The sequence below is a fragment of the Callithrix jacchus genome, chromosome 9 (assembly GCF_049354715.1).
Source record: "Callithrix jacchus isolate 240 chromosome 9, calJac240_pri, whole genome shotgun sequence".
Lineage (NCBI taxonomy): Eukaryota > Metazoa > Chordata > Mammalia > Primates > Cebidae > Callithrix > Callithrix jacchus.
The window spans coordinates 68181623-68422539 of NC_133510.1; the positions used below are offsets into that span (position 1 = coordinate 68181623).

At 45.1% G+C, this 240917-nt stretch overlaps 7 protein-coding genes, 2 long non-coding RNA genes, 2 other non-coding genes and 3 pseudogenes across 53 annotated transcripts; 7 read left to right on the forward strand and 7 right to left on the reverse strand.

The window, feature by feature from the left end:
• Positions 1-6498: 6498 nt before the first annotated feature.
• SMAGP (small cell adhesion glycoprotein) lies at positions 6499-40504 on the forward strand. Of its 2 annotated transcripts, XM_009003820.5 has the most exons (5): positions 6499-6537; positions 6685-7088; positions 8023-8094; positions 37506-37583; positions 38241-40504. In XM_009003820.5, exons 2-5 carry the CDS (start codon positions 6797-6799, stop codon positions 38417-38419), a joined length of 621 nt encoding a protein of 206 aa, XP_009002068.1. In that variant the 5' UTR covers positions 6499-6537; positions 6685-6796; the 3' UTR covers positions 38420-40504. The 2 variants fall into 2 exon arrangements, with proteins under 2 accessions (XP_009002068.1, XP_017831554.1); XM_017976065.4 differs by having other exon boundaries at positions 6499-7088.
• On the reverse strand, positions 40234-45349 carry DAZAP2 (DAZ associated protein 2). 2 transcript variants are annotated; one of them, XM_009003822.5, is made up of 4 exons: positions 45255-45349; positions 43985-44103; positions 43154-43322; positions 40234-41684 (listed from the first exon to the last, which is right to left on the reverse strand). In XM_009003822.5, exons 1-4 carry the CDS (start codon positions 45265-45267, stop codon positions 41362-41364), a joined length of 624 nt encoding a protein of 207 aa, XP_009002070.1. In that variant the 5' UTR covers positions 45268-45349; the 3' UTR covers positions 40234-41361. The 2 variants fall into 2 exon arrangements, with proteins under 2 accessions (XP_009002070.1, XP_002752522.2); XM_002752476.7 differs by having other exon boundaries at positions 43077-43322.
• Positions 45350-64794: 19445 nt separating this feature from the next.
• POU6F1 (POU class 6 homeobox 1) lies at positions 64795-92799 on the forward strand. 11 transcript variants are annotated; one of them, XM_035256744.3, is made up of 11 exons: positions 64795-65253; positions 73969-74063; positions 75955-76174; positions 81668-81789; positions 82670-82895; positions 83424-83677; positions 84317-84445; positions 85815-86018; positions 89191-89332; positions 90219-90387; positions 91358-92799. In XM_035256744.3, the coding sequence occupies exons 2-11, from the start codon at positions 74016-74018 to the stop codon at positions 91701-91703; spliced, it is 1860 nt and encodes a 619-aa protein (XP_035112635.1). In that variant the 5' UTR covers positions 64795-65253; positions 73969-74015; the 3' UTR covers positions 91704-92799. The 11 variants fall into 11 exon arrangements, with proteins under 11 accessions (XP_035112635.1, XP_035112638.1, XP_035112639.1 ...); XM_035256747.3 differs by having other exon boundaries at positions 83427-83677; XM_035256748.3 differs by having other exon boundaries at positions 75955-76150.
• LOC144577617 (uncharacterized) lies at positions 75374-75946 on the reverse strand. The gene is made up of 2 exons (XR_013521891.1): positions 75888-75946; positions 75374-75645 (listed from the first exon to the last, which is right to left on the reverse strand). It is a non-coding gene; the product is annotated as an uncharacterized LOC144577617 (long non-coding RNA).
• Positions 92800-103245: 10446 nt separating the features above from the next.
• TFCP2 (transcription factor CP2) lies at positions 103246-165322 on the forward strand. Of its 15 annotated transcripts, none has more exons than XM_078336683.1 (17): positions 103246-103288; positions 103375-104086; positions 140836-140987; positions 141571-141647; positions 142885-142990; positions 147244-147350; positions 148958-149110; positions 150909-151019; positions 151726-151814; positions 154425-154473; positions 154869-154962; positions 156939-157029; positions 159480-159604; positions 159955-160071; positions 160384-160526; positions 162664-162715; positions 163868-165322. In XM_078336683.1, the coding sequence occupies exons 2-17, from the start codon at positions 103965-103967 to the stop codon at positions 163903-163905; spliced, it is 1626 nt and encodes a 541-aa protein (XP_078192809.1). In that variant the 5' UTR covers positions 103246-103288; positions 103375-103964; the 3' UTR covers positions 163906-165322. The 15 variants fall into 15 exon arrangements, with proteins under 15 accessions (XP_078192809.1, XP_078192810.1, XP_078192811.1 ...); XM_078336684.1 differs by having other exon boundaries at positions 163871-165322; XM_078336685.1 differs by lacking the exon at positions 159955-160071.
• LOC144577618 (prohibitin 1 pseudogene) lies at positions 133913-135005 on the forward strand (annotated as a pseudogene).
• A 12201-nt stretch (positions 165323-177523) lies between the features above and the next one.
• CSRNP2 (cysteine and serine rich nuclear protein 2) lies at positions 177524-198907 on the forward strand. 4 transcript variants are annotated; one of them, XM_035256769.3, is made up of 6 exons: positions 177524-177892; positions 183420-183571; positions 183802-184038; positions 186703-186962; positions 192188-192484; positions 195468-198907. In XM_035256769.3, the coding sequence occupies exons 3-6, from the start codon at positions 183888-183890 to the stop codon at positions 196392-196394; spliced, it is 1635 nt and encodes a 544-aa protein (XP_035112660.1). In that variant the 5' UTR covers positions 177524-177892; positions 183420-183571; positions 183802-183887; the 3' UTR covers positions 196395-198907. The 4 variants fall into 4 exon arrangements, with proteins under 4 accessions (XP_035112660.1, XP_035112659.1, XP_009002037.1 ...); XM_035256768.3 differs by having other exon boundaries at positions 177524-177782; XM_009003789.5 differs by lacking the exon at positions 183420-183571.
• Positions 191563-211304, reverse strand: LETMD1 (LETM1 domain containing 1). Of its 12 annotated transcripts, none has more exons than XM_078336692.1 (9): positions 211174-211304; positions 210468-210619; positions 207184-207299; positions 205876-205958; positions 203729-203915; positions 203505-203600; positions 203249-203401; positions 201625-201721; positions 191563-192895 (listed from the first exon to the last, which is right to left on the reverse strand). In XM_078336692.1, the coding sequence occupies exons 1-9, from the start codon at positions 211293-211295 to the stop codon at positions 192876-192878; spliced, it is 1026 nt and encodes a 341-aa protein (XP_078192818.1). In that variant the 5' UTR covers positions 211296-211304; the 3' UTR covers positions 191563-192875. The 12 variants fall into 12 exon arrangements, with proteins under 12 accessions (XP_078192818.1, XP_078192817.1, XP_078192821.1 ...); XM_078336691.1 differs by having other exon boundaries at positions 203505-203606; XM_078336695.1 differs by lacking the exon at positions 191563-192895 and adding an exon at positions 199374-200725 and having other exon boundaries at positions 203505-203606; positions 205876-205924.
• A 205-nt stretch (positions 211305-211509) lies between these two features.
• On the forward strand, positions 211510-219040 carry LOC128928675 (uncharacterized). Of its 2 annotated transcripts, none has more exons than XR_013521904.1 (3): positions 211510-211862; positions 212074-212191; positions 218908-219040. It is a non-coding gene; the product is annotated as an uncharacterized LOC128928675 (long non-coding RNA). The 2 variants fall into 2 exon arrangements; XR_008474106.2 differs by lacking the exon at positions 218908-219040 and adding an exon at positions 213000-214108.
• LOC118144619 (U6 spliceosomal RNA) lies at positions 218698-218800 on the reverse strand. Its single transcript, XR_004729384.1, has one exon. It is a non-coding gene; the product is annotated as a U6 spliceosomal RNA (small nuclear RNA).
• A 4181-nt stretch (positions 219041-223221) lies between the features above and the next one.
• Positions 223222-224486, reverse strand: LOC100385231 (transcription factor JunD-like; annotated as a pseudogene).
• LOC100407490 (uncharacterized) lies at positions 224314-230733 on the forward strand. The gene is made up of 2 exons (XM_078338159.1): positions 224314-224490; positions 229046-230733. Exons 1-2 carry the CDS (start codon positions 224314-224316, stop codon positions 229688-229690), a joined length of 822 nt encoding a protein of 273 aa, XP_078194285.1. The 3' UTR covers positions 229691-230733.
• A 225-nt stretch (positions 230734-230958) lies between these two features.
• On the reverse strand, positions 230959-232408 carry LOC118144245 (succinate--CoA ligase [ADP-forming] subunit beta, mitochondrial pseudogene; annotated as a pseudogene). Its single transcript, XR_013521901.1, has one exon. The product of XR_013521901.1 is annotated as a succinate--CoA ligase [ADP-forming] subunit beta, mitochondrial pseudogene (transcript).
• A 2113-nt stretch (positions 232409-234521) lies between these two features.
• On the reverse strand, positions 234522-234628 carry LOC118144563 (U6 spliceosomal RNA). The gene has a single exon (XR_004729331.1). It is a non-coding gene; the product is annotated as a U6 spliceosomal RNA (small nuclear RNA).
• Positions 234629-240917: the final 6289 nt, after the last annotated feature.

A 240917-nucleotide genomic window follows, 5' to 3' on the forward strand; every position in this document is an offset into this window, starting at 1 on the left:
CGGCAAGTGAAGGGAAAGGATACAAAGTATAATAATAATCACCATATCCTGGAAATTGCAAGATATTTAGAGTCAGAAGTCCTGGATTCCTTTGGGAGGCAAAGTGGGGAAGACTGCTTGAGCCCAGAAGGTTGAGACCAGGCTGGGCAAGATGATGAGATCTCCAACTCTTATTTTTAAAAAAAATGTTTAAAGGGTTGGGTGTGGTGGCTTACACCTTTAATCTCAGCACTTTGGGAGGCTGAGGCAGGATGATAACTTGAGCACAGGAGTTTGACACCAGCCTGGGCAACTTAGAGAGACCCCCATCTCTACAAAAAAATTTAAAAACTAGGCCAGGCATGGTAGAGCGCACCTGTACTCCCAGCCATTTAAGGTGAGGAGGGAGGGTCACTCCAGCCTGGGAGGTTGAATCTGCAAGGAGCCACAATTATACCACTGCACACCAACCTGACAGAAGGAGACCCTGTCTTAAAAAAAAAAAAAAAATTTAAAGGAAATCTTGGATTCAAGTCCTATCATTACTTTCTATGGAAATATTTGTGAAAACATTTTTTAAAAAATAGCTCTGAAGTCCTGCCACCTTGATAAGCACACATAAATGCCAAAACCCTTCCACCTTTGCTCTTGTTTTTAGAGGAGATTATCTCACCATTCACTCAGCCATTCAACAAGCATTTGCTGAGCATCAGCTGTCTACCAAGCACTGAGTACTAGTACTAGGTATGAGGGAAACAATGATGAGGAGGGTAAAAATAAGATCTTTAACAAGACAGAATATTGAGCATGGAGCAGAATGGGCAAGATTTAGTGATAGGCTAGAAGGAGACACATGATTAAAACTGAGGTTTTAAGGAATTTTTTTTCCTTTTTTTTTGTTTGAGATGGGGATTCACTCTTGTTGCCCAGGCTGGAGTGCAATGGTGCCATCTCGGCTCACTGCAACCTCTGCTTCCCAGGTTCAAGTGGTTATTCTGCCTAAGCCTCCCGAGTAGCTGGGATACAGGCACACGCCACCACGCCTGGCTAATTTTTGTATTTTTAGTAGAGACAGGGTTTCACCATGTTGCCCAGGCTGGTCTCAAACTCCTGACTTCAGGTGATCCACCTGCCACTGCCAAAGTGCTGGGATTACAGGCGTGAGCCACCGCACTCAGCCATGAATTACTCTAAATTAGGCTTGAGAGACTAGAACTTGGTGATGTTGTCATTCCCTGTAACAGTGGCTACAGAAGGAAGTACATTCGTGTGGGTTCTCTGGTTGCAAGTAACAAACTGACAAAATTAAGCAATAAAGGATATGTTGGGGTTGGGCATGGTAGCTCACACCTGTAATCCCAGCACTGGGCCGGAGGATGGCTTGAGTTCAGGAGTTCAAGTCCAGCCTGGGTAACATAGTGAGATCTTGTCTCTACAAAAAATTAGCCAAGCCTGGTGGCAGGAACCTGTGGTCCCAGCTAGTTGGGAGGCTGAGGTGGGAGGATCGCTTGAGCCTGGAAGGCAGGGGTTGCAGTGAGCCATGATTGCACCACTGAACTCCAGCCTGGGCAACAGAGCGAGACTCTGGAAAAAAAAGGCTATGTTGGGGCCGGTTGCAGTGGCTCATGCCTCTAATCCCAGCACTTTGGGAGGCTGAGGTGGGCAGATTGCTTGAGATCTCCTAGCGGAGCTCAGGAGTTTGAGACCAGCCTGGGCAACACAATGAAACCCCATCTCTACCAAAAAACACAAAAAGTAGCTGGGCATGGTGTTGTGCTTTTGTAGTCACAGCTACTCTGGAGGCTGAAGCAATGAGAATCACTTGAACCCTGGAGGCAGAGGTTGCAGTGAGCCGAGATTGCACCACTGCACTCCAGCCTGGGCAAGAGAGTGAGACCCTGTCTCAAAAAAAAAAAAAAAAAAAAAAAAGAATATGTTGGAAGGATATCATATTGGAAGGCAGCTCATGCTCATAGAGGCAAAAGAACCAGGCTGCAGGAAGGACAAGAACCAGCCCCAGGATATCTGCAGCAGGAATGTCAGGAATGTGTGGACAGCCCCTCTAGCAGCTGCCACCTTCTGCCACTGTGTCCTCTCTAGATCCACATTCCCTAGAGAAAGAATCTAACTGGCCCAATTTGCATGATGTGTCCATCCTATGTCCAGGGAAATGGCGAACTGTGACTGGCACTATTACCAGACATGTTAGTGCCTATGAGGGGAAGACCAGTGATAGGAGGGGATCATAATGAGGAGGGTGAATTATTTTTTTCTTTTTGAGACAGAGTCTTGCTCTGTTGCCCAGGCTGGAGTGCAGTGGTGTAATCATTGCTCACTGCAACCTCTGCCTCCGGGGTTCAAGTGATTCTCATTGCCTCAGTCTCTGGAGTTCTTGTCTCACTGCAACCTCCACCTCCCAGGTTCAAGCAATTCTCCTGCCTCATCTTCCCGAATAGCTGGATTACAGGCACCCGCCACCATGCCTGGCTAATTTTTGTATTTTTTGTAGAGATGGAGTTTCATCATGATGGCCAGACTGATGTTACTCTTTAAAAAGCATTATCTTTGCTTTGGGAGGCCAAGGCTCGAGGATTGCTTCAGCAAGGTCAGCCTGGGTGACAAAGCAAGACCCCATCTCTACAAAAAATAAAAAATTATCTGGATGTGGTAGCACATGCCTGTAGCCCCAGCCACTCCAGAGGCTGAAGCAGGAGGATATCTTGAGCCCAAATCAAGGCTGCAGTGGACTTTCATCACACCATTGCACTCCAGCCTGGGCAACAGAGTGAGACCCAGTCTCAAAAAAAAAAAAAAGGATCATCTTCAAAGGATCTCTACTCTGTACAGCAGTAATGGAGAGAAGCTTGCATTTCCCGAGAGGAGAGTTGCTCTTCAAATAAAAGCACTACTGCCTGTCCCTTTTCATAGCTCTCCTAAAAGGTGTTTTACTCCCTTGGCATTCAGAATCACTGCTGGGAGTGATACAGGGAAAGTGCTGGCAACGGAGGCCCCTAGCTGCACAAGGCCCTCAGCCCTTTTTTCTCCAGGGCTTTCCCTCCTCTCCTCAGGAGACTGGTCCTCTTTGGCATGTGCCAGAGACTTCTAGGGACTTATGGTCTGGTGGGGCAGACAAGCAGTAACTGCTGCAATAGAGGCACACCTGAAGTAGAAAATTTTGCTAAATTGTGAGGTTGGCACTTAGCTTGCATACGGCTCTACTGAGGGCCCCAAGGAGGCAGGGGAAAGGGCCAGTATGCTTACCTAGGGTGGATAGTGCCATTTAGGGAACAGCTTGTTTACCCTGACTGACAAAATGGTAATGTTGTCCAGGGGAAAAACTGTGATCCTGGCAGCAGCACAAGATGGGGCTGAAGGCCAATAAAACTGGGTGGAGGTGAATGTCTTCTGTCCTCTCCCCTGAGGCCCCTTGAGGTCTGTTGACAAAAGGATGGCTGTTGCAGTTTCTGATGTTTAGCATTTAATCCTTGGAGAACACTGGGTAGTTCACCACCACAAGGCTTCATTAAACATCTATGTGTATGCCTCTTTATACAGAATTAATTGCAAGAGCATCCTCCATTCCCTGCCCTCCAGCAGTTTGAAGGACAGACTGACAGATTAGGTAAGACACGCAGAGAACTTGAGACATGACATCCAGATAGAGAGCGCACACCAAAGAGCATAATATGCATACTGCTTACAATAGTCTTTATTTTACACCAGACTGGGTGCTAAGCATGTGCATATTGGATCCTATTTTTCTGTATGTTTACACTTCTTAAATGAGGTATGTTGGCCAGGCTCAGTGGCTCACGCCTGCAATCCCAGCACTTTGGGAGGCTGAGCTGGGTGGATCACTTGAGCTCAGGAGTTTGAACCAGCCTGGCCAACAAGGTAAACTTTGTCTCTACTGAAAATATAAAAACTAGCCAGGCGTGGTGGTGTACACCTGTCGTCACAGCTACTCTGGAGGCTAAGGCAGGAGAATCGCTTGAACCCAAGAGGTGTAGGTTGCAGTGAGCCAAGATCACACCACTGCACTCCAGCCTGGAAGACAGAGTGAGACTCCATCTCAAAAAATAAAATGAAGTATGTGACTACATTAAAAAAAAAAAAAAAAAAATCATGTCCAGGCTGAGCATGGTGGCTCAGACCTGTAATCCCAGCACTTTGGGAGGTGGAGGCAGGTGGATTGCCTGAGGTCAGGAGTTCGACACCAGCCTGGCCAACATGGCCCCATCTCTACTAAAAATACAAAAAATTATCCACCTGTAATCCCAACTACTTGGGAGGCTGAGGCAGGAGAATCACTTGAATCCAGGAGGCAGAGGTTGTAGTGAGCCAAGATCACGCTATTGCACTCCAACCTGGGTGAGACAGCAAGACCCTGTCAAAAACAAAACAAAACAAAAATGTATCATGTATGAGCAAACTTTTTAAGATTACATTTTTGTTTTTTTAATGTTTAATTTTTGTGGGTACATAGTAGATATATACATTTATGGGGTATATGAGATATTTTGATACAAGCATGCAACACATAGTAAAATCATATCATAGAGAATGGGGATCCATCCCCTCAAGCATTTATCCTTTGTGTTACAAACAATCCAATTATACTATTTTAGTTATTTAGGATTTTTTGGGTTTTATTGAAACAGAGTCTTGCTCTGTTGCCCAGGCTGGAGTGCAGTGGTGTGATCTCAGCTCACCACAACCTCTACTTCTTAGGTTCAAGCGCTTCTCCTGCCTCAGCCTCCTGAATAGTTAGGACTACAGGCGTGCACCACCATGCCTGCCTAATTTTTGTATTTTTAGAAGAGATGGGATTTCACCATGTTGGCCAGGCCGGTCTTGAACTCCTGACCTCAGGTGATCCGCCTGCCTTGGCCTCCCAAAGTGCTGAGATTACAGGCATGAGCCACCCCACCCTGCTGGTTACATTTTAAAGAGAAATAAAAAGATGCTTATTGAGGGAACATTATTAACAACTGTCAAAATTGTGAACGTGACAGCAAATCAGTAGTCAGCTGAGCCAGATAGCTTCTGAGTCTGTAGTTCTAAACAATCTTCAACAGATAATAGAAAATGTGAAAGAGACAAACCCAGGTACAAGAATGATCTCAACCTCTCCTGGATTTCCTGATCAGTGTGATCAGCTAGAGTATGTCAATGCCAGCAATTGTCCTCCTTTGGATTTAGCCCTCCAGGATTTGAATTTCCTTTTCTCTTGGATATTTTCTTATCTGAGGACAAGCCAGGCTGACCTTTGTTTTATTAAGTTACATATGTGTAGCCAGCATGTCACTTTCTTTGCCTTTCTTGGTGGGATTAGCATTTTCCCATCCATATATTTACATATATTTCTCACAATACATTTACATAAAATGAATTCCATCACTTTTTTGTTGTTTTCCTTCTCTGTTTTTGTTTTTTGTTTGTGTTTGGTTTTTTTGAGATGAAGTTTTTGTTCTTGCTGCCCAGGCTGGATAGCAATGACACCATCTCAGCTTACTGCAACCTCTGCCTCCCAGGTTCAAGCGATTCTCATGCTTTAGCCTCCCAAGTAGCTGGGATTACAAGTGTGTGCCACCACGCCCAGCTACTTTTTGTATTTTTAGTAGAGAAGGGGTTTCACCATGTTGGTCAGGCTGATCTTGAACTACTGACCTCAGGTGGTCCACCTGCCTCAGCCTCCCAAAGCGCTGGAATTACAGGCATGAGCCACAGCGCCCGGCCCTCTGGTTTCTTTTATCAACGAACACTTTAGGAATAAAAGCAACTACTCTTGCTTTATTTATGGCTTTGTTTTGTTTTCTCCCTTTATGCCTCTCTCCTCTGAGACCTTCTCTTTCAGTCTGTTCCCTGGATTAATATGCACAATCTGATGATGCCTTCCTATAGGAAGTATTTCTGTATAAATACTGGTTCACAAACCTACAAAACGCACAGGAGTGGGAAGTCAGTAAGTACAGAAGTTTGTATCACTGGGAGGGAAGGAATAATCACAGGGTTCCAATCCTAAACGGGAAGCCAAGGTAACAATAGATAGCCTTTACTGAGCACTTACTATGTGCCAGGCAAGGTTCTAATGCTTTACAGTATATATTTACTAACTCATTTCGTCCTGACAATCACTCTATCAGGTAAGAGAAATGAAACAGAAGCAACTTGTTCAAGACCACACAGCAGAGCTGATTCCAGTGCCTGTGTTCTATACTTACATCCTCTTAGTCACTGAATTCTTCTGATTAATTTGGGAACATTTCCTGCCGCAAACGAGTGAGTCAAGAGGTAGCTAAAGCATCGTACTCATTATTCAAATTGAGGTGCTCACCATGCTCTAGAACCATGGATATGAGATGGCTTTATAGGCATGATCACTTTCAGCCTCGCATTTTAGGAATGAGGAAACAGATTTTCGAGATATTAAGTAATTTGCCCAAAGACACCCAGCTAGCAAGCAGAGGAGCTGGGGCTGTTTGAATACAAAGTCCATGACACTCCTGACCGCTGCTCAGTGCTGCTCCACAAGAACGTCCAGCTGGGAAGACCCAGGTGAGGCTTGTGGCTCTCCCCGCTTCACCCCCCTGCTTCACGGCCTGGGGTGTGCTGGCTAAGTTCGCTCATCTGCCGAGCTTTGGGACACAGACCTATGCGAGCAAGTGATAAACAAACGCAAATAAATGTAACTTTCCACATTAGCTGAAAATTCAGAGAATGTCAAGCCCAGGGAAATGGCACGGATCCCAGTTAGCCCGCGGCTCCAATCTCGTCCTCCACCATCGCCTCGGGGCAAGAGAGGAAGCGGCTCCGGATGGAGGGTAAAGTGACAATCGGAGAAGAGCAGGCAGCCTTTCCTCCCAAGGGAGCCGAGGGGACCTGCAGAGGGCGGATTCTCTCCACTTTTCCTGTCCCACCCCGTCGGCCTGCCCCCCACCCCCTCCGGCCTCTACGCCAACCCCGCGCGCCGCCGCGGCTCCCTCCTCTCGGGGTCCTCGGTCGGCCTCCGCCGGCCTCCGCAGCTCCGCGGTGCCCGCCCCCGTCGACTTCAAAAGGACGCGCGGAGCGGCGCCGTCCCTTCGCCGGCAGCCCGTCGGACTGGAAAGGTGAGCACGAGGGGAGGGCGGGGGTGCCGCAGAGCCGGGTAGTCCACACTCGCAGCAGCCACCTCGACCGCGTCAGGAACTGAAACCTGAAGCGGCCGAAGTTCAGCGCTCGGCTGGGGCCGAGGGTCCCGGCGGCAGGAACGCAGTTCCGGGACACACCCGCCGTCCGCAGCGCAGGGCGCCCGCCAGGTGCTGGTAACTCGGAGGGCTCGGGGCGGGGCCGGGGGCGGGGCCGCGGGGTGAGAACCGACCCAGCTCGCCGCGTCCACCCCGCGTCCGCAGGGGCGTTCAGGGTCTCCCGGGCTCGAGGCCCGGGCTGGGGCCAAGTGAGGCTCGGCAGGCTGTGCGCGGACGGTGCCGTGAACGGCGAAGGCAGGCCCGGAGGGGGCGGCCCATCGTGGCAGCCCGGCGTCCCAGGCGGGCCAGAAGGCAGCCCACGGCCCTCGCCTCCCGGTCCCGGCCGGGTTACCGTGCTGCGCCCCTCCGCTCCGGAACTTGGGCGCGGATCCTGAGCTTCCCGGCCCTCTCCTGACACCTGGTGGACGGCGTCACCAGAACGCCGGGCTGTGGAATCCCAGGGTACCTGTTACCGCGCTTTGGCGAAACTGGGTCCGCCACTGATTTGCGAACCTTTGCCTGACTTTCTCAGGCCTTGAGAGATGTCCTAGGTAAATTTCGTGGCCCAGTGGGAGGATCGGAGAGAGCGTACGAAGGTAACACCCACCTCCGCAAGTCCATGCGGCCTCAGACCTGCTCCAGGGGAGAGCGTGGTACCTGGAGCCTGAGGGAGTATTCAGGGAAATCAGAAGAGAACAAGAGGAAAGGGGGAAGGGGCCTAGGAAAACCTGGCGCCAGAGGCTTTTCTGGGATTTCCAGGACTCAAAGCCCTAGGGGCCCACCCGCCACATTCCTGTCTTTGCCCCTCTTCCTACAGATCTGCCTCTTCTCCAAGGAACTCAACCGCTAGTGACAATGACCAGCCTCCTGACCACTCCTTCTCCAAGAGGTAGGTGAAGGCCTTGCCTAATCCCAGTGAAAGAGAATTGTTCAACATACCCTTCCCCAGACCATTCCTGGAAGCCTCAGCCCAAGTGGGAAGACTCCCACCTCTCTCTGCCTGCCTCACAGGGGAAAGGCCTGGGAGGAAGCAGGAGGCAGCTAGAGTGTGCTCCTTAGTTCGGTTTTAATCTGAAGTCTCATGGATGTGGGCCAGTTCTGGCACTACCACTTAGGAGGATCCCTTAAGGCCAGAAGTTTGAGACCAGCCTGGGCAACACAGCAAGACCCATCTCTAATTTAAAAGAAAAAAAGAAAGAGACTGGGCGTGGTGGCTCACACCTGTAATCTCAGCAGTTTGGGAGGCCAGGGTAGGTGGATCACCTGAGGTCAGGAGTTTGAGACCAGCCTGGCCAAAATGGTGAAATCCCATTTCTACTAAAAATGCAAAAAAATATTAGCCGGGTGTGGTGGTGCACACCTGTAACCCCAGCTACTCAGGAGACTGAGGCACAGGAATTGCTTGAACCTGGGAGGCAGAGGTGAGCCAAGATTGTGCCACTGCCCTCCAGCCTGGGTGACAGAGCAGGAGCCCATTAAAAATAAAATAAAATAAATGGAAGGCAGGAAGGAGGGTAGGAAGGAAGGAAGGAAGGTTATTTTATAAGCCTAAAGGAAGGGCTTTACATTCATTCCTTTAATAATTTATAGCTATGGCAGAGAATGTAGCAGAAACCCTTATAGTTAAATGTGGAAAAGGAATCTTTAAAGGTAACAGTGAAATCCTTTCTTAAAAACCTGCTAAGGATAGTATTTCTAACCTCTAAGCTCCAGTTTCATCATTCACAAAATAGGGAAAATAGTACCTATCTTATGATTTATGAAGGTTAAATGAGACAATCCATGTAAAACATCTAGAAGAGTGTGTAGTATCTGGTAAGCACTCAGTCACATGGGTTATTAGTACTGGGTGCTTGTTAGAAACCCATCTTTTCTTGAAAGGGATTCTACTGGCTTTCTAATTCCATTCTGATACAGACCCAGCATCAAAACCCCCATTGTTCCCTGAAGGTGTGCTGAGGCTGGGCTCTACTGCTCAGCACTCTGAGAATGGATGCCCACCTTTTGGTTCATTATGAGGCTGGGCCGAAGAAACTATCAGTTATTTATTGACTGTTTTCAGCATGTGCTAGTTAGGGAGAGGGAGGAACAAACCCTTGGTTGGTCTATACACCTTTGTCTTCCTATACAGTCACATTTGTCGTTAGGACAGACATTCCCTGCTTTTACTGATGTGGAAACAGGTAACTGACAGCAATGGAAGTCTAAGACAGTGTCTTCTGTGACTGGTAATGCACACATTTCAGACTTTTAGTTGTCTGGTGAGAAGAGATAAAAGAGAGAAATGGCCAGGTGCAGTGGCTCATGCCTGTAATCCTAGTACTTTGGGAGGTCAAGGCAGGCAGATTGTTTGAGCCCAGGAGTTCGAGACAGGCCTGAGCAACATTGCAAAACCCTGTCTCTACAAAAAAATCAGCCAGGCATGGTGGTATACACCTGTGGTCCCAGCTACTCAGAAGGCTGAGGTGGGAGGATCCCTTGAGCCCAGAAGATGGAGGTTACAGTGAGCTAAGATCATGCCACTGCACTCCGGCCTGGTTAACAGAGCAAGACCCTATCTCAGAAAAAAGGGGTGGGGGAAGTAGAAGGGAGAAATGGGTCAGCAAAGACTTCATGAGTGAGTGAGGGAGGGGATCTGAGCCTTGCCCTTGAAAGATGGACAAAGTTCTTACAAATGGGCACAGCAGGTATCTTAGAGAAGGATAGAATACGTTTTCATGTGTATCTGCTCTAGGTAAAGGTAGAACACCTCATACCATGTGAAAAGTCACCGAGACGATTTATCCTGGAGGATGTTCAGGAAGGGGGAGGGCAGAGGACCTCCTGAGTAAGCCTGCCCACAAGGAAAAAGAGGTGATACCTTGGCTGAGGTAGCTAGCTGAGGGATTAGAACCTCGGCAGAGGGGAGCTGTTTATTTTTTTTTTCTTTTATTTATTTATTTTTTGAGACAGAGTCTTGCTCTGTCACCCAGGCTGGAGTGCAATGGCTCAGTCTCCGCCCACTGCAACCTCTGCCTCCTGGGTTCAAGCAATTCTCCTGCCTCAGCCTCCCTAGTAGCTGGAACTAAGGTGTGTGCTACCACACCCGGCTAATTTTTATACTTTTAGTAGAGATGGGGTTTTGCCATGTTAGCCAGGCTGGTCCTGAACTCCTGGCCTCAAGTGATCCGCCCACCTTAGCCTCCCAAATTGTTGGGATTACAGGTGTGAGCCACCACGGCCAGCCTTTTATTATTTTTTTAAATTTATGGTAAAATAAATATAGCACAAGTGTTACCATTTTAGCCATTTTTTGGGCAGACAGTTCAGTGGTGAAGTAGTCCTGCTGATCCACAAGGGAGTCATTCCAGAAGCCCCCGTAGGGGCCTGAAATCTCAGATCCTACTAAACCCCATCTATACTATGTTTTTTCCTCCGAATACATACTTATGATAAAGCTTAACTTATAAATTAGGCACAGTAAGAGATTAACAATAAAATAGAACAAGTATAATTATTGTAATAAGAGTTATGTGAAAGTGGTCTCTCTCGCTTAAAATATCTTATTTACTGCAGATCTTAGAAACCTCAGTATACAATTCTTTTTCTTTATTAAGTCAAGAACTTTCACCTTTTCACTTAGGAAGCATTTCTTGGCAGGTCCAAACTGCATCACTATTTTGTGGTTTGGGGCCATTATCATGTGAAAGAAGGGTGACTTGGACACAAGGGCTGTGATATTGTGACAACCAGTTACTAAGCATTTATAGCATGGATACAAAAGGATGATTCACTTTCCAGGTAGGACGAGCAGGACATGAGATTTCTTCTCGCTACTCAGAACGGCACATAATTTAAAATGTATGAATTGTTCCTTTCTGGAATTTTCTTTTTCTATTAAATTTCTATTTAATGTTTTTGGACTGCAGTTGGCCACGGGTAACTGAAACCTGTAAAAGCAAAACCGCAGATAAGGGGGAACTACTGTATTAAGTAATTCACGTTCATCACCACCATCCATCTCCAGAACTTTACCTTCCCACCCTGAAACCTTACACCCATTAAACACTGACTCCCCATCCCGCTGGCAACCACCATTCTATTTGCTGTCTGTATGAATTTGACTACTCTATGTACTTCATGTAAGTAGAATTATACCATAGTCCTTTTGCGTCTGGCTGACTTCCCTTAGCATAATATTTTCAAGGTTCATCTGTATTGTAGCACATCACAATTTTCTTCCTTTTCAAGGCTGAATAATATTGTTGTATGCATGTATTACATTTTGTTTATCCATTCATCTATGATGGACAGTTGGGTTGCTTCAACCTTTTGGCTGTTGATGCATTTATAAACATGGGTATACAAATATCTTTTGACAACCTGCTTTCAGTTGTTTGGATGTAGTCTCAGAAGCGGAATTGTTATATCATGTGGTAATTGTGTGTTTAATTTTTTTGTGACTCCACCATCCAGTGTTCCACGGTGGCTGCACCATTTTATATTCCTACCAGCAATGCATAAAGGTTCCAGTTTCTCTACAACCTTGCCAACACTTGTTACTTTCTGTTTGATGGTAGTCATTATAATGTGTGTGAAGTGATCTCATTGTGGTTTGGATTTGCATTTCCCTAGTGATAGTGATGTGGTGCGTCTTTTCATGTGCTGATCGACCACTTGCATATCTTTGGAGAAATGACTGTTCAAGTCCGGTCACATTTTTTAGTTGAGTTGTTTTGTTGTTGTTCAGTTGTATATTTATATCCTTTAAAAAATTTTTTTAATTGATTGTTGAGTTAGCCCTCTTTTTTTTTTTTTAAGAGATGGGATCGGCTGGGCGTGGTAGCTCATGCCTGTAATCTCAGCACTTTGGGAGGCCGAGGCGCTTGGATCACCTAAGGTCAGGAGTTCAAGACTAGCCTGGCCAACATGGTGAAACACTGTCTTTAAAAAAAAAAATTACATATATATGTAAAGAGATGGGATCTTGCTCTGTTGCCCAGGCTGGAATGCAGTGGCTCAGTCTTAGCTCACTACAGACTCTAACATCTGGGCTTGCAGGATCCTTCCACGTCAGACTCCTGAGCAGCTGGGACTATAGGCATGCACCATCACGCCTGGCTACTTTTCTAATTTTTTGTAGAGATAGGGTCTCGCTATGTTGCTCAGGCCACTCTCCTGGCCTGAAGCCATGCTCCCGCCTCTCCTCTGAGTTGCTGAGATTATAGGCATAAGCTGCCTCACCTGGCTGCATTCTTGATCCAGTGAGTGACGTGAGTAAAGTAGTGTTTTAGGTGAGTCTCCTACCCACTAGGTCCAAGCAAATGTAAATTCAGAGACAGGAACAGACAAAAGATAAATCACAGACAGGAAGAAAGCTTATACCTTAAATGGTGGGATCACTAAGGATCAGCTCTTTCCTTCCACCCCTATCTTGGCGTCTCTCTTCTCCCACCTTCCCACCTATTCCTCCCTCACATCCCTTTTCCCCAGTCTATAAAGACTTCCTAGTGGAGATATCCTCCAGGAGCCTTGAAAGTAAGGACCATATTATAACTTTCCTGGGCCCTGAGTACTTTTGTCTTTGTGGGCTCCTCCTTCATTTAAAACAGATATTACAAATTGGATTTTACAACCACATCAGTGTAAGGAAGAATATGATAATACTAATGAAATATATAATTAATATTTTTATTTATATATAATTAACATTTATAATTAGTAATTGAGTGATATAAGAATCTTAATATTTCTTTGACCTAAAAGTTTGATTCATTTCCTTCTGATTATAAAAGAAATGAAAATCGGCCAAGTGAGGTGGCTCACACCTGTAATCCCAGCACTTTGGGAGGCCGAGGCAGGCAGATCGCAAGGTCAGGAGTTCGAGACCTGTCTGGCCATCTCTACTAAAAATATAAAAATTAGTCAGGCTCAGTGGCAGGTACCTGTAATCCCAGCTACTCGGGAGGCTGAGGTAGGAGAATCGTGTGAACCTGGGAGGCAGAGGTTGCAGTGAGCCAAGATCACTCCATTGCAATCCAGCTCCGGCAACAGTGCAAGACTTTGTCTCGAAAAAAAAGAAAAATAAAAAATATATATATACAAATTAGCCGGGTGTGGTGGTGTGCACCTGTAGTCCCAGCTGGTCAGGAGGCTGAGGTAGGAGAATCACTTGAACCCAGGCTGCAGTGAGCCAAGACCACACCACTGCACTACAACCTGGGTGACAGAGTAAGACTACATCTCAAAGAAAAAAAAAAGAAATCATTTAAAACATTTTCAAGGGCCTTTAGAAGCATTGTGCGCCCTGGGCACTGTGCCTGTTTTGCCCAGTGTGTATGTAAGTCAGCAGAGTGCAACTGTGCCTTGTGGGCTCTGCCCACCCTGCCAGGTAAAGCTCATCTCTTACCACCAGATAATTGCACCAGCTACTGTAGCAGGAGCGGCTGCAGGAAACGGATCTCTCAGACACCCAATACAGGAGGAAGGACTTTATTCGGCCGGGAGCAAGGTGGCATAGTTGCCTAAGAGCCAAGCTTTTCTAACAAAGGAAGGTTCTGTCTTTATATAGGCTTATACTTTAGATGTTAGACATGGAAGAATCTTAGGTTTATAGCTTAACATATGAAAAGGGTTTTAGTTTACAGTCTTAGGAATTACATATGAAAAGGGCTTCGGTTTACAGTCTTCGGAATGAAAAGGGGAAGTTGATCTGAGATGCCTGGGTCTCCCTCTTCACCCCCTTCTTTGAGACCCTCACCACTTTATACTATTAGAGAGAGGTCTCACTTTCATTCTCACTTTCCAGATTTTCTGAAGAAACCGACTGATAATGTTTCATATAATACACTTATGATGTCATTTTTTGGCTAACTACAATGGTGATGAATCCCCTAATCATCCTAAGGAACAGGGGGAGTAGACAAGAGAGCAGTAAACCAACACCTATTATTATTATTATTATTATTATAACACTTATGATGAGGGTTTTGAATCCTCCCAAGAATGAGAACCAACCTCCAAATACGGACTCAGGGTTAAATCCGTGCCACACCTGTACAGGCACGTGTGCCAGTTTAGTCATGTCTCACACAGTGTCCTCTTCTGCTTGCCCCTGGTCATCTATGTGCAGACGGCAGTTGTTTAGATTGAATTTTCCACAGACTCCCACTTTGGCTGCTAGCACATAATCTAGGGCCAGCCGGTTCTGATAAATAGCGTTTCTCATTTGAGTTTCTTGTCGGACCAAGAGGGACAGAGCTTTGCCAGTTTTATTAGTGAGTATTTCCAAAATAGCCTGCAATCGGATGGTCTGGTTGAACATGTAAATAGGGGTCCGGTATCCCCATGAGCCATCTTCAGCCCATGTGGCCGGCCCATAGTACTCAATAATTCTCTCCGGTGGCCACTCATCATCTGTCCAATTCGCTAGTTTTAGGTCTCTCTTCTCCCTATCGGAGTAAACTGGATGCCCTAACAGCTCACCTGTCTTAACAAATAATAGGAAGAAAGAGGGCTTAATGATGCCTATGACACAGCTGCCTGTCCATCTCACAGATTGCACACCTTATACTGAGTACCGTTATATAAACAGGTTCCGTTCTGTGTCCCCGTACATTTATAAGAACTGCAGGACAAAAGAGTGGCAGTAACTTTTACATCCCACCTGTTGTACATGCTGAGGGCATTCTTCAAAATTAGTTAATGTTCCTACTGTGCAAGTCCAAATATTAAGAAGAACAAGTCCCATGATTAATTTCCTCACGATTTGGCCATGTGTGGACCGGCCAGCTTACCGATGTGGCTGGAGTAAGGCTTATTGTCCTTTTTAAGGTGATTCCACAGTCTTTGCCTTGGTCTAAGTCTCAGCTGTTGCTGGTTTTTACACAGCTGTGGTGGATTCAGGCTGGGATTCCCTCTACCTTTACGGCTGTGGGATTGGTCAGGTAGGTATTAGATCAGGGATCTGGGGAATCAGCAGGGCTGTAACTGCTATTCGGTAGGGGGCAGATGCTGCCATACGAGCTGCTGAATCCACTCGGGAATTTCCCAGGGCCACGGAGGTGTGGGCCCACTGATGTCCTCAGCAATGCATGACCGCCACCCTCCGGGGCTTCCAGACTGCTTCTAGCAGCTGCAAAATTTCATGCTGATACTTTATTTCTTTTCCCCGGAAGTTAACAGGCCTCTCTCTTTGTACAGTGCTCAGTATGCTTGGAGAGTCAGAAAGGCATATCAAGAGTCAGTGTAAATGTTTACAACCTTATCTTTACTCAGCTCTAGGGCTTGAGTTAAAGCGATGAGTTCAGCCTTCTGAGCCGAGGTGTCCTGAAGGGATTTGGCCTCGATTACAGTGTCTGGAGTTACCACGGGGTAGCCTGCACATCTGTCCTCTCATGGATTGACAAAGCTGCTCCCATCCACATACAACTCCCAGTCTGCTACTGTCCATGGCTGATCCCGAAGATCAGGCCTGCTGGAATAGACTGTGTCCAGGACTTCAATACAGTTGTGTTCAATGGGACCCTCTGACATTGGGAGCAAAGTGGCGGGGTTCAAGGTGTTGCAGACTTCAATGGTGATATGGGGATTTTCATATAGCAGGCCCTGGTATCTGGTCAGCCTAACATTTGATAACCAGTGGTGCCCTCTGGTATTCCTTAGAGTCACTACTGTGTGAGATATTTAGGTTGCGTCCCAGAGTTAGGTTATCTGCTTCTTGTGCTAGCAGAGCAGTTGCTGCCAGGGCCCTTAGGCATAGGGGCCATCCTTTGGAAACTCCATCCAGCTGCTTGGAGAGGTAAGCTACAGGCCTGGGCCAAGGTCCTAGTGTTTGGACTAGGACCCCAACTGCCACTTTTTCTCTTTCTGCCACACATAATGTGAAGGGCTTTGTTAAATCAGGCAGCCCCAAAGCTGGAGCTGACATTAGTTTTGTTTTCAGTCCCTGGTAGGCCTGACGATGCTCGGATCCCCATTGAAAGGGCTCCTTGTCTCCCCCCTTTGTCACATCATAGAGGGGTTTGGCTAGTACTGTGAAGTTTGGAAATCCGCAATTTACAAAACCCACCGTCCCAGGAGCTCTCTCCCCTGCCTTTTAGTCTCAGGTTCTGTCACTTTGCAAGCAGCTTGCTTCCTCTCTGCTTCTGTGCTGCATTCCCCCTTCCAGATGGTGAGCCTCAGATCTTACATTTGCTTTTTGGCAAATCTGGGCTTTCCTTTTAGACACTTTATACCCACAGTCCTCCAGGTGCTGAAGTAAGGCATTTGTTTGCACACCCAACTGCCGTGGGGTGTCCCAATAGAAGGTTATCAGCATGGGGGCAGCGTGCAAGCAAGAAGCTTCTGGGGAGTAGTCATGGGCCGAAGCCTCCCCAAGGATGATGAGAGAGTTTTTGAGCCCCTGGGAAGCTGGGTCCAGGTGTATTGAGTGGTTACACCTGCTTCTGGGTTTCTGCCATTGAAATGCAAATAGTTTTTGACTCTCCGAGGCCAGTCCAATGCTAAGGAGGGATTCTTTAAGTCCTATTAAGTGAACCAACTATCCACTGCTGGCAATAATCCCAACTGCGTGTATGAGTTGGGTGCAAAGCCATGCAAGCCCTGCACGGGCCTGGGTGACCATATCAGTCTTCTGCTTTTGGCTAGGAAGGCTCCACCCTCCTTCCCAAGGGACAATGAGAGCCTTGGTGACCCCTGCCTGAGGCATTTTTAGCTGCAGGGAGTCTCTTTTTTTTGAATGGGATAGTGGCCCTCGATTTGCACATCAGGTTTTGCCCAAGAAGGGGGGCAGGGGCAGTCCATTAAGTACAAGAAAGTCTGTTCTCTTAATACCTTAATAGCCCTAACAATATTGATTCTGTTTTTTCCATGGGGGTTACAAGGCTGACATCTGGACTGTGGGCTCTTTAGGGGCATATGAGTCCGGCCCCACTCTCTTTTAGTCCAGTGGCCCTTCCATTAGATTAAACAGAGCCCCTTCACTTTTTATCCAGATCCTTGTGCTTAGGATCGCCCTGTTCTCCCATTAACTGTAGGCATTTTTTTTTTTCCAATGTCCTATTTCTTGACAAAACGCACACTGATCACGTTGCAGGTGCAGGTGGGCAGACTGTGGGGCTTTCCAGGAACCCCACCTTTTCCACGCTCTTGGGGGCGTTCCTCTCATAGCAGCAGCTATCAAGTCAGCCTTCCGTTGAGCCTTCGTTCCCTTTCCCTATGATTTTCCCTCTGGCTTACCGCCTCTTGGTTTACAAATGGCTGGTGAGCTACTTTCAATAACTGAAATATTCATGCATGCAAATCCTGCCTGTTTCTGCCACTGAATTTGCCTGGACTTGGGAGTTCACATTTCTCGGCGGCGAGGGGAATGGTGGTTTCTAGCAGTCTGTCCCTTGGCTACTAAAACAGTCGCTGCCTGCTCTCTTAGCCACTTCAGAGGGTTTATGTATAGAAACTGATCAAGGTGTTCTAGCTCACTGTATATAACCTTATGCCTTACTTTGGAGACAAGGAGCCTGTCTAGGGTCCCCTCTGGGGGCCAACCTACCCTAAATGCTGGCCAATCTTTTCTACATAAAACCCTTAACTTCTTTGGTGTCATAGTTACTTTATAATTCCCACTAAATCCCTTCTTGAAATTTTTCAGCATGGTTTCTAAAGGGGTGGGCTTGCTATTGGGAGTGACCCATATTAATACTTCAAATAAAGAATTCCCACAGTTAGGAGAGTGTTAGTTCACTCACAGCAGTTCCCTTGTAGCAAGACGCAGCACAGAGCACTCTCTGATTTACATTCACTTCAATCCTTTTACAACATCCAGAGGCTTCTTCACTCAGCCTTATGTGGCTGTCTCTAATTCTTACAAATTGCTCGATGACACAGACACACATCCACACACACAGACACACATCCAATTGCTCTCCTTCCAATTCAAAACCATAAGCAAAAGCTTCCAAGGTTACAGAGAGCTACCTTCCAGTGTGCCAATCAGGCACCCGTGGGTGATCAGGCCACGCTCCCACCCAAAATGGGTGGGCTACTTTCCCAGGTTCAATCTTTTCTTACAAATTGCTCAAAGATGCCGGGCGTGGTAGCTCACGCCTGTAATCCAAGCACTTTGCAGGCCAAGGCAGGCGGATCACCTGAGGTTGGGAGTTCAAGACCATCCTGACCAACATGGTGAAACCTCATCTTTAAAAATAATAATAGTAATAATAAATTTTTAAAAACAAAAAACAAATTGCTCGACAAGACAGACACACATCCACACACACAGACATCCCATTGCTCTCCTTCCAATTCAAAACCATAAGCAAAAGCTTCCAAGGTTACAGAGAGCTACCTTTCAGTGTGCCAATCTGGCATCCATGGGTGATCAGGCTGTGCTTCCACCCAAAATGGGGTGGCTACTTTCCCGGGTTCAATCTTAACCAAATTTAGTGAGCCAGAATTCCCCAAATGCTTGTTCCTCCTTGGTGTTCAACCACTGGGTGGATCCACACTGCAGGGCCTCCCTGCTCCGCTCTGGCGAGGCTTTTCCACCAGGGAAATACCTGCCCAGGAGTGCTCTCAGGATGTGTCACCCCAGTGAGCATCCCCTGCAGGGATGCTTCCCAGGGCTAGGCAAACCACCTAAGAGACTTTTTCCCACCATCTGCTATCCGAGACTTACTTACCGACCAGTGCACCAAAATGTAGCAGGAGCGGCCGCGGGAAACGGATCTCTCAGACACCGAATACAAGAGGAAGGAGTTTATTCGGCCGGGAGCAAGGTGGCATAGTTGCCTAACAGCCAAGCTCCCCTAACAAAGGAAGCTTCCATCTTTATATATGCTTATACTTTAGATGTTACACGTGGAAGAATCTTAGGTTTATAGCTTAACATATGAAAAGGGTTTCGGTTTACAGTCTTAGGAATTACATATGAAAAGGGCTTTGGTTTACAGTCTTAGGAATGAAAAGGGGAAGTTGATCTGAGATACCTGGGTCTCTCTCTTCACTACTGCCTAGGTTGTCCTCACTCTGTATTAGACTCTTAGCATTTTTCTTTTTTTTAATAATTTTTTGTAGAGATAAGGTCTTACTATGTTGCCCAGGCTGGTCTCAAACTCCTGGCCTCAAGTGATCCTTCCATCTCAGCCTCCCAAAGCAGCATTTTTCATTGTACTTATTCCTCACCGCAATCCTGTGAAACAGGTTTTATTCTCATTTTACAGACGGAAAAACTGAAGTTCAGGAAAGTTAAGGAATTTTCTTTTCTTTCTTTTCTTTCTTTTTTTTTGAGATGGAGTTTTGCTCTTGTCGCCCAGGCTGGAGTGCAATGGCGTGATCTTGGTTCACTGCAACCTCCACCTCCTGGGTTCAAGCGATTATCCTGTCTCAGCCTCCCGAGTAGCTGGGACTACAGGCATGTGCCACTATGCCCAGCTAATTTTTTGGATTTTTAGTAGAGACCCAGGTTTCAATATTTGGCTAGACTGGTCTTAAAACTCCTGACCTCAAGTGATCCATCCACCCTGACTTCCCAACATGCTGGGGTTACAGGCATGAGCCACCTTGAAATTTTCAAAGATTAAAAAAATTTCCCAAAACCATGCAGCTAGTAATGGTAGAGGCAGGATTTTGCAGCAAGTCTGATTTACTGCAGAGCCTGTGTTCTTTCTGTCACGGTGTACTGCTCCTAAGGTCTCACTCCACCCCACTGGCTGGTGCACATGAAAGAGAAAGCAGAAGGAAGGGGGCTGAGTTCCAGGGTGGCTTCCCACAGAAAGAACTGGGGGAGCCGCCCTTTACTGGGCAGGTCTAGAGGAAATAAGTAGGCTGGCAGACTCCGGTGGTGAAAGATCTGATGCCTCAGTGATAAGAGATTTAGCTCAGCCTGGAAACAAGGACCACAAAAAAGCCAACCAGTATCTGGGTTAACAAAAAAACCAAGTAAGTGAACAGAATAAATCTTGAAGGTCATTTGCTGTTGGTTAGGATTTGGGTGGGGCATTCAATCTTATGGTCCCTCTGTTTTGACATTACACTTACAATGGTGCTACGGTCTTTTCAAACCTGAGCAGGGAAGGTTTGGAAAGACCATGGCACCATTTAATAATTATTCCTTTGTTTGGACAAAGAAATGGGGTAGAAACAGGAGAGAAGGGAAGAAAAGCTACATGGCATTTCCCCGTTTTATGCCAGCAGGTATCCTGAACTTAGTTTATTTTGTTGTTGGTTGTTCTTTCTTTCTTTTCTTTATTCTTTCTTTTCTTTCTTTTTTTCTCTTTATCTCTTTCTCTTTTTCTCTCTTTCAAGACAGGGCCTCAATTTCACCCAGACTGTAGTACAGTGACTCAATCACAGCTCATTGTAGCCTCAACCTTCCCAGGCTCAGGTGATCCTCCCACCTCACCTCCCAAGTAGCTGGGACCACAGGTACATGCCACCATTCCCAGTTAATTTTGTATTTTTTGTAGAAGCAGGGTTTTGCCGTTGCTCAGGCTGGTCTTGAACTCCTGGGATCAAGCAATTCTCTGGCCTCAGCCTCCCAAATTGATGGGATTGTAGATGTGAGCCACCTCACCAAGCATGTTCTTTTATTTAAAAGGTAATAAATGCCCCTCCGAAAATAGCTTTCTAGACCTTTTCTATGTACGAACATATATATGCATAGGGGTATTTTTTAATGTTACTTAAAAATATATAGAAAACAATGGCCAGGCGCGGTGGCTCAAGCTTGTAAACCCAGGACTTTGGGAGGCCGAGGCGGGGGGATCATGAGGTCAAGAGATCAAGACCATCCTGGTCAACTTGGCGAAACCCCGTCTCTACTAAAAATACAAAAAATTAGCTGGGCATGGTGGCACATGCCTGTAATCCCAGCTACTCAGGAGGCTGAGGCAGGAGAATTGCCTGAACGCAGGAGGCGGAGGTTGTGGTGAGCCGAGGTCGCGCCATTGCACTCCAGCCTGGGTAACAAGAGCGAAACTCCGTCTCAAAAAAAAAAAAAAAAAAAGAATATATAGAGAACAAGGGTCTCACTTTATTCCCCAGGCTGGATTCAAAACTCCTGGCCTCAAGCAATCCTCCCAAAGTGCTGGGATTATGAGCGTGAGTCACTGCACCCTGCAGTGTTTTTTTGTTGTTGTTGTTAAAACTTTTATATCAAGATACTTTTCTTTTTTAAACAAAGATGGAGTCATACTACATATACCACCTGGCAATTTGCTTTTTTCATCTAACGATATATCCTGTCCCAGTAATATTGTAGATCTACCATATTCTTTTAGCAACTGTTTCCAGAATGGATGGCCTGTAATTTATTTAATCATTCCTCTTCAGATAGACATCCTAAGTATGTCTAGATTTTTTATTTTAAAATTTGGTTTCAGTGAGGATTCTAATAGAATACTTTCAATTTATAAAAATTCAAAAGTTAAGGCTGAGAGGGACTCTGATGCACAGCTAGTTCAATTAGCCATTCTGTAATAAGAATTTTCTCTCCAAGATGCCACCTAGCTTTTGTCCAGTTTTGCTCTTCCTTCTGTTGGGGAGACATCTGTCTTCTTCCAGTTTCCACCGTTCATTCTTTTGTATAGGTCATGCTTTGGCATGTTAGAAGACAGAATTTTGGTTCTAGGCTCCCTTTTTTTCTCTCTGGGCTTTTTCTCTTGAAGCTTTCCTTATCTGACATGGTTTGCCTGCTCACCTCAAAATGGTGACACCCAGGTTGGGTGCAGTGGCTCACGCATGCAATCCCAGCACTTGAGGCCAGGAGTTTGAGACCAGCCTGGCCAGCATGGTGAAACTGTGTTTCCATTGAAAATACAAAATTAACAGGGTGTAGTGGTGCCCACCTGTACTCCCAGCTGCTTGAGAGGCTGAGGCAGGAGAATAGCTTGAACCCAAGAGGTGGAGGTTACAGTTAGCAGAGACCCTGTCTCCAAAAAAAAAAAAAAACCAATCATGACACCCAGATGAACTCAGCAGCCTAGGAGTGGTGCAAAGTAGAGCAGTACTATCCCCTCTGTTATTAGACCATGTTTATATTGCTGGTGCCTAAAATAACAGCAATTTTTAACTTTTTATGATTATAAAAGTAATTATTTATCATTGTGAGCAACTTGGAATATAAAGGAAAGCATATAAAAGAAAATAAAAAATCAGGCACACACCTGTAATCCAAGCACTTTGGAAGGCCAAGGTGGCAGGATCCCTTAAGGCCAGGAGTTCAGGACCAGCCTGGGCAACATAGCAAGACTCCATCCCCCAAAAAAACTTTAAAACTTAGCCAGGCAAAATTAGCCAGGTGTTGTGATGGGCACCTGTAGTCCCAGCTACTTGGGAGGCTGAGGCAGGAGAATTGCTTGAACCCGGGGGACAGAGGTTGCAGTGAGCTGAGATTGGGCTACTATACTCCAGCCTGATGACAGAGCGAGACTCCATCTAAACAAACAAAAAAATTTAGCCAGCCATGGTGGCACACACCTGTATTCCCAGCTACTCAGGAGGCTGAGGTGGGAGAATTGCTTGAGCCCAGGAGTTTGAGGTTACAGTGATCTATGATTGCATCTCTACATTCCAGCCTGGATGACAGAATGAGACCCTGTCTCTAAGAAAAAAAGAAGAAAATTAAAATCATTAAGAATTACACAATAGCTCCTGCTGCTGTTTTGGAGTATATCCTCTGGTGTCAGTGGTTTTTTAGGGACCCCCTTTAAGTATTTTACATATGATGCTGCTAAGCCCTAGCTTCCCCATTCTCTGTGAGTAGTTGGCTTCCTGAACCTAAGAGCAAGGAATTTGTTAAATTCTTATCTTGTTCAATTTGATGCATATCTTCAGTCATTTGAAATCTGTCTCTGTTTATCAGTTTACTGGTTGCCCCTCTAGCTTTGAAGCCTTTAACAAATTTGTGAGGGCTGGGCACAGTGGCTCACACCTATAATCCCAGCACTTTGTGTTATTGAGGCAGGAGGATCACTTCAGCCCAGGAGTTCAAAACCAACCTGGGCAACACAGTGAGACCCCATCTGTACAAAAAATTTAAATTATTGAATCTTCCCTGGATCTTTAGGATCTGCATTTACCCAAAGGGCACCCAGTTCAGCCTGTGTAGAAGGCACCAATAAAGCATAACACCAAAAAAAGAAATCTTGCCAAGAATTTTAAGTTTAATATGTGTTTTTTGAGATAGGGTCTCACTCTGTCAGTCAGGCTGGCATGCAGTGGTGCAATCCTCTTGAACCTCCTCATGGTTCAACTATCAGCTTTTTTTTTTTTTTTTTTTTTTTTTTTTGGGTAGAGACAGGGTCTTCCCATGTTGCCTAGGCTGGCCTTGAACTCCTGGGCTCAAGTAATTCTCCCGCCTTGCCCTCCCAAAGTGTTGGGATTACAGGCATGAGCCACTGCACCCAGCCTTGGACTTTCTTATGATTGTTTTATGATTTAACAATTTTTATTTTGAATTACATAAAGGCCTTATTTTGGCCCTTGCATGATTTGATGTAACAATATCAGCTCAAAAACGACTAAGGTTAAACCTCAGTGAAAGAATCTCTGTCTAGACTGGCATCACTTCATTCCTTGACAACCTATTACTGCCTCACTTAGGCCTTATAGCCAGGCTGTATTTCCCTACCTTGTCCACAAGAATATTATAAATAATCTTTTGTTTTGTTTTATTTTGAGACAGAGTTTCACTCTTGTCACCCAGGCTGGAGTGCAGTGGCACTATCTTGGCTCACTGCAACCTGTGCCTCCCAGGTTCAAGCAATTCTCCTGCCTTGGCCTCCTGAGTAGCTTGGATTACAGGTGCCCACCACCATGCCCAGCTAATTTTTATATTTTTAGTAGAGACAGGTTTCACCATGTTGGCCAGGTTGGTCTTGAACTCTCAGCCTCAGGTGATCCACCCAACTCAGCCTCCCAAAGTGCTGGGATTACAGGTGTGATCCACTGTGCCCGGCCTATAAATAATCTTATATGTTTTCTGATGCTGTCTACTCATGCAGCACCTTCAGTTCTCCTTAAGCCCCTCGCCATCCTCACTCTCAACTGATTATCTTACATCCTATTTTATAATTATTAATTAATTTATTTTTTGAGACACAGGGTCTGTCACCTAGTTTGGAGTGCTATGGCACAATCATAGCTTACTGCAGCCTTGAACCCCTGGCTCTATAGCAATCCTTCCACCTCAGCCTCCCAAACTGCTGGAACTACAGGTGTGCACCACCATGCCCAGCTATTGGTTGCTTTTTTTAAATTTTTGAGTTTTATTGTAGAGATGGAGGTCTCACTATGTTGTTCTCAGGCTGATCTCAAATTCCTGACCTCAAGAGATCCTCCCACATCAGCCTCCCAAAGTGCTGGGATTATAGGTACAAACCACGGGGCCCAGTTAAGATCTTATTTTAGGTTGGGTAGGCTGGGCACGGTGGCTCACACCTGTAATCCCAGCACTTTGGGAGGCCAAGAGGGGCAGATTACCTGAGGTCAGGAGTTCGAGACCAGCCTGGCCAGCATGGTGAAACCCCGTCTCTACTAAAAACACAAAAATTAGCCAGGTGTGTTGGCACGTACCTGTTATCCCAGCTACTTGGGGGGCTAAGGCAAGATAATCATTTGAACCCAGGAGGGGGATGTTACAGTGACCCGAGATGGTTCCACTGTATTCCAGCGTGGGTGACAGAACAAGACTCCATCTCAAAAAAAAAAATCTTGATTTTAGAGACAGGGTCTCACTATGTTGCCCAGGCTGGTCTTGAACTCCTGGTCTCAAGTGATCCTCCCACCTCGGCCTCTCAGAGTGCTGGGATTATAGGCACAAGCCACTGGGCCCAGTTAAGATCCTATTTTCTTGAGCAAATTAAAGTTCTCAGAAGAGAACTGCCAAAGGCTCCCACCACCCACCAGGAACCTGCTATCTGCATTTGTGCCTGTATACTCTGGTTTTTCCTGCTAATGGCACCGTCTCTGCTGCTGTCTGTAGCCAGCCCCTCTGTGCTCTAGATCTTGTTCCTTCAAGGACTTTTGTGCCTCATCAGTTGTTTCTCTCACCTGAGTCATTCTTACCTGTATGCAGACATGCTGGCATGTCTCCCATCCGAAAAACAAACTTGAGCTCCCTTTCCCCTCCTGTCACAGCCTTATTTCTCTGCTCACCTTCACAGAGCAATTTTGTGTAAGCGTTTATTTATATTCTGCCTCCAGCTCCTCTCCTTCCATTTCTTTCTTGAACCCACCCTAAATTATAGGTTTGTGTTCAGCACTTCACCAAAACTTCTCTTGTAAAGGTCATTTGTGATTTCTGCATGGGGAAAGCTGTTTGGCTGCTACTCCCCAGTCTCCTTGGGCTCAGTCTTGGGTTCTCTTTATCTGTACTTACTCCTGGGCAATCTCACTCAGTCTATGGTCTTAAGTATCTAATAACTTTTCAACTTCATATATATATAATTTTTTTTTCAATAGAGATGAAGTCTCACTATGTTGCCCAGGCTGCTCTTGAACTCCTGAGGTCAAGTGGTCCTCCGGCCTCGGCCTCCCAAAGTGCTAAGATTACAGGTGTGAACCACAGCACCCAGCCCCAAAATTCTAGTCTTGACATTTGAACTTTGATATCTAGTAAGCAATCATGTTTCTTCCAAATGTGTTCCTCCTGCAGGCTTCCCCCTCACATAACTCCAGGCCTTCATTTTTGACTCCACCCCATGTCCAATCTTGTCAGTCTTTGCTTCAGATTATATTCAGAATCCCACCCCTTTCTCACTGAGCTGCTGCAAAGACAATCAATGCTGTCATGCAAATTAGAAAAAGGGCCCGGGTGCAGTGGCTGATTCCTGTAATCCCAGCACTTGGGAGGCTGAGGTGGGACAGATCATGAGGTCAGGAGTTCATTAAGACCAGCCTGGCCAACATGGTAAACCCCATCTCTAGTAAAAATGCAAAATTAGCCAAGTGTGGTGGTGCATGCCTATAATCTCAGCTACTCAGGAAGCTAAGGCAAGGAATATCACTTGAACCCGGGAGACAGAGGCTGCAATAAGCTGAGACCACAGCACTCTATTCCAGCCTGGACAACAGAGAGAGACCCTGTCTCAACAAAAAAGAAAAAGGCACCCCCTTTGGTAGATGTGACTTGCTCTTGTGTGGGGTACCCCCTGCTTCTACATGTGTCCCACCTTCCCACACCTATTGTCCACACTGCAGTCAGAGGGATACTTTCAAATCAATCCCTGCTTCAATCACGCATTGCTGCTGGAAGGTCTGCTAGGCTAGAAGGGCCAAAATGGCCTCCCTCACATGTCTGGCAGTTGGTGCTGGCTGTCAGCTGAGCTTGGGGTGCTTGCTTTTCCTCCATAAGGCCTCTTATCCTCCAGCAGGCAACTTTGGGCTTCCTGTCCACATGGTGGTCTTAGGGTTTCACAAGCGTGGTCTTTGGAAATCAGGCCCCACCCTAGATCTCCTGAATCAGAATCTGCATTTTAACGAGACTGTAGGAGATTGTTACGCACAACAAAAATTTGGGAAACATTGCTTTTTTTTTTTTTTTTTTTTTTGAGACTGAGTTTCACTCTTGTTACTCAGGCTGGAGTGCAATGATTCGATCTCAACTCACTGCAACCTCTGTCTCCCCGGTTCAAGTGATTCTTCTGCCTCAGCCTCCCAAATAGCTGGGAGTACAGGCATGTGCTACCACGCCTGGCTAATTTTTCTGTATTTTTAGTAGAGACGGGGTTTTACCATGTTGGCCAGGCTGGTCTCGAACTCCTGACCTCAGGTGATCCACCTGCCTTGGCCTCCCAAAGTGCTGGGATTACAGGTGTGAGCCACCACACCTGGCCTGAAACATTGCTTTAAAATACAAACCTGGGCCAGGCAGGGTGGTACACGCCTGTAATCCCAACACTTTGGGAGGCCAAGGCAGGAGGATCATTTGAGCCCAGATGTTTTGAGACCAGCCTGGGCAACATAGGAAGACCCCATCTCTGCAAAAAATAACAAAATTAGCCAGTCATGTTAGTGCACATTTGTAGTCCCAGCTACTCCAGAGGCTGAGGGAGGAGAGTTGCTTGAACCTAGGAGGCAGAGGTTGCAGTGAGCCGAGATTGCGCCATACTGAGATTGCATCACTGTACTCCAGCCTGGGTAACAAGCGAAAAACTCCATCTTAAAAACCAAACCAAACAAAAACTGCAACTCTCACCCGTTTGCCAGCTTTCCATCCTCTTTTCTGCTTATTTTTCTACATAGTGCTAGTTAACATCTAATACAGCATATCTTTTACTTATTGTATTTATTGTCTGTCTTTAATTGTATAAAGAGGGGTTTTTTTATTGCGGTAAAATTATGCATAGCATAAAATTGACCATTTTAACCATTTTCAAGTGTCCAGTCCAGTAGTGTTAAATACATTCACGTTGTTATACCTTCACCAACACCACTATGCATCTCCAGAACTTTTTCATCATCCCAAACTAAAACTCTGCACCCATTAAACATTAACTCCCCATTTTCCCCTTCTCCAGCCCCTTACAACCTCCATAGTGCTTTCTATCTCTATGAATTTGATTGCTCTAAGCACCTCATATAAGTAGAATCATACAATGTTTGTCATTTTTTAATTTTTATTTTTGAGACAGTCTCACTCTGTTGCCTGGGCTTGCTCTCAGTAATCCCATTCTGTTACTAATGCTTGCTGTTTCAAGTTCAGAGCCCCCCCAAACAGGCCGTAATAATGTGTTCTAGAACTTTGCTAGGGAATCACATCAAGCTCACCATTTTTTTTCTTTTTTGGGGGGTGGGTGGGGACGGAGTTGTGCTCTGTTGCCCAGGCTGGAGTGCAGTGGCATGATCTTGGCTCACTGCAACCTCCACCTCCCAGGTTCAAGTGATTCTCCTGCCTCAGCCTCTCAAGGAGCTGGAATTACAGGCACCTGTCACCAGGCCCAGCTAATTTTTGTATTTTTAGTAGAGATGGGGTTTCGCCATGCTGGCCAGGCTGAGATGTTTGTCCTTTTGTGCCTGGCTTATTTCACTTAGTGTCATGTTCTCAGTGTTCATCCATGTGGTAGTATATGTCTGCTGAATTCCCTCCTTTTTTTTTTTTTAAGAATTTCCTTCCTTTTTAAGGATATGTATATACCACATTTTGTTTATCCATTTATCTCTTGATGAATGTTTGGGTTGTTTCACCTTTTATTTAGCTATTGCATAATGCTGCTATAAACATGATATACAAGTATCAGTTGAACCATTTGTTTCTTTTGGGAATACACCTAGAAGTGGGATTGTGGGATCATACCCAGCATCCCAGCAGTGAGACCACTGGGTAATTCTGTTTAATCTTTGCAGGAACTCTGAAGGTAAGGATTTTTGCCTGTGTTGTTCACTGATAGAAGCCCAGAGCCTGGCACACAGTACACACTCAGTAAATTCTTATTGAACTACCTGTTTAATTTCCCTGTCTAGGAACCTGGAATCTCAGTCTAAGAAGGCTGTGCAGCTTGTCTGATCCAGCTTGCTCTCAGTAGTCCCATTCTGATTTCTAATGCTTGCTCTTTCAAGTTCAAAACCCCCCAAACAGGCTATAATAATGTGTCCTAGAACTTTGCTGGGGAATCACATCAAGCTCACCATTTTTTCTTTTTTTTTGGAGGGGACGGAGTCTTTCTATCACCCAGGCTGGAGTACAGTGGTGCAATCTCAGCTCACTGCAACCTCCGCCTCCCAGGTTCAAACATTTCTCCTGCCTCAGCCTCCCAAGTAGCTGGGATTACAGGTGTGTGCCACTACGCCCGGCTAATTTTTGTATTTTTAGTAGAGACAGTGTTTTACCATGTTAGTCAGGCTGGTCTTGAACTCCTGTCTTCATGATCTGCCCGCCTAGGCCTCCCAAAGTGCTGGGATTACGGGTGTGAGCCACTGGCAGCTCACCATTTCTTTACACAGTACACCTTCCTTCCATGTCCCTTCAGGTTCCCAACCCCTTTCTCTTTCTCAGAAGCTCCTATGTCACCAACAGAAATCCCATTTACAAGTTCTTGCAGTGCCCTTGGCTGTCATCTGGTCCCTTTTAGATTAGCTTGGTACTTGCTGGGTTTCATTGCTTCACTTGAGCTCATTTACTCTATGTCCCCTAAGGCTCTACTGCTCCTTAGTGCAAAAAAAAAAAAATGATTCTCTTTGATAGGAGACAGAGGTGAAAAGGCCTGAGGGAATTCTTTCTCTGTCACCTCCAACCCGACCCTTTCAGGCCCAAACAACAAGCCTAGCTTTTTCTTTTTTCTTGTTCCAAATGTAATGCCTTTTAAATTGTCCTTCAAATGTGTTTGCCTCTTGAGTTACATAGAGCTTCCTGACATTATTCTTGTCTCTGATAGCCTCTAATATATGCCTGTCTGCTATAAAATTTTATGTGATTTTTTTTTTTTTTTTTGAGACAGAGTCTTGCTCTGTCACCAGGCACCAGGCTGGAGTGGAGTGGTGCAATCTTGGCTCACTGCAACCTCCACTTCCCGGGTTCAAGCAATTCTCCTGCCTCAACCTCCCGAGTAGCTGGGACTACAGACGTGCACCACCACGCCCAGCTAATTTTTATATTTTAGTAGAGACGGGGTTTTACTGTGTTGGCCAGGATGGTCTTGATCTCTTGACCTCGTGATCCGCCCGCCTTGGCCTCCCAAAGTGCTGGGATTACAGGCGTGAGCAACCATGCCCGGCTCTGTGCATTTTTTAAAAGACTCACATTCTGAAATTGCATTACTGAAAATAAGAGGGCTTACAAGAAAAAGAAAAAAAAAAAACAGGGTTTAGGGCAGACCACTCGAAACTCATGGAACTCATGGAACTTTGTAACCAGAGCCCTCACAAATACAATAGCAGCCCCAATAAAAATGTTGGCAGATTAGGCCGGGCGCGGTGGCTCACGCCTGTAATCCTAGCACTTTGGGAGGCCGAGGTGGGTGGATCACGAGGTCAAGAGATCAAGACCATCCTGGTCAACATGGTGAAACCCCGTCTCTACTAAAAATACAAAAAATTAGCTGGGCACGGTGGTGCGTGCCTGTAATCCCAGCTACTCGGGAGGCTGAGGCAGGAGAATTGCCTGAACCCAGGAGGCAGAGGTTGCGGTGAGCCGAGATCGCGCCATTGCACTCCAGCCTGGGTAACAAGAGCGAAACACCGTCTCAAAAAAAAAAAAAAATGTTGGCAGATTAAATCTCCATTAGCATTAACCTTAAATGAACCTTAAGTCCCAGTCATTCCTTTGCAGTCTGTACCCTAAGGTGTGTGTTTCCTTTTTTTTTTTTTTGGAGACAGAGTCTTGCTCTGTCACCCAGGCTGGAGTGCAATGGCATGATCTTGGCTTACTGCAACCTCTGCCTCCTGAGTTCAAGTGATTCTCCTGCCTCAGCCTCCCAAGTAGCTGGAATTACAGGCACCCACCACCACATGGAACTAATTTTTGTATTTTTTAGTAGAGATGGGGTTTCATGGTGTTGGCCAGGCTGGTCTCAGACTGCTGACTTCAGGTGATTCACCCACCTTGGCCTCCCAAAGTGCGGGGATTACAAGTGTGAGCCACTGCACCTAGCCCAGATTTTTATTTTTGATGAAATGGTCTCTATTAGAAAAGAAGGCTCTCTGGAACCTACATCTAAAAAAAGGAAACATGGTGGGTCATGCCTGTAATCCCAGCTCCTTGGGAGGCCGAGGCAGGTGGATCACCTGAGGTCAGGAGTCCGAGACCAGCCTGGCCAAAATGGCAAAACTGTCTCTACTAAAAAGTACAAAATTAGCCAGGCGTGGTGGCATGCGCCTATAATCGCAGCTACTTGGGAAGCTGAGGCACGAGAATAGCTAGAACCTTGGAGGTGGAGGTTGAAGTGAACCAAGATCATACCACTGCACTCCAGCCTGGGTGAGAGAGAGAGACTCTATATCCAAAAAAAAAATCTGATGTAGGGTCTGCTTTCTTGCCATTTTTAAAATATTGAGGTAAATTTATTTGCACCTTTCTTCATCTGCACTTTCTGCTTCACCAGATGGCTTCATATTAATGGAAACCAACCAGTAGCTGCATCCCAGCAAGGCATTCTGTTGAATTTTTTTCTTAAGGTCTTCCTATATTGCTAAAATGTTCTCCAGCTGTGAGAAACCTTGCTTCTGATCATATTAAACACTAAAGCTAAAGAGGGTAGGGAGTCCTCTGAACCACTTTTGGTTTTAGGGGCTGCTCAATTTTTAAAAATTAAAGAATAAATAACTGAAAATAAACTAAAAATAAAGAAGTTGCATATAAACCAACATGACTTCTGCATTACACTGACATTCCCCTTAGTTATCTATCACTGTTGAGCTAGTTCATGTTAAAAGAGCACTTTGTAGCATAACTGTCTGTATTTAATTGTGATCATCTGGTTTCTTCCCACCTTTATCCTTTTTTTTTTTTTTTTTTTTTTTGAGACAAGGTCTTACTCTGTCACCAAGGCTGGAGTGCAGTGGCACAATCACAGCTCACTGCAGCCTGGACGTCCTGGGCTCAAATGATTCTCTCACCTCAGTATCCCAAGTAGCTGGGACTATAGGTGTGTGCCTCCATGCCTGGCTAACTTTTTTTTTTTAGAGATGGGAATCTGGCTTTGTTGCCCAGGCTGGTCTCCAACTCGTGGGCTCAGGCAATCCACCTGCCTTGGCCTTCCAAGGTGCTGGGATTTTAGGGGTGAGCCACTGTACCCAGTCTCCTGCATATATTCTTTTAAAAAAATTAATAGAGATGGTGTTTCACTATATTGTACAGGTTAGTCTCAAACTCCTGGCCTCAAGCAGTCCTCCTGCCTCTGCCTCCCAAAGTGTTGGGATTACAGGCTTGAGCCACCACACTCAGCCTAATGTGCAAAGTAAATTATTGTTGATAATTGAACAGAAATTACTTATCTTCAAGCTTCTGACATACATTAATCTTCTCAATGCTTTGTACATCCTAAATTCTCAAACGTTTAAAGAAAACAAAACTAGGAACAACTGTATAGAATTCTGGATCAAGGGCAGGAAGATGGAGTGCAGCCCTGGGAGATTTGGGGGAGGAAAGTGCATGGTGAGAGGTGTGAAGTCATGACTGGGTGGATAAACTTCAGGGCTTCTCTTTGATGGGAGTCAAGTGTTGTATAACCTAATCTCAGAAGTTATATGCCATCATTTTTGCCATAGTCTGTTAAATGCGAGTCACTGGATGACTGGGCACAGTGGCTCACACCTGTAATCCCAGCACTTTGGGAGGCTGAGGTGGGCAAATCATGAGGTCAAGAGATCGAGACCATCCTGGCTAACATGGTGAAACCCTCCCTGTCTCTACTAAAAATAGAAAAATTAGCTGGGCATGGTGGCATGTGCCTGTAGTCCCAGCTACTCAGGAGGCCAAGGCAGGAGAATCACTTGAACCCGGAAGGCTGAGGTTGCAGTGAGCCAAGATTGTGCCACTGCACTCCAGCCTGGGTGACAGAGCAAGACTCCATCTCAAAAAAAGCAAGTCACTGGGTTCAACCTGTATATGAGAGAAGAGGCATGCACAAGGGTGTCGATACCAGGAGGCAGAAATCATTGTGAGCCATCTTAGAAGCTGTACACCACACTCCCATTTCACATATCAAAAAACTGAGGTTACTACCAGGTGTGGTAGCACACACCTGTAATCCCAATATTTTGGGAGGCCAAGGCAGGAAGATTACTTGAGGCCAAGAGGTCGAGGCTACAGTGAGCCAAGATTGTACCATTGAACTCCAATCTGGGCAACATAGTGAGATCCTTGTCTCTACCAAAAAAAAAAAAAAAGGAACAGGTTCAGAGAGGTTTAGTAACTTCCTCAAGGTCACCTAGTCATATGCTTAGGCAGGATTCAAACCTGGAGCAATTCTCCCTTTTATTTGTTTTGTTTTTTAAGACAGGGTTTCATCATGTTGGTCAGGCTGGTCTTGAACTCCCGACCTCAGGTGATCTGCCTGCCTTGGACTCTAAAGTGCTTGGCTTACAGGCGTGAGCCACCACGCCTGGCTTATTTGTTTTTTTGAGACAGGGTCTCACTGTCTGGAATGAAGTAGCGCAGTGCTGGCTCATTTCAGCTTCAACCCCCTGGGCTCGTGCAGTCTTCCCACCTCAGCCTCATGAGTATCTGGGACTACAGGCACACATACTACCACACCTGGCTAATGCATATAATGTATATATATATATATATATATATATATATATATATGTGTGTGTGTGTGTGTGTGTGTGTGTGTGTGTATATATATACGTATATATATATACATTGTAAACAGAGGCTTGCTGTGTTGCCCAGGCTGGTCTTAAACTCCTGGCCTCAAGCAATCCTCCCACCTTAGTCTCCCAAAGTGCTAGGATTACAGGCATGAGCCACTGTGCCTGGCCAGCTTTTCCTTTTAATTGCTAAGCATATGAACAAAGTCACCTTAAATAATATTTAAGTAGTAGCTACTATATGTTGTTTACATGTTCTCTCATTTAATCTTCACAATAGACCTTCAGTGTTGGTTAATGTAGTTCCTATGGATAACAGATGAGAATGGATGAATGAATCAAAATGTATAGGCCAGTGGCTCACACCTGTAATCCCAGCAGTTTGGGAGGCCGAGGCTGGTGGATCACTTGAGGCCAAGAGTTCAAGACCAGCCTGGCCAACATAGTCAAACCCCATCTCTACTAAAAATACAAAAATTAACTGGGCATGGTTGCACACACTTGTAATCCCAGCGACTCAGGAGGCTGAGGCAGGAGAATTGCTCGAGCCCAGGAGGCAGTGGTTTTAGTGAGCCAAGATCACACCACACAGCACTCCAGCCTGGGCAATGGAATGAGAGACTCCATCTAAAAATATATATATGTATAGGCCGGGCGAGGTGGCTCATGCCTATAATCCCAGCACTTGAGAGACCGAGGTGGGAGGATCACGAGGTCAAGAGATCGAGACCATCCTGGTCAACAAGGTGAAACCCCGTCTCTACTAAAAATACAAAAATTAGCTGGGCATGATGGTGCACACCTGTAGTCCCAGCTACTCGGGAGGCTGAGGCAGGAGAATTGCTTGAACCCAGAAGGCGGAGGTTGCAGTGAGCCGAGATCGTGCCATTGCACTCCAGTCTGGGTAACAACAGCGAAACTCCGTCTCAAAAAAATATATATATGTATACGTATATATATATACGTATATATATATATATATATATATATGTATGTATAACTGTTTCAGACAAACTCTAAAATCATTTTTCCTTGGTTCTCACAACACAACTCAACATAGAAGACTTCTATGACCCCTAAATATTTGAGAATTTCTCTGCACCAGCAAGCAATCAGTTCTGCGGCAGACACCAAATGGGCGTCTTCCAATTCAATTCTGACACTATCTACCTGGAGATAGCGACAAACACTGAGGGCTGAAGGCTGGGTCCCCAAGGCTGCGCCTCCTTTCAGACACTAGTCACAAGTCCGGGCCTCCAAATTTTGTGACCAACCAGTTTCAAGTTGGAGTTCCCAGCCTTGCTAACGCTGGCTTTGGGGTTCAATTAATTTGCTGGAGTGGCTCACAGAACCCAGGGAAACAATGTGTTTACTAGTGTTTTATAAAGGATATTGCATTGGATACAAATGAGGACATGTGTAGGATGAGTATGGGGAAGGAGGTGGAGCTTCCATGCCCTTCCTGGGTGCACCATCATCCAGTAACCTCTGCATGTTCAGCTAGTTGTTTTTTGGGGTTTTTGTTTCTAGATGGGATCTCATTCTGTCACCCAGGTTGGGGTTCAGTGGCACAATCTTGGCTCATGACAACCTCCCGCTCCTGGGCTCAAGCGATTCTCATTCCTCAGCCTCCCAAGTAGCTGGGATTACAGGTGTACACCACCACACCTGGCGAAATTTTTTCTTTTTTTGGAGTTTTTGGTAGAGACAGGATTTTGCCATGTTTCCCCGGCCGGTCTCAAATTCCTGGGCTCAGGAAATCCACCCACCTCAGCCAAAGTGCTGGGATTACAGGTATGAGCCACCATGCCCAGCCATGCTGAAGCTTTCTGAGCCCAGTCCTCTTGGATTTTTTTTTTTTTTTTTTTTTTTTTTTTTTTTGAGAGATGGAGGCTTGCTCCGTCACCCAGTCTGGAGTGCAGTGGCGCAATCTTGGCTCACTGCAACCTCCACGTCCCAGGCTCAAGCAATTCTCCTGCCTCAGCCTCCCAAGCAGCAGGGATTATAGGTGCATGCCACCATACCTGGCTAATTTTTGTAGTTTTAGTAGAGATGGGGTTTCACCATCTTGGCCTCAAACTCCTGATCCACCCACCTCAGCCTCCCAAAGTGCTGAGACTACATGGCCACTGTGCCCAGCCATCCTCTTAAGTTTTTAATGGAAGCTTCAGGATGTCAGCATTCCTTTCCCAATTTCTCCCTCTGGAATGAGGATCTTATGACCCACCATTGGAAAGGCAGGGGAAGATTAGAGTCCTGCCTTGGGGCAGGTGAAAGGAGGGCAGGAGAAGGCTGGAGAGATTCTGTTTCCTGAGGCCTGATACACTCCTGCAGTCTGTATACACTCACATCATAACACAAGACTGACAGGGTCTATGGGAATTAAGAGCCAAGAACTGTAGACAAAAACCTAGAGAGAGAGAGAGAGAGAGAGAGTGTGTTTGTATATATGTGTATGTATATACATATAAAATATATATATTATATATATGTATAACCATTTGCCCAAGGCTACAGAGTGGCTGAGGGTACCACCATTCCTAGACAAAGAGTGGGGACCAGTGGAGAAAAGTTTGGCCTGGCCCTGGGAGGGGGAAGCATTGGACAGCCTGCCTCTGCTTTCTCTATTGTGGGACAAGGATGGCTCATCGGGCTTCCCTGGGCCCATGTGGAGAGACCCCTCAACACTCTTGGCCCCTCTTAGCATGGCCCACTAGACCACTGCTGATGCCCTCATTTGACTTGCTCAGGATGGAAACCTGAATGTGTCAGGCACTGGACAGTAGTCATGCTCACTCTGCTCCAGCCATGCTGGCCTTTCAGTCCCCTGTCTCACAGCTTTGACCCAGGTTCTTCTCTGCCTAGAATCTGCCCCATCCCTGTTACCCAGTAAACTCCTATCCCTGCTTTAGCTCCCAGCTCAGATATTCCTCCCTGGGGAGGTCGCTCCTGGCTGGAAGACTAGATAAGGCCCCTCAGCCTCACGCTTTCCTAAGTGCACTGACGGCAGCTCCTCACCGTGCAAGCTGTGGGGTGCAGTGGAGGGTGAGCCAGGGAAGCTGGCCTGTGTCTGTTTTGCTCGACCTTCCATCGAGCACAGTGCCTAGCAAAGAGGAGTTAGTGGGTGAGTGTTGCTATTTATGGGATGCCAGTCAGGTCCAGGTGCCTCCTGTGGGTGATGCCAGGGTCAGCCAGCCGCTTTTCCCCAGAAGACCTATCCTGCAGTAACCGATACATTAAAATGCTAATAGGAAAGAATGGAAGGGCTTCCTGACTTCCTGTGTAAACACTTAAAAGGGACTTATGGAGACCACTCATTTTGTCCTGTTCTGTCCCTGGGTATGACTTTAGGGTGGGACTTTCACATTCTGAAGTAAAAATAAACCCATAGCAGGAGAGGGTATAGGATCTATTTTAGGGTAGGGGAGAGGCCTGTTTCAGAAACTTTCAAATTGCAGGGCCTATCCTGGAAGTGTAGAAAAAGGTGTTTAATAGGAGAGGAGCATGATTTCATTATGTTAAAATAATGTTTACAAAGAGCTTGTAAGAATGCTCCAAGAAAATGCACATGCTATATAATCTAAACATATGTACATGCTATATAATCTAAATTTATGTACATGCTAATATAATCTATATGTACATCATGTACATCTCATTTGATCTCTCTTATGTAGAAATACGCATTCCTAATAATGGCTTATTCAATGTCACAACAACTCTTTAAAGTAGGTCGTTACCTCCATTTTGCAGATAGAGGTTAGATAATTTTCCCAAGGTCACACAGCTAGTAAAGGACAGAGTTCATATGTCAAACCCAGTCGGGCAGGCTCTGTAGCCCCTGCTCTTAACCACTATATTATGCAGGGGAAATCCATCCACATGTTGTCTTTGGGTGGTGGTTTATTTTCTCCTCCATTCTCCAGGATTTTCTATTTGGATTTACCATAGGAGTTAAATGATAAACTTTTGAATAGGGAAGAAGGTGGGGTGGTGAAATTTGAAGGCCAAACATAACGCTTTCAAACAAAAGAATTCTCTCCATTTCCTTTTCCGCTTTTCTAAATTTTCCAGAACTGATGACCACCCCAATTTTACGGCCCACTGAAGCCCTGTCCCCAGAAGATGGAGCCAGCACAGCACTCATTGCAGGTAACAGACTCTGAGCCAACTCCAAGGGACATTGTGGATCAAGACTTCTCTCACCAGAGAGAGCCTGACCAAATCCATTAATGGGCTCACTCAGGCTTGTAAGTTATCTAAAACACACACACACACACACACACACACACACACACACACACACACACAGCTATAAAAGACTCAGAGGGTTCCGTCAGAGGCACTACCAGTAAATGATAGGTTGGGAGGTGGCCACAAATAGATATGCATATGGACGTTACACTCGAGTACGTGGGTAGGGACGAGGATATATGTGGTTGGTTGAGTGGGTGAGGAAGAAGGGGAGGATCAGAGAAACCACTTCCTGTTTAGGATAAGCTATTTCCTGTTTCCCTGCTTCCCGTTTCTATCATAAGAATCAGGAACTGGTTTGGGAGGGAGTTCAGTTTTGTCAGAAATCAAAAGCATATGTCCTTAGCTTAAGCATCAAGAGACTCTAGCTGTTATGTACCATGGAAATCCGGGTTGGTGGGGGAACATGGGTTTGGATGGAAGTGGACACTAGTTAATGAAAACAAGACGATCTTTATGAAAACGGTGAGGAAATCGTCTAAACAGATGGCTCCAGGAATTACTGAGACATCCTCAATCCTGAAACATCTCTACATTTTCCCTCTCCTTTCCAAGTTGTTATCACCGTGGTCTTCCTCATCCTGCTCTCGGTCGTGATCTTGATCTTCTTTTACCTGTACAAGAACAAAGGCAGCTACGTCACCTATGAACCTACAGAAGGCGAGCCCAGTGCCGTTGTCCAGATGGAGAGTGACTTGGTTAAGAGCAGAGAGAAGGAGGAATATTTCATCTAATGACTCTCAGGCCCCAAAGAGCTTATTCCTGGCTCCGGCACTAACTCACTGAGTACTTATTACAGGAAAGTTTTCTCTGAAGCCAGGGAGAAGCATCAATTGATGTGGGCAAATCCAAGCTCCAGCCAGGTCGCAGTCCCAAATGCTGACATCACTGACTCCAGGGACCAGGGATGTGGAGAAAGCTGCTTATGGTGTCTTTAACTTGGCTCTCTTATTAGAGCTGGTGGTTTGCGGCTGGCCAAGAAGGTGGGGCTATACCGGGGACATCTGAATATGTGCCCAGTCATCTTTTTTCACAGGTTGGAGAGAAGAGAGTTAGGATGATCAGCAGCTCCACTCTGTCCCCTACCTGGTCACCTAGTGATAGCCCCAGTAGAGATACTCTCCATACAGGTTCTTCCCAGAGGCTGGATACCACAGCAAAAGGCCAGGCCAGGAGGGGTAGGAAGCTATGGAGATCTTACCTCCTGATAAATGTGCTATATCCCCTCATCTGAGCCTCTCCTTTCCATGTTCCCCAGCAACCTCATGCTTACGTGATTTTTATCCAAATTAAAATTTTCATTGCTACGGAAATGAGATTCTCATGTGCAAGAATACCTTTACATTTTGACTTAAACATTTTTGACATTTTCTTTTCCCTATTTAACTCCTTTGCATATGTTCTCTCCCAAGCAATAAGAACCCTAGGGAAGTTCCAGAAGTTTTCATAACTATCTCAGTGGTTTGAGACTAAGATGGTACAGGGAATCTTGTCCCAGAGGAACGCCATTAGAAACGTACCCTGGGAAATGAGTTGGTTTAAGCCTCCGTATTGGCAAGGGCCAGAATTTCCCAGAATCCCATCTACGTATATACAGAGGGAACCAGGAAAAATCAACCTACGACCTTTCCCAATGTATCCTCAGAATCAAGCCAAGAGGCTTCTTAGATTTTGCTTAGTCTCAAAATGAGTTATGTTTAAAAGGCACATTTTGGTATAAATTATTAGCTCATCAGATATTGTTCACTTTGGAATTAAGCTAGATCTCCTTTGATGTTTTAATGAATTGCCTCCGTTGTCTAAGCTCAAACCCAACCAAGACCAAGAGCTGAAGAATTCGGCCAGGTGCGGTGGCTCATGCCTGTAATCCCAACACTTTGGGAGGCCGAGGCGGGCGGATCACTTGAGATCACAGTTCGAGACCAGCCTGGCCAACATGGTGAAGCCCCTTCTCTACTAAAAATATAAAAATTAGCCAAGTGTTATAGCAGACGCCAGTAATCCCAGCTACTCAGGAGGCTGACAGGAGAAACACTTGAACCTGGGAGGTAGAGGTTGCAGTGAGCCAAGATTGTGCCACTGCACTCCAGCCTAGGCGACAGAGTGAGACCCTGTCTCAAAAATAAATAAATAAATAAATAAATAAGCTGAGGAATCTATCTTGGCAGCCTAGATTCCATGAGTTTTCAGTATTTCTCCACATAGAACACTGGAGAAACTGAAGGTCATCCTCAACGTATACAAATTGCTATACCAGAACATTTTCAAGCCAAACTTTAGAGGAAGTTTGGAGAATCAATGGTTCCCTCATTTTTAAGTTTAGGTACTAAATTCCAGAATTTGAAAGAGGTTAGGAAGTAAAATGAGGAAAAGTTGAACATCTGGAATGGAATTCATGAAAATGGTCAAGTCTTAGGCTTGTACTCCTGCCTTTATGTCAAAGCTTTATCAAAGGAAACAGCAGCAGCACCTAGCTGAATTCTAGATGGGATATAAAGATAGAGAAGAAATCTAAAAGCAAGCTAAGTAAAGAATCCTTGCAGTGAGGTGTAATGCAACTTCATCACTTTATTCAAATCTTCAAAATAGTCTTTATTCTACATTTTTAGTATAAAAATTCCACAAGTTAAGTGCACCACAGTGTAGAGAGAGACATACAACGCTGAACTTCCATAACAGTCAATGGTACAGTCAAACATCACATGTACAGAACACACAATTTAGATGAACTGAAATTATAAGATAAAATAAAATAAAATCCAATTTCAGAAAACAAAAATCAAAACATTAAAGGATCCCTGAAATATTCTTAACCCTAATGAGATTTCACTGGACTCAAGTCATTTTGTAGTCAGGCATTCACAATATAACCCTATTAACCCAGTCTAGGAATTTTGGGGAGCCGAATGAGTGGCTGCATCAGACACTGACAAAAAATGGTAACCAATTTTTGATCTGAAAATTCCTCTTAATTTGGCTCTAAACACATCAGGCTTTTGAAATGCATCCTCCTCCTTGCCCCTCGTATTTTAAACCAACTGTTGTTCACAGTACAGTTTGCACGATAACTTTGTTCAAATATAGCTCAGTTTTTCTGGCACCAAAACAAATTTGGGTTAGGTTCGTATATGCAGAGACAACCTATGAGGAGGGCCCAAAAGGCACCCTCCACTTTTGCCTGAGGAGATCTGAAAGCAGAAGTAATGGGATCTGTGCTTGAGGCACAGAGGGGGTTTCAGAGGATCCTTGTGAAAGACTAGTTAAAAGATGACAAGTGGGGAGAAGTGCAAGGAAAGAAGGAAACTAGTCTGACTGGCTTTCTGTCCTGCACCATTGATTCAATGGAGACTGGCGGGAGGAAATGGAAGACTAAGGTTGGAGATGGGATGGGTGGGGCAAGGGATGGAAAGGAAAAGGCAAACAACTAATGCGTTCCATTTAATAACAAGTAATATAAATCAAAGACTTAAAGGAGATTAAAGACCAATCAGAATAATTTGGCAACTTTAATTCTTAGGAAGATCAAAGTTCCCTCCAAACCTAATTTGATGTTTTATTACTAAAAGCAAAGACCAGTATGGTATAGTATTACTCCAGAGAAATTAAAGGAAGATCCTTAGGGTGGCTTCACCCACATTCATTTTATGAATGGATACCTTCCCTACCTCAAAATGCTTTAGGGAGGTACTGCTACCATTACATGGTTCCTTATTAAATTTGAAAAGTGCCTGAAAGTTTGGGCACCAGAAAGACACCCCAACAACATGTGTCTAAACTGCAACTTGAGGTTAATATGACTAAAGCAGTTACATTGTGAGAAGTGCTGAAGGTATATGATGTCTTTCCCGGCACAAAGGTGGCCTTGGTTCCTCACCAGATGGTGTAGCCACCATCTGAACCACCCATGAAGAAGTTCCCCTTCCGCTGAGTTACGAGGACGTTGGCTCCCTGCATGACTGCAAGCTGAGCAGCATTGGGAGGGCATCCAGGAGGTGGAGGCTGAAAAGAAAGGACATAATAGAATGGGCACAGGGAGGCTAATATAAGGGAAGGGGACACAGGGGAAGCAAAGGCCTGTTAGGATATGGCAATGTGCTAACTGCATATACAGGAACTAGTTCTGCTATCAATTTTAGTTCTAAAGTAGGTCTGCATTTTCTGTGAACCCAAAGATAAAAACAGGAAAGGGAGCCTACCACTCATTCAAAGGGTTCCAGCTCTAAGATAAAGCCTAGGACTACCTTGTGAATATGAACAGGCCAGACCAACAGTCATTTCGAGGGTAGGGAACCACTGTCCTACTCACATTTCCAAAACAGGGACAGGGTCCCTACATAGTTTTTAATTTTTATTTTTTTGAGATGGAGTCTCATTCTTGTCATCCAGCCTGGGGTGCAATGGCAGGATCTCAGCTCACTGCAACCTCTGCCTCCCAGGTTCAAGCAATTCTCTTGCCTCAGCTTCCCAAGTAGCTGGGATTATAGGTGCCTGCCACCATGCCCAACTAGACTTTTTTTTTGTTTTTTTTTTTTTTTTGAGACAGAGTCTGACTTTGTTATCCAGGCTGGAGTGCACTGGTGTCATCACAGCTCACTGCAACCTCCGCCTCCTGGGTTCAAGCCATTCTCCTGCCTCAGCCTCCTGAGTAGCTGGGATCACAGGTTCCCTCCACCATGCCAGCTATTTTTTTATTTTTAGTAGAGTCCGGGTTTCACCATGTTGGCCAGCCTGGTCTCAAACTCCTGACCTCAGGTGATCCATCCTCCTCGGCCTCCCAAAATGCTGGGATTATAGGTATGAGCTACTGAGCCCAGCCCCTACATAGTTTTTGAATAAACTACTGGATAACTGAAGGCTCTCTAATGACACATATTCACCTCATCTCTAGCATGTAGTTACTGAGTAGATGGTCTTAGCAAGGACCATTTGGGCTCTAAATCCCATGCACTGGGGAATTAAGTAGGAGAAAATGATAACTAAAATTGGTACTATCTTTCTAAAAGCTCCCTACTAGAGATTATACATTCTACTTTTTCATCATCGGGGTTCCTAGTACAACACCAAGCTGATAGCAAATATGGAATAATGCTTATGGAATGAATAAGGAGCATTACTAGACCAGTTCAGTGTACCAAAATAAACTGGAAAAGCAGCAAGCAGAACTTGATAGACATGAAAACAAAAGAATCAGGTTCACTCAGTCCCCAGTGAGACGTTACTCACTTGCCACAGTTCTCCTGCCCCCTCAAACACTTTCGAGTACTGGATGTCAATAGTTGCACCAACACTGGTGACTACCATCCAAGAATGGTGAGAGAATGAATATGAAGTTATTTCAGAAAGTTAAAGTACACACAAGGGCTGAGTTTTTTCTGATGAGGTCATACTCACAGGAATGTTGCCAGCAGTAGCCCCAGCTCCGAATCTGGCACCTGCATCATACCCTCCTTCCACCAGCACTGTAGAGCCAGGTGGATAGATGGGACCGACTGGATAATAAGCCATGGGGATTGTGGAACCTAAAGGCCCAACAGCCACAGACTGGGCCATGGGAAGATACAGAGAGGCTCCAGGAAATGCGGCCGACATGGTGGGGACCGTGGCAGCCCCTGGGTGCACAAAGCTCGGACGATAGAGCTAGAAGAGGCAGAAGAGAAGGCAAAATGTTACTTTATGACATTCCTTTTTTTTTTTTTTAATTAGTTATCTGTATTTTATTTTTTTATTGCATTTTAGGTTTTGGGTACATGTGCAGAACATGCAAGATAGTTGTATAGGTACACACGTGGCAGTGTGATTTGCTGCCTTCCTCCCCTTCACCCACATCTGGCATTTCTCCCCATGCTATCCCTCCCCAGCTCCCACTTTATGACATTCCTATTTGAGATCTCTTTATTAAGCCAATTCATTTTTTTATTCCTCGCACTTAAAGAATTGTTCTAAAATAAGCCAATTCTTAGTTCTCCTTGTGCAGGTTATACTTTCTGTAAGATTATAGAAGTTGCCTTTCCACTGGCCTTCAATATTCTCCTGGATCACTTCCTGCTAAAGCTAAGGTTGGGATCACAGAACACAAATTCATCTCCTGCACCTCAGCCGGTGCCAAATAACACAAAATCATCAAATAATGCACTTTCAACTCCGACAAAAATTGCCAAATGATATACTGTTTCAGATTATTCCTGTGACCATTTTCTTCTGTTTGTGAAGAGTAAATATGTGAAGTGAGACTTAGCCAAGGACTAAAGGACCACTTAAGAGAATTCTCAGCTATTTCAAGTATGACAAACCGGACGCACCTCTGAGTAGGCAGGTGGAGCATCAGTATAGGGTGGAGCCTGAGGAAGATGCAAGGTCTGAGGATATACTGGATTCCCAGGAGGCTGCACAGGGTAGGTTGGCTGTGTTGGATATTGACCTGGAAGACAAGAAACAAATGTAGGTTGCCTACTACACAGCTACCAAAATGAGGCAGGGCATATTGGGTAGCTAACTTAGTAGGAGCAAGCGGAAGAGGATTTGCAAATAGTCTGCCCCAGAGGGTCTGATTCCTGGAACTAAGAAAATAAATATGTGTTGTCTCTGCACCCCTATAAGGGAAGGCGCTGGATTCAGACCCGACAGGAAAGGCACTGCTCACTGCCTTTACTAACATACCGATGTAAGGGGAAAGTCTAGCGGGGCCCAAGTTCCCTCCGGAATGCAGGACAGGTCTGAGCACCTGTTCCTGAGGTTCTGGCCTGCTGCTGTTCTGGCGTATCAAGGGTGCCTCTGCTCTAGGTAGTCTTCACAGCCTTTCTACAACCACACCAGTCTTCGTGGGTAACAGTAGTTCTGATTTTCCTTACAGATTACTATTCAAGGTCGACTTCCAAACAAAGGGTGTAAATGATGGAAGTGAACCGTGAGACTGGGAAAACAGTGCAGGGCTAAAGGGTGAGGAGGAATGTCCTCTCTGGAAAAGCGGGGGATCGTGTTTGGGGCTTTTTTTTTTCCTATTCCTTCCCCCGCCTCTCCCGCCCCCACCCGCCAAGCCTGTTCCTGGGTTATGGGAATCATGTTCTGACAGAAACAATGGTACCATCACAGAAAAGGGGAGAAATTCTGATCCCGCCAGCAAATGTTGAGGGGGTGCGGAGAAAGGGAGAAGAGACATCGGAGGCCCCGGCCCCCACACTAACTCCAGCAACTCACTAGTTAAGTTTGGGCCCTGCCGGGGGGTTCGAAGCGCGGCGCCCCGCCTCCGCCGGCTCTCCATTGGCCTATGCGAATGCCTGCGCTAAGGCTCTATTTGCTCCTGTGGATGCCCATCATGTCAAGCCCCCCCACCACCCGAGCCCGCAGTTCCAAACTGCGCCATAGAGTTTATGGAGAAGGGGCCTCGAGGCAGCGAGCAGCTGTAATTTTGGGATGACGAAGGCGTCAGGCGTAGCCCTCTGGACTGCAGCCGGCGGAGGAGCGCGGCGTAGCCCACCCCAAGCCCGGCGTTTGGTGACCCTGGGCTCCGGACCCGCTCGCTCTGGGCCAGCAGTACTTCCCCCAACGGCCTCTACCACCCTCTGTCCTTGCCTTTGCTGTTCATGGTGGCTGCGGGTCCGGTTCGTCTCGGCGTCGCGGACGGTTATTTTTTTCGTCCTCTTCCTGTTCGGGGCCACTTCCGTATCACGTGATGGTCCGTCCGCCTAGCGTCACCCGACGCCCAAGTGGTGCTGCCGCCGGAAACTCCGCCCCTGCGCCGGGCTTCCAGTCGGCTGCGGGAGGGTCCGCGCGGTCCCACCCACTCGTCTTGGCCCTACCCCCTGCTCGTTCTTGTCCTTCACCCCCTACCGGTGTCCCTCAGCTGGAGAAAAACCAAACGCAGGTATTGTCTCCAGCTCTGTTGGCCGCTCGGCGGAAGAACCGTGCTATAGCATTCCCCGGAACCTTTTTCCGCCTACACGCATTCACTCAAGGTCACCTCACATTGGCAGCCTTCCACTAGGGGCTTAGATTTCTCCAAATTTCTGGCACTGCGTGAAATTGGCTCCCCAAACCTTAGTTTATCATGCGTCCCACCCCTCCAAGCCCAACTTAAGCTTCAGCTCCGTGAAGGTTTATTTTGCCATCCCAGCTCACATGTATCCTTTCCTGAATGAGACCCGCACTAGAATCTTCGCCGCCGTGTCTGCTCCAGGACAGGCTGTCGGTCGGTCCTCCCGTATGTTGCTGCCTTTCTCACTTATAGGAAGGGGTTTTGTTTCCGTACTGTCCGCAACAGCTGCACTGAAACTGACATACTCGCTGTACCCATGGAAGTGCTTGTGGCCCTGGTGACCTGTATGATACCTTGTGCATATTTTCTCTGTGTATGGCTTTGCTTTCTAACTTAATTATCCTTAAGGGCAAAGATGGCATCCTTTAGGCAGCGATTAAGTGTTTTTCTTTTTTAAAAAATATATTTTTTTCTTTTTTTGAGATGGAGCCTTGCTCTGTCGCCCAGGCTGGAGTGCAGTGGTGTGATCTCGGTTCACTGCAACCTCCGCCTCCCAGGTTCCCAAGTAGCTGGGATTACAGGTGCCCGTCCCCCTGCTTGGCTAATTTTGTCCTTTCAGTAGAGACAAGGTTTCACCATGTTGGCCAGGCTGGTCTCAAACTCCTGACCTCAGGTGATCTGCCTGCCTCAGCCTTCCAAAGCGCTAGTATTATAGGTGTGAACCACCAGGCCCGGCCTCATTTTTTAATGCAGAGACAGGGTCTTACTGTGTTTGGCCAGGCTGGTCTTGAATTCCTGGCCTCAAGTGATACTTCTACCTCCATTGTCCAATAATTAAAGGGTTAACTCTTAGAACCCAGGAACTCTCCTAGGCCTAGTGCTGTCTCATGTAAGCTGCCCTCAGATTGGTTAGAGCCTACTTTACCGGGTGTTGGGTATTTTGCTTGTCACAGTGGGACCTGGGCATTGGAAAAACCAGGGCAGAACCAAATGAGATTACCAACAAAAATGAGAGTTCCAGGCTGCTCTTTTCTCTGGCAAGTAGAATTAAGAAGTAAATGGTGGCTGGGTGCAGCCGCTCACACCTGTAATCCCAACACTTTGGTAGGCCTAGGCAGGAGGATTGCTCGAGCCAGGAGTTCAAAACCCGCCTAGGCAACATAAGACTTCGTCTCTACAAAAAAAAAAAAAAGTAGTAGTAACTAGCTACTTTCTTGGACAGGAATCAAACTTTGACATTTTCTTTCTTTCTTTCTTTCTTTCTTTCTTTCTTGCTTTCTTGCTTTCTTGCTTTCTTTCTTTCTTTTTTAAATAAATAGAGACGGGGTTTCACCATGTTGGCCAGGATGGTCTCGATCTCTTGCCCTCCTGATTCCCCCGGCCTCAGCCTCCCAAAGTGCTGGGATTACAGGTGTGAACCACCGCGCCCAGCCAACATTTTCTTCATTCTCATGGGTCCCCCAACGAGACGAAGATGTTTATTTGGTCGTTTATCAAACATTCTTTCTTGCATTAATTTAACAAATATTTTTTGAGCACCTATTATGTGCTGGGCCCTGTGACAGGCACTAGGGAAATAATAATGAACAGACAGGTATAGTCCCTACTCTCATTGAATTTATGGTCTGCCTAATGGAAGAGACAGAAAAATGAGCATATAATGATAACATAGTATGATTAGTGCTGACATAAGGACAGCATGGGGTGTTAGAAGAACACAAGTGAGGCACCTATTTTATTCTGATGTTGTTAGGGAAGGTTTCCTGGTGCAAGTGATGTTTGAGATGAAATCTGAAGGGTGAGTGAAAGTTAAGCAAATGAAGAGGGTTCCTGGAAGAGGAAATTGCTTATGCAAAGGCCTAGAGGTAGGAGGGCTTATAGAGGGGAGAGCATACTGGTAAGGTGACTGGTAAGAGATGACACAGAAGAATTGTGAGCCAGACCTTGCAGGGACGCCTTAGAGCCCATGTAAGATCCCACGTGAAGACACTGGATTCTATGCTAAGGGCACTAGCCACTGAAGAATGTCAAGCCAGAAAGTGATATGATCTTGTTTTTGTTTGACTGATTGATTGGGATAGGGTCTTGCTCTGTCACCCAAGCTGGAGTGCAGTGGTGCAGTCACACCTCACTGCAACCTTGAACTCCTGGTCTCAGTTCATCCTCTCACCTCAGCCTCCTGAGTAGCTGGGACAGCAGTTGCTTGCCACCAATGCCTGGCTAATTTTAAGTTTTTTGTAGAGAGAGAGTCTCACTTTGTTGCCTAGAGTAGTCTAGAACTCCTAGCCTCAAGAAATCCTCCTGCCTTAGCCTCCCAAACTATTGGGATTACAGGCATGATCCATTGCTCCTGGCTGTGTTTTTATTTTAGAAAAATGCCTCTGGGCCAGGCACAGTGGCTCACACCTGTAATCCTAACAATTTGGGAGGCTAAGGCAAGAGGATTGCTTGAGCCCAAGAGTTGAAGACCAGCCTATGCAATGTGGTCAAACCCCATCTCTGCAAGAAATTTCTAAAAAATTAACCAGGCACAGAGGCACACACCTGTGGTCCCAGCTACTCGAGAGGTTGAGATGAGAGGATTACTTGAGCCCGGGAGGTTGAGGCTGCAGTGAGCTGTGGTTACACCACTGCACTCCACCAGCCTGGGTGACAGAGGCTATCTCACAAAAAAGAAAAAGAAAAGGAAAAGTCCCTTTGGTGGCCACAGAACATAGAATAAGTTAGAGAAGGGCCAGGTGTGGTGGCTCACACTTCTAATCCCAGCACTTTGGGAGGCTGAGGCATGTGGATCACCCAAGGTCGGGAGTTTGAGACCAGCCTGGCCAACGTGGAAAAACTCCATCTCTACTAAAAATACAAAATTGGCTGGGCATGGTGGCACATGCCTGTAATCCCAGCTACTTGGGAGGCTGAAGCGGGAGAATGGCTTGAACCTGGGAGGCGAAGGTTGCTGTGAGCCAAGTTGGCACCAGGTACTCCAGCCTGGGTGACAAGAGCAAGACTCTGTCTCAAAAAAAAGGTCAGAGAAGTGGCAAGAGTGGAGGTATGTTCAATTTAGTCATTTAAGTGTGATGATGGCAACTGGCCTAGGGAAGTGGCAGTACAGTAGAGAGAAGTAGGGGGATTCAAAAACATTCAGGAAGCAAAAACAACTGGCTTAGTTCCAGGACTAATGTCAGGGACAAAAACTCTACAAAGTCAAAGCTCCAAATAGTCAAATGACAAGTTGGAAAAAGATATTTGTACTTTGCATCACAAAGAGCTAATCTTCCTGCTTTTTGTAAAGAACTTTTAGAAATTGGTGAGAACATGACCAACCGTTGGAAAAAAATATCAAATGGCACAGACAGACAGTTCACAGAAAAGGAAAGACAAATGGCTCCCTAATACATGAAATGATGTTTAGCCTGGGTCATAATCAGAAGGCAAATTAAACCCCACAGATACCATTATCAGATTGGCGAAAGTCCAAACGTTTGCTAACATTACTTTATTTACAGGGCTTTGGATAAGCAGACATTCTAATTTAATGGTGACGTGGGTGAAAATTGATACAAATCCTATAAGGTTAATTCGGCAATATCCATCAAACTTGTAAATACACCATTCCCAATAATGAGAGTGATTCTGCAGATATATTTGCACTGATGAGAAACATTGTATATATATAAAGCTATTCATTGCAGTATTTTTGTAATAGCAAAATATTAAGAAATAACCCATATTTCTATCAATAGGAAACAAGTAAAATAAATCTTGGTACATCCATATAATAAAATACTATGTGGCTGCAACAGAGAATGAGAAAGTACTCCAAGGTGGTTTTTTTTTTTTTTGAGACGGAGTTTCGCTCTTGTTACCCAGGCTGGAGTGCAATGGCACGATCTTGGCTCACCGCAACCTCTGCCTCCTGGGTTCGGGCAATTCTCCTGCCTCAGCCTCCTGAGTAGCTGGGATTACAGGCACGCGCCACCATGCCCAGCTAATTTTTTGTATTTTTAATAGAGACGGGGTCTCACCACATTGACCAGGATGGTCTCGATCTCCTGACCTCGTGATCCACCCGCCTCGGCCTCCCAAAGTGCTGGGACCACAGGCTTGAGCCACCGCGCCCGGCCTTCCAAGGTGTTTTTTAAATGAAAACAGAAAGATTCAAAAATCATATGCTTTAGTATGACACATTTTTTTTTATTTTATATTTTATTTTAGTACAGAGTCTCACTCTGTCACCCAGGCTGGAGTGCAGTGGCATGATCTCGGCTCACTGCAACCTCCATCTCCCAGGTTCAAGTGATTCTTGTGCCTTGGCCTCCCAAGTAGCTGGGATTACAGGTATGCACCACCAAACCTGGCTAATATTTGTATTTTCAGTACAGATGGGGTTTCACCATGTTGGCCAGGCTGGTCTCCAACTTCTGGCCTCAAGAGATACGCCCGCCTCCACCTCCCAAAGTGCTGGGATTATAGGTGTGAGCCACCACACCTGGCCAATATAATACTTTTTATGTCAAAGAACAGGAAAACCAAGAATATTCATTAGAATTTGAGTAAAGAAATTCTGGAAGGATACACAAAATACCTATAAAAGTGATTACAGAAGGGGGAGAGTAGAAAATGTGAAATAAAAGGGGAAAATGAGATTTTTCACTATACACTTTTTAGATTTTTAAAAATATTTGAGGGTGGAGGAGGAGGAGGAGAAAATAAAAATATTTGAGCCTATAATCCCAGCACTTTGGGAGGCCAAGGCAGGAGGATCACTTGAGGCCTGGCATTTGAGATCAGCCTGGGCATCAATTGCCAGGCACTGTGGCTCATGCCCATAATCCCAGCACTTTGGGAAGCTGAGGTGGGTGGATCACCTGAGGTCAGGAGTTCGAGACCAGTCTGGCCAACCTGGTGAAACCCCGTCTCTACTAAAACTACAAAAAATTAGCTGGGTGTGGTGGCAGGTGCCTGTAATCCCAGCTACTCAGGAGGCTGAGGCAGGAGAATTGCTCGGTCCCGGGAGGCGGAAGTTGCAGTGAGCCGATCACACCATTGCACTCCAGCCTGGGCAATAGAGCAAGACTCTGTCTTAAAAAAAAACACACATCAATTAGCCTGGCATGGTGGCTCATACCTATAGTCCCAACTACTTGGGAGGCTGAGGTGGGAGGATCACTCGAGTCCAAGAGTTCAAGGCTACAGTGATGATAATGGCACCACTGTACTCCTGCCTGGATGACATAACAAGATCCTGTCTCAAAAAAAAAAAATTGAGGCCGGGTGTGCGGTGATTCACATCTGTAATCCCAACCCTTTGGGAGGCTGAGGTGGGTGGACCACCTGAGGTCAGGAGTTTGAGACCCACGTAACCAAAATAGTGAAACTCTGTCTCTACTGAAAATACAAAAATAAGCTGGGTGTGGTGGTGCACACCTGTAATTCCAGTTGCTCAGGAGGCTAAGGCTGGAACCCAGGAGGCAGAGGTTACAGTGAGCCAATATTGTGCCGCTGCACTCTAGCCTGGGAGACAGCGAGACTCCATCTAAAAAAAAAAAAAATGAACCATGTGAATACTTACCTTGTCAAAAAATTAAAGCAGTGTTGGCTTCCCTATTACAATGGCTAATATTAAGAAGACTGGGCAGGGTACAGTGGCTCACAGCTGTAATCCTAGCACTTTGGGAGGATCACTTGAGCTCAGGAGTTCAAGAGCAGCCTGGGAAACATGGTGAGACCCCACTCGGTTTACATTTTTAAAAATTAAAAAGCATAAAAGAAGACTGACCACATCAAGTGTTGGAGAAGATGTGGTGCAAGTGAAATTCTCACACACTTCTGTTTAAAATCTAAAATGGTACAACCTCTGTCAGGGCAAATTGCTGGTCCTAAGAAAAAAAGACAGCCGGGCGCAGTAGCTCGTGCCTGTAATCCCAGCACTTTGGGAGGCCAAGGCAGGCAGCTGAGTTTGAGACCAGCCTTACCAACATGGTGAAACCCCGTCTCTACTAAAAATACAAAAATTAGCTGGGCATGGTGGCACACTCTTTTAATCCCAGCTACTTGGGAGGCTGAGGCAGGAAAATCACTTGAACCCAGGAGGTAGAGGTTGCAGTGAGCCGAGATTGTGTTATTGTACTCCAGGCTGAGCAACAAGAGTGAAACTCCATCTCAAAAAAAATTTTAAAAAAGAATAAAATGGTGCAACCACTTTGGTAAACAGTTTGACATACATATACCAAATGATCTAGCCATACCACTCCTAGGTATTTACCCAAGAGAAATGAAAGCACATGAGCACACAAAGACTTATACATGGATATTTATAACAGCTTTATTCGTCATATCTGAAAACCAGAAGCAATGAAAATTTCTACCAATAGGTAAATGGATAAACAAATTTAATGCTATATGGTAGAAGGGAATAAACTATGGATCCACAAAACAACATGGATAATATATGCTCAGTAAAAGAAGCAGATTTTTAAAGTAAGAATACATACTATAGGATTTTTTTTTTTTTTTTAGATATGGGATCTTGGTATATTACCCAGGCTGGAATGCATAGGTGTGATCATAGCTCATTGCAGCCTTTCAAGGCTGAAGCAATCATCCCACCTCAGCCTCTCAAGTAGCTAGGACTATAGGCATGTGTCACTGTCCCCTTTGGATTCCATTTATATAAAATTCTAGGAATACAAACTATAGTGATAAAAATCAGTTGCTGTGATGGGAAGCAGGAGGGGCAGGAGGGAGACTACAAATGGAGATGTAGGAAAGTTCTGGGACTGATGAATATATGCTCATTGCCTTGATTGTGGTGATGGTTTCGTGGGGGTACGTTTTTTTTTTTTTGGAGACAGTCTCACTTTGTCACCCAGGCTAGAGTGCAGTGGTGTGATCTCAGCTCACTGCAACCTCTGCGTCCCGAATTCAAGTGATTCTTCTGCCTGCCTCAGCCTCCTGAGTAGCTGGGATTACAGATGGCTGACACCACACCTGGCTAATTTTCGTATTTTTAGTAGAGCTGGGGTTTCACCATGTTGACCAGGCTGGTCTCAAACTCCTAACCTCAGGTGATCTGCCCACCTCCCAAAGTGCTGGAATTACAGGTGTGAGCCACCTCGCCCTGCTGAGTATACATTTTAAACATGAGCAGTTTATTTTTTGTCAACTAACCATAACTCAGTAAGGCTGTTTAAAAAAAAAAAAAAAAAAAAGACAAATGTTGGGATGAGGAAAAGGGAAAAGCCAAAGATGATGGCTAATGAATTTTTTTCTTTCTTTTTTTTTTGAGACATAGTCTTGCTCTGTTGCCCAGGCTAGAGTACAGTGGCAAGAGCTTGGCTCACTGCAGCTTCCACCTCCTGGTTTCAAGTGATTCTCCTGCCTCAGCCTCCCGAGTAGCTGGGACTATAGGTCCTGCCATGACACCTGGCTAATTTTTGTATTCTTAGTAAAGGTGGGGTTTCATCATGTTGGTCAGGCTGGTTCTCAACTCCTGACCTCAAGTGATCCGCCCACCTCAGCTTCCCAAATTTCTGGGATTACAGGCGTGAGCCTTTTGTTTGTTTGTTTTTTTGAGACTGGGTCTCGTTCTGTCACCCAGGCTAGAATCCAGTAACACAATCATGGCTCATTGCAGCCTTGTTCTCAGAAGCTCAGGCCATCCTCCTGCCTCAGCCTCCTGAGTAGCTGGTATTACAGGTGCGTGCCATCATGCCCAGCTAATTTTTGTATTTTTTGTAGAGACAGGGTTTCGCCATATTGCCCAGGCTGGCCTCATACTCCTGGGCTAAGGGAATAGCCAGCCTCAGCCTCCCAAAGTGCTGCAATTACAGGCATGAGCCACTGCACCCAGCCGACAGCTAATGAATCTTAATGTGCCTTGGGCAAGACAGATGCTGAAAGGAAAATTACAGCAGCACTTGGAAAGTGCCACACTGGAGATGGGTAAGCTGAGATAGGAGGACTCAGAATGATATTGACTCTTCCTGCTGGGCCCCCTAGTCCAGGGGTATCCAATCTTTTGGCTTCCCTGAGCCACATTGGAAAAATTGTCTTGGGCCACACATAAAATAAACTAACACAATAGTCGATGAGCTAAAAACAAAACCAAAAAATCACCCAAAAATCTCATAATGTTTTAAGAAAGTTTACAAATTTGTGTTGGGCTGCATTCAAAGCCGTCCTGGGCTGGCCTTGGTTGGACAAGCTTACCCTAGCCCCAGTTAATTAAGTTGACTACAGTTGTTTATGTACCTTTATTCAACACCTACTATGTTTTGTGCTCTTCACTTATGTAACCAGAAGAACAAAACAATCTATTTCCCAGCCTAGAGAAGGAAGTGGAGCTTTGTGAAAGATCTAGTCACTCCTTGAAGCAACTTTTTTTGTTTTTGAGACAGAGTCTTGCTCTGTCACGCAGGCTGGAGCACAGTGGCACTATCTTGGCCCACTGCAACCTCCACATCCTGGGTTCAAGCTATTATCCCATCTCAGCCTCCTGAATAGCTGGGATTACAGGTGTATGCCACCACACCCAGCTAATTTTTGTATTTTTATTAAAGACGGGGTTTCACCATGTTGGCCAGGCTGGTTTCGAACTCCTGGCCTCAAGTGATCCACCCGCTTCAGCCTCCGAAAGTGCTGGGATTACAGATGTGAGCCACCATACCCAGATTCTTTGAAGCAACTTTTTCAAAGCTTTATCTAGTCTTTGTGTAACTAAGGGAACAGCTATTATAAGATATATGGCTTAGGCCCAGGCACAGTGGCTCAAACCTGTAATCACAGCACTTTGGGAGGCTGAGGCGGGTGGATCACTTGAGGTCAGGAGTTCAAGACCAGCCTGGCCCTTATGGTGAAACCCCATCTCTACCAAAAATAGAAAAATTAGCTGGGTGTGGTGGCATGTACCTGTAATCCCAGCTATTTGGGAGGCTGAGGTGTGAGAATGGCTTGAACCCAGGAGGCAGAGGTTGCAGCCAGCAGAGATCATGCCACTGCACTCCAAACTGAGCAACGGAGTGAAACTCCATGACACGCACAAAAAAGGACCCTCATTTCTTATTCCTGACAAGCCTTGTAGGAGAGGCACTAACACTGCTCTGCATAATAAATGTAAAGCAGTTAGCCGGGCATGGTGGCACAGGCCTGTAGTCCCAGTTACTAGGGAGGCTGAGGTAAGACGATTAAATGAATTCAGGAGTGCAAAGGTGCAGTGAGCTATAATCGCATGACAGCACTCCAGCCTGGGTGATGAGTGAGACCCTGACTCAAAAAATAATTTTTTTTAAAAAGTTAAGAAAAAAGAAAGATCAGGCATAGTGGCTCATATCTGTAATCTCAACATTTTAGGAGGTCTGGGCAGGCGGATTGCTTGAGGCCAGTAGTTCGATACCAAAGCTTACCCAGGTCACTCAGAAGAGCAGAGCTTCATCTGTGTCTTTGTCTGGAGGGGATCAGCACTTGGGGTACCAGCCTCCCTGAGACAGTCCTACTTGGAGGGACTATATGCCAAAGCTCATTCCCACAAGGCTGCTATGGCATCTTTTACCTGTTGCACTAGGACACAACATACTCTCACCCCTCTAGCCTTAAATCCAGAATCTAGACCGAATATGTCAGATTTGGGGAAATGTGTTTCTGGGGATAGCTGAGGAACCAGAGGAAGCCAGGGCCTGGGGCTTCCCAGGAAGGAATGGAGGGTTGAAGAAGTTCCTAGTGAGGGAAGCAGACCTGAGGACAGAGAGCCAGGTTAGGCCTGATACTCCCTAATAAAGGTTGAACTTGGGGGTGCTTTTCACTTCAATTATTGGGAAAGTTAAAACAAAAGTTTAGCTGGGCATAGTGGCAGACGCCTGTGGTGCCAGCTATTCAGGAGGCTGAGGCAGGAGGATCACTTGAGCCTGGGAGGTCAAGGCTGCAGTGAGCTGCAATCATGCCACTGCACTCCAGCTTGGGTGACAGAACAAGACCCTGTCTCAAAACAAAACATGGCAAAACCCCATCTCTACTAAAAATAGAAACAATTAGCTGTGTATGGTGGCTCATGCCCATAATCCCAGCTACTTGGGAGCCCGAAGCACAAGAACTGCTTGAACCTGGGAGTTGGAGGTTGCAATGAACCAAGATCACATCACTGCACTGCAGCCTGGGCAACAGAGTAAGACTCTGTCTCAAAAAAAAAAACCCCACAAAGTTTTAATACTTTCCACTATTGTAATTCTCTTTAGTTATCCCCCCAACACTTTAGTAAAAGAACAACCTTGTGCAGTCGTGATGGAAAGAATTCACACCTGCATCCCACTGTGAATATAGGTGCCTTTCATTTAGAGAACCACACTAGGAGTTCTAGGCTGTGACCAGCACGCAAGTAAGTGGCCCAAGGCAGAATGGAAGAGAGGATCAGGGAGAAGACTCAAGGGAAAGGCATGAGACAAACCTTGCCTCCCATTCCACTTCTTCAAATATACTTGAGGAAAGTGACCCTTAAAATGAAGGAAAATGCTGACACCTGGATTTTATATACATTAGCTCACTTAACACAAAAACCTCGAGTAGGCGTTAACCCCATTTACAAATAAGGAGACCATGGCTTTTTATTTACCAGTAAGTGACCATGCCCAGATCTGAACCTATAACCGTGGGTCTGACCTGATCACAATATCTCCCACTTTTTCCTGTGGAAATGTAGAGGTTGGCAGTCACGGCAGTCCATATGCTGCCTGTCCATAGCTAGGATGTTTGTTATTCGCTACTGTACAGAACTTTGTATGGTTTAGTGCTTTCAAGCCTATATTGCTTTTGTATTCCACAGAAATAATAAAGATACTAAAAAAGGAAAATAAAATCAGTGGTTCATAGAGAACACTGTAAAATACCTGTGTCTTGGGAATGGTGGGTTTTACCATCCAGAGGAGTTAGTAAGACAGAACAAAAATAATACAAGATGTAGGCCGGGCGCAGTGGTTCACACCTGTAATCCCAGCACTTTGAGAGGCTGAGACAGGCAGATCACCTGAGGTCAGGAGTTTGAGACCAGCCTGGCCAACATGGAGAAACCCCGTCTCTATTAAAAATACAAAGTTAGCCAGGTATAGTGGCTCATGCCTGTAATCCCAGCTACTCGGGAGGCTGAGGCAGGAGAATCCCAGCTACTTGAGAGGCTAAGGCAGGAGAATCACTTGAGCCCGGGAGGCAGAGGTTGCAGTGAGCCAAGATTGCACCATTGCACTCCAGCCTGGGTGACAGAGTGAGACTCTGTCTCAAAAAAAAAAGTATGGGATATGGACCAGGCATGGTGACACATACCTGTATCTCAACACTTTGGGAGGCTGAGGCAGGGAGGATTACTTGATGCCTGGAGTGTGAGACCAGCCTACATCAAGACCAGACAATATCGCAAGACTGTCTCTACAAAAACAAATAAAACATGGGATGTGGAAGGAAGTTTAGGTTCCAGTCCTAGTTCTGTTCCTCATAATCTGATCAGCATTGGACAAATCACTTAACTTGTGAGGCACAGTTTTCTCATCTTTCTCAGTTTTCTCAGGCTGTTTTTGCATCTTGAAAATTGTTCCACAACACAGTGGAATTTCAACAGTTTGGGAGGTAAAGGTGGGCAGATAGCTTGAGCCCAGGAGTTTGAGACCAGCCCGGGTAACTTAGGGAGACCCTGTCTCTACAAAAAAAATTAAAATTAGCCAGGTGTGATGTGTGCTTGAAGTTCCAGCTACTCAGGAGGCTGAGGCGGGAGGATCGCATGAACTTGAGAGGCAGAGGATGCAGTGAGCTATAATTGCACACTACATTCCAGCCAGGGTGACAGAGTAAGACCGTGTCAGAAAAAAAAAGGGATAAGAAAATTATTCCTACCTCACAGACTTAGCATGAGGGTCAAATAAGAAGATAATGAATAATTCCTAAGCCATAGAATGCAACCTGTATCTTAGTTAATACAAGCAATAACTGGCCAGGTGTGGTGGCTCACCTGTAATCCCAGCACTTGGGGAGGCCGAAGCGGGTGAATCACCTGAGGTCAGCAGTTTGAGACCAGCCTGGCCAACACGGTGAAACCCTATCTCAACTAAAAATACAAAAATTAGCAAGGCATGGAGGAAAGTGCCTGTAATTCCAGCTAATCAAGGAGGCTGAGGGCAGGAGAATCACTTAAGCCTAGGAGGTGGAGGTTGCTGTGAGCTGAGATGGCGCCACTGCACTCCAACCTAGATGACAAGAGTGAAACTCTGTCTCAAAAAATTATTATTATATGTATATGTAATAACTCTACCAGATTTGCTGAATCTGATCTTTTGTTGCAAGAAAGGGGTTCCCTTGGGCACAGTTTATGTGGAAGCTGGGGTCAGGGGACATTACTTGAGTTCAATGAATAGTGGTTGATTCTGCCCATTTATTTCCCACTTCATGCTTGCTTTCCCTCTATCTACATATTCACTTGTCAGGAATAACATTTTTTTCCCCTGTAATATCATTTTTTGATGGAAACTTCCAGACTTACTCAGATGGGAGAGAGAAGGGGGGAGTACAAAAGCCCACATTTCTTCAGCATTTCAATCAACAACCTCATTTTCTTCTAACAGTCGAAGTGAACTTCTTATGAATAATGGATGATAGCCTGATGAATATGCACACGGCCTATTATGCCTGTGAGGTTTGGTAAATAATTTATGAGCTAAAATGTTCCTCACCTTGTTACTGTATAAAAATTATGAAAAAAAAAAACCCGTATTTACCCTTTGAGGTGGTAGGACGATCTGTCAGAGACAATGACAGCAGCCCAGCAATACAGTTTTACATCATTGCTAAAATTAAAGTAAACAGATTAAACTATATGCATTTCAAGGCGAGAGGTGGAGGTCTATAGAAAATGGAGCATGCACAAGCATACTCCTTGTCACACATAAGTTGTCAAAAACTCTGGCTTCTCACCTTAAGATATCCTTGCATTGTTAACAGCATCAGGAATCTTCTCCTCCGTGACCCGATCTCTTCACATGCCTTCTATATAAGCAGCCAAGACTGACAACTGCTTTGTCGTTGTATGAAAACTGGCCCACTGGCCCTTAGAAATGCATTGCTGCCTTTCCTCTCCTCACAGCTGAGAGGTTTTTTCTGCTGACCAACCTGAGTCCCCTGCTGAATGCCCAAGCTTTATTGCCTTAGCAACAGCAGTGGGTGCCCTTTAGCTGTTGGTCAGAGACGGGGAGGCACAAGATTGACTATGGAGATAAGGAAGGTGTTTGGGACAGTATCCATGGATTCTGGTTAACACTTGGTTGCCCCATGACAAGTTTATGAAGACCTGGATCTGGCTCAGTTCTCATGCCAAAGAAGATGGGACCCCAGGGATTATCTGCTTTGATGTCAGAAGTTTTCTAGGTACAGTGCCCAGGAGGACTCTTAGTGTCAACAGAGCATCCCTCATATGCTGGGTGCTTGAGGAGATCAGATGAAAGAGAAAACACATGGCCCTGTCATTCATCTGGTAGGTAAATAATGTATATGCTCAAGAAACAGAGTGAGGAGCAGGTGTGGTAGCTCACACCCATAACCCCAGAACTTTGGGAGGCCAAGGTGGGGGGATCACTTGAGTTCTGGCATTCAGAACTGCCCAGCCTGGGCAACATAGGGAGACCCTGTCTCTACAAAAAAAGTTAGCTGGGCATGGTGGCCTGTGCCTGTGGTCTCAGCTACTCAAGGTTGAGGTGGGAGGATCACTTGAGCCCAGGAAGCTGAGGCATGGTAAGCCATGATCACACCCTTGCACTCCAGCCTGGGCAACAGTGCAAGACCCTGTCTGGAAGAGAAAGAAAGAGAGAAAGGAAAGAAAAGGTAAGGGAAAGAAAGGGAGGGAGAGAATGGCCTATAAATTACATAGTGAAGTTATTAGAACAATAATGTAATTTAAAAAGTAATATTGGCTGGGCACAGTGGCTCAAGCCTGTAATCCCAGCACTTAGGCAGGCTAAGGCTGGTAGATCACTTGAACCCAGGAGTTCAAGACCAGCCTGGGCAGCATATGGTGAAACCTCATCTCTACGAAAAATACAAAAATTAGCTGGGCATGGTGGCACGTACCTGTAGTCACAGCTACTTGGGAGGCTGAGGCAGGAGGATATCTTGAGCCCAGAAGGTTGAGGCTGCAGTGAGACAAGATGAGGCTACTACTACATCCAGACTGGGTGAAAGAGTGAGACCCTATCTCAAAAAATAAAATAAATAAATAATATTAATTAGAACAATGTGGTATGTATTATACAGGAAGGCTTCTTGGAGGAGGTAAATCTTGAATTTGCAAAGCTATAAGGGACCCAGTTAGAAAGATTAGAGGTATACATGGCCAAGCCTACCTGATTTGGTATCTGCCTCCCTTTCCAATTTCATTTTCTACAATTCTCCCCCACCTCTTGCTGTGTCCCAGCCTACAAGAGACCAAATGTTTGTGTCTCCCTCAAAATTCATAGGTTGAAATTCTGGCCCCCAATGTGATGGTATTAGCTGGTCCCTTTGAGAGGTGATTAGGTTATGAGAGGAGAGCTTTCATAAATGGGATCAATGCCTTATAAAAGGAACCCCAGAGAGCTTCCTAGCCTGCTTCTGCCACGTGAGGATGGCTGTCTATGAACCAGGAAGCAGGCCCTCACAAGAAATCAAATCAGCCAGCATGTCAATACTGAACTTTCCAGCCTCTAGAACTGTAAGAAATATATCTACGTCGTTTATAAGCCACCTAGTCTACAATTTTTTTGATACTGAATACTTCACTGTCCACAAATTCCCAAAGGAACCATTATTCTGATTTCTGTCAGTGTAGATTACTTTAGCTGGTCCTTGATCTTGATCAGTCCACAAGGACTGATCGTGATAACTGAACTTTCCAGCCTCTAGAACTGTGAAGAATAAATCTATGTTGTTTATAAGCCACCCAGTCTAAAAAAAAAATTTTTTTTTGAGACGGAGTCAGTCACCCAGGCTGGAATACAATGGTGTGATCTCAGCTCACTGCCACCTCTACCTCTCAGGTTCAAGCGATTCTCCTGCCTCAGCGTCCTGAGTAGCTGGGACTACAGGCGCGTGCCACCACACCAGCTAATTTTTGTATTTTTTCTTTTTCTAGAGTGTTCAGCAGGATAATTTTTGTATTTTTAGTAGAGATGGGGTTTGACTATATTGGCCAGGCTGGTCTTGAACTCCTAACCTTGTGATCCACCTGCCTCAGCCCTCCCAAAATGCTGGGATTACAGCTGTTAGCCACTGGGCCCAGGCTTTTTTTTTTTTCAGATGGAGTTAGGCTGGAGTGCTGTGGTGCAGTCTCCACTCACTGTAACCTCCGCCTCCATGCTGCCTCAGCCTCCCAAGTAGCTAGGATTACAGGCATACGCCACCACACCTGGCTAATTTTGTGTTTTTAGTAGAGACGAGGTTTCACTGTGTTGACCAGGCTGGTTTCAAACTCCAAGTAGCTAGGATTACAGGCATACGCCACCACACCTGGCTAATTTTGTGTTTTTAGTAGAGACGAGGTTTCACTGTGTTGACCAGGCTGGTTTCAAACTCCTGACCTTAGGTGATCCGCCTGCCTTGAGCTTCCAAAGTGTTGGGATTACAGGTGTGAACAACTGTGCCTGGCCAAAAAATGTGTATCTTTTTAAAAAAGTAATATACATTTATTGCAAGCAGATTACCAATACCACATACTGGTGAGGATGTAGAACTAGAACTCTCTCATACATTGCTGGTAGATATAAATTGGTTCAAACACTAGAGGGAACTATTTAGCAGTATGGACAAAAGCTAAATATATACCCAAAACCTATCCTACTCCTATTTACCCAGAAGAAATAAGTGCATATATTCACCAAAACACTTGTACAAGAATGCTCATAGCAGTTTTACTCCTAAGAGCCCAACAGAGGAAACAACAAAATGCCCATCAATAGAATAGATAAATGGTGGTATAATTAGGCAATGGAACACTACACAGCAATAAAAAAAATACTGCTACATTCAACAACATGGATGAATCTCAAAAACATGTTGAGTCTGGGGATAGTGGCTGATGCCTGTAATCCCAGGACTTTGGGAGGCTAAGGCAGGCAGAACACTTGAGGTCAGTAGTTCAAGACCAGCCTGGCCAACATGGTGAAACCCTTTCTCTATCAAAAGTATAAAAAATTAGCCAGGCGTGGTGGCATACACCTGCAGTCCCAGCTACTCAGGAGGCTGAGACAGGAGAATTGCTTGAACCTGGGAGGGGAGGTTGCAGTGAGCCGAGATCATGCCACTGCATTCCAGCCTGGGCGACAGAGCAAGACTCTGTCTAAAAAAAAAAAAAAAAAAAAAATTGTTGAGTGACAGGAGTCAAACACAAAAGAGTGCATATACTATTTAATTCCACTTATGAGAAGTTCAAGGATCAGCTAAAGTAATCTATGCTGATAGAAATCAGAATAACGGTTACTTTGGGAATTTGTGGACACTGAAGGAACATAAGGGAATCCTCTCAGGTCTTGGAAAGGCTCTATATCTTGTTTTCAGTGGGGATTACATGGATGTGTGTGTGTGTGTGTGTGTGTGTGTATACGTGTCTAGATATATACATGTATATATGTATGTATATGTGTATATATGTATACATGCATATGTACACATGTAATATGTAAATACATGTAAAAATCTGTCATGGTGTACACAAAATTTGTTTATTTTACTGTGTATATGTTATGCCCCAATACAAAATAAAAGAAACAAGAAGCAAAATATGCTCATCAAATAATTAAGCCCTGCAGAAGTGTATACAATGTAAAGAAAATCATGATTTTTTTTTTTTTTAGACAGAGTCTTGCTCTGTCACCCAGGCTAGAGTGCAATGGCACGATCTCAGCTCACCACAACCTCCACCTCCCAGGTTCAAATGATTCTCCCACCTAGCCTCCCTAGTAATTGGGATTACAGGCATGTGCCACCATGCCCAACTAATTTTGCATTTTTAATAGAGATGGGGTTTCTCCATGTTGGTCAGGCTGGTCTGGAACTCCCGACCTCAGGTGATCTGCCTGCCTTGGCCTCCCAAAGTGCTGGGATTACAGGCGTGAGCCACAGCCCCTGGCCAATTAACATTTTTATGTATGTCTTCCTGAACTACTCTGATCACATCCGTATTTCCTTCTTCAAACTGTTGCTAATATCCATGCCATCCAAAGCCTTTGCTCTTTGTGTAGCACCAAACCAAGTGATATAGATTAAAAGTTTCAACCTTCATGTGACAAAGTTAAGCAGCAATACTGAGCCCCTTCTTCACATAAAGAGTACTGTACATGGGGAGCCCTGTCTCTCCACCCCCCCCCGGGGCGGGGGGCAGCGGCAGGCCCACTCCCAGTAAAAAAAAGAGTAGTGTACAAAAATGAGTCGCAACCAGTGCCCTCAAAGAATTCAGTCCAGGGGGAGAGGCCACAGGGACTACAGACCAAACAAAAACCCCAAGAACTATAATACCATGTGGCGTAGTAGAGTTTCACAAGGCCATGAAAATGAGTTCAAACTACTGGACAGGGAATGACACCTTACAATTGTACAGAGCTTGCAGCTTTCATTTTTTTTTTCACACAGGCTCATAAACTTGTTTTTTAACTAATGAAGAAGTTGAATTACTTGCCTGGACTGCTAGTGGAAGAGTTGGGACTAAAACCTAAGTATATACATATGTACATGCACGTAATACATTGGTTACTCATAAGCTGCTGCCAGCGATACCTGATCACTCCCAGATGGAAACAGCAAGCTGACACAGCCTGAGCTCCACTGGCCAGGTTAACCAGGAGGCCAGGCCATTGAATGCCCTTCTACCAGGAGGCTTTACGGAGCAGTCCTGGGGAGGACTGAGTCCTCCACTTACATTGTCACACTGCCTCTAACCCATCTACCTCTAGCTATCATCAGACCACCAAATATCTCGGGAGGGTGGGAGGGAGCCTAGAGAGACAGCAGGTGGCCTCTGTGTTGGGATCCACATTCATTGGATTTACAGAGCTTCCTTCCTTCCCAGTTCTTCTCCCCTCATTTCCACTCTTTCACTTTGGTCTGGCAACATTTTCCTCTCTCATTTGTCCACTACTCCAATCTGCTTTCCCTCAGCCCCCCACATCCATCCCTTTTCTGGTCCCCTCTCTACCTTCAGAAGCTAACAGAGGTTTTTTACCATTACACTGAACTTTGTCATTCTGTTCACATTTCCTTGTCTACTTGGACAAGACCGGAAAGCTGCTTTTAGACAACACAGCCCAGGGCTGCCACTGGGTGAGGGACCTGCAACCCTTCACTGCTTTGGTGCCGGGCCACAGCTGTGCAGAGGTTCTCCACGTTAGCTGAGTTCCCCCACCTTTCTTTCTCCCTCCCTCCCTCCTTCCTTCCCTCCCTCCTTCTCTTTCTCTTTCTCTCTCTCTCCTCTCCTTTCTTTCTTTCTTTCATGCACTCTTGGTGCCCAGGCTGGAGTGCAGTGGCACAAAGTTTCGCTCTTGTTGCCCAGACTGGAATGCAATGGCACGATCTCCGCTCACCACACCCTCTGCCTCCCGGGTTCAAGCGATTCTCCTGCCTCAGCCTCCCAAGTAGCTGGGATTTCAGGCATGTGCCACCATGCCCGGCTAATTTTGTATTTTTAGTAGAGACAGGGTTTCTCCGTGCTGGTCAGGCTGGTCTTGAACTCTCGATCTCAGGTGATCCGCCTGCCTCAGCCTCCCAAAGTGCTGGAATTAAAGGCGGGATCCACCAGGCCTGGCCCGCTCCCCCGCCTTTCTAGGGAGGGAGAGATAGACATAAACTTGACTTTCAACATTAAGGAGTTGATTACCTACAGGAAAAGCAGTGGCAGGGAGTCACCGCCCCAACCCTCGGCTGAAGGCCTTGTGGCATGGAGGGTCCCCAGTCGGGACTCCAGCTCCCACTCTGGCACCTTACAAAATGAAACCACCTCCGCGGCATCTCGAAGGGGCTGAGTAACCACCCCACTGACCGTCCAACCCTGTCTCGGGAAAGAGCCTCCCGGGCCTCCCGCTAGGCCAGGGCCCGAGGGTCCCCTCCCAACCCCCACCCCTCGCTCTTCCCTGACCGCCCGCCCAGCCCGCCGCCCCCGGCGGCTGGCGCGGGCGGTGCAGCATGCGGCAAAGCTCTTTGCATAAATTATGCTCATGACGCAGCAGCTAAAAAAATCCAAGTAGCAGAAGGAGGGAAAAAGGGGGGGAGGGATAAGGGGGGGTCGTGGAAGGGGGGAACGAGGAAAAATATATACCTGACCGACCCCCACCCGGCTTCCCCTTCCCGCTTCCCGGCCGTCCCCCTCCGCCTGGCGCAGCCCGCGGAACCCCCTTTGGCTCTGCCCAGCCCAGGCTAGGGGCCCGGGGGCGGCGGCGGGTCCCGACCAGCTCCCGGGCCGAGCCGAGCCCATCCAAGCCGCACTGGCTTCTTTGTCTGCGGGCGGCGGCCGCCGTGGCCCCGGTCCCGGCCCCCTGGCCCGGGCTGTGAGATGAATCTCTAATCGGTGGCCGCCGGGCACCCGGGGCGAAAGCGGCTCGGGCTCGGGCTCTGGTAAGTAGCGGGGTCCTGGGCGGGGAGGGGTTTGCACGGAGGGGGAGGGGGCCGGGCAGGGGAGGTTTCGGGTTTGGTTAATATGCAATGCCCGTAATTAGCATAATTTATATATTTATGATAAAGAGAAAAAAAGCCTCGGGGCCGGGGCGGCGGGATGCGGGGCCGGGGCGGCGGGGAGCTGTGGGAGCAGGACGGCGTGCGATTGCCCGCCTGGGGCCGGACACCCGGGGGCCGCGCCCTCGCCCGCCCGTGGGCTGCCCGGACCTGGAGCGGAGAGGGCGGCCGCCAGGTGGACCCGGTGGGGAACCCGGACCTGGCCCCTCCCCGTTTCTGTCCCTGGAACCCTGGTGGGGTTCGGACCACAGGGGACGCTCTGCACAAGCGGATCCCTACCCCGCTGGAGAACACGGACGCCTGGGTTCCCGGCGGTTAGGGCCAGCTGGGGCGGCCAGGGTGACCTGTCAGAATTCTCCTGAATGAACAAACTCTGGGATGACCGGTGGGACTCGGGGTTAGGGACCCGGGCGTTGCTGGAAGGGTGGGGCAGTGATGGGAGAGTCACCATCGGGCAGAGCATGAGCACTTCATAAATATTTAATAACGATAATATTATTAATAAATATTCATAATAATGGGCCCGATGTAGGCTCCCTGGGCAGGCTCACCTGGCAAGGCCAAAGGAGCTCCCAGCATACCCTGTACCCTCCACTTTCGCGGCAGAATTCCCCGCTTAGCCGGAATGGAAGCCTAAAACCGTCACAGAACCGTGTGCTGCTGGGCAGGGGTAAATCTGAAGAGTTCAGGAAGCCTTCCTGGGCCAAAGAAAAGAGGCTCTTTGCGGAGATTTTTAACCTCATCTGCCCTTCCCCAATTCCTTGTTCCAAGAGTAGAGGGCTGGTCTCCAATTGTTCATATACATGTATCCCACGCCCCTTATTTGGCAATCTAAGGTAGTCGACATTGACTGGCAGAGGCCTTCTGAGGAATAATTCCATATATTCCATTTTGATTCAAGTCCGGGTGTTCAAAGTGATACTTCTGTTACCTGGTACTTCGCTTAACTGCTGTAGAACTTCATTTCTTCATTGGTTCAACAAAAATACCTGCTCAGTGCCATGCTCTGAACAATTCAGACAAAACTTCTATCATGGAGTTTTTTCTGGGGGTGGACAAGTAGATGCTAAACATGAAAACAAACAAGGTAATACCATGAAGTGATTGTGCGTGAGTGTGTGTGTGTGTGTGTGTGTGGCCATTTCTTCTGTTTTGAACTTGGAAATACTTCCTGGCAGTTAAGAAAAGTGAGTCAGGGGCCAGGTGCCATGGCTCATGCCAGTAATCCCAGCACTTTGGGAGGCCAAGGCAGGTGGATTATGAGGTAAAGAGTTTGAGAACGGCCTGGCCAAGGTGTTGAAACCCCATCTCTACTAAAAATACAAAAATTAGCCAGGCGTGGTGGCACTCGCTTATAGTCCCAGCTACTTGAGAGGCTGAGGCAGAAGAATTGCTTGAACCTAGGAGGCAGAGGTGGCAGTGAGCCAAGATCATGCCACTTCACTCCAGCCTGGCCGACAGAGTGAGACTCGTGAGACTCGGTCTCAAGAACAAAAAAAGAAAAGAAAAGTGAATCAGAAGAAATTTGCTCTTGTAATGTTTGTTTATCTTCATTTTGACGGAATTTGGGATAAGCTTATATTCTCGTCCCCAAGATATACTCACCGTATAATTATCTGAGTAATCTTTCCCTTTTTTTCTTTCGAGACGGAGTCTCACTCTGTCACTCAGGCTGGAGTGCAGTGGCACAATCTTGACTCACTGCAAGCTCCAGGTTCAAGTGATTCTCCTGTCTCGGCCTCCCGAGTAGCTGCGATTACAGGCATGCACCACCACGCCTGGCTAATTTTGTCTTTTTAGTAGAGATGAGGTTTCTCCATGTTGGTCAGGCTGGTCTCAAAAGCCTGACCTCAGGTGATCCGCCTGCCTCACCTCCCAAAGTGCTGGGATTACAGGTAAGAGCCACTACGCTTGGCTCTACTCCTATTTTTTTGGTCACCTCATTACTCTTTTTTCTTTCTTCTGTATGTGTGCCTAGCTGGTCTAACAACAGCTTGGCAAGACTGTTAGCTCTGCTGATGGTTCAGCGTGTAGGGTCAGGGGCCCGTCTGGAGCAGAATTGATATCCTCTGTTTTCTAGTGTCTCCTGAGTCTTGGGGGCCAGAGCAATCCCCATCAGCCTTCTCCTGTTTCCTGAGAGGAGGCTCTGTGTGGTGTCAGGAGAATGGGGTTTGAGGAGGTGGACAGAGCCTTGAAGTTTGAATCTGCCACTGACTCTCCAGTGTCCTTGGTCAAGTCACCTGACCTCTCTCTACCTCTGTGAACATATAGATAAAAATGAAGATGGTTAGCTGAGTACGGTGGCTCACGCCTGTAATCCTAGCATTTTGGGAGGCTGAGGCAGGCGGATCACCGGAGGTCAGGAGTTCAAGACCAGCCTGACCAATATGGTGAAACCCCATCTTTAAAAAAAAAAAAGAAAAAAAAATGGAGATGATTGTGGTAAAAGCATCATGCTAAGCATTTCATTTATATGATCTATATCATCATCATCATCCCGTAGGGCTTGCCTATTTAATCACCATTTTATTTATTTATTTATTTTTATTTTTATTTTTTGAGACGGAGTCTTGCTCTGGAGTGTAGTGGTACAATCTCGGCTCACTGCAACCTCCACCTCCCTGATTCAAGCAATTCTCCTGCCCCAGCTTCCTGAGTAGCTGGGACTACAGGTGCCCACCACCATGCCCAGCTAAGTTTTCTATTTTTAGTAGAGACAGGGTTTCCCCATGTTGGCCAATCTGGTCTTGAACTCCTGATCTCAGGTGATCCTCCTGCCTTGGCCTCCCAAAGTGTTAGGATTAAAGGCGTGAGCCACCACACCACCTGGTCAAATTAGGCAAGGCATTTCTACTAGATCTTCTACTAGGATCTCAGGCTATTTTAGGGAGTTTGGGATTTCCCAGTCCTTCTCCTGAGTATCTTGGAATACTGCTCTAAACTCAAAGCAGGTCCAGAGGAGAATGACAGGTAGAAAGAACAAAGTTCTCTTCCCCACTGAAAATCCTGCATGGCCCTGGACCTCTTTGGATTCTCAGGGTATGCGAATGCCTTAGCACTTGTAGTTCCTTTTACCCCTGAGACTGCTTGGGGTTTTGTTTTTATATTTATTTATTTGGGACAAAGTCTTGCTCTGTCACCCAGGCTGGAGTGCAGTGGCATGATCACAACTCACTGCGGCCTTGACCTCTGGGGCTCAAGCAGTCCTCCCACAAGTGTGCACCACTACACCGGCTAGTTTTTTTGTTTGTTTGTTTGTTTTTTTGAGTTGGAGTCTCGCTCTGTTGCCCAGGCTGGAGTGCAGTGGTGCAATCTTGGCTCACTACAACCTCCACCTCGGGGGGGGGTCAAGCATTTCTCCTGCCTCGGCCTCCCAAAGTGCTGGGATTACTGGCATGAACCACCGCGCCTGGCTTAGTTTTGTTTTTTGTTTTTTGTTTTTTAATCTTTTGCAGAGAGGAGGAAAGTGTCAAACTCCTAAACTCACATGATCCTCCCAAAGCACTGAGATTATAGGCGTGAGCCACTGTGCTCAGCTCTGCCTGGGTTTTTAGATGTTAGCAAGGAAAACAAGGGGTAGGTGAGCCATTTGCTAGCCAACCAGTGTCTTGCCAGGCCCCATCCAGGGGTTTTTCAAACCTGACTCACTGGAGAAAGAAGGCAAAGGAGAGGGCCCTTGGTGTGCTCTGCTTCCCACGCCAGCTTTAACCAGAGCAGCTCTGCTATGATCTGTGTATGTATTGGGATTGTACTGCTGGGACGGGGATAGGAGCTCCTTCTCTTGAAACAGACAGCTGATTGTCTCTCCCTCTTGGCTGTCAGGCTGTGGGCACTACATAGCATCATGGGCTCAAAGGAGTCCATCCAGATGTGCTATTTATGCAGTCATTGGGGAAATGGTCAAAAAGCAAACCAAAGATGGCCTTCTAGTCACTGGAACCCAGCCACAGCTGAGGCTTGAAAAATAATCTGGAAAGTTCCTGACAAGGAGATGGAGCAATTCCAGAGGAAAGTCTGCATAGATTCCAAGCAAGGGGAACACACAGGGCACAGCTCAGAGTCAAAATGCTAAGTGTCTACTTGTCAGAGAGGTGTTGATATCACATACATGTATAATAGGAGCCATCTAAAGGTTAGACAGAGAGAGATGGCGTCAGATCTGGAACAAGGGAGGTCTTGGACTCTGCTCTGCCTGGATTTCTGGTGGGCTGAAATCTGGCTGGTGGGTTGGAGTGGGCTTAGGTGTGGCTAGAGGCTCTGTCTCAGGACGGACTTTGCTCTTGGCTTAAAGGACCAGACACCAAGGACCCAGGTCCTCATAGCTCATAAAATCTTAAGGGTGGAAGGGATATGAGAATCACCCAAGCCTTATCACTACTTGAATTCTACTGACACAGTCACAAAGTGGACACTTGTCCCTGCTCAACCACTCCCTGTGAGAGGCCATAATTGGCAGCAAAGAGCCAGAGGCCACAGTGAGACTATGAGCACGCTTTACTCTGCTCTCGAGCAGATGGCTTGCTGCTCTACGATGATTGGCTACTGCTGCCTTACGCCTAATGACCTTCTTTGGAATCGGAAAATTCTTCTCCCCATGAAACGTATGTATCAAGCTGTAATGCACCCAGATTCACCTTGCATAGCTTTCATTTCGACTTTGTCTCTTCCTCTTATTTTCTTTGCAAATGACTTCTATATTTAACAACTTTCATAGCTCATCCCAATTCCTACCCAGAAGTGATGGTAAATTGCCAAGTTCTCTGAAAAACTCATGGAAGACTACCATGTACAAAATCTGGGGGGATAGGAGTTTAAGACTAGCCCTGGCAACATAGTGAGACCTCATATCTACAAAAAAAAAAAATTAGCTGTCCATGGATAGTCGCAGCTACTCTGGTGGTTAAGGCGGAAGGCTCACTTGGGCCTGGGAGTTTGAGGCTGCAGTGAGCCATGGTCATGCCACTACATTCTAGCAAGACCCTGTCTCAAGAAAAAAAAAATCAGAGGGGATACATCACCCAAGAAGGAGGCTAGAGCCCCAGTGAGGTAGGTGGATGCTTACCAGTTCTTCCAGAAAATTCCTCTGCTCCTCCTGCACCCCCTCATCCTACCTGAAAGGGGAAGGCTCAATTCCTCTTTTTTTTTTAATTGTTAGGTATCTGGAATTGCTTGCCCTCTCCTTGACCCCCAACTCTAGAGAGGTTAGGGAGGGAAGAGGAGGGAAGGAACCTCATGGTTCTCCTTACCTGGTTGATCAGGGAACATTCTGCCAAGCAATGAAGATGCTAAAACCCCAAGGGATAATCCAGCAGTTCCATTCCTAGGTATATACCCAAAGAATTGGAAACAGGTGTTCAAAAAAAATTATACCCAATAGTCATAATACACTATTCACAATAGCCAAAAGTTAGAACAACCCAAATAATCCACCAACTAACGAACGGATAAACAAAATGTAGTATATCTATACAATAGAATATTATTCAGCCGGCCAGGCGTGGTGGCTCATGCTTGTAATCCTAGCACTTTGGGAGGCCAAAGCAGGTGGATTATGAGGTCAAGAGATCAAGACCATTCTGGCCAACATGGTGAAACCCCATCTCTACTAAAAATACAAAAATTAGCTGAGCATGTTAGGTGGGCGCCTGTAGTCCCAGCTACTCAGTAGGCTGAGGCAGGAGAACTGCTTGAACTTGGGGTGGAGGTTGCAGTGAGCCAAGATTGCACCACTGCCCTCCAGCCTGGCAAAAGAGCAAGACTCCATCTCAAAAAAAAAAGATTATTCGGCCATGAAAAAGAATGAAATTCTGACACATGCTACAACGTGGATGAACCTTGGAAACATGCTAAGTTAAAGAAGCTAGACACAGAAAGCCACATATTCTTTAATCCCATTTACATGAAATATCCAGAATAGGGAACTCTATAGAGAAAGCACATGAGTAGTTGCCAGGGCTTGGGTGGTGGCAGTGGAAGGTGAAAGACTATTCGTGGATATGGAGTTTCCTTTTGGGTTGATGAAAGGGTTCTGGGACTAGACAGTGGTGATGGTGGCACAGGCGTGAACGTACCAGATTCCACTGTATGGTGCACTGTAAAGTGGCTAAAATGGTTAATTGTATGGAATGTGAATTTATCTTAGTCTGTTTGGGCTGCTTTAACAAAATACCATGAACTGGGTAGCTTAAAAACAACAGAAATTTATCATAGTACTGAAGGTGGGAAGTCCAAGCTCAGGGTGCTGTTGTCTGGTGACGGCCCACTTTCTCATTAACCGAGCCTTCTTGCTGTGTCCTCACATAGTCAAAGGGGTCGAAATATGTCTCTCACACTAGGGTCTCGCTCTGTTGCACAGGCTGGAGTGCAGTGGCATAATCACAGTTCACCACAGCTTCAACCTCCTAAACTCAAGTGATCCTCCCGCCTGCCTTGGCCTCCCTAAATGCTGGGATTACAGGCATGAGCTACTGTACCCAGCCTCAGGCCTTTTTTATACGGTCACTAATCCCATTCCTAATTACCTTGCAGAGGCCCTACCTCTTAATACTATCACCTTGGGGATTAGAATTTCAACACATTAATTTGAGGGGGAAGGACACATTCAGACCGTAGCAGAAGGGAAAGGTGAATCCAGAACACCCCTCTAGGCTTTGTTTCCCCATCTGTCACATGCAGATAATAATGTCCCCCATTCCCCACGCCCCCAGATTTGGCATGAGTAATACAGCAAGCAATTTGTGTTACATAAAATGCCTAGCATACAAGATACACTCAAAATAAATCTTAATTGCTTTTTTCCTATAAAAGTGTCTAAACCTATTTGCCTCATTTTTTTCTCTCTCTCCCTCTGTCTCTTTCTGTTTTGAGACAGGGTCTGCTTCTGTCACCCAGGCTGGAGTGTACCAATTACTGCTCACTGCAGCTTCTGCCTCCCAGTTTCAAGCGATCTTCCCACCTCAGCCTCCTGAGTAGCTGAGACTATAGGCATGCACCACAATGCCTGGCTAATTTTTTATTTTTTATTTTTATTTTTGGTAGAGACAGTGTCTCACTATGTTGTTGCCCAGGCTGGTCTCGAACTCCTGGACCCAAGCAATCCTCCTGCTTCCGCCTCCCAAAGTGCTAGCATTACAGGCATAAGCCACTGTGCCCAACCTATTTTCTTTATTTCTTATGACTGTGGTTTGTGGCTCCAGCCAGACAACCTGTCCTCACACGAGGGCTTTGCCCACAGGCTGTTCACCATCTGGGATGTCTCACCTCCTCTGCTACAGGCCACTGTGGTCTTTGGGTCGCTGTCACAGAGTCATCCATGGGGTGACTCTGTGATGTTCCTCCACTGAATCAGACTCTCTCAGAGTAGTTGGGGGAGAAGGTCTAGGGATCTGCATTTATATTTTTATTTTCAAATTATTACTCTGTACTTTATTTCATATATTTTTTCTTTTTTTCCATCTCTACCTATTTTGAACATTTATTTGTTTTTTGAGACTGAGTCTCACTCTACTCTGTACTTTGATACAAATACTAAAATTTTTACTAAATGTTCCAGGAGACCACTTTAATTTATTTTATTTTTATTTAATTTAATTAATTTATTTAGTTGTTTTGAGATGGAGTCTTGCACTGTCTCCAGGCTGGCGTGCAGTGGTGTGATCTTGTCTCACTGCAGCCTCTACCTCCCAGGTTCAAGCGATTCTCCTGCCTCAGCCTCCCGAGTAGCTGGGATTACAAGTGCCCGCCACCACAGCTGGCTAATGTTTTGTATTTTTAGTGGAGACAAGGTTTCACCATGTTGGCCAGGCTGGTCTTGAACTCCTGACCTTGTGACCCACCTGCCTCATCCTCCCAAAGTGTTGGGATTAAAGGTGTGAGCCACCTCGCCCGGCCTAATTTATGTTTTTACCATCTCTTCCAGGAAATCTGCCCAAATTTCTGTCTTGCTCCTTACCTGAGTCTAAGGTTCTGAGTGTCAGGGTCAGATTCACCTTGGGTTCTACTGGGTGTGCTCTCTCCCATTTGACTAGCGGAGCCCCAGGGAAGATATTTGGCTCTTTCTTTACTCTCCTCACCTTAAGCCCAGATGTTCCTGGTTCTTCTGAATGTTGATTCTCCTAGGACGCTGTAGGAAATGCAACACTTTAAAGTTCTTAGAATTCTGTTTTTTCGCCATTCCTGTTTCTTAGGGAGGCCGAGGTGGGTGGATCACTTGAGGTCAGGAATTCAAGACCAGCCTGGCCAACATGGTAAAACACTATCTCTACTAAAAATACAAAAATTAGCCTGGTATGGTGGCATATAGCTGTAATCCCAGCTACCCAGGAGGCTGAGGCAGGAGAATCAGTTGAACCCGGAAGATGCAGGCTGCAGTGAGCATAGATCGCACCACTGCACTCCAGCCTGGGCGATGGAGTGAGATGCTGTCGCAAAAAAAAAAAAAAAAATCCTGTTTTTTGGTTTTTTTTTTACTTCTACAGATACTTGGTAGAGCCTAGCTTCTCTGTCTTCCTACGATTCTATTCTGACTTTTCTAGATGGTATAGAAATTGTATTACTGTGTTACATCAGCCTTTGCCTTTCCAATCCCATCTTACCCAGGATGTGCTAGGTGTGGGCCGGCCCCCACCCAACCCTGACAAGCGACCATGGATCCTGGAGCTGGGTCAGAGTCATCTCTGACTGTCAATGAGCAGGTATCTTCTGGGGTGGAAGAGTGTGGGGTAAGGGTGATGGAGCGAGGGGTGTGGGCAAAGGAGGAAGACTCCACAGGACCCCTCATTATCTGTTTCTTACCAGACTTCACGGCCACTTCACCTGTCCAGAGGTACTTTCCACTTAGGATTTCTCAGGGCCTGAGTTTGGGGAGTTAAGCTGTGACTTTATTTATTTTTTATTTTTTTGTAGAAATGGGGTTTCACCATATTGGTCAGGCTGGTCCCGAACTCCTGACCTCAGGTGATCCACCTACCTTGGCCTCTTAAAGTGCTGGGATTACAAGCATGAGCCACCACACCCAGCCAAGCTGTGACTTTAAGATGTGAAATCAAAATGTACATCACATGTTTAAGTTTACATGGGGAAAGTTTTGACATCAGGTAATTTACTCTTTAGTTTTTCTTTTTGCTTATACACATTTTCTTTTTTGCAAATGACTATGTCATTTTTTTAAAGGAGAAAAAAAGGCCAGGCATGTTGGCTCACGACTATAATTCCAGCACTTTGGGAGGCCAAGGTGGTGGGTCACCTGAGGTCAGGAGTTCAAGACCAGCCGGGCCAACATGGTGATACCCCGTCTCTACTAAAAATACAAAATTTAGCCGGGGGTGGTGGTGGGCACCTGTAATCCCAGCTACTTGGGAGGCTGAGGCAAGAGAATCACTGGAACCCAGGAGGTGGAGGTTGCAGTGAGCTGAGATCGTGCCACCGCACTCCAGCCTGGGTGACAGAGCAAGACTCTGTCTCCAAAAAAAAAAAAAGAAAAGATGAACTCTGAAATTGGCGTGAAGTCCCTCATAGGGCAAGCTGGAGGAAGCACAAGAGCTGCTTTTGGGATGTATTCACTCATCTCATATTCTCCTGATGGGTCACATTGTCAGTTTTTCCAGCCCAGTTTGGCTGGATCCACTTTCAGGCTTAAAGAGTGTGTTGTGAGAGTGATTTCAGGCTCAGGCCAGATGCAGAGAGGCCTGACACAAAGCTGTTTAATTTACAGACTTTGTCTCTGATTCTCCTATGGCCCAGTTGGCAGGGCTACTATGATGGTGATGAAGAGCCAGTGTGGGGCATCTGGGCATGGGAGGGAGACCAAGTGTTCTGAGGAGGCTCAAGGTCCGCCTGTGTTGCTCATGCACGGAGATTGCCCTTGAGGTCTGAGCATGCCCACAGTAGGTGGCAACAGGAGCCACAGGACCACAGGATAAAAAGCTGCAGTCTAGGAGCGGCCAGGCAGAGAAGGAGAAACTGCCTCTTACGGATTCTTGACCTTTGTTTCAGGAATTTAGCTTGCAGGGAAATTGAGCCTTTACTCCAGAGTTTTGGAAATAAAGGAATCATGGGCCATAAAAGTTACTCAGCATTGTAGAGCATTCATTTTCCATCCCTTTATCTTTGGGGAACTTTCAGATAGTTTCAAGGGAAGTGGAGAGGGATTTGCTTCCTGGCCCGTCTTAAGCTGTGGGTACCATGTTAGGAGCCCTCAGAGCCACGTGCCAATATCCTAGCTGCCAAGAGGACATCCTTCCAAGTTGTAGGATAAGCCATCCACCACTCCCTGCACTGAGTCCAAGAGATGGAACAAAGAGAAATTAGCTCCCAAATGGTCTGGCTCTGGGGGACATTTTCTAGCTTGTATCAGGCCCTTCTCCCTGTCACCAGGGCCTGCTTTCCTCCAGCAGCTCCTTCCCTGGAATCAGGGAGCTGCAGCCTGCTCCAGGCTCTGGAATTCTCACAGAGCACACAACCCTCTGGACAGAAGGTCTACATCCCGAAGTGCCCTCCCGTCTCTCCCCCAGCCATACCCAGAGCTTTGGATCCTGTAGCTCTACCAGCCCATCCCCCAGCAGTGTCTCCATCCTCTGCTTGCAGGTCATTGTGATGTCAGGTCATGAGACCATCCGAGTGCTGGAAGTCGGAGTGGATGCCCAGCTCCCTGCTGAGGAAGAGAGCAAAGGACTGGAGGGCGTGGCTGCCGAGGGCTCCCAGAGTGGAGACCCTGCTGAAGCCAGTCAAGCTGCTGGTGAAGCTGGGCCAGACAACCTGGGCTCCTCTGCAGAGGCAACTGGTACGAGGCCATCGCTCCCACCTGGTATTGCTCCACCTGAGTCCCGAGTCCCTCCTGTGGTCCCTGGGGAGCCAGCATGAGTCCTTGGGGCCCAGGTGGTTTTAGGGTCTTGTCTGCCTGCCCACTGGACAGCCTCTGACCACAGCCTGTGCCTCTGGTCAACTGCCAGGGCTCCTCTACACTCTTTGTTTCTGGAGCTTTAGATCTAGTTTGAGTTACTTCCAGGCCTAAACTAGGATGGATCAGGGTGAGGTGGGAGGAGACTGGCAGCACTCAGCTCAGGGGATTGAATCAACCTCAGGGGGCCCTAGATCTAAACCACATTCTCAGGTCCAGTGCAGAGAGGACTGGACCTTCAGGATCCTGCCAGCCTTTCCAACTCAATCTTTTTTGTAGCAGAGCTGGGAGGTCCCAGGAGCTGAGGAGGATGGGAGGGCATCTTACCTGCCTCAGATTAAAGATACAGATTAGGTAGGATCTTGTAGAACCCCATAGATTTATAGATGATATCCCTCTCCAAAGATGACCTTAAGGTGTGAGTGTGATTCTCTTGCAGTATTGCAGTGGGACAGCCTGGGCTGTTGAAGAGACTGAGCTGTGGGGGATCAGGCACAACTCCCTGGCCTTGGGGTACCCTCTCATCAGTCTTCCTCATTAACACTTGCAGAGTAGTCATCTCTTTTTGCAGGGAAGCCTTGGGCCTCCTTTTTCAGTTTCCCCATAACACCCCAATTCATTTCCCCTTGACTTCTGCTGTACGTTCCCCCTCCCCTTAACTGGAGATCTGGACTGGTGGGGGTGGGCCGAGAAGAAAAGGCAAGAAGAAAGCAAATGAGAACATGCAAACTTCAGAGAGCAACAGCTCCTTAACAAGAAAACCGCATGAGCACACATTGCTTGCTCTACCTTCATGTCAGTGTGTGAATTCCTTGGAACCCTAGTAACCTTAGTCATTTTCTTTTCTTTTTGGATAAAGGAATGACAAGAGACATGACCATTTTTCCCTAACCTGGAAATGCTCTGCTTCCATGTGGAGGCCAGGATGGGTCATCAACTGTTCCCAAGGGGCAGTGCCCTGGAGAACAGGCAGGGAAGACAAGGACCCTGTGTCTGCCACTCCTTCCATTCAGCATAGTCGCTGTGGAGTGGAACCCCTTTTCAGAAAACAGGGGAGGTTTCTCAGGTGTATTCACTGTGCCCTCACTTCCCTTTTACCCATTTATCCGTCTTCATAGCTCATTTCCTCTGGTGCCTTAATTCTGCTCCTTATCCAAATCCACTCTCCGAAATGGATCCTAAATCAATGATTTTCATGAGTGTTTGTGTAGTGTGCATCTCCTTCCAGGGGTTTGTGTGTCTAAGCCTTTCACAAAAGGCTCCTCCTCTATAAAGGAATTTTAGTCATCATCAAGCAGCTAAGGGAGGTATTTTGAGATGGCACCACCTAAGCTGCCAGCTTAGAGTGATGGAGACTTTCTAGGTGTGCAGTGTTAAGAAGGGTTTCCCACTGGATGCAATGGCTCACGCCTGTAATCCTAGCACTTTGGGAGGCCAAGGCGAGTGGCTCATGAGGTCAGGAGTTTAAGACCAGCCTGGCCAACATAGTGAAACCCCGTCTCAACTAAAAATACAAAAATTAGCCAGGTGTGGTGGCACCCATCTGTAGTCACACCTACTTGGGAGGCTGAGGCAGGAGAGTCACTTGAACCTGGGAGGTAGAGGTTGCAGTGAGCCTAGCCCACACCATTGCTCTCCAGCCTGGGTGACAGTGTGAGACTCTGTCTCAAAAAAAAAAAGAAAAACAAAAGATGAAGAAGAAGGGTTTCCTGTTATTAAAACAAAACAGGCCAGGCAAGGTGGCTCATGCCTGTAATCCCAGCACTTTGGGAGGCTGAGGTGGGTGAATCACGAGGTCAGGAGATTGAGACCATCCCAGTTGACATAGTGAAACCCTGACTCCTAAAAATACAAAAAATTAGCCAGGTTTGGTGGCACATGCCTGTAGTCCCAGCTACTTGGGAGGCTAAGGCAGGAAAATCACTTGAACCCAGGAGGCAGAGGTTGCAGTGAGCTGAGATCATGCCACTGCACTCCAGCCTGGGCAACAGAGCAAGACTCCATCTCAAAAATAAATAAATAAAATAAAAAATAAAACAAAACAAAACTAAGTAACAGGAAGCTTTTTCAGGATGAAAACAGAGTCTATTGGTTTGTGTCACTCTAAATTACTATCCGGTCTTTGTCACACATACATATTTTTATTGGTGTGGCCACTAAAGGTAGACTAAGTAGTATGACACCACCACATAATTTCATGTATGTGTGTCTTTTATTGACATAGAGTCACACACCTGCTTCTGGTTTTGGCCATTGTCAAATTGTCTGGGTTTTCATTTACATAAACAGTGCTGCTTTGAATGTTTTTATATTGTTCCTTTAAAAAATTTTTGTGTATGGACTGGGGGCTATGGCTCAAGCCTGTAATCCCAGCACTTTGGGAGGCCGAGGCGGGTGGATCACAAGGTCAAGAGATTGAGACCATCCTGGTCAACATGGTGAAACCCCGTCTCTACTAAAAATGCAAAAAATTAGCTGGGCATGGTGGTGCGTGCATGTAATCCCAGCTACTCAGGAGGCTGAGGAAGGAGAATTGCTTGAACCCAGGAGGCTGAGGTTGCGGTGAGCCACGATCGCGCCATTGCACTCCAGCCTGGGTAACAAGAGTGAAACTCCGTCTCAAAAAAAAAAAAAATTTTGTGTGTGATATAGTCTACTAAAATTTACTTTGAGGCTAGGCGCAGTGTCTCACACCTGTAATTTCAGCACTTTGGGAGGCCTAGACAGGCAAATCTCCTGAGGTCAGGAGTTTGAAACCAGCCTGGCCAACATGGTAAAACCCCATCTCTGCTAAAAATATAAAAATTAGCCAGGTGTGGTGGTGCACTCCCGTAGTTCCACCTGTTCTGGAGGCTGAAGCAGGAGAATCGCTATAACCCGGCGGGAGGTAGAGGTTGCAGTGAGCTGAGATTGCACCATTGCACTACAGCCTGGGCAACAGAGCAAGACTCCATCTCAAAAAATAATAACAATAAAATAAATAAAATTCCCTTTGAAGGGAAATTAATTATTAACATAGGAGGAAGTCATTTCATGAAAAATAAAAAATCTTGCTATCCATGAGAAGAAAAGTAATTGACTTTAAAGTGCAACATCCCTGTTAAGCCAGGAAATAAATAAGTGGTGATAAAACCTATACTGGTGGGTGGGCATGGTGGCTCATGCCTATAGTCCCAGCACTTCGGGAAGCTGAGGCAGGCAGACTGCTTGAGCTCAGGAGTTCCAGACCAGCCTGGGGAACATGGCAAAACCCCCTCTCTACAAAAAAATAAAAAATTAGCCAGGAGTGGTGGCACATGCCTATAGTTACAGCTACTTGGGAGGTTGAGGTGGGAGGATCATTGAGCCTGGGAAGCTGAGATTGCACCACTGCACTCCAGCCTGGATGACAGAGTGAGACCCTGTCTCAAAAAAAAAAAAAAGAAAAAACTAGTGAGTGGTGCTGTGGAGAAGCAGGTACACTGGTGATGGTTCTGTGAGTTCATTTAGTCTTTCCGTACAGTCTAGCAGGAAGCAGTAGAAGCCCTAATGTATGTAAAACCTTGGACTCCGTGGTCCTGCTAAATATGCCCTAATAAAACGAACATTTTGCTTCTTTAGAGGGTAAGCTTTCATCATTTATGTTTGTCACTTTCCCATTTTCTCACTTACTTGCTATGTTTTCTTGCATTTTGTCCAACAAAATGTTTTAAAATTTTTCATATGTTCAGGCTCTCATTATGTTTGCTGATCTTTTTCTGTTTTATTTTTTTAATTCATTTTTATTTTTTTCATAGAGATAGCATCTTGTTTTGTTGCTCAGGCTGGTCTGGCAACTCCTCAGCCTCCCAAAGTGCTGGGATTACAGGCGTGAGCTACTGCACCCAGCCTGATTTTTTTTTCAGTAGTTAGAAATGTATCTTCCCTCCACAGAGGAGATAAACCTGTTATTTTGTTTTCTTTTACTATTTTATAATGCCTTTGTTGGTGTATGCTTGTCTCTTTAATTCTTTAAACTACCTGGGTTTTATTGTTATATGCTGTGAACAGTATAGTCCTGAGTTAGGGTGACACCTTCCCAAATTGAAACATGGGCCAGGACTGCAGGGTTGGACAGACTCTTGCAGTTATGTGATTTAGTGGTTCCCACTCTTGGCCATATCGCAGGGGAAGCTTTAAAGGAAAAAAGAGAGACGAGGTAACTAGCCTCCACTCCTGGACATTCTGATTCAGTAGGCCCAGATTAAAGCCTAGAAATATATGCCCAGCAGTATTAAGAAGCCACTAATCTGGCCAAGCATGGTGGCTCATGCCTGTAATCCCAGCACTTTGGGAGGCTCTGGCAGGGAGATCACTTAAGATCAGGAGTTTGAGACCAGCCTGGCCAACATGGTGAAACCCTGTCTCTACTAAAAATACAAGAAAAAAAAATTAGCCGGGCATGGTGGTATGCACCTGTAATCTCAACTACTTGGGAGGCTGAAGCAGGAGAATCCCTTGATCCCCAGAGGCGGAGGTTGCAGTGAGCCTAGATCGCGCCATTGCACTCCAGCCTGGGTAATAAGAGTGAAACTCCGTCTCAAAAAAAAAAAATTAAAAAGCCACTGATCTGGTCCAATATCCATCACTCAACTCCTAGGCTCCTTTTAACTCACTATATATTAAATAATAACCCTTCTCCTCATTGTTGTGTGGCTGTGAAGAAGTTTCCTGGTAGGGGTACCCCAGTACCTGCATAGGCCAAGGTACCAAGATCAGGCAAAAAGCTGCAGGTCACAGGAAGTTCCTCTAGAAGCTCATCGAAGCTGCTCACTTGACTTTAGACCTCAGGGAATAGCAGAGATAAGCCGGCTGTCCTGGAGAGCCCCTGTGATCCTGTAGTGCAGCACAGACCTGTCCAGTTTTCAGGGACTGTCGCTTGCAGGACTTTGCCCTTCAGGAACCCCTGCCCCTTCCCCAAGCCAGCAGCTGCCTCAGAAAGTAGCCTGGAGGTAGGGCAGACAGTGATTCAGTGGCTGGATGAACCAAAGACAGCTGCTCCCATCAATTCTAGCTCCAGCCCTCCCTGACATATGTGTGCTTCAGGCCCCTCTGTTGACAATGTGACGGTTCTTACAGGGCCAGGAAATGAGGGCTAACACTCACCCACATATCTCCTTCAGCTAGATATGGGAAGGGGTGGTTAACCTTCCAGAGCTGGCACAGCGTTCCCCAGCCTCCTAGCCTCACTACTGCAGCATTCAGGAAGCTGTCTCATGGGCCAGGGAAGGCCAACGATCGATCTGGGGCTCTGTAGCAGTGCAGCATGGGACTGAGGGTCACTGCTTCAGGCTGCAGATGGGATGTCTGTACTGCTATGGTGACCCTTCCACTCACGTCAGGTTCACTCCTTGTCCTTCTTTCTCTCAATGCCTTGTGAAGTGAAGTCACCCCCGGGGATCCCTCCAAGCCCTGCCCCTGCCATTGCCACCTTCAGCCAAGCCCCAAGCCAGCCTCAGGCATCGCAGACTCTGACGCCGCTGGCTGTACAAGCTGCCCCCCAGGTAAGGGCTGCCCCGGGAGCTGGACAGAGGGTTGAGGGCAGGAGTGGGGCATGGGACAGCCAGCATGGGGAAGCCATGGGATCTGGGAACTTCACTGGGCAGGGCGGGGAAGGGGCTGTGGCTTGAGGGAGGGACTCTCCTATTAGGCACCTCCAGCCTCACCCGTGCCTAGATCAGGCCCATTTGGAAAAGAGAATCTGCATTTGCAGGATCATCTCCTTGGGTCCAGCCAGGATTGTAGAAATAACATTAACTCTTTCGTGCAGCCAGAGTTTTTGTTTATCGAATGACTGAATGAATATCCTTGCTGGCCCTCCAGTGGGTGCCTGGAAAGAGTTAATGGATTGTTCAGAGTCCTCATTTAGAGCCAGGGAGTGGCCCCAGCACTGGTGAGAGGCTGCCTTCAGGATCTTGCAGGCAGGCAAAATTCCCTGTGCCTTTCCCTACATGACCTGACTCCCAGGCATCCAGCCAAGGGCATGGTCCATCAGAAACTTCTCGGAGGCCTCTGTGGGCCCTTGACCACTTGGTTCTGTCAGCCTCTGCTCCCTGGCCTGTCAGCAAGGGCCCGCAGAAAGCCTGGCAGGCAGCAGACTCTGGCTTGGGAGACCTGTGCCCCCTTCCCTTCCTATGAGCAGGGTCGCCGTGCCCTGTATTTGGGCGACTTCTCTGGAGGCAGGATAGTTGGTCCAGGCACCCCCTCTAACGTTTGGGCCTCCAGCTAGGGTTTGGCTCTTCCCCATCCTCATGTGGCCTTTGCCCCATTGCCCTCAGAATGCTTTGTTTGTGCTCAGCTGGGTCTCAGAGACCCAGTGTTTGCGCTGTCAATGTTGATTTTTTATTTTTTCTTTTCTTTTTGAAATCTTGTTTGCTTTTGCAGGTCTTGACTCAGGAAAACTTAGCCACAGTTCTGACAGGAGTTATGGTTCCAGCAGGGGCAGTTACTCAACCTCTTCTTATCCCCATCAGTATTGCAGGTCAAGTGGCTGGTCAGCAGGGGCTGGCCGTGTGGACAATTCCTACAGCAACCGTGGCTGCCCTCCCAGGACTAACTGCTGCTTCTCCTACGGGGGGAATTTTCAAGCCACCTTTAGCCGGTCTCCAAGGTAACGGCAACTCTTCCCAGGACTGCACCAGGCCCCCCACCACCCTCCACTGCACCCCTGCACGTGCGCTTGCCATGTTGGACTCAGAACCCACGGCCCACCCGGGGCGACCGCCCTGGAGTCCGGATCCGGTGTCTTGGGCACCTGGCCGCAGAGCTGCTGCACCACCTCGGGACTGTAGGCTGTGACACCACGCTGGCCCTGCAGGCCTGTTTTACTTCAGCCAGCTGTCTGAGACTGCCCCTCTCCCCCCGTGCCAGAACTCACCCCATGACCAGCCTCCTGCGAAGGACTGCGAGAAGATTCAACATCTGGTTCTTGAACCTACACATCTCCTGGCCCCAGGGAGGGGGGATGAGAGATGCTGGCACATGCCAGCCCTTCAAGGATCAAGGGAATCATGGCTGCCTGCCCCACTGTGCCCACTGCCCCCACCCCCTCTCCTTCTTGTGCCAGATCCCTTGGGATTGGAGCGCTGTGGGCAGTGGCTAGGTGTTTGAGCACCTCTGTCTCTGCCTTGCTCCATAGCAGCTGCTGTGCTGAACACCGCTCTCCCGGCACCCGTACAAGCTGCCCCACCAGTACAGGCCTCCTCGACGGCCCAACCCCGGCCACCAGCCCAGCCCCAGACGCTGTTCCAGACCCAGCCGCTGCTGCAGACCACACCTGCCATCCTCCCACAGCCCACTGCCGCCACCGCTGCTGCCCCTACCCCCAAGCCAATGGACACCCCCCCACAGATCACCGTCCAGCCTGCCGGCTTCGCATTTAGCCCAGGAATCGTAAGCTGCTGCCCTCACCCAGGGCTGACCAGGGATGGACGGAATCACGGGCCGAGGGTGGAACTGACCCTTCCCACAGTGAAGGATGAGCCCCCCCGAAAACAGCCCTTTTACAACACATCAGCAGAGATGGGCTCCTCTGAGGCCTTCTCCTCGCAGCTGCCAGCCCATCCATCTCAGATAAAAGCAGACAATCTGCCAAAAGGGCTGGGCACATTCTTCAGAACCTCAACCACTGGACCAGGCTTGGAGGGTGGGATGACGTCTGGGGATTGAAAACTTGTGGGCTGTCACTAAGGTGCAGCCAGAGCTTACAGCTCTATGCTGGTGTCTGTCCAGTATGGCTCCTGGCTTGGCAGTGGGCGCTGATAGATGTGACTAGGATCACATCAGCCTCTCCAGTGTGGCCCTTCTACCCTCCCAGGCCTGGCCTGAAAGATTAACCAGAGTTATTATTCCATGACTGTGGCCCCGCCCTTCCCTGCTGACCCCTGCAGCCCCTAGCCCTGGAAACCATCCAGCCAGTAGACATGGGCCTGAAGCCCACATTCACATCTACCCACCCCAGTGCCCTCTTCCCTCTGCCCAGGGCTCTTCTCATCCCTTGGCTTCTGAGCAAGGCTCTTCCTCCACCCACAGATCAGTGCTGCTTCCCTCGGGGGACAGACCCAGATCCTGGGCTCCCTCACTACAGCTCCGGTCATTACCAGCGCCATTCCCAGCATGCCGGGGATCAGCAGTCAGATCCTCACCAATGCTCAGGGACAGGCAAGTGGCCAAAGACAGGGCTGGAGGGTGGGGACTGTGGAGAGGCTGGCCAGGGGAAGGCAGCCAGGACGTGGGCTGTGGGTTCTAGAAACTTGAACAGATGTCAAGCTGTTGTTCTTATCTCCTGTGTGGCGGCTTTCTGCCAGTGCTGAAGCTGGGCAGGGGTGTAGCCACCTCCCTGTCCTGGAGGTAGGGGTTTTCTTTCTTTCTTTCTTTTTTTTTTTTTTTTTTAAGATGGGGTTTCACCATATTGGTCAGGCTGGTCTCGAACTTCTGACCTCAGGTGATCTGCCCGCCTCAGCCTCCCAAAGTGCTGGAATTACAGGCGTGAGCCACCGTGCCTGGCGCTTATAGGTGGAGGTTTTCATTTATGGAGCACCCGTCTTGTGGTCCGGCTTTGTACTAGGTGCTTTCTCATACATCATCTCACTTTGTTTGGAGTACAAATCTATTAGATGCAGATTTTTTTTTTTTTTTTTTTTTTGAGATGGAGTTTTGCTCTTGTTACCCAGGCTGGAGTGCAATGGCGCGATCTCGGCTCACCACAACCTCTGCCTCCTGGGTTCAGGCAATTCTCCTGCCTCAGCCTCCTGAGTAGCTGGGATTACAGGCACGCACCACCATGCCCAGCTAATTTTTTGTATTTTTAGTAGAGACGGGGTTTCACCATGTTGATCAGGATGGTCTGGATCTCTTGACCTCGTGATCCACCCGTCTTGGCCTCCCAAAGTGCTGGGATTACAGGTGTGAGCCACCGCGCCCGGCCCAGATTTTTTTTTTTTTTAGACGGAGTCTTGCTCTGCTGCCCAGGCTGGAGTGCAGTGTCACAATCTCAGCTTACTGCAACCTCCACCTCCCACGTTCAAGCAGTTCCCTGCCTCAGCTTCCCCAGTAGCCACCACCAGGCCTGGCTAATTTTTGTATTTTTAGTAGAGACAGGGTTTCTTCATCTTGGCCAGGTTGGTCTTGAACTCCTGACCTCGTGATCCACCCGCCTCAGCCTCCCAACATGCTGGGATTACAGGTGTGAGCCACCTCACTGGGCTAGATGGAGATTTTTATTCCCATCTTACAGGACAAAAGGCTGAAGTTCAGAGCAATTAAGCCACACAGCTAAAACGTGGCAGAACAAGGCAGGTCTCTCTGAAGCCATATCCTGACATATTCCTGCTCCACCATAGCTCTGAGGCTGGAACAAAGGAAGTAGCCTCTAGAGTGTGAATCCTGCATTTTACTAATGCAGAAATAGGCCAGAGCTGGTTGAGTGATTTGTCCACTAGTCTCTTTCCCTGGTGGTGTGGGGATTTGGGTTTGCGGTAGAGCTGGATGCTATCCTCACACCTGGGGTCCCTGCTTTATTTCCTCCCAGGTTATTGGAACCCTTCCATGGGTAGTGAACTCAGCTAGTGTGGCAGCTCCAGCACCAGCCCAAAGCCTCCAGGTCCAGGCCGTGACCCCCCAGCTGTTGTTGAACGCCCAGGGCCAGGTGATTGCAACCCTGGCCAGCAGCCCCCTGCCTCCACCTGTGGCTGTTCGGAAACCAAGCACACCTGAGTCCCCTGCTAAGAGTGAGGTACAAGGGCTGGGGGTGGTGGGGATGGGGCAGGCTCTGCTATTTGGCATGGCTGGATCCCTTTAGACTGCCAGGCAGGACAGTGTCTTCTGAAACTCCTAGGAGAGCCGGGTACCTCCTAAAATCAGGGAGGTCCCAGAGTAGAAAGCCCACCTGTGTCCACACAGGTTCTTCCCCGGGAAACAGCACCACGAGACCCCTCACTCACACACAATCAAAATATGCATGTGCCTTCAGAGGCCAGTGCTGTTCTAAGAAGGTCAGGGAGGTAGGTGGTGGTCAAAGCAGACTGGGCCAGGATCAGCTTTAGGGTGAGCAATCTTCTGAGAAGCCCTGGGCATTCAGCTTTGTACCCCTCCTCTACCCCTCCATCTCTCCACCCCTCCACTCCGCACTGGGGCTTTGATTTACTCATTGCTCATTCTAGGAGTATCTTTTGAGTGCCACTTTTTCCCAAGTGCTGAAAACACAAAGATGAATAAGATGCCCTCCTAGCCTTAGGTAGCTTGGCATTAGAGACAGTTACAAGTCAGTGGGAAAAACTCACAGGGACGCACAAATAAGGTGGTTTGGGGCCCCGGAGAAAAGAGCTCTCTACAAACTTGGGGGTTAGCAAGGCTTCATAGATAAGGGACATTGGACCATTTTAAAGAGAGGAAGCCAGGCATGGTGGTGCTCACCTGTAGTTCGAGCTACTCAGGAGGCTGAAGCGGAGGATCACTTGAGGCAAAGAGTTCAAGGCTGCCATGTACGATGATCATGGCTGTGAATAGCCACTGCACTCCAGCCTGGACAACACAGCCAGACCCTCTCTAAAGATACGAAGGGAGGAGTTGGATGTGAGAGTGTTTTACCTTCAGGAACTGCAACAAGTGTCGCATGCTAGAGCAGCAGTTCTTACACCTGTGCATCAGAATCCCTGGAGGGCTTCCTGGAATGAAGATTGCAGGGTCCCACCTCAGAGTTTCTTATTTAGTAGATCTGCAGTGGCGTCCAAGAGTTTGCATTTCTAAGTTCCCCGGTGATAATAAGGCCAGTGGTTTGCAAATGTAGTATGCACATCCAAGCTTTGTGCATAACCTCTTAGCTTCCTCTGTGAATAGGGATCATAAGGGTACTGACTTCAGAAGGTTATGAACGCTAAAGGATATATTATACATAGGCAGTGAACACTGGCGCACAGAAAGCACTTAAAAACAAACAGTAGTTCTTGTTATTACCATTAGCAGGTAGTGGGGAACTGCTGAAGGGCTTTAGCAAGGAAATGGCTGACCAGATGTGCTTTTTTTTTTTTTTTTTTTTGAGACCAGAGTCTTGTTCTGTTGCCCGTGCCAAAACTGATGGAGTGCAGTGATGTGACCCCGGCTCACTGCAGCCTCTGCTCCTAGGTTCAATCAATCCTCCCACTTCAGCCTCCCAGTAGCTGGGACTACAGGTGCGCACCACCACACCTGGCTATTTTGTGTATTTTTTGTAGAGACAGGGTTTTGCCACATTGCCTAGGCTGGTCTCAAAACTCCTGGACTCAAGTGATTGGCCCACCTCAGCCTCCCAAAGTACTGGGATTACAGACATGTGACACCATGCCCAGCTGAGATATGTATTTTTTTTAAAAATCCCTGGTATAGGCTGGGTGCAGTGGCTCATGCCTGTAATCCCAGCACTTTGGGAGGCTGAGGCAGGCCAATCATCTGAGGTCAGGAGTTCGAGACCAGCCTTACCAATATGGTAAAACCCCATCTCTACTAAATACACAAAATTGGCTGGGTGTGGTGGTAGGTGCCTATAATCCCAGCTACTGGGGAGGCTGAGGCAGGAGAATCGCTTGAACCCAAGAGGCAGAAGTTGTGGTAAGCTGAGTTCATGCCCCTGCACTCCAGCCTGGGCGACAGAGTGAGACTCCATCTCAAAACAAAAAATTCCTGTTATTCACATGGTGTCAGGAACTAGACTGCAGTGAGGCAGTTTAAACAGCTCCAGGGAGAGGCAAGGAGCTCTGAACTAAGGCAAAGGCCCTGGGGATGAAAAAGCGATGGACTTGAGACGTTCCGGGGTAGAATCCAGGAAACAGGACCATCCTGGAGAAATCTGTACTTCCTTGAAAGCGTTTTGTTTTTTAACTCATACCAAATACTTTCATATATGTATAGTTTCTCTTTATTACAAACATGACAGGTGGTTTTTACAAAAATTCTAGTATTTTGTGTAATGTAAAAAGTAAAAATCTCTTTTAATTCCATCTCCAGAGACAATTTCTTTTGATAGCTCACTTATGCCTCAAGATTTTGTTTTTATAGAAATTCATATGTATTTCTTAAAGGCATTATTCCATAAAAATTGATTTTCTTTTTTTACATTTTTTTTTATTTTTTATTTTTTATTTTTTGAGACAGAGTCTCACTCTGTTGCCCAGGCTGGAGTGCAGTGGCACAATCTCAGCTTACTGTGACCTCTGCCTTCTGGGTTCAAGCAATTATCCTGCCTTAGCTTCCCAAGTACCTGGGATTACAGGTGCGTGCCACCAGGCCTGGCTAATTTTTGTATTTTTAGTAAGAGACAGGGTTTCACCATATTGGCCAGGCTGGTCTCGAACTCTTGATCCAACCACCTTGGCCTCCCAAAGTGCTGGGATTACAGGCATGAGCCGCTATACCCAGCCAAAACTGATTTTCACCTGACTTTTTTTTTTCTTTTTCTTCTTTCACTTCACAATTCTTTTTTTTTTTTTTTTTTTTTTTGAGACAGAGTTTCGCTGTTGTTACCCAGGCTGGAGTGCAATGGCACGATCTCGGCTCACCACAACCTCCGCCTCCTGGGTCCAAGCGATTCTCTTGCCTCGGCCTCCTGAGTAGCTGGGATTACAGGCACACGCCACCATGCCCGTCTGATTTTTGTATTTTTAGTGGAGCCAGGGTTTTGCCATGTTGCCCAGGCTGATCTCAAACTTCCAACCTCAAGTGATCCTCCCACCTTGGCTTCCCAAAGTGTTAGGATTACAGGCATCAGCCATCATGCCCAGCCTAGTCTTGCTTTATGATAGGGCCCGGGTGGGAGCGTCCTGCATGCGTGAGGATTTCATGCCTGTTTTTGCCCTGCCTGTGGTCCACCCAGGAATTCCAGCTCCCTGAGCCTGGCAGGGGGCAGCAAAGCCTTGTTGTCTCTCCTTTCACAGGTACAGCCCATCCAGCCCACACCAACAGTGCCCCAACCTGCTGTGGTCATCGCCAGCCCAGCTCCAGCAGCCAAGCCATCTGCCTCTGCTCCTATCCCAATTACCTGCTCAGAGACTCCCACCGTCAGCCAGTTGGTGTCCAGTAAGTGGTTCTTGGAGAAGGAGTATGGAGAAGCGGGGAGGCATTTATTTGGGCACCCCAACCCCTTCAGATGCTGCTTTTGTTGATAAACATCCTGGGGTCCAAAGGGGAAGAGCAGAGGCCTAATGTGAGGGGCTGGCTTTTTTATTTTTATTTTTTTGAGATGGAGTTTCACTCTTATTGCCTAAGCTGGAGTGCAGTGGTGGGACCTCCGCTTATTGCAACCTCCACCTCCTGGGTTCAAGCGATTCTCCTGCCTCAGCTTCCCGAGTTGCTGGGATTACAGGCATCCACCATCACACTTAGCTAATTTTTTGTATTTTTAGTAGAGAGGGTTTCACCATGTTGGCCAAGCTGGCCTCGAACTCCTGACGTCAGGTGATTTACCCACCTCAGCCTCCCAAAGTGCTGGGATTACAGGCATGAGCCACCACACCTGGCAGGGACTGGCTTTTTTATTTCCATTCCTATTGAGGAGGAGTTTGGGCACAATGACTGTGGATGCTGTTTAGCTGGATGGCTGGCTGCTTCTTGGAGAGGCTGAGCCATGGGCTGTCTCTGCTATGGTCTATCACCCAGTATTTGAGGAATGTGGGTGACCAACAGCTGTGTTTGAGGCCAGGCCTAGGGAGAATGGGGGAGGGTCAGCAGTTAGAGCTGGTAGAACTTCAAAATAGCTCCTTACCCCCGGAGAGGTGGGTTTAGGCCCCTTTTCTTCAAGTCTTGCTTGTCTTGGGGACAAAGGTGATAAGGGTCTTGAGGGTGCATGAGCCTTTTGCCAGATGTTCTCATCTCTCACTACTGTGTCAGTCCTGACCAATGAGCTAGATAAGCAGGGATGGTTCCCATCTTACACACTCATCCCTTCTCCCTGCCTCTGGCCTAGAGCCACATACTCCAAGTCTGGATGAGGATGGGATCAACTTAGAAGAGATCCGGGAGTTTGCCAAGAACTTTAAGATACGGCGGCTTTCCCTGGGCCTTACACAGACCCAGGTGGGTCAGGCTCTGACTGCAACGGAAGGTCCAGCCTACAGCCAGTCAGCCATCTGCCGGTGAGTAAGACAGCCCTAGACAGGATTAGGGCCTGCTCAGCTGCCTGGTGCCACTGGGCACTCATGGGAACCCGGGCACCTGCCCCTTTTCCATATGACCCCTCGCTCCAACCTTCTTCCAGATAAGGATGACCGCCTTCAGGGTAGATATGAGGTAGTTTAACACCTGGGCTAGTTAAAGACTGACCCTGTCCTTCTGAGGCTCTCTGAAGTTTATCCTCCAATCCTGGGCATTAAAATGGTCTTCTCTGGGGAACCTAAGACCCTAATCCACTGAGGAATTCTAGCAGGAAAGGAGTACAGTCTGTAAAATTAGTCACAGAAGTGGGAATTTCAACTCTATCCTGGCCCTTAACTGTAACCCACCGTACCTCATCATGCTCCCATCCCCCTTCTTACAAGGCTTGACTATAAAGTAACACAGCTGAGTTTTCTGTAAGCCACTTATAAACTGGTTTTGGCACTAGGAGGGGTAGAGGCCAAAAGGTTTCATCTTCCTGCCAGCTCCATAGGTCAGACTAGAGCGAGCATTAGAATTCTGTAGAGAATCCTGTTGCCAAATCCAGACTCAGCCAGAAAGAGTGGCCTGACTTGTTAGTGATGCTGCTATGGGAGTGCGACTGGAGGCCTCCTAAGGCGACTCTTCAAAGGACTTCATTCATTTAGGTGAACATTCTAGAATGGTTGTTCATAAAGCATTTGCACTATTATTATTGCACTACTGACCGAGCTGAGGTCATGGGAATGGTCTCCCTGTTAGGACTGGGGGCATCAGAGGGTCTGAGGGTTCTGGGCTTGGCCAAGCTAGAGGGGTCCTGGCGGAGGTGGTGAGGGGAGCACTGGGTATGGTCTCACCAGCCCCAAGCAGAGCGGCCCATTGAAGATGGAGCCTACACCTAGGTGTGGGGTGTGCCAGAGAGACCAAGATGCTCTCACTGCCTGCCTCTTCCTGGGTATGGGTTGCCCACAGGTTCGAGAAGCTGGACATCACACCCAAGAGTGCCCAGAAGCTGAAGCCAGTGCTGGAAAAGTGGCTGAATGAAGCTGAACTGCGGAACCAGGAAGGCCAGCAGAACTTGATGGAGTTTGTGGGAGGCGAGCCCTCCAAGAAACGCAAACGCCGCACCTCCTTCACCCCCCAGGCCATAGAGGCTCTCAATGCCTATTTTGAGAAGAACCCACTGCCCACAGGCCAGGAGATCACTGAAATTGCTAAGGAGCTCAACTATGACCGTGAGGTCGTGCGTGTCTGGTTCTGCAATCGGCGCCAGACGCTGAAGAACACCAGCAAGCTGAATGTCTTTCAGATCCCTTAGGGCTCAGCCCCTGGCCCTGTGTTCTAGCACTTTGTCCGTTTTCCTTGGCATCCGGCTGCCACCACTGCCATGACAGCACCTGTCATTTTGCCATGTGCAGCTGTGCTCGCCCCAGGTCATGAGACTCCACCGTGTGCATGTGCGTCAATGTCCCTCTTCTCTCCCACATATCTCACATCATGGGGAGGCCAGAGGGGGCCACATGGGAGCTCCAGGCTCTGGACTGGTTGCCCCGAAAAAGAGGATTTATGATGTCACTTAGAGAAGCACTTTGCTAGCATGGTTTCTGAAGGGTGAATTCTGGTGGGGAACCAGAAACTCACTGTCTTTGGGGCAGGGCTATAGCAGCTCCTAAGGACCACTGGCCATTAGCTCTGGCTTTTGATTCCATCCTCTTTCCACCTTCTCTTCTCCTTTGCTCTTCTGTGTTAGTGTGGCAGGTATGACAACTCATCCAGTGGAACCACAGCCTCACACTGCCCTTCCCCCCACATTTTGCCTGCAGGCGCACGGAAAGGACCCAGGAGATAAAATTCAGAAAAGTGTGATGTGCTGCTCAGAAGGCCAGACTCAAGGTCTGCCTTGACCTCAAGGTCAGAAGGTTCCTGAACCCCTGGGGCCAGAACATGGACTCTTCTCTCCCACCTCTCCCTAGTTCCTTTGCAGATAAATTTGCACTAAAACAGAACATTTTCTTTTGCAATCCATGTTGGAAGGAAGCAACAGTGAACTGTACCTGTCCTGGAGTTGTCCTGGGTCTGCAGCAGGTTGGGAATTTAGAAAATAAGGCCATTCTTTCAGATTTTAATCTAATCTCTGTTGATGGCCATCCCTCCCACAAAAAAGATCTTGGGTTAAGAGAACTTGCAGCCTGGAAAATCCCACTGCCCAAACAAACAGGCAACTCTGGAGAAAAATAAGGAAAGGAATGCTGACTTTCTCTGATTTTCTCTTGTCCCCACACCCATTCCCAACCCAATACTGGGGCCTTCTCAAAAGGAGCAAATTAAACAATAAACCAGACAGCAAGGCCCTGGGGGAAAGAACAGCATCCCTGAATAAATGATGGAGTCCGGGAAGGTCTCTTGTGGAAGTTGACTTGACTCTAATTTTCTTTGTAAGTTTAAGCCTTGGTTACTCGAGGAGAAATCTCATTTTGTCAAGTCTCAGACCATGTCTATGTGTAAGCAATCCCCCCAGTGTCGTCTGAGCCAAGAACACCCCTAGATCAGGTTGGGTTTTGCCTCTAGATAGGATAGCTATGGGACCTTGGGGGCTGGCTCTCATCCAAGCTGCTAAGTGAGTTTCCAGCCTCATTGTGGCTGGACAGCCCCTAAAATTCAGTATGTAAGTCCAGGAAGTCAGGAGAGAACTAAGATTTGCTTAGATGAGCACAGGCTGGCTTTGTAGACCATCTGTAAAGGGCCTCAAGTCATCGGGGTCAACCACCCCTCTCTTCAGTACTCTTATCCTTACAGAGACTGGTTTTTTTTTTTTTTTAAAGATGGGGGTTTCACCATGATGGCCAGGCTGGTCTTGAACTCTTGACCTCAGGTGATCCACCCACCGTGCCCTCCCAAAGTACTAGGATTACAGGCGTGAGCCACCACACCCAGCACAGAGGCTGGTTTCTAACAGCTGCCTCCACTGCACCTCCCATGATAGACCCTGAGGAAGCCACCGTCAGGCAGGGGCACATCACCACCTCTGTCAGTCTCTGGTGCTCAGCCACCTCCTAGCCTAGCTTCCTCTGGTGTGCTGTTTCCTTTCCTACTTACTGTTGGTCCCTCCCAGCCCCTGCAATGCCAGTGTGGCCACACTCTTAGTGTGCTGAATTAGCATACGCAAGTGCGCCCACGTGCGCGCGCGCGCGCGCGCACACACACACACACACACACACACACACACACATATGCCCTGCTGTATTTGGACAAACCATGCCTGCCAGATTGTAGCAGAGGTGAGGAAGCAGGTGGGCAGTTTGCCTGACCCAGCTTCCCAGGAGAACATGTCTCAACAGAGAGGCTCCACACTCTAGTTCAGGGTTATTGACTTGCCTCAATGAGACAACAAAGTCATTTGGGAGGGGTGTTGTAAACTATTTTCAGTAAGAATAGTTAAGTTCCAGAGCTTATAAAGGATTCAGTGACTTACACTTCAAAAAATTAGGCCACGCGAGGTGGCTCATCCTGTAATTCCAACACTTTGGGAGACTGAGCCGGGCAGATCATTTGAGGTCAGGAGTTCAAAACCAGCCTGACCAACATGGTGAAACCCTGTCTCTACTAAAAATGCAAAAATTAGCTAAGTGTCGTGGCACATGCCTGTAATCCCAGGTACTTGGGAGGTTGAGGCAGGAGAATTGCTTGAACCTGGGAGGCAGAGGTTACAATGAGCTGACACTATACTACTGCACTCCAGCCTAGTGGGCAAAGCAAGGCTGTCTTGGAAAAAAAAAAAACTCAGAGAGATGCAGGTTTTCATGCTCAGATGCTTGCATTCAGGTATGCTTTCTTTTTTGAGAGCGACAAATGGGTCACAGCTGGTACCCTGGGAATAGCACATAATCCGGGGTGTGTCTGTGGTGATGGACATGCAGGAGGACTCCATCTGTCCTGTGTCATGACGGGAAAACAATCATGAACCACTGGTCTAAATTAGGGCTGGCCATGCTTTCTCAGCCCCTCCCTCATTTAAATCTGTCTTCCCAAGGCTGAGCTAGAATGAAACCATTTCTCCTCTGCAGACAATGATGGGTTGGTCATTCAGAGGAACAATTAACAGGGCTGGGAGGTTTGCAGCTGAATTCCCCAGGCATGGGGGTGCAGGGTTTCCCTGATGTGTACCCAAAGCAGAGCTCGCTGGCCTAAGACCTCTGCCCTTGCTCCCCAGTGTAAGACTCCCCAGGAGGCAGCTCGGGCCTGAACCTCTCACTAGGAAGTGGGTTTATTTTATTTTTGTATTAGCATTAGGTTCTGAAGGGAGTTGGTAAACATTTTGTTTCGGAAGCATCTTCTGGACTTAAGCCAGAACTTAGTGTCTCCCTTACTATGGAAAGAGAGGAGAATGGACAGAAATGGTTTAACTGTGTGGGGTTTTGTTTGTTTTGTTTTAAATGGAAGAAAGACCAAAACTTTCCTGGTGAATCGGCTGGGACCTTTGACCCTGCACTAACCAGGCAAAGTCCAGGGAAAGAATTCAGCCAAATGGACTAAGGAACACACGAGTTTGGAATGTGAGACCCTGACGTTTTTGTGTTCTTGGAAATCCAGTTACTTTCCCATGCCCAGATTTCCTTCCTGCCTCATGGACCAGGCTCTGACACTGAGGTTCTCACTGTTCCCAGCACAGGCAAAGAAAGCCTCCTGCAGGCTGGAGGGCTGGCAAGGGGAGAGGAGAATGGGGAAGAAGCACTTGATGTCGTTGTGTGGAATAAACAGTATTTTTTCTTTTGTCTGGTCCGCTTGTTTCCTGTTCACTCCTCAGGGTAGAGATAGAAGGGGACCAGTGTCAGAGGCCAGGGAAGTGACAGCCTTTGCTGTCAGCTTGCAGCCTGGAAAATCCCATTGCAAGAAAGCAGGGGTCAGTGCTCTGGATTCCCACTTCAGAAGCCCCTGCTTGAACCCTTCTGCCACCATGACCTTCCCCACAGGGTACACAGTCTACAGGACCATTGGGGTGTATCCTTTCTCCTTTTAAATCACCCTTCTTATACCTAGGACCCCAGAATTCTCTGCCAAGCCCACTTCCTGGATCCCTGCTTTCTGGGTTCCAAGAGCTGTGCTGTTGGTGTGCACACTTGTAGGTCTAAGACCTGGCTGCCTTAGTCTGCTCTGGTTGCTACAACAAAGTACCTTAGACTCAGTGGCTTACAGACAACAGAAATTTCTTGTTCACAGTTTTGAAGACTGGGAAATCCAAGATCAAGGTCAAGATCAAGGTCGATGTCCGATGAGAGCCCTCTTCCTCATAGACAGGTGTCTTTTCACTGTAAGCTCACATGGTGGAAAGGCAAGCAAGCTCCCTTGGCCTCTTTTATAAGGAAGCTAATCCCACTAATCACTACTAATCACTACTTGACTAATCACCTTCCGAAAGGCCCCACCTTAATATAGTCGGCCTCCATATCCCTGGGGTCTGTGTCCTCAGATGGAAAGCACAGTATTCAAACATAACAGCAGGCTGGGCATGGTGGCTTATGCCTGTAATCCAGAACTTTTGGAGGCCAAGGCAGCCAGATTGCCTGAGCTCTGGAGTTTGAGACCAGCATGGGCAACATGGTGAAACCCCGTCTCTACTAAAAATACAAAAATTAACTAGGTGTGTTGGTACATTCCTGTAATCCTAGCTATTCGGGAGGCTGAGGCACAAGAATTGCTTTAACCCAGGAGATGGAGGTTGCAGTGAGCCCAGATCACACTACTGCACTCCAGCCTGGGGAACAGAGTGAGACTCTGTCTCCAAACAAACAAACAACAAAACAAAAACAACACAACCTCCAATACAACAATAAAAAAAATACAAAAAGGTCAATATAGTGTAACTATTTACATAGCATTTACAGTGTATTAGATATAAGTAATGTAGAGATAAATTTTTGCAAGAGGATGTGCATAGGAGGTTATGTGTAAATACTACACTGTTTTTGGTGGTTTTTGTTTTGTTTTGTTTTTGGAGACTCAGTCTCACTCTGTCACCAGGCTGGTGTGCGGTGGTGCAGTCTTGGCTCACTGCAACCTCTGCCTCCCAGGTTCAAGTGATTCTCCTGCCTCAGCCTCCCAAGTAGCTGGGATTACAGGCACCTGCCACCATGCTCAGCTAATTTTTTTTTCTATTTTTAGTAGAGACGGGGTTTCACCGTGTTGGCCAGGCTGGTCTCAAACTCTTGACTGCACCTGGCCTTGTTTTATGTTTTTGAGACAGAGTCTCACTTGTTGGCCAAGGCTGGAGTGCAGTGCCTTGATCACAGCTTACTCAATTTTCCTGGCTCAAGTGATCCTCCCACATCAATCTCCCGAATGCCTGGAAATACAGGCATATGCCACCACACCTGGCTAATTTTTTTATTTTTATTTTTAGAGATGGGATGTCCCACTATGTTGCCCAGGCTGGAGTACACCATTTTATATAGAGACTTGAGCACCTGTGGATTTTGGTATCCTCAGGCATCCTGAAATGAATCCCCAACAGATATGAAAGGACAACTATACTATCACATTGGGAATTAAGTTTCATTATAGGAATTTTTGGGAAACAAACATTCAGCCCATAGTGGCCAAAGGGCAGCTGTTTGTCAGACAGTTGAGTGACAGAGCTTGGATATGTAGACTGGGGTGTCTACACTTGTACGTGAGGCCCTTTGCAGTGCGAGATAGGGAGAGGGAAGAGAAGGCAGCCGATGGGCTGAGGGAATGGGGCACATTGTAGCTTGGGACTTCAAGGAGTTCTAAATCCAAACCTGGCCTCTGAGGTCACTATGAAGGTATACTTATCAGGATAGGATGCCAGAACATTAATAGTTTGATCTATACTTTATAACTAGGTGACTAGGCTGGCTGTGGTGGCTCATGCCTGTAATCCCAGCACTTTGGGAGGCTAAGGAGGGTGGATCAAGAGGTCAGGAGTTAGAGACCAGCCTGACCAACATGGAGAAACCCTGTCTCTACTAAAAAAAAAAAAAAAAAAAGCTGGGCATGGTGGTGCATGCCTGTAATTCCAGCTACTCAGGAGGCTGAGGCAGGAAAATTGCTTGAACCTGGGAGGCGGAGGTTGTGGTGAGCCAAGATTGCGCCACTGCACTCCAGCCTGGGCAATGAGAGCAAAACTCTGTCTTAAAAAAAAAAAAAAAAAAAGACTATACGGTAAGCAAGTCTTTTTGTATCATTCCCCAGGGCTGTCACCCGAGCTTAGAGCTGAAAGCACACCTGTCATAAAGGTCTCTCTTGGCTTGTCTACCTCCTAAGAGCAGGGTTCATAACATCTCCCTCTCGGGTCCCTCTCCCCTGACACTCAGCTGGTATTGATGAAGTCTGGGCTACCTAATCTAAACTGGGGAGAGCAGCCAGGCACTGTGGCTTAAGCCTATAATCCCAACACTTAAAGAGGCTAAGGAGGGCGGATCACCTGAAGTCAGGAGTTTGAGACCAGCCAGGCCAACATGGCAAAACCCTGTCTCTACTAAAATTACAAAAATTGGTCAGGCATGGGGGGCACATGCCTGTAATTTCAGCTACTCGGGAGGCTGAGACATGAGAATCACTTGAGCCTGGGAAGCAGAGGCTGCAGTGAGCCGAGATCAAGCCGCTGCACTCAAGCCTGGATGACAGAGTGAGACCCTGTCTCCAAAAAAAAAGAAAATAAAATAAACTGGTGAGAGCAAGACATTACCTTTGATTCTACCCAACTAACATTCCTGAGCCAGGCGCTATGCTGGATTCTGGACCATGCCCCCCCATCTCCACCCCCCCACAGGGAGATGATGAATGTCTAAGCCTCTGATGCAAAGCTTAGGGATCAGAGGAGATTTACAGTACTCTGAAATAACATGGCAAAAATTCAAACAGACACCAGCAATTACCTTTTGCACAGACTTACAACCCTGATATTAGCTATCCACACTGTGCTGTAACTCCTCATACACAGGCTAGGGGCATACAGTAGGTGCTTGAAAAATGGCAGATGATTGAATGCATTTCATACCCTCTCCTTCATGGAAATAGTGACAGCTAAGTCCCTGACTTCAGGTACCTGGGAGAAACCAGGAAATATGAGATTCAGCTTAGCTATGCCAGGTTTGGTGTGTGAAATGTGAGAGTGAATCGAATCTGGGCAGCAGCTGGCTGTGACCTGAGAGAGACAGCTCCAAGCAGCTCTCACTAAGAGAGTCAGTTGGAGCTGCTAGCTCTGGCTCAGACCAGTTGAAGGTGGCTCTTGGCAGTTGGCCCAGGAAAGGTTTAGAGGATGAAGGGACTACAGTCTTTGTTCTCAGGCCTGGGAAGTCTATTGTGTTATGGATGGCTCTGAAGCAGGAGCTGCTGTTTTATGGATATGGGCTGGTTTACGGACTAGAGGGGAGAGAGGAGAAGAACCTGAGGTGGAACTGTGTGGCTGTAAAACTTCTGATATCCTTTCCTTTCAACTGCAATGTTCTTCAGAGAAGCCACACTAGGCCTCACAGGTGGACAGCAGGAAGATGTGAAGAGTTAACGTGAGATGGTTAGTCTCAAAAAAGCCTGCTTCCAAATGTCCACTGATTCATTGGGGAAACCAATGACTGACTGACTTGGTACTTAAGTGAAAAGGGAAGGCTAGGGGATGAATGGGTACTGACCCAAGGCACGCAAGCCCTCAAGCTTCTGAGAGAATTGATTTGTCGCTTAAGAGACAGGCAAGACAGCGGCTAGGGTACCTTTTTTGTTCATAATAACATTAGCTAACCTTTACTGATCACTAGTGCTAGGCACTCTTATAAGCACTTAACATGCACCATCTCAGTTAATTCCCACAATAATTCTATAAAGTAAGAAATATTATTATATTCACTTTGCAGATAGGGAATTGAGGTAGACGTATCATGAGGAATCTACTCAGGGCTGCTTTGTGAACAGGACAACCAGGATTTGAACCCAGATAGGCTGTCTGTAAAGCTTTTGAGCTTAACTTTACCCCATATAGGCTCTGAGAGGTGGGTGGGACCTTGGGGTTGCTGTGTGTTCTGATCTCCACCTACCAGGGTAAACCCTGCTATGTCCCATCTAAATGGTGTCCAGTTTTAGGATCCAATCTAGGGAAAAGGACCCTCCATGATGAACCTTAACTTCAACAGTCCAGAACATTGAATTTGGAGCTCTGTGCCACAGGTACTCTGGTTTATTATGTGTAATAGAAGCCAGTTTTTATTGTGTGGTGAATTTATGGGTAAAAAATTTGATCTATTGATAGGTGTTGCTTTATTCCTTCCCTTCCTGCCTTCCTGCCTGCCTTCCACTCTCTCTCTCTTTTGCTCTGTCTCTTTCTTTTATTTTTGAGATGGAGTCTCACTCTTGTTGCCCAGGCTGGAGTGCAGTGGAGCAATCTTGGCTCACTGAAACCTCTGCCTCCCGGGTTCAAGCAATTCTCCTGCCTCAGCCTCCCGAGTAGCTGGGATTACAGGCATGAGCCACTACGCCTGGCTAATTTTGTATTTTTAGTAAAGACGAGGTTTCTCCATGTTGGTCAGGCTGGTCTCCAACTCCTGATCTCAGGTGATCCACCCGTCTCAGCCTCCCAAAGTGCTGGGATTAAAGGCGTGAACCACCGCACCCGGCCCTAGAATTTCATTCTTGTTGACGAGGCTGGAGTGCTATGGCACAATCTCAGCTCACTGCAACCTCCACCTCCCAGGTTCAAGTGATTCCCCTGCGTTAGCCTCCCAAGTAGCTGGGATTACAGGTGCATGCCACCAGGCCTGGCTAATTTTTGTATTTTTAGTAGAGATGGGGTTTCACCATGTTGGCCCAACTGGTCTCAAACTTCTGACCTCAGGTGTTCCACCCACTTCAGTCTCCTAAAGTGCTGGGATTACAGGTGTGAGCCACCCTGCCGGGTCTGGTGTTGCTGGATTTCTAAGCGAACATCTAGTGGTCCTTTCTTGGAGGCAGAGCCTTCAGGGCTGCTCCTGGAATCTCTGTTTCCCATCCTGGCACTCCAATTTCACTGTTAGTTATTTTGGGGAGGGGAGAGGATGGGAAAAGTTCATTTTCCTAGTCACAGAATTCCAGCAGTAAACAATGCGTAAAGTCTTTTTTCCTGAGAGGGATATTGGGCTCAAGGGCATAATTCTCCAGGCTGACCTTCACTTCACTTGGGAGGGGCTGAGGCTTAGAAGTCTCCTCTCATTTCACCTCAGTGTATTGTAGAATTAATAAACCACAAGCAGGACCTCTGTGAAGTGTTTATCTTGGTTAGGAATTTAAACTTACTCTCAAACATTTCTAAGAAGTACATGTCTGTCTTTTTCTAAATATTTTCCAGGTCACAGGGCTCCCTGATATTCCTGGATGTGGCATAGTCATTTCTTCCAAACATCTAATATGATTACTCCTTGTTTTTTTTTAATTTTTATTTTTTTGTTTTTCTTAATTATTAGTTACTCCTTGTTTTTTTTTAAAGTTCATTCCCTTTGAGCTATTCTGTGGATAAGAAAACATGCGTCATCCAATATTCCTTCATTGGTACAATTTTCTGAAAATTCAATATTCTCACCTCCACAAGTTTCAAAACTCATCTCTGAAAGGAATAAGAGGTAAGAAGCAGATCTTTTTAAAGTGTGTGTGTGTGTATATATATATATATATTTGAATACATAAAAGAATATATATTTATATATGTGTATATATATTTATATACGTGTATATATATATATATAAATATATCTATATACACATATATATATATTTGAGACAGAGTCTCACTTTATTGCCCAGGCTGGAATGCAATAGTGCAATCTTGGCTCACTGCAGCCTCCGCCTCCCAGGTTCAAATGGTTCTCCTGCCTCAGCCTCCCAAGTCGTTGGGATTATAGGCATCAGCCACCATGCCCAGCTAATTTTTTTTTTTTTTTTTGAGACGGAGTTTCGCTGTTGTTACCCAGACTGGAGTGCAATGGCACGATCTCGGCTCACCGCAACCTCTGCCTTCTGGGTTCAAGCAATTCTCCTGCCTCAGCCTCCCGAGTAGCTGAGACTACAGGCGCACACCACCATGCCCAGCTAATTTTTGTATTTTTAGTAGAGACGGGGTTTCACCTTGTTGACCAGGATGGTCTCGATCTCTTGACCTCGTGATCCACCCGCCTCGCCTCCCAAAGTGCTGGGATTACAGGCGTCAGCCACCGCGCCCGGCCTATTTTTTTTTTTTTTTTTGCTCCCAACTCCCCACAGATTTTTGTATTTTTAGTAGAGATCGGGTTTTGCCATATTGGCCAGGCTGGTCTTAAACTCCTGAATTTAGGTGATCTGCCTGCCTCGACCTCCCAAGTTGCTGGGATTACAGGCATGAGCCACCGTGCCAGGCTTCTTATTCCTTTTTTAATTCAATAAACATGTTTAAAAGTCCTATTGAATGCAGGAACTATAGTAGGAGATATTAGAACACAAGCCTGAAAAAGACCTATTCCTTACACTTTAGATGAATCTAGTGACAGAGGCAGATATATACAAAAGTATAATTCAAGGCAGAGTTTTAAAAATTTAGCAATGGAATACAACAATGAACGAATACTTTCACATAAATGCAATATCTTGTAGTGAAAAATGCCAGGCTTTGGAATCAGTTCTGAAGCTGGAATGTTAATTTAGCTCTGGCCAATTTAAGCGCTTATGAGAGTCATGGCTTAGTGTGGTAGCTCACTCCTGTATTCCTAGCACTTTGAGAGACTGAGGCGGGCAGATCACGAGGTCAGGAGATTGAGACCATCCTGGCCAACATGGTGAAAACTCGTCTCTACTAAACATACAAAAAATTAGCTGGGCGTGGTGGCGCATGCCTGTAATCGCAGCTACTCGGGAGGCTAAGGCAGGAGAATCGCTTGAACCAGGGAGTCAGAAGTTGCAGTGAGCCGAGATCACATCACTGAATTCTAGCCTGGCAACAGAGCGAGACTCTGACTCAAAAATAAATAAATAATGAGAGTCATTATACTTACCTTTATAATTCTAATTCCAAGATTGCTTTGAGGACTACTCAGTGAAATAAAGTTCCTAAAAATAATTGATAATTAATAAACAATGGCCATTATTACTCAATTCTCAAAGGAGGAAGGTGGAGCAGATATAGTTACTATTTACAAATGAGGAAGGCGAATCTGTGAGATTAAGCCATTATTCTGAAGACACCAAAGTAGAAATGAAGACGCCAGCCCAAACTCTGATTTTCAGATTTTTTTTTTAGAGACAGGGTTTTACCATGTTGGCCAGGTTAGTCTCCAACTCCTGGCCTCAAGTGATCCACCTGCCTTGGCCTCCCAAAGCGCTGGGATTACAGGCGTGAGCCACCGCGCCCTGCCGATTTTCAGATATTGTAAATTCCAACACCCCATACCAGCACAACCTTTTAAAAACCACATTTTTACTGATCTCATGTTTTTCTGTCCAAATGCATTAGGGAGGATGCACAAGATAAAATGAATATGGAGGGAAGTGGGACTTAAGCACGGTCTTGACCTCCGGAGAGGCGAATTTAAGGAAACAGGAGGATGAGCAGGAGCAAGCGCGCGCATGTAAGGAGCGTTTGGGAAGCCGTCAAGAGGTCGCAGGGATGGAGTGGGTTCATAAGGCTAGAAGGAGGGCTCCTCCCATGGCTCAGGGTGACGACATGATAATAGGTAGCGGATACCAGAACTCCGGTAACTACACGGATAGACGTTTAAACCCGGACACTTGTACGCCAAGTCCGCTCTGTGACTGTGTAGCCCATCTCGGGGGGCGGAGCCGTGGCATAGCCAGCCTATCATCGCTGCCGAGACCGACGAGGTCTCTTAATCATTGGCGAACAACGGCGTGACGTCATGTTCGCCGGGCTGGCGAAGGAAGAGGACGCCATGATTGGTTGGCACTGGGGCGGCGGGCGGTGGAAGGGCCTGGCGGATCTGGGTTTCACCCCTATGCTGGACTTTCTCCTTCCATGTTTCCAGGCCGTAGGGGGCTGCAGAGGGCGAGGAGTCGACTCAGCGGAAAGCTGGATTTGGTTCTAAGCCGCGGGATTGAGAAGGGGTGACCGGAAGTGATCGTGGGACTGACCGGAAGCGAGGCCTGGAGGGGAAAGAGAGCGCGATCCCTGGGAGGGAGGGGGCCTCCAGCAGAAGGGGGCGGGGGAAAAGGTCCAAAAGCAGCGTGGGAGCGCCGGGCTGTCCTCCTGCGGCTGCTGCCGGTCTGTCTGGGAAGCAGCAAGCCACCCCTAAGAGCCCAAGGGGATATCCTAAGAAGTGGGAGTGCGGGAGTCCAGAACTGCCTCTGGGAAGTCTGCGGTAGTTGAGCAAAGGGAGCCTTACGTTCTTGAGAACTGGGCAGGGGGGTTTTGGAACCCGGGGCAGCCAAGAGCGATCAGTCAAAGATACCGGAGATTAATTGTACGAGCAGTGCTGGTAGGGTTTCGGGGTGGCTGGTGGGTACTGCGTGGGAAACCTTGGTTTGTAGTTTTCTACTGTCTTGCCCCTGTTGGGTAGACTACCCTCCGCGCCTTTGTACAAGACACGGTGTCTCCTGGGGCGAGGAAGGAGCCAGGATGGCCTGGGCTCTGAAGCTGCCTCTGGCCGACGAAGTGATTGAATCCGGGTTGGTGCAGGACTTTGATGCTAGCCTGTCCGGGATCGGCCAGGAACTGGGTGCTGGTGCCTATAGCATGAGGTGAGTGAGATTTTCCCAGACCCTACACCTTCTTAATAACAAAGGCGAGATAGAGGCTAAGAAAAGGGGTTGAGTGAGAAGGAGATATATAGAGTTTTTAAAAGCTGCCTGTGATTGGGGAAAAGGGACTTAGTAGTCGTTGTTGTGGAAGAAATGGAAAAAGCGATTGTAGGCAATATGAAGCCTGTGCAGGATCAGTGAAAGAAGGCAGAATGGTCCTTGATTAGCAACCAGATGAATGTTGAGAGGCTTTTGTGCCAATGTGGGAGACTTGGGGACTGATGCTGTATGTGTGGGTAAGTCTGACGTTATGTGAAGAAGCGGTAACATACAGCATAGGAAGGATGTCTAGGATGTTGGGGAATTGGGAGCTGGTGCTTAATGATGAATATTGGTTCGTTGCTTGTTGGAAAGATATGGAAGTCCTTGATGAAGAAGTCCATACAGCTGTATCTTATCACTAGCTTGCTTTGAGGCTTTTCTTAATTCTGGGATTTCTGACTTTTAAAACATAAGCTGTGAAATGAAAAAGTGACGAAGAAAACTCTAAGATGCTTCTAAATCTTTATGTATCAAGTCAATTGTTGGTAACAGATTAAAAATCTCTTTTCCGCAGGGTGTGGTGGCCCACGCCTATAATCCCAACACTTTGGGAGGCCGAGGCGGGCGGATCACTTGAGGTCAGGAGTTTGAGACTAGCCTGGCCAACAAGGTGAAAACCTGTCTCTACTAAAAATAAAAAAAAATTAGCCAGGTGTGGTGGCGTGGGCCTGTAATCCCAGATACTTGGAAGGCTGAGGCAGGAGAATCACTTGAACCCAGGAGGCGAAGGTTGTAGTGATCAGAGATGGTGCCACTGCACTCCAGCCTTGGGGACAGAGTGAGACTCCATTTCAGAAACAAAACAAAACAGAAACTCATTTGAAAGCAGCATTACTGCCTATATAACTTTTTGTGTGTATTGGCTACTTCATTTCTCTCTATTTAATTTTAGATGTGCAAGAATCCTGTTTGGAAATGTTGAAACAGCTGCATCTTGGGGTTAGAGGGACTATAATTGGGTTTCCTAATGCATTATAAGACTTAACCTAAATAAGTGAGTCAAGAGACTAGAACTTAACTTTTTTTTTTTTCCCTGAGACGGAATTTTACTCTTGTCGCCCAGGCTGGAATGCAATGGTGTGATCTCAGCTCACTGCAACCTCCGCTTCCTGGCTTCAAGTGATTCTCCTGCCTCAGCCTCGCAAGTAGCTGGGATTACAGGCACCGGCCACCATGCCCGGCTAATTTTTTTGGGTATTTTTAGTAGAGATGGAGTTTTACCAGGTTGGCCAGGCTGGTGTCAAAACTCCTGACCTCAGGCAATCCACCTGCTGAGGCCTCCCAAAGTGCTGGGATTACAGGAGTGAGCCACCGCACCATGCCAGAACTTAACATTTTCACTGGGTTTATGAGTTTATAGGGGAAAGATGCTTTTTATGGGGAAAGTGATGTATTTTTCATTCCTATAATGAGATCTTTTAAGAGTTATGTAAAGTTCCTTTATTCCTGCTAATTTAAAGTGGACTTGGCCAGGCATGGTGGCTCACACCTGTAATCCTAGCACTTTGGGAGGACGAGGTGGGTGGATCGCCTGAGGTCAGGAGTTCAAGACGAGCCTGGCCATCATGGTGAAACCCCACCTTTAAATAAATAAATAAATAAAGTGGACTTTCCTCACTGAAGTAAAATTATGTTAGAATTTAATACTTCAGCATCTTCAGGAAACTTTACTTAGAATAATAAAGACTATTATTCTAAATAATAATCATGCCTGTAAGGCTAGCACTTTTGGAGGTGGAGATTGGAGGATCCCTTGAAACCAGGAGTTCCAGACCCACTCTTCACAAATAGGTCAACAGATAAACAAATTACCCAGGCCTGGTGGCATTGTCCTATAGCTCCAGCTACTCAGGAGACTGAGGTGGGAGGATTGCTTGAGCCCAGGAGTTTGAGTCTGCAGTGAGTTGTGATTGTACCACTGTACTCCAGCCTGGTGACAGAATGAGACCTCATCTCTTTAAAATAAAAAAAGTATTTAAAAATTAAGAAACATTGGGGAAAAAGACTATCCTTATATAAATATTTTAGTGATTTTCAGGGAAACTTGAGTTCTGTGTGTTCTATCCTACAATGACCTTAGTCTTGAGAAGTTTAACTTTGGGTTTACCTGTCCTTGTTTTTATAAGTCTGAGCATAAAAATACAGGTTTTATTTTATTTTATTTTATTTTTTGAGACGGAGTCTCGCTCTGTTGCCCAGCTGGAGTGCAATGGCACAATCTCAGCTCACTGCAACCTCTGTCTCCCGGGTTCAAGTGATTCTCCTGCCTCAGCCTCCTGAGTAGCAGGGATTACAGGCATGTGCCACCACACCAAGCTAATTTTTATATTTTTAGTAGAGACAGGGTTTCACCATGTTGATCAGCCTGGTCTTGAACTTCTGACCTCAAATGATCTGCCCGGCTCAGTCTCCCAAAGTGCTAGGATTATAGGCATGAGCCACCGTGCCTGGCCAAAAATAGAGGTTAATTTGGTCTGAAAGTAAATGCCCTGACCTGGAACTTACACATGAGCATCTGACATAATATTTGATGATTTTTTATGCTGTTGCTTGTGTAAAGATATCCACAACAAAAAGTCTGATTTTGTTTAGGTTACGAGAGGTTAGGATGGAAATAATTAAATCTAACTGTACTTGTTATAAAAATAATTAACATCAGCAAACGTTTGTTCATCTACTATACACACTACCATATGCTCTTGATACTATGCTATCTTACATTTAATTAAGAGTGCTTTACAAATCATACCCTGTGTGGTTTTCACAGACATTAGAATGGCTTGCATATTTACGCATTTAGTTTTCTTCAACATTAAAATCAAACGCACAGGTTTTCAAACATCACTTTGAGTTCTTGAGAGCACAGTGTGCCAACATTTTAAGTACTTTTTTCTTTTTTTTTTTTTTTTGAGATGGCTCCGTTCTGTCACCCAGGCTGGGATGCAGTGGCACCATCTCAGCTCACTGCAGCCTCCATTTCCTGAGCTCAAGTGATCCTCACACCTCAGCCTCCTGAGTAGCTGAGACTGCAGGCACACACCACTACACCCAGCCTTTTTGTTTTTTTTTCATCTTTTTTTCATGTGTTAGGTACTCATGATTATTCTCTTGACGCTTATGCACATTTAATCTTTTCTATTAATTTGTGTTAATTAGATATTGGTCTTCATATTTTAGTATTCATAAGAGTCACCTGGAGTACTTATTAAGAATACACTTGGGGCCGGGCACATTGGCTCACACCTGTAATCCCAGCACTTTGGGAAGCTAAAGCGGGCGGATCATGAGGTTAGGAGATGGAGACCATCCTGGCTAACACGGTGAAACCCTGTCTCTACTAAAAATACAAAAACTTAGCCAGGTGTGGTGGCACATGCCTGTCGTCCCAGCTACTTGTAGGAGGCTGAGGCAGGAGAATCACTTGAATTCGGGAAGTGGACCAAGATAGTGCCACTGCACTCCAGCCTGGGTGACAGAGCAAGACTCTGTCTCATAAAAAAGATACACTTGGGGGCTGGGCGTGGTGGCTTATGCCTGTAATCCTAGCACTTTAGGAGGCTGAGGTGGGTGAATCACCTGAGGTCAGGAGATTGAGACCAGCCTGGCCAACATAGTGAAACCCTGTCTCCACTAACAGTACAAAAATTAGTTGGGCATGGGGGCACACACCTGTAATCCCAGCTATCTGGGGGCTGAGGCAGAAGAATCGCATGCATCCGGGAGGAGGAGGTTGCAGTGAGCTGAGATTGTGTCACTGCACTCTAGCCTGGGCAACAGCTAGACTCTGTCTCAAAAAAATGTAATAAAAATTAAAATGTAGTTGGGGCCTATATTGGTGGCTCACACCTGTAATCCTAGTACTTTGGGAGGCCAAGGTGGGAGGACTGCTGGAGCTCAGGAGTTTTCATCAGCCTGGACAACATAAGGAGACCCTCTCTCTACTAAAAATAAAAAAATCAGCTGAGTGTGGTGGTGCCTGCCCCTAGTCCCAGCTACTCTGGAGGCTGAAATGAAAGGATCATTTGAGCCTAGGAGGTCAAGGCTGCAGTGAACTATGATTGTGCCATCGCACTCCAGCTTGGGTGACAGAGTGAGATCCTGTCTCAAAACAATTTTTTAAAAATACAGTGTATAGGGTCCCATCTCCAGTGATTGGGGCACAGACTAGAAATCTGGTTTGTTTATTTATTTATTAGACATGGGGTCTGGCTTTGTTGCCAAGGCTGGAGTATAGTGGCCCAGTTACAGCTCACTGCTGTCTTAAATTCCTGAGCTAAAGCAGTCCTCCCTAGTAGCTAGGGGTCATGAGATATCATGTCTGGCTGGTTTAAAAAAAAAATCTTTTTTTATTTGTTTTTTTTTTTGAGATGGTGTCTTGCTCTGTCACCCAGGCAGTGGTGCAATCTCAGCTCACTGCAATCTTTGCCTCCTGGGTTCAAGCAGTTCTCCTGCCTCAGCCTCCTGAGTAGCTGGGACTACAGCCATGGGCTACCATGCCTGGCTAATTTTTGTATTTTTTAGTATAGACCAGTTTTTGCCATGTTGGGCAGGCTGGTCTCAAGCTCCTGACCTCAGGTGATGATCCACTTGCCTTGGCCTCCCAAAGTGCTGGGATTACAGGTGTGAGCCACCCTGCCCAGCCTCTGTTCCTTTTTCTTTGTTCATTTTTTTTCCTGCTCCTCAGCTTAAGTAATTTCAGTTCTGTCTTCATGTTCATTGATTCTTTCTTCTGCCTATATCTTGAATCTTTAGTGAAATCTTTATTTCGGCTAGTGTATCTTTATATCCAGAATTTCTATTTCATTCCTTTTTATATTTTAAAAATATTTTTATTGATATTTCTTATTTGTTTATACATTGTTCTGCTGATATCCTTTAGTTTTTTTTTTTTTTTGAGATGGAGTTTCGCTCTTGTTACCCAGGCTGGAGTGCAATGGCGCAATCTCGGCTCACCGCAACCTCCGCCTCCTGAGTTCAGGCAATTCTCCTGCCTCAGCCTCCTGAATAGCTGGGATTACAGGCACGCGTCACCATGCCCAGCTAATTTTTTGTATTTTCAGTAGAGACAGGGTTTCACCATGTTGACCAGGATGGTCTCGACCTCTTGACCTCGTGATCCACCCACCTCGGCCTCCCAAAGTGCTGGGATTACAGGCGTGAGCCACCGCGCCTGGCCCCTCCTTTAGTTTTTATTTTGTTTTGTTTTCATTGTTTCCTTCAACTCTATGAGCATATTTAAGACAGTTAATTTAAAGTCTTTGTCTAGTAAGTCCATTGTCTGGGCTTGCTATAGGGTTGTTTCTGTCAACTTTTTTTTTTGCAATTTCTTGTTGGGAAGTGGACATTTTCTATGTTGTAATATGGTAACTCTGAAAGTCAGATTCCACTGCCTCCCTAGGGATTACTGTTGTTACTTATGAAAGCTGCATTTGTCATTTGTTTAGTGCCTTTTTCCAAACAGTCTTTGCAAAGAGCATGTGGTCACTGAAGTCTGTGTTCTTTTATCTCTGTGATCTTTCAGTGACTTGAAAGAGATTTCCGCAAATGCTTAGATCCAATAAGAAAAGAAAACAAAACCAAAAAAAGAGTGTTCTGTCTCTTTAAATCCACTTGTCTAGTGCCACTAGAGAAGCCACTTCAGTCGGGGGGTGTGCATGTATGAAACAGTAGCCAGCCTCTCTGGCAGCTCTTCAGCAATCAAAAGTAGTGAACAAAGCACATAACCTCAATTTTTGGAAGACAAAGCCCCTGTTTCCCACCCTAGCACCAGCAAGCTGCAGCAGGAACTGCCATCCCAACAGTTGCGTACCACAGGTCTGGGAGCTAGAAAATGATAGATGCTGTTCCAAATGCCATAATACACTAAAATCTACCAACTTTTTTCCTCATCAGGCACTACTCTGGACACTGCAAGTGTTTGATTAGACCCCAGAATCCTAAAATAGTCACCTCAAGCAATTCTTGCCATCTCAATAGTTGTTTTGGTGAAGGTCCTAACTCCTGGAGTTTCTACTCTCATCTTCCATGTCTGTGTTCCTAATTTTCAGCAGCCTTTTAATTGATCCACCTCACCTTCTGACTCAGCGCATACACACACACATACACACACACTCTCATCCTATCTGTTCTCTACACAGAACCCTTTGTAAGTGCCTGTGTTTTTTTCCACTTAAAAGATAATTTCATTCTCAACATGGAAAAAGCAGAATAAAAAAAAAAATTCACGGCGGGGTGCGGTGGCTCATGCCTGTAATCCCAGCACTTTGGGAGGCCAAGGTGGGTGTATCCCTGAGGTCAGGAGTTTGAGACCACCCTGGCTAACATGGTGAAACCCCATCTCTACTAAAGATACAAAAAATTAACCAGGTGTGGTCGTGGGCGCCTGTAGCCCCAGCTACTCAGGAGGCTGAGGGAGGAGAATTTCTTGAACCTGGGAGGCAGAGGTTGTAGTGAGCCTATGTTGCACCACTTCAGCCTGGGTGACAGAGCCTGTACCACTGCATTGTAGCCTGGGTGACAGAGTGAGACTCTGTCTAAAGAAAAAAAGAGGCTGGGCACGGTGGCTCATGCCTGTCATCCTGGCACTTTGGGAAGCCAAGGCAGGTGGATCACCTAAGGTCAGGAGTTTGAGACCAGCCTGGCCAACGTGGTGAAACCTTGGCTCTACTAAAACAAAGAAAACAGACAATAACAAAAAATTAGCTGGACATGGTGGTGGGTGCTTGTAATCCCAGCTTCTTGGGAGGCTGAGGTAAGAGAATCACTTGAACCCAGGAGGTGGAGGTTGCAGTGAGCCATGATCATGCCATTGTACTACAGCCTGGGTGACAGAGTGAGACTTTGTCTCAAAAAATAAAATAAATAAAAGAAAGAATTGCTGGCTCTGATCACAGAGTTGCAAAGAGGCAATGGTTATTTTTGCACATCCCCATTTTGTTGCAAGTCCGCCTACTACCACCACTGAAGTGATGCCCAAGAGAATTAAAGGGCTGGCACCATACTCCCCTTCTCCTTTTTTCCCCCTTTTGAAAGCCAGATATTGATGACCAGGGGCCAGGTGTGGTAACTCACACCTGTAACCTCAACACTTTGGGAGGCTAAGGCGGGTGGATCACTTGAGGTCAGGAGTGTGAGACCAGCCTGGCCAACATGGTGAGACCCCGTCTCTACTAAAAATACAAAAATTAGCTGGATGTGGTGGCCCATGCCTGTAGTCCCAGCTACTTCGGAGGCCAAGGCAGGAGAATTGCATGAACCTGGAAGGCGAGGTTTGCAGTGAGCAAAGATCGTGCCACTGCACTCCAGCTTGGGTGACAGAGTAAGACTCCATCTGAAAAAACAAAAAAAACAAAACAAAGAAAACAGATATTGATGACTAGGATGATCAAAAGCAACCAAATAGATGGGGGAAATTAAGAAGTCATTTACACGCCCAGGGGGATGCGGATGACTCAGTACAGTCATGTATTGCATAATGATGTTTTGGTCAGAGACAGACCTTGTAGATGACAGTGGTCCTATGAGATTATAATGGAGGCCAGGCATGGTGGCTTATGCCTGTACTACCAGTGCTTTAGGAAAGGGGGCTCTATTAAGGCCAAGAGTTCAAGATGAGCCTGGGCAACACAGCAAGACCTCCTCTCTACAAAAAAATATAAATAAATAAAAATTAGCTGGGCATGCTAGTATAAGCCTGTAGTCCTAGCTACTCGGGAGGCTGAGGTGAGAGGATTGCTTGAGCCTAGGAGTTTGAGGCTGCAGTGAGCTATGATCATGCCGCATCACTCCAGCCTTGGCGACAGAGCAAGACTCTGTAAAAAAAAATAATTAAGATTATTTGGCTGGGCATGGTGGCTCATGCCTGTAATCCTAGCACTTTTGGAGGCCAAGATAGGCAGATCACCTGAGGTCAGGAGTTTGATCAGCCTGGCCAACATGGTAAAACCCCTGTCTCTACTAAAAATACAAAATTAGGTGGGCATGGTGGCGGGCTCCTGTAATCCCAGCTACTCGGGAGGCTGAGGCAGGAGAACCACTTGAACCCCGGAGGCGGAGGTTACAGTGAGCCAAGATCACACCACGGTACTCTAGCCTGGGCAACAGAGTGAGACTCCATCTCAAAAAAAAGAAAAAAGACTCAAATTACTGAAATACTAAGATAAAAATGAAAGCAAGACTATTGCTCTCAATTCCACAGAAATGAAAAGGGTAGGCTGGGCATGGCAGCTCACATGTGTAATCCCTGTGCTTTTGAAAGCTGAAATGGGAGTGTCACTGGAGCCCAGGAGCTCAAACCAGCCTGGACAATATACTGAGACCCTGTCTATACAAAAAAAGAACACATGCCTGTAGTCCTAGCTACTCCGAAAGCGGACGTAAAATGATTGCTTTAGCCCAGGAATTCGAGCCTGCAGTTAACCATGAGTGTGTCACAGCATTCTAGCTAGGGTGACAGAGCCTGTCTCTCTCTCTTTTGAGACGGAGTCTTGCTCTGTCTCCAGGCTGGGGTGCAGTGGCATAGTCTTGGCTCACTGCTACCTCTGCCTCCCAGGTTCAAATGATTCTCCGACCTCAGCCTCTTCTGGGACTACAGGCTCACATCACCATGCTCAGCTAATTTTTGTATTTTTAGTAGAGGTGAGGTTTCACCATGTTGGCCAGGATGGTGTCGATCTCTTGACTTACGTGATACGCCTGCCTCGGCCTCCCAAAGTGCTGTGATTACAGGTGTGAGCTACCAAACCCAGCCAAGCCTGTCTCTTAAAAAGAGAGATCATAGGCCAGGCGTGGTGGCTTACACCTGTAATTTCAGGACTTTGGGTGGCTGAGGTGGGCGGATCCCTTGAGGTCAGGAGTTTGAGACCAGCCTGGCCAACATGGTGAAACCCTATCTCTACTAAAAATACACACAAAAAATTAGCCTGCTGTAGTGGCATGTGCCTGTAATTCCAAGCTACTCAGAAGGCTGAGGCAGGAGAATTGCTTGAACCAGGGAAGTGGAGGTTGTCGTGCCCTAGACTGTACCTTTGCACTCCAGCCTGGACAATAAGATTCAAATTCTGCCTCAAAAAAAAAAAAAAGAATAAAAAAAAGAGAGAGATTATAATAGAGTACTATAAGCAATTGTAGGCTGGTCTGAAAATAATGAATTATCTTAATTGATTGTTCACAGTCAGTTACAGATAGAACTTGTTCTACTCTTTCCCCTATCCTTACTATTGCACTTGACTAGTTTTTTTGGGGAAAAAAACCAATAAACCAATTGTATGCCAACAAATTGGGTAACCTAGATGAAATTGTCACATCCTAGAAACACAAAACCTACAAGACTAGATAAACTACTAAGAAATAGAAGATGCAAATAGTCTATAGCTCATAAGGAGATTGTATTTATGATAAAAAATGTCCCAACAAAGAAATCTCTGGACCTGATGACATCACTGGTGAATTCTATCAACATTTCAAGAAAAGCTAACACAGTCCTCAGACATTTTTTTTTAAATTTAAGTTCTGGTGTATATGTGCAGTTCGTGCAGGATTTGTTACAGAGGTATACACATGCCATGGTGGTTTGCTGCATCCAACATTGAAGAGGAGACAACACTCACTAATTCATTCTGTGACATTAGCATTATCTTTGACATAGTTTGGATATTTGTCCTCTCCAAATCTCAAGTTGAAATTTTATTTGCAGTGTTGGAGGTGGGTGGGACCTAGTGGGAAGTGTTTGGGTCATGGGGGTGTATCCCTCAGGAATGGCTTGGTACAGTCCCTATGTAATGAGTGCAATTTTGCTCTATTAGTTTACTCAAGAGCTGGTTGTTTAAGTGACACCTCCATCATCTCTCTTGCTTCCTCTCTTGCCGTGTGACGTACCTGCTTTTCCTTCATCTTCTGCCATGATTGAAAGTTGCGTGAGATCCTTATCAGAAGCAGATGTTTGAACCATGCTTCTTGTACAGCCTGCAGAACCATAAGCCAAATAAACTCTTTCCTTTGTAAATTACCCAGCCTCAGGTATTCCTTTTTAGCAATGCGAAATGGATGAATACAGCCTTGATACCAACGCCCTACAAAGATGCTATAAAAAATCTATACACTAATAGTTATTTATATATTTATTTATTTAGAGACAGAGTCTCATTCTGTCGCTGAGGCTGGAATGCAGTGGTGCAGTCTTGGTTCACTGCAACCTCTGCCTCCTGGGTGGCAGGAATCTCATGCCAGAGCCTCCCAAGTAGCTGGGATTACAGGCATGAACCACCAGGCTCAGCTAGGTTTTTAATTTTTATTAGAGACAGGGTTTTGCCATGTTGGTTAGGCTGGTCTCAAACTCCTGGCCTCAAGTGATCCACCCGCCTTGGCCTCCCAAAGTGCTGGCTTTACAGGCATGAGCCACTGTGCATGGCCTATAGACTAATATTTCTTAGGAACATTTATGTAAAAATCATCAACAAAATACAAACCAAATTTAGCAGTGTATTAAAAGGATTCTACACCATGACCAATAAGTACACGAAAAGATTCAACATTGCTAGTTAGGGAAATGTAAGTCAAAACTACAAGATACTACCTCATTCCCATTAGAATGGCTGCTATCAAGAGCCGCAGAAAATAATTGTTGGGAAAGATGTGGAAAAATTGGAACCGTTGCACACTGTTGGTAGTTGTGTCAAATGGCATAGCCTATGTGAAAAATTGTGGTGGTTCTTTGAAAAATTAAAAATAGAATTACCATATGTATCAGGATTTTCCAGAGAGACATAACCAATAGGGTATAGATGGATGGATGGATGGATGGACGGGTGAATGAGAGGGGATTTATTAGGGGAATTGGCTTACTCGATTATGGAAACTAACAAGAGCCATGATAGGCCATCTGCAAACTGGAGAACCAGGGATGCCAGTAGCATGGCTCAATCCAAGTCTCAAAGCCGCAAAACCGGGGAAACCAATGGCATAACTCAGACCAAGGCTGAAGGCCTGAAAACCTGGGAGGTTAATGGTGTAAGTCCTGGGGTCCAAAGGCTGGAGAACTGGAGTTCTGATTTCAAAGGGCAGGAGAAGGGTGTTCCAGCTTCAAGAGAGAAAATGAATTTACCTTTACTCTGCCTTTTTGTTCTATCTGGGCACGCAGCCCATTGGATGTTGCCCTGCCACATTGAGGGTGGATCTTAATACCTCAGTCAGCCTACTCACACACCAGGCTCCTCTGGAAACACCCTCACAGATACAGTCATAAATAATACTTTACCAGCTTTCTAAGTATCCTTTAATCCTGTCAAGTTGACACCTAAAAATCCTCATGCCATATGATCCAATAATTTTACTTCTCTGGAGGCTTAGTAGTTCCCCTTTATCTGAGGTTTCTCTTTCTGAGATTTCAGCTTCCCAAGATCAATTGCGGCCTATACAAATAGGTGAATATAGTGCAAAAAGATATTTTGAGAGAAAGAGAGAAACCACTTTAATTATTTAGAGACGGAATCTCATTGTGTCTCCCAGGCTGTAGTGCAGTGGTACCATCTTGGCTTACTGCAACCTCTGCCTCCCAGGTTCAAGCAATTCTTGTACCTCAGCCTCCCGAGTAGCTGAGATTACATGTGCCTGCCACCACAGCTGGCTAATTTTTGTATTTTTAGTAGAGATGGGGTTTTACCATATTGGCCAGGCTGGTCTCGAACTCCTGACCTCAAGTGATCTGCCTGTCTCAGCTTCCCAAAATGCTGGGATTACTAGTGTGAGCCACTGTTCTGGCCACATTTATATAATTTATTAACATATATTATTTATTTATTTATTTACTGCATTTTAGGTTTTGGGGTACATGTGAAGAACATGTAAGATTGTTGCACAGGTACACACATGGCGGTGTGGTTTGCTGCCTTCCTCCCCATCACCTATATCTGGCATTTCTCTCCATGTTATCCCTTCCCAACTCCCCACCCTGCACTGTCCCTCCCCTATTTCCAACCCCCACAGACCCTAGAGTGTGTGATGTTCTCTTCCCTGTGTCCATGTGTTCTCATTGTTCAACTCCCACCTATGAATGAGAACATGCAGTATTTGATTTTCTGTTCTTGTGTCAGTTTGCTGAGAATGATGGTTTCCACGTTCATCCATGTCCCTACAAAGGACATGAACTCATCGTTTTTGATGGCTGCATAGTATTCCGTGGTGTATATGTGCCACATTTTTCCTGTCCAGTCTATCATCGATGGGCATTTGGGTTGGTTCCAAGTCTTTGCTATTGTAAACAGTGCTGCAATGAACATTGGTGTGCATGTGTCCCTATAACAGAGCAATTTAGAATCCTTTGGCTATATACCCAGTAATGGGATTGCTGGGTCAAATGGAATTTCTATTTCTAGGTCCTTGAGGAATTGCCACACTGTCTTCCACAGTGGTTGAACTAATTTACACTCCCGCCAACAGTGTAAAAGTGTTCCTGTTTCTCCACATCCTCTCCAGCATCTGTTGTCTCCAGACTTTTTAATGATTTTCATTCTAACTGGCATGAGATGGTATCTCAATGTGGTTTTAATTTGCATTTCTCTAATGACCAGTGATGATGAGCATTTTTTCATATGTTTGTTGGCCTCATATATGCCTTCTTTTGTAAAGTGTTTGTTCATATCCTTTGCCCACTTTGAGTTTTATTTTTTATTTTATTTTATTTTTTTAAAGACGGGGTCTCACCCTGTTGGTCAGGCTGGTCTTGAACCCCTGATCTCAGGTGATCCACACGCCTTGGCCTCCAAAGTGCCTGGATTACAGGCGTGAGCCACCGCACCCAGGCGAGTTGTTTTATTACTAGTTGTTGTTAATCTCTTACTCTGCCTGATTTATAAATTAACTTTGCCATGGGTATATATGTACAGGAAAAAACACAGTATATGTGGGGTTTGATACTGTCTGTGGTTTCACACATCCATGAGAGTCTTGGATCCCTCCATCAGATGAGGATGACCTAATGTATACTCAAAAGAATTTAAAGCAGGATCTTGAAGAGATCTTTGTGTACCTAATGTTCATAGCGTTACTTAAAATGGCTAAAATATGGATATAGCCCATTGATGAAGGGATGAATGGATAAGCAAAATGCTGTAAGTACATATGACGGAATATTATTCAGCCTTTAGGGTGGCTGCTAGTAAAAAAGCAAAGTAACAAGTGTTGGCAAGAATATAGAGAAACTGGAGCCTTTATGCATTGCTGGTGGCAATGCAAAATGGTGCATCCATTGTGGAAAACACTATGGTGGTTCCTCAAAAAAATTAAACATAGAATTATGAAACATCAGTTCTACTTCTGAGTATATTCAAGACAATTGAAAGCAGTGACTTGAACAGCTATTTGTACACCCATGTTTAGCAACATTATTCACAATAGCCAAAAGGAGGGAGCAACGTAGATAAACAAAATGTATATAATACATACATACTGGATTATGATTCAACCATGAAAAAGGAGATTTTGATATGTGATTAATATGGATAAACCTTGGAACATTAGGCTGTGTGAAATGTCAGACACAAAAGGACAAATATATGATTCCACTGCCGTGAAATACCTCAAGTAGTCAAATTCATAATGACAGAATATTGAATAGTGGTTACTGGGGGAGGAAAGCATCCTTCAATTTGTTTTTGTCTGTCGTTTCCTCGTGCTTAGATTCAGGTTATGCACATTGGGCATTAATACCTAAGAAGCGATGCTGAGTTCTCTGTGTATCATATTAGGATGCACATGCTATTTATTGCTCCTGTTGCTGGCAATGTTACTTGAGTGGTAGGGTCCGGTTTTCTCCATCATAAAGATAATAGTTTGCCTTTTGTAGTAATGTATTGGGAGATGTTTTGAGACTGTAAATATCCTGTTCTTAAACTTTCACCTGTTAATTTTAGCATTCAGATGATTCTTGCCCTAATCAGTTATCTTTATGATCCTTGCCAAGTGATTTTCTCATTTTGCCCTTCCCTGTATATTTAATAATTGGCCTTCTACTGTAAGAAAGACCTATCTTTTAAAACAATGTAGACTCATAGATTCTTACTTTATTGAATACATTGTAATCTTCTACTATCACTATATATTTTGATGACAGTGTTCCAGATTTGGCCAGGAGAAACCCCTTCACAATGACTTGCACACAGAGAAGACTTTTAAAACTAGGTCTTGTTAATACTGTCCTAAGGTAACTATTAATATCACCCTTCTTCACTCACTAAGTATACCTGTCTTAGTGATAAATTATATGATCACGTTCTTTAAAACGTTCATCAGATCATGCCAGTTTTCTCCTGAAAAGTGTCCAGTAAAAAAAAAAGAGAGAAAGAAAAGTGTCCAGTAGTTTCACGTCTCACTTTTTTTTGTTTTAGTTTTTGTTTTGAGAGAAAGAAAGAAAAAAAAAAGGAGTGAAGGAGAGGAAGAAAAAGAGGGAGAGAGAACAGAAATGTTGCTTTATTCTAAAAAAAACGGGTGTTAATAATGGCCAATCAATGTTTCATTTAAACCTATGAATAGGTGTGATGTGGTATTGACAAGAATGTATATTTTGTGTATTTAAAGTGGAGGGCTCTATAAATATTTATTGAGTTTACTTGTTCCGGATCTGAGTTCGAGTCCTGGATATCCTTATTAATTTTCTGTCTCATTGAGTCTAAGTCTCTATGTATCTGGGTGTTAGGATCGTTAGCTCTTGTTGTTGCATTGATCCTTTTACCACTATATCTTTGTTGCTTTAAATCTATTTTATCAGATACGAGAATTGCAACTCCTGCTTTTTATTTATTTATTTATTTTTGCTCTCCATTTGGTTGGTAAATCTTTCTCCATCCCTTTGTTTTGAGTCTTTGTGTATCCTTGCATGTGAAATGGGTCTGGATGTAACATGCCATTGGGTTTTGGCTGTATCTTTTGATTGGGGGATTTAGTCAATTTAAGTTTAGATTACTGCCATTTGATGTTAACTGTTTTATCCATTCATTGATGTAAATTCTTCTTTATGTTGATGCTCTTTACTTTTTGGTATATTTTTAGAAAGGCTAATACTGGTTGTTTCTTTCTATGTGTAATGCTTCTTTCAGAAGCTCTTGTAAAGCAGGCCTGGTGGTAATAAAATCTCTGAGTACTTGCTTGTTCATAAAAGATTTTATTTTTCCTTCAGTTGTGAAGCTTAGTTTGGCTGGATATGAAATTCTGGGCTGAAAGTTCTGTTCTTTAAGGATGTTGAATATTGGCCCCCACTCTCTTCTGGCTTGTAGAGTTTCTGCTGAGAGATCTGCTGTAAGTCTGATAGGCTTGCCTTTGTGGGTAACCTGACCTTTCTCTCTGGCTGCCCTTAGTATTTTCTCCTTCGTTTCAACCCTGGTGAATCTAACGATTATGTGCCTTGGGGTTGCTCTTCTTGAGGAATATCTTTGTGGTGTTCTCTGTATTACCTGGGGTTGAATATTGTCCTGCTTTGCTAGTTTAGGAAAATTTTCCTGAATAATATCCTGAAGAATATTTTCCAGCTTGGATTCATTCTCTCTGTCGCATTCAGGTACACCTATCAAATGTAAATTTGGTCTTTTCACATAGTCCCACATTTGTTGGAGACTTTGCTCATTACTTTTTATCCTTTTTTCTTTAATCTTGTCTTCTCGTTTTATTTCATTAAGTTGGACTTCGACCTCTGATATCCTTTCTTCTGTTTGAACAATTCGAGTGTTTAAACCTGTGCATACTTCTCGGAGTTCCTGCATTGTATTCTTCAAGGTCCATTAATTCACTTATATTCCTCTCTAAGTTGTCTATTCTCAATAGGATTTCGTCAAACCTTTTTTCAAAGTTCTTAGTTTCTTTACATTGGGCTACAACATGTTCTTTTAACTCACAGAAGTTTCTTCTTATCCATGTTCTGAAGCCTGATTCTGTTATTGGGATGCGCTTGTTCTCCATCAAGTCTTGTTCCCTTGTTGATGAGGAACTGTGATCCTCTTTGGAGAGAGAGAGGCATTCTGATTTTGAGTATTCTCAGCGTTTTTACGCTGGTTTCTTCCCATCATTGTAAATTTATCCACCTGTCATCTTTGTAATTACCAACTTTCAAATCAGGTCTCTGAGTGGACGTCCAAGTTGTTAATTCCCAGGGCCAAAATATGAGCAACCCACTGCACTGGCCAAAACAGCAGCATTAAGATTGATGGTGCTTTTCTGCCCAGGAATCTCCAGTCTGGCTTCCTTCTTGAATCCGTAATAGGTGACTCTGCCTTCCTGGAGCTCCAAACCTCGGTCAGACGGAGAACCAGTCCCGTTTACTCTGCACCTAGAGCTGCCATGCCGAGGTGCTGGCACAACCTCTGCGCCGGCCACAAGAGTCGTGCTGGCGACCCGTGTGGCTCCTCCACTGGGAATCTTCTGCTCCGTGAGTGACCAAAATTTGTCTGAAAGTGTGGCATCCTCTCGTTCTCTGAGGTTTCACTGGGAGCTGCAATCCTGAGATGTAAGCGATCGGCCATCTTGGATCGTTCCCACATCTCACTTTGAATAGAAGCCACGGGTTTGGCAAGGATCCATATGGTCTGCTTCTCCAACCATTTTATATACTCTTCTCCCGGCTTGCTCTGCTGCAGCTGCACCTGATGTTGGGGCTCCATTCCCACCTCAGTGTCTTTGCATTTGCTGTTACTCTTCCCGAAACGTTCCTCTGTGTTTCTTCCTTCCTTCCTCTACGTTTCTGTTCACATGTCACTTTAGGAGGCCTTCTAACCTCCTTTATGTAAAATAGCAAGAGCCTCCTTCACCTCACCAGCATTCCTTGCTTTCTTTACTCTCTCTGCTTTATTTTTCCCTAACATCTGATTTGTAATTTATTTGTTGGCTTCTCTCCCCAACTTCATGCTTCATTAAAAAAAAGGGGATTTTCTTTTGTTCTCTGCTCTCTGCCTACCGTTAGAATAGTGCCCAATAAGTAGTTTGCACTGATTTGTTGAATGAATGAACTATCTCTCCATTTAAAAAAAAAAAAAAAAAAAAGGCAAGTAGTGTAGCAGTTCCTGAGGCAACGATCTCTCTTCGTTGAGACCTGAGTCTCTTCATTGAGACCAGTTTTGGCCCTTTTGTTGTTGTTTGCTGTGCTTTTTCAGGACTTTTTTTCCCTTAATTTCTCCCCACTTCAATTATCACCTGTCCGTCTTCCAGATCTTCTCTCTTTGTCTCAGAGTTGGTCAGTTGTTACTGTTCTTTACTTTCCCTTTCATTCTAAGTCTCTTATGATGGACATTGTGTTTAGATGAGATTTACCTGCTTTACTACAAAGGTTTTCCATCTCTTTTTAAATTTTAAAATTAAAAAAGAAATTTATGTCATTACTTTTTTTTTTTGAGTGGAGTCTTGCTGTGTCGCCCAGGCTGGAAGTGCAGTGGCTCAGTCTTGGCTCACTACAGCCTCTGCCTCCCAAGTTCAAGCGATTCTCATGCCTCAGCCTCAAGTGATTCTCATGCCTCAGCCTCCCAGGTAGCTGGGATTACAGGCATCCACCACCATGCCCGGCTAGCGTTTTTGTATTTTTAGTAGGATTAGTCTTTCCTAGGAGGAGGAACTTTGCCCTCATTGTATCAAGAGCAAAAGAGAAGATGGTTTCAAGGAGAGGTAGGTTTGTAGGTTTAATAGGGGAAGAAGATGCTTAAAAATGTATGAGAAGGGCTGGGTGCAGGGCTCACACCTGTAATCCCAGCACATTGGGAGGCCAAGGCAGGCAGATCACAAAGTCAAGAGATCGAGATAGAGATCTTCCTGCCCAGTGATTTTAGAAATGTAATAAAAGAGCCTAGTACTAATGATGCCACAGGTGATGTTTTCAATTAGCAATGTTTTAATGAGGTTTGTAGGCTGGTAAGAGCTAATCCTATAAAGTATGGAACAAAACTGAGAAGGTAGGCCTGTATCTGGTAAATCTCCTGAGGTAGGGTTTTGCTGATTCAGATTTCTTTGATTAAATTTTTAATATCTTACAAGTTCCCTGGCAGTAAATTTGTATTTTACATAGATGCTTTTCAGCTTCCAAATAAAATAAGGTTAGCAGAAATTAGATGTATTTAGTGACTTTATAAGCTAAAGGAAAATAAAAGCACATTTCTGGTAGATGTAATTAATTCATAGTTGGCAAATAATTCAGCAGAGTAGAAATGTAAGAGACTCAAAGACTTGAGGAGAAAAAAGGGAAATCAGCTTCATTTTTTGGTAAACTTTAAGATGTATGTAATGAAATGTACATCTGGCATATTGCAAGTGATCTAAACTGATCTCATAATTGTGCTGAAGAAATAGAAAGATTTGTACTCCAGAAGCATTACTTAAAGTGCTTAAAGGACATTAAGCCCCGCTGGGCGCGGTGGCTCACGCCTGTAATCCCAGCACTTTGGGAGGCCGAGGAGGGCGGATCACGAGGTCAAGAGATCCAGACCATTCTGGTCAACATGGTGAAACCCCGTCTCTACTAAAAACACAAAAAATTAGCCAGGCATGGTGGCGCATGCCTGTAATTCCAGCTACTTGGGAGGCTGAGGCAGGAGAATTGCCTGAACCCAGGAGGTGGAGGTATGGTGAGCCGAGATTGCACCATTGCACTCCAGCCTGGGTAACAAGCAAAACTCCGTCTCAAAAAAAAAAAAAAAAAAAAGAACATTAAGCCCAATTTTGACATCTGGGAAAAAGTTCCGGAATTAGTATCCCCAAAGAAAGACTATCAAATAACAGCTATCTCTATGAGGGACAGCATAAAATACAGATATGGTATAGTTTTTTGTTGTTCATTTGTTTTTGAGGCAGAGTCTCAAACACAGGCACAGAGTTTCTGTTGTCCAGGCTGAAGTGCAGTGGCACAGTCTCAGCTCACTGCAGCCTCCTCTCCCAGGTTCAAGCAATTCTGCTTCCGCCTCTCAGCTGGCTGGGACTATGGGCTACAGGTGTGTGCCACCATGCCTGTCTTTTTTTTTTTTTTTTTTTTGTATTTTTAGTTGAGACAGGGTTTCACCATCTTGGTCAGGCTAGTTTCGAACTCCTGACCTCAAGGGATCCACCTGCCTTGGCCTCCCAAAGTTCTGGGATTACAGGCAGGATTACACTGCATCCAGCATATGGTATAGTTTTTATCTACTGCTAACTTGTGTTTCCATGTTCCTGCTTTGGAACTGGAGGGGAATGGAGGTAAGCTACTCAGGGCAGTTGCATAAAACACCTGCTATAAACATACTAGGTCTTTTCAAGTTATGTCATTTTTACTATATATTTTTAAATAATTTCTTTGTGCTTCCTTGAGTATTAGTAATACTGTAAAGACAGTGAGCTGGAGAGGAAGAAAACAATAGGGGTTTGAGAAAAATTTAGTGTGGTATTGCTGTGAAGAGATAGAAATCTAAATTTAGATGACAATGATATTATGCTCTGTCAGGGAACCTTCTCTTTTTGACTCATCCAGGCTGGAGTGCAATGACCTCTGCCTCCTGGATTCAAGCGATTCTCCTGCTTCAGCCTCCAGAGTAGCTGGGATTACAGGCACCTGCCACCAGACCTGGCTAATTTTTAAATTTTTTTTTATTTTTAGTAGAGACGTAGTGTCACTATGTTGGCCAGGCTGCTCTCAAACTCCTGACCTCATGATCCACCTGCCTTGGCCTCCCAAAGTGCTGGGATTACAGGTATGAGCCACCTCGCCCAGCCCAGGGAACCTTCTTTAACTTGTTTATTGCTATATTCCTGCCACCTAAAACAGGGTCTGTGCTTTGAGCACATAGCAAGTGCTCAAAGACTATTTGATGAATTCAAAAAAGAAGAAAAGGTTTTGAAGGGATATACTGATACGTCAGACTGCTTTCTCCCTAGTAGTGGTGATGGGTATGTGTAGACCTGAACAAATTCGCTAACCCTTTGTGGTAACGTTTCAAGATACTTCACTGAAGACCTCTGTAAAGTCAAGTCTTGCTATCAAAAGCTGGTCATCCTAGATGACATAGAGATCAAACCCATTCATTATCTTAGTTTATCAATACATAGCACTGAGTAATTAAGCTCACCAATCCCTCCTCCCATTTGGATTTAGTTGACATGGGATACGGTGTGGAAGGGATTTTTTAAAACTCCCCAGGTGATTCTAATGTGCTGCTAAGATTGAGAGCCAATGCTGTTTAGATGCCTTTCATACATACCTGACTTGAATTTAGTAATATAATATACAAATACAGCACAAGATGATTTGCAAACGATTTTATTTCTAAATACATTCTGACTTAAAAAGCAGGATCTGAATTGTAATTATAGTGGAGTGGGGTTTTTTTGTTTGTTTTTGGTTTTGTTTTGAGATGGAGTCTCCCTCTGTTAACCCGGTTGGAGTACAGTGGCACCATCTTGGCTCACTGCAACTTCCGCCTCCCAGGTTCATTCTCCTACCTCAGCCTTCCAAGTAGCTGGGACTACAGGCGACCATCACCACACCTGGCTAATTTTTGTATTTTTAGTAGAGACAGGGTTTAACCATGTTGGTCAGGCTGTCTCAAACTCCTGACCTGAAGGGATCCGCCTGCCTTGGCCTCCCAAAATGCTAGGGTTACAGGTATGAGCCACTGTGCCCTGCCTTGAATTGTAGTTTTTTTGTTTTTTTTTTTTTTTGGAGACTGAGTCTTTTTTTTTTTTTAAGGATTCTTGCTCTGTTGCCCAGCACAGTGACAGCTCACTGCAGCCTCAACTTCTTAACCTCCAGGGTTCAAGCAGTCCTCCCACCTCAGCCTCCTGAGTAGCTGGGACTACAGGTACGCACCACTATGCCTGGGTAATTTTTATATTTTTTTTTTTTTTATAGACACAGGGTCCTACTACATTGCCCAGGCTGGTTTTGAACCCTTGGGTTCAGGCGATCCTCCTGCTTCCCAAGTGCTGAGATTATAGGCATCAGCACAGTGCCCAACCCGTATTTGTTTGATTATACATTTTAGTGGATATCATTCCTGTTCCTAAGTAGCTGAATTACAGTATGATCTTTTAGACTTGTCTTTTATTATGTTCACTTTTAAAATACTGTTAAAGGAACTGTAAATAAACTTGATTTAATTGAGTACAAAGTTCTAAGGGGCATGAAAGACTAGGGCAGTGTTTTTTCCAAACTTCACATTGTAGAAAACATTTAAAATTAAGTCAAATAGAAAATACCAAGGCCAGGCGTGGTGGCTCACACTTGTAATTCCAGGACTTTGGGAGGCTGAGGCTGGTGGATCGCTTGAGCTCACAAGTTCAAGACAGCCTGGGCAACATGGCAAGACCCCATTTCTACTAAAAATACAACAAAAAAAAAAATAGCTGGGCGTGGTGGTGCATGCCTGTAGTTCCAGCTACTCAGGAGGCTGAGGTGGGAGAATGGCTTGAGCCCAGGAGGCAGAGATTGCAGTGAGCCAAGATCGTGCCACTGCACTCCAGCCTGTGCAATAGAGCCAGACCTTGTCTCAAAAAAAAAAAAAAAAAAAAAGAATGAAAAATACTGAAATTAATATATATTGTTTTGTGAAACTGTTCTCAGTTTTGTAGACGCACAAACATATGTACGTGTCTACTGGGTCTGAATATAAAATGGCTTACTTAATATGAATGGTATTATAAGATATTTAAGCCACAAAACTAAAGAGCATATGACAAGATGGAAGAAAGGAGATGGTTGTTTCATCATTCCTCTAATTAGGGCTAGACTGATTGTTACACACATTTATATTCTCCTTTTTCTCTCTTATACATTTTTTGTTTGTTTTCTTACCCAGTTGCCTAATTTTTGGATCTGGCCATTTTGTTCACGTTCTTTAACACTGCTTCTTTTTTTTTTTTTGAGGCAGGGTCTTGCTCTGTCACCCAGGCTGCAGTGCAGTTGCACAATCTTGGCTCACTGCAACCTCCACCTCCTGGGTTCAAATGATCTCCTGCCTCTCTGCCTCCCAAGTAGCTGAAATTACAGCTGTGTGCCACCACTCGAGGCTAATGTTTGTATTTTTATTAGAAACAGCATTTCACCATGTTGGCCAGGGTGGTCTCAAACTCCTGACCTCAACTGATCTGCCTGCCTCAGCCTCCCAAAGTGCTGGGATTATAGGTGTAAGCCACCATGCCTGGCCAACACTGCTTCTTTACTTAAAGAGTGAAAACAAGGGCTGGGCATGATGACTCATGCCTGTAATCCCAGCACTTTGTGGGGCCAAGGCAGCAGATTGCTTTAGTCCAGGAATTTGAAACCAGTCTCAGTCTGGGCAACATTGCAAAGCCTCATCTCTACAAAAAAAATATAAATTAGCTGAGCGTGGTGGCACACATCAGTAGTTCCATCATTTTGGGGAGGCTGAGGTGGGAGGATTGCTTGAGCCAAGAGGCTGAGGCTATCGTGAGTAGTGATTACACCACTGTACCCCAGCCTGGGCAACAGAGCAAGACTATCTCAACCAAAAAAAAAAAAAAAGAGAGAGAGTCAAAATAGGTATATTTTATTGGCAATGTAGTTCAAGGCTTTATAGCATTAACTTGCTTTAAAAGGTAATTTATGAGATGTCATATTGTAATGTGAGATGGTTTTGTGCTTTGTTGTTTATTTTTTCTTAAATGTCATACAGTAGCTTTTGGAATGTACCTTTTTTTTTTTTTGAGATGGAGTTTTGCTCTTGTTATCCAGACTGGAGTACAATGGCATGATCTCGGCTCACCGCAACCTCTGCCTTCTGGGTTCAAGCAATTCTCCTGCCTCAGCCTCCCGAGTAGCTGGGACTACAGGCACGCACCACCATGCCCAGCTAATTTTTGTATTTTTAGTAGAGACGGGGTTTCACCTCGTTGACCAGGATGGTCTCGATCTCTTGACCTTGTGATCCATCCGCCTCGGCCTCCCAAAGTGCTGGGATTGCAGGCGTGAGCCACCGCATGTGGCCTGGAATGTACCTTTTTTTTTCAGTTGAACTGTTCTGAGTAAGGTTGACTTAGTATTTTCCTTTTCATATTCACCATTACTAGAAGTTTTGTTGCAGAACAAATAATTCTTTAGAAGCTTTGGAATTAGAGACTGTTCCACTATTTTATTACATAACAAACCACCCACAAAAACTTTGTGGCTCAAAACAACAATGGCTTCTCATGAATCTGTGGGTTGATTGTGCAGTTCTCCTTCACGTAGTATCAGCAGGCTGAGGCTGCAGTCATTTTGAGGCCCAGGCTGGGACATTCAAGATAGCTCACTCACATGTTTGGTGCTGGGCTCTGCTGAGACACTGAGTTGGCTGGACCTCGCTCTCTCCATATAGTCTCAGGGTCTCTCCCTCTCCACTTAGCCACTCCATGTGGTTGCTGCAGCAGAGTAGCCAGACTTCTTACTAGCAGTTCCCAAAAAGTGCAAAGGTAAAAGCTAGCAATTCTTAAAAACTAGTCCTGGCCGGCACGGTGGCTCATGCCTATAATCCCAGCACTTTGGGAAGTCGAGGCAGGCGGATCACGAGGTCAGGAGTTCAAGACCAGCCCGGCCAGCATGGTGAAATCCCATCTCTACTAAAAATACAAAAAATTAGCCGGGCATGGTGGTGCTTGCATGTAATCCCAGCTACTCAGGAGGCTGGAGCAGGAGAATCACTTGAGACTCTGTCTTAAAAAAAACCAAAAAGACTAGTTCCTAAACCAGAACTTGCACACTGCTACTTCTTTCACATTCTTGTTGTTAATGCAAGTTACCAGCTCAGATCCGGTGTGGAGGGAGTGCTATGAAAGGGTGTGAATACAAAGAACTATGAATCATCCAAGACCATCTTTGGAGATTAGCCACCAAAGGGACATTTAGCAGCCTAGTGATGAAATCTCGGGCAGTTTTTATGATGTTTAAATAATCCAAATGTTAAGACTACATTTGGATTATTTAGCCTTTATTTATATTCATTTCCGCTCCCCATCAACCAGTTCCTCTATTTCAGCATCTGTTTTGTTCTATTGCAGTTAGATAGGAACTAGCTAGCAACTGTTTAGCTGTAAGTTAGGCATGACTGAAAAAGAATTTAAGTAAATTAGTTAGGGACAAGTGAGTACAAAATAGAATAGATGATGTCATAAACTTTGTGTTTATGATGATAAAGTAGTAAGAGCGTAAAAAGATGTACCATTTATTTACTGTTGCTGAAACACTGAAGACCAAAAGAACAGAAAAAGAAGAGGAAAGGAAAGATAAAATAATTTTATTTAAAAAAATCAATATGTGGTTTTTCATATTTACAGTAGTACCTGAGACTTAATAGGTAATACATCTTTGAATGACTGAAGTTTTCTTTTCAGCAGGAGAGTTATCATTCATGGCCACCCTGAGTGAAAAAAAATATTTTTAAAGGGAGTTATTGGTATTTCAGACAATATATATTTTACTCAGTTAGTTTATAGACAAGTTAGAAGATCTGAGAGTGTCATTCATTATACTTTGAGCATAGTTCACCTTTGGCCAAGTGGATGTTCATAAGATGTAGATGTTCTCTAAGAACTGAAAACCTTTTATATCTTAACTTTAACTAAGAATACCATTTTTAGGAATTGTTTGTGATAGAAAAAAACTACACTGATGGGTCTGTTGTATTTGGTATACAGAAGATTTAGTATGCCTAGATGTTTTGTATGCCTTTATTATAATTTTTCGAGAATTATTACTTTTTTCTTTTTTTGAGACAGTCTTACTCTGTTACCCAGGCTACAGTGCAGTGGCACGATCTTAGCTCACTGCAACCTCTGCCTCCCAGGTTCCAATGATTCTCCTGCCTCAGCCTCCCAAGTAGCTGGGATTACAGGCCCCCATCACCATGTCCAGCTAATTTTTATATTTTTAGTAGAGACAGGGTTTTGCTATGTTGGCCAGGCTGGGTCTCAAACTCCTGATCTCAGGTGATCCACCAGCCTCGGGCTCCCAAATTGCTAGGATTACAGGCATAAGCCACTGTGCCTGGCCAGTTTTTTAAAAGTATAGACAGGTTTATAAGCCAAGTTGGCTTAGCCAGTATATAGGCTTTTATAGTTATCATTTGGCTCTGCCCTCTAAGATAGCAGATGGAAAATATCAGAGGACACTACATGCCAGTTAGTATTTCTAATAATAAATAGGATTCCTAAACACAGCCCAATGCAGCTTTTTTTTTTCTTCTTTCTTTTTTTAAGATGGAGTCTTGCTCTGTCACCCAGGCTGGAGTACAGTAGCACAGTCTCGGCTCACTGTAGCCTCTGCCTCCCAGGTTCAAGCAATTTTCCTGCCTCAGCCTCCTGAGTAGCTGAGATTACAGGCACGCGCCACAATGCCTGGCTAATTTTTATATTTTTAGTAGAGACGGTGTTTCAACATGTTGGCCAGGCTGGACTCAAACTCCTGACCTCATGTGATCCGCCTGCCTCATTCTCCCAAAGTGATGGGATTACAGGCGTGAGCCGCTGCGCCTGGCCAACGGCTTCTTTTTTTATGTTGTTTTTGTGTTTATAGTTTTTTTTGTGATGGGGTCTCACTCTGTTGCCCAGGCTGGAGTACAGTGGCACAGTCATGGCTCACTGCAGCCTTCACCTCCCAGGTTCAAGCAGTCCTCCTACCTCAGCCTCCCTACTAGCTGGGATTGCAGATGCACAGAACCATACCCAGCTAATTAAAAAAATTTTTTTTGTAGAGTGGTGTCTTATTTTTTTACCCAGGCTTGTCCCAAATGACTCATCTCGAGCAGTCCTGCTTCTGTCTCCCAAAATGCTGGGATTACAGATGTGAGCCACTGTGCCTGGCCCCAATGCAGCTTCTTTTTTTTTTTTTTTCTTCCAATTTTAGAACATTTTTATCATGCCAGAAAGATTCCCTGTGCCCATTTTCCTTCCAACGTAACTTCTAATACCTGAACAGTCTCAAAACATTTAGTCTTTTTAGAATAATAAAATCATAGAACTGATTTGGAGACCCTTTTAAAGAAGTCAACTCATCCCACCCTGAGCTATCGAAATCTCTTTGCAGAATAGAACTAAAAAGACTTACTTGCTCACAACCAAGATCCTCTTTCCCTTCAGTTACCCTACATATGACGTGGCGTGAGGTCACCTCACTTACCCTTCTCTCTCTCCTTAGATTTTTTACGTTCTCTCAAATTTGTACACTTAGTTATAAGCATATTCAAGTGTAGTCTGATTTGCAGAGAATGCCATTTTCTTCATTCAGACTTTGCTTTTAATGAAACCTGATATTAGTGATTCTGGCAGCTGTGCCACACTGTTTGTCTCTTTGAAATAGGCTTTTTAAATTTGAAATAGGCTTTTTAAAACGCCTAGTCATTTCTCACTGTCCTGTGCCATTTTGTTGTTAATGTTGATTTTTTTGTTCCAAGCTCATGACTTTATATTTGTCCTTATTAAAAGGATCCCTTAAATTTAGCCTCCTATTCCAGCCACTTAGGGTTAAAAGTTGATTATGTCATACAGGGTATTTACTTTCCCATCCCAGATTCCTGTCATGTGCACATTTGATCATCCTCCTTTTCCATTTCCTTGTCATCCAAGTCATTTATAAAAAAAGTTACAGAGGACAGGTTGCTCTGGGGCCCTGTGGGAGTCTACTGAGCTTTCTTCCAGATTTATCTGCACTCTTTTTTTTTTTTTTTTTTGAGGTAGAGTCTCACTCTGTTGCCAGGCTGGAGTGTGGTGCAACCTCAGCTCACTGCAACCTCCACCTCCTAGGTTCAAATGATTCTCTTGCCTCAGCCTCCCAAGTAGCTGGGACTACAGGCATGTGCCACCATGCCCAGCTAATTATTGTATTTTTAGTAGAGACAGGCTTTCACCACGTTGGCCAGATGGTCTCCATCTCTTAACCTCGTTATGCACCCACCTTGGCTTCCCAAAGTGCTGGGATTACAGGCATGAGCCACCGCACCCGGCTTCCCAAAGTGCTGGGATTACAGGCATGAGCCACCGCACCCGGCTTCCCAAAGTGCTGGGATTACAGGCATGAGCCACCGCACCCGGCTTCCCAAAGTGCTGGGATTACAGGCATGAGCCACCACGCCCGGCCTAGCTGCACTCTTTAGGTACAGTTGTATGGTCATCTGTGAAGCCACTTAACTTTTAAGTTGAAAAAATTATATATTTTTTCACCTTGCACAATGATATCAAGAGAGACTTTATTTTATCCATTACTAAAATCCTATACTATATTCATACCTATAGCATTTGCTGGCCTAACCATATAAAAAAAGGAAAATGGAGTTTGGTTGTGGCTTCTAGATGTTCCCAATACTAGTTTTTATTAATAACTATTCTTTTAGTAACCTATTCTGCAGTCTTGCTTGTCCTGCATATCATATCACTCTGGTATAAGATACGGAGAATGTGATCTCCCTTCTTTTTGAAAATTGCAGCTGACTCTCTTTTCAGACTCAGCCCGCCTGCACCCAGATGAATTAAAAAAAAAAAAAAAAAAGAAAGAAAAGCAAATTGCTTCTGCAGGCTGGGCACAGTGGCTCACGCCTGTAATCCCAACACTTTGGGAGGCCGAGGTGAGTGGATCACTTGATGTCAGGAGTTCGAGACCAGTCTGGCCAACATGGTGAAAACGCATCTCTATTAAAATACAAAAATTAGCCAGGAGTGGTGGTGCATACATGTAATCCCAGCTACTCAGCAGGCTGAGGCTGGAGAATCTCTTGAACCTGGGAGGCAGAGGTTGTGGTGAGCCAAGATCGCATCACTGCACTCCAGCCTGGATGGCAGAGTAAAACTCCATCTCAAAAAAAAAAATAAAATTGCTTCTGCAGACACACAAAGCTAATGTGATTTTTGGGTTTATTAGAATCATAAGGTTTGTCTGAGTTTCCAGAGTGTCACTCATGGATCTCATCTGCAGATTCTTCAAATTCTCTGGTATAGAATTCTTCCAGGAGGTTCTCATTCATTTAAGCAGATAGGCACCCTTTGATAGTCTCCTTATTTATCTTGGTCACTAATCTCCTTTTCCTAATATTTTTTCTTTTCTTTCTACTTTCAAGGTGATTTTTCTTGACAGAAAAGATAGAAGAAAAACAGGGATTGAGATGTTCTGTCTCTGCTTTATATTAATTAATAATATGCCATTGACATCAAAGAGTGGGCCTGTGCCTTCCTTACCTTTTTTGCAAGTCTCAGCACATCCTGGGCTTCAGCTTCAGCTTCCTTTTTGATGACACATCAGTGCAATTTGTAAAAATAGTTTCTTTCTTTTTATATATGTCGTGCATGCCTGTCTGAGTTGATTGGTGAGCTTTCCAGCTCGTCTCTTTAGATAAGCCCCCTCTTTTTTCCACCTCTATCTCATAATGTGAGATTTGCCAGAATTTCATTTTTGAGAACCTTAATCCTGTTGTCTTCCCTTTTAGCACCTCACACCATGGCCTAAGGTCCTGTCTCCTTGACTGGTTGAAGCCTGTTCTCGGTGTCTAGTTGCTACATCTAGCTGTGCACCTTGCCGGTCTGCCTGCCTGTCTGCCTTGGATGTTTTCTTTTGGAGGCTTCCACTACTTCTTTTCTGATCAATTTTTTTAATTCAAATTAGGTTCCAAATTAACATTCTACTCATTTCTTATACCTTCTGGATGATAGAATAATTTGCAAGGCAAATTTTAAAAATCATATATGCTGCTTGTTAGTTGAATGAGATCTTTCAGTAGCAGAAATCTTTTATCATTATTTGTGACAGAAGGTAAGCCATTTTCGCCTTTACTAGATAGTTAGGACATCTCACTATCTTTATGGTAAAACCGTAGGGCCATCTCTCCTTGCCAGGTCTCCTTCCTGATTTGACCTACATCCTTCCCACAAATCCCAGAAAATCAGTCTATTTTCTTAAAGTTGTTATGACCAATTGTTTGCCAAATATTGTTTTCTTTTGAAGCTGGCCTCAGAGTAGGGTGTAGTCTCTTCAGCAGTTGCCCTTCCAGGCTGTAGCTAGCATAGGGATGTTAGTATGCTTTTATTTCAAATGCTTTATTTTCATCATTTAGTGGAGGCTAAGTGGGGGTTACAAATAGGGACATTGAAGTTATCTTCTTGTCTCAAGTTAGTTTCTAGCTTCCTTAGATGCTATCTACTGCCTTTCTTACTCAAGGTAGCACTCTTCAATCCTCTCCCTCTCCCTTTTCTAGGCTCTTTCTAGAACAGAGCATCTCAAACAGCTGGTAGGCCTGAAGGAAGAAAGCTAAACCATAGTTATGAACTAGGAGAGACCGTTCAGGGGCTGCCTCTTCTCAAGAGGGTAATTTATACCTCAGGGGACCATGAAACAGCTCTTTGTGGAATCCTAGATCACTCCCGATATTGTTCCTCTTACTTTCACTCAGTTGCTTTCTGCTGTGTCTCCATGCTCAGGTGTGGATTTCCATTTAGGGTGTACATTTTTAACATATACTCAACTTATCCTTTTAACAGGTGTGATTTCTATATCTTTATATTTTGATCAGAGATAGGATAAGATCAAAAATTCTGAAATGATAGCCGAGTATTGTTCAGTGCTGAGTATTATGGTGAATGCAAACAACCTGTCAAAGGACAGAACTACAGCAAATGTAAACATCCCGAGTGGCTTTATTTGTGATTCTAGAATTGAGCAAGACATCATCCATAGAACAGAGTAATTGTTCCAGTGAGCTGAGCAGAAGAGGTTAGACAGAAGGACCAAAGAAAGCAGAAGCAAAGAACAGAGTGTATTGGTTACTTTTCAGAGTTATTTTTTCTTGTAAGGCTGGGAGAGGGAGACAGAACAATAGAAAAATAACTGATTGATTCATCTAGAGGTCAGAATGGAAGCAGGTGTGAGAGGGTCCAGCAGAAGAAACCATGGCTGCCAAAGTGTTTCAGTCCATTGTAAGTTTGCCCTGGCCTTAGCTCTTGCAGGAGGCGTGGTGAACTCTGCCTTATATAATGTAGATGCTGGGCACAGAACTGTCATCTTCAACCGGTTCCAGGACAAAAATAATAGGACATTGTGGTAGGGGAAGGGACTCACTTTGTCATCCCATGGGTACAGAAACTAATTCTCTTTGACTACTCTTCTTGATCACATAATGTGCCAGTCATTGCTGGTGGCAAAGATTGACAGAATGTCAACCTCACACTGTGCATCCTTTTCCGGCCCCTTGCTAGCCAGCTTCCTCGCATCTTCTCCAGCATTGAAGAGGACTATGATGAGCTTGTACTGCAGTCCTCTCTGTCCATCACTACAGAGATCCTCAAGTCAGTGGTGGCTCACTTTGGTGCTGGAGAGCTAATCACCGAGAGATGGTGGGTCTTCAGGCAAGTGAGCGACGGAGCAAGCAGCCACCTTTGAGCTCATCCTGGATGATGTGTCCTTGACGCATCTGACCTTTGGGAAGGAGTTCACAGAAGTGGTGGAAGCCAAACAGGTGGCTCAGCAGGAAGCAGAGAGGGCCAGATTTGTGGTGGAAAAGGCTGAGTAGAAAAAGGCGACCATCATCTCTGCTGAGGGCGACTCCAAGGCAGCCGAGCTGATTGCCAACTCACTGGCCACTGCGGGGGATGGCCGGATCGAGCTGCACAAGCTGGAAGCCGCGGAGGACATCATGTACCAGCTCTCACACTCTCAGAACATCACCTACCTGCCAGCAGGGCAGTCCTTGCTCCTCCAGCTGCCCCAGTGAGAACCCACCCTACCTGCAGCTCCACAGGGTGACTAGGCCACAGCCCCGATGACTCTTAACACAGCCTTCCTTCTCTCCCTACCTCAGAAATCACTGTGAAATTTCGTGATTGACTTAAAGTGAAGGCAATAAAAGTAAAATCACTTCAGATCTCTAAAAAACAAAAAGGCTGGGCGCGGTGACTCACGCCTGTAATCCCAGCACTTTGGGAGGCTGAGGTGGGTGGATCGCGAGGTCAAGAGATCGAGACCATCCTGGTCAACATGGTGAAACCCCATCTCTACTGAAAATACAAAAATTAGCTGGGCATGGTGGCATGCGCCTGTAGTCCCAGCTACTCGGGAGGCTGAGGTAGGAGAATTGCTTGAACCCAGGAGGTAGAGGTTGTGGTAAGCCGAGATCGCGCCATTGCACTCCAGCCTGGGTGACAAGAGTGAAACTCCGTCTCAAAAAAAAAAAGAAAAGAAAAAGAAGAAAAAGAAAAATCACTGATTAGTTGGGCAAGGTGGCTCATACCTATAATCCTAGCACTTTGGGACATTAAGAGAGGAGAGCTTGAGCTCGAGTTCAAGACCAGCCTGAGTAACATGATGAGACCCTGTCTTTACAAAAAATTTGAAAATTAGCTGGACATGGTGGAGCACACCTGTAGTCCCAGCTACTTGGGAGGCTGAAGCTGGAGGATCCCTTGAACCTAAGAATTGAAGGCAGCAGTGAGCTTTGATCATGCCACTGTGCCCCCGCCTGGGTGGACAGAGTGAAACACCATCTAAAAAAAAAAAAAGAAAGAAAGAAAGTAGCTGGTTGGTTAACCTAGGTTGCTTCAGGCTACCATTTTTGTGTGAGGATTAAAGCAGAGGGAACTTCATTATCATGCTGTTTGAAGATTTAAACTGTCCTATTTGGGAAATAGGTGTTCTCTCTCTCCTGATTTCTTAGAAGATCAGATAGCTTAGTCTAGGTTTAAGGATGTAGAACTTAACATGAACGACTCCATTTTTATTTGTAGTCTGGTCTGTTGGGGCCTCGTATAGGAGTCTAGTGGCCTCCTATAATTTTTTACTTAACAAAAGTATATATCATATGAATCAATATTTGCTAAGAACATGAAAGAGAAGTCTTCCTTTCAAATAGCTTATGTTTCATTGAAATGAATTAATCCAGGCATGTCGGCTTATGCCTGTGATCCCAATACTTTGTGAGAAGAGGTGGGAGGATTGAGGCTTGGAGTTTGAGACCACCCTGGACAGCATAGCAAGACCCCCATTTCTACAAAAAACGTAAAAATAAGAAATGAATATGTAAAGCAATCAGAAAATACAATAAAATGTTAAATTATACATTGGCAGCAAGTACTTAGAATCTACCAGAATGGGTTTGGGTTTTCCTTATCCGAACTCACCCCTGAGGAAAGAGCAGACTTTTGTATTTCCAAAATTGTTTCTGGATATGCTTGTTTTTGTTTTGGTATAAATAGGGACCTAGAATTATATTTACAGTGACCTTTAGCCTCTATCTCTAGGAAAGTGGAACTGAATAGGTACTCTTTTGTTCCCACAGCAGTCTAAAAGGAAATTCGGTGTAGCAAGAATATGAATAATTGAAATATGTTTGGAGTTTATAGATCTTAAATTCTGATGAGGAAATATAGTCTTGTGTATTTGGTTTGGCTGTGCTATTTTGAGTTAATTTTAGGGGTAACGTTGAGAATCAGCTTTAGAATTCCAGCCCCAGATGACAGTCTTTTGCTTAGTCATGGGTTATGTATAATGCCACATGATCCTGAGAAGACTAGGATCGGTTGCTATTTATTAACCTTGGTTGGCAGTGATACTTGAGAAGAAAAACTAACCACCATACATTCGTAAAGGTTGAACTGTTGCTACATTTCAAAATCCGATTTGCCTTGTTACCTGGTAATCTTCACTAATCTTTTAAGGAATCATCAGATGTGATGTATTTGAGAATGATAAGGCAGTAAAGACTTCCAGATGCTAACACTTTGTTTCTTAAGTTTTGTGGTGTTTTGCTTTATTTTCTATACTTTTTATTATGGGAGCACTGGTAACTTCCTGATCTTGAGAAATAAAAGAACTAGAACACAGTGATTTTTTAGAAAACTCTGTTTCTACAGTTTTAAATAGTCTCAAGGGAACAATAATATGTTTCATGTGACAAATTAATATGGACAGGAAGAAGGATTCCCTCAACATTTTCCACTCTTAACCCATGTGAGTAAAGCTGAAGGAAAAGGAAGTGCCTTCTGTGTTTCTGGCCTTTGAAATATTTTTTAATGATTAGAAAACTGTTTCTTGGGCCGGATGCGGTGGCTCAAGCCTGTAATCCCAGCACTTTGGGAGGCCGAGGCCGGTGGATCACGAGGTCAAGAGATCGAGACCGCCCTGGTCAACATGGTAAAACCCCGTCTCTACTAAAAATACAAAAAATTAGCTGGGCATGGTGTCCCAGCTACTCGGGAGGCTGAGGCAGGAGAATTGCCTGAACCCAGGAGGCGGAGGTTGCGGTGAGCTGAGATTGTGCCATTGCACTCCAGCCTGGGTATCAAGAGCAAAACTCCATCTCAAAAAAAAAAAAAAAAACAACTGTTTCTTCATGAAAACTGGTTTGCCTGTAGTCTTACTGGATTCAAATAATAATGTATTGTTATTCAGACATTAGCAGAAAGAAAAATTTTCTTCTCTTCCACCACTCCTTTTTTTAGTTTTCATGGCAGTAAATTATTTTTTACCTGCGTGTGAAGTCAATAATCAGAACATTTACTACTTGTTTTATTTTACAGTAAGAATTTATAATATTGTCTGTAAAATTCACATGAGGGCAGTCAACTTTTTGTCAATAGTGTCTTTGCCTGAAGGTAGTGACCCTGTAATCTGATATATTAGTGAAAATGTATATACTGGTGAGGGATATAGGTTTACATAAAGAATTGCTTTTTCATCTGTGGATGGTAAAAAAAGGCATTTTGGTCTCTTTATAAGCGTAATATTTAAATTATAGGTAAAAGTTTCAATGTATTCCATTTTGAACATGGGGAATATTAACAAGAATCACTTGGCTGGGTGCCGTGGCTCACTCTTGTAATCCTAGCACTTTGGGAGGCTGAGGCAAGTGGATCACTTGAGGTTAGGAGTTTGAGACCAGCCTGGCCAACATGATGAAACTCTATCTCTACTAAAAATACAAAAATTAGCCAGGGGTGGTGGCACCTGCCTGTAGTCCCAACTACTCGGGAGGCTGAGGTAGGAGAATTGCTTGAACCCAGGAGGCAAAGGATGCAGTGAGTGGAGATCGCACCACTGCACTCAAGTCCGGGAGGCAGAGCAAGACTCCGCCTCAAAAAAAAAAAAAAATCACTGGATTCCTGACTTCTAACCTTTTGGGGGAATCTTAATTGTTTATTTTATTTCATGTACCCTGTTTCTTTTTTTTGTACCTAGAAGTACCCTGTGGCCTATACATATTTTTTCTTTTTTAAAACAACTTTACTGTGGAAAATTTCAAACATATACCAAGTAAACAGAATAATATGATGAACCCTCTTGTATTCATCACCTTGCTTTAGAAGTCATCAAGATGCTACTACTCTTTTAGCTTTTTTTTTTTTTTGCCCCAGTCTCGCTAATGTCGCCCAGGCTGGAGTACAGTGGCACAATCTTGGCTCAAGCTATTCTCATGCCTCAGCCTCCCACATGGCTAGGATTACAGACATGTGCCACCACACCCAGCTAATTTTTGGTTTTTATTTAGTAGAGATGGGGTTTCACCATGTTGGCCAGGCTGGTCTTGAACTCCTGGCCTCAAGTGATCCGCCTGCGTTGCCTCCCAAAGTGCTGGAATTACAGGCATGAGCCACCACACCTGGCCTTCTTTTACCATTTATACATCTACACATTCCCCATCCTCTACTCAATAATTTTTTTTTAGGTAAAATTCATATACACTGAGATGCAAAAATAAGCTGTTACAGTTACAACTATGTAGCACACCTATCATAGTATAAAACATTTTTATCTCCCCAGAAAGTCCCCTTATATACCTTCCAAGTCATCCCTTGCCCCAACAGGAAACCATTGTTCTCTTTGGCTTTGCCTGTTTTTGAATGTCATATAAACAGAACCATGCATTATGCATTCTTTGTGTCTGGCTTTTTTTGTCAATCATTGTATCTGTGAGATTCATCCATGTTGCATTCCTTTTTTTTTGCTGAGTAGTCCATTGTATGGGTATGCCACAGTTTGTACATTCATTCTCTTATGAACATTTGGGTTCTTTCCAGTTTTTGCTTTTTTTTTTTTTCAAGATGGAGTCTTGCTCTGTTGCCCAGGCTGGAGCGCAGTAGCACAGTGTTGGCTCACTGCACCTCTGCCTTCTAAGGTCAGGTGATTCTCCCGCCCCAGCCTCCCAAGTATCTGGGACCACAGGCATGCGCCACCATGCCCAGCTAATTTTTGTATTTTGGGTAAAGACGGGGTTTTGCCATGTTGGCCAGGCTGGTCTCGAACTCCAGACCTCAGGTGACCCACCCACCTTGGCCTCACAAAGTACTGGGATTACAGGTGTGAGCCACCGTGCCCAGCCTAGTTTTTGCTTTTGTGCTATGAACATTTACAACAAGTCTTTGGGTGGATTTATGTTTTCATTTTTCTTTGACATGTACCAATGGGTGGAATTGCTAGATCAATAGATGCATATTTTATTTATTTATTTATTTATTGTATTATTATTATTATTTTGAGATAGAGTTTCACTCTTGTTGCCTAGGCTGGAGTGCAGTGGCTCAATCTCGGCTCACCGCAACCTCTGCCTCCCAGGTTCAAGTGATTCTCCTGCCTCAGCCTCCCAAGTATCTGGGATCACAGGCATACACCACCACACCCAGCTAATTTTGTAGTTTTAGTAGAGCCAGGGTTTCTCCATGTTAGGCTGATCTCGAACTCCCAACCTCAGGTGATCTGCCTGTCTTGGCCTCCTAAAGTGCTGGGATTACGGGTGTGAGCCACCATGCCCAGCCTCTTTCTTTATTTTTTTGAGACAGTTTTGCTTTTGCTGCCCAAGCTGTAGTGCAATGGTGCCATCTTGGCTCACTGCAACTTCTGCCTACCAGGTTCAAGTGATTCTCCTGCCTCAGGCTCCCAAGTACCTGGGATTTCAGGCATGCGCCACCATGCCTGGCTAATTTTGCATTTTTAGTAGAGATGGGTTTCTCCACGTTGGTCAGGCTGGTCTCAAACTCCCGACCTCAGGTGATCTGTCCGCCTCCCAAAGTGCTGGGATTACAGGTGTGAGCCACCATGCCCAGCCGCATGTTTAATTTTATAAAAACCTGCCAAACCGTTTCCTAAAGTGTTTATGTCATTGTACATTCCCCCTGACAAAGGATAGATATGTGTCTGTGGTTTGCAAGTTTAGATAAACTGATAGATACAAGAAGCTTTTCCTTATAGGAAATGGTTTGTAGGACTATCTCAATATTAGTTGTTATTCCACAGAATGTAAGATGACCTTGAAATATATACTCATCATTAGTTTGTTGTTTTTACGTGGCTTCTAAGGAGTTGTAGAAATTATTTCAGTCCTTTTAGTAAATCAGCTGATGTTGTTATACAGATAGTATAGTTGTTGCCTTTATGAGAACAAATACATTACTGAGTGTCATTTTTTGGAACTCTGTTTATAATTTCCAGAGTCCTTTTAGGAACGCTTGTCTGTGATTCCTAGAAACATTCTCTTTAACACTTAGTGGTTTTAGCACTGAATATCTGTCATCACCCACACTATTGTGGTCAGGGGGATATCACAGCAGGTAATCTAAATGAAATGGTTGGGATGAAACTCCACTAAGGTAAGTAATGTTTATTGCTTTCCAAAGAATATTACAGTTAAATTATTCAACAATAAATCTGCCTTTGCACCATTGTCAGGTATTAATGTGAGTCATTTGTTCTATTTTAGTGATGTCCTCGCATTGCCCATTTTTAAGCAGGAAGAGTCAAGTTTGCCTCCTGATAATGAAAATAAAATCCTACCTTTTCAATATGTGCTTTGTGCTGCCACCTCTCCAGCAGTGAAACTCCATGATGAAACTCTAACATATCTCAATCAAGGTTAGACCTTCCTCATTCGTTGATACTATTACAGGCCTACTGGATTTATGATGTTTTATTAGGTATGCTTACATGTAAAAATTTAGATCTTTCTAGTATGGCCTATCAAACTAGAAGTCTTATTTCAGAGATTTGAGTTCTCGTGTCACATTTGATATCTGTTACTAGCTCCTTTTGCTTAGCTGCCCATCTTTAGTTCCCAGCTTCCTCTTCCTAATCACCTTCCCTAGAGACTCCCATTGGTTACTGTCTGAGAAGTATTACTCTACCTGGCTCTATTATTTACCAGTTGTGTGGCCTTGGACAAGTTTCTAAAGCTCTTTTAAGTTTCAGTTTCTTTGTCTGTAAAATGGGATTGATAATACCTTAGAAAGGTATTATCAATGAGATAATGAGTTAAATGAGATAATGTGTGAAAATACTTAGCACAGTGCTGAGCATCTAGTAAAGGTTTCTGGTTGTTGTTACTAATACTAATAATATTATTATACTCTTGTATATTCAACTAACTGAATTCTATTCTTTCTGAATCTAGCAAAGTTAATTTGTGATGAATATAATATATAATTACTTTTTCTTCTAGGACAGTCTTACGAAATTCGAATGTTAGACAATAGGAAACTTGGAGAACTTCCAGAAATTAATGGCAAATTGGTGAAGGTAAAATGAATAAATCATTCTTCTATATAATATTTTTTACTAATCCTTTTGGGATTTGAAATTTTATTTTTTTGTTAATGTCCTTTTGCTTCCATAAAGGGCTTGATGATATCTCTTGCCTGCAATCATTTATAGGCATAGTGGTAAACAGATGTGTTATTTCTTTGGGGTCAGAGTAAGTAAGCCCCCCAGTTCACATGAATTTTTCAGAGCTGCAGAAATAGGATGCTCACCATGCTCTGTCCAGGGTAATCCCCTGGCTCAGTGAAGTTCTTTTGGGTGGAGTAAAGTAACCTCCTTCAGGTCTTTAGAGAAGCCTCAGTGTTTTTTTTGTTTTTGTTTTTGTTTTTTGATACTTTGTCTTATAGCAAGGAAAACAGAAGCTACTGTTGATGAAGAGCAGTTGTCTTAGTCTAGACTCACAGTCAGGATTTTGATAATTCACAGCACAACTGAGACAGAGGAGTTTTGTCAAAAGGTGGTGGGGGAATTAACAGGCACTTATACAAAGTAAGAGTAACAAAAGGAAAGTTGATGGAAACAGGCTTTACCTACCCTCAGTATTTATAGGTTGCATGGTGGGTTAGCAAGCAGGGGACTTGGTGAGTTTTTCATATACTTCTGAAGAGCTAAGCCAGATAGGCCGTGATGTGAGAGAAGAGGCATGCAGAAATGCTTCAGACAAGAGTCCTTTTTGCCTAGTTACCATAGGACTGAAATTTAAGCCAAGTTTTAAATATGGTACCAGTTAACTATAAAGATACCTGAGAAAGTGGCCAGGTGTAGTGGCTCACGCCTGTAATCCCAGCACTTTGGGAGGCCAAGACAGTGGATCACCTGAGGTATGGAGAAATCCCATCTCTACTAAAAATACAAAATTAGCTGGGTGGGGTGGTTCATGTCTGTAATCCCAGCCACTCGGGAGGCTGAGGCAGGAGAATCGCTTGAATCTGGTAGGCGGAGGTTGCAATGAGCCAGGATCGTGCCATTGTACTCCAGCCCGGGCAACAAGAGCAAAACTCCATCTCAAAAAAAAGAAAAGATTATATCTGAGAAATTATAAAATTTATCCTGAAATAGTACTTGGTATGGTATGGGTTTTAGAGTGAAACAGATCTTAAGAAAAATGATTTTAGATTGTGTTTAGAAACCAGCTGGCAGTGAGTCCTGCTAGTTTTCCTTTGTCAGCACTGATTTTCAAGAGGTCCTGTTATCTGATTTTGCTGTATCCTTTTAGAGTATATTCCGAGTGGTGTTCCATGACAGAAGGCTACAGTACACTGAGCATCAGCAGCTAGAGGGCTGGAGGTGGAACCGACCTGGAGACAGAATTCTTGACATAGGTGAGTTAAGAGAATCTATTGCCTAGGAAATGCCTTTCACTATGGCCTGAGAGTTGGTTTTCTTTACTTGATATTTACCTTGATTCATATGCTTGAGAGGCTCAATTAGTCTAAACCTTGAAATTATTTACTAAGCATAAAAAATTAAGTAATTCAAGTTAAAATGATAACAAAATTGAAGTTGGAAGTGTAAACACTTCAGTGCCATAGCAACTGTAGGTTGATTTTGTTTTGTTTTTTAAGTTGTGGTAAAATATACATTTCATAAAAGTTATCATTTTAACCATTTTTAAGTGGATAGTTTTGTAACATTAAATACATTCACCTTATTATGTAACCATCACTACCATCCATCTCCAGAACTTTTTCCATTGTAAAACTAAAGTCTGTACCAGTTAAACAATAACTCCTCATCCTCCCTTCTTCACAACCCCTGGTAACCACCATTGTCCTTTCTGTCTCTATGAATTGGACTACTAAGTACTACATAAATGAAATCATACAGTATTTGTCCTTTTGTGACTGGCATTTTTCACGTAGCACAATGTTTTCAAGGTTCATGGAGTAATATACATTAGAATTTCCTTCCTATGTAAGCCTGAATAATATTCCATTGTGTGTATATACCACATTTTGTTTATCCATTCATCTCATGATACACACTTAATTTGATTCCACTTTTTGGCTATTGTGAAAAATGCTGCTATGAACATGGATGTACAAATACGTGTTTAAGTCTCTGCTTTTAATTCTGCTGGATACATATCCAGAAATGGAATCGCTGGATATCGTAATTCTATCTTCAGTTTTTTTTTAGAAACCACTATATTGTTTTCCACAGTGACTACACATTTTACATTTCTACCAGCAGTACTGAAAGCTTCCAATTTCTCCAGTCTTGCCAACACTTGTTGCTTTCTGTTTTTCGATAATATCCATCCTAATGGTTGTGAAGTATCTCATTGTGGTTTTGATTTGCATTTCTCTGTTGATTAGTGATATTGAGCATCTTTGCATGTGTTTATTGGCCATTTATATATATATATATTTTTGAAAAATATTCAAATCTTTTTCCCATTTTTGAATTGGATTGTTTGCTTTTTGTTATTGAGTTGAAGGAATTCTTCACATATTCTGGATATTAACCCCATAGCGGATATACCACATGCAAATATGTTCTCTTATTCTGTGGGTTGCTTTTTCACTATGTTAATACTATCCTTTGATGCATTAAAGTTTGACATTTTGAGGTGGTCCGATTTATCCAATTTTTAAATTGCCTGTGCTTTTGGTGCCGCATCCAAGAAATCATTGTCAAATTCAGTGTTAAGAAACTTTTCTCATGTTTTCTTCTAAGAGTTTTATAGTTTTAGGTCTTATATTGAAGTCACAGATCTATTTTGAGTTCATGCTTGTATATGGTACAAGGTAAGGGCCCAACTTCATTCTTTTGCTTGTGGATACCCAGTTTTCTCAGTACCATTTGTCGAAAAGACCATTCTTTCCACATTGAATGGTCTTGGCACCCTTGTCAAAATTCATTTGACCATGTATTTGAAGACTTATTTCTAGCTGCTCTATTCTGTTCCATATGTTTACATTGTCTTTATGCCTATACCTCACTCTTTTGCTAAGTGTAGCTTTATGGTAAGTTTTGAAGTTGTGAAGCATGAGACCTCCAACTTTGTTCTTTTTTGAGATTGTTTTGGCTACTCAGGATCCGATATTTTGTTTTGCATTTGTAAAGGGGCAGATTTTTTTCCCCAACATGCTGAGAGTTCCTTCATTTTACTAGTGCCTGAGAACTAGATTCATAGTATGTTTTACCTAAAGTGAGAGTTCTGGTATTAGAAGAAGCTAGTCTCTTGGTTTACAGTTAAGTTTGTCTTCCCACATTGCTACACAGAGTAGAATTTGTTTTTCCTGTCATAGGGTATAAAGGAAAGATCTTCACAAACACACATGCAGTCACTTTTCTTGGTATCTGCATGTCTGATTTCTAATTGGTTAAAATTTCCTATTGGTAAACATAGTTGTTAAAAAAATTAGCTACTACTAATTTTACCTGAGAAACCATTGGTTCTCACGCAGTGATCTTGATATCTGTATGATGACTTGACCTTGAGATGCATTTAACACAACTAATATTGTGGAGTGGGACCCACTTGATGCTTTATTGTTTGAATCATTGATACCAAAACAGTAGTATTGTTATATCACAGTTTTGATAATACATATCACCTGGCCTTAACTCCCCAGTTTGATCATTAATAGAAGTCACGGAATGCTATTTGGATATCTGCTATGTGGAATGGAAAGCAAAGTTCTACTCGAGCCCGTTAAATCTTGCTCCCCTTTTAAGTAAAGATTTGTCACTCTGTTACAGGATTATTTGATGACTTGATAAGTCAACATCAATTTTTTTTTTTTTGAGACAGAGTCTCACTCTGTGACGCAGGCTGCAGTGCAATGGCGCAATCTTGGCTCACTGCAACCTCTGTCTTCTGGGTTCAAGTGATTCTTAGTCTCAGCCTTCTGAGTAGCTGTGATTATAGGTGCCCACCATTATGCCCGGCTAATTTTTATATTTTTAGTAGAGATGGGGTTTCACCATTTTGGCTGGGCTGGTCTTGAACATCTGACCTCAAATGATCCACTCCCCTCAGCCTCAAAAGTGCTAGGATTACAGGTGTGAGCCACCATGCCCGGCCTGCATCAATCTTTGTGTTAAAAATTTCCCACTTCCATCTGTGATTTAATCCTTTCTACCTTTATAAAGACATTCTGTTGCACCCCTTCAATAGCAATGCTCTTAATGTGCTTTTGGCAGTAACACTAATTTTAAAACTCTAGTTGAAACAGATTATAATTACAATTTTCATGATAGTGTAGACTTAATCCATCTTAAATAGGATTTTGGCAAATTAAAAGGAAACTGCCTTTAAATTGCCATATTTTAAGCTAGAAGGAGGATATTGAACATTCCCAACACAAAAAAATGATAGATGTTTGAGACAGTGAATATGCTGATTACCCTGATCTGATCACTATGCATTATATGTATTGAAACATCACTATATAGCCCATGAATATGTACAATTACTATTTGTCAATTTAACAATAATTTTTTTTTTTTTGAGACAGAGTCTTGCTCTGTCACCCAGGCTGGAGTGCAGTGGCACAGTCTTGACTCACTGCAACCTCTGCCTTTCAGGTTCAAGCAGTTCTCCCTACCTCAGCCTCCTGCATAGCTGGAATTACAGGTGACTGCTATCATGCCCGGCTAATTTTTGTATTTTTTAGTAGAGATGGGGTTTTGCCATGTTGGCCAGGCTGGTCTTAAACTCCTGATCTCATGTGATCCACCCACCTCAGTGTGAGCCATCGTGTCTAGCCAAAAAATTATTTATTTATTTATCTATTTATTTGAGATGGAACCTTGCTCTTGTTGCCCAGAATGCGTGTAGTGGTGTGATCTCAGCTCACTGCAACCTCTGCCTTCCAAGTTGAAGCAATTCTCCTGCCTCAGCCTCCTGGGGGTAGCTGGGATTAAAGGCATGCGTCACCATGCCCAGTTAATTTTTGTATTTTTATTAGAGATGGGGTTTCACCATGTTGGCCAGGCTGGTCTTGAACTCCAGACCTCGTAATTTACCTGCCTTGGCCTCTGATTACCAGCGTGAGCCACCGTGCCTGGCCAAATAATTTCTTTAATTTACATATGTTAAAAACTTTTTAAAGAGGAAAGAAAAAAAGCTCTCAGAAGGAAAGTAGTTAAGTCAATTTGACTCTAATCAAATCTTTTCACTGGCAAAAAAAGAAATTTAAGGTGTGGGCTGAGTGTGGTGGCTCATGCCTGTAATCCCAGCACTTTGGGACACCAAGCTGGGCGGATAACCTGAGGTCAGGAGTTGGAGAGCAGCCTGGCCAACATGGCGAATCCCATCTTTACTAAAAGTACAAAAAATTTAGCCCGGCTTGGTGGCACATGCCTATAATCCTAGCTATTCGGGAGGCAGAAGCAAGAGAATCGCTTGAACCCCAAAGGCAGTTGCAGTGAGCTGAGATGGTGCCACTGCACTCCAGCCTGGGCGACAAAGCGAGACTTCATCTAAAAAGAAAAGCAAAGAAATGTAGGATGTGATACACAAACATCTTAGTAGCTAGGGATGAGTAATATAAGAATCAATGCTTTCTTATTTAAAACTGAATAGCCCTCAGAATTGTTCAATTATTACTGTTTTGTTTCTCAGATATCCCAATGTCTGTGGGTATAATCGATCCTAGGGCTAACCCAACTCAACTAAATACAGTGGAGTTCCTGTGGGACCCTGCAAAGAGGACATCTGTGTTTATTCAGGTAAGGCATTGCGGATAGCGTTCCAGTTTTGAAGAGCATCTCTTACTACCAGTTTATTTCTTAAAGGATAAAACATGTTAACTTTGAAATCTTTACAGGGTTCTAGCCTGACTATCAAGCCCAGGCTCCTTAACCTGTGCCTGAGAACATTGAGGAGTTTCTGAATTGCTCTTCTAATACCCCAATTTATTTATTTGTGTCTCCCAAAATTGCTTGGTAATGGCTGCGTAATATTTCATTCCTTGGTTGTACCATAATTTACCTAACAATTATTTAGCATTTAGATTGGCCTTTTTTTTTTTTTTTGAGACACGGTCTCGCCCTGTTGCCCAGTCTGGAGTTCAGTGGTGCAATCTCGGCTCACTGCAACCGCCACCTCCCGGGTTCAAGTGATTCTCTTGCCTCAGCCTCACCAGTAGCTGCAGGCACATGCCACCCATGCCCAACTAATTTTTGTATTTTTGGTAGAGGTAGGGTTTTGCCATGCTGGCCAGGCTGGTCTTGAACTCCTGATCTCAGGTGATCTGCCCAACTTAACCTCCCAAAGTGCTGGGATTATAGGTGTGAGCCACCACACCTGGCCTTGATTGGCCTGATTTTTTACTATTATCTGTAATGTTATTTTGAACATCTTTATACTTAAAATTTGATTTGAATATCTGAATATGTTATTTGGATAGAGTCTTTGAAAATCCTTATTTGTAATAATGATAATAACCAGTAGTTTATTAAGTACTTCACATGAGATAGTCACTGTGTTAAGTAAACACTTTGTATATATGATTTTAAGACTTTCAACTATAATCTTGTGGAGTAGTCAATCAGACAAGGTTCTACTATTAAGATTCATCAGATGGGGCCTGGTGGCTAACACCATTAATCCCAGCACTTTGGGAGGCTAAGTGGAGCAGATCACCTGAGGTCAGGAGTTCAAGACCAGCCTGGCCAACCTGGCGAAACCCCGTCTCTACTAAAAATGCCAAACTTAGCCGGGTATGGTGGTGTGCACCTGTAATCCCAGCTACTTGAGAGGCTGAGACAGGAGAATCATTTGAATCTGGGAAGCAGAGTTTGCAGTGAGCCAAGATTGCACCATTGCCCTCCTTGGGCGACAAGAATGTAACTTTGTCTCAAAAAAAAAAAAAAAAATTCACTAATGTTAGGCTTTATGCAGTCGCCAGGCAAACCTCTTTCTCCACTATCGCTGTGAACATTCATATTTACTATGTTCCCAGACTGGGTAGTGACTCCTCTTTCTAAGATCTTCCTTGAAATTGAGGAAACTTTAACTCACAGAAATCATTTCTGTTTTGCTAACTCTGTGTTCTTTGAAGCAGTTAATGAATTTAGTTCCTCACAGTAACTTTTGGTAGCATTAGATCTGTACATTTATTTTGTTTGCATTTGTAAATCATTTAAGTTTTTGTATTTCTTGTATCAGATTGGAAGTTTTTTAAGATCAAAAAGAGGAAAAGTGTTTTTTGTAGATATTCGTAATGCCTAGTAAAGGTTTTGCTGTTAACAGTTGCTTAAAAAACAAACAAACCACCATTTGGCCATTTGGTTTGGCCGGCCGGACAGAAGCCTTGATGTTGCATTCTTTTCAGGTGCACTGTATTAGCACAGAGTTCACTATGAGGAAACATGGTGGAGAAAAGGGGGTGCCATTCCGAGTGCAAATTGATACCTTCAAGGAGAATGAAAACGGGGAATATACTGAGCACTTACACTCGGCCAGCTGCCAGATCAAAGTTTTCAAGGTATTCCTGGGCAATGTGCTAGCCCTTGGATTCTTTTACCTTATCATTCTATATTAACATTAGCTACGAAGTCAGAAAGTCAACTTGTCTTTTTTTTTTTTTTTGAAAACTCAAAAAATGAAAAAATGTCTAAGCTAGAGTCATTGAAATAATTACCAAGATGCCTGGTAAAGAAATTTACATGGAAATGATCATGGGATAATAGGAACTTGGAAAAAAGGGCTAGAGACAAGAACATGGGTTCTCATTGAAAGCTCTTAAAGCCTGTTGAAGTTACAAGCTCTTGTAAAGCTTACAAAAATTGAGTATTTTTGGTTACATTCATACTTGATCTTTTCTTATTTGGTCTTATTTATTTATTTATTTTTGAGACTAGGTCTCAGTCTGTCACCCAGGCTGGAGTGCAGTGGCGTAATCACAACTCACTACAGCCTCAACGTTCTGGGCTTAATCGATTCTCCTGCCTCAGCTTCCCCAGTCAGTGGGACTACAGGCATGTGCCACCACATCGGGCTAATTTTTGTATTTTTTTGTAGAGAGAGGGGGTCTTGCCGTGTTGCCCAGGCTGGTCTTGAACTCCCGGGCTTAAGTGATCTGCCTGCCTCAGCCTCCCAAAGTGCTGGGATTATAGATATTAGCCACTGTGCCCCAGCCAGGGTCCTATTTATTTTTATCACAGGGATAAGTATGTTCTTGGTCCGGGTGCAGTGGCTCACACCTGTAATCCCAGCACTTTGGGAGGCCAAGGTGGGCAGATCATGAGGTCAGGAGATCAAGACCATCCTGGCTAACACAGTGAAACCCCATCTCTACTAAAAATACAAAAAATTATCTGGGCATGGTGGCACACACCTGTAATCCCAATACTCAGGAGGCTGAGGCAGGAGAATCACTTGAACCTGGCAGGTGGAAGTTGCAGTGAGCCGAGATTGTACCACTGCACTCTAGCCTGGGTGACAGAGCAAGACTCCATCTAAAAAAATTTTTTAATTTGTTCTCATTGTAAGATATTGAATAATACAGAAGTATTCAAAGCAACGAGGAAATTCTCTCTTTACTACTCTTACGCTGAACCCCCTCACCGTCTTATGATGGAGGAAACCACGGTCATAATTTTGTATGTGTTCTTCTAGTTCCCTCTTCTTCTTCTTCTTTTTTTTTTTTTTTTTGAGACGGAATTTCACTCTGTTGCCCGTGTTGGAGTGCAGTGTCACAATCTCAGCTCACTGCAACCTTTGCCTCTTAAATTCAAGCAATTCTCATGCTGCAGCCTCCCCAGTAGCTGGGACTACAGGCATGTGTCACCATGCTCAGCTAATTTTTTATATTTTTAGTAGAGACGAGGTTTTGCCATGTTGGCCAGGCTAGTCTCGAACTCCTGACCTCAGGCGATCTGCCTGCCTTGGCCTCCCAAAGTGCGATAGTTACAGGATTGAGCCACCACGCCCAGCTCTTTTAGTTCCCTTCTGTGCTTTTATACACAGGCATACATAGCTACATACATATTTTCTTTGACACGTAAGTGGGATTATACTATTTGAATTGTTTTGAGACTTGGTTTTTTTTAGTGAACTGTGTGCTTTAGACATATTTCCATGTCAGTAGCTATAGATCTGATTCTTTTCAACCCTATCAAACATGTAAATTTCCTATTTTCAGACTTAAACTGATGTGTCTTACCTTTACATACCTGCACATACAATTTTGTTTCATATGTGAATATTTAAGTTTTTAGAAGTAATATTGTTGGCTTAAAAGGTGATTACCTGAGTTTAAAACAAAATATTTCTCATTTCAGCCCAAAGGTGCAGACAGAAAGCAAAAGACAGACAGAGAGAAAATGGAGAAACGAACACCTCATGAAAAGGAGAAATACCAACCTTCCTATGAGACGACCATACTCACAGAGGTAACAGGATTTCTCTTGGTGACAGTTTCAGTTCATAATTTTTAATCTTAGAAGAAAATCACTTCCAAACTGGTCAAAATTTACTTCTTCTAAGGAATATTCTCTCTCACTCTGTTTTGGTATTGTTTTTGTTTTTAAAAAAACAAGAGCACAAATCTACTTTTATTGATTTTTCATTAGTTTAAATCCTTAAGGGGTAAGCATCACTCAGATTCTGTGTCCAATAGCCTTAGCAGGAAGGTTGCTTTGGAATTTAGCATGAACCATGCCACTGTTTCCATAGGCCTTTCCCCAGATTACTCTGGTTTTGTTTGGTTTGCTGCCAGGAGTCACTGTGTTGTTCTTTGCTTTGATACATACGCACATCTCTTGCCCAAATAGAATTCTGTTTCATCTTGGGGATAAACACCTTCAATTTTAAGAAGAGCTGTGTGCTGCCTTTGGTTCTGGAGAACCCACTTATATCCAGCAAAAATGGCCCAGGACCACAGCTTTCTAGACGTATTTCCTTTTAGAAGTCCTGTTCCCAGAAAGCCTCCACAGGCTTCAAGATGGCGGAAAGAGAAGCAATGTTGTCTATTGCTTATGAGGGTCTCTGAGGAATTAAGATTTACTAATCAAGATGTGCTATTCAAGGAGCAATGTGTTAGTGAAATCCTAGGGTCAAACGTGCTTATTCGTTATCTAACTTATCCTTTGTTTTCAGTGTTCTCCATGGCCTGAGATCACGTATGTCAATAATTCCCCATCACCTGGTTTCAACAGTTCCCATAGCAGTTTTTCTCTTGGGGAAGGGTAAGTCTGGGAAGTAAAATTGGCTTGTCCAAAATATATATTCTTTCATTACCTGTTCATAAACAAGGTCTTTTTAAATCAATAAGCACATCTATTTGGTCTGTCTTTGATGGATTTATATGTTCACTGAGATTTGGATTATCTTCAAAAAAGACCGAGACAGAGTTTTATATAGCCCTGTCTTCTCCTTGTGTTCTCCCCTCTCCCTCCTCTTCTTTTTTCCCCCACCAGAAAGTAGCATTTATGGTCAGTTTTTAGTGGTTCAGGAACCGATGATCTGGGTTTTTTGCTTCTCCCTATGACTGTACATCTGTGGGTATTTCACTTCCTGATCATACTTGCATCAGAGAGTGGTCTTTGGGAACTGGAAACAATTGTACAAATACTAAAATTTGTTTTGTTACTTGTTAAAAATACTTCTAACACCGAATTATTATAAATCTTTGATAATTGGGGAAATAAGTTTAAAGATGATGGGTAAAATGAAGTTTTGGAATTATCTATGGAATACATTTAATCTTGCCTTACTATCTTTTACCATAAGAGATAATTGAAAGTTGGTACAGATGCCTACTTCAATTTTAAAAAGTAGCTGTATTATAGTCCTGGCATTTAACATGTATTTCACATAACCATATTGAAACTTGAACTAGTTAGGCTACCAAATGTGTGAACATATTGTTTGGTTACAATGTTGTGTTTTGGGATTTATTCAGGCTCTATGTCTGACCTACTTTTTAAAGGATTTAATTAAGGTAGCTTAAATATTCAAAACGTAACAAGAATAAAAGTAGGTATTAGTTGTAGAAGGAATACATATAACTAGGGCCCTAAAATAAGTTAATTACTAAGTTTGAATACCAAATTTGAATTTTGCAGATAAGGCTAAAAAAGGAAAAAGATCTTTTTTTGAAAGAAAAAATATCTTAACATCCACATGGATGATACATGCTACTTATAGGTAATTCTGAATATTATATCGGGTTTAAGAGTTGTGTTTAAAACCTTTTCTCTTCTCTTTGTTATGTACTTCATACTAGATTAAACTTTTTATTCCATAAAAGTAGGCATGGCTGGTCACAGTGGCACACGCTTGTAATCCCAGCCCTTTGGGAGGCCAAGGCGGGTGGATCACGAGGTCAAGAGATAGAGACCATCTTGGCCAACATGGTGAAACCTTGTCTCTACTAAAATTAAAAAAAAAATTATCTGGGCGTGGTGTTTCGTACCTGTAGTCCCAGTTACTTGGAAGGCTGAGGCAGGGGAATCAGTTGAACACCCGGAATCGGAGCTTGCAGTGAGCCGAGGTCACTCCACTGCACTCCAGCCTGGTGACAGGGCAAGACTCCGTCTCAAAAAAAAAAAAAAAAAAAAAAAGGCATTAGGGAAGAGGACAATTCATAGGCAACAAACGTATAAAGGAAAACTGAGGCTGGGCACAGTGGCTCATGCCTGTAATCCCAGCACTTTGGGAGGCTGAGGCAAGCGGATCACAATGTCAGAAGTTCGAGACCAGCCTGGCCAACATGGTGAAAACCTGTTTGTACTAAAGATACAAAAATTAGCCAGGCATGGTCGCAGGCAGCTCTAATTCCAGCTATTCGGGAGGCTAAGGCAGGAGAATCGCTTGAAACCAGAAGGCAGAGGTTGCCATGAGCCGAGATCGTGCCACTGCAATCCAGCCTGAGCGACAAGAGCAAAACTCCATCTCAAAAAGAAAGAAAGAGAGAAAGACTGACTGAGGGTGTGGAGGTAACTCTTGGATCACAAATTAGACAGCACTAATTTTTGAAGCTGCTTTAAAAATAATTATTTTTTTTTCTAAACGTGTGTGATCATGTTGCATTGCATAAATTTTCTTCCAATTTTTTTATGTGTGCATATTTATGTATTTCCTACAGTAGTATTGTATTGATAAACTTCTTTATCCTGATATTTTTCATTTTATTTAAAAAATTTTTTTCTTAACAATTATTCTTTCACAATTTTTCATCTTAGCGAATTTATGGTTAAATTTCTTTTTTTATTTTTTTTGAGTCTTGCTCTGTCGCCAGGCTGGAGTGCTGTAGCATGATCTCAGCTCCCTGCAACCTCCATCTCCCAGGTTCAAGTGATTCTCCTGCCTCAGCCTCCCTAGTGGTTGGGACTACAGGTGTGTGCCACCACACCCGGCTAATTTTTGTATTTTTAGTAGAGATGGGGTTTTACCATGTTGGCCAGGATTGTCTCAATTTCCTGACCTCATGATCTGCCCACCTCGGCCTCCCAAAGTGCTAGATTACAGGCATGAGCCACTGTGCCCACCGGTTAAATATTTTTATGCCATAATTTATCTCGTCAGTCCCAACTTATTGAAACTTTGATATTTTCTTCAGTTTCCTCAATAATAAAAAATGTTGCTAATGACATAATTTCTCCCCCTCCCCATAAAATCTTTAGGTTAAACTAATGGAAAAGTAAAGTATTGGGTCAAAGAATAAGAATGTTTTATGAGAGAGCACAGATTTTTTTTTAATCTCTAGCTTAAGATTTATTGTAAAGATGAGGAATGAAATAATGAGCCCCAGCATGTGTCATGGACTCATCCTTTCATTTTAAATGTTTCTTTAGAAATGGTTCACCAAACCACCAGCCAGAGCCACCCCCTCCTGTCACAGATGTAAGTCTAAAGTTGAATGTTAGTTACTTGCAATGTCTAGTAATACTTTGAAGACTGTCCAATTCAGTAGAAATGCCCAACTTTTAGGGAATATTATTCATTCATTCATTAAACAAACATTTATGGAATTTTGACTATGAACTAGATACTGCACTAGGGACTAAAGATATGAAACAAGTCATACAAGACCCTTCCATCTGAGGAGCTTACAGTCTAGTGGGGAAGAGTAGGAGACTAGAACTCCTTGAAAATCTTGCATGGTTAGAGAAAGAGAAAACAACTTGCACAAACTAGGCCTGAGAATGGGGGTATGTGGGTGTGTTTGGCTATGTGTTACCTAGTGGGGTAACAGACAGATCTATTTGATTACCTAAAAAATGCTCTCTCCCTTTCAGAACCTCTTACCAACAACCACACCTCAGGAAGCTCAGCAGTGGTTGCATCGAAATCGTTTTTCTACATTCACAAGACTTTTCACAAACTTCTCAGGTTAAATTTTCTTTTTCTTTTGTTTTCCCCAGCATGAAATTTTCCTTTGCATTTTAGGGCCTCCTGATGTCTATGGGAGAGTTTTGTGTGTATATATGTGTATGAGAGATCTCACTGCATTTTTCTGATGAAATGAATTTCATAGAACCCTTAAGACTTTCTTGGTAGCTGCAGCTGTGCTGTGAAATACTTAAAAACAAATACCCCTTAGTTTAAATTCAATTTAATTTATTTCATACAACACTTTTTTTTTATCTGAGGCAGGATCTCACTCTGTTGCTAAGGCTGGAGTGCAGTGGTGCCATCTCGGCTCACTGCAACCTTCACCTCTTGGGTTCAAGTGATTCTCCCACCTCAGCCTCCCCAGTAGCTGGGGCTACAGGCATGTGCCACCATGCCTGGCTAATTTTTGTACTTTTTTGATAGAGACAGGGTTTCATCATGTTGGCCAGGCTGGTCTTGAACTCCTGACCTCAGGTGATCTGCCCACCTTGGCATCCCAAAGTGCTGGGATTATAAGTGTGAGCCACTGCACCAGCCTACAACACTTTTTAAAATATATATTTCTCCTCCTGCCTTAACCTAAAAATTAAAAAAAAGAAAAGAAACAAACAAAAAAAATAAAATGTATATTTCATAGAGTATTTTATCAAGTAGTCTGAAAATTTCCCCTTGATATCACTATAATTTATTTCATTTACACAATCCACTTTTATTTAGCACTTTTTTTTTTAAAGATGGAGTCTCACTCTGTCACCCACACTGGGGTGCAGTTGCACAATCTCAGCTCACTGTTATCCCCACCTCCCACGTTCAAGCGATTCTCCTGCCTTAGCCTCCCAAGTAGGTGAGGTTATAGGTGCCTGCCACCATCTCCAGCTAATTTATGTATTTTTATTAGAGATAGGGTTTCACCATGTTGGCCAGGCTAGTCTCAAACTCCTGACCTCAAGTGATCCACCCTTCTTGGCCTCCCGAAGTGCTGGGATTACAGGTGTGAACCATGGCACCTGGCCTATTTAGCACCTTTTGATATGGTAGGAATACACAAATGGATGAGGCATACTTCCTGATCAAATAGCCCCTTAATCATCTGTTCAAAAAAACACCAAAACAAGACACAACTAATGAAATCAAAATAAAACTGAAAAACTGATAAATAGTTGTGATGCTGTAGATAAGTGTTCTGATAATGACAGTAAAACCTTCAGGGGAGGATCTGGTAGTGGGGAACATATGTGACACATGAGGTGAATCCAGGATATTTTTTTTTTTTTTGAGTCAGAGTCTTGCTGTCTCCCAGGTTGGAGTACAGAGGCATGATCTTGGCTCACTGCAACCTCCAACTCCTGGGTTCAAGTGATTTCTCTGCCTCAGCCCCTGAGTAGCTGGGATTCCAGGCACCCACCACCACGCCCAGCTAATTTTTGTATTTTTAGTAGAGACAGGGTTTCACCATGTTGGCCGGGCTGGTCTCGAACTCCTGACCTCAGGTGATCGGCCTGCCTCAGCATCCCACAGTGCTGGGATTACAGGCATGAGCCACCATGCCTGGCACAGGATTTCTTTTTTTTTTTTAAGAGATGGGGTCTTGCTATGTTGCCTGGGCCAGTCTTGAACTCCTGCCAATCGATTGGCCTCTAACAGTCCTCCTACCTCAGCTTCTCGAGTAGCTGAGACTACAGGCATGTTGCACCCAGCCTGGATAATAGAAAGATATTTCAGGCAGAAAGAACAACTTGCTCATTAGACATCATCAGTATGATGAAAGCATAGGGTTAAGTGGGGAAGTTAATTGCAGGGAATTGAGATGGGAGAGGAGGTAGAGGCCAGGTCATGAAGGGCCTTATATGCCATGAAGAAAATTATGGATTGTAACGTTCTGATAATGAGGTGTCCTTATAATAGAGACCATTTTAATAGTCATTAACAAAGAGAATCTGCCTTTATCATCCATTTTCTTATATTTTTTCCAGGGGCAGATTTATTGAAATTAACTAGAGATGATGTGATCCAAATCTGTGGTCCTGCAGATGGAATCAGACTTTTTAATGCATTAAAAGGCCGGTATGTAATTAGTGTTATAATATCAATGAGGTTGGATTCCAAATGGATTTCGATTCAGGAATGCTTCACAATACTCTACACAGCTAAATACACCTTCTCAAAACATTTTTTTTTAAATGTCAGCTATGTACCAAATAAAGATTTAAAAAAATCTTTTCTTCCACTTTGTCCAGGAAATTTCCCATGATATTCCATTTTTCATTTCTAAGTGAATGAATTTTGCAGTGAAAATTCATCATCCTTTTCATGAGCCAGGTACTGTTGTAGGCTCTGGGAATATTAATTTATTGGTGGGCAAAACAGGGTGCCAGTTGTTAGGGAGTTTACTTTCTAATGGGGAGTGAGATAAGTAAGTATTGTGGATAGTGATAAGAGCTTTGAAGGAAAACAAAACAAATAAGTAAAAAACAAGGTTGTGGGCTATAGAGTACCCAGAATGTGGTCAGGAAGCGCCTCTCCAAGGAGGGATGTTTAAGCTGAGTTCTGAGAAGGATGCAGCTCTGGAGTCACAGAAGGGAGATTGTTCTAGGCAGAAGGAACAACAGGTGCAAGGGCCCCAAATTGGTTTTTTTTCCCAAGTTGGTTTTAACTGGAGAAGTGCTCATTCTTTTTTTTTTGAGACGGAGTTTTGCTCTTGTTACCCAGGCTGGAGTGCAATGGCGTGATCTCGGCTCACCGCAACCTCCGCCTCCCGGGTTCAGGCAATTCTCCTGCCTCAGCCTCCTGAGTAGCTGGGATTACAGGCACGCGCCACCATGCCCAGCTAATTTTTTGTATTTTTTAGAGAGACGGGGTTTCACCATGTTGACCAGGATGGTCTTGATCTCTTGACCTCGTGATCCACCTGCCTTGGCCTCCCAAAGTGCTGGGATTACAGGCTTGAGCCACTGAGGCCGGCCCAAACTGGAGAAGTGCTCTTAAATGTGGGTAGGAATTGAGTGTCTGCCTGCAATTGTTAAAATCCACAGTGGTTTGTGAACTTTTTTTGGGAGTTGCCATTTTAAATAGGTAGTAGTAACTTTGATGAAGAAGGCATTTAGGTCAATGGCAGCAGAACCAAATCAATGACTAAACAGAAAAACAGATTGTGCAGTATTTATTTTGGTTTTGTTTTGGCATTTTTTTCTTGATACAGGGTCTTGCTCTGTCACCCAGGCTGGAGTGCTGGAGTGTGATCACTGCAGCCTTGATTTCCTGGGGGCAAGCAATCCTTCTGCCTCAGCTCCTTGAGCAGCTGCGAGTACCGGCATGCACCAACATGCCCACCTAATTTTGTACTTTTTGTAGATGTGGGGTTTTGCCATGTTGCCCTGGCTGGTCTCAAACTCCTGAAGTCAAGCAATCCTTCCGACTTGGCCTTCTAAAGTGCTGAGATTACAGGTGTGAGCCACCGTACCCAGTCATTTTTTTTTTTCTACATCATAAGGGGTGTTAAATCTTGGAAAAAAAAAATTTTTTTTTTTTTGAGATGGAGTTTGCTGTCATTGCCTGGGCTGGAGTGTAGTGGTGCGATCTTGGCTCACTACAACCTCTGCTTCCTGGGTTCAAGCGATTCTCCTGCCTCAGCCTCTCAAGTAGCTGGGATTACAGGCATGTGCCACCATGCCCGGCTAATTTTGTACTTATAGTAGAGAGGGGTTTCATTATGTTGGTCAGGCTGGTCTTGAACTCCTAACCTCAGGTGATCTGCCTGCCTCAGCCTCCCAAAGTGCTGGGGTTACAGACGTGAGCCACCACGCCCGCCAAATCTTGGAAAATTTTAAGGAAAGAAGTGAAATTAGGGGCTGATGACTTGGGGAAAAATAATTGATCTTTCAATATTATCTAAAGGGTGTTTAGAAATAAGAAAGAGTAAGATGATCAGATCAAGAGGTAGTTAAATACCTTTCTCTAAGAAGAACAGAAAAAGGACTTAGGCTAGTTAGGAGAAGGTAATGAGAAAAATAAGATGATCTAGTTTACTGTGTTGGCATTTTTGAGTAAAAAGTATATCCTGAACCTGACCCATAAGACGGTGGCCTATGTATCTTGACTATTTCTAACTTTTACACAATAAGTCACAAACTCAAATGACTACAGAGGACATACAGGTAATGCAAATGAATGGCAGTCAAGACAGGGGTAAAGAGTATATACATCATATAAGGAGAACAGCTGATTGTTTTCATGTGAGAATGTGGGCTTAAGATTGCTAGATCTGAGTCTTCAGGAAAAGCCACAAGTTCAGAGGTTTATATGATGCCTCATATTGGAACTAATTCCACTTAAGGAAAAAAAATAGCCCTACCACTGGGGAACTAATAAAACATAGTGAATTAATTGCATTTGGCCATTGAGCTTCTACTTTTCATCTGCTCTGTACTATTAATGTAGAAACACAGTTTCTCCCTTCTTTTTATTGTGCTTACCATAAAGAATGTAAGACTAATTAGCCTTTTTCTTCCCTTTAGGATGGTGCGTCCAAGGTTAACCATTTATGTTTGTCAGGAATCACTGCAGCTGAGGGAGCAGCAGCAACAGCAGCAGCAACAGCAACAGAAGCATGAGGATGGAGACTCAAATGGTACTTTCTTCGGTAGGTTGTTCTGGACAGACCAGGACAGATACGAAGAAAGGTGAAGAGACAACTTATGGGCCTCTGTGATGGGAAACTATCAGAAAGTAGATTCATTGTCTGCTAGAAATAACAATAATCACTAGCATTTATTTGCACTCCTAATATATGGCAGGTGCAATCCTTTTTGGGGGGGTGGGGAGTGACAGACTCTCACTCAATTTAGCCAGGCTGAAGTACAGTGGTGTAATCATGATTCATTGCAGCCATCTGCTCACCGGGGCTCAAGTGATTCTCTCCCCTCAGCCTCCCAAGTAGCTAGAACTACAGGTGTGCATCCCATATCTGCCTAATTGTTTTATTTATTGTAGAGATGGGTTCTCCCTATGTCACCCAGGCTGGTCTGGAACTCCTGAGCTCAAGCAATCTCCCTGCCTCAGCCTCCCAAATTGCTGGGATTATAGGTGTGAACCACCACGCCCAGCCAGGTGCTATTCCTAATACTTTTTATATGCTTTAATATTTAATATTAATATCTTTATATATTTAATAGATATAAAACTAATATCTCCTCTTTGCAGAGGATTTTATTGTTATCACCAGTATTTATGTGAGAAAAATGAGGCCTAGGGGTAAATAACGTATCCTAGGTCACACAGCTGCAAGTGGTTGAGCCAGAATTGGAACTTAGGCAGTCTGATTTCTGAGTCCTTCAGAGAAGTGGGCGTTCCTAGTGATCAAGTTACCTGTAAGAGCAGACAAACTTTGTACTGACTGCTGTTGCTCTCTCCCTTTTGCAGTTTACCATGCTATCTATCTAGAAGAACTGACAGCTGTTGAATTGACAGAAAAAATTGCTCAGCTTTTCAGCATTTCCCCTTGCCAGATCAGCCAGATTTACAAGCAGGGGCCAACAGGAATTCATGTGCTCATCAGTGATGAGGTAGATTTTTCAGTACAGTTGAATTACCAGATGATGATTAATTTGTCAGCACACGGAGCAAGAGCAGTTCTCCTGGAGCAGAGTGTTCTGTTTTCTAGATCAGAGGGTTTCATACTTTTTTGCTTGCTTTCCTCCTAAAAAAAATTTTTTTTTTTTGGAACAGAGTATTGCTCTGTTGCCCAGGCCAGAGTGCAGTGGCCCAATCTCAGCTCACTGCAACCTCCACCTCTTGGGTTCAAGTGATTCTCCTGCCTCAGCCTCCTGAATAGCAGAATTACAGGCATGTGCCACCACACACAGCTAATTTTCGTATTTGTAGTAGAGACAGGATTTTGCTATGTTGGCCAGGCTGGTCTCGAACCCTTGGCCTCAGGTGATCCGTCTGCCTCAGCCTCCCAAAGTGCTGGAATTACAGGTGTGAGCCCCTGTGGCCGGCCATCTTACTGTAACTTTTGTTTTTATTTTTTTGAGATGGAGCTCTCACTCTGTCTCCAGGCTGGAGTGCAGTGGCACGATCTCAGCTCACAGCAACCTCCACCTCCAGGGTTCATGTGATTCTCCTGCCTCAGCCTCCAGAGTAGCTGGGACTATAGGCACACACCTTCACACCCAGCTAATTTTTATATTTTTAGTAGTGATGTGGTTTAACCATGTTGGCCAGAATGGTCTCGATCTCTTGACTTCGTGAGCCACCCACCTTAGCCTCCCAAAGTGCTGGGATTACAGGCGTGCGCCACCATGCCCAGCCTACTGTAACATATTTTTATGCACAAACATCTTTTATTATCCTACTATATTTGTTTGAAACAAAGTTTTTAAATAAAAATTTAAAAATTATTATGAATGGAATTATCATAATTTACAATTGATTAAAATAATGTAAATATGCTACATGTTTTAATAAGTAATTATTAACCATTAAGAAGCCCAGGCGTGGTGGCTTTTGCCTGTAATCCCAGCACTTTGGGAGGTTGAGGCAGGCAGATCACCTGAGGTTGGGAGTTCCAGACCAGCCTGACCAACATGGAGAAACCTCATCTCTACTAAAAATACAAAATCAGCTGGACGTGGTGGCACATACCTGTAATCCCAGCTATGTCGGAGGCTAAGGCAGAAGAATCGCTTGAACTTGGGAGGCAGAAGTGGAGGCAGAGGCAGAGGTTGTGGTGAGCTAAGAAAAGAAAAGAAAAAAAGTATTACAGGTGTATCTATGAATGAGTTGGATGAAATTGTTTCATTCCCTACCTGTACCCTTGCACATAATTATTTCCTTTGTAGATGAATACTGCCTATTGATTGCTAGAATGACATAGGATTTCAGCATCGATTTTATTGTGTTTTTTTTCCCTCTAGATATAAATGCTGTGGGACTTGACTCACATAAATTGATAGGAATGGATAGAGTTTTATAATAACAATGTCATTAGATTATTTTAAACTTCACATTTATATACCAAAAATTACATAGTGATAATCAAAAAATCATTTTGAATCCTCTATCATATGACAATTTGTGATTAGGTTACTCCATAATTCTGGTGAAAGGAAAGAGTTAAAAACCATGTGGCTCATGAAAGAGTTTGTTGCCCAGTTATTGGAGTTCACCTTTGTTGCTCCACTTTGGCACCTGAAGCTCCTACATCGTGGGCCAGAGCACCTTGTTAGGGTTCTGGGAGCGTGAAACTCATGCCTTTATCTTGTAAAATGGGAGAAGGGAGTTTGAGAAGGGAAAGTGGGGAAGGAAAATTAAAGAAGTTTTAGCAAAGAGCACATATGGTTGTTGAAGGCACGGAAGTTAGTTCTCCCGTATGTATACATTAGTGTCTGTGTGCTCCTTGGAGAGTCTTGGGGTTAACCCAGGGAAATGCATACCTAGCTTTAAGATAACTGCTCTAATCTGCTTAGCTTTTTAATATTTAAAAACCACATGGGAGGGAAAAAAAGTTTGTGAAGCAGGCTTTTGAAAATTGGGAGGAAGAAACTTTTATGACTCTATAGATATTCAAGAAATACACTATTGTGGCCTGTAAAGCCTCCCATCTAAATCCCTCTGGATGTGGGTTAGTCCTTAGGGACACAGGAATATAAAGGGGTTCTTTTTCATTTAAATAATCACAAGTTTTCTTGATTTTTTCAGATGATACAGAACTTTCAGGAAGAAGCATGTTTTATTCTGGACACAATGAAAGGTAATAGTAAGACAAACACCTTTCTCTGAGCAGTTTAACAGCTTTACTGCTACTAGATAAAGTACATACTTTACTTCTTTGAGGAGAGATAGGGAAAGTATCAACCATAATTTTTGTATTTTTGGTAGAGATGGGGTTTCATCACGTTGGCTGGGCTGGTTTCAAACTCCTGACCTCAAGCGATCTACCCACCCTGGCCTCCCAAAGTGCTGGGATTATAGGCGTGAGTCCCTGCGCCCAGCCCAGTTTTTTGCCATTCTCTTCCATCTTTTATTACAGTTGAGGAAATTCAGGCATTTTTTTTTCTTTATTTTAATAAAGGAAGTGACATTATTAGAGATTGTTTCTTTGTGTAAGTCAGCTTTTTTTTTTTTTTGAGACAGAATCTCAATCTGTCGCCCAGGCTAGAGTGCAGTGGCAATATCTCAGCTCACTGCAACCTCTGCCTCCTGATTTGAAGTGATTCTCCTGCCTCAGCCTCCCAAGTAGCTGGGATTACAGGAACGCACAATCATGTCCGACTAATTTTTGTATTTTTGGTAGAAATGGGGTTTCCCCACGTTGGCCAGGCTGGTCTCGAACTCCTGACTTCAAGCTGTACACCCACCTTGGCCTCCCAAAGTACTGAGATTACAGGCATGAGTCCCTGCGCCTGGCCCGGCTTTTTGCCATTCTCTTCCATCTTCCATTACAGTTGAGGATATCGAGGCATGTTTTTCTTCTTCTTTTTTTTTTTTTAAAGACAGAGTCTTGCTCTGTCACCAGGCTGGAGTGCAGTGGTGCAATCTCAGCTCACTGCAAACTCTGCCTCTCGGGTTCAAGCGATTCTCCTGCCTTAGCCTCCAGAGTAGCTGGGACTACAGGTGCACGCCACCACACCCAGCTAATTTTTCTTTTCTTCTTTTTTTTTTCAGAGATGGGGTTTCTCCCTGTTGGCCAGGATGGTCTTGACCTCTTGACCTCATGATCCGCCTGCCTGGCATGTTGTTTTATAATGCATATTTATTATAAGGATTCTGTGCTTACTAATAAGTATGCTGCTGTTTGTCCTGCTCTTTTTTTTTTTCCGCTTCTCACAAGAATAACCATATTTTGTTTCTCCTACTGTGTTTTAGAGGTGACTAAAGATGATTCTCTCTCTCTTTTTAACAGCAGAAACCAATGATAGCTATCATATTATACTCAAGTAGGAGGGTGGCATTTCGTGCTCAGTGGCTGCTGCTTGCTTCACCTCTGAAAACAGCCCTCTCCAAGGGGGATATGAATGGAGATTTGAAGGTCTGCAGGAACCTGACTCATCTGACTGTGTGTGGAGGAGTCTAGGCCATGGAGGCAGAATCCTGGCCCTCTGTGTTGACCCAAACTCTTGTGGCACACACAGATTACTGCCCAATATGCAGTTCTGCAGCTATTTCTTAGTTAAAATTTCTGGACCTTGTTGTTACTGAATATCAATAGAAACTCTACATCATTTAGATTGTATGTAGGGCATAATGATGATGGGAATTGTGTGATGTTTAACAGAAAGATCTTAAATTTTGTGACATGGAGCCATGTAATTTTTTTCTTATATAAAAATGGGTATCTATATTCATAAGATGAGGTCTTCAATCTCTTTGTACTGGTATCAAATGTACTGGTATCTCTGCTTCTTGCCACAGTTTGTCCCTGAAAATTTTATCAGGGAGGAAAAATACAGAGATAGAATATTTCTTTTGGTTCCCTGTAATACTACAACTAATAGTGTTTTCAGCTAACATTTATTGATCAGGCAGTGTGATAAATTTTTTGAATGATCATCTTGTTTAATCTCCCTAATCATACTATCTGAAGTAGGTGCTATAGTGACCCACAACCGAAGATGAGGAAATGGAGACACAGTGGCTAAGTAGCTTGCCAGGTGCCAGGAGCTGACAGGTAGTGATTCCAAACCAGGCAACCTGGTCTTTCTTATTCACCCTCTATATGCCACCCTTTATAACCCGTGCTCAGTTATTACTGTGGCCCTTCTGGTGACTAGGACATAACACTGAGTATGTATGAACTGAGGAATTAACCACTGAAAGAGACAAAGCACACCTAAATAATGATGAACAAGTCAAGACCCACAAACTACGAACACACAGATGCTTTTTAAGTGTCATCAGTTATCAGAATCGAAGAACTTGAGGTGACAACTCAGGATTATCTGTAACTCCCCACATTCACTCTTCTTGAATGACATTCTCAAACTATTAATGAGTTAGTCTCATCCCTGCTTTCTGTTTCCCCTCTCTGCATCTTCTCTTGGTATAGGAAGTTATTTTACTCATGCAGTGTTTTTTAATATAAGCTTTACAAAAAAAGATGCATTCCCTTCCTGTTCACACTCTTACCATGTTTTCGTTCTTCCTTAAGAGAGTGTGTGTGTGTCTGTGTGTAGCATCATGGATTTTTCTTCATTTGTAAGTTCCTCGAGGTTATGTTGGTAAACAAAGATAATGTTCTAAGATTGTGTATTGATTTATGTGTGTGTGTGTGTGTGTGTGTGTGTGTTTAAAGCGTTTGATAAGGTTTAAATGTTTTTTATACAGAGATTTTTGTTCATTAAAATTAATCTGCATCATGGTCTAATTTCTCTTGGTTTGAAACAAATTGAAAACTTTGAAGCCAGAAAATTAAGTCAATGACTTGTTTAAAACTGACCTGAGCAACTTGTTATATTACACCGAAATACTTATTAGTGAATGATTACCGGATGTCACCATTTTGAGGAGGAGACATTTCTGGTTGTCTTGTATTCCTAGTACTGGTTCTCTCCTCAGCAGGCTGCTATTGGTTTTGATTTTTTTTTTTTTTTTTTTTTTTTTTTTGGTATGCCTAGGTATTTGGGTGGGAAAGTTGGACTAGATACCTGCCTTTTTTCTTTTTTTAAATATAGAAATGAGGCTGGGTGCAGTGGCTCATGCCTGTAATCCCAGCACTTTAGGAGGCCAAGGCAGGCAGATCACTTGAGGCCAGGAGTTTCAGACCAGCCTGGCCAACATGGTGAAATCCCGTCTCTACTAAAAGTACAAAAATTAGCTGGGCATGGTGGTGCACACCTGTAATCCTAGCTACTTGGGAGTCTGAGACATGAGAATTGCTTAAACCTGGGAGGTGAAGATTGCAGTGAACTGAGATCAGGCTGCTGCACTCCAGCCTGGGTGACAGAGAAAGACTCTGTCTCAAAAAAATTTCTTTTTAATAAAATAAAATATAGAAATGAGGTCTCACTATGTTGCCCAGTCTGTCCTTGAACTCCTAGGCTCCAGTGATCCTCCTGTCTCATCCTCCCAAAGTACTAGGACTATAGGTGTGAGCCACTGTGCCTGGCCAACACTAGGTGGCTTCTTTTTTTTTGAGACAGAGTCTTGCTCTGTCGCCCAGGCTGGAATGCAATAGCATGATCATGGCTCAGTATAACCTCTGCCTTCCGGTTTCAAGTAATTCTCCTGTCTCAGCCTCTTAAGTAGCTGGGACTATAGGCATGCAACACCATGCCCGGCTAATTTTTGTATTTTTAGTAGAGATGGGGTTTCACTATGTTGGCCAGGCTGGTCTTGAACTCCTGGCCTTGTGATCCACCCGCCTCAGCCTCTTAAAGTGCTGGGATTACAGGCATGAGCCACCATGCCTGGCCCCAAACTAGGTAACTTTTAAGATTTCTTCCAAATCTGTGCGTTAGTGCCTCTTCCTGCAAATGATGCATAGAATTATATATACAGATGAGGCACAGTGGCTCATGCTTGTAAGCCCAGCACTTTGGGAGTCCAAAATGGGAAGATCACTTTAGGCCAGGTCAGGAGTTCAAGACCAGCCTGGGATAAGACCCCCATCTCTACAAAAAGTTAAATTAGCCAGGCATGGCAGTGATTGCTTGAGCCCAGGATTGGAGGCTGCAGTGAGCTGTGATCATACCACTGCACTGTAGCCTAGGTGACGGAGTGAGATCCCCATCTCAGAAAAACAATTATATCTCCTTCTGTCACCCAAGCTGAGTGCAGTGCCACAGTTATAGTCACTGCAGCCTCAAACTCCCAGGCTCAAGTGATCTTCCTGCCTCAGAGCCTCCCAAGTAGCTGTGACTACAGGCACAAACCACAAAGCCCTGCTAATGTTTTTTTTGTAGAGACGGGGTCTTACTATGTTGTCCAAGCTGGTCTTGAACTCCTGGGCTCAAGTGGTCCTCCTGTGTCAGCCTCTCAAAATGTTGAGATTACAGGCATGAGCCACCATGCCAGACCTTTATTAACATATTGACTATAAATTACATTTAACTATTTTTACCTGAAGTCAGGGTTTTTTAGAGTAGTCTTCAAATTTATGGAAATAGATTTATACAACTTTGTAATTATAGATACTTAAATTTACCAGAAAATCTCTTAGGCTTTCTTTAGTTGCAAAATAATTTTATTGTGCCAGTGATACATAATTGGTAAAAATTTGCATAGTGATAGAACATTGTAATTATTCAGTTTGCTTTAAAACATTGCATATATTCACTATTAATCCTTTCAATTAAGTGAAAATTTTATAGTAGCTTTTTTATTATGAAAGTAATACACAAAATGATAAATTAAAACAATTAAGAATGGTATTATATACCTTTTCCTCCCTACCTCTTAGTCCCCTCTGTAGAGGTAATCATTGCAAAGAATTTCCCCTGTCACACATGTGCACACACGCACGCACACACTCAGATGGGCTCATGTTATACCAATGACCTGCAATTTGATTTTTGTATTTAGCATATCTTGAATATCATACTATATTAGAATTTCTAGTTCTACATCATTCTTTTCAAAAACTGGTCATTCTGTATGGATGACATTTACATTATATATATTTGAATATGCATGTGTGTGTGTGTGTGTGTCACCCAGGCTGGAGTGCAATTTATATATATTGCAAGTATATATTTGCAAATATTTATATATTTGAGTGTGTGTGTGTGTGTGTGTGTGTATATGTGTAACCCAGGCTGAAGTGCAGTGGCATAATCTCAGCTCACGGCAGCTTATGTCTCCCAGGTTCAAGCGATCCTCCCACCTCAGCCTCCCAAGTAGCTGGGGCTACAGGTGCATGCCACCACACTTGGCTAATTTTGTATTTTTTTTGTAGAGACAGGGTCTCCCTATATTACCAATACTGGTCTCGACCTCCTGAGCTCCAGCATCCTCCTGCCTCAGCCTTCCAAAGTGCTGGGATTACAAGTGTGAGCCACCCACTGCACCAGCCTAGGCCCTGTAGAGAAGAGGCATAGCATCCTATTTGACTTACCATTGCCTGTACTCCCTTGAAGTATAATAGATTCTATTTAGAAAAATCTGCTGTGTAAAGACTTGGTAATTAAAAGGGAGTTATTGGGAAATATTAATAAAAGGGGAGGAGGGTCGTTGCAGGACTCTAAGGATTGAGTAGTCACTGTGAAATGTGGCTACTGAGTAATAAGATTGATTGTCCAATATTATGGCCCAATGAAAATGTTTGCCCACATAAATGATTTATTTAAGAAGCCAGGTAGACTGGGCATGGTGGCTCATGCCTGTAATCCCAGCACTTTGGGAGGCCAAGGCAGGCAGATCATGAGGTCAGGAGTTCAAGACCAGCCTGGCCAGCATGGTGAAACCCCGTCTGTATTAAAAATACAAAAATTAGCCAGGCATGGTGGTGTGTGCCTGTAGTCCCACCCAGCTACTCAGGAGGCTGAGGCAGAAGAATTACTTGAACTTGGGAGGCAGAGGTGGCAGTGAGCTGAGACCACGCCATTGCACTCCAGCCTGGGCAAGAGAGCGCGACTCTGACTCAGAAAAAAAAGAAAGAGCCATATAAAGGAAGGAAACACGGCCGGGTGCTGGACAGGAGTTCGAGATCAGCCTGGCCAACATGGTGAAACTCTGTCTCTGCTAAAAAAAAAAAAAAAAAAAAAAAAAAAAAATTAGCCAGGCACAGTGGCTCATGCCTGTAATCCCAGGTACTCAGGAGGCTGAGGCACAAGAATTGCTTGAACCCGGGAGGCGGAGGCTACAGTGACCCGAGGTTGTGTTCCAGCCTGTATGACAGAGAGAGAGAGAGAGAGAGACTCTGTCTAAAAAAAAAAAAAAAAAAAGCCCAAGACCTGAGGAAGTGAGGTCCACATGAAAGGGAAGAAGTTCTGATTCCTGGAAGTCAGGTACTGGGTATGTTGTGAGAGCAGAGTATGATCCCTGAGCAGCCGGGGAAGCTTGGCAAGTAAAAAGCGTGTGGGATAATGGCGTCAGCACATTTCTAATGTATGCATAATGGAGGAGTGTTCTCAAAGCCCTGTGGATCCCCAGATATTCTGAGAAAGTCTTTTGTAGAGGGTTGCTGCAGAGATTTGGACTGTCTTGCAAATCATCATGAAGGGCTGAACAGAGCTTCAATATTCAATCTTAAAAGCAACACAAATTTAGAGACCAAATATTTGAAATCAGGATTGAGCTTTTCCCTCTTGTAGCTTTTTTCTCTGACCAAACCTAACAATTCCAGATTTTTGGGGACTGGAGAACTGAAATTGAAGAACCATTTTATCATTTTACTGAATCATTGGTCTGCATCCTTGGTCACAGATGGTTCCTCTGTAGGAATTTGATCTGTTGTGGCCCCTATGGGTCTTATGAGAACTCCAGTCTCAGTAGGAATGGCACGATTGTCCCACCTAGCTGCCTCATTTATATATCATTTATATACATTTCTTTCTTTCATTTGTTTTTTTTTTTTTTTTTTTTGAGACAGACCCTCTGTCACCCAGGCTGGAGTCCAGTGGCGCTAACTCAGCTCACTGTAACCTCCATCTCCTGGGTTCAAGCGATCCTCCTGCCTCAGCCTCCTGAGTAGCTGGGATTACAGGTATGTGCTACCACGCCCGGCTAATTTTTATTTATTTTATTTTTGAGATGGAGTCTCATTCTGTCACACAGACTGGAGTGCGGTGGCGCAATCTTGGCTCACTGCAACCTCCGCCTCCCAGGTTCAAGTGATTCTCATGCCTCAGCCTCTTGAGTAGCTGGGATTACAGGTGTGCGCCACCATGCCCAGCTAATTTTTGTATTTTTAGTAGAGACGGGTTTTCACCATGTTGGCCCGGATGGTCTCGATCTCTTGACCTCATGATCTGCCTGTCTTGGCCTCCCAAAGTGCTGGGATTACACGCGTGAGCCGTTGTGCCTAGCCTAATTTTATATTTTTAGTAGAGACAGGGTTCGCTGTACTAGCCAGCCTGGTCTCAAACTCCTGACCTCAAGTGATCCTCAAAGTCTTGGGATTACAGGCATGAGCCACCACACTTGCCTATTTCTTTCTTTCTTAGCTTTTTAATTTTATTTATTTATTTATTTTAGTGGTCCTGCTCTATTGCCCAGGCTGTGGTGTGATCATAGCGCACTGCTGCCTTGAACTCCTGGGCTCCAGTGATCCTCTCCCCTCTGTCTCCTGAGTAGGTAGGACCACAGGCACATGCCATCACACCCAAATAATTTGTTTTGTTTTGTTTGTTTGAGGCAGGATCTCACTTTGTTCCCAGACTGGAGGGCAGTGTCACCATTATAGCTCATTGTAGCCTAAACCTCCTGGGCTCAAACGATCCTCCCACCTCAGCCTTCCAAAGTGCTGGGATTACAGGCATGTGCCACTGTGCCCAGACCTTATTTTTATTTTTTGTAGAGAAAGGATCTTGTCAGTGGCCCTTGCTGATTTGAACTACTGCCTTCAAGTGAGCCTTCCACCTTTGCCTTCCAAAGTGCTGGGATTATAGACATAAGCCACCACACCCAGCCTCTATACTATTTTGTAAAGAGTAATCCTATATCATTCTACATTCCTGTAAATGCTCTATTTTCGTTATGAGTTAAGGCTTTCCTTGCTAGAGTGTTTACTTTTAATTAATTTTTGTTTCATTATACCAACTCCAAGACTTCAGTGAGAAAGAATATCCTACCACTGCAAAATGGAGTGAGTTGGGAAAGCCTGCCCTTTGTGACATGGGGAGGAATGCCACCAGCACCTATGTTTTCTACATACTTTGTTCTCCTTCCTGCTTCTTTTAGTGACCTTTTATTTTTTTATTTTTGAGATAGTTTTGCTTTTGTTGCTCAGGCTGGAGTGTAGTGGCACAATCTCAGCTCACTGCAACCTCTGCCTCCCAGGTTCAAGTGATTCTCCTGCCTCAGCCTCCTGAGTAGCTGGGACTACAGGTACCCACCACCACTCCCAGCTAATTTTTTGTATTTTTAGTAGAGACGGGTTTTCACCATGTTAGCCAATATGGTCTCAATCTGCTGACCTCGTGATCTGCCCACCTTGGCCTCCCAAAGTGCTGGGATTACAGGCACGAGCCACTGCACCAGCCGACCTTGTATTTTATCTTCAACCTTGAACTTCTGTCTCTTTCCGCTTCTTCCTTTTTCTTTTCGCGTCTTTCTTTACATGTTCTCTACAGCATTTCCCCTGTAATGTTCCTTATGAACATAGTCCTAAGCTAAACTCTATCTTGCTTGAAAATTTCAAGTAAATCTAGCATTTGCATTTTCAAATTTGGACACTGAAAAGTTATATATGAATTAGTTTTCAATTGAATTAATATCAATTATAAGGGAACTTACTATTTAAAATAATCATATTGTATTATTTGTCTTATTGTACTTTTTCTTAACTGTATGTGATATTTGGGTACATGAATCTGTGTTTTCATATATTAGATTTGCTTAAGATGAGGTCCACATTTTAATTAATGCAGATTCTTGTTTTCTATTTTTCTTTTTTGGGACAGAGTTTCGCTCTTGTCACCCAGGCTGGAGTGCAATGGCACAATCTTGGCTCACTGCAACCTCCGCCTCCAGGTTCAAACAATTCTCCTGCCTCAGACTCCCAAGTAGCTGGGATTATAGGTGCCCGCCACCAAGCCCAGCTAATTTTTATATTTTTTTAGTAGAGACGGGTTTTCACAGTGTTGGCCAGGCTAGTCTTGAACTCCTGGCCTGAAGTGATCCACCTGCCTTGGCCTCCCGAAGTGCAGGGATTACAAGTGTGAGCCACCGCACCTGGCCCAATTCTTGTTTTCTTCTTGAGTTTTATTTATTTATTTATTTATTGAGACAGAGTCTTGCTCTGTTTCCCAGGCTGAAGTGCAGTGGTGTGATCATATAATGGCTCAAACTCAAACGATAGCCTCAAACTTCTGGGCTCATCTGATCCTCTTGCCTCAGCCTTCTGAGTAACTAGGATTACAGGGTCCTGCCACCACACCTGGCTAATCTTCCTGAGTTTTAGTATCTGATTATTCATTTAAGAGTTTAGTTAATATCTTTCTCTACACATTATACCCTTGCTTCAGACTTTCATTTACCTCCTTGAGCTTATTAAACTTGTCCTCTCTAAATTCATCTCTGCATACCCCTCAAAACTTTGCTGTTATTTTGCTTTTCTTTTTTTTTTTTGAGATGGAGTTTCTTGCTTGCCACCCAGGCTGGAGTGCAGTGGCATGATCTCGGCTCACTGCAACCTCCGCCTCCCAGATTCAAGTGATTCTTCTGCCTCAGCCTCCCGAGTAGCTGAGATTACAGGCAAGCACCACCATACCTGGCTAATTTTTGTACTTTTAGTAGAGATGGGGTTTTGACATGTTGGCCAGGCTGGTCTCGAACTCCTAACCTCAGGTGATCCACCCACCTCAGCCTCCTGAAGTGCTGGAATTATAGATGTGAGCCACCAAGCCCCACCTATTTTATTTTGTTTTTTATAAATGGTGTGTGTGTGTGTGTGTGTGTGTGTGTGTGTGTGTATTATGCACATGTGTAAATAACTATATCCTATTTGAAACCTTCCTTGATGCCACTCATATATGACTTCTTTGATGTTTGTGCTTTCGGTTTGCTGCGGAACTCATTTTCTCAGATTTGCATGTACTGTTCTCTTTTTGTTACTGTGGAATTAGTCACAAAGAGTTGCCTGTTTCTTTAGATCTGGAATACAAGTAAGTGTAACTTAGTGAAGTAACATACAACTTCAGAGCTAAGCCTACAGATTCCTTTTCAGAAAAACAAATACAATGCCTTAGATTTTTAGTTTAACACTTTTTCTCTAAGAATTTCAACACATTATATCTTCTGTCCTATTTATTTTCACCTTTCTGGGTAATGTGTTCTTGTTTATCTTTTGATGGTAAAAGGTAGTCGATACAGCCTATATTTTGGTGTCAGATAGGCCTATATTCAAATCCCAGCTCCTTCTCTTTGTGGATATGACTTTGGATAGCGTAATCTTTCAAGCCTCAATTGTATCATCTTAACCCTATGAATTAAGTATTAAAAAAGAAGTAGTACTTAATTCATAGGGTTATTAGAGAGTTTTAAAGGGATTTTGAGTGTAAAACAGTTTATACTGAATACTATACACCTGTTCATTAGCTCAGTAATCTAAGGATACTACTGACTGTGAGATCACCATCACACAGACATAGCTGCAAGAACAATGTATAAAACACTTCCCAGGGCTGGGCGGGGTGGCTCATGCCTGTAATCCTAGCACTTTGGGAGCCCAAGGTAGGAGGATTGTTTGAACCCAGGAATCCAAGACCAGCTTAGGCAACATGAGACCCCCGACTCTATTAAAAAGTAATAACAATAAGGCAACTGGGCGTGGTGGCTCACACCTGTAATCCCAGCACTTTGGGAGACTGAGGCAGGAGACAGACTGAAAAAAACTTGTCTCTATTAAAAATACAAAAAATTAGTCCAGCATGGTGGCACGCGCCTGTAGTCCCAGCTACTTGGGAGGCGGAGGTTGTAGTGATATCAGATCACACCGCTGCACTCCAGCCTGGGCAACAGAGTGAGACTCCATCTCAAAAAAAAAAAAAAAAGTAAAGAAAACACTGCCCAGGACATTTGTGTGTGTGTGTGTGTCAGGCTTGCTCTGTCTTCCAGGCTAGAGTGCAGTGGTGTGATCTTGGCTCACTGCAACCTCCACCTTCTGGGTTCAAACAATTTTCATGCCTCAACCTCCCAAGTAGCTGGGATTGCAGGTGCACACCACTATGCCCGGCTATTTTTAGTAGAGATGGGGTTTCATCATGTTGCCATCCTGGTCTTGAACTCCTGGCGTCAAGTGATCCACCCACCTTGGCCTCCCTAAGTACTGGGATTACAGGTCTGAGCCAACACACCCAGCCTATTATTTTTATTTTTAGAGACAGAGTCTCTGCTGGGTACAGTGGCTCAGGCTTGTAATCCCAGCACTTGAGGATGCCAAGACTGGCAGATTACTTAAGGCCAGGAGTTTGAGACTAGCCTGGACAACATAGGAAGAACCCCCATCTCTATTTTTTTTTTTTTTTAAAGAGAGAGAGATAGGGTCTCATTCTGTCACTGAGGCTGGAGTGCAGTGGCCTGAACACAGCTGTCACTGCAGCCATGACCTCCTGGGCTCAAGTGATTCTCCCACATCAGCCTCCCAAGTAACTGGGGTCACAGGTGCATGCTGCTGCACCTGGCTAATTTTTTAAAAATTTCTTGTGAAGCATGGTCTCACTCCATGTTGCCCAGGCTGGTTTCAAACTCCTGGGCCTGAGCAATCTTTCCTCCTCAGCCTCCTAAAGTGCTGGGATTACAGGTATGAGCCACCATGACTGGCCCAGATGATCTTCCAATTGATCAAGAGCTTACTGCCAAATTGAATTCTGCTGTCTTCTCAAAGGATGTGCTGACCTTGGTTTGGCTATCTTCTAGTTTGATGACATTAGCCAATTAAGTTTAATGCATTGGACACTGGGGCTGAAGGTACCCTGATGCATTTCCATGACTATTGGAACTCTGGATGTGTAGGCATATGAGACATCTTTTTAGCCTCCTCAACATGGCCATTAGGCTGGTTTTTTGTTACTCAGCCCACTGATTCTATAGTGGTCTAGGATAACCTTCTTTTCCCTTTTGTCTTTTATATGTTCAGGAAGAATAGGATCATGAACTAAACCTTCGGTACAACTGAATAGAAAGCTTATGATTAAAAATAGCTAACATTTACATGGCACTGACTGTTGTAAACATTTTCCAATATACCAGCTGTTTAATCGTCACAAAACCCTATGAAATACATATTGTTATCCCCATCTTGCAAATGAGGAAGCCAAGGCAGAAAACTTATGTCTCTTGCCCGGGGTCATGTCCCTAGTAAGTTAAGGGATTGGGGTTTATATTCAGGCGGTCTGGCTCCAGGATCCATGCTCTTGATCACTTGTTATATTGCCTCTAAATTTCAGCAAACAGGGAGATGATAAGTGCATGTTACCAAAAGATTGCTTTTTTTCTGATCTGCTGCTTTTTGATTTTGCAGTAGTTTCCTAGCTTCCTGGGGTCTCTGACGTCACCTAGCGGACAGAACTGAAATTCTTAGCATATTTTTTCCCCAAGCCATCCTACCTCTCAATTCTAAAATCGACATTGCTTGGTAGCTAGTAGATCTGGCTTCATAGTTTCTTGGTTGCAGTGAAAAATAAACCAGATTTTGGAATCAACCTAACTTGAGTTTAAGTCTTGCCGTTCATCCATCTATCTAATAAATATCTATCATGCTCTTAAATGTCAACTACCAGGCTTTGCACTGTGTGCTGAGGATACAGTAAACAAAAAATTCCTTGCTCTCACCAAATTTAGTCAAGTAAGGCAAGACAAAAAAATATAAGGCACAGGGATAGAAACTAAGGAGAAGCACCATTTTAAAAATATGGTAGGCATTTATGCCTGGGAGTTTGAGGCTGCTATGACCCATGATTGTGCCACTGCACTCCAGCTCGGGTGACAGAGTGAGATCCTCTCTCTCTCTTTCTCTCTCTCTTCCTTTTGAGGCAGAGTCTTGCTCTGTCACTATCTCCAGGCTGGAGTGCAGTGGTGCAATCTCGGCTTACTACAACCTCCTCCTCCTGGTTTCAAGCGATTCTCCTGCCTGGCCTCCTGAGTAGCTGGGACAACAGGCACGCACACCACACCTGGTAATTTTTGTATTTTTAGTAGAGAAGGGGCTTCAACATGTTGGTCAGGGCTGATCTCAACCTCCTGACCTCGTGATCCGCCTGCCTTGCCCTCCTAAAGTGCTGGGATTACAGGCGTGAGCCACCGCATCAGGCTGATCCTCTCTTAATGTAGGGAAAAAGAAGTATGGTTACCGGGCGCAGTGGCACGTGCCTGTAGTCCCAGCTACTCGGGAGGCTGAGGTGGGAGGATCGCTTGAGTCCAGGAGTTCTGGGCTGTAGTGCACCATGCCGATCGGGTGTCTGCACTAAGTTCGGCATCAATATGGTGACCTCCTGGGAGTGGGGGTCCACCAGGTTGCCTAAGGAGGGGTGAACCGGCCCAGGTCGGAAAAGGAACAGGTCAAACTCCCGTGCTGATCAGTAGTGGGATTGCACCTGTGAACAGCCACTGCACTCCAGCCTGAGCAATATCGCAAGATCCTGTCTCAAAAAAAAAGAAAACTATGGTTAGGGAAGAGCTCGGATATGAGGGCATTTGAGCAGTTATCATGTGAGGGAGTAAATATGTGGCTAGCTGGTGGAAGAGTGTTCCAGGCAGACCAAGGACCCGCCAACATGGGCCGCATTTGCACCAAAACCTTGAAGAAGACGGCCCGGGTCATCATAGAAAAGTACTACACGCGCATGGGCAACGGCTTCCACACGAACAAGCGCGTGTGCGAGGTCGCCATTATCTCTAGCAAGAAGCTCCGCAACAAGAGAGCAGCCTATGTCACACATCTGATGAATCGGATTCAAAGAGGCCCAGTGAGAGGTATCTCCATCAAGCTGCAGGAGAGAGAAAAGAGAGACAAGTAAGTTCCTGAGGTCTCAGCCCTGGATCAGGAGATCATTGAAGTGATCTTTCTTAAAAATGGATTCTGGCCGGGCGTAGTGGTTCACGCCTGTAATCCCAGCACATTGGGAGGCCGAGGCGAGTGGGTCATGAGGTCAGGAGTTCGAGACCAGCCTGACCAACAGTGTGAAACCCTGTCTCTACTAAAAATACAAAAATTAGCCAGGCGTGGTGGCAGGCTCCAGTAATCCCAGCTATTCGGGAGGCTGAGGCAGAATTGCTTGAACCTGGGAGGCGGAGGTTGCAGTGAGCCAAGATCGCCCCACTGCACTACAGCCTGGGCGTAAGAGCGAGACTCCGTCTCGGGTTGCGGATGGGCGCGGGGAGTCATGTGTATAATCCTAGCACTTTGGGAGGCCCAGGCAGGCGGCTAGCTTGAGCCCAGAAGTGCAAGATCAGCCTGGGCAACCTGGTGAAAACCCCTTTTCTATTTAAATAAATAAATAGAATAGTTTGCAAAGTTGAGAAGATCATGGCAAAAAAATTTTTTAAAGAAAACACTCAAAGCAGTCCCTCATACAAGTATATAACTCAAGATATTGCTTGTGTTCTTTATAACTTGGGTAGGCTGCAATAAGTCATATTGCTGAAGACTAAGACCCCATGAGCAAGGAGTATATGGTCCGGCGAAAGGAAAATTGGAGGAGCTTTGGAGAAGAATTCGTTTAGTTATCTAAGATGTGTAGTTGAGAAGCTCCTCTCTTCCCCCATTAAAAGGTTGCAGCAGGGCCACCGCCTCCGGAGCAGGTTTGCCCGCCGGCTTAGGCTTTGCAGCAGTCACCGCCTACAACTCCCGACATGCCGCTGGGCGTGGGGCCGGCACGTAGACTCCATTTCCCAGCCCGCCCCGGGGCTAGGGCAGGACGTGCCGGCGCCTATAAGAGACAGAGCGCTGCGGCCGGAGCCTATTGTTAGCCGGAGCCCGGGCGGTTCTGGGCGTCTGCTGCTGGGGGCGCCAGAGTTGCCGGAGCCGCCCGGCCCTCTCTGCCTGCCGGCCGGGCTGCCCACCGCCTTCCCTCTGCGCCCTGCCGCCCAGGGAGATCCCGGGCCGTCGCCGCGGGGCCCGGGACTCGCTCGCTCCTCCCTTCTTCCCACCCGGGGTAGGGCGGCGGCGGCAGCGGGGGCGGCAGAGACCATCACCGGAGGAGGCAGCTGCGGCGGGGCCGGTAATGGGCCTAGGGGTGCGGGGCGGAGGGTGCCGCCTCGTCCTTTCTCGGGATCGGCCCTCGGGCGGCCGTGGAGGAGTGGTCAAGCCCAGAGCCGTGCGGATGGAGGGGTCAGAAATGAGAGGCTCGGACGGGAGCGGTCGGGGGGCAGGGAGGTCGGGTGCCGTTGGGAAGGAACGGCGTCGGGAAGAGGCGTGGGAGCGAGGGGCACCCAGGACGCGGGCCCGGACTGCGGGGGCAGCTCGAGGGAGACCGATGGGCGGCTTGGAAGCCTGCAGGATTGCGGATGAGGATTGAGTTCGGAATGGAGTGGAGAATGATGTAGGATGGAGGAAAGTGAAGGAAGGGGAGGGGGAACAGAGGAAAATGTGGGAGGAGTGGTTGGGAATTTGTGAGTAGCAGGCAGGAAGGGATGAGGAAGGCTGGGTAGGGGCTGCAGAGGATTGGAATGAGCGGAAAGGTTAGCGGGAATCAGAGGAAAGTGGGCCGAGAGCTGAAGGGTTCCGCAGGCGTGTTCATTAAAGGGAACTGGTGACTTGACATGTCCCTTCTCTCCGGTTCCTGATGTTTCCCATATTTCTGGCGTCGTGTAGGAAAAGGAAAGCATCGCTTCCCCTGGTTGCTAGCTTGATCTTTTTTCATAGGCCCAAACATGCAGCCAACTGCCACCCGTCCCTTTTAGTGCTGCGGTCTTGATTCATCCTTTTAAAGGGGTTGAGAGTGGCAGTGTGACACACGAACTGTTCTTCAATATGAAATGCTAGAAGTTATCCCCAAAAGACAACACTGTCCCCTTGTCCTGCAGTTTTCAGTTCAGGGTAAATCCATAGTTCCAATTTTTTCTTTCCTGGCTGTTTTGTAAATCTCCAAAGCCAGGATGTTGGTTGTGCCGGTGTGATAAATGACTGCATATCCTTGAGAGTTAATGCAGCATCATGTTCCAGTTCCCACAAAGATCTCCTGTCTTCCACACGATGGTAGTTTAGGCATGGAAAGCCAAATCCTAACCTTGTGTTAGTGAATGGGGAGTGGGGGTGGTGGGTGCACGGCTTTCTTTAAATACCTAGCTTAAATGGAGGGTTTTCATTTGAGTGCTCTCTAAGTTCATGATCCTGGTGATCACAAAGACATGGGTCCATCAAATTTATAGTATTTGAGAATCAACCACAGTATCTTGTAAAAGGGGAAACAGGGCAGGTCATTATTATTCAGGTTTATCATAACACAGCAGCAACCCTTCCTTCCTCCAACCCAGCTACAGATGGCAGCCCTGATCATAAAAAAAAAAAACAAAAAAACCCAAAACCAAGAGATTTTGGTTTCTTGACCTTTAGCAAGCAAAAGGTTGGATTCCAGTTGAGTGGAGAGGCTTTCTCCTTGTGAGATGTAGCTTATTATTTTGGACTAATTTAAGAAAGAAACTTGTATTACCTAAACTTTGCAAATACATTTTTCTAGAAAATATTGCTTGGGCCAGTCCCTCTTGCTGGTCTCACATATTCTAGGTTTTAAAAAATTTTGTTTGTTTTGGTGATTATAGGAGTCCTTATAGGCCGGAAAAAAAATTAGATCTAGTAGTAAAATACACATATGCTGGTAGCCTGTGTATACGGTGCTAACCTAATGTCTTCTGTGCTCTGGATCTTAACTATTTCATATACCATTGGGAAATGTTCAGCCAGAAACCCTTGAAAAAAGACCACAAGACATGTAGCCAGAAAGTGTCAGCTGACCTTTAATTTCACTGGGATTTAAAAGCTTTTATAGAGGGTTGCGTTGTTTTCTCCAAAAGCATTTGTTGAGTTGGTCATTTTGACAGTTAACAGTCAGTTTTCACCTGCATTCCCAGGCTATAAAACTTAGAAGTTTCTCTCTTAAACACAGATATTGATCCTCTACCAATGAATAGGTTAGAGAGGTAGGAATGACTGATTTCTAGTTGTAGTTTGAAAGATTGATTTGATGAATTGGAAAGTATGGAAACTATTTTAATTGTTACTGTTGCAAAGAAAGATTTCTTTTTAAAAAGATTTATTTAAAATTATCGTTATTTGTTATTTTTGAGACAGGGTCTGGCTCTGTCACCTAGGCTGGAGTAGAGTGGCTCGATCTCAGCTCACTGCAACCTCTGCCTCCTGGGTTCAAGCAATCCCCCCACCTTAGCCTACGGAGTAGCTGGGATGACAGGCACACACCACCATGCCCAGCTAATTTTTGTATTTTTAGTAGGCAGGGGGTGGGGTTTGCCATGTTGGCCAGATTGGTCTTGAACTCCTGGCCTCAAGTGATCTGCCCACCTTGGCCTCCCAAAGTGCTGGGCCTGCAGGCATGTGGCCCACTGCACTTGGCCAATTTCTTTAAAATACAGAGACAGGGTCTCTCTATGTTGGCCAAGTTGGTTTTGCAGTTCTGGACACAAGCAATCTTCCTGCCTCAGCCTCCCAAAGAAGGATTTCTTCGGGGCACTATGGAAGTGAACAGGAGGTTTGTTCTTGGTGCCCAGTGAACATCTTTTATCTAAAAGTCAAGTTCACATCAGAGAGTTGGGTTGAAATGTAATCTTCTGTTGGTTGTCAAGACATAATAGATCTTTTTTCTTTTTTAAAAAATAATGGAGCAGCAGCATAAAAAAAAAAGAAAGAAAAAAGAGTGAAAAAGATATAGAAGGAGCAGCAGAAAAAAAAAAAGAAAAGAAAGTAAAAAATAATGGAGCCAATGTCAGAGGAAGTGCTGCTAACAGGGCCTGGGTAGGGCGAAGAGAGCAACGGAGTCTCTTTGAGGACTTTGCTGAGTTCCATCCACGTGAATGGAAGAGTTTGATCATAGTCATTATACAGGTTATTTACACAAATAGCCATAGGTTCCAGTTTTCAGACAGCTTAAGGAAAATACTTTTCTCCTAGGTGTCACATCTTTTTTCTTCATTCTTACCTACCTCTCCTATCATTGCCCAGAAACCACTATTCCAGAAGTAGAAAAAAAGAGGAGAACAGAACAAGCAGCCAGCAATCCTTGCTGCATCCAAATTCACAAAAAGTAACCTAAAGAGAACTTACACTCCTGAGGGTTAAGACCATGGAGAATTTTTTTTTTTTTTTTTTTAGATGAGTCTCTCTCTGTTGCCTAAGCTAGAGTGCAGTGGTGTGATCCTGGCTCACTGCAACCTCTGCCTCCAAGGTTCAAGTGATTCTCCTGCCTCAGCCTCCAAGTAGCTGGGATTACAGGCACCCACCACCACACCTGTCTAATTTTTTATTTTTAGTAGAGATGGGGGTTTCACCATGTTGACCAGGCTGGTCTTGAACTCGTGACCTCAGGTGATCCACCCGCCTCAGCCTCCCAAAGTGCTGGGATTACAGGTGTGAGCCACCATGCCCTGCCAACCATGGAGAGTTCTAGTAATAAAGATGATTTTGGAGCAGACCCAAGTTCATATGGGGCGTAAAGAGAAATATTCAAAGAAAACACTACTAGAAGCCCAGGGACACCTGAGGAAAGAACAGGAGTGTACATTTATTTCTAGTCATACATCCTTGAGTGTTTCCAGGCCAAGGAAAAAGCTAGCTAGCTCCTTCCTTTTTTGTTGTTGTTGATAAGGTCTTGCCCTGTTGCCCAGGCTAGCGGGCAGTAGCACAATCACAGCTCACTGCAAGCCTCAATCTCTTGGGCTCAAGCGATCCTCCCACCTCAGCCTCCCAAGTAGCAGGGACTACAGGCGCACACCACCATACCCCACTAATTTTTGTATTTTTTGTAGAGATGGGGTTTTGCAGGGCTGCCCAGGCTGGTCTCTAGCTCCTGGACTCAAGCAATCTATCTCCCTCAGCCTCCCAAAGTGCTGGGATTATAGGTGTGAGCCATTGTGCCTGGCCAAAAGCCCACTTTTCTAGAAGCAGCACTAACTGAAGCTCAGTTAAAACCCAGGGCCTAAAACCCTCTGAGAAAGCAGATTGTTAGCTCAGGCTGATTTATCATGTAGCTGATAAGTGGGGAGGCAAAATTAAATTCAGTGGGCAACGTTATTCTGTCTCTAAAAAATCCCACCCACATAAGTATTCGATCACAAGGGGTTCCTCCTCCCCCTACAATAGAATGGAATGAGAAACGTGTTTGCTGATAGGTAGCTTTAAACCCAGCTAAAATCTTAACCCGTAAAAAGCCCTTGACTCCCTCCTTTCTTACCATGCCCTAAGAATGAGACCTCTGATGGTAAGATCAGTAACCTGAAGAACTGAACTGATACTTTGGGCTCATTTTAAAATTTAATTACAATTTTTATCAAATACTTTATTCTTTTTTTTTCTTTTGTGGCCAAATTTATTTCAGGAATGTGCTTGTCTGAGACTTCTGATGGCTGAGGTTTCTTAGTTACATCTTGTGACTTGAATGCAGAATTTGATGCAATCGGGATAGATTAGGAAATATCTTCTCTAAGGTACTTATTAGGTCTGGTTGACTTTGTAGAGCTGATCCAAGAGCAGGCAAATTGCTTTCAACAGACACAGTCCAGAAAAACAGCTCTGTAGCAAGCATCTCTTGACACCACAGTATATTCTGGGTAGCTGCTCTGCAGTAATGCAGCCCTGTCGCTCTGGGCAGTGTTGTTATTCCTGCTGCATAATTAGCAACTAGTGAGATCATAGTCTGGGGAGGTTCTGGCATTACTGAGGCAGGGGAGGGTTCCTGTCTCATCACACGTGGCTCCAGCTCTGACAGCATTTGTGCTGAGCAGCTTTGTGTCCTTCTGGAACTTAAATCCAAAGACGAAATAAAAAGATCTGTACCTAGGAAATGGACTATCTCAGACTCCTTGGTATGAAGATGTGTTGAAAACAACACTGCTTGCCATATTGATATAACCAGAATAAATGGTTACTTCTCTTGCTGTTTGTTTTCCCCTTGCTGATTTCTTTATAGAGAGCAAAGATTGTAAAGCTATGATGTCCTTGCACAGAGGATGGTAACAGACCAGATGAGCCCTATTTTATGGAGCAGTTTGAGGCTGGGAAAGATTCTAATCTTGGGTTCATTCCTTGGTACTAAATTTGACCTTTATAGAAGCCTGGTGAGACACTTTACACTTGAAGGTCTGGGTAAAGGGTTTTCCTGATTGCTAATGTCCTTCAAAATTGAGAGCATAGAGCAGTATTTCCCACAAAGTACTCTAAGCATTATTTGCACCATAAAGTAACATGGAAACAGTGGGTTCCACAATCAGGTTTGTAGAAACACTGCATTCTGTGTTCTCAGGCTTCACCATCCTTATTAGTATAGGTAAAGCCTCTAAGAGTTTCCACTATAGGCAATTTTCTAAACCCTTTTTACACAGCAGTCCTATTTCCATGTAAAATCTATTAATATCCATAAGATATGCACCTTGGGAAATGCCACGCCTTATTATCACTAGGAAAAATAAGTGGGTCTAGCTGGTTGCAGTGGTGCATGCCTGTAGTCCCAACTACTCTGGAGGCTGAGGCAAGAGGATTGCTTGAGCCCAGGTGTTCAAGACCAGCCTGGGCAACATAGTGAGACCCTGTCTCTAAAATAAATAAATAATTGGGTCTAGTCTTGGTTTAGGCAAAGCCTAATTCTGCTTTTCTTTTTTTCCTTTTTTTTTTTTGCTAATCAAACAAGCAGCAGTGATAATTGTGCTTTTGATCTCAAGTTCCTCTCACTGGTCCCTTGGAGAGCTTTCCTGTGATCAGAAGAGCAGCTACTGTGATTCCTGGGTTAATGAAGCCTAGACCCCAGCTGGATTGGAAGCAGAGGCCTTCCCTCCACTGGGAAAGGTGCTGCTACTACCCATCTCATTATTCTAAGAGTGATTGAGACTGGAGGGGCTGAAGGGAAACAAAAGTAGGAGAATGTTGGTTAGAGTTAGTAGAAAAATTATGTAATCTTGAGAAATCAGACATCAGCGCTAAGTCAGGTGCTTTCTTCCTTCAGTGATCTGTGTGTAAAGACTTGGGAGGGGTCTGTCTGTGGACAGGAATGCTGATTTCTTTTTTCCCCTGGGCAGAATCCTAATGTACCTGGCTAGCTGGTGGTGAACAGGGGATTTGGGGCCAACTTGGTGGGCTCCCCAAGGAAACCCCTTTGAAACCAATGGATGCGTTCACGGCCTCGGGTCTCAAGAGGAAGTTTGATGATGTGGATGTGGGCTCATCAATTTCCAACTCAGATGATGAGATCTCTAGCAGTGACAGTGCTGACAGCTGCGACAGCCTCAATCCTCCTACCACTGCCAGCTTCACACGTGAGTAAGCTGCTCCCTCCCTGCCTATACCCACATTCCCTAAGCATCAGAACCCATGGCAGCTTGAGACAGCTTCTATGTAGCTTGGGGATTTGCCTTTAATCATCGTCTTTCCTTGCTCTTTGGAGGACCTCATTTCTCTAATACTGTAGACTAAAGTCTGATTTATTCTAGCTGATTTTACTTGTGTTGTGGTTTGCTGGTTCCCAGAATGGGTTAAATTAGATTGAAGAAGGAGTCCAGGACTCTACCCTGCCCCCACTAGAGTCCCAGAGAGTTCCAGGAAATTGTAGCTGTAGCAGAATATAAATGCTTGCTGCTTGGACAACTGGGGCAAATCCAGATTTCTTAATTCTTTTTTTTTTTTTTCTCTGAGACGGAGTTTTGCTCTTATTGCCCAGGCTGAAATGCAGTGATGCGATCTCAGCTCACCGCAACCTCCACCTGCCGGGTTCAAGTGATTCTCCTGCCTCAGGCCTTTCGAGTAGCTTGGATTACAGGCACCTGCCACCATACCCAGCTGATTTTTTGTATTTTTAGTAGATATAGGGTTTCATCATGTTGGCAAGGTTGGTCTCCAACTCCTGACCTCAGGTGATCCACCTGCCTCGGCCTCCCAAAGTGCAGGGATCACAGGCATGAGCCGCTATGCCCTGCCAAGATTTCTTAATTCTTACAGCTCAAGTAGTTCTTGGAAAGAACTTTTGATACTATATATGAGGGGTTGCCCATGGGCTAAATCTGGCCCAATACCTGTTTTGTAAATAAAGTTTTATTGGAACGGCTGGGCTCAGTGGCTCATGCCTGTAAACCAGCACTTTGGGAGACTGAGGCAGGTGGATCACCTGAAGTTGAGAGTTTGAGACCAGCCTGACCAACATGGTGAAACCCCTTCTCTACTAAAAATACGAAATTAGCCGGGTATGGTGGTGCAAGCTTATAATCCTAGTGACTTTGGGAGGCTGAGGCAGGAGAATCACTTGAACCTGGTAGGAAGAGGTTGCCGTGAGCCAAGATCGTGTCATTGCACTCCAGCCTGGGCAACAAGAGCGAAACTCCATCTCAAAAGTAAATAAATAAATAAAATAATGTTTTATTGGAACACAGTCATACCCATTGTCTCTGATGGCTTTCATGCTACAGTGGCAGAGTTGAATTCATTGCAAAAGAGACCTCATGGCCTGTAGAGCCTAAAATAGTTACTGTCTGGCACTTGACAGTTTGTTGTCCACTGCTATAGGTATGTGCTATCCAGTGGAATTTTCTGTTATGATAGAAATGTTCTGGTTGGGTGCAGTGGCTAACACCTGTAATCCCAGCACTTTGGGAGGCCGAGGCAGTCAGCTTACCTGAGGTCAGGAGTTCAAAACCAGCCTGGCCAACATGGCGAAACCCCATCTCTATTAAAAATACAAAAAAGCCAGGTGTGGTGGCGGTCACCTGTAATTCCAGCTACTCTGAGACAAGAGAATCACTTGAACCCAGGAGGCAGCTGTTGCAGTGAGTCAGGATCGCACTATTGCACTCCAGCCTGGGTGACAGAGCGAGACTCTGTCTCAAAAAAAAAAAAAAAGTGTTCTGTATCTCCATTGTCCAACTGTAGCCAGTTGCCATATGTGGCTATTCAGCACTTGAAATGTGGTTAGTGGCTGGGGGCAATGGCTCACGCCTATAATCTCAGCACTTTGGGAAGTTGAGGTCGGTAGATCACTTGAACTCAGGAGTTCAAGACCAGCCTGGGCAACATGGCGAAACCCTGTCTCTACAAAAAATACAGAAATTAGCTGGGTGTGGTGGCACACACCTATAGTCCCAGCTACTCTGGGGGCTAAGGTGGGAGCATCACTTGATGGGGTGGCTGAGACAGGTGGATCACTTGAGCCCAGGAGGTTGAGGCTGCAGTGAGCCGTGATTATGCTACTGGACTCTAGCCTGGGTGACAGAGTAAGACCCTGTCTCAGAGGAAAAAAGAAAATAAAGAAATGTGGTTAGTATAATTGAGGAACTAAATTTTAAATTTTATTTAATTTTAATTAGCTTAAATTGCCACATGTGGCTAGTAGCTGCGGTACTGGAGAGTAAAGCTATAGATTGTCACATCCACAAAAGATTACCTGGAGATCCTCTTCCCAGGTGATGTCTAAAAATGGATTTTGTGGTCATCTGTTTAGGTATAGTCAGTCTGGAGGCAGTGGTATGAACCAGCTGAGGTTCAAGGTCCCTTCCAACAGAGCATTTAGGATTTGAAGATATTAGACAGTTCTCTAGGCATAGGGAACATATTTAGAGAAGAGTTGAGAGCCTAGATGGATGAGAAAGAACAAGCTCCCCAAACAGGTCATCCCTGAGTTAATAAGACATCTCTTGGGCAGGTGCGGTGGCTCACGCCTGTAATTCCAGCACTTTGGGAGGCTGAAGCGGGCAGATCACCTGAGGTTGGGAGTTTGAGACTAGCCTGGCCAATTGTGAAACCCCGCCTCTAATAAAATACAAAAATTAGCTGGGAGTGGTGGCACACACCTGTAATCCCAGCTACTTGGGAGGCAGAGGCTGCAGTAAGCCAAGATGGTGCCACTGCACGCCAGCCTGGGCAACAGAGCGAAACTCCTGTCTCAAAAAAATAATAATAATAATAAAAAACATCTCTCTGTGCTCCTTTCTCAGCCACATCCATCCTGAAGCGGCAGAAGCAGCTGCGGAGGAAGAATGTACGCTTTGACCAGGTGACTGTATACTACTTTGCCCGGCGCCAGGGTTTCACCAGCGTGCCCAGCCAGGGTGGTAGCTCTTTGGGCATGGCTCAGCGCCATAACTCTGTACGGAGCTACACACTCTGTGAGTTTGCCCAAGAACAGGAGGTAAACCATCGAGAGATTCTGCGTGAGCACCTGAAGGAAGAGAAACTCCATGCCAAGAAAATGAAGGTGCCTAAGGGGTCTGGGGTGTGCTGCTGCCCATGTGGGAAACCATTTAGGTTCACTGGTTGATTGATTGATTGAGTTGTATTTTTTTTTTTTTTTGAGACAGAGTCTTACTCTCTTGCCCAGGCTGGAGTGCATTGGTATGATCTCAGCTCATGCAACCTCTGTCTCCCAGGTTCAAGTGATTTCTCCTGAGTAGATGGGATTACAGGTGTGCACCCTTCTAGTTTTTGTATTTTTAGTACAGACGGGGTTTTGCCATGTTGGCCAGGCTGGTCTTGAACTCCTGGTCTCAAGTGATCCACCTGTCTCAGCCACCCAAAGTGCTGAGATTCCAGGCATGAGCCACTGCACCCAACTTATTATTATTATTTTTTAATTTGACTGTTGTCCTTGGGGCATAGAGATTCTAACTCTTTGTAATGAAAAATCTCAGATTTGGAATCAAATTTCAGTCGAAGACTCCATTCTTTTTATCTGGCAGGGGAGTCTATGAGGTATAGCAAAATGGCTTCCCTAGAATTTCCCCCTCCCAAATCACCACTGCCTCCCTCAATTTTATTATTATTATTTATTTATTTATTTTTGAGAAAGGGCCACCCAGGCTGGAGTGCAGTGGTGCAATCATAGCTCACTGCAGCCTTGAACTCCTGGCCTCAAGCCATCTGCCATTTCAGCCTCCCAAGAACCTGGGGACCATACCACACCTGGCTAGTATGTTTTTTTAATAATAATGGAGTCTTGCAACCTTGCCCAGGTTGGTCTCAACTCCTGGGCTCAAGTGATCATCCTCCTCGGCCTCCCAAAGTGCTGGGCTTACAGGCATGAGCCACCATGCCCAACCCCAAAAATAGTTTTTTTAAGTTTAAAATGTGAATACCTGAATGCATTCAGGTCTGTCACACTGGAACCCAAGGAAGCACAATTTTCAGTTTCTGGTCAAATGATTGTCCCTTGTCTGGATGCATAGAACAGGTTTTGGATATTTCTGAAAAGATCCTGCTGTTTCTATAACCCCTGTCACCCTTAAGTGATAATCTTGTAGGTGCAAACAGCATTATCAAATAGTTATGTAGACTTGTATAATACTGCACCTGCCACGTGATACAGCACCAGCTCTTCAATGGCTCGTCAGAGCCACCCATTTTTATCTTAGCAGTGTTGGGTATTCCTACAGCCATAGTTTTATTAGTTCTCAAACATTTCCCCCAGAGTTCCTGATTCCAAATTTGAAGAACACTGGTTTAAGCCTGGCCAGGTTTCTTTGGAGCTCAAAGCATGCTGACCCATATTAAAACAGGCAGCTCCATTATTTGCACAGTCATGAGAGAGACACATTAGAATGTGGTAGAGTTAGAGATCTGGTGGCAGAGGATGTAGGCTAACCAGAGCACCTCATTCCTTTCTTTCTCTGAGAGCTGTGTGTTGATTTCCCTCAGACTATTCCTAAAGCCCTGCACCTGTTTTTCTCACTATAGAATGACATTCAGGCTTCCCTTTCCTCTGTCTGAGGAATTTCATCACTGACCCTCTAACCTTCCAGCTGCTATAGCAACAGCTGGGCAAACAAACACTGTTCTCATCAGTTGCAATGAAGACATTCCTTCCTTCCCTAGAAGAAAACTCTTTGGCAGAGGAATGATCTGTCAAAACAGTATACCATCCTGTTCTGTGTTCTCCACTTACAGGAATTCTAGGGACAAAGCCAGGCAAACCCAAGGCAGACACAGGATCTCTACTTGTTAGCAGGATGTTTAGTGAGTACCAGCAGTGGTAACATCTAATACATTATTTTGTTTTTTTTAAAGATGGGGTCTCATTGTCCAGGCTAGTCTCAAACTCCTGGGCTCAAGTGATCCTCCCACTTAAGCCTCCCAAGTAGTTGGGACAACCGGTGTGGGCCACTGCATCAGGCTTTTTTACCTGACCTAGTTTATTCTTTCCTTAGAATTTTTTTTTCTTGAGACAGGGTCTCGCTCTGTCACCTAGGCTGGAGTGCAGAGGCCTGATTATAGCTCATTATAACTTCAAACTTCTGGCCTCAAGTAGTCCTCCTGCCTCAGCCTCCCAAATAGCTGTGACTTACAGCTGCACCACCACCACACCCGCTTAATTTTGTAGGGTTTTTTTTTTTTTTTTTTGAGACAAGGTCTTACTCTGTTGCCCAGGCTGGAGTGCAGTGGCATGATCTCAGTTAACTGCAACCTCCACCTCCTAGGTTCAGATGATTCTTGTTCCTCAGTCTTCCTCAGCTGAGATTACAGGCATGTACTCTGGCTAAGTTTTTATTTTTAGTAGAGACAAGGTTTTGCCATGTTGGCCAGGTGGTCTCAAAGTCCTCACCTCAAGTGATCCACCTGCCTCGGCCTCCAAAAGGGCTAGGATTACAGGAGTAAGCCACTGTGTCTGGCCAATTTTTGTCATTTTTGTAGAGATAGGGTCTTTGTTCTGTTGCCCACACTGGTCTTGAACTCCTGGCCTCAAGTGATTATTCCACCTTAGTCTCTCAATGGTGCTGGAATAACAGTCATGCACCACTGCACCAGGCCTATTTTTTTAGCCCTCTGTAAAGTTTCAAAAATGTACATTCTGCATCTCTCATGTCTCATGTACCATCTAATGTTTGTTTTCCTTTAGGGTTGTTTCAGCAGCTGCTTGGTGTTCTGCAACTTTAGTTAGCTATAATTTTTTTTTTTTTTAAATGGAGTCTCGCTCTGTCACTCATGCTGGAGTGTGATGGCACTATCTTGACTTCCTGCAACCTCGACCTCCCGGATTCAAGTGATTCTCCTGCCTCAGCCTCCTGAGTAGCTGGGATTACAGGCACCCACCACCATGCCTGGTTAATTTTTTGTATTTTTTAGTAGAGTCAGGGTTTCACTGTGTTAGCCAGGATGGTCTTGATCTCCTGGCCTCGTGATCCACCCGCCTCGGCCTCCCAAAGTGCTGGGATTATAGGCATGAGCCACCACTCCTGGCCTTTAACTATAATTTTTCTAATATTTTAATTTCATTTTTTGTATTTTGGCCTGTTACCCATATGGAATTCATTATCATGAATAGTGTAAATTGAGAATTTTTTTCCCGCAGAAAATATCCAGTTGTTCTAATACCATTTAAAGACTAGAAGACTCTTTGCTCACTGATTTGAAATGCCACTTCTATCCTGATATTTAAATTCTTGAATCTACATGAGTTTCCTTCTGTTACATCTTTAATCCCTTGCCTACGAGAGGACAGTAGGAGGAGGGATACTTAAGGGGAGATCAACCCTGGAGACTAGAGAGGAGCAATCCTGAGGTCTACACAAAGGCCCTTGTAGTTGGCCTGCTGAGTACCAAAATAACTGACCAGGGAACCTCCAGAAGCCCCACTTTACTGCTCTTCATTTCTCTACCACCTCCCCCACAAACAAAAAAACCAGGTGTGTAGCTGATTACCCAAGTCCATTGCATCACATCTCTCCCAGGAGTTGTTCCTTTACCAGCTCTACTCTGTGGTTGTCTGATGAAATCAACCAAAGACTCCAGTCACATGGCTTTCATCCTGCTAGCAGCTTCCAGAGCCCCAGAGATTATGAGGCCTCATTTTCTTTACTTGAATTCTCTAGTGAGTTTTCAGAACTCTTTCAGCCACGGCTTGTCTTCAATCTGCCCTTCCACCGAGACTCCCTTTCTTGGCTCTCCATCGATCCCAGCCCAGAAAACCCAGATTTCTGCCTGCAGATAGTACGTGCGGTATTATTTATACCACCTTTCCTCACATACAGCTTTTCTTTGAAGTCCAATAAAAAAGGATTAGGCCTGGTGCAGTGGGTCATACTTGTAATTGTAGGACTTTGGGAGGCCAAGGCGGGTAGGTCACTTGGGGTCGGGAGTTCGAGACCAGCCTGGCCAACATGGTGAAACCCTGTCTCTACTAAAAATACAAAAATTAGCCGGGTATGGTGGTAGGCACCTGTTATCCCAGCTACTCAGGGGGCTGAGGCAGGAGAATCACTTGAACCCAGGAGCCGGAGGTTGCAGTGAGCCAAGATCATGCACTGTACTCCATCCTGAGCAACATAGTGAGACCCTGTCTCAAAAAAAAATAAAAAGATTAGAAAGGAGAGGAATACATTTTTTCTCGGCTAAGGGCTTTCTTTAATACCTGTTAATATATTTGCTTTTTCTCCTTACAGTAAAATGAAGCTCTTTAGTGCATGCACAGGTAATTGTTCACACTGTGAGGATTCGAATTCATTGTTTAAGATCTGGTAGCCTTTTACTATACTTTAATGTATGTTTTTTTTCAAGAAGGTAGTTTTGCATTCAATGGGTGCAAGTTGAAGAGTGTTTCACATTTTTCGGTATATCCGAGGATCATCCAGTCATTCATATACCTTTTCCTCTCTGTGTTAGAAGGCAAGTGAGGCCAGGCGCGGTGGCTCATGCCTATGATCCTAGCACTTTGGGAGGCCGAGGTGGGTGGATCACCTGAGGTCAGGAGTTCAAGACCAGCCTGGCCATCATGGTGAAACCCCATCTTAAAAAAATAAGAAGGCAAGTGAGCATAAATTAGGGGACACATGTCTGGAAATGGAGGATATGTTTGTGGAAATATATTTTTGTGTAGGAGGGAAGATGAGGCAGGTTTTTGAGAAGCTTGGACCCAGAAAGGTGATGCTATATGTGATTTCCTGTCTTCTCACTCTAGATTTATTCTTTTGACCTGCGCTAGCAAATATAGTAGCCGGAAGTCACATTTAGCCATTCAATTAAAATTATGTAAATTGGGCTGGCACAGTGGACCCCAGCACTTTGGGAGGCCAAGGTGTGTGGATCACTTGAGGCCAGGAGTTCAAGACTAGCCCGGCCAACACAGTGAAACCCCATCTCTACTAAAAATAGAAAAAATTAACCAGGTGTGGTTGCTCATGCCTGTAATCCCAGCTACTTGGGAGGCAGGAGAATCACTTAAACCCAGGAGGCGGAGGTTACAGTGAGCCAAGATTGCAGCACTGTACTTCCGCCTGGACAACTGTCAGACTCTTTTCTCAAAAAAAAAAAATGACAGTTTTCCAGTTGCAGCATTTCTAGTGCTCAGTAGCCACATGTGCTAGTAGCTGCCATTGTTTTGGAGAGCAGATATTCCCATGATTGCAGAAAGTTCAAGGCTCTGGGATGGTTACTGTGAGGAGGTGCATGCCACTCATGCCTGTGAGGCTAACCTTTCCTGTCTCTTGGCAGCTGACCAAGAATGGGACAGTGGAGTCGGTGGAGGCCGATGGCCTGACACTGGATGATGTATCAGATGAAGATATTGATGTGGAAAATGTGGAGGTGGATGATTACTTCTTCCTGCAGCCTTTGCCCACCAAACGGCGACGGGCCCTGCTGAGGGCTTCTGGGGTCCACCGCATTGATGCTGAAGAGAAGCAAGAACTTCGAGCCATCCGCCTGTCTCGGGAAGAATGTGGTTGTGACTGCCGACTATATTGTGATCCAGAAGCGTGTGCCTGCAGCCAGGCTGGAATTAAATGCCAGGTCAGTCCAAGTTGGCCTGAGATAGTATATCTACACCTGGGTCAGCAGGGTGAGGTGTGGGTGCCACTGAACATGGCAGGCCCATTCAGGGATGGATTTCCTGTGGCTGTGAACACTCCCAGTTCCACAACCCTCCTCCATCAACAGAGTAAGCGAAGAGCACATGGCCAGGGATGGTGGCTCACACCTCTAATCCTGGCTACTTGGGAGGCTGAGGTAGGAGGATCTCGAGGCCAGGAGGTTAAGGCTGCAGTGAGCTGAGTTTACAACAGTGCACTCCAGCCTGGGTGACAGAGACCCTGTCTCTTAAAAACAAAAATTTTTTTGAAGAGAAAACAAACATGACAGGATTCTTAGGCTGTGGAGGTATCTCTTATCTTTGTTTCATTTCTCAGAGGTGATAATAAGCAGCTGTTAGCAAAGAGATGAAGAGGAGTTAGTACATTTAACATTTAGTAACTGTTTCCTAAATACTGACTGATTCCTTGAGATAAAAGGAAGCAGGGTTGGGTGCTATGGCTCACACCTATAATCCCAGCACTTTGGGAAGCCGAGGTGGGCAGGCACATTGCTTCCCAGGAGTTCGAGACCAGTCCAGGCAACGTGGCTAAACCCCATCTCTACAAAAAATACAAAAATTAGTTGGACGTGGTGGCCTGTAGTCCCAGCTACTTAGGAGGCTGAGATGCGAGGAGGATCACTTGAGCCTGGAGGCATAGGTTGCAGTGAGCTATGATCATGGCACTACACTCCAGCCGGGGCAACAGAGCAAGACACCATCTCAAAAAAGAAGCAGAGAAATGAGGTAGGCCTACAGATTCATCTGTGAACACTTCGTACCTTTACTCCAATTTTGAAGAATCAAAATGGTTTCCAGAGCTTTATAATTCAGTATCACACCTGGCCTAGCAGAGCTTAAAACCACAGTTTCCTGAAAGAGAAAGTATCATCCCTTCTTGGCCCCCCGACTTTTTTTTTTTTGAGATGGGGTCTTGTTCTGTTGCATAGGCTGGAGTGAAGTGCCGAGATCTCGGCTCACTACAACCTCCGCCTCCCGAGTTCGAGCAATTCTCCCACCTTATCCTCCCAAGTAGATGGGATTGCAGGTGTGCACCACCATGCCTGGCTAATTTTTGCATTTTTAGTAAAGACAAGATTTCATTGTGTTGGCCAGGATGGTCTGGAACTCTTGACCTCAGGTGATCTGCCTGCCTTGGCTTCCTGAAGTGCTGGGATTACAGGGGTTAGCCACCATGCCTGTCCCCTTGTTGGCCTTCTGATGGGGGACAGTTTAAGATACATTTCAGGCCGGGCTTGGTGGCTCACGCCTATAATCCCAGCACTTTGGGAGGCCAAGGCGGGTGGATCACTAGGTCAAGAGATCGAGACCATCCTGGTCAACAAGGTGAAACCCCGTCTCTACTAAAAATACAAAAATTAGCTGGGCACGGTGGTACACGCCTGTAGTCCCAGCTACTCGGGAGGCTGAGGCAGGAGAATTGCTTGAACCCAGGAGGCGGAGGTTGCGGTGAGCCAAGATCGTGCCATTGCACTCCAGTCTGGGTAACAACAGCAAAACTCCGTCTCAAAAAAAAAAAAAGACACATTTCAGCTGAAATTTTCAGCGGAAAATAGTGTAATACCATCCCAAAGAATGAAATTTATCTGGAACTTGATTACTGAGGGTGTAATGCTGAGTCCTTGTGGTTGGTTTTCTCCTAACCCATCCTTTCTTTGTTTTTAGATTGGTAACAAATAGCTGTAGTAGATCTGGCCAAACACTGCTTTTCAGACTAATGTCCCATACTGAGTTATTCTGTTACATTCACACCTGAGAAGAGGCCTAAGAATTGATGCAACTGGGCCTGGCATGGTGGCTCACACCTGTAACCAGCAATTTTGGGAGGCTGGGCTGGAAGGATTGCTTGAGCCCAGGAATTTGATGCTAGCCTGGGCAACATAGGAAGACCCTGTCTCTACAAAAAAATTTAGAGTTAGCTAGATGCAGCATGCCTGTAGTTCTAGCTACTCAAGAGGCTGAGGTGGGAAGGTCACTTGAGCCTAGGATTGCTTCATGCTGCAGTGAGCCATGATGGTACCACTGCACTCCGCCTGGATCTCCAAAGGGGAAAAAAGTGGTATAACTGGAGTGGAGATTTCTTTTAAAAAAAAAAAAAAAAAGACATTGTAATTTGTACATGCTTATCTGCTTACTTGTGGTTTTAATTTCTCCTTTTATGTTTGATTTATGTGTTTTTCCTGTTTGGAATACGAAAGTGATAAGGAGGTAGAAAGCATCTCCTTTCCAGATTTCCCTGGTCTGTAAGTTAATTATCTTGGCAACTGCTTCAGAACTAAACTGGTCAACCCTCAAAAAAAATAAAGCAGGTAGTTAAAAAACCGGCCAGTGTTTGAACTTGCATTTTAGCACCTTAGCAAACTAAGGCACATTTGCTTAGTTTCTCCAGAGTGTATTTTTTTGAAGTAGCAAGATCTTCCACTCACTCTCCCATGCCTGTCATTGCAGAAGGCCGTAGGCTTGGGTCCAGCCTTTTGTTGTCTCAGTGAACCAGGTAAGTTCTGAAAATCTCTGAGGTACATAAATTATGTTCTCATGTAAATGCTGACTGTGAGAACAGTTAGCATTCAGAGAAGTATCTCTGGACACTAACTAGAAGGACCCTGTGATGTGATTTTTATCTACTTTTTATTTAGAAGAGGAAACAAAGCCCTAGAGAGATCAATGATTCTCTTGAGGTCACACCACTAATTAATGGCTGAGCTGGAATTGAAATGCAAGTGGTCCGATAACTACCATATAGTATTCTGTTAGCTCACACTGCATGTTATGCTTTGAATTGGTTGCTTCTCTTCTTATAAGGAGACCTCAAATCCCAGCTGCCTGTTTGCCCACTAATGTCTCCTATCTCCACTGTTAGGACTGTTGGATTCATCTTCCCCCCACCTCCTTGTCCCCCCTCAGGTGGATCGCATGTCCTTTCCGTGTGGCTGCTCCCGGGATGGCTGTGGGAACATGGCTGGGCGCATTGAATTTAATCCAATCCGGGTCCGGACTCATTACCTCCACACCATTATGAAGCTGGAGCTGGAGAGCAAGCGACAGGTGAGCCGCCCAGCAGCAGCCCCAGATGAGGAGCCCTCCCCCACTGCCAGTTGCAGCCTGACTGGAGCACAGGGCTCTGAGACCCAGGACTTCCAGGAGTTCATTGCTGAGAATGAGACAGCAGTGATGCACCTGCAGAGTGCAGAGGAACTGGAGCGGCTCAAGGCAGAAGAAGATTCCAGCGGCTCTAGTGCCAGCCTGGACTCAAGCATCGAGAGCCTGGGTGTGTGCATCTTGGAGGAGCCCCTGGCTGTCCCCGAAGAGCTGTGCCCAGGCCTTACAGCCCCCATTCTCATCCAGGCTCAGCTGCCCCCAGGCTCCTCTGTCCTATGTTTTACCGAGAACTCAGACCACCCAACTGCCTCAACGGTGAACAGCCCATCCTATTTGAACAGTGGGCCCCTGGTCTATTATCAAGTGGAGCAGAGGCCAGTCTTGGGAGTGAAAGGAGAGCCTGGTACAGAAGAAGGCTCAGCCTCTTTCCCAAAGGAGAAGGATCTGAATGTCTTCTCTCTCCCTGTTACCTCACTGGTGGCTTGTAGCTCCACAGACCCAGCTGCCCTCTGTAAATCAGAGGTGGGGAAAACACCCACCCTAGAAGCGCTGTTGCCCGAAGATTGTAACACTGAGGAGCCTGAAAATGAAGACTTCCGCCCTTCCTGGTCTCCCTCAAACCTCCCCTTCCGCACAGACAATGAAGAGGGCTGTGGGGTGGTGAAGACCTCTCAGCAGAATGAGGATCGGCCCCCTGAAGAGTCTTCGTTAGAACTCCCTCTGGCAGTGTGACAGGTCCTGGAGGTCCTGCCTCTTACCCATTCTCTATTTATTCCCTTATTTTATCTAACGCCATTTCAAAACAAAACTGTGGAAGCAGCTGCTGCTCCCATGTTATTATTGGGATCTTTGGGGAATAGGTGGGAAAGGATTGTTTGAGTATTTTTTAAAAGGGAAACAGTACCAAGGAGACCAGCCCCAGCTTGACCTGGGGATAGTCTTGGGGCAGAGAAGGCTGCATAGTGCTGAACACTGAGCTTTCTGGGCCGCTGGAACAAAGAACTAGGATCTCACAGGAGAAGCTGGGTAACTCAAGCAGCTATCCTTTCTGTAGGGACCAGAACAAGAGATTTGAAGAGCATGGCAAAGCCCCTTCTCTCCCAAGCCCCAGCAGAGTACAAGCTCGTTTTTCTCAGTGGTTATTCTGATACCCCATTTTGGTGTGTAATAATACTTCAACTGGAAAGTCACCTGGTTAAGTCTAGGGAGAAGGGAGTGGAAGGGTCTCTGCTTCTGTACAAAATCTCCAGGATTTACAAAAGTTTAACCTGGCGTCCTTCAATCTCCTATTTGGTGAATAAGTTAATATTTGACATGTTTGGTGTTCTCTGACCTGTTCCCCACACTGGGGATTCCGGGTCTGTAACTTGAATTGCTTCTTCCACGTTCTTATGTACTATAGTTCAACTTGTCTGTGTGTCTTTTTTTCCCTGCATCATTTTTCCTTTGGAGAAAAAAAGCTGGATTGGCTGGGGATGTGGTACAAAGAGCCTGAGCCTTCTGTATGTGTCTGACACTAGTACTGTCAGGCAGCTTTAGGCTGGAGCTTACCCATCCCACAGGAGGCCTATGTGTAGCATTAACTGTGGCCAAAGCGGGCAGTGGAAACAGGCTGCTTGCTACCTGGAAAGATGACTTATTTGTGCCGTGCTTGTTTTTTCACCCAGGTTCTTCCCTCTTTGTGAGATCTGAGCTTTAATGGAATGTAGGATGTGGCAATCTTAAAAGTCACCAACCAGTTTTTGTTCTTTTTTCCCATATCTACCTTCATGGTCCTTCTTCGACATACCCAGTTAGAGAGTTCTTACACTGTTCCAGTTCAATTCCAAGAACTGCAGATGTTTATTGAACCCCTCCATCTTGATGATATGTAAAAATTTGAAGCCAAACCAGTTCTTAAATGCCACATGCAATTCCTAGATTCCAGAGGCTTCAAGTTCTATTTATAACCTTTGAAGTGTATAGAATGGAACTTACTCAGTTTGATTCAGTTCATACCTCTATCAGGGGAATACAGTTCCTATTCATCCTAAGTTCTAAGATCTCCCCCACTGAACACCACTGATTCCTTTTATTAGCAAAGTGATCTTTGTCTCTGCTCGAAAACGTAGGGAGTAGGGAGCAAAACTGTTCCTCTCAAGCATCCTTTACCCCATACTTCACTTCTGATATGGTTTATTACCACAAAAGTGAAAAACAGTGTGTTGTGGGGAGTCAGGGGGGAGACACTACTACTACTTAACTTGCTCATAAAGCCTTTTCTGGTGGGATTTATTAAGGCCCTGGTGTCCTACAGAAATCATCATGTATGTCACAGCAGCATTTCACCCCCAAATTAAACTCTTGAGCCTGAAAGGATTTGTATTTAATACACATACATCTTTTAGTTTATTCTGCCTTTCCTATTCATTCCAGTTTGTGCTTGGTTTTATGTTTGGAGGGGACATAAGTACATAGGTCCTTATCTCTCCCCATCCCCTAGCCTCATGACACAGAGTTGAGAGTCTTAAGTACCTTAGATCTAGAAATTCTCCAGAACTGAGCTATACTCCCCATTAGACTGGTACCCTCAAACAAAGCTTAATTGGGAATTTCGCTTTATGGAGAAAATAATCTTTTTCAAAGTTGGTGTTGGAAAGGGAGGGTAAGGTCTGCACACTGCCTCTGCAGGAAGGCTCCAGTTTAGATTCCAGCTGCACAAGGAAGAACACATTAGCTTTTTGGATCAGACCAGCAGTATGAATCTATAATTATTAAGCTCATTGCCAACCCCCAAGATATTTGACGTTTCTGAAAACCTGTAGTTTCTTCATCTAAGTCCATCCCTTCATTAACTCTACAATTGTGACTCACACTGATCCCAAACTTTTGAGTGCTAAATATTAACATTTAGCATTAACTGTCTTGTCAAGCAAAAGGCTTCTACAACCTAGTCCATCTCACTTCTGGTGCTACCTGAGTTGGATAGAATTCTAGCTCATGGTTGCTAGGAAAGCTAGGCCTCTGGTCATAGAGCAGATAGCTTCAGTCCCAGTCTAGGCCTAGATGAAAGAAATGACTCAATACAACACTTATTATTTTCCAATTTCCTTTCTCACATACTGTACACAGGTAGTAGTTTCAATGTGAATCCAAAGCTTGTCTGGTTCTCTGAAAACAATTTTTTCCCCTTTAGGTTCTTTACATTGTGATAATGCTGTATTTAAAGAGAATATTTAAATGTAATATTAAAGAACTATTCAAAAGAATGGTGTGTTACTCTGTCTTGGCAGGCCACAATTCAGTTACTTGTTAGAAAAAGGATGCTTCTCCAGCTTCGTTATAAAACTAATTAGGTCAGTTAGGAATTAATGTTAACAATAGAAACATTTTGTGATAGAAAAATAGAATATTCTCTTTGGAGCACCAAGAGCTGGACTCGCTTCATCTGCCCTTGTGTACCTGTTCAGCTGAAGCAGGTCTTGCTCCTGCTCTGTTGGAGCTTTGCCCTGTCCCTACTCTGGGCTCCAATTTTCTCATTCCATTAATTTTAGGAAATTGTTTTTTCCTTGTTATCACCTTAAAGTGTCCAGCAAGAAGATCAACTTCAAATCAGTTCCTGCAAAATTTCCATCAGATGGTTATATACCAACCAATTAAATTCCCATTTGTTAGGTTATGTCAGTCTTATAAAAGGAGACTCAGCAAAGTGATTAGAGTATGCATACGTCATTTCCATTGACAGGTTTCAAGCAGTCTTTACTTGGGCTTAAAAACAGTGCTTAATGCATTTACAATAAGTTATTGCAGAACTATAAGCCACTGATGCACACACAAACGCTAAACCTAACTTACTAACTTGATGGACACCTCTCCTGATCTCCTCAGGCTGGGCAGTAATTAGTACATTACAGGTTTGATTCATGGCCCAAAAAAGGCAGCCACTGTCAGTTACAGTTGGATTGCTGCAGAGTGGAGGTAGCAAATTGTTGAAGATCACAGGGGCTGTAATAAAGCCCAGAAAAGACAATGGAGAGTGAAGGCTGGAAACATTGAGAAGGGGTCAGGAAGCACTTGTACTTCCTGTTATCTTTTCCAATAGAATATTCCTACAAGTTACTCATCAAAAAAAGTCAGCCAGGCACGGTGGCTCATGCCTGTAATCCCAGCACTTTGGGAGGCCAAGGCGGGTGGATCACCTGAGGTCAGGAGTTCAAGACCACCCTGGCCAACATGGTGAAAACCCATATCTACTAAAATTACAAAAATTGGCCAGGCGTGGTGGTGGTGTCTGTAATCCCAGCTACTCAGGAGGCTGAGGCAAAGAGAATTGCTTAAAACCCAGGAGGCAGAGGCTGCAGTGAATTGAGATTATGCTATTGCATTTTAGCCTAGGCGATAGAACGAGACTGTCTCAAAAAAACAAGAAGTCAACGTGTTCAAAGGGTTTGAAAAGGAAGGGAAGTGATTAGCCCATGCTAATTAGGGGGACAAAGAAAACGTGATTTTTGGTCATATCAGAAAGGATGGAGGGAAACACAAGTACAAGCATGGATACGAGTGCTCCAGCCAAAGGAGTATTCTGGTCAGCCACAGATTCTTTAACAGCAACAACAAAAACCCACAGACGGAAGTAACATGGAAGTGGATCAGTCCTAAGCCAAATAAGGATTCACACCTGGGGCAAAAGCTGACTTCCTAGGATGTGAACTGAACATATCACAGTAAAAGCCCAGCAGAGGCTGCTGCCAGTTCCAGCTATTAGTAATTATGAGGGGGACGGGATGATGCCTCACATGGGCCATGCTTGGCAAGAGGGTCTGTTTCAGTTCTCACTGTGAGGGGAATGTCTGCAGTTCCCACATACGTGCCATGCTGTGAAGCCCAGGGCACCTGCTCCTCTCTGCCTCCCACACACTTAACAGAGCACACAGACTTCACTAGCAAGTGCCATTTGGTCCTGCACTGCTACACTGAGTGACTGCAGGACAATGCCATCCCTCCATGGTTCACTCAGCGCCTTGTCCCAAGGTAGTTGGTGGAGAGCAGGACCACGTTGTGCAGCAAGAGAGACAGCTCAGCTTCTGAAAACACCACAGTGTTAGTGATTTGGCTTGGGAACACTCTGCCTTATAACTGCATTGTTATATATGGCTTTAGCCTGGAGGCAGGAAGCCAAGTGCAGGGAGGGGTGGTATTAAGAAGCTGTTATTCTTGAAGTTCCCCTTCTTTGTTTCAGCCCCTGTCAGCATGCCTTCCTTTCCTTCTACTATATATTCCTATGGACTCATCCTCTATTTCTCATGTGACCGCAGTAGAAAGTTCAGAGATGGTAATGGTACTAAGCACTGGGCGCCTTGGGAGTCTTCCGGCAGAAGTTGGTGCTCTGGGGACACTTCTCAGCTTCAAGATTAGTAGGCCTACCCTAACATCCAAAGACCCAGAAAACATCAAGATGTAGCCTAAACAGGAACCAACAAGCCTAATACCCTCAGATACTTTTTCTTTGGTCACCAGACTGTTTTTGTTTTGAGTTTGAAAGCCTTTAGACCAATACTTCTCAACAGAGACAATCTTGCCTCTCTCCTCCCCACCCCTAGGACATTCGGCAATGTCTGGAGATATTCTGGTTGTGACAGCTGCAGGTGAAGGGGTGCTATTGGCATCTAGTGGGCAGAGGCTAGGGAAACTGCTATAAGTACCTATAAAGCACAGGACAGGAAAATTGATGGAAAATTGATTCACAGTAGCATGCACTCGCTCTTATGTCCCCACAGTCCCCACTACTCTTGTCCTACAGCCTACTTCATTACCTGCCCAGGCATGACAGGCATGTGAGTTTGTGCCCTTTCAATTAGACATATATACATAGATAGATAGATAAGGGCCTCATAGTACTCAATAATTAACTCCAAAATGACCTCAGAATAAAATATAAAAGTGACTTGAATTTTAGTGGGATAACCACAGAAAAGTGTTTTACCTTTCAGGCTGCAGGAAATCTGCAGCCATTCTCCCAGCCAAGTTCGACACCTGTCTTCACCAATATGGGTAGAATTCAGGCCACGGAGATAACAAGCCTATATCACTCAGAAGAGAAATGGTCCTTAATAATCATTGAATGAGTTGCCAAGGAAATGGAAATCCACAAACAATCCTAAATCTCCTTTAAATAAATTACAATCTCATCCCCACATGAAGCCTTTCCTCATGGCAATTTGAAAACCAGTGATGGACAAGATGACAAGCAAAGAGTTCTATCTAATCTAAAACAGTAGGTCTAAACTGTAGTATCCTTGCTTTCTGAAGTGCCTGAAGAAAAGAAATGCAAAACAAAATTACTGTGGGCAATTCCTTCCCTCTAGTTAAGTTCATCAAGGAAAAAAGACATAGAAATGAGACAACAAACTGGGCGCAGTGGCTCTTGCCTGCAATCCCAACACTTTGAAAGGCTAAGGTGGGAGGATCGCTTGAGCCCAGGAGTTCAAGACCAGCCTCAGCAACATGCAGACTGTCTCTACAAAAATAAATTTTATTTATTTAATTATTTAAATTTTTTTTTTTTTAGACAGAGTCTCACTCTGTCACTCAGGTTGGAATACAGTAGCACGATCTTGGCTCACTGCAGTCCACAGCTTGCGTTCAAGCGATTCCCAAGTAGCTAGGATTACAGGCATGTGCCACCACTCCCGGCTAATTAAAAAATAGTTTTTAAAAAGGCCAGGAGCAGTGGTTCACACCTGTAATCCCAGCACTTTGGGAGGCTGAGATGGGAGGGTCACTTAAGGCCAAGAGTTTGAGACCAGCTTGGTCAATATAGTGAAACCCCATCTCTACTGAAAAATAAATAGGCTGGGTGCAGCAGCTCACACCTGTAGTCTCAGCACTTTGGGAGGCCAAGGTGGGTGGATCACTTGAGGCCAGGAGCTTGAGACCAGCCTGGCAAACATGGTGAAACTGTCTCTACTAAAAATATAAAAAACTAGCTAGGCGCGGTGGCACACACTTGTAATCCCAGGTACTTGGGAGGCTTAGGTGGGAGGATCACTTGAACTGGAAGGCAGAGGTTGCAGTGAGCCCAGAATGCACCACTGTTCTCCAGCCTGGGCCACAGAATGAGACCCTGTCTCAAAATAAATAAATCATAAATAAATAAAAGAAATGAAGTGACAGAATAAGGAGGCTAGGTTCTATATAGCAAGGAAGATAGGCCGGGTAGAGCACCTCATGCCTGTAATCTCAACACTCTGGGAGGCCAAGGTGGGTAGATCAGGAGGTCAGGAGTTTGAGACCAGCCTGGCCAATATGGTGAAAGCCCATATCTACTAAAAATACAAAAATTAGCTGGGCATGGTGGCATGTGCCTGTAGTCCCAGCTACTCGGGAGGCTAAAGCAGGAGAATTGCTTGAACCAGGGAGGCGGAGGTAGCAGTGAGCTGAGATTGTGCCACTGCACTCCAGCCAGGGCAAGGGCAAGAGTGAAACTCCATCTCAAACTCAAACTCAAAAAAAAAAAAAACAACCAAGACAAGAAGCCCCTGTAAATCTACAGCCTGCTGTAGGCTCAAAAGCACATCAAGGGTAGAGGGTTGATGTCAAGCTCTTACCGATTTTACTTCCTCAGCAGTCAGCTGGCCAATCCCCAGCTTTGCCAAAGCCCGATCCAGTTGGTGAATCACAGTTGTATGAGTCTTCAAACGATGTCTTAACAGGGGAGGAGGCAGGTAAGGTGTGAGAAGCATGGCTCGGCTCAAGGCTTTCTGTAACACAACCACACAGGAGGGGAAAGGCAAATAGAATGAGCTCAAGCAAAATCTGAAACACAGTGAGGCTATGGAAAAGACAAGGCCTCAAAGTGCTCACCACGTGAAAAGGCTGGAGCTGGTTCATGCCCAGAGGATGGTTAGAGAAACACTCTCTCAGAGCCAAGATATCACGTATTGCTGGGTGGGTACCACGCTGTATCTTGGAAGAGGTAAGAGATCGGTAGCTATTAGGAAAGTTCTGACTACCCCTCTTACCTAGTTTTAGTGTACACTGATCTAACAAGATTCCACGTTTGTAGGAAGGGTGAACTGCAGGAATACCTTGGTGCACAGATCTGTCAGATGCCACCGGAGTCCTGCATCAGAAATGAGAGGGATGACCTTTTCTAAATAACTAATGATTTCTGGGTGGGACTGCTTCCGGAAAGCATGATAGATATCTAAGAAATCAGTTTGTTGTTTTGGGGTCCAGAAATGCCTGATCAGTAGTTGCCTGGGAAACAGGTACCTGAAAGGAAAAAGAATCACACACTCACTTGCTGAAACTGGCTTCTTTCAGAGGAAGCCAAATAAAGCATTCGGTAGACATGAATACTAGGAAGAAGAGATAAGACACTATTTCCTACCCCAGTGTTCCTTTCTCTTTTTAATTTTTTTTCAAGAGACAGGGTCCCCTGTGTCACCCAGACTGGAGTGCAGTGGCATGATGACAGCTCACTGCCGCTTCAACCTCCTAGGCTCAAGCAATCCTCCCACCACAGCCTACTGAGTAGCTGGGACTACAGGCACAGGCCACCATACCCAGGTAGGTTTTAATTTCTTTTTGCAGAGATGAGGTCTGGCTATATTGCCCAGGGTGGTCTCAAAGTTCTGGCCTTAAGCAATCTTCCTGCCTCGGTCTCCCAAAGTTCTGGGATTACTAGTGAAAGCCACCACAGTCAGCCCTTTTTCTTAAGTGACTCTCAGACGAAAGTTTATAAGACACACTGAAGCACAATTTCAAGCAACATTACTGAAACGTGATGAGAAAGAAAGGACGAGTAGAATAGCTTGGCAGCAGCAATCAGCTATAATGACTCCTTTTGAACTAAAGCATATGAAGAACATGCTTTGGACAGAGTTGCAGACTGACCTGGACACTATATGTGATGCTGACAATCTAACTATAGCACAGTCCTTATGTACACACAGTATATAAAAGGAAATCAATTTGTTTTTGAGACGGAGTCTCGCTCTGTCACCCAGGCTGGAGTGCAGTGGTGTGATCTCAGTTCACTGCAACCTCCGCCTCTTGGGTTGAAGTGATTCTACTGCCTCAGCCTCCGGAGTAGCTGGGATTACAGGCGGGTGCCACCACACCTGGCTAATTTTTTGTATTTTTGGTAGAGATAAGGTTTCACCATGTTAGCCAGGCTGGTCCCGATCTCCTGACCTTGTGATCCACTTGCCTTGGCCTCCCAAAGTGCTGGGATTACAGGCGTGAGCCACCACGTCCAGCCACAATTTGTTTTTTATTTCATTTATTTATGTGTTTGGTGGTTTTAAAACATGAGCACAAATTCTCTGGCACTCCTCTTATGGAGGGATGAGGTCTACATCCTTCCTCTTTCAATCTAGGTGACTGATTCAGTCAACAGAACAGAGCAGCAGTGAGTCTATGTGGCCTCCAAGACAAGGTTATAGAGTCATGTAGATTCTTATGCACTAGAACCCTCACTCTAGGAGCCCTGAGCTGCCATGTAAGAAGTCCCACTATCCTGAGGCTGCCATACTGAAGAAGGCACATGTGGGCACTCTGGTTCACAGTTCTAGCCATGTAGCCATCCCTGCCAGGGCACCAGACCTAAGAGTGACTTTGGATCTTCCAGACTAGTCCATTCAGCAGCTAAATATCACTAAGGAACCTCTGTTAACACTACATGGAAGAGAGAAATCAACCGCCCACCTTAGCATTGCCCTAATTCTTGACCTACAAAATCATGAAAATGATTTATACTACTGTTTTATGCTAGTAAGCTTTGAGGTTATTTATTATACAGCAATAGCTAATTAATGACATGCAAGATCACAGTTTAGAAATGTCATTTTGGTTATGAAGTAATAAGAACATGTTATCAGAATATGAAGTGTACTTTTTTTCTATAGAAATCAGTCCAAAATTGCTCTCTCGGGGAGTGAGTTGCTGCCTCTATGGATGATGGAGAAGGTCATTATCTTATTTCACATCACTCAGGTCAGCTAAGAGATAGGGAGAGTCTAGGCCACCTGTACCTCTAGCTGTGATGTATCCCAGTAACCAAGGTCTTCCTGAGTGGGTTTTATGCACCTTGGGATAATGAGAAGACTGGAGGAGAAGTCTGATAACCTCTGACTAGCTTCTGAAATAAAAAGTTCTGCTTAAAATAATTCTTAATTTAAAAAAATTGATACAACTTCAAGATGCTGGGGAGACGGAAGTCTGTACTCACATTAGTAAGAAGACCAGGTAGTTGGCAAAAGGTGGAATGGAAATAATACCTAGGAAAAGACACTTGGTGACGTCTTGGCGGAACTAAGCAGAAATAAACACAGATGCAGTTTTAACCCACGTAAGTTATTAATACAATAGACAATCCCTCCCCCCCACTATACAGTCAATTTCCATTACAGCCCAGAACAAGGACCACATTTCTTTCTTTTTTATTTTTTGAGACAGAGTCTTGTTCTGTCACTAGGCTGGAGTGCCGTGGTGCGATCCTGGCTCACTGCAACCTCCGCCTCCTGGGTTCAAGTGATCCCCCTGCCTCAGCCACCCAGGTAGCTGGGATTACAGGTGTGCACCAGGCTAATTTTTGTATTTTTAGTAGAGATGGGGTTCTGCCATGTTGAACAAGCTGGTATCAATCTCCTGACCTCAAGTGATCTGCCCACCTCGGCCTCTCAAAGTGCTGGGATCATGAGCCACTGTACATGGTCCCCAAGATCATTTCTAACTACTTCTGAATGGTTAGTTCCTTAAGGAGAAAACCTCTGATTTGGTTACTTTTGTATCTCAAATAATGGCCAGTACAGAGCCTGACATTATATCAAATCTTTCAGTGAACTCTTCCTGATCTGCAGAATGGGTCCTAGATTCTTACTCTTAGCTTCAAAACTACCCATCAAGTTACCACCAAATACTATTTTTGTGATGCCCTTTGAATCACTGCAGACTTTTTTTTTTTTTGAGACACAGTTTCGCTCTTGTTGCCCAGGCTGGAGTGCAATGGCATGATCTCTGCTCACTGCAACCTCCACCTCCTGGGTTCAAGCAATTCTCCTGCCTCATCCTCTCGAGTAGCTGGGATTACAGGCACCTGCCACCATGCTCAGCTAATTTTCGTATTTTTAGTAGAGACGGGGTTTCAACATGTCAGCCAGGCTGGTCTCAAATTCCTGACCTCAGGTGATCCGCCCACCTCAGCCTTCCAAAGTGCTGGGATTACAGGCGTGAGCCACCATGCCCAGCCACTCTTGCAGACTCATATATTCAGAAACTAATTGGATTTTAGTGGTTACAACTTTTGTTCATCAAGTGTACCAGAAATTCTATGGAGCTCTTGCTATGGAAGGCTACAACTCTGAATGAACCCAATTATTACAATTAATCTGATGCCTCATTCAGTTCAATATTTGGTTCTATGGCAAAGGGCAAAAGTTTAATCAATCATGAACAAAGGAAAGAAAAAAACCTTGAGATCTTGATTAAATGTAATTACCTCACCATGAACTTCTGGATATCTGCCCCTGGCCCATACCTGTCTCAAATGCTCCATCTCCCGGTATGAAAGTTGATGAAACTCTATATTGTGATTCCACATATTTGTCTTTATTCTTCTAGCCTTTTTGGCATCAGCCCATAACATCCGAAATCCTGCCTCATTAAAGTAGAGGACAGAGTGCAATGTTATCCCAGTTTGAATCTCAACCACAGCTTCCTACTCCATGTTCAATCACATGCAAACACTCTTGCCCCTCCCCAACAATAGAAACTAGGTTACTTGAAACTCTTGAGATTAACCCAAATCTCTTTTCAAAATCTTTTTCCCCTAGCTCATCACCTCTCTTCTGGCTAAGCTGGGCTTCTGTAATCTGCTATAGAATGGTCTCCCTCTGCCTTTCATTGCTCAGTCCTTTTTAAAAACCAAGCTCCCTAACCTCAGTCTTGCTAAATTAACGCTTTGTATTCCACAGCCAGATTTTAGTTTATCTCCTTTCTGGAACTTTTTTTTCCTTTTTTTGAGATGAAGTCTCACTGTCACCCAGGCTGGAGTGCAGTGGTGTGATTTTGCCCCACTGCAACCTACACCTCCCAGGTTTATGCAACTATTTTGCCTCAGCCTCTTAAGAAGCTGGGATTACAGGCATGTGCCACCAAGCCTGGCTAATTTTTTATTTTTAGTAGAGGCAGCTTTCATCATCTGGTCAGGCTGGTCTCAAACTCCTTACCTCAAGCAATCCACCCGCGTCAGCCTCCCAAAGTGCTAGAATTACAGGCGTGAGCCCCTGCGCCCAACTTGGAACACTTTTTTTTTTTTTGAAATGGAGTCTTGCTCTGTCGCTCAGGCTGGAGTGCCGTGATGCTGTCTTGGCTGACTGCAACCTCTGCCTCCCAGGTTCAAGCAATTCTCTGGCCTCAGCCTCCTGAGTAGCTGGGACTACAGGTGCCCACCATCACACTGGCTAATTTTCATATTATTAATAGAGATGGGGTTTCACCATGATGGCCAGGCTGATCTCAAATTCCTGACCTCATGATCCACCCACCTCAGTCTCCCAAAGTGCTGGGATTACAGGAGTCAGCCACTGTGCTCAGTCAGGAACACTTTTTAAAGTAATCTAATTGTGGCTGGGCGCGGTGGCTCACTCCTGTAATCCAAGCACTTTGGAGGCCCGGTGGGCAGATCACCTGAGATCAGGAATTCAAGACCAGCCTGACCAACATGATGAAACCCCGTCTTTAAAAAATAAATAGGGCCGGGAGCGGTGGCTCACGCCTGTAATCCCAGCACTTTGGGAGGCCGAGGCGGGTGGATCACGAGGTCAAAAGATCGAGACCATCCTGGTCAACATGGTGAAACCCCGTCTCTACTAAAAATACAAAAACTTAGCTGGGCACAGTAGCACGTGCCTGTAATCCCAGCTACTCAGGAGGCTGAGGCAGGTGAATTGCCTGAACCCAGGAGGTGGAGGTTGCGGTGAGCTGAGATCGCACCATTGCACTCCAGCCTGGGTAACAAGAGTGAAACTCCGTCACAAAATAAATAAATAAATAAATAATAAATAGGCCCGGCGCGGTGGCTCATGCCTATAATCCCAGCACTTTGGGAGGCCGAGGCGGGTGGATCACGAGGTCAAGAGATTGAAACCATCATGGTCAACATGGTGAAACCCCGTCTCTACTAAAAATACAAAAATTAGCTGGGCATGGTGGCGTGTGCCTGTAATCCCAGCTACTCGGGAGGGTGAGGCAGGAGAATTGCTTGAACCCAGAAGGCGGAGGTTGCGGTGAGCCGAGATCGTGCAATTGCACTCCAGTCTGGGTTACAAGAGCAAAACTCCGTCTCAAAATAAATAAATAAATAAATAAATAAAGTAATCTAATTGAATATATTTCTATATTTTAAATCTTCATTCTATGAAAATTCTTGCATCTATTTTTAAGGCTTTCATATTTATCAATGATTTCCATGTCATTATATGATGTCTCAACTGTCTTCAAAATAATACCTAAGGCGAGTATATAAACGAAGATTGGCAGCCATGAGTTACGATAATGAAGTGAGGTGAATACATGGAACTTTGTTACACTATTCTCTCTACTTTTGCGTATGTTTAAAAATTTCCATAATACAAAGTTTAAAAACAAACACAAATGCTTTCATCTCTTTCTCTCATTTGATCCTATTTATCTACATGAGAACAGAAAAAGCAGCCAATTTTATCTCCACTTTACAGATTAAGGATAAGTAATTTTTCAAGTCCATGAAGCTAGTAATAAGATAATGTTCAGAGTTGACAGTGAAGTTTAGTACAGTGTTATGATAAAAACATAGAGCATATTGGCCAGGCGCGGTGGCTCACGCCTGTAATCCTAGCACTTTGGGAGGCCGAGGTGGGTGGATCACCTGAGGTCAGGAGTTCAAGACCAGCCTGGCCATCATGGTAAAACCCCATCTTTAAAAAAAAAAAAAAAAATCATAGAGCATATTATAGATTGGTGCAAAAGCAATTTCGGTTTTTGCCATTGAAAGACAAAAGCCCCAATTACTTCTGTACCAACCTACAATATTGTTATCTATCATTTAGATAACAATCACTAACATTTATTTGGCACTTACTAAGGATCAGGACCTGTTCTGTGTACTTTACATATATCGATTTTTTTTATCTTCACAACCATGTGATAAATAGGTAGGTTCTATAACTCCCATTTTACAGATTAAAAAAACAAAAAACAGAGAGGTTAGTTAATTAGTCCAATCACACAGTGATGAGCTGAAATGTGATTCAGGCACTCTGGCTCCAGAGTAGACACCTGGCACTACACATATCATCTCCTAGTAACTAAGGATCTCTGATTTGAAACCAAACATCTAGAAACCAAGTATTATGCAGTGCTATTTCCACTACAACATGCTACCTAACATAGATTTGTAACAAGGGTTAGACCTCATTTTCCTATGGGTCACAGGAAATCAATCACAGGGCAGGTCTGTACAGCCATAGATCCCTGCCCTGCGCTGGACAAAAAGATTTCTACTATAGCCAGGTGTGTGGTTAAGAAAAGTCCAAGAACATACCTATATTCTCCCTCCCCCATCGTGCTGCTGTCATAAGTTGTTTCTCGTAACATCTTTCTAGAAACATTCTCAAGAAGTGCTAATTTATAAGAATTAGTTTAAGGCACAAGCATTTATGAAATATAAGATATCTTGGCTCACATCCCCATAGCAGAACCTGCAAATGATCTTATTTATTCGAACTCTCTGATCCTGCCCAAGAGCTGATTCAGGAATTTCTCTTATAGTTCCGTTTTTACCTTTCGTGAAGATGGTGTACAGGACATAGAAGCGGGGGAAATGACGACCCAAGAAACGATGGTATTTCCCATTAATCGCTTTTGTCTTGGTCACCACATAAGACATCAAGTTCTTCACATCTGCCTTTGGAGAAAGGTGAAGCTTTGAAGACCTACAAGGAAGATCAAAGAGACTATCTGGGAACCGGTCCTAGAAGCTCCCTCACGCCTTGAGTCCCTAACGTAAAGCAGGAGTCTCGGAGAATGTATGCCAAGGCTTGACACTTCTGAAATCCAAGGAAGATCTTGGGGTCAAGAAGAGATAGGCAATCAGACTGAGAAACAAAGATCAAGCAAAGGCCAGGCAGGAAAGGAACTCAGGGTATGACTCTGGAGAGAGCGCAATGCCTGTGGGACAATTTGAACTGCAGGCTAAGTCAGAGAGAGGTGGAATCGAGATAGCGGCAAAACCTGAGCCGAAAAAAGTGAGGCTGAAAGATGAGCTCAGGAGACGCGGGGAGACCAGACAATATGGGGGCACTGAGAGTAGAGAGGGCCAGGAAGCCACATCACTATGGCTGGGGATCGCAGTTTGAATCCTGAGCAGAAGAAGAAAAATTCCAGGGCCAAGGCGTGGAACTCTTGAGAATTAAGAGAGAATGCAAGCAAGGTTCAGACACTGAGAGCCTGGACGTCAAAAATGCTTTTCTCGCTACAGGTCCCTCACCGAGGGCCCCTCCAAGCCAGGCCAGAGCGACCAAGTTGCAGCCTCCAGGTGACAAAATGTCCAGGGGTGACTGCTGAACCCCACACAGCAGCCCGAGCCCAGCACACCCTGGAGAGCGCCATCTTGACAGCGAGAGAAGGGGGAGAGGGGAGGTTGCTTTTGGGTCAAAGTTAACCGTCTGCGGTGTTCGTTCGAAGACGCATGCGCCTTTTCTGAGCGCTGATTGGTAGCCTTAGCCTCCTTGGCTCCAGCACAAGCCAGGAGAGGAAGGACTCAAAGACTAAGTGCGAAAGGAGGGCCAGGATTGGACACAGCAGTACTTCCTGGTTTAAAGGCGCCGGAAACAGGCTGTCCCTGAGGGAGCAAGTTCTTATGCCACTGGTGTGGGTTTGCGATGCCGAGGACGCCCTCTCCTTGAGGGGCCCAGTGACCCTCCGCGATTCCCTAGGGCCTCATGGCTTCCCAGCTCCGCCCTTGCCCTCTTCCTGGACGCGGGGCGTCGGGGCCTCGACTGTTAGGTACCAGATGTCAGTTTGGCAGTGCCGGGGGCCATGGCGCCTCCTGGGGACTGGGAGGACCCGCGGCGTCCTCTAATGGTGGCGGCGTGGATAGGCCGGGAACTGTCCACTTTCCAGTCACAGTCTGGCAGCGAATGTTGGAGGCCTGGGAGCGGCCCTTGTGCAGACTAAGTACACTTTTTCCTTTCTTTGTCGTTTCCAGAACTAAGTTTGTGGGAAAATGGTTTTCGTTAAGAGCCTACCGAAGACCAAGCTCTGTCTCAAATGTTACTTTTCTGAGAGGATTTCTCTGACCACCCTATCTGAAGTAATGCCAGCAAAAAAGGACACACTTCACACTTATTCTAATGTTACTCCTCTTTTTTTTTCTTTTTTGGGACAGGATCTCGCTCTGTCGCCGAGACTCGAGTGCAGTGGCGCGATCTCGATTCACTGCAACCTCTGCCTCCCAGGTTCAAGCGATTCTCCTGCCTCAGCCTCCCCAGGAGCTGAGACTACAGGTGTGTACCACCACACGCGGTGAATTTTTTGTATTTTAGTACAGAGGGGGTTTCACCATCTTGGCCAGGATTGTCTTAATATCCTGACTTTGTGATCCATCTGCCTCAGCCTCTCAAAGTGCTGGGATTACAGGCGTGAGCCACCACGCCCAGCCTTGTATTTTGTTTATAGCATCTGTCACTTATAGTGTTTATATATTTGTGTCCTTGTTTGATGGCTCCCTGAACTAGAATGAGGGTAAGCATCTTCTCTGCCTTCTTCATTGCTGCACCTCCAACTCTGCCATAGTTAGCACATAGTAGGTGCTCCATAAACATTTTTGAATAAATACTCGAAACTAAGAAGGATTCTCAGAAGTGGTACTCAACTGCCTCCAAGAGTTAGCAGTCCTCCTGGATATATATAAATATTCAATCTTCATGGAGGGTGGTAGAGCATCCCAGGTGGGTGCCCTGGATGTAGGTTCAATCTTCGCACTGCCATTTCTTTTTGTGAATGTTACCTTGGATATGTTACTTTAGTTCTGAGTTTATTTCCCTTATAATAGTACCTATTTTATAAGAATTCTGTGAGGATCCAAAGAGAAAACAGCTGTGAAAGCTCCCACATCTGTATAATGCCTTATGGGTCACAGAGCTTTATATTAGCACAGGTTATTAAAGACTGTACCACTCATGCAGTCAGGAAAAGTTTTAAAACATGGTTCTGGATCTTCACAAGTGTTGGGTAGGTGGGGTGGATGGCATAAAAAGTTGATTAAGACGGCTGGCCGAGGCGACTCACAACTTTTTTTTTTTTTTTTTTGAGATGGAGTTTCGCTGTTGTTTCCCAGACTGGAGTGCAATGGCACCATCTCGGCTCACCGCAACCTCTGCCTTCTGGGTTCAAGCAATTCTCCTGCCTCAGCCTCCTGAGTAGCTGGGACTACAGGCACGCACCACCACGACCAGCTAATTTTTGTGTTTTTAGAAGAGACAGGGTTTCACCTTGTTGACCAGGATGCTCTTGATCTGTTGACCTCGTGATCCACCCGCCTCAGCCTCCCAAAGTGCTGGGATTATAGGTGTGACCCACCGCGCCCGGCTTCACTCACAACTTTTATCCCAGCACTTTGGGAGGATGAGTGAGTGGATCACCTGAGGTTAGGAGTTCAAGACCAGCCTGGACAACATGGTGAAACCTTGTCTCTACTAAAAATACAAAAATTAGGTGGGCATGGTGGCAGGTGCCTGTAATATCATCTAATCGGGAGGCTGAGGCTGGAGAATCGCTTTAACCTGGGAGGCGGAGGTTGTGGTGAATCGAGATCGCACCACTGCACTCCAACCTAGGCAACAGAGTGAGATTCCATCTCAAAAAAAAAAAAAAAAAGAAGGAGAAAGAAAAGAAAGTTGACTAAGACATGGTCTCCATATTCAGGTAGTTTTGTTTTGTTTTATTTTGTTTCGTTTTGAGACAGAGTGTCACTCTGTCGCCCAGACTGGAGTGCAGTGGCTCAATCTCAGCTTACTTCAACCTCCACCTCCCAGATTCAAGTAATTCTCCTGCCTCAGCCACCCAAGTAGCTGGGATGACAGGTGCCTGCCACCACACCCGGCTAATTTTTGTATTTCTAGTAGAGACGGGTTTTCACCACATTGGGCAGGCTGGTCTTGAACTCCTGAACTCAGGTTATCTACCCAGCTCAACCTCCCAAAGTTCTGGGATCACAGGTGTGAGCCACTGTGCCTGGCCATATTCAGGTAGTTTGTGAGTCATGTCAACTACTCAAGAATGTTCAGTTCTAAAATTCCAGAACTCTCTTGGAAAGAAGGAGAGAAAAATCAGAGTTTTGTGGAGAAAATAGGAAGGAACTGTGTCCGGAAGTATGGAGTAGAGGGGAAGGCATTTCATGCAATAAAAGAATGTGGCAGGAACACATGTCATTCCTCAGACTTTTTTATTTATTTATTTATTTTCTTTTTGAAACAGGGTCTTGCCCAGGCTAGAGTACAGTAGTGACATCATGGCTCACTGCAGCCTTTACCTCCAGGCCTCAAGTGATCCTCTCACCTCAGCCTCCTGAGTAGCTAGGATTACAGACACACACCACCATGCCCAGCTAATTTTTGTATTTTAGTAGAGATAGGGTTTTGCCCTGTTAGCCAGGCTGGTTTTGAACTCTGGACTTAAGCAATCCACCTGCCTTGATCTCCCAAAGTGCTGGGATTATAGACATGAGCCACTGCACTCAGCCCTTTCCTCAGATATTTATTTAGTGTTTAGGCCTCTTTCTCCATTGTACCCCTTCACACACACACACACACACACACACACACACCTCTTTCTCCATTGCACTCCTACACACACACACACACAAAACACGTGCGTGTCTTGTTGGTTCTACCTTCTAACTGTTCTTCAATCAGCCAGCTTCCTTCTGTCTTCTCTGCCACTATCCTACGCTAAGCTGCAAGTCTCTGGTCCTGACTTCTACAGCAGCCCCCTTACTGGTTTCCCTGCCGTGTGTTTTGTCTTCCCTCCAACCAGTTCTCCATGTTGTACGTAGCCAGAGAGGTTTTAAAATTGCAAATCTAAGCTTGTCACCTCTCTTTTTTTTTTATTTGAGATGAAGTTTCGCTGTTGTTACCTGGGCTGGAGTGCAATGGCACGATCTCGGCTCACTGCAACCTCCGCCTCCTGGGTTCAAGCAATTCTCCTGCCTCAGCCTCCTGAGTAGCTGGGATTACAGGCACATGCCACCATGCCCAGCTAATTTTTTGTATTTTTAGTAGGGACGGGGTTTCACCATGTTGACCAGGATGGTCTCGATCTGTTGACCTCGTGATCCACCCGCCTCGGCCTCCCAAAGTGCTAGGATTACAGGTGTGAGCCACCGCGCCCGGCCTAATTTATTATTTGTTGAGACAGCTTCTCACTCTGTTGCTCAGACTAGAGTGCAGTGTCCCAGTATCAGCTCACTGCAGCCTGTGCCAACCAAATTCAAGTGATTCTGGTGCCTCAGCCTCCCAAGTAGCTAAGACGACAGGCTACATACAGGTCGTGTACCACCACTCAGGACTGACTAATTTTTGTTTTAGTAGAGACAGGGTTTTGCCACGTTGCATAGGCGATCTTGAACTCCCGACCTCAAGTAATCCACACTCGGCCTCCCAAAGTGCTGGGATTACAGGTGTGAGCCACTTCGTCAGGCCCTGCCAAGGGTTTTTGTTGTTTTGTTTTGTTTGAGACAGAATTTCACTCTTGTTGCTGAGGCTGGGTGCAGTGGGGCGATCTCAGTTCACTGCAACTCTGCCCTCTGGGTTCAAGCAATTCTGCTGCTTCAGCCTCCTGAGTAGCTGGGATTACAGGCGACCGCCACCACACCCCACTAATTTTTTGTATTTTTAGTAGAGATGGTGTTTCATTATGTTGGCTACGCTGCTTTCAAACTTCTGACCTCAGGTGATCCACCCGTCTTGGCCTCCCAAAATTCAGGTATTACAGACATGAGCCACTTCGCCTGGCCCTGGCCAAGTATTTTAATAACCAATGGTTAATACAGTCTTATGATACTCTTTCAGATCTCTGAGCAAAATAAAACTTAATTCCCAAAAACCCACTTAATATTTCTTATTTATTTATTTTGAAAGGCAGGGTTTCACCATGTTGGTCAGGCTGGTCTTGAACTCCCAACCTCAGTTAATCTACCCGCCTTAGCCTCCAAAGTGCTTGGGTTACAGGTGTGAGCCACTACACCCGGCCTTTTTTTTTTTTTTTTTTTGAGACGGAGTTTCGCTCTTGTTACCCAGGCTGTAGTGCAATGGCACGATCTCGGCTCACTGCATCCTCCGCCTCCTGGGTTCAGGCAGTTCTCCTGCTTCAGCCTCCTGAGTAGCTGGGATTGCAGGCACGAGCCACCATGCCCAGCTAATTTTTTGTATTTTTAGTAGAGACAGGGTTTCACCATGTTGACCAGGATGGTCTCAATCTCTTGACCTCGTGATCCACCCGCCTTGGCCTCCCAAAGTGCTGGGATTACAGGCGTGAGCCACCGCGCCCGGCCCTTTTTTTTTTTTTTTTTTTAATAAAGATGGGGTTTCACCATGATGGCCAGGCTGGTCTTGAACTCCTGACCTCAGGTGATCTGCACACCTTGGCCTCCCAAAGGGCTTGGATTACAGGTGTGAGCCACCACGCCTGGCTGGAAATATGTTTTCTATTAAGGCCGAGTTCATACATTAAATAAAAGTTTAACAAAATAATACCTCCCCTTGCTATATGCACACTATTTCCTACTCTGTTGTACTCTGTCCTATTTCATTTTTATCAAATGCTGGACATGACTCACTACATTGATTTTATTTTATTTTCTGTTGTTGTTGTTTGTTTGTTTTGTTTGAGATGGAGTGATGGAATTTCGCTCTTGTCACCCAGGCTGGAGTGCAATGGCGCGATCTCGGCTCACCACAACCTCTGCCTCCTGGGTTCAGTCAATTCTCCTGCCTCAGCCTCCTGAGTAGCTGGGATTACAGGCACGCGCCACCGTGCCCAGCTAATTTTTTGTATTTTTTAGTAGAGACGGGGTTTCACCATGTTGACCAGGATGGTCTCGATCTGTTGACCTCGTGATCCACCCGCCTCGGCCTCCCAAAGTGCTGGGATTACAGGCTTGAGCCACCGCGCCTGGCCCTTACATTGATTTTTATGAGTCACTAATGGATTGAAAAACAGTGCTTTAAGGCATTTATCTGAAAGTAGACTTTTTAGATCAAAGAATAAGTGCATTTTCAACTTGAGTAGACAATATCAAGTTGCTCGCCAAAGTGGCTCTATCAGTTTTACAGGATATCAGAGCCCTAGTTTTTCCACATCCTCACCAACACTTAAAATGGTCAGAATTTTAGATTATTGATAGTCCTGTAGATGTGAAACAAATCTCACTGTCAGTTTAATTTGCATTTTCCAGATTACTAGAGCAGTGAAGTAGATATTATTATCTACTATAGATCATTTGAATTTCTTTGGGGAATATCTAGTCATCCTAGTCTAATCCATTTTTCTATTGGGTTGTTAATCTTCTTCTTATTGGTTTGTAAGAGTCCTTTTCAGATACTAGAGACCCATCTTTTTAAGATATACATGTTGCAGTAATCTTTTTATCCCCCTTTCTGTCACTTGTATTTTAACCCTGTTTAAAATGCTTTTCACTAGCCTGGGCAACATGGTAAAACCCTGTCTCTATAAAAAAATGGAAAAAATGAGCCAGATATGGTGGCATGTGCCTGTAGTCCCAGCTACTTCAGAGGCTGAGGTGAGAAGATCACCTGAGCCCAGGAGATCAAGGCTGCAGTGAGCTGTGATTAGGCCACTGCACCCCAGCCTGGGTGACAGAGTGAGACTTTGTCTTAAAAAAAATTTTTTAGATGGGAGTTTTAAACATTTTAATAGTCAATTTAATCAGAATTGTCCATTTTGACTTCTGTTTTTTCATAATTGCTAAAATTTCAAAATTGCTAAAATTTTATCATTAGTATAAAAACACTATATTTTTTTCAGATAATTTTGTTGTTGTTGTTTTTGAAACAAGGTCTCACTCTGTCACCCAAGAGGGACTGCAATGGTGCACTTCTTTTTTATTTTTTCCAGACAGAGTCTCACTCTGTCGCCCAGGCTGGAGTGCAATGGCGTCATGTTGGCTCACTGCAACCTCTGCCTCCCGAGTCCAAGTGATTCTCCTGCCTCAGCCTCCTGAGTAGCTGGGATTACAGGCACCTGCCACCATGCTGGGCTAATTTTTTGTATTTTTAGTAGAGACGAGGTTTCACCATATTGGCCAGGCTATTCTCAAACTCCTGACCTCGTGATCTGCCCGCCTCAGCCTCCCAAAGTACTGTGATTATAGACGTGAGCCACCGCACTTGTGGTGCACTTATTTCCATGTGGCACTTATTTTCCTGCATCTTGTTTTATTTCCTTTAACTTTGTGATTTTGGCTCACTGCAGCCTCCACATTCCAGGCTCAAACAATCCTCCTGCCTCAGCCTCCCAAATAGCTGGCACTACATGCATACGCCACCATGCCTGGCTAGTTTTTGTGTTTTCTGTAGAGCAGAGTTTCGTCATGTTGCCCAGGCTGGTCTCGAACTCCTGGACTCAAGTGATCCACCTACCTCAGCCTCCCGAAGTGCTGGGATTATAAGCATGAACCACTGTCATTGGCCTTTAAAAAATTTTTTTTTGGCTGGGCTCAGTGGCCCAGCACTTTGGGAGGCCAAGGTGGGTGGATCATGAGGTCAGAAGATCGAGACCATCCTTGCTGACATGGTGAAACCCTGTCTCCACCAAAAATACAAAAAATTAGCCTGGCGTGGTGGCACTCACCTGTTACCCCAGCTACTCAGGAGGTTGGGGCAGCAGAATCGCTTGAACTTGGCAGGCGGAGGTTGCAGTGAACTAAGATCGTGCCACTGCACTCCAGCCTGGACAACAGAGTGAGACTCTGTCTCAAAAAAAATTTTTTTTTTAATTATGGAAATGCTTCATGAATTTGCATGTCGACCTTGCCCAGGGGCCATGCTAATCTCCGTATCATTCCAGTTGTAGTGTATGTGCTGCGAAGTGAGCACTGGATAATTTTGAATTTGGTTGGTGTTTTGTTTTTACAACTCTAGGTCTTTAATTGCCCTGGAGTTTATTTTTTTGCCTATTCTTTTTCTGTCTCCTGAGACTGCAGGTCCTCACTATGTGATTCTTCACCATCTTTGGGACTGTATGCTTCTCATCTCCTCCCTCAGTCTTTTCCCTGAAAAGGAGAGAACGGTAATATAGAAGGCTCCACGCTTAGAAGAGTAGCTCTTTGAAGGCCTTTAAAGAAGCAAGTGGGATATTAAAAAAAAAAAAAAAAAAAAAGCCGGACATGGTGGCTCATGCCTGTAATCCAAGCACTTTGGAGGCCAAGGCGGGTGGATCGCCTGAGGTCGGGAGTTTAAGACCAGCCTGACCAACATGGTAAAACCCCGTCTTTTAAAAAAAAAAAAAAGAAAAAAAAAGTTAAAAATTGGCCAGGCGTGGTGGCTCACGCCTATAATCCCAGCACTTTGGGAGGCCGAGGTGGGTGGATCATGAGGTCAAGAGATTAAGACCATCTTGATCAACAAGGTGAAACCTCGTCTCTACTAAAAATACAAAAATTAGCTTGGCATGGTGGCACGCGCCTGTAGTCCCAGATACTCGGGAGGCTGAGGCAGGAGAATTGCTTGAACCCAGGAGGCGGAGGTTGCAGTGAGCCGAGATCATGCCATTGCACTCCAGTCTGAGTAAAAACAGCGGAATTCCGTCTCAAAAAAAAAAAAAAAAGCAGCAGTAGCAAGTGGGAAAGAAGAGGTAAAGAGAATGCTATGTGCTTTTTTTCCCTTCCTTTTCCCAGATTGTGAAACTGAAGCAGAGTTACACATAAGGTGTTTGTGAATCTAAGGTTAGAACCCAGGTCTCCTGACCATCAAACTGAAAGGTTTCACAAGAGTCCATCTGAAACCAATTTGTGAGAGATGACTTGAAGAGATTAGTATCTCCAGAAGAGGAGCTGTATTCTAAACTTACAAGAAGTCGCTTTTTTTTTTTTTGTTTTTGAGAGACAGAGTATAGGCGTGCACCACCATGCCCAGCTAATTTTTGTATTTTTAGTAGACATGGGGTTTTGCCATGTTGCCCAGGCTGGTCTCAAACTCCGGTACTCAAGGAATCCGTCTTCCTCAGCCTCCAAAGTTTGGGATTACAGGTGTGAGCCACCGTGCACAGCCAAGAAGTAGTGTTTGATTTTTGTAATTGCAGTCATTAAAAAACATCATCAAAAAGATTTTTTTCAGGCTGGGTGCAGTGGCCCACGCCTGTAATCTTAGCCCTTTGGGAGGCCAAGGTGGGCAGATCACCTGAAGTCAGGAGTTTAAGACCAGCCTAGCCAACATGGTGAAACCCCCATCTCTACTAAAAATACAAAAATCAGCTGGGCATGGTGGTGTGCACCTGTAATTTCAGCTACTCAGGAGGCTGAGGCAGGAGAATTGCTTGAACCCGGGAGGTGGAGGTTGCAGTGAGCCAAGATCATACCACTGTACTCTGTCCTGGGTGACAGAGTGAGAACCTGTTTCAAAAAAAAAAAAATCAAAAAAGTTTTATCAGGGATTGCTTACAATGGGCAATTATTTGTCTATAGACAAATACAGTCGAAGAATTTATACTCTATGCAAACTAATAAAACATAAGTAAAGGACAAACCATATAATAATAAAAAAGGTAGAGCAATCTAGAACTACTATAGATAGTAAAGAATTGACATCAAACATTAAAGTCAGTGCAATTCAAGGATAAAGACATCACTGGGTGATGAGCAATGCCTAGTATTATTGGTTGTAGGGGTTCCAAGTTCAGGGAAACTGTCATCAGTCAGGGAGGGTGGACCTCTTCTGACTTCTCTCACCCTCTTCTGTCCTCCACACATGTGCCCCACTCTAAGCTTTTTCTCCTCCACACAACATGAGCCTTGCTAAGGCATGAGATCAGAGGAGTTTTTAGTTTGTGTTAGTACTTAGCTCTCAATAAGTGGACCTTTACCCAGCATCAGCAAGAACCACCCTCAGGAGCCACTTTGTGCTGCCTGGCACATCCACAGCAATTAGAGCAAAAGCACAGAGTTAAGGAAGGTCTTTGGGGAAAATTTTCCCCACCCAGGTTTGGCAGGGTCACCTGGGAGCCCTCTCATCAGTATTGGTATTCACTGTGGTACATGGCTCATTGTTCCACTAGCACCTTTTACTGAGCTTCCTCTGTGTTCAATTCCTATAGAAGGAAGCCCCTGCCTCAGTGTTCTCAATTTAAATATGTTTGCACATTCAGCAAGACTCCTAAGTGTTGTACCTAGCTGAATCAATATTAGAAAGACCTCAAGGATTTTGCAGTTTGATATTACTGTCATAAACATTGTTTCAATGTAGAAAAAAAGTTTGCCATGTTTCATACATATGTCTTAAGAATTGTACATGGACTGGGTGCAGTAGCTCATGCCTATAATCTCAGCACTTTGGGAGGCCAAGGTGGGCGGATCACTTGAGGTATGGAGTTTGAGACTAGCTGGACCAACATGGTAAAACCCCATCTCTATCAAAAATATAAAAGCTGGGCATGATGGCGTATACCTGTAATCCCAGCTGCTCAGGGGGCTGAGGCCGGAGAATTGCTTGAACCCAGTAGGCAGAGGTTGCAGTGAGCCGAGATGGCGCCACTGCACACCAGGCTGGGCGACAGAGTAAGACTCCATCTCAAAAAAAAAACAAAAAAAAAAGCAAAATCGGGCTGGGCGCAGTGGCTCATGCCTATAATCCCAGCACTTTGGGAGGCCGAGGTGGGCAGATCACCTGAGGTCAGGTGTTCGATACCAGCCTGACCAACATGGAGAAACCCTGTCTCTACTAAAAATACAAAATTAGCCAGGCATGTGCCAACATGCCTGTAATCCCACCTACTCAGGATGCTGAGGCAGGGGAATCACTTGAATCCAGGAGGCGGAGGTTGCGGTGAGCCAAGATTGGGCCATTGCATTCCAGCCAGGGCAACAAGAGTGAAACTCTGTCTTAAAAAAAAAGAAAAAGCAAAAGTCACTGAGCAAGGTCTTTAGCCATCCCTTCTGAAACAGTCCTATCTCCCATCTATAGCTCTTGCTGCTCCATTTCCTGCTTTTAAAATTTATTTTTGAATAAATTTTTTTTAATTTTGAGACATAGTCTCACTTTGTCACCAGGCTGGAGTGCAGTGGCATGATCTCGGCTCACTGCAATCTCTGCCTCCCAGGTTCAAGCAATTCTCTTGCCAAGTAGCTAGGACTAGAGATGCGTGCCACCCAGCTAATTTTTATATTTTAGTAGAGATGGGGTTTCACTGTGTTTGCAAGGATGGTCTCGATCCCTTGACCTCGTGATCTGCCTGCCTCGGCCTCCCAAAGTGCTGGGATTACAGGCATGAGCCACCATGCCCGGCCTTGTTTACTTAATATTATATACAGGTAAAAATTTTTATAGTTTATGAACATTTTTATAGTTTATAAAATAATCTTGCATTTACATATCACTTAATTTTAACACAATTATGTGAGACGGCATGTATTATTACGGTAATTCTTTTTTTCTTTTGAGACACAGTCTTGCTCTGTCACCCAGGCTGGAGTGCAGTGGTGTGATCATAGCTCACTACAACCTTGAACTCCTGGGCTCAAGGCATCCTCCTGTCTCAGCTTCCCAAAGTGCTGGGATTACAGCTATACGCCACAGAGCCTGGCTAGTTTTTGTTTGTTTTTTTTTTTAAAGAGATGGGGTCTGACCCTGTCACCCAGGCTGGAGTGAAGTATGCAGTCATAGCTCACTGCATACTTCACTCCAGCCTGGGTGACAGGGTGAGACCCCTGAGCTCAAGGGGTCCTCCTGCCTCAGCCTCCAGATTAGCTGTGAGTACAGGAGCAGGCTACCATTCCTGGCTGTTTTTTTTTTTTTTTTTTTTTTTTTTTTGGCGTAAGGAGACTTTACTGAAAACAGAAAACCGGGCGGGGGAACCAAGGATTACAAACAGGAATGTGGACTCGTAGCAAAACAAAACAAAAAACAAACAGAACAAAAAGGGAGAGGGGGAGCCTGTCGAAAGGACGAAGAGGGAGCGAGATCGAGGAAAGGGACGGAGAATTTTTTTTCTTCTTCCCATTTCTTTAAAAAAACCAACACAAGAAAACACACACACACACAACCAACGTTTGTTCCCGAGTAGAAACATAAATAGGGCAGAATCGAACACTCTGTTCTTCTCTTTTCCAAAGGAAAAAAAAACGTTAAAGAAAAGGAAAGGCAGGGTTTGAAGCTGCGCCCCCTTGGAGCCCCTTCCGCGGCGCGGTATACAAAGGGGCACGCGAGACGCGCGGGTTTGTGCAACACGGCGCGGCCCCGCGGAGGACAGAGGCAGCGCGAGGGCGGGGGCTCATGCCCTGGGAGCAGGGTGTCCAGTTTGTCGAGTCCGGGGCACCCCTTCCGAGTCCTGGGCACCTTCGGGGGGATCCCCGGGGGCCGCACCCTCTCCAAGTCCCGGGCGCCCACGATACCCCCCCGTGAGCCCGCCCCTCGGGGAAGGCGGCCGGGCATGCGCCCCGCGCGCGGACTCAGTAAGCGGACACCTGATGCTGGGGCGGCAGCTGGCAGCCGCTGTTGACGTGACTGAGGACTTTCTGCTTGAGCTGAGCCCGCTGCTCGCACAGCAGAGTCGCCGTGAATGCCAGCTCCGTATTCTGGCTCTTGAGAGTCTTCACTTTCTCCTCCAGGCGCGAGATGCGCTTCAGCTTGCGGTTGCGGCACTTGGAGGCGGCGAAGGGGTTGCGCAACCGCTTGCGCTCCGCCTTGATGCGCTCCTACGTGTCCATGATGATGGGCGACAGCTACGGGCTCTCGCCGAGGCTCGGCACGTCGGGCACAGTCTGTGGCTCGTCCTTGAGCGGAGCGAGGCGCGGCGGCACCAACGCGCCCGTGGGCGGCGGCGGCGGCGGCACCAACGCGCCAGTGGGCGGCGGCGGCGGGAAGGGGACGGGCTCGGTGGCGAAGGGGACCGTCGCGACGCCCCCCCGCGCCCCCGGCTCCGCCCGCGTAGCTGCTCAGGTTCGCGTAGACTGGCGCCTCGGGCGCGGCCGCGGCCGGGGCCACCTCGCCGGGGCGGGGGTGTGGGCGCGGAGCCCACGGCGGTGCCCGAGGGCCCGGCGGCTGCAGCGGCCGCCGCGCCTGGGCCGAGCTAGTTCTCCCTGTGCAAATCCTCCAGAGCCTTGACGAAGCCCTCGGCGAACTCCTGCTTCTCGCTGGCCACCACCTTGGCGTAGAGGAACTGCGTGCTCATCGGCGTAGTGGTGACCAGCCCATTGGACTGGACGATGAGGGGCTCGAGCTCGGGGGAGTCGAGCTTCAGCAGCCCCAGGTCGGTCGAGGCGAGCAGGCCATTTGGGGGTGCCGCGCTGGGGCGCTGTCGGCGCGCAGGTGGGTCGGAGGCGGCGCGGCCGTGGGCTTGAGTGCCGCCGCCACCTGCATGCATGCTCAGGCTCAGCGTCAGCGCGTCCTTCTTCATCATGCTGCCGGCAGCCGCCGTCGGGGGCGCCCCAGGGAACAGGCGGCCCAGGGACGCAAAGTTGTCCCTGCTGTCACTGTCGCCGCTGCCCAGGCCGCTCAGCGCCTCATCGCCGACGAAGGGCCGTCGAAGGGTGTTTCCATCCTCCTCCTACCCCGCCGCGCCGGCCCGGGCGGGGGTGGGGGGAGTGGCCGCGGCCTCCCAGGGGGCCCGTGCGCCCCCCCTCCCGTCCCTTCCGCTCTGCCCTGCGCCGGGGCCTGCCCTCCGCTGGCGGCTGCTCTTCTGATTTTTAATTTTTAAGATGAAGTCTTGCTCTGTCACCCAGGCTGGAGTGCAGTGGCGTGGTCTCAGCTCACTGCAACCTCTGCCTCCTGGATTCAAGGAATTCTTCTGCCTCAGCCTCCTGAGTAGCTGGGATTACAGTCTTGAACCACCATGCCTAATTTATTTATTTATTTTATTTTTTACCAGTTGTTAAATGATCCTTTATTGAAATATCTTCCTTTGTGCTTCTTAACTAACTGGGCATTCCACAGCACCACCGTTGAGGTCATCTATGATGTCATGAGGGTGGTGGCCATCAGCATTACAGTCCACAGACTGGACAGTCCCCAGGATCTCTTTAATGGTTCCAGAGAGTTCTGTGGGTAAAGATCAGTGCTGCATCTGTTGAGCAATGTTGACGCTATCATCAAAAGTGATATTCCCACTATGTTTAATGTTTTTCTGTTTCTTTCCGTTTCTTGGTGGTTCCTTGAGGGCTTTGAGGATCAGGGCAGAGGCAGAAGGCACCACTCAATCTGGGCCTGTCTGTTCTGAATGACAGATAAGTTTCATTGTAATCCTCAGGCCCTTCCAGTCACCCGTTGCTTTGGCAATGTCGTCACCAAACTTTTTTTTTTTTTTTGAGACGGAGTTTTGCTCGTTACCCAGGCTGGAGTGCAATGGCGTGATCTCGGCTCACCGCAACCTCCGCCTCCTGGGTTCAGGCAATTCTCCTGCCTCAGCCTCCCGAGTAGCTAGGATTACAGGCATGCGCCACTGTGCCCAGCTAATTTTTTGTATTTTTAGTAGAGACAGGGTTTCACCATGTTGACCAGGATGGTCTCGATCTCTTGACCTCGTGATCCACCCGCCTCAGCCTCCCAAAGTGCTGGGATTACAGGCTTGAGTCACCGCGCCCGGCCATCACCAAACTTTTTTGGAGACAGATCTAGGGGGCCAGTGCAGAAGTGGCACCTACTTCACCCCTGGTGCACCTCAGGTATACGACTTTGATCTCGTTGGGATCGACCTTCGGTGGCGCGGTGGAGGAGGCTGGTATCGGATGAACACGGATTTGGGACCACTGACGAAACTTGCACCTTGGTCTCCTCCAAGCCCAACGCCAAAAGCTATCTATTTTTTGAGACAGGATTTCACTCCCATTGCCCAGGCTGGAGTGCACTGGTGCGATCTCAGCTAATTGCAGCCTCTGCTTCCCAGGCTCAAGTGATTATCCTGCCTCAGCCTCCCAGTAGCTGGGGCTATAGGTATGTACCACTGTGCCCAGCTAATTGTATTATTTTTTAGAGATGAGGTCTTGCCATGTTGCCCAGTTGGTCTCAAACTCCTGAGCTCAAGAGATCAGCCCACCTCAGCCTTCCAAGGTGCTCATGAGTCCTGGCCTAATTTTTTATTTTTTGTAGAGATGGGGTCTCACTATGTTGCTTGGCTAGTTTTAAACTTCTGGGCTCAAGTGATCCTTCTGTTTTGGCCTCCCCAAGTGCTGAGAGTATAGGTGAGAGCCATCGTGTCCAGCCAAGAAATATATTTTACAGCAACTCAGTACACACGTACACACACACACACATGCACACTCTTAAAGTTGCACTTCTATCTTAGTGCCTGTGACATTCTCTGATATTTTCTATTCTATTTTTTTAAAATTCTGGCTGGGCGCGGGGCTCACATGCCTATAATCCCAGCACTTTGGGAGGCCGAGGCAGGTGGATCATCTGAGGTCAGCAGTTTGAGACCAGCCTGGCCCACATGGTGAAACCCTGTCTCTACAAAAAATACAAAAATCAGCTGGATATGGTGGGTTGGGTGTGGGGGGGCGCGTATAATTCCAGTTACTCGGAAGGCTGAGGAAGGAGAATTGCTTGGATCTGGGAGGTGAGGGTTGTAGTGAGCCGAGATTGCACCACTGCACTCCAGCCTGGGTGACAGAGCAAGACTCCGTCTTGAAAAATAAAAATTCTGTTTTATTCCAACACGTTGGAAGGCCAAGGCAGGTGGATTCCTTGAGCCCTGAAGTTTGAGACTAGACTGGGCAAGATAGGGAGACCCTGTCTCTACAAAAAATACAAAAAGTATTTTGCTGTATCCAAATCAAGAATGAATATATATATATATATGCACACACACACACACACACATATATATGCACACACACATATGCACACACACACATATGCACACACACACATATATATGCGCACACACACATATATGCACACACACATATGCACACACAAATATATGCACACACACACACACACACACACACACATATATATATGTTCATTCTGGTTGCAACACACAGTTTTCTTTTTTTGAGACAGAGTCTTGCTTTGTCTCCTAGGCTGGAATGAAGTGGTGCCATCTCAGCTCACTGCAATCTCAGCTTCCTGGGTTTAAGCGATTCTCCTGTCTCAGCCTCCTGAGTAGCTGGAACTACAGGCAGCCACCACCACGCCTGGCTAATTTTTGTATTTTTAGTAGAAACAGTGTTTTACTATGTTGGCCAGGCTGGCCCCGAACTCCTGACCTCAAGTGATCTGCCTGCCTCAGCCTCCCAAAGTGCTGAGGTTACAGGGGTGAGCCACTGTGCCTGGCTGCAACCTACAGTTGTTGTTGTTATTTATTTATTTTTACAGACAGGATCTTGCTCTGTTTCCCCGGTTAGAGTGCATTAGCATTATCACAGTTCACTGCAGTCTTAAACTCCTGGCCTAAAGTGATACTCCCACCTTGGCCTCCCAAAGTGCTGGGACCACAGGCAGGGTGCCATCACGCCTGGCTAATTTTTGTTATTATTATTTTAGATATTTTTATTTTTATTTGGAGATGGAGTCTTGCTCTGTCACCCAGGCTGAAGTGCAGTGGTGCAATCTTGGCTAACTGCAACCTCTGCCTCTCAGGTTCAAGTAATTCTCCTGCCTCAGTCTCCTGAGTAGCTGGGATTGCAGGCACCCATCACCACGCCCAGCGAACTTTTGTATTATTAGTCGAGATGGGGTTTCACCATGTTGGCCAGGCTGGTCTTGAACTCCTGACCTCATGATCTGCCTGCCTTGGACTCCCAGAGTGCTGGGATTACAGGCGTGAGCCACCGCGCCTGACTTATTTTTAACTTAATTTTAGACAGAGTCTCACTCTGTTGCCCAGGCTGGAATGTAGTGGTGTGATCTCGGTTCACTGCAACCACCTGGGTTTAACTAATTTTTCTGCCTCAGCCTCCCTGAGTAGCCAGGATTACAGGCACCTACCACAGTGCCCAGCTAATTTTTGTATTTTTAGTAGAGACAGGGTTTCATCATGTTGGCTAAGCTAGTCTCAAACTCCTGAGCTCAGGTGATCCGCCTGCCTCCACCTCCCAAAGTGCAGGGATTACAGGCATGAGCCACCGCACCTGGCCAAATTTTTAAATTTTTTTGTAAAGTGTCTTTTCTTGTTACCCAAGCCAGTCTTGAACTCCTGGGCTCAAGTGATCCTCCTGCTGTGGCCTCGCAAAATGCTGTGATTACAGGTGTGAGCCACTGTGCCTGGCCTATTGTACCTTTTCTGTTTAGATATACTTAGCCACATAAATACTTCTCATTGTGTTGTCTACAGTCTTCAGTAGGGTAACATGTTGTATAGGTTCATAGCCTAGGAGTAATAGCCGAAGATCCTAGGCTATCCAGGCTCATTTAAGCACACTCCTTGAGGTTTTCACAAGGATGAATTACCTAACAACACATTTCTCAATGACTGTATATTCAGAATCTGTTAGAGTGCTTGAGTGGAGTAAGAAGTGTTTGAAGTGTAGCCGATAGACTGTTGGACTGGAATGCTGCCTAGAGGAAACTGGGAATGCATCACAAAGGAGGGTATTTTAAGGGGACCTTCAAGAATATAGGAGTTTTCTGGGTAAAGAAGAGGAAGGGCAGAAGGAATTAATTTTACGTAGTTTTGGAGAGAACAGAAACATGAAAAAAATACTTGGAGAGTGGGTGGAAGGTAGGCATGGAAGAAAAGCCTCCTATTTAAATAAAAAGCAAACATGATACAGATATGTATTAACATCTATATAGAAATGAGTTAGTCTGGCACAGTGGTTCATGCCTGTAATTTTAGCACTTTGGGAAGCCAAGGGGGACAGACTGCTTGAGCCCAGCCTGGGCAACATGGTGAAACCTCATCTCTAAAACAATACCAAAGTTAGGCATGGTGGCGTGCACCTGTAGTCCCAGCCACTTGGGAGGCTGAAGTGGGAAGATCACCTGAGCCTGGGGAGGTTGAGACTGCAGTGAGCCATGATCGCACCACTGTACTCCAGCCTGGGTGACAGAGCAAGACCCTGTCTCAAAAAAAAAAAAAAGAAATGAGTTGGCTCTTGTCCTAATGTGGAATGTTTAGTGAATCTGCGTTAACAGGATTTATGAAAAAGATAGTCTTTGAGCAAGATTTTGATACCAGTGGGTTAGAAGAGGTCACCAAACACCAGAGGGGCCTCAACCCCGCAGGTGTCAAGGCTCTTGACAGCGTTGCAGAAGGAATTCCAGGACAAATCAGAATATAATGAAAGTAGGATTTATTACAAAGCAAAAAACAAAAACAAACCAGAACAAAACAAAACAAAGCGGAGTGCAAGCCTACTCAAGAAAGACAGGAGGGGGACAAAGGGCGGGCAGGTTGGTGGGAAGGGGGAGGGGCGCTGCCGGGCCAGGCCTGGGGATGCCCCCCGGCTAGCCTCGGTCTCCCAACCCTCACCTGCTGCAGCCGCTCGCGGGCGCCCGTGCCGCTCTCGCCGCAGAGGCGCAGATGATGAAGGCCCAGTGAGGCACCAAGGGAAGGTCACTGTCAAGATTGACTGCAAGGAGCTACGGAAGAGCCTAAGAAAGGAGGGCATCCTGTACCAGCTCACGCGCCTCTATGACTGCCAGGAAGAAAAGATCCTAGAACTTGAGATTGACGTGGATGAGTTACTCTGCCTGGAGAGTGACGATGCCTGGGCTGCCAGGGTCGAGGAGCTGCGGGGTGACTGTTACAAACACACAGAAGCCTTCATCTCTGGCCTGCTGGACAAGATCCGGGGAATGCAGAAGCTAAGCGCACCCCAGAAGAAGTGAGGGTCCCCGACCCAGGCGAACGGTGGCTCTCACAGGACAATTGCTGCCCCGCTCCCCCACCCCCCCCCTCCGTAGCAACAGTAATACCGGGGGACCCCGTGGCCAGGCCTGGTGCCATGAGCAGCGCTCCTGTTTCCCCTGGCCCAGGTGTCTCTTCCCCTGCCCTCTCTGTTTTCCACTTTTAGGTTTTGTTTGTTTGAGACAGAGTCTTGCTCTGTCGCCAGTCGCCAGGCTGGACTTCAGTGGTGCAATCTCGGCTCACTACAACCTCCGCCTCTCGGGTTCAAGCAATTCTCCTGCCTCAGCCTCCCTAGTAGCTGGGATTACAGGCATGCGCCACCACACCCAGCTAATTTTTCTTTTTTAGTAGAGATGGAGTTTCACCATGTTGGTCAGGATGGTCTGAATCTCTTGACCTCATGATCCGCCTGCCTCAGCCTCCCAAAGTGTTGGGATTACAGGCGTGAGCCACTTCGCCCGGCCACTTTTGGGGTTTTTTTAAATTGTTATTAAACTGATGGGACTTTTCATATTGACTGCGGACCTTTTAATAAAGCTAGGATACACATGTGGTGCAGCTAAAAAAAAAAAAAAAAAGGCCAGACATGCAACAGGGTTTGGGGTCTTTTTCTCTCTTTTCTTTCTTTCTTTTTTTTTTTTCCCAAATCACACTGGGAGATTTTTATTAACTTAAATTGACATTCTTAATTTTGTCTACGAGTCCTTGATAAATATGTCTTTATTTGAAACAAACCTACAGGTGTTTCTTACTACCACAGAATCAAAAAGACTTGCGGTTATCAGTGTTTCTAATTATTAAAACAATGTTTACATAATTACAGTTACTTCATCAAAATACTTAGAATAATATTCTGAGGAGTTTGAAAGCTCTGTTTATAAATAGTGATTGATACATTTATTATGCATTTGGTGCTGAAAATAAACACTTTATATAAAACATTGTTTTAACATACTGCTCTACTAATGAGGCTAGTTATTGAATATACTGTATTTTAACACTAAAGAATAAAGCTTTATCTTCATATTTATTTTATTTATATTTTATTTATAGGACTCTTATCAATGAAGAACTTTGTATCCAACAATAATAAACTGGCATATTGTAAGTTACATTTTGTAGAAGAAAAAAGACTGGTTGTGACAAAAGAAAGAAGATACCGGCATTATTCATGCTTCGTACAAACAGTTCATCCTGAATGGTAGAATTAAATGCAGACCAAGTGCTTTTAAGTGTTTGTGTGCCTAGATGGCAATTACAATCTCCACACACTAACAAGAACAATAACACAGAACACAGTATTCTTAATGATTACAGCACATGTAACATCTTCAGCCATCCCCCGGGTTTTCATATCATATTGGCAACTGAAATTTCACATCCACATGTGCTTGCTTTGCTAAGGTCACTATTTCAGAGAGTTTTACTACCATTCTAGCAGCTTCATCCAAGTCATCACAAGCAAGTATTTTAAGTCCACTGTCTGCTCTCAGTGCCTTAGCATCATCGACCCGTGTACCTTGTAACCGTACCACAACAGGGATTCTATTTCCAAATCTTTTATTGCCATGACTATAACCTGTGCAATAACATCACAGCGCATAATTCCTCCAAAAATGTTGACCAGAATAGCCAGTACCTTTATATCTGAAGTGATAAGCTTAAACGCTTCTGTTACTTGATGGACTGTAGCACCACCACCAACATCAAGGAAGTTGGCTGGAGTCCCTCCATGAAGTTTTATTATATCCATTGTGGCCATAGCCAAAATAGCACAATTTACTAGGCAGCCTATATTTTTCCATCAAGGCCAATGTAGTTGAGATGTGCCTTAGCAGCATCTTTGTCTCTTTCATCTTCCTGGGTCTAGTCTTGTAGATCAAAGATTTTCTTTTGGCGATAGGCTGAATTAGAGTCAAAATTGATCTTTGCATCCATACACAATACAGCTCCATCTGAATCTTCCACCATTGGATTTATTTCTATCATGGTTGCATCGTATTTCAGAAAAAGGCTGTAAAGCTTGACCATGTTTTCTGCTGCTGAATCCACAATATTAGGTGGAAATCCCATCTTCTGTGCAAGCGGGAGAGCTTGTTCCTTTTTGATGCCTTCTACAATATCAATAGGTTCTTTAATTATTGCTTCAGGAGTCTCAGCAGCAACATCTTCAATGTTGACGCCACCATGTGAACTTCCTATTAATAAAGGACCTTGAAATGACCTTTCCATTGTTATTGCAAAGTAGTACTCCCTCCTGGGATATTTTCGCTCACAGACCAATACTTGATTGCATATTCTGCCCTTTCCTCCCGTTTGCCTGGTAAACAACTTTTTCCCAATCATTTGTGAAGAAACAGCTTTTGCTTCTTCTGGAGAGAAAACTATCTTCACTCCTCCTTTGAGGCCACTTTCAAATGGTCCTTTTCCTCTACCACCAGCTAAAACCTGTGCCTTTATCACAACATCTTTTGAACCTAATTTTTTGGCAGTTGTGTAAGCTTCATCTGGTGACTTTGCCACATATCCTTTGGGAACGGAGACACCAGTTTCTTGCAATAATTCCATACTCATGTATTCATGCAGTGAGAGATTCCTTTGCTGTTGCTGCTGTACTTGAAGTCCATGGTTATTAAACAATCCAGAACTTCCCAGAACCTGAGCAGCGGCCCGCAGGGCCGAGTGAGGCCGGTGGTTCCGAAGGGTGACGGCAGCCAACAGCCGCCTCTCTCTTTTCTTTCGATGGAGTTTTGCTCACTCTTGTCATCCAGCCTGGGGTCCAGCGATGCAATCTCCGCTCACTGCAACCTCTGCCTTCCGGGTTCAAGCGATTCTCCTGCTTCAGCCTCCCAAGTAGCTGTGATTACAAGCTGCAGACATCATGCCCAGCTAATTTTTGTAATTTTAGTAGAGATGGGGTTTCACCTTGTTGGCCAGGCTAGTCTTGAACTCCTGACCTCAGGTGAACCACCCACCTCAGCCTCCCAAAGTGCTCGGATTATAGGTGTGAGCCATCATGCCCAGCCTGGGGTTTCTGTTTTTATGCATTTCTTTAACCGAGGGATGGAGTATTTATGAAGATTCCTGGAAAAAAAAGGAAGATTTTGCTGGGTGCGGTGGCTTACGCCTGTAATCCCAGTACTTTGGGAGGCCGAGGTGGGCAGATAACCTGAGGTTGGGAGTTCGAGACCAGCCTGACCAACATGGAGAAATCCCGTCTCTAGAAAAAATAAATAAAGGCCGGGCGCGGTGGCTCAAGCCTGTAATCCCAGCACTTTGGGAGGCCAAGGCGGGTGGATCACGAGGTCAAGAGATCAAGACCATCTTGGTCAACACGGTGAAACCCTGTCTCTACTAAAAATACAAAAACTTTGCTGGGCATGGTGGCGCGTGCCTGTAATCCCAGCTACTCGGGAGGCTGAGGCAGGAGAATTGCCTGAACCCAGGAGGTGGAGGTTGCGGTGAGCCGAGATCGCGCCATTGCACTCCAGCCTGGGTAACTAGCGAAACTCCATCTCAATAAAAAAAATAAAAAAGGAGAAGATTACTTGGAACTGTGGTGCCAGCGTTTTTTTTTTTTTTTGAGACTGAATCACCTAGGCTGAAGTGCAATGGCACGATCCTGGCTCACCACATCCTCCGCCTCCTGGGTTCAAGCGATTCTCCTGCCTGAGGCTCTGAATAGTTGAGATTACAGGCACCCACCACCACATCGGGCTAATTTTTGTATTTTTGGTAGAGATGGGGTTTCGCCATGTTGGTCAGGTGGTTCCAGCCATTTTTACACCAAATTCTGTTGTTCCAGGAACTGTCATGGTGCTGGGGGTGTATGATTTAATATGTTAGTAAGTGTATAATGAGGTCCTAGGAGGACCTGGGTCAAATCCAGAGCCATGTTGGATCCAGTTGGTCTTAGCTAGTGTGGCCCACATCCTGGTTTTCAATCCCTCTTAGACCGCTATTTACATTTTCCTTTTGCTAGTCAAGTGAAACTGCTCCCTGGAGTTTTCTGTCCTCCTGTGACTACCTTGTATCATTCCGGTCTCAATTTTTGAATGGAAGGGAATTGTTTAAGGTGTACAATTGTTTAAGGAGGCCATATGGTGTGGTGGTTGAGTCTTGGCTCCTGGGTCTCACAGATTTGTGTTCAAAGCCTGGCTTTGCCACTAACTAGCTGTGTTTTTAGGCAAATTAAACTCTCTAAGTCTCAGATTCCTAATTTGCAAAGCGAAGATAATAATAAATAATAGTTCCTGGCTCATTAGTTTATTATGAGGATTGTTTTTTTGGTAGAGACATGGTCTCCCTATGCTGCCCAGGCTGGTCTCAAACTCTTGCCCTCAAGTGATCTGGCTGCCTTGGCCTCCCAAAGTGCTGGGATTGCAGGCGTGAACCTTTACTATGAGGATTAATGCTCCTGAAGTGTTAAATAATGGTGTTTGGTACACAATAAGAATTCAATTAGGCCGGGCACAGTGGCTCATGCCCGTAATCCCAACACTTTGGGAGGCCAAGGCAGGTGGATCACGAGGTCAGAAGTTCAAGACCAGGCTGACCAACATGGGGAAACCCCGTTTCTACTAAAAATACACAAATTAGCTGGGCATGGTGGCATTTGCCTGTAATTACAGCTAATTCCAGCTACTGAGGAGGTTGAGGCAGGAGAATCGCTTGAACCCAGGAGGCAGAGGTTGCAGTGAGCTGAGATCACACGACTGCACTCCAACCTGAGCAACAGAGCGAAACTATGTCTCAAAAAAAAAAAAAAAGAATTCAATTAATGTTGTCACTCTTTTTTTTAAATTATTTTTTAAAAATATGGAACGCTTCATGAATTTGCGTGTCATCCTTGCGCAGAGGCCATGCTAATCTTCTCTGTATCGTTCCAATTTTAGTATATGTGCTGCCGAAGTGAGCCCTCAGTTACTCTTAAGTGTAAACTGGGGACCAGGAAGGCAAAATGGAGCATGTTTCTTGCAGATGGACGAGGGGAGCCAGGACACAGCTCAGCTTGCTCGTGCCCAGAGAGAAAGAGTTAAGTGGCTGACCCTGAAGGCAGGGGCCACATAGCTGTGTGGGAGCCGGATTTAGACAGTCGAGGCAGGGCAGACAGTGTGAGAAAGCTGTTGATGAGAGCTGCTGCTGAATAAAATCATCTTTCACCTGCCTACAGCCCCCCAAGTGTTCTTTCTGCTCATCCACCCACTGCTTCCAGACCTCAACATGACCTTGGGCATAGTCTAAACCTGATACTCATAACAGTTACAGATTTCTTTGTCCCTTCACTCCCACTTTTTTGAGGTAGGGTCTTGTTCTGTCACAGAGACTGGAGTGCTCTGGCGTGATCACAGCTCACTGCAGCCTCCTGGGTTCAAATAATCCTCCCACTTCAGCCTCCCACGTAGCTGGGACCACAGGCACGTTCCACTACACCCAGCTACATAAAATTGTTAAATTTTATATAGGGATGGGGTCTCCCTATGTTGCCCAGGGTAAGAATTCCTAAACTCAAATAGGCCGTTTCCTTTCAAGACTTTAGTTCATGGGCAGTTTTACAGGTGTTTCTGTTTTCCCCTCAAGTGCAACAAATTGGCCCCCAGCCCAATCTGCAGAGGCAACTATGCCTTGGGGACTTATCTGATGTAGAACAAGGTCAAGAGACAGATTAAGTTGAAATGATTTGACTTTCATGATTAAGAGAGCCCTGAGGCAGAGACCTTTTGTCTGGGTCCCTGAGCAGAAGATCCAGAGATCCACACTTCCTTCTCCTGACTCAGTGGTTGTGCTAGGTAGGAACCAGAACCACTTGCTGGAAGCCTACCTTGACGTATTTGAATCGATGACTGCTTTTCTTTCTTTTCCATTCTAAGCTATTATGTTTTTATGGTTCTAAGCAGATTTTCTTGGAAACTACTAGAAAACTGCCTGCCACCTGAAAGCTGCAACTGTTTTCTTCTCTCCTGTATTTTTTGTTTACCCCACCCCAATGCTGCTGCTTTCTGGCTTCGTCATCTAAGTTATTTCCCTGAGGCAAATTTTCCCCATTCTTTCAGCGCCCCTGCTGCCAGACTGAGAAATTCTAGGCTTGCCCTGGACTCTCTCTTGTAGTCTCAGGCTTTTTTCTCTTTCTTTTTCATTTCCATCAGGCACCAAGTCTGTAATTTGCGTGGCTCTGATGTCAGCCCATGGATCACTAATTGACCAGGCTGAAGCCAGTGGGTCCTTCAGATCCCGAGGGATAATAGAGCAGGGAGCATTTCCACCCACACCGAGAGTCCTCATAATTGCATCAGTGCTGCACGTACCTACGTGGAAAATACAAGTCAGGCTTGGGGTTAATGGTTTCACCTCACGTCTCAGGAGCAGAGTCCTAGTGCACATGCACCTGTAGAGCCTGAACCAGCTTCGCTCCAAGAGGAGCGGAGAAGGGAAGCAATTTCTCTTACTCCGCCCCTTTAATCCACAGCCACTCACAGGCTTGCTACCTGCTCTTGCTCTTGCCAAATGGGACAGAGATGAAATCTTAGAATAAAAATTTTTGAACTCAATAAATTGTTAATTAATATCTAGGAATGGCAGATATATAATGCTTCTCTTTTTTTTTTGAGATGGCGTCTCACTCTGTCCCAGGCTGGAGTGCAGTAGCGAGATTTCAGCTCACTGCAACCTCTGCCTCCCGGGTTCAAGTGATTTTCCTGGCTCAATTTTCCGAGTAGCTGGGATTACAGGTGTGTGCCACCACGCCCAGCTACTTTTTGTATTTTACTAGAGACTGGGTTTCGCCATTTGGCCAGGCTGGTCTCAAACTCCTGACCTTGTCATCTGCTCATCTTGGCTGCCCAAAGTGCCGGGATTACAGGTGTGAGCCACCACAACGCTTCTCTTTCCACAATAGGTCAAAGATGAAATTTGATTATGCTTTGGAGGGCGTGGTTTGCCTCTTGAAAATCCTTGCCAGTCTTTTTTTTTTTTTTAATTGCATTTTAGGTTTTGGGGCACATGCGAAGAACATGCAAGATTGTTGCATAGCTACACACATGGCAGCGTGATTTGCTGCCTTCCTCCCCTTTACCTATATCTGGCATTTCTCCCCATGCTATCTCTCCCCAACTCCCCACCCCCCACTGTCCCTCCCCTATTTTCCCCCAACAGACCCCAGTGTGTGATGCTCCCCTCCCCGTGTCCATGTGTTCTCCTTGTTCAACACCCGCCTATGAGTGAGAACATGCGGTGTTTGATGTTCTGTTCCTGTGTCAATTTGCTGAGAATGATGTTCTCCAGGTTCATCCATATCCTTACAAAGGACATGAACTCATCATTTTTGATGGCTGCATAGTATTCCATGGTGTATATGTGCCACATTTTCCCTGTCCAGTCTATCATCGATGGGCATTTGGCTTGGTTCCAGGTCTTTGCTATTGTAAACAGTGCTGCAGTGAACATTCGTGTGCATGTGTCCTTATAGTGGAACGATTTATAATCCTTTGGATATATACCCAGTAATGGGATTGCTGGGTCAAATGGAATTTCTATATCTAGGTCCTTGAGGAATCACCACACTGTCTTCCACAATGGTTGAACTAATTTACACTCCCACCAACAGTGTAAAAGTGTTCCTTTTTCTCCACATCCTCTCCAGCATCTGTTGTCTCCAGATTTTTTAATGATCCCCATTCTAACTGGCGTGCGATAGTATCTCAATGTAGTTTTGATTTGCATTTCTCTAATAATAAGTGATGATGAGCATTTTTTCCTATGTTTGTTGGCCTCATGTATGTCTACTTTTGTAAAGTGTCTGTTCATATCCTTTGACCACTTTTGAATGGGCTTGTTTTTTTTTGGAGATGGAGTTTCGATCTTGTTACCCAGGCTGGAGTGCAATGGTGCAATCTCGGCTTACCGCAACCTCTGCCTCCTGGGTTCAAGCAATTCTCCCACCTCAGCCTCCTGAGTAGCTGGGACTACAGGCGTGCGCCACCATGCCCAGCTAATTTTTGCATTTTTAGTAGAGACGGTGTTTCACCTTGTTGACCAGGATGGTCTCGATCTCTTGACCTCGTGATCTACCCACCTCAGCCTCCCAAAGTGCTGGGATTATAGGCGTGAGCCACCGTGCCAGGACACTTATTTGTTTTTTTCTTGTAAATCTGTTTTAGTTCTTTGTAAATTCTGGATATCAGCCCTTTGTCAGATGGGTAGACTGCAAAAGTTTTTTCCCATTCTGTTGGTGGCTGATTCACTCTAATGACTGTTTCTTTTGCCGTGCAGAAGCTGTGGAGTTTAATTAGGTGCCATTTGTCTATTTGGCTTTTGTTGCCAATGCTTTTGGTGTTTTGGTCATGAAGTCCTTGCCTACGCCTATGTCCAGAATGGTTTTGCCTAGATTTTCTTCTAGGGTTTTTATGGTGTTGGGTCTTATGTTTAAGTCTTTAATACATCTGGAGTTAATTTTAGTGTAAGGTGTCAGGAAGGGGTCCAGCTTCTGCTTTCTGCATGTGGCTGGCCAGTGTTCCCAACACAATTTATTAAACAGGCAATCCTTTCCCTATTGCTTGTTTTTGTCAGGTTTGTCAAAGATCGGATGGTTGTAGATAATGTTGTGTTGCCTCCGAGGCCTCTATTCTGTTCCATTGGTCTATATCTCCGTTTTGGTACCAGTACCATGCTGTTTTGATTACTGTAGCCTTGTAGTATAGTTCTAAGTCCGGTAGTGTGATGCCTCCCGCTGTGTTCTTTTTGTTTAGAATTGACTTGGCTATGTGGGCTCTCTTTTGGTTCCATATGAAGTTTAAGGTGTTTTTTTCCAGTTCTGTGAAGAAGGTCATTGGTTGCTTGATGGGGATAGCGTTAAATCTGTAACTGACTTTGGGCAGTACGGCCATTTTCATGATATTGATTCTTCCTAACCATGAACATGGAATGTTTCTCCATCTGTTTGTGTCCTCTCTTATTTCGTTGAGCAGTGGCTTGTAGTTCTCCTTGAAGAGGTCCTTTACGTTCCTTATTAGTTGTATTCCTAGGTATTTTATTCTCTTTGTAGCAATTGTGAATGGCAGTTCGTTCTTGATTTGGCTCTCTTTAAGTCTGTTATTGGTGTATAGGAATGCTTGTGATTTTTGCACATTGATTTTGTATCCTGAGACTTTGCTGAAGTTGCTTATCAGCTTAAGGAGATTTTGGGCTGAGATGATGGGGTCTTCTAGATATACTATCATGTCTTCTGCAAATAGAGACAATTTGACTTCCACCTTTCCTATTTGAATACCCTTTATTTATTTTTCTTGCCTGATTCCTCTTGCCAGTCTTTAGAAAGCTCTGTGGCTTAGCGCACCCAAAAGTGCCCTTATCTAACAGAGGGAGGCGCACTTGCCTTCCTTCATATATAGAAGCAGGAGCTGGCCTTGGGAAAGTCCAACTGGTTCTGCACCATGAGGAAGAAGCAGCTTAAGATGGAAGCTGCTCCACACTGTGAGCTAAGTAAGTAGCCCAGGGAAGCTGCCCAGCTGAGCAGACCTGAAAGGGTGACAAGTGCAGCGCCAGGAATTTTATTTTTATGTTTTAATAGAATTTTATTTGTATGTTTTATAGCAGTTTTATTTTTATATTATAAGTTCCCAAAGGAAAGGCTCTGGTCTGGAGGGACTTCATCAAACCTTTCTGAAACTCCACAGATGTGTTGTGGAGAGACTCTCAGAACTAATTTGTGCATTTTCTTTTTTCTCCAGGAGTAATTTTGTATGAAAACCAACCTTCTCCAGGAAGCCAATTCCTCACCCCCCCTTTTTTTTGGTCCCTGAGTTTGTTTTTACTTGGTACTTTATGTGGATTTTTCTCTTTGCCGTTCACGCTCCTTTCCTCATTTCTTGGACTCTCTTACTAATGAAATATTCTCCTAGCTGTTTTTATCTGAAGAAAGAAGGTCGGTTATCTTTAATGCTGCAAGCAGTGTGGTGGTGGGGGGTCGGGGAGTGAGGGTGGGGGGGGGAATCTAATGTTTTTGGTGTTTGTAAAGGACATTGTAGAAAATTACGGTGATTTGTCAGACCATTTATTCTCCCCTCTTCACCAGTCTGGCAGTCATCTTCAGAGCAAAAGATAGGGTGTTAGGCTGAGGCTGGGGATAGAGTGGGATTGCTTTTGGGTAGGTAGGATAAAGTCTGTGGAGAATCGAGGCAGCAGGGCGAGAAGGAGGTAAACAATTCACTACGGAGGCTTGGGAGGACACCTGAGGCGGTGGAACTGGCTGCACTAGCTGACATTTCCGGGTTCCTTCCACCTGTCGTGTGCTCTTGGTGGGGCAGCAGATAAACAAGATGTGGCTCTGGGAGAGGGGGAGGTTGAGAAAATGGTCCTGACAGGTGGCTATACTTTTTTGTTGTCCAGGCTGGAGTGGCGTGCAGTGGCACAATCTTGACTCACTGCAACCTCCGCCTCCCAGGTTCACGCGCTTTTCCTGCCTCAGCCTCCCAAGCAGCTGGGACTACAGGCGCACGCCACAATGCAGAGCTAATTTTTGTATTTTTTAGTAGAGACGGGGTTTCACCGTGTTAGCCAGGATGGTCTTGATCTCCTGACTTCGTGATCCGCCTGCCTCGCGCTCCCAAAGTGCTGGGATCACAGGCGTGAACCACCGCGCCTGGCTTTACTTTTTTTTTTTTTTTAAGACAGGGTTTTGCTCTGTCACCCAGGCTGGAGTGAAGCGGCACGATCTTGGCTCACCGCAGCCTCCATCTCCCAGACCCAAGTGACTCTCCCACCTCAGCCCCTTGAGTGGCTGGGACCACAGGCGGGCGCCACGATGCCTGGCTAATTTTTAAATTTTTTTTTTTGGTAGAGACCGGCTCTTTCTATGCTGCCCAGGCTGGTCTCAAAACTCCTGGACTCAAGTGATCCTCCCGTCTCGGTCTCCCAAAGTGCTGGGCATTACAAGTGTGAGCCTCCGCGCAAGTTTCCCCCATTCGTTCAGCTCCCCTCCTCCTAGATGTGAGAAATTCCAGTCTTGCCCTGGACTCTTTCTTGCAGTCTCAGGGTTTTTTCTCTTTTTTTGTTTCCATCAGGCACCAAGTCCGTAGTTTGCATGGCTCTGATGTCGGCCCGTGTCTGCCCCTGGCTACCCTTTGCAGGATAGAGCTATACTTCGTAGCTTCATTGTCAGTACCTAATGTGGGGCCACGGCGAACTAGGGCAGGAAACCTATCTGTCCCCAGG

Excerpts from the sequence above, each read along its gene's own strand:
- SMAGP (XM_017976065.4), top strand. The coding sequence starts at position 6,797 with ATGGAGGGTAAAGTGACAATCGGAGAAGAGCAGGCAGCCTTTCCTCCC. Across the intron at positions 7,089-8,022 it reads CAGCCCGTCGGACTGGAAAG|ATCTGCCTCTTCTCCAAGGA; the intron begins GTGAGCACGAGG and ends CTCTTCCTACAG. Across the intron at positions 37,584-38,240 it reads CAGCACAGCACTCATTGCAG|TTGTTATCACCGTGGTCTTC; the intron begins GTAACAGACTCT and ends CTCCTTTCCAAG.
- DAZAP2 (XM_009003822.5), bottom strand. Across the intron at positions 43,323-43,984 it reads CTCCACCTGCCTACTCAGAG|CTCTATCGTCCGAGCTTTGT; the intron begins GTGCGTCCGGTT and ends TGCCTCTTCTAG. Across the intron at positions 41,685-43,153 it reads CGGTCCCATCTATCCACCTG|CCTCCACCTCCTGGATGCCC; the intron begins GCTCTACAGTGC and ends CTTTCTTTTCAG.
- POU6F1 (XM_035256744.3), top strand. The coding sequence starts at position 74,016 with ATGGATCCTGGAGCTGGGTCAGAGTCATCTCTGACTGTCAATGAGCAG. Across the intron at positions 76,175-81,667 it reads GAGGCCATCGCTCCCACCTG|TGAAGTCACCCCCGGGGATC; the intron begins GTATTGCTCCAC and ends TGCCTTGTGAAG. Across the intron at positions 90,388-91,357 it reads AGCCAGTCAGCCATCTGCCG|GTTCGAGAAGCTGGACATCA; the intron begins GTGAGTAAGACA and ends GGTTGCCCACAG.
- TFCP2 (XM_078336683.1), top strand. The coding sequence starts at position 103,965 with ATGGCCTGGGCTCTGAAGCTGCCTCTGGCCGACGAAGTGATTGAATCC. Across the intron at positions 157,030-159,479 it reads TTTAATGCATTAAAAGGCCG|GATGGTGCGTCCAAGGTTAA; the intron begins GTATGTAATTAG and ends TCTTCCCTTTAG. Across the intron at positions 160,527-162,663 it reads ATGTGCTCATCAGTGATGAG|ATGATACAGAACTTTCAGGA; the intron begins GTAGATTTTTCA and ends TGATTTTTTCAG.
- CSRNP2 (XM_035256769.3), top strand. The coding sequence starts at position 183,888 with ATGGATGCGTTCACGGCCTCGGGTCTCAAGAGGAAGTTTGATGATGTG. Across the intron at positions 186,963-192,187 it reads TCCATGCCAAGAAAATGAAG|CTGACCAAGAATGGGACAGT; the intron begins GTGCCTAAGGGG and ends GTCTCTTGGCAG. Across the intron at positions 192,485-195,467 it reads AGGCTGGAATTAAATGCCAG|GTGGATCGCATGTCCTTTCC; the intron begins GTCAGTCCAAGT and ends GTCCCCCCTCAG.
- LETMD1 (XM_002752469.6), bottom strand. The coding sequence starts at position 211,295 with ATGGCGCTCTCCAGGGTGTGCTGGGCTCGGGCTGCTGTGTGGGGTTCA. Across the intron at positions 210,620-211,173 it reads CTGGCTTGGAGGGGCCCTCG|GTCTTCAAAGCTTCACCTTT; the intron begins GTGAGGGACCTG and ends TCTTCCTTGTAG. Across the intron at positions 205,959-207,183 it reads AGATGGAGCATTTGAGACAG|TTCCGCCAAGACGTCACCAA; the intron begins GTATGGGCCAGG and ends ATTTCTGCTTAG.
- LOC100407490 (XM_078338159.1), top strand. The coding sequence starts at position 224,314 with ATGCTGCCGGCAGCCGCCGTCGGGGGCGCCCCAGGGAACAGGCGGCCC. Across the intron at positions 224,491-229,045 it reads CCGCGCCGGCCCGGGCGGGG|AAGAGGTCACCAAACACCAG; the intron begins GTGGGGGGAGTG and ends CCAGTGGGTTAG.